General features: G+C 45.4%; 3 protein-coding genes across 10 annotated transcripts in view; 2 read left to right on the plus strand and 1 right to left on the minus strand.

Moving 5' to 3' along the window:
- DENND1A (DENN domain containing 1A) overlaps nucleotides 1–12392 on the plus strand; it is a 461262-nt gene extending 448870 nt beyond the window's left edge. For 3 of the 5 annotated variants that reach the window (XM_070430714.1, XM_070430712.1, XM_070430713.1), the window contains 3 exons: nucleotides 6122–6250; nucleotides 8888–9143; nucleotides 10120–12392. In XM_070430714.1, the coding sequence (XP_070286815.1) occupies nucleotides 6122–6250; nucleotides 8888–9143; nucleotides 10120–11298 (1564 nt within the window). In that variant the 3' untranslated portion in view covers nucleotides 11299–12392. The remainder of the gene's footprint in view (nucleotides 1–6121; nucleotides 6251–8887; nucleotides 9144–10119) is intronic. The other 2 variants (XM_070430715.1, XM_070430716.1) reach the window with 1 other exon arrangement.
- CRB2 (crumbs cell polarity complex component 2) lies at nucleotides 12056–36564 on the minus strand. The gene is made up of 13 exons (XM_070430725.1): nucleotides 36452–36564; nucleotides 28594–28914; nucleotides 25824–26019; nucleotides 25568–25707; nucleotides 24889–25074; nucleotides 24594–24707; nucleotides 21044–21922; nucleotides 20446–20954; nucleotides 19787–19952; nucleotides 18170–18956; nucleotides 17255–17371; nucleotides 16592–16709; nucleotides 12056–14873 (listed from the first exon to the last, which is right to left on the minus strand). Exons 1-13 carry the CDS (start codon nucleotides 36546–36548, stop codon nucleotides 14649–14651), a joined length of 3855 nt encoding a protein of 1284 aa, XP_070286826.1. The 5' UTR covers nucleotides 36549–36564; the 3' UTR covers nucleotides 12056–14648.
- Nucleotides 36565–107879: 71315 nt separating this feature from the next.
- On the plus strand, nucleotides 107880–240806 carry STRBP (spermatid perinuclear RNA binding protein). Of its 4 annotated transcripts, none has more exons than XM_070430722.1 (18): nucleotides 107880–107967; nucleotides 177113–177278; nucleotides 182252–182472; nucleotides 188389–188554; nucleotides 192611–192755; nucleotides 200184–200275; nucleotides 200782–200877; nucleotides 201992–202103; nucleotides 202746–202843; nucleotides 203071–203182; nucleotides 212302–212394; nucleotides 213078–213277; nucleotides 220815–220973; nucleotides 225212–225346; nucleotides 225540–225680; nucleotides 228746–228869; nucleotides 233845–233889; nucleotides 236462–237082. In XM_070430722.1, the coding sequence occupies exons 2-18, from the start codon at nucleotides 177276–177278 to the stop codon at nucleotides 236536–236538; spliced, it is 2019 nt and encodes a 672-aa protein (XP_070286823.1). In that variant the 5' UTR covers nucleotides 107880–107967; nucleotides 177113–177275; the 3' UTR covers nucleotides 236539–237082. The 4 variants fall into 4 exon arrangements, with proteins under 4 accessions (XP_070286823.1, XP_070286824.1, XP_070286825.1 ...); XM_070430723.1 differs by lacking the exons at nucleotides 107880–107967; nucleotides 236462–237082 and adding exons at nucleotides 108548–108672; nucleotides 239766–240806; XM_070430724.1 differs by lacking the exons at nucleotides 107880–107967; nucleotides 236462–237082 and adding exons at nucleotides 108548–108672; nucleotides 238900–239744.
- The last annotated feature ends 2987 nt before the right edge of the window (nucleotides 240807–243793 follow it).

The following is a 243793-nucleotide window of genomic DNA, read 5'->3' on the forward strand; positions in this document are numbered from 1 at the left end:
AAGCCAGACGTGGAACCTGAGCCCAGACTGGAAAAGCACGGAAGCGCACCAGCCCAGGGAACACAGGCCACTGGGAGGCAAGGACCTTTCCCAGGAGCTGTCCCCATCGGGGGAGTCAGTTCCAGCTGAAAACCAGGCCGTCAGGTGCCCCAGGAAAAGTGCTTCATCCTCAGGACACTATTGATTGTAGGCACCTCTGAAAGGCTGTGGCCCAGGAAGGGCTTCTCGGGGCATCTGGGGCATGGGTATGGACATGGGAGATTGACACTAGTGATTTTTGTTAAAAGAAGGTAGGAAGGAAGGAACATACAGGTTGATAAATAATTAAGTGGATGAATGAACGAAGGTTGGAAAGGCTAAAGGGCACAGCCAACCCAAGAGAGAGATCAAGGCCCAGCCAGGAGGCTTCCCTGCTGCCTGCCCAACCCTCACATCACCCCTAGCTTCCCACATGGCCTGCACCACCTGCTCCCTGCCAACCCCGCCCCAAACCTGCTCTCTGTGCCCACTCTTCCACAGGAACTCCTCTAGGCCATCTGCAGCCTCTGCCATGCTCCCGATTAGAAGCCCAGCCCCCATGTCACCTCCCAAGTGAGCCAGGGACACCCCAACCACTGCCCTCTGGCAGAGCAGGTCCCCATGGGGTGGGAAGGACCCAGTCTCACACTTAGACCAGCCCTCCTGACAGGAAGACACCCTCTCATTGGTGACTCTACAGCAGTTGGTCTCACATTATTGTTTTAAGTAGATATTTACAAATGAGTGTAAAGGTCCTGCGTCCAGCACATCTGTCTCCAGTTTCTCCTCCTGAGCACTGCCCTCGCCCTCACCCTGGGTCACATGAGGAATAGCTCCAGTGCAGTTCCCAGCTTCCTCCCGGGGTCCTGCACCGACCACGCTTCCCCCCAGGGACCCCTCTGGCTGGCTTCAGAGCCCTTGTCCGTCCTGTTAGCCTGTGTGCATGCTACGGTGTGGTCTGGAGCGTTGGCCCCGGGTCCTGGTGGTGGCGGGAAGGCACGGCAGGGTCCTCTCTTGCGTCTGATGTGCTGTGACAGGCCAGTGGGGGCAGTAACCTTACCTAGGAAGGTCTTTGAAGGCAGGGACCACCCTGTCCGTCCTGGCACACCTGGACAAGAATCTGTGTGGTGGCAGGTGAATGTGGCAGGTGGGTAGTAATCGAATGTTCACTAGGCACCAGGTGATAGGCAAAGACCTTTGCAAACATTTCATCCAGCTTTACGTAAAGACCACCAGGAGGGCTGTAGGCATCCCATTTTACAGATTGAGGCTCAGAGAATCCAATGACTTTCCCCGAGGTCTGGCTGGGGCATGGGGGTGTGGAAGGCTGGCTGGACAGACTGGGATCCACTGGCCTCGTCCTGGGGCCTGTCCCTGCTCATCAGCCGCACCAGAGCCACGTGATCAGGGACACCAGCGGCCATGACACCTACGAAGTAGGGATCCTTTGTGCTGGAGTGAAATGATCCTTGAAGAAATGATCACCCGCTCCCTTCACTACCTCCGGAGACCAAGTCCTCGCTGATTTTTTCCCTTCTTTATCTCAAGTACATTTAAATGTCAATTAAATTTGAAATATCTACATTTGTCAGCATTTCATTTTGGGCCAGCGTGACGTGCTGCTGATTTGTCCACGCGATGTGACACATGAAAAAAACTCTCGAGATGCAGATCTTCCTCATTAAAAAATAAGCCCGTGCGATCCCGGCGCAGCAGAGAGCCACGGAGCACGTCCCCGCTTCCTGACGCCGTGTCTCTGACATGGTATTTAAAAAGGAACAGCCGCACCTGTCACCACTGTCACATGCGCGCGCCAACCGGCGACACGTTAAACCAAACATTAGAAAGGGTTCGGGAAGTCATCTGCATGGGAGTCTGTGCCGAGACGGGGTAGGCAGAGGCGGGAGCAGCGTGGGGATGATGGGGTCTGGACAGTGATGGACAGCAGGCCTTTCTTTCCCGCCAAGACTCCGGCAGCCCTCGCTGGGTAGCCAGGCTCGCCATGACCTGCCTTCTCGCAGACAGCAATTTGTGTATAATAAAATCCAGGCAAGTGGTGGGTGGCAGACTGCAGGGTAGTAGCTGAATTGGGTTAATGAGGGAAGAGGTACACTTTTTTTTTCCCATATTCTGCCTTAAGCTAATAAAAAATTTAAACCTGGACATTTTCGACGGTTCATCCTTTATCTCTGACAAATATCTGACTGTATGTTTCATGGAAGAACATGAGCAGCTGAATTTAAATAGGTTTATTTTGAAATCTCACCTTTTATTGAAAGCGGAAGGGGAAACACCCTGCGCCTTATTTCATTGTTTCAGATCCACGAGAGGAAAGAGGCAGGATGGCAGAGTGGTTCAGAGCCAGGGAAATGCAGAGTCCCGGGCCCGCCTTCAGCTGCTGTGTGACCTTGGGCAGGCGGCTCCCTCTCTCTGAGCCTTGGCTTCTTTATCTGCAAGATGAGGGCGCGATAGGAGTTCATGAGCAGCTTCGGCAGCGCTTCGCTCGACGCCGTAAGCACTGCTGGTGTCCTCATCGTCCGCCCTGCGCCCTGCGCCCTGCGCCCTGCGCCTGGACCTGGAAAGCTCTGCTGGGACCAGACCACATGTCGAATTCTCATCTGAGAGCTCAGCAGTGATCAGGAGACACAGGGCCTCTTGTCGCAGCCATTGCCCAGCCAGCCTGGATGGCAGGAGAGCCGCTGGAGCGTGAGCTGGACATCGGGGCTCCCTCTCCCCCACACCCCAGCCCCGCTCCTGGACACGCCAGTGTGGGCAGGCACGGGATTTTATCGGCGACCGATGAAGCCAAGGGCCCTTTGCTCTCACACGATTCCCAGCACTCCTGGCAGGTTTAGTGGCGTTTGGTTCGTGTGCCAAGCTGTGGCCTCTGCTTTCTTGTCACTGCCGGGGAGGGGCGTGCGTGGATGGCTGTTGGGACGGCATTCAAGGTGGATTTGAGGGCCTCCCAGGAGCCTCGAGGTGCATCCCCTCCTACACCTACTGCCAGCCCGGCTGACAGAAAGGCGAGGGGCTGGGCTGTAATCCCTGCTCGTCACTTCCTGGCTGGGTTACTTGGCCACATCCCTCTCCTTTGCCAGTGACTCCAGTGCTCAGCTAGCACTGGGCCTGCTCACAACCGGCACCCAGGAAGGGCCTCTGGGTTGGGCACATGGTTGGACAGATGGATAGATGGACTATGACAGTCTCCCTCTCTGTAAAGTCAGTATATGGAGACCTTCCTGCTTGGTGTTGCGGGGGGTAGAAATGGCCTCTGTAAGCCCCTGGCACTGTGCCTACGTGTGGATATTATGTGAAACATTTTTCTGAGACTCCCACCTGCCCCACACCCCAAATGTGGTCCCAATCTATGGGTATCAGTGTCTCAGAGGATGGATGGGATGCTCAGAGCGGGGACCCTTTTATTCTGCAGCCACAGGCTGGTGAAAGGGACCGTGCTGTGTTGGGGCTCCAGGAAAATGAGTGAAACGGGGGGCACCTTGTCTCCCTTGCACACTGGCTTCCATTCATTCCGTCGTCAACTCTGATGGTGCTCATGCTGTGCCCCAGGTGGGGATAGAGAATGAGCCAGGCCCTGCCCTTGAGCCAGAAATAGAATTGCAAGAGGTTCAATGGTCTCCATGAAGCAGAGACACACGCAGCCTGCGGAGAAGCTGACCGTCGAGGGAGAAGACCGCAGCGGGAGCTCCAGGAGGGCTGAGCGTGCCATTGGGCTGTCTTCAGGAGCAGGCCGCGCCCAGCAGACCAGGCAGGTGGCGTAGGGGAGGGCAGGAGGCCGCACAGGTGGGCAGGGCCAGCTCCGTGTCTGCCCTGCGGGGAGCTCACCTTGGCACTGCCACTCTGCAGCCCTCACCCCGCCCATCTATACGTCATCCACAAAGGCCTGAACGCGTTATTCTCAATGCTTTACTCAGTGGGTTTACTCACCATCCAACTCATCGCCAAGAAATTGCGGTTCAGAGCAGCAGATTCACAGGCGTTAAGCAGGCGAGTGACAAGGCCGGGTTTGTGACTCAGAACAGGATTCCGGTGGCTGTGGAGAGTGGCCCTTCTCCGAGCCTTGTTGTATGTCCCGGAGGACATGGAGGAACAGCAGCCTCGTCCTGCAGTGAAACCTGCCTGCCCGCCTGAGCCAAAGCTCTCCCGTCCAGGAAGGGCCAAGGTGTGTCCCTACCCCTTGGAGGCAACCTGGGGAGGAGCCGAGAGGGGTGCTGTGGCTCACCCCCTCCCAGTGTGCACCCCGGCAAGTGGCTTCCCCTCTCTGCGCCTCGACCCGCACTTCAGTTGGAGGGACCGCTCTGCCTGGCTGACTTCCAGGGAGGAGCAGAGGACGCGGGGGCCAGGTGGGGCAGCTGGGGCCAGCTCCCTGCTCCTTCTGAAAGAACAGCGTGTTCCAGGTAACAGCTGGCTGGCAGACCATAGCTGAGAAGGCCGCAATCCACTCTCACAGCTGCTGCCCCGCACTCACCTTCCAGTGAGGTTCCCATGCACTTTTCTTAGACGTCATGTTCTCCTGAAATAAAACCTGAACGGAATTGCATCACATAAAGCAAAGAAAGGAGACTGCTGTGGTTGGGGTTGGGGGAGAGGAGATAGCCCCCCTCAGGCACCCCAGTTCCCACCCTCTCCCCAAACTTCACCATTGCCCCTAGGGATCCTCCGCATGTGCCCAGCCTGCTGTACAGGACAGGGACATGGACCACCCGCTCCCAGCCGGGTGCCCAAGCATCGGCTGCAGGGCTGGATTCTAACCGAGGTCTGACCGGTCCAGCTGGCCTCTCTCTAAGCAAGGCTCTCGTAGGCCCTGGCCCATGTGTAACTCACAGGAGCCGGCGTGGAGTTTCTCTGGGCTGTGTGTGTGTGTGTTGATAGAGGCAGAGCTCACAGGTGGTGACAAGAGAGATGTATTTTTTATAACAATGAATATTTAATTTACACATCACAGATGACAAAGATTCTCTGAAGAGCCATCTGAGGGAGATGCGGGAGCGGCTGCTCACCCAAAAGGGCACTCGAGCCCTCTTCCATGTGGCTCACTGCCTGCCTCGACTTTGTTTTCCTGATTATTGAAATAGATATGCATGTTGTAGAAAACTTAGATGACACAGAAAAATAAAAAGACTGCTCCAGTCGCTAGTGTAGACGTTCAGACACACCTTTCCAGCCTTTTTTCTGTGCATTTCCCATCGGCAGACAAGGGAGAGTGCAATATAATTGCCATTCTGCATTCTGGTTTTTAGGTTTTCCTTTATAAACATTACTAGTGACCTGGTGCATGGATTCGTGCACATTGAAAGGAAATTAAGTGGAAGGTGGCCGGTGGGGCGGGACGGGCCAGACACACCCTGGAGCCAACCTCCGGTGGTCCCTCCCCGGCCGGTGCACCTGGGGCAGTGTCTGCAGACTGAGCGGAGTCCCTCCAGCAGGTGGGGTCCCTTGGCCTGGCCTGTGGGGATGGGGCCGAAACTGGCAGTCTGACATCCCCCAAGGGGTCCCGGAGTTCGAGAGGGCACTCTGCAAAGTTGCTGTCACTCCGTAGCTCCTGCGTTGAGCGTCTGGCCCCTGGTGGTCAGTGCATGTCATAGCTACCGGCCGGTTGGCCAGTTGCTTAGGCTTTTATATATATAGTTACTGGAAGGTTAACATTCAGCCAACAGGGCCATCATTCACTTCACCAGCTTCCTGTTGCTGTAAGTCTAGGTTGTTTCATGTTTTAATATCACAAACGTGGCAGTGATGGGCACTGTGGGCAATCTTGGCCATGTTTAGGGTTATCTAGATGGCAGTGGGATTGTCAGGTCAGGGGTGACTGGATCGTGTGTTTAAGGCTCTTGACACGTGTGGCAAACCCACAATTTCTTTTCTGTTTGGGACCAGCTCCCTTGCCTCGGGGGCCCGCCTGCTCCCGTGCCACCAGCTTCACTGGCCCGTGGGGGCTGCTGATTGGGTCACATGGTGGAACTTACTGAGCTCCAGGAAGCCTCCACCCAAGTCTGCAGCGGAGGCCAGGCCAGGCCCGCCCCACCCCGTGGAGTCCTGGGGGTGCCTCCTAACTGTTCTCTTCTCTTGTCTTCCTCTGTCCCAGCCTGGTAAAGCCCTTGCAACACTATGCGGTCTTCCTGTCCGAGGACTCCTCTGACGATGAAAGCCAGCGGGAAGAGGGCCCGAGCCCTGGCTTCACCGAGAGCTTTTTCTTCTCCACTCCCTTTGAATGGTCTCTCCTTCCTTCTTTCCTTTCCCTGAGCTGGGCTGGGTGGCTCCCAGGGCCCTGGGGGTGGGGGTGGCCAGGACTGCTTGCCCTTGTGTGGGGAGGGTGTCTAGAGCTGCTGCCTTCGGTGCCCCAGTGCCAACCTGCAGGGTGGATGCTACCTCTGGGTGTTCATTGTGCCAGCCCCACAGGGCGTGAAGCCAACGAGGTGACAAGAGGGATGGGGTGTGAGGCAGTAGCATGGGTCCCCACTTCTTATACAGGGAAATGTGCTTGATTGTAAATGGAATGAATTGGTTGCCACAGTTAGCCCTGTGGTGATGCTCAAGGCCTCATCTCAGCACATCTTGGAAAGCCATAGAGATGGAGGGTCAAGTTTAAAACAAGAAAAATTTATGGAATGTGTGTATTAATGCTGGCATATCCAGACATTTTACTGATCCGTCTAACTTTAAAGTAATTTTATCATTGTTAGGTATAGCCTAAGCCTCATGCTGATTCCAGCTATCACCCAAAATTAAGCTTTTCTAGGCCCCTTCTTTGCCAGTTCTTGCCCCTCTGCCCACAAGTTTTCCAGAGCTGGGATTGAGCAATGGGATAGCATTTGTCAGTGTTTGTTAACAAGTTGTGGTGTTTTTAATGGGACCCTTTAAGGGAAGGAACTTGCCCTTTGCTGAAACGCAGTGGGCCTGCATAACCCCAGGGAGTGAATAGTTACAGTGTTTACAGAAATGGGGATTCTTCCCCCGTCTCCCTGCTCCGGTGACTCCCCCTGAACATAGGTGACAACCCATGGCTCCGCTCCTGCCCTGTGCCCCACCCCGGGGGAGGGAGGGAGGGTTCTGGCCTTTTCTGACCAGCTCACCGGAGACCACGGGCAGGCCGATCCCCTCCCTTGTCCTCACTTAGAAAGGGGTGGCCTACGCCAGTCTTGCCCAAGCTTCACCGGCCACCTTTCCATACGGTGTATCTTTTTCCTTAAAAAATTTTTGTTTAACTTTTAAAAATTGCCTTGTCCTAAGCAATAATATCTCTCATACCATAGGCTTAATGTATCAGCTGTTATTTCTACTACTAATTAAGAGCCATTGGAATAAGAAATGTTCACCCAGGTGCCACCTTAAAACCACCACCTTGCAGGTAAAGGCACTCTAGGTGACACCCAAGCGGAGCCCAGCAGGCTCGTGTTCTCTTTAAACCAGTTGGTGCCTTCAGTATTTATTTATTTATTTACTTATTTATTTAGGTGCCTTACATATTTAAATAATGGCTGTGCTCATTCCTTTAGCCAAGACCTATGAAAATATAGGCTTTTGTGCGTGTTTACAAAAGAACTGGGCCATCTTAAAACAAAATGGGTTCTTTTACATTAATACTATTTCCTTAAGTGTATGGAGCACACTGACTTTTCTCTGTCTCCTTCTTTGTGTTCAAACTTGGTTAAAGGGGCTTTAATTCCTTGTGCAGGTGGCTTAGTCATTAAGCGAGGGACTTTCAAATTCTCTCCTACTTGGCTTTCATTTTCACCTCTTACAAAGTGCTGTGTGACATGGGATAAGTTACTTAGCCTCTCTGAGCTTCAGCCTCCTCATCTATGAGATAGGGGTTTGAATCTACTTCCTGGGCTGCTTGTGTTGTTTCAGGAAGATGGTACAGGTTCCTGGAGCCCTTGCCAAGAGTCCAGGCTATACTGAGCCCCCTCCTCCCACTGTCCCCTGCTGGTTCCTGCAAGTGAGCCGTTGTCACCACCAGGTGGCCACCTTCCCCCACGTCACTGGAATCATGGGCGGTTTCTGGCTGAGCCAGAGGCCCCAGCCTTCCCCAGCCTTATTGTTAGAGGAAGACACTGCTCTGGCCCAGGCTCCGCTAGAGGTCAGGGTTTATCCAGCACCATCTCCACGTGCGCAGAGGTGCCCTGGGGTCAGGCTTGTGAGAAAGGAACCCTTTTCACTGAGCAGGGGTCCAGCTGCAAGGTTTTGGTGCATGAACGTACATGATGCTGCTAGCCTCTGCATGCCCACTGTGCACCAGGCACCGCTCACCTAATGCCCACCACTGCCTGCAAGGGAGGTGCACTGTGGAATGGGGAAGCCATTGAGGCTCAGAGAGGTTAAGTGACTTGCCCAAGGCCCCACAGCAAGAGATGGCACTGTCCGAGCTGGAACCAAGGTCAGCACAAGATTCCCCCTGAGGATCATGGGGTGTGCTGGGCAGCTGCCCTGGGGAGTTTCCCCGACTCAGTTCCCAAAAGCTGTTCCCAAGACCTGCCTGCCAAAGCTTAGGCCTGCGTCTGCCTGCCTGCTCCCTTTCCAGTCGTGCCCTGTTCCTTAGGCCTTGTCTGAATGGCTTGTGAGTCCACCAGCCATTTATCTGATGGTTTGGGAGAAACTAGGTGAGGCCCCCAGTGCCAGTTAGAGCCAAAGTGCTTTGCCCACGGTCCCACAGTGACCAGCAGAACTCAGATTTAGTCCCAGGTCTATCGGAGGCCACTGCCCAGACTGCTGCACTCAGGACCTCAGGACACTCCTGTGCCCAAGGCTCCTGAGTGGGATCCTCAAGACCTGGAAGTTCTTGGAGGTGGGGACTGCTTGCTCCTCCCAGAGGCTCTGGGTGGGAGAATCCAGCCTGCTCTGCTCTTCCCAGGCCACAGCCATATCGGACACTCAAGGAGTCGGACAGTGCAGAAGGCGAGGCAGAGAGCCCAGAGCAGCGAGCGAGGGAACTCATGGGCCCCGCCCCAGCTCCACCGGACCGGGCGGCCAGCGTCGACCTCCTGGAAGACATCTTCAGCAGCCTGGACATGGAGGTGCCACTGCAGCCCCTGGGCCAGGCCAAGAGCTTGGAGGACCTTCGAACTCCCAAAGACCTGAGGGAACAGTCGGGGACCTTTGACTATCAGGTACGGTGGGGGCGGGAGCGGGGGCGGGGGGGGGCCTGCTGGGACTGGAGCTTTCACACCTGCCGCAGGTCCCCCACGTGTCAGAGGGAGAAACTTTTCCAAGGCCCTCGGCCAATGCTCAGGGTCAGTCTCACTGCAAACCCTGCCAGGAGGGCCAGCGGCCACCGCCCCTCAGTGATCATTGGGGAAGATGCTAAGCCTGATGGAAGTCGGCCCCGCTGCCATCTGTGCACCAGAGAGAGGTGGCCGGTGCCCCAGGCTGCTCTCCCCAGCACCCCACCAGGGAAGGCTCCGGAGAGACTGGATCAGAACTTCTGGGTCCTGGATTATTTGTGTGCAACCACTGGTCTTCCACTGTGACCTGCACCCTGTCACATCCCCCCTCCGTGCCTGTTTCTTCCCTGGCCCCTGGGGACTGCTGACTGGGTCACAGGGTGGTACTCACTGAGCTCCTGTATCCATGACTCACATGCGGCCCTCAGGCCAAGAGAAGGGAGGTGAGGCCAGGCCGTGGAGCCCGGGAGTGGTTGAGTGGGGCCTTGAGCCCAGTCCTATCCCCCCAGCCAGTGTGCCCTCGCCCAGGCCCTAACCCTCACTCGCCCTCCTGGCTCACAGGTGACTGAAAGTGCCCACACACTTTGAAAAGTAAAAAGGGCCCGACCAGGTGATGGTCAGTGAATGGAGTCATTTTTCTCAAAACTACTTGGCAACCCCGGCATAAAGGGACAAGGGGACCCTTCGCGCTGTGCAGAGCCTCTGGGCTTGGAGTCCAGCCTGCCCGGGGCTCTCTGCTGGTGACGGGGGGGGGGGGGGGGGGGGGGGGGGAGAGGGGGGGGGGGCTGAGCCCCCAGCTGCTCTGAGTCCCAGGCAGCTAATCCCAGCCCCTGCCCAGCACACAGGAGGGGTGAGTGGTGGGGTGCTGCCTTCCCGTCTGTCCCGTCAGCCTGTGGTCACTGCCTCCCCTTCCCTCCGACAGAGGCTGGACCTGGGCAGGAGTGACCGGAGCCTCGGGATGCCACTGGCCTTGAGGCTCGCTCACCCGTACAACAAGCTCTGGAGCCTGGGCCAGGACGACATGGCCATCTGCAGCAAGCCCCAGGCCCCCTCTCCCGAGAAGCCCTCAGCCCTGCTCGGGAACGCCCCAGCCCTGCTTCACAGACCCCAGAACCGGGACAGCATCCTGGACCTCGGCGACAAGGAGGCGGCACCCGCCCCTACTCCGGGCAGTATCACCATTCCCCGGCCCCAGGGCAGGAAGACCCCGGAGCTGGGCATCATGCCCCCGCCTCCCACTGCCCGCCCAGCCAAGCTCCCTGCTGCCGGTGCTGCCCTCGGTGACTTCTCCTCAGAGTGGCTGCAGGCCGAGAAGGACAGGCGCACAGCCCCGCTCCCCAGTGCTGTCCCCCAAGGCCCCACCAAACCGCTCCAGCCGCTCAGCCTGGCCCCAGGGTCTGCGGCCACTGGCAGTGATGCCCTGCTGGCCCTCCTGGACCCCCTCAGCACATCCTGGTCGGACAGTACCCTTCCACCAGGCCCCACAGCCCCAAATGTAGCTACCCCATTCACCCCCCAGTTCAGCTTCCCCCCCGCGGGGACCCCCACCGCATTTCCACAACCATCGCTCAACCCGTTTGTCCAATCTGTGCCAGCGGCACTGCCCGCCATGTCCCTGGTCTCCACACCGGCCAGGCCTTTCGGGGCCCCTCCTGCTTCCCTGGGGCCAGCTTTTGCCCCCAGCCTCCTACTGTCCAGCTCTGGCTTCTGCCCCCCACATAGATCTCAGCCCAACCTGTCTGCCCTCTCTATGCCCAATCTCTTTGGCCAGATGCCCATGGGTGCCCACACCAGCCCCTTACAACCACTGGGCCCCCCAACAGTTGCCCCTTCAAGGATCCGAACGTTGCCCTTGGTCCGTTCAAGTGCCAGGGCTGCTGAGGCCAAGCAGGGGCTGGCCCTTAGGTCTGGAGACCCCCCACTCATTCCTCCAAGACCCGCCCAGGGCCTGGAGCCAGCACTGCAGCCCTCTGCTACTCAAGAGACCAGAGACCCCTTTGAGGATTTGCTGTGGAAAACCAAGCAAGACGTGAGCCCAGCCCCGGCCCCAACCCCAGGCTCGGTGGAACAGCTTAGGAAGCAGTGGGAGACCTTCGAGTGAGCCACGCACCGAGGCTGGGCGGCTGAGCCCAGCAGGGCTGTCGCCAACCCAGCTCCCAGGCCAGAGGCCCTGCTTTTCCTGCCGCTCTGTTCTGCCCAGGCTCTGCTGGTGAGGAGGGATGGGACCCTCTCTGCCTCCCCGCCTCCCCTCCACATGCCCATCTCTGAGGTCTGGCCTTTGGAGAAAGGCACCAGTTCTGGCCCACCTGCCACCACCTCTCCCCAGCACCCCTGTTGGGTTTTGCACTAAAAAGGTCAGCTGGGCCAGTGATTGCCCCAGGCCAGTCCTACCCACCTTCCCTCTGGAAACCTCCAGGCCTCTCCTCCCGAGCCCTGTTCGGTCCTGCCTGGCCGGCCCTGGACACCCCACCACCACAGGCGCAGGTGTCAGTGTACCTGCAGCCTGAGTGTGTCTGCACGAGACACACGGTTTGGAGTTTGAAGTAGGAGCGACTGGCGGGGCATTTCCAACCCTCTAGCAATACACACACTGGTCCATTGTGAGTCTTCACCCCAAACTTCAGCTGTTTCTGGCTTGGGTGAGAGTTGGGGGGTGAGGGATCCTTGAGATCCGTAGTGATAGCCAACCCCTGCCCCAGCCAGCCCTGTGTGGGCTGGCAACTCTGATTGGTAGACGGAAAAATAGCGACAGGTTAATCTGACTGCATCTGAAGCTGGAGTCGGGCCATTGCCAGCGCTCTCCCTTGATCCTTGTGGGTTCCCCTGGTCTTGTGTTTCTAATGGGGCTCAGCCTCTTGTCTTGGAGGCTGTTGGGGCAGAACTGAGCAGCAGGCACTGTTCCAGCTGGAAGGCCAAGCTTGACCCAGGAGTCCAACTGCCCAGGGTCAGGAAGGAGCAGGCCCTGCGCCCTCCTCCAGGCCCGGGGGAGAGGACTAGCAGCCTGGAGGGAGGGCTGGAGCACCCGCCTGCCCCCTCGCAATCTCGCCAGCAAAGAAATTCCTGAGGCCAATGTCACCAAAGCTAAATTGAAATGTTTTGTTGTTGTTTCTCTTTCTTTTCCTTTTTACTTTATTGATTTAATGAATCTTGAAATTGACTAGTTTCAATAAACCAAGTTGAAATGTGACCCAAACATTTAAGAAAACAACCATCTGAGACATGCAGGAAATTGTGAGCATTTTGACCTGATTTCTCATTTCCTATTTGTGTTGGCCAGACCGTCTCAGAGGTATCTGATGGGGCAAGGAGGTCTCTGGAGGCCCCCAGAACTCCAGGGAGCCTTGTTGGTGACTGAGGGCTGGGAGGCCACCCCTGGGTGGGTGAGGCCTGCCCTGAGGTTCGCTCTGATGAGGGGTGTGAAGAGCTGCTGGTCCCGCACACGGCTCCTTCTGGAGTCAGCCATGGCCCCTCAGGCAAGTCGTCTCTGAATCTCCCAGCTGCTTGGGAGACGGGTGGGAAAGGTGTGTCAGGTGGGGCTGCGGGTACCGCCAGGACACTCGGGTGTTTCTGTAGATTCCAGTTCTGAACCCCGTTGGGGACAGGGCAGCCCACCTGGTGGGCGAATGAGTCAAGCCGTACTGGTGGCCCCAGGAGCGGACCCACCCCGTGATCTCTGGCTGCGCTGGGGCTGGTGACTGCTCCTTGTTCCCGTGAGCAAACCAAAGGAGGAAGTTCGTGTGAGCGTTCAAGAAAAGCTCCTTGGGGAGAAGGCTGGTACCCCGTGTCCTTGAGGAAGGGAGGGAGGGAGTCCTCGGCCATCTTCAGGACCCCTCCTGTGGCGGCGGTGGTCACCACGGCAGCCCTGGCCCACTCCCAAGCTTGTTCTCATTCGGGCCTCTGAGGCCTCTCCCCTCCCAAGCAGGGCATCGGGTGTGCTGGTCCCAGGCCTGCTGGGTCCCGGAGTAGGGCTGCGGGTCACCTGTGCAGAGGGTGCCCAGGAAGGAACACGTTCAGGGGATATCTGGAGGTCGCCCCCACAGATCTCACTAGCGAGGGAACCTTGGCACCTGCAGCTCTGCCGGTGTTGGAAAGGGAGATGCACTGAGTGGGCGAGAAGCACACCCTAATATCTGTCCCCTCCCCCGCCCCAGGCTGCCTGGAGAATGACGGTGCCTTAGGAGCAAAAGGAAACCATGGAGCTCCCCCCAAAAAAGAGTGGCCCAGATTTTATATGTTGGGGTTCCACGTAAAATATCTTAGGAACAAAGGTTGGCCAAATCCTAACCACAGCAGTGCTGTGGCTCAGTGGTTGGTACCAGAAGTGGCCTTGGCACACTGGCACAGGAGGCACTGGCCTGGCACACAGGCAGGACGAAAGGGCTGTGAAGCCCTGCGGAGGCCAGGCACTCAGGCAGGTAGGTATCCCCCGGGAATCAGAGACCCCAGTGTGAGGGCACCACCGAGAAGAGGGGAAGCAACGTTCCTGCATGTGTGACTGCAAGACCAGCCAACACAGGCGGTGCCAGCACACCCAAGGGCCTCCCTCGAGTCCTCCCCTGGGTCCTCCCAGAAGCCTTTAGCGATTGGGCTGCAGGTGAAGGAGTGGTCCCCTGCCTGGGAGGGGGCGGGGCTGCTCTCCCCTCTCCAGGTGACAGGCCCTGAGGAGGCTGCCTGGCCCAGACACCAGCAGCATCCCCGCCTCCGAGCCTCCTCTGCCCTGGCTGTGGTCTGTTCCTGCAGACAGGTCCTGAAGCAGCATTTGTTCAGGGAGCCAGGAGCACCTGGCCGCTGGCTGTGGCCTCCCTGATTCCCCAGCTGCCTCCAGAGGAGGGAGACTGGGACTGGGGCCTTGGTCCTTGGGCAAGCCCTGGCCTGGCCTCCACGAGAGTGTGCGGCCTTGGCTTGCCCCTGCCCGAGCGGTGAAGGTCCAACCGCCCAGCCGTCCCCTCGTGGGATGGCCTGCACCCACTACAGTCACCTGCACACACAGCAAAGGCGTGGACACGCCCACGAGCCCAGTCCAGCACACACACCCATATCTGTAGATCAACAGTCCCCAGGTACACACCCATACCGTGTGTGCACGTGCGCGCGCGCACACACACACACACACACACACACACTCCTGAACACACCCTGTGCATCACATGTGCCCTGCCTGCACAGCTGCACATCTGCTGAGGCAAGGCCTGGTGGGTCCGAGGGATTCGTCCAGCCTTGCCAGGCCCTCTCTGCTGCCCTGAGTGCCCCCCTTTTCCTCAGTCCACGGTGGGACAGAGGCAGGGGGTGCCAGCAGAGGGGATACTTCCCAGCAGGTATGCTGGGCCCTACACCAGCTCCCAAGGCCTGGAAGGGGCAGCCACGTCCCAAAGGCCTCCTGGAAGCAGCCTCCTAGGGTATCCAGGTGGAAATTGTCCGTGGCCTCGTAGGTGCTGGTGCTGGCAGCCAGGCCTAGATGAGTCTCTCCTCGGGCGGCACCTTGAGGACACTGTCCATCTCCAGCCGGGCCCCGGCCACCTCCTGCTGGCTCGGGCTGTAGGTGCCCTCTGACTGGCGGCGCTTTCTGGCTGCCAGGATCCCTGAGAGGAGGCCCAAGAGGAGGAGGAGGAGGCAGGCGCAGGCTGCAGGCACTGCCACCTCCAGCAGCGGGAATGGCAGTGGCAGCGGCAGATCCTTCTGCAAGAGATACGACAAGGAGGCCTCAGGTAAGGGAGGCGGGGAGGAGAGAGCAAAGGGGGCACAGGACTTGCTCAGAGGAAATGAGAGCTATCAGGGAGATAGTGGGAGACCTGGCCCTGGGGGTACACAAGCAGGTGCCAGGGAGCCACCATCAGAGCGACTGCCAGGAGATTCCTATATGACAAAGGGGTGACTGCCAGGAGATTCCTACATGACAAAGGGGTTCTGGCTGGAAGGAGAGAAGACGTTTATTGACCACCCAGTCCGAGCTCAGCACAGTGCATGGACTTCACGGAAACCTCACACCACGTGGTGAGGCAGCAGGGAGAGCACTCCTCACTCCAGGAGCTCAGAGTCTGGTTTATCTGTTCCCTGGTGTTTCCCAAAAAGCTGGGAGCAGGGCCTGCATGGTAGGCCCTCGGTGGGTAGTAGGTGAGGAAACAGGCTTTGCCCAGACTCCCCAGACGCGTGACTACTTGGTGGCAAGCTAGGACTGGCACTTCTCCCTCTGCCCCCAACACCGCGCTGCCATCCTTCAGCTTCAAATCCCGGTCAAGGCCCTTCTGTCACTGGCCAGCGTGGGCCTCAGTGCCCAGCCCTGCCATGTGGCTCCTCCTCCCGACAATAAACCCATTCAAGCTGCGGCGATGGGGACTGGCTCCCTCCCCATCCTGAAGGGTGGCCTGGTGTTTGACAGTGACCATGGAGACCAGGCTTAACCCCAAAGCGGGAGAATCTTAGGCAACAGCGGGAGAGGCTGACTGGCTGATGGCGAGCGCAGAATCCAGCAGGGCCTGCTCCCCCTCCAGGCTTTGGGGGGCCCTCCTCTCCATCTCCCCAGTCTCCCAGGGTTTCCCCATCAAAGAGTCTGCAAGGCTGGAATTCTGAAGTCCCGGAATCACAGAAACCCAGGATTCCAGAGCCACAGGTCTCCCTCTCAGGCCCCGGTGACCTGGGTCCCAAGCCCAGCACACAGCCCTGGAGAAGGGTCCAAGGCTGCAGATAAAAGGGGGCCCTCACCAGCCGCCACCAGGCACTTCTGGGGGAGTTGTAAAGCCATTATCTCCCGGGGCTCTGGGAAGGTGGGTGGGGGAGCCAGAGGCTGTAAAGTTCCACTTGAAAGGAAACAGTCCCCAGAAGCAGAGGGAATTTGCAGGTTTATGACCCAGGCTGCCAGAAGCCTGCGGAGATCAAGGCTCCTGCCCACCTCCCCTGCAGCCAGCACCCACTGTGGGTTCATGCCTGCAGGGCCAGCTCCCACCAGAGGGAGGTTCAAGCTCAAGCTGCCATGGGCCCCTCCGCAGCTGAGCGTCCTGGGGTCAGGGGCCAAGCTCACTCTGGCTCAGACCTGGGCTCCTCAAATCTTCCTACTCTAGAAGCCCCCGGAGATTACAGCCTCCGTGTTCGCCAACTTGAATCCCTGAATTCCAAGATCCTGTGGGTCCTGAATCCTGCCCCAAATCGGGCTTGATGGAGCCCAACTATTCCACTGCCAGGCCCCAGGGGATGGAGGGGATCTCCGGGCTCTCCCTGGAGTGAAAATGCCTCCTGGGTGGGGTTCAGGAAAGGGACCTGGGTCTCCCCTGCTGCTGTCCATCCCACGACAGGGTTGGTCCAGGAGCAGCCCCAGTTGCAGCACCCCGTCCCTACCCCCCCGGCCCCCCACAACATCATCTAATAAAGTCCAAAACCCCACACCCTCTGGCACAACTCACCACCACTTCACAGAACTGGCCCGAGAACCTTGCACTGCAGACACATTCGTACGCCCCAGCAGCCACCCGGCAGGTGCCCCCATTCAGGCAGGGGTTGGCTTCACAGGAGAGCTGACACCTGGGAGGCCGAGAAGAGAGTAGGGGAGGAACCTGCTTCCTCCCTGCTGCCTCTTGTTCCCCCAGCTGCCACCTTTAGCTCCTCAAACCCCCTTCCCAGGCACCGAAGCTCATCCATTCACTGTCCCTGCTTGGCTGGGCCCCGCCCAGTGCTGAGGCTGCACGTGATCTCCGTCACTGCCCGCCACCTCTGCCCCTGCATTCATGACTGAGAAGGGCTCACTCCACCAGAAGCACAGGAGAGCCTGTGCAAAGGCCCGGGGATGCTGACTCCGGCTGCAGCGGGCCCAGAACCTGCACCTTCACAGCCTCCCCAGGCCGTCCTGGTGCAGGTGGCCTGTGCAAGGGCCTCCAAGAAACACCACCAGGCCACCCCTTCCCTGCAGGGGTCTGCAGAGCAGAGGGTGGAAGCCCCAGAAAGTGACCGAGGAGGGCTGTCAGGCATGTGATGACAGTGAGGACTCAGACGGTGAGTACCCCAGTCTACCCACCCTGCCCAGCTCTCCACACTCACCGGCTGCTCTCCAGGCCCCGCCCCAAACCCACCTCTGGCCAGCAAAGCCCTCCTGGCAGCTGCAGTTGGCACCCTGAGGCCCACCCTCACACGGGCTGCCGTCGAGGCAGGTGACATTCAGGCGGCACCCCTCTGGCAGGACCAGCGACCTGGGGAGAAACAGGCTGGACTGGGGGCAGGATGCCTGGGGCTTGCCCACCCTCAGCCCCTCGAGCACAGGCCAGCAGAGCCCCTGTGTTGGCATCTGTGGGACTCAGGGCCGCCTCCTATAGTCCCTAGTATCAGTCAGGCACGTGGTGTCTGCGGTGGCCACAGGGCTGTCCAGCCCCACCCGACCCAGGCCGGGGATCTTCCCAGGGTCCAGGCCTCTGAGAAGCTGACAAAGTGAAAGGACTCTGCTCAGAACAAAGGTGCATTCCTTAGCACAACGCGGGTCTGACATTCCTGGGGGGAGGGGACGGACCCAGGAGGTAAGGCCTCCAACAGACACCCCTCCATAACCTTGGCTCCAAAGGACTGGGGCATGGAGCCAAGGATGAATAGGGGCCCACCTCACCCGGCCTCCCTCGCAGGGGACTAATGCGGTGACCATCAGGGGTGGGTGGTGGGCTTTCGGGGAAGCTCCGTCAAGGGTTTCTTCCCAGACCAGCTCTGGGTTCCCCACCCTTCACCCCCAGACAGAGCGCCGTTTATCTGAAATTCACATGTATCGGGGTGTGCTCTACCTGGCAAGTCTAGGGGACTGTGGTTCCCATTCACAACGAGGGCAGGAGGCTCAGAGAGGGGAGGGGGCCGGCCCACAGACCCAGCGCATCCGCAGCCCGGCCCTCGGCCTCCCTCGGACGGCCTCACCCACCATCCCGGGGTCCTGCCCTACAGCCCCGGGTCCTTCCCGCCTCCGCCCGCCTCTCCCGCCCGCGCGCGCGCACACCCGCCGGGTCACCAACCTGCAGCGCGGGCCCGCGAAGCCCTCCGGGCAGCGGCACAGGAATCCGCCGTCGGGGCGCGCGTGGCAGCGGCCGCGGAGGCAGGGCGCCGAGCGACACGGGTCGGCGCGATCCTCGCAGCGCCGGCCCTCCCAGCCGGGGCCGCAGACGCAGGCGAAGGCGTCGAAGAGGTCGCGGCAGGCGCCGCCGTGCAGGCAGGGCGAGGGCGCGCACACCGGCCCGCCGCGGCAGCCGAGGCGCGGGGCCGGCGCTCCGGGCCAGGCCGCGAAGTGCTCGCGGGGCGCGGGGGCAACGCCTGGCCGCGGGCGCGCCAGGGGCAGCGGGAGGCCGCCGAGCGCCACGCGGCCCAGGCAGCCGGTGAAGTTCTCGGCCAGCAGGACGCGCGCCGCGCCCGGGCCGCGCAGGAAAGCCAGGTCGCCGGCCAGGCCGCGCAGCGCCAGCGGCGTCGCCGCGCCATCCAGCCACAGCAGCCAGCGCGACGCCGCGGCCGCGGGGCGCTCCATGGCCAGGCGCACGCGGTGCCAGGCGCCGTTGGCCACGCGCGGCCCGGGCGCGGGCAGCACGGCGCCCGGCAGACCGCGGCCGCTGCGCACACCCGCCGCCAGCGAGCCGTTGTGGACGGCCAGCCAGACGGCGGCCAGGGTGCCCGCGGCGGCGCGCAGCAGCCCCGCCTCCGAGTCGCGTGTGCGGAAAGCGAGCGAGATGCCACTGAGCTCGTGTCCCGACGAGGCGTTGTGTCCGCTGAATGGGACGGGAGGGCCTTCGAGGAACGTGGCTTCCGCCACACCTGCGGAGAGCGGGAGCGTGGGTGAGGGCCTCCGGGCACCCACCCGCCCACCCCAACCCCTACACACAGGGGATCCCATCTGCCGCCTCCACTCCCACCCATTGAGTGTGGGTGGAGGATGGGGAGAGGCAACACACAGCCACCTACCATCTAACCCCAGAATCTGCGGCCCCACCTGCACTTGCACCCCCTCCCAATCCCCTTCCTCCAGACTGCGCCCACCCTACCCTCCAGGAAGCAGACCAGGCAACAATAACCCCTCCAAAAATCTGCCGCCCCTTCCTCTCCCCTTTCCCTCCTCCTGAAGTTGCCTGGTCTCATCACCAAGGCCTACTCTCCTCTGCAGGAAGTCCTCTTTTTTCATGCAGATTTTTAAAATGTCGATCATGCATTTTAATGAAATGCAGTCAGCTTTTAAAAATGCTAATCATGTCTTCCTCCAACTTAAAACCCTCCCGTGGCACCCCACTGCCCTTGGGAAGAAGTCCTGAGCTGCCTGGCCCAACTTTCAAGGCCCCTGGCAACGTAGCCATCCCATACCTGTACTTGTGTCAAATTGCTCTTCTAACCCTCAGGGCCTTTGCACATGTTCTTTCCCCTCCCTGATATGCCCTTCCCTACGCCATGTCAGAGTTTTATCTGACCTTGAAAATCTAGCGAATGCTCTCTCCCTTCTAGAAAGCTTGTCCTGCTGGATGCAGTGGCCCAACTACACGGGGCTGGAACTGTTGGCATCCTGGTCTATTGTGAGCCCTGAGGTTAAGGGTGGGGTCTAACCCAGCCTGAGTGTCCAGCACCCAGCATGGGGGATGCCCAGGGCACACACTCACAGACAAAGCCATCAGGGACCTCCTCACAGGTGGCAGGCGGGAGGCAGGGCTGGCCAGGACACCACAGCTGCTGGGCACACGTGGGCCCTGTGAAGTTGGCAGGGCAGGTGCAGTGGAAGTCATTCCAGGTGACCAGGCAAGTCCCACCATTGAGACAGGGGCTGGGCTGCAGGAGAATCGGGACAGGGATTGGCTCAGGCCTGCAGTAGCATAACCGTCCCTGCACTGGTTCTTAACTGAGCACCTACTACAGACGCATTACCTCCTCAAACAAATGGAGTGGAAGTCACTATCTCCACTTTACAGATGAGGAAACTGAGGCTCAGAGCGGCGAAGCCATTTGCCTGAGTCACCCAGCCAGTGAGTAGAGGAGCCAGAGTTCACACCCAGGCTCTTCCGATTCCAGGGCTGGTCTTTGTTCATGAGCCACGTGGGTCCCTGTGTCCCCACACAGTTCCTGCACAGAGGCTGAGAGAGCCCTAGCCTGGGTCAGGGTGTCGGTCTCAGAAAAGGACCAGAGGGCCAGAGCAGCTGGGCCCTTCGCTGCCCCTCTCTAACCGTGGCACCTTGGGCAGAGTGCCTTCCTCACCGGGAGGAAGACGTGCTGACCCAGAGGTGCAGGGCGGAAGAGGGCCCCACTCCTTTGCCAGAGCACTCACCCTGCACAGGTCCTCAGAGACGCAGCCCGCGGTGAGGTTCCAGGCCTGCCTGCTGCCCAGCTCGCGGGGCTGGCTTGCGTTCCCCAGCGGCAGCGGAAAGAAGGGGAGGTGGAGGCCATTGAGTCGCAGGTCCTGGAGGCAGCCTCGGAAGGGCCCACCCCAAGGCTGGGCGTCCGCAGGGAGGCGTCTCCCACCCACATGCACCTGCAGCCCCGAGCCCTGCAGCTGCTCAGACCCGAAGCTGAGTGTCACCAGGCGGCGGAGCCCATCGTCCCAGGGTCCAGGCAGCACCAGAGCAGGACCACCCCGCCCCTCGGCCCGGATCTGGCCCTCGCTCAGGAACACCGTCAGGACAGCTGCCGAGTCGTCGGCAAGTTGGAGCAGCAGGCCAGCAGGTTCCCGAGTGCGGAGGAGGAAGGACACCGTGAGGTTGGGGCCTGGCAGCCGAGGGACCAGGAAGGATGCAGAACTCAGGGCGCCCCCCAAGCCAAATGTGGCTGCAGGAACCTCTGCAGGGAGGAGAGGGGGCCAGGCATGAGGCGTGTGGGCTGGGGAAGGCACGGCCTCTGCCCTGGGGCCCACCTGGCTCACTCCTCACCATCAGCACATGTGGGTCCACTGTAGGGCCGGGGGCAGTCGCAATGGAAGTGAGTCCACAGGTCCACGCAGGCCCCTCCGTGGGCACAGGACAGAGGCTGACACTGCTCGTGGTGCTTGCAGCCTAGGAGGACGTGCTCCCCAAGATCTTCAGGCAGCAGGAGGTGCCCATCCACATGGACGTCCTGGAGGCAGCCTGCAAAGTCTGCACCACCCAGCTGGACAGAGCGGAACCCGGCAGGCGGCGTGGCCGGGGAGGCCGTAGGAGCCTGGGGCACAGAGCTGGAGGCCACGCAGAGCTGGGCAGGGCAGCCTTCATGCCAGAGCCGCAGCTCCAGGACCTCGAGGTGGAGTGTCACCTCCACTCGGTGCCAGTGGCCGTCATTTAGGGCCAGGTCTGGCAGCCTCAGGACTAGAACGGGACTGCCGTGGCTCCAGAGAGTAGCCTGAAGTGTGGCTGCCGCCAGTGCCAACTCCAGCTCCAAGCTGTCCTGGCTATCAGTGCGAGTGGCCAGGGCACCAGCAGGTAGGGTGGTGCGAAACCTCAGTGCCAGACCCAGGGGCCCACCGGCTGGTACTGATGCCCGCACAGGGTTCCCAGCCACCATGGAGAAGGTGGTATTCTGGCCACAAGCAGGTCCGTGGGTACCAGGTGGGCAGCGGCAGACATAACTGTGGACTCCAGACTCAAAGGTAGGGATGCAGGTCGCAGCCAGTGGGCAAGTGTGGCCCTGGCAGCCAGTGAGCTGCACAGAACAGTCCTGCCCACCCCAGTCCTCCGGGCACCGGCAGGTGTAACCTGCCGTGATGTCATCACAGGTCCCCCCGTGGAGGCAAGGCTCCGACAGGCATTCGTCCACTTCCTCCTGACACATCAGGCCTTCGGGAGAGACCAGGCCAAGGCTCAGCACCCAAGGCCAGAACCACAGTCTGGACCCAGAGCTTCCCAGCTTCCTGGGACCGGGACCTCAGTACCTATCAACCAAACCGATTCCCAATTTCCAAAGGGTTTTCCGTGGCCCCCTGAGGTTCCCGGAGGCTAGAACCCGGGATACCCCTTTCTCTCCACACCCTGCAGATTCAATCCCCTAAATACTCTCCAAGCTTCCACCCACCTCTCCTGCCTCGCCTGCCTGACTGCAGAACCCCTCTGCCAGCCATCTCCACAAGCAGCCAGAGATCTGGTTCTAAAGATCACCCGCCAGTTCCTCTGCTGCCGAAGGTCCAATCACTTACCCTGGCACTCAAGGTTCCTCTGGGGCTGGGCACGACCGGGCACTCAAGTCTCAACCCTGCTCCCCACACACCTTGAACCGCCTGTTCCTCCGAGCTTTTCCTGCGAAGTCCTGCCTCTGGGGCTTTGCTCACACTGTTCCCTCTGCTTAGAATGCCTCATCCTCCCTTACCCTGCCTTTCAAACTCCTATTCGTTCTACAAAGCCCAAATTCAAAGGGCCAGTCCCCTCGGTGGCTCTCTCTGACTCCCAACCCCAAGCTAGTGTGTCACTCCCAACTCCCTGTCCACATCCAGGCACAGCGACCCAGAACTCTGTATTGAAAGTATCTGTCTGGGCAGCTGAGGTCTCCTCCAGGGGCTTGAGTATAGCATTGGCACCCAGCAAAGGGCCTCGCACAGCTTTTGTGGACAGAGTGATAAAAGGGAGGAGCAGGTAGAGGTGGGCATGCATCTGTGGCACTCCCGGTAGCCCCCAGGCTCTAACCTCCCAAGGGGCCCATACAAGCTGTGAAGGGACCACTTCACCCTCCTTCCCAGAGCTCCCATGCCAAGTGCTCTGGCCGTAGCTTAGGTCAAGAGGCCACAGCCCAACCCCAGTTCAGCCCGAGACTCCACAAAACCACCAAGGCTAGCCCTGCTCCAATATCCCAGCTGGAGGGACATAGGCCCAAAGAAGCCACCAGGCTTTGAATCCTGGCCCGGTCAGCACACAAGCAGCACAGTCTCCTTCTGAGGACAGCTAGCTCCCCCTCCCCTGCCCAGAGCCACCCTTCTCCATACCTGCCAGGAGCCACAGGCCCCCCAGGAAGGTCCACAGGGCCCGCAGCCCCATCGCATTTCCCCGGATGTGTGAGAGTGCTGGGCGGCCGCCGAGGCTGGGGAGCAGTGCTCCCGGCCTGGTCTGGCTGCCTCCTTCAGACCCGGCTCAGGAATGCCAGGCACTGGCCTCCCCCACGCCAGCATGAACCAAAGGGAGGGTGGGGGTGGACGGTGGCAAGGAGCCCAGCCCCACAGCCGGGACTCCCCCTCCTGGTCTCTGTCCTTAGAGATCTGACCTCGCCGTCACCCATCAGCTGAGCTCAGCTGCTGCTGACGCTGGGGAACCTGAGGGGGTGACACTCCCTCTCTGAAGGCTCCAAGGCCTCCTCCAGAAGGTGGGGACTTAAACCCCCACTTCATGGGGCGGTGGTCCGGGGTAACAAATACACAGAGAATGCTCTTCAAAGGCAGGGCATGCTTGGTGGACCCACTGTGTGCCAGCACCCAGGAGGCAGGACTCGGGGACTGCGGCCCACAGGGCGGGGCGCCCAGGGGAGGTGGCCACCCAAGGGTGGAGCCACTGAGCCCCAGGGTCTTTGAGTGGATGAAGGGTAGAGGCGACGGTGTGATCACCACCTCCTTCCCCTGGGCGGGGGAGCCTGTGTCGAGGAGCCCTGCCAGGGAGAGGAGGCAGCGAGCCGAGCAGGAATGTGGGCCGTGTGGGGGGAGTGCCACAGGCATGCCAGAGGGGCAGGGACACGCGGTGAGTGAGGCGTTCTTGGGTTCACCGGTGTCCGTGTGGGAGGGTGTCTGTGTGTCTGTGCATCGGCTGCACCAAGGCAGGAAGAGGCTGCTACACCCCCAACTCCTGCCCCACCAGCCCCAGCTCCCCCAAGGTCAAGCTCATCCTTCTCCAGACACTGGCTCCAGCTCCCCATAACCACCACCCCCCCTTCTCCCTTCCCTGTCCTGGCCCAAGGGCCTCTGTCCTTCCTGCAGGCCCCTCGGCCTCTGCCCAGCCCTCTGATGTCAGGTGCCTGGGGTTCTCTGCCCATCACCCACACACTCTCCCCGACAACCTCGGCCACTCGTGGCCCCGGCTGTCAGGGTGACACTTCTGACCCTCAGTCTCTGACTCCAGCCCAGGCCACAGCCCTGGGCCCCAGATCCCTGTCCAACAGCCCCCACCCAGGCTCCTCCCGGGGGTGCCCCTCCGACAGACTCAGTGTGGACAAAGCTGCACTCACTGTCCTCCACCCAATGTCACATGTAGCCGCATCCCTGACACCTTCCACTCGCACCTGGATAACCCTCAGGACCTGCAGGTGTCCTCCTAGATGTTTCTCAACCTGTTTATTCCCTGCATTCCCACCTCCAAAGCCCAGGTCCCAGCTCAGCCCCAACTGGAATGACACCTGGGCCACTATACCCACCTCCTCTCTAATTCCCTCTCCCCATCAACCCAGCCTCCACCCATCAGCCAGAGGAGCCTTCCCACCCCAGACCCACCAGCTCTGACCTTGCCCTGCCCCGGTGCCCACCCCACCCCCAAGCACCTGTGTAGCCACTTGGACAGTGACACCGAAAGCCGTTGGGCAGGTCTTGGCAGCTGCCTCCACCGAGGCATGGCCCGGAGGCACACTCGTCCACGTCCACGCTGCAGTCGTCCCCTGCAAGAGGCCCAGCCGTGTTCCCACCTGTGCCCTCAGAGCCAGTCTGGACCTGGAAGGGCCCATGTTATAGCTAGAGAGACTGAGGCCCAAAGAGAGGCGCGTGAACCCACCCCCCATCCCTCCGGGTGCATCTGAACACCGGCGGACCTTCCGCCCTGGAAAGGGGTAGGGAGCTCACCCTTAAAGCCTGGAGGGCAGCGGCACAGGAAGCCAGCAGCATGGCGGAAGCTGAAGGCGCCGGGGAAGGCGGCCTGGGCGCCCCCGTAGAGGGCCGGGTCTGAGCGCTGCAAGCATTGGCCCCCGTGCTGGCAGGGGCCTGCCGCACACTCGTCCTCGTCCACCTCACACAGCTCGCCGCTGTAGCCTGGGGACACACACACGTGGACATCAGGTCACAGGGAGTCCTCCGGCTGCAGCACCCTCCCCGCTCAGACGCCAGCCCAGCCCAGGGTCAGGTTAGGGTAACGGCTCAGAATATGGTCAGGCATGTTCTGAGAGTGACACATCAAAGGGGGTAGGAACGACTCTGGCAGCCTCCGTCAGCTCAGCAGCATCTTCCTGGCATTACCATGAGAAGTGAGCACCTTGCACGTGCCAGGCCGTGGGCCGAGGCCTCCTAGTCATTACACCTTTACTCTCCTTGGAACTACCCTGGGAGCAGGTGCGATGATTGGCCCCATTTCGCAGATCAGAAGCCTGAGGCTTGGAGAAGTTGCAATCACGTGCGCGCGCACAGCGAGGGCCACTGAGGGCGCGTGCGCACCGGTGCACGATTTCTCCGCCCCAGGCCGCGCTCCGCCCGCCAGCCTACGCATGCGCACCGCCCCCTCTCCCCCACCCCCCAACCCCACACGCACCTGGCCAGCAGAGGCAGCGGAAGCTCCCGAGGCCCTCGAGGCAGGTGGCGTTGTGCGCGCAGGGCGCCGACGCGCACTCCAGCACCTCCTGCTCGCAGCGCGCGCCCTCGTAGCCCGTGTCCCCGCAGTCGCACCGGAACCTGCAGCAGAGCGAGCGCGCACTCGGCTGCAGCCCCACCGCTTCCCCCGCGTCCCTCCCCCCGGCCCAACCCAACGCGCGGCCTTCCCGCCTTCGTCCACCCGGCCGCCCACTCACCCGTTGACCAGGTCGTGGCACACGCCCCCGTGCGCGCACGGCTGGCTCTGGCACTCGTCCAGGTCCAGCTGGCAGCTGGCGCCCCCGTAGCCCGGCGCGCACACGCAGCGGTAGGAGCCCACGCCGTCCAGGCACGAGCCCCCGTGCAGGCAGGGCGCCGAGGCGCACTGGTCCACCTCCACCTCGCAGTTCACGCCTGGACGGGCCGAGACACGGACAGAGGCAGGTCACCGAGAGGGAGGGCGACAGAGGCTCCTCAAACAGTTCCAGTTACAAGGAGCGGAAGGTGAGGGTCCACGCAGAGGAGTTTCTCACGCCCGCGGTGGTAACAGGATAGAAACAAGACCGACATCCCTGCTCCCTTGGGCTCACGAGCATCTAGCCGGGAGATGGGTGTTAAGTCAGTGTTAACTACGGGAGGACTGGTTTTTCATGTTGATAAACTCAACAATGAGAAAGTCCTGGATTCTGGGAAAGCAAGAGCCAGGATCTTGGCCTGGGGGATTGGGAGTCAGGGAAGGCTTCTTGGAAGAAGGGCCTCCTGGAGGACCAGGTGGCTTCATAGACTAGGATGGGGGGCTGTTGGGTTCCAGAGAGACTGTTAGTCAACACCTGCTTGCGGCCGGGCATGATGCCCTATGGCCACGCAGAAGGTAGGGAGCCTGGGGAGAGCGGAGGAGGTGAGGCAGGGGTACAGGGAGGCCGGGCCTTGGGGCCAGGTGACACAATCTGGGCTTACCCTAAACTTGTAAGCAGCTGAGTTACCTGCTCCTATCTGCGTTTTAAAAGGCTCACCTGCCGGCTTGGCAAAGCGTAAGGATGGACCCCAGAGAGGAACTTGCCCCGGCGGGAGATGCTGAGTAGGGTAAGCACCTCCTTCTGGTCTCCCCTGCATTGTCTTGCTTTTAAAACTGAAAGTCCAAGTCCTGGGAACCCCCTCAGCCCTGGACAACACCCAGAAGACTGGGAGGCCCTTGGGGGAGGAGGCTGTGGAGGTGCAGGGCGGTGGGGAATCCCAGTGTGGAGATGGACTGCTACGTTTGTCATTGCACACTCCAGTGGCCCTACCCCTGCCCCCCACCTGGGATGGGTCCTGGGAAATGATTGGTCATGGGGGCCTGGGGGCCCAGGCGGCTCCTGCAGGAACCTTACCCCCTTCCTGGCTCAGCGAGCACAAAACACAGCCCCTCCTCCCTGTGCTCCCGCATGCCTGCCTCCCTGGCCCCGCTCCCACCCTCTGTGCCAGGCAGAGCTAGGCCCAGGCCTGGAATCCCAGCCTCCCCCGCCTGGCTGGGAACGGAAGGAGGAGCAGAGAAATGAGTCACACAGACACTGCACTGGCTCACGTCTCACCCAGAAAGCATTCCCCAGAGCGTGTGCGCACCACACATCCGGGCGCGCACGCACCTGCTGGCACGCACACACACAACATTTTAGCACAAAGGCATTCAGGGAGCCTGGACACCCGACAATACCGAGAGACACACATGACCTCACACACATACCCAGGCACCGAGGCGCTCAAAGGCTGAGAAAGACACACGGAACCCGCTTCCAGAGTCCATGTTCCTCTGCGTGCCAAGACCTACCTCTTCTCTCTAAGCACCCTCCCCTGGAACCCAGCCCCCCCCAGTCTGGCCCATTGCTCTGAGGTGACCTCAAACTGCCCTCTGCCCTCAGAGAGAGTTGTCTGAATCCAGTGTCTATACTGCAGGCTCCCAGCTGCCCTGGACCTGACCTCTCCCCAGCTGTGTCCTCCTCCCCGGCCTCTAGGCACTCACTCCGTTGCTCTTGCTCGGAGCAGGAATGGGACTGGGACGGGGCTAGCATTTCCTCAGTGCCAGCACTTGGAAATGCATCGTCCACTTCCCACGAGACCGCAGAGGCCCCTGGGATTAGTCCCACCGTCCAGTTTGAACAAGACCACCATGTCTCTCTGCTGGAGGTTGGGGGGCTACCCAGGGAAGGGGGTCTACATTACGACCTGAACCATACCAGGGGTGTTCATACTCTAGAACAGCGGTTCCCAACCTGTGGGTCGCGACCCCTTGGGGGTCGAATGACCCTTTCACAGGGGTCGCCTAAGACCATCAGAAAACACATATATAATTACATATTGTTTTTGTGGTTAATCCCTATGCTTTAATTATGTTCAATTTGTAACAATGAAAATACATCCTGCATATCAGATATTTACATTACGATTCATAACAGTAGCAAAATTACAGTTATGAAGTAGCAACGAAAATAATTTTATGGTTGGGGGTCACCACAACATGAGGAACTGTATTAAAGGGTCACGGCATTAGGAAGGTTGAGAACCACTGCTCTAGAATCATCTGATGAGCGACAGGAAGTCTACACCACAGCCGGACACAGGTCTGGAGTGAGTAGATGTGAGAAATACTAGGTGTGTACTCACTAAGGCCAGCCCAGGCAGATCTGCACTCCAGTCCCACCAGAGATGCCCGAGGGTGTCTCCACACCTAGCACGCGTCGGAACTCTGGAAGGGACTGAGGGAGCGTGTGTGCAGTGCCTTTTCTGTGCCAGGCACCGTACCAGTGCTTACACATCCACGCTCACCCAGAGCTGCCAGGGCAGCCCCAGAAGCGTGGAGACCTAGAGTGGCTGTCCCTGAGAGCTGCCAGGATGCCTGGAAAGGAGGTGGGGGTGTCTCTACTAAAGTCAAAGCCGAATTGCTGACTTCACACTCTGAGCCAATGGGATGGACATTACAGGGCCTCCTCCGGGCACAGCCGGCGCCATTACCTGCATAGTCAAGGGGGCAGTGGCACTCGTATCGATCGGCCAGGTTGCGGCAGGTGGCCCCGTGGTGGCAGGGCCGGGAGGCACACTCATCGATGTCCAACTCACAGCGGGGGCCCTGGAACCCGGGCACACAGTAACAGCGGAAGTCGTTAGGACCTGGACCCTGGGGCACACACAGGGCGCCGTGGTAGCAGGGCTGGGTGGCACAGCCCTGGGGCTCGGTGGGCCCGCAAGTGTAGCCGCTCTCCGTAGCCTGGCACTGGGTCCCTGGAGAGCATGGGTCTGAGGCACAGGCACTCCGAGCCTCTGAAGGCTCTGTTCCTGTAGAGAGAGGAGACAGGGTGGGCAGGGGCTACCGGGCACTCCCTTCCCCACACTCGCCCTGGTCCCTGGAGACAGAAGACCGCAGGGTCTGTCCACACTCGGTAGGGTGGAGAAGGGGCCAGTGGCTTGTAGAGAAGGGGCCAGTGGCTTGGAGAAGGGGCCAGTGGCTCTACAAGCCAGGTCCCAACAGGCTGCACACAGCCACATCGGGACTGGGAGTAGTTCAGGAGCCTCCATGGCAGAAAATGGGACCTGAGACGCTACTCCACTCAGGATTCTCGAGCAGGCAGCCATCCCAGGAGCTTGCTCTCCATCCCCTCGCATCCCTGCAGCGCCCCTTTGAGGCAGGCTCTGTTGTGCCCATTTCACCAGAGCAGATTGAGGCTCAAGAGAAAGTGAGGACTTGCCAGAGGCCATCGCACAGCAAGTTAGTGCTGGGACAGCTTTCCAGGCCTTCCCGCCGGGGTCAGCCCCACTGGGGTGGGGGTCTCCTGTCCATGGCCCATTCACTCCCAGAGGGCCCAGGTCAGGGCTCTCCCCACTGCCCCCTCCGCCACTCCTGCTGGGGGTCTGGTAACTCCATCCCTGCGTGAAATTGAGTGAAATCGAAGATGGAGGACTTCAAAGGCCCTTCTTTCCCCCCCTCCCCCTCTTCCCAGCCCACCCCACTGCTCTGGGAACTTCTCACAGGATCCCTGGCCCTCACTGTACCCCCATCAGCAAATGCTTGAGCAGCAGCCTGGCTAAGGTCACAGGGTCCAGGGCAGGTATTGAGACCTGCTAACTGGACCCCTGGCTCTGGCCGCTGTGCTGCCTGCACTGAGCTCCCTGTTAGAGGATCACCTACTGATCCGGAAGCCAAGCCAGGTAGAGAGCCAGCCTCCCTCCCTCCCTCCCTGTCAGCCTGTCAGCCTGTCAGTATAATTCTGGAGTAAGAACAGTAAGAACTCGGACCTTAGAGTAAAACAGCCTGGGTTAGATCCCAGCGCAATTACTAGCTCTGGGACGGTGGGCAAGTTCCTCCTAGGGAGCTGCATCTCCCAGTCCGAAAGGGGGTGCTGATAGTCTGTGCCTCAGAGGGTGTGATAGGATCAGAGCCTCGGGGACTGCAGCCAATCCCACTTGTAGGAACTCGGTAAGTGATGGGGGAGGGGGAGTCGCCCATAAGGAGGCACCCCCCTCCCCACCTGGGGTTCTGAGAGGAGCCCCTTCCCTGGCCAAGTTGTCATCCAGACACTAACCAGGCCCTGCGCCTCCCCTCCCCCACCCGGGTGAAGACCCCCAGATAAGGCTCCGCAGCCTCTCAGGCGTCATGCACATTCCACAAGGCAAGGCTGTCCACGGGTCGACCCCCACCCTTCCCAGCCAGGGCCAAGCAGGATGGGGGACAGGGAGACGGGAATACTGACCAATAAATAGACGCAGGGAGAGGATCCCGCTGCCACCCCCACTCGGAGCACCCAGAGTGCCTGGTACAGCTCAACATGGGCTCACTCACTCCCAGCCCCAAATTGGGAGTCCCACCAGGGCCAGGCTAGTGGCAGAGGGGCAGAGGGTCTCAAATGCTGTCAGACCAGATGACTTTCTAGGGCCATGGGGTCCACAGACCCCCTCTGCCCACTGTTCCTCTCCCCAGCTCAGGGCATCCATCCCCACCCCCCTCTCCTGGTTGCAGGGGTGAGGGCAGGGGGTATTTGGGCCTCTCTCGGGAGCTTACAGGCAGCCCATCTTTTTCCCATTCCGAGTGGCTGTGGCTGATCCCTTTAGGAGCCAGTCCCCAGGGCTAGATGCTCTGATGGGGGCGGGAAGGTGATCTGAAGGGGGTGGGAGTGAGTTCAGCTCCCTCATGGAAGGAACAGGGTTGGCATCAGATGGACCCTGCTTGGATCAGGGTGCTGACAGGGCCCACCTCATAGGGTGTTGTAAGGAGCCACCGCGGTGACATGGGTGAAGCCCTGGCGCCCAGTGGCCCCTCAGTGAGGGCTCCGGCCATTATGATCAGGGTCCCTTAACCCAGGCTCGCTCAGGTGGGGGAGCGCAGCAATCAGAGGGCCCAGCTGAAGGGCTCTGGCTGCTGGGCCTGTGCTATTTCATTCCAGCAAGATGCCACCCTCCTTCCGTGTGGCCCCGGGGGTCCCACCCCAACCTGGAGCTGTACCCTTTCAGAGCAGAGGGGAACAGGCCGGGCATGCAGCGCCTGGGGGAGCGGGAAGGTGGGAGCAGGTGGGCTGTGGCCCTGGAGGGAGCTGACTGTCCCGGGAGGCGTGCAATAGCGCCACTAGCCTGCCCACCAGGGCAGCCGTATCTCGTGTGTAATCTCAGTGAATCTGCGTGTCTACCGAGGAGTTGGGTAGTGCTATTGCTTCTGTTCCACGGTGGAGGAAAGAGGCTCAGAGATGAGGCCCAGTCCCGCAGCCCAGGAGGGGCTGGAATGCAAGCCCAGCTCTCCCTGCTGCGGAGCCTCCACTGGTTCCAGAGCCCCGCCCCCGCCGCCGGTGTGAGGATTCCCATTCCTGGGCCCCGCTCCGACCTAGAGATTCGAACCCCTGGGCCCCGGGCCCCAGAATCTGCATTGCAGCTGCTCCCAGGGCGTCCCTTGTGCAGTGGGCTTGGGAACTGCTGACCTCGGTTCTGTCTCCCAGGAGCCAGCCCTGGAGGCCAGGCCCGCCCAGGGCGGAGGGGAGGAGGGGTAAGGACCGAGGGCAGAGGAGGGGCCGTCCCAGGGGCCCGGCAGGAGGGGCGGGGCCTGTTGCCAGGGTAACGAGGGGCCTGTGCTTATCTTTACAAATCCCTGCTGACCTCTAAGGCCGCCTGGGACGACCTGCAGGGGCCGGATTAACTGACATTGCCCCTCCCCTCGGACCGGCTGCCCAGCCCTGGGAAGGCCCAGAAGGGAAATTTCTCCGCGGACAGGGCGGGATTACAGTAACAGCAGCCATTTACTGAGTGTGTACTATGTGCTCTGGCCCGTGCTCCACATCTCGCATCTATGACCACGTTATTATAGTGCTGTAAGCTCCAGCGGTTCTCAACCTGTGGGTCGCGACCCCTTTGGCTGTCGAACGACCCTTTCACAGGGGTCGCCTAAGACCATCCTGCATATCAGATATTTACATTGCGATTCATCACAGTAGCAACATTACAGTTATGAAGTAGCAACGAAAATAATTTTATGGCTGGGTCACAACATGAGGAACTGTATTTAAAGGGCCAGAAGGTTGAGAACCACTGGGCATGGGTGCTGTTGAGAAAACTGTTTTTTCTGACTCAGAGGTTGTAAACTTGCCCAGGACCATCCCTCAAAAAACTGAGAACAGATGTCTCAGACACGGGGGAGGCCCACATCTGCCGGGCACGCGAAATTCCCCTGGGCAGACTCTGCATTGCCACCCGGTGCTGCCATCGCAGTGCATTCCAGCTGCGTCTCCTGGACACTGGACGGGGTCTCTATGCACAAGCGTAAGAATGGAGGTTCGGCCCCCGCCAGGGGCTCAGGTGGTTGGAGCACCCTCCAGTACACAAAAAGGTTATGGGTTCAATAGCCAGTCATTTCAGGGGAGGGGGTCAACCTGTTGAAGTTTCACATCACTGTTTCTCTTTCCCTTCCTCTCTCCATAAAAATCAATAAAAACATATCCTCGGGGAAGGATTTAAAAAAAGAAAAAAGAATGGAGGTTCCAGGATGTGCCTGGGAGAGCGGGCAGTCCTGGGTGTCTGTCCAGAACCTGGCCGTTAGCAGGCCTCCTGGGCTCCGGCCTCCCTCAGTGCTTACTGACTCCTGCTCGCCGGGCACTTCTCACAGGCCTGGTGGAAACTGCCAGCCACAATGAGAACTGTTTCTGGGGCATGGATTTTGGGAAGCGTCTTGTCTGGACAAAGGGAGAGACTATCCTTAAGAAGCGACCCAATGACTTTAGGTGTTGGGCACACGATGCAATATACAGATGAAGTATCATAGACTTGCACACTTGACATGTATGTAAACTTATTAACTAGTCGGTTGGTTGGAGCATCCTCCCACACACTGAAAGGCCGAGGGTTGGATCCCCCGTCAGGGCACACACCCAGGTTGGATCCCCCGTCAGGGTATGTATGGGAGGCAAGCAATAGACGTGTCTCTCTCCCTCTCCCTTCCCATCTCTAAAATCAATAAAAACATACCCTTGGGTGAGGATTAAAAAAATAATAAGTAGATTTCATCTGAAAGTCAAAAGGAAAAACATTTTAAAAAGAAGCGACCCAGGATCTCATAGGTGCAGAGCTCCTGGCAGAAGGGCCCTGTTCATCTCACATCAGTGGCCCCACGGCTGGGACCCAGTAACAAAGCTGGAATCCCTGAGGTTAAAAGGCATAATTCTGGTAACAGTAACCACAACAATAACTAGGGGATTCTCGTCCTCTCCCCCATTCCTGGCACTGGCACATCCCGGAGTTTCCAAACCGTGGTCTCAGAGTACTAGGCATCCAACATGCTCATGCCTGCAGTGCCCCCACCCCCAGCTTTCAGGGATCCCCAGGGAGGCGCTCCCCGTAGGGAGGGTCCCACGGAGCAGGAGGGGCTCCGGCCTGCCGCCCTCCAGGCCACATGTAATTATTTCACCTTTAACTACAGTGGCTTCTGGTTCTGTCTAAAGTTTCTGAAACTGGGGATCCCATGCTGCACCTCAGCTGAAGAACCAGGGTATTTTCTCACCAGGTCTCACGCTGGCCTTGGAGTTAGCCTAGGAGAGGTGACTATATCGGCTGGTGCCATAGTTCACTGTGACATCCTGACCCTGCCACCCACTGGCTCTGTGACTCTGGGCAAGTTACTGACCCTCTCTGGGCCTCATTTCCTCCTTGGCAAACTGAGGGTCTCATAGGGCTGTGGTGAGAATGAAACTGATCACGTTGGTCCGGTAGCATAGCACCGACCACATAGTGGCTGATACTGATTGTTTATTCATTCGCCTACATCCGTGGTCGGCAAACTGCAGCTCGAGAGCCACATGTGGCTCTTTGGCCCCGTGAGTGTGGCTCTTCCTAAGCCTTAGGAGTGCCCTAATTAAGTTAATAACAATGTACCTACCTATATAGTTTAAGTTTAAAAAATGGCTCTCAAAAGAAATTTCAATCATTGTACTGTTGATATTTGGCTCTGTTGACTAATGAGTTTGCCGACCACTGGCCTACATATCTTTACTCGAGGCAAACACTGACCATCCAGCAAACCTTGGCCCTGGGTCACCTATGAGCAGCTCTTCCCTCCCTGCCTCTGTTCTGCAGGCCCCCATCAGCTCTGGTTGGAGGAGGGGCCAGACTTGGGGACTGGAGGGCTGCCCCTTTGTCAGCCAGGCTCCCTGGGTGTTCTGGGGGCAGGAGGGATGTGAGAGCCCAGCGTGCCCATTGTCCTCCAAGATGCCTGGTCCTCTCCTAGCAACCGGCAGAGCCTTTGAGGCAGCGTGGGCTCAGGAGAGGGGCCAGGCGCGGGCCTGGCAGGGTGGGCAGCAGAGCCAGGGGCCCAGGGCCTACAGAACCCCCATGCCCTCTGGGATGGAAATGGCTTTTCAGGTGATACAGTCCCCGGGCCCTCAACGCCTGGCAGTCAGGCCTGGAGAACTGGCACCCAAAATGCTCATGCCTGCAGTGCCCCCACCCCAGCTTTCAGGGATCCCCAGGGAGGGGGCTTCCCGTGCAGAAATCACAGGGGAAAGGCTGCCCTTGGAGACCCCAGCGGGTGAGTGTGCAGGGGTGTCTGTGAGTCCATTTGCTTTTGCAGCACCATTCACTCTGTGTTCACTCCGCCTCGAGGTTCACATGAATGTGTATCTGAGTGCGAATGCACGCATGTCAGCACACTCGTGTTGGTGGGTGCAGGCACATGTAGGTGTGTGTGTGTGAGTGTGTGTCCTGTGGGTCGACATGTGTGGACACCTGTTCATGAGGTGGTGTGTGCCCTCGTGCATGCCACACCCACGTGCAGGGGTGTGTGTGCATTTGTGTGTATGTATGCACAGGTGTGATTTGTGTGTACACGTGTGTGTGCACAGGTGTGCATGCACGTGTGTGTGCGTGCACGTGTGTGTGTGTGTGCGCGTACACTGTAGGACAAGGGACAGTCACCAGATCCGCAGACCAGGATTTCTTGTCTCGGTGCAGAGAGCAGGCCCCAGTGCCTCTCATGAGCCCAGACATGCCTGGGGGGCCCAGCTCATAAGCCCTTATCCCTCCCTGAGACTCACTTTCCTGCACTGCAGTGGGGTCCTCATGCCCCCCCAGGGCCGAAGGCTTTGTGAGCCGGGCCCATGAGAGGCTGGAGGAAGTGACCTAGAGCAGTGGTCGGCAAACTTATTAGTAACAGAGACAAATATCAACAGTACAACGATTGAAATTTCTTTTGAGAGCCAAATATTTTAAACTTAAACTATATAGGTAGGTACATTGTTATTAACTTAATTAGGGTACTCATAAGGCTTAGGAAGAGCCACACTCACGGGGCCAAAGAGCCGCATGTGGCTCTCGAGCCGCAGTTTGCCGACCACGGGCCTAGGGGGACCTGACCCCACACCCTGGGAGTCTGAGGAGGTAGGGGCTCCTCAGCCACCGTGGAGCCCAGGCCACTGCCTGCTTGGTTCCCTCCACCAGCAGGGTGGAGGGGGAACCTAGTAGCCATAGTGACCAAGACAAAGCGTCCCCCGACCCCCCAGGAAGAACTCCAGGCCCGCGCACACGTGAATCTACTTGGACAAAAGCAGAAACGGCTTGGCGAGTGGGGTTCGGCTTCGGGAAGCCCTTTCAGCTCCGTCTGGGAATGCCTGGGCAGGGGCAGCCGTGGGCACCGTGTTCCCAAGGACCCAGGGACCCAGTGCACCTGCGTCCCCCCAGTGCAGGCGGGGTGAAAGCACAAATGGGGGAAGTCGGCAGAGACCAGGCTCCCCTGGTCCCCTTCCCCTTCTCCAACCCAATCCACTAGTCTGGGTCTGCTGCCCCCCCCGGCCCCCAAGACACAGTTCAACCCCCTAGACCACGCACCCCACAACGCGCACTAGGACAGCCCACCACACTGAGAAGGCCTCAGACACAACCCAGGCTCCCCCAGCACAGTTCATCCTCCCTCACAACTTTAACACCCCCCCACCTGCACCCCACAACCCAGCACAGGCCTCACAACCCAGCACTCCCACCCCAACACCCCTCCTAAGACACACAGCCCACCCCATTACCCAGATCACAGCTGGCCCACAAAGCCCCCAACACACAGCAGCCCCAAGTCCCAGGACACATTTGCCTCTACACAAGTTCCAGTGGCCCACAGCAACACACTCCTCCGCACGCCACAACTCAGGCCTACACCCCACAGCATTGCACTCCTGTGCACCCCAAAACTCAGGCCTGCACCCCACAGCATTGCACTCCTCCGCACGCCACAACTCAGGCCTACACCCCAGCCCCAGAGTTGGGCTGGCACCCGCAGGGACAGCCCCAGGGCCTGGGGTGTCTGCTTTGGGACACACAGCCTGCTCAGGTCCCCCCCAAGGCTTGTGCCCCAACTCACCGGCCAGGAGGGCAAGGGCAGGGGCCCAGAGCAGCATCAGCAGCAAGAAAGGGGCCGGGAGCCTGGGGTCCCAGGTCCGTGGCCTGGCCAGCGCCATGGCAGCACGCTCTGTCCGCAGCTATGGGAACCGGCGGCCTGGCTGGCTCGTACCCCCCTCTCCCTCCAACCAGCACTAATGCTGTGGACAGAGGCCCGGCCCTCCCTGCCTCCCTCCCTCTCCCGCCTCCTCCCCCAACCCAGGCCCTCCCAGGCGGCTCCTCCTCGAGGAGGATTCTGGAGGAGGGGTCTGACCCACCCAGTCTCCCCAGGGCCCAGGGCTCCAGGCAGGAGTCAGGGGCCCCTGTGGGTCCGATCTCACCTCACTGCCCAGCACCCTCCCCCTCCTGACCCCCCACCCCTGTCTCCTCCCACCTCTCAGGCTGTGCTGCCTCTGCCTCCTCAGAGAAATTTCTGTTCTGTGGGGGAGGGCGAGTCCTCAGGTATCCCACCCAGCGGACCACCCCCAGCGCCTCAGCCTGGGCCCCCTCCCCAGCCATCTTCCAACCCCAGCTCCTCCCACTCAGCTCCCACCTGAGCAAGGGACCCCACCCTGCTGCCGGACGCCCCTCTCCCTCCCCACAGGTTCTGGCAACAGTTCCTTCTCAGTGTCTCTTGGTCCCACTCCTGCCACACATAGCCCCTCTCACCATGGCCCTCAGGAAAAGGCCCCTGACTCCCTCCACTCCCCCGACCCCTCACCACCAGCCATTTCTCCCCTTTGGCCTCGATCTTCTCTATTTGCCGCTCCAGACCCCTCACCATAACCCAAGGCCGCCCCTTCTACTGAGCGGCAGCACTCACTAAGCAAGCTTTCCTCTCCCCTGTGGGAAGTCCTCCTGCTTGTCTAACCTCGCAGTCTCCTGCTGCACTCGATGTTTGCTCGCTCCGGGCTGCATAGGGCAATGTTGCTGGGTGGAGAGGAGGGGTTCTTCAGGGGACCTGGACCCAGGAAGCCAGGTCGTCTCAAAGGCGCTGCAACATAAAACACCCCCGTTGTCCCACTGCCCTCAGCTCCGGTGGAGGGAGAACCCCCTCCTGAACCAAGCCACTGTCCCCTGCCAATGCATCCCCATTTGGCCAGGTTCAGTGACCACAGACTCAGGCCACCCAGGTCCGGTGCTGTTCTCTGCCACGTGTCCCTGACACCTGGGGGTTACAGTGGTTAGTCAGACGCGACCAGCGACTGAGGTTCCTCTCGGGCTGCTCTAGGGGGGTGGGCAATGGCCCATGGACGTCCAGGGCAGGGAGCAGTGGGAATCACACAGGGCAGGGCGTGGGAAGTGGGGGCCACACTGGTCCTCCTACCCAGCCAAGTGCTCGGAGAGGGAACCAAAGGCCTGGGTTTGTCCACCTCCCTGCCCCATCTCCAGCCCTGAGTCTTGCTCCCCCTGGGGTGGGGGTTCCGCCTTGGGTTCTGGACTCTTCTCCTAAAGCACCTTTAACTTGCTGCCTCTCGGGTACACCAAGAGCGTCTCACTCCCCTCTGCGGAAGCCCCTCCTCACCCTGTAGGAAAAGCACAGGCCTCTGAGACAGATCCAGGTTTGAGCCCCGTTCCACCACCGATTGTGGAGTGGCCTCAGCCAGGACGTCCCTCCCTGGGCCTCAGTTTTCCCATCTGTAAAATGGGAGTGGTAGCAGTTCCCATCATGGAAGGCTTCACAATAGTCCTTATCAGTGCGTTTGTTTTCTGCAGGTTCAGTTATCTGGGGTCAGAAACATTAAATGGAAAATTGAAGAAATAAAGAATTTATAAGTTTTAAGTCGCATGCTGTTCCGAGTACCTCACCTCATCTCATCAATTAGGCATCACATCATCTCACATCATCACAGGAAGAAGGGTGAGTACAGAACAGTAAGATATTTTGAGAGACACCACACTCACATAACTTTTATTACAGTACTGGAGGCCCGATGCAGGGGATTTGCGCACTGGTGGGGGCATGGCCTGCAGGGACTGGCCTGCTGTGGGAGCGCTGCTCATGCTGGTCAGCCTACGGCACTCCCACTGTGGGAGCACACTGACCACCAAGGGGCAACTCCTGCGTTGGGCATCTGCCCCCTGGTGGTCAGTGCGTGTCATAGCGACTGGTCAACTGGTTGTTCCGCCGTTTGTCACTGGGCTTTTATTATATAGGATATTCTAATTGTTCTGTGTTATTAGTAGTTATTGTTGTTAATCTCTTATGGTGCCTAATTTAAAAATTAGACATTATCATAGGTATGACTGTATAGGAAAAAACATTAGGGTTGGGTACCATCTGCGGTTTCAGGCATCCGTGGGGGTCTAGGACATATCCCCTGGGGGTCAGGGGGGCTGCTGCAGTGATCTGAAGTGGCAATGCAAGTTCTCTTTATTCTGCTTTTCAGAGGTTCCCAAGAGATCCAAGCAGTCCCGGGGAGCGGGGGGCCAGGAGGGCAGGAGTCTCTGGATATGCAGACAAACACTAGAGTTTTTATAGCGCCAGGTCCAGCCCATCCAAGCCTCACCCCTCAGCCACTGTCCTGTAGCTGCCGTGCGCCACCTTGTGGCAAACGTGGGACCACCTTCAACCCTAACTTAATTGGGTCTCTCAGAGGCTTCCCCACCCCCTCCAGGTTTCTCTTCCCTAGCTTTCCTCCGGCTTTCCTCATACTTTCCTGAGGGTTCCTTGCTCTCTTTCTTCCCACAGTGTTGGGGGATTTCAGGATCTGCTCCCAGTCCCCTGCCTTTCTCACACGTCCCTCCTTGGGTAAGCACATCCACACCCAGGCTCTCTCATGAGCTCTGCACCAGTGATTCTTAACCCTGTTCCAATTCCCTCTTGGCAACAAATGTCTTGTATCATGCTTTGTTACCCAGAAACGAAATGACGTACATATGCAGATAATTCCCAAAAGAAATCTATCCTAATGCTCTAACTAAAATATCAGAGTAAGTCATTATAGGCTACTGGTAAAATGTACAAATTCTGGCTTCTGTACTTCCCTGCTGTGTGATCTTGGGTAAGTCACTTAACCTCTCTGTGCCTTAGTTAGCTTCCTAGTTAAAAAGGGATTTTTTTTCTATGCAGCACATTATTGCATAGAGTTGTTATGAGGATTAAATGAGTAATTTTTCATGAAGCATTTAGAACAGTGACTGGCACATGTTAAGAGCCAAGTGAGTTTTGGTTAAACTAACAACAAAAGTAATTTAAGATGATATGTACGTATTTCAAGTAAATATTTTTACTGCATTAGAAGACAATAAAATAACAAGAGGCTTGCGCCTACCCATAAAAGCCCCCCTGGATGCGACAGCCGCAATGCAGACTGATAAAGAGAATGTCAAGTTGGCAACTCAACCACCACAAGTAGCGTTGACGTTAAGTACATAACTTTTCGGTGAGTAAGCTTCTGAACAAGAGAAAGGGCAATCGCCCTCCAATTTACAGGGAAGTTATATTTCAGCGTACATTAAAATTCAGAACATTCATGCAAAAATGGGCTCAGCTCAGACACTTACAAACAGGTCTTTTTTCCTGTCCACGCCTTCAGGGACTGTCCTGCCATCGTAGGCTGTCCAGCATCCTGGGCCCCACCCACTAAACGCCAGCGGAGCCCCCTCCACCCAGTCATCATGAAAACCGAAAGCACCCCCAATGCCCAAAACAGTGCCCAGGAGGCCCCTGGGTTCCACACCCACTGCCAGAGGGACTTTTCCAAATCCCAGATTGTGTCTCCAGCTGTTCTCTCCTAGTTACTGTCAGGAAAGTCCAAATTCCTGAGCCCGGTGCCCAAAGTCCTCATAAGTGAGCCCCCTGCTCCCTCCCCCCGGAGCAAATCTACACCGTCACCCCACCCACTCCCCTGCCCCCTGCACACTCAGACAGGGCACATAGCAGGTGACGAATTAATACACACGAGGGCCCTTCAGCCCTGGCCGTGGGGATCGCACATCTGGTGGAAAGGACTTTTCTGGGAGGTGCTTCCTCAGAACCTGCTGGGGGTCCCAAGGTCAGAGAGCTCAGCTGCCAGACAGCAGTTTCCCACAGGAGGTAGGGCCTTGGGGTGTGAATAGGAGTTTTCCAGGGAGACAGAGGCAGAAGGCAATCTGGCTGCAGACCCAGCGTGGGCCAGGGTCAGGTGAGAGCGAGGGTATGCGCCTCCACCACTGCAGGCAGGTGAGTACTAGCTGAGGGCGGGATGTGGAGGGGCTGTGATCAGAGGTGAGGCCGGTGCGTCAGCAGGGGACAGCTTGTGTAGAGTTTGTAAGGTGTCCAGGAGCCTGGGCTTTGTCCTGGGGGCACTGGGAGCCGTGGGAGGGATTAAAGGGGGTGACACAGTCAGGTTGCATGTGGCAGAGTTCCCTCTGGGAGGAGTGTGGCAGGTTCACGGCATGAGGGCAGGGATGGAAGGATGCCAGGGAACGGTCACAGGACTGAATTAGGGCAGAGGAGGGTGAAGAGCAGGGAATTTGTGGGGCAGAAACAGCAGAACTTGGTGTCTGCTGATGAGAATGGAAACAGGTGCTGGACAAACCCAGTCTTCTGCAGCATCATGGACAGGCTGCAGGCCTCTCTGGAGACACTAGAGGGAGCTCCAGGATAGGTTAGGCTCCCCTCTCCCACCTGCTGCCAGTCCCCACCCGTTCCTGGAGGGTGGTGGGACCCGCCCTGTGGCTCTGACGTAGGCTCTGGGTTTCTGCCAGGGCCCTGACCAAATCCAGTGGTTCACAGTCTCGGGTCACCTCACCCTCCAGCCGCTGGGTTTGTGGGACGAGGGGAGGGGGGCATTTCTTGAGCTGGGAGTAGATGGGGCAGAAGTTGGGTGTTGCAGGCAAGAAGTACTAACCTGCATCACCCTGCTCTGTGCCCCCTACCCCCTTGGGAAGAAGGGGAGCAACCCACCCAGGGTCACACCACTGTCAGCGGCCACACCCATCCCAGCCAGAAGCGCTGCCCCCGTGAGGGACAGAAATGGACCAGAGCTCCCCAAGTTAGAGTGGCCCGCAGACAGACTAGGTGAGTGCAGGCAACCTCTCCAGCTCCACCACCCTTCCCACAAAAACTTGAGGGGGAGCTGCCCATGAGCCGCCTCACCCAAGGGGGAGGCAGCGTTCCACACAGAGGGGCTCCCACAGGCCTGCAGGCAGGTTCGGGAGAGCGGCTGAGTGCAGGGAGCAGGGCTGGCCGGGCGGCTGGGAGGTGGTGCCAGATGCCACCAGCCGCGGAGGGAGCCTTGGCAGGCCTCCTGCAGGCAAGGCCCGCAGAGCTTGGCATTTGTGAAGGAACCCCGGCTGCACCGAGGAAGGTGGAGGGATCACAGTTTTTGGAAAGGACTGGCCTCTCGACTTGAGTCTAAATGGCACAGTCCTTTAAATTTTTAAACAAAAAATGAATAACGAAGGCAGACACCGAACAGGAAATCCATTTCCTTTTAAATCTGGCAGAAAGAGCAAATCCAAGCCCAAAATAATGCCGGCCGGATTTTAATAACCTGTAACAAAACAGGCCCACAAAGCCATCAGCGCTCACTTCAGGCTGCCTCTGCAGTTGAGCCAAGACTGGCATCCAGGGCCCATGTGAACAACAGTCATTATTGCCACCTGGGGAAACCGAGGCTGAGCTAGGAGCGGACTAACCCAGGGTCGTGGCAAAGGGGGAACGGAACAGGCTCCTGACTCCCAAGCGTGGGCATTCTGCACTCATGGCACAACAAACACACACCCCACACATCATATGCTCTACACACAATACACACATACCACATATACACACTACACACCACACATCATATGCTCTACACGCAATACACACATACCACATACACACACCACACAGTACATGCCACAACACACATACATATATGCGCACCACACGCTACACATACCATATATTCTACACACCATACACACATACCACATACACTACACACCACAGTACATATTACAGCACACATACATATATGCCCAACACACAACACACACCCCACACATCATATACTCTACCACATACCACATACACACACTACACACCACACAGGAAATGCTTTCCAAACTCAGGTACACAAATACCTGTATACACACAAGATTCCACAGACGCACAGATCAGCCAACATACACATACATGTGCCTGGATAGAAGTATGCAGGCAGCCACACAATGCCTGCCCCCCAGAGCACCTAACACTTACACAAACATATTCATAGGCACAGGGACTCACACACACACAAATGCGATTGCTCCAAATCTCAATACTCATATCCAGACACACACACATGCAAATTTCTACAGATATGTGCAAGTTTCAAAAATTCCCCTCGATATACATCTACAACACAGCACTCACCCACCTACGGACACAGACACGTGCAGCACACCTCACAGCCCTGTGAGGCCCACACGCCTGGGAATCTGCGCCAGGCAAGGTGCTGCCTCCTTTGGGGCACGGAGGGCACCTTGCCCATCCTATCGGAGGGCCAGGGTTGATTCCTAGCAAGTGCCCATGCAGCTCAGAGGGGCCAGTGGCTCAGCCCCCACACTCTCCTCGCCCCAATAGGAGTGTGAGTGGGTGTGTTCCAGTGTGAGTCTTAAGCGGGGGCAGGCAGGGGCGATGTAAAGATGGAGCGAGACAGTCCATCTACTGTATGGGTGTAGGGTCCTTCCTCCCTTCCTTCCCTCCTTCCCTCCTTCTCTTCTTTACCTTTCTTCCTCAGATATTTAATAAGGACCTTTTGTGAATCAGGTAAAACAAAGACATAGCCTCTGCCCCTAGGAGCACAGCCTGGGGTGAGCAGGCACACCAGAGCTGAGCGGCTACGTGACACACTGTGACATGGCTGTGGGACACTGAGCATTGCACGCCGGTCTCTGAACCTCGCTTTCCTCATCTAAGAAAGAGGGACCATATCTCCTTGACGACCTGTTGTATTTGTTTTTAGAACCAAATCCAATAGTAGGTAGAAGGTGAAAGGGAAAGTCTTAGTAAAATAAGAATCAGGTGTTTGTTTACTAGGCACCCGCTGTGCGCTAGATCCATGAGATGGGAATGTGGATAAGCACACAGGCCCTGGGCTCAGAGAGGCCTGGCTGGATTCAAATCCCTGCTTTGCCAGGACTAGCTGTGTGAGCTTGAGCAGGTTACTTAACCTCTCTGAGCTTCTACTTTCTCATCTGTAATGTAGGTGTAATACCCTCCCAACATGAGTGCTGTGGGGTAATGTTAAAGTGCTTAGAGCAAGACCTGCCACAAAGCAGAAGCTCAATTAAGTCAGTTCCTAGTATTATTTATAAGCTTTCATTTATTCATTCAACTAACCCTTCCTGAGCACCTGCTCTGAGCCAGACATGATTCTAAGCACACTCCAAATTCCGAGTCATTTAATCCTTCTAGCAACTCTGTGTATTATTATCCCTGTTTTCCAACCAAGGAAACGGAGGCATAGAGATGTTCTGTCACTTCAGGGTCTCGAAGCTGGTCAGAGGCAGAGCTGGAATTGAAACCAGGTCTGTGGGCCTCCCTTAATCCAATTACAAGACATGCACTTCCCGCTTATGGCTCAGAGTCCTCCTCCTCTCTCCCCAGCAGCAGTCCTGTTAAATAAATTAGCCAGTAACGGTTTCTAATTCCCAGACTTGGTTGCAAATAAATTATTCACGTTGTAAGGCCTGCAAACCGCCGGCTGGGCCTCATTACCCAAGAAGAGTCACCCGCCCACAAGATGCCACACCCTCCCCTGAGCATAGGTCCTGGTGGCTCGCCAGGGCCAGGCAGAGCTGGCAGACGCTGGAGCCCTGCTGCAGGAGCCGAGAGAGGGGCTTTCCTCCTCCCATTCCCAGCCTTCCCTTTCTAATCAGCTCACAGCCCAGCCTGGTGTTGTCAAGGGAACATAAGCTCTGGACTCAGCCAGTCCTGGGTCCCAGTCCTGGCTCTGCCCTGAACAGCTGTGTGAGCTCAGGCAGGTGGTCTGCCCTCTCTGAGCCTCGGGGGGAGGCTGACTGTCTGGCCCATACAGTGGGCTCAGGGCCCCGCTTTGTACTTCCTGTCCTCCCTCCATTTGTGGGATGAGGCTTCTGCTGCCCAGCCAGGCCCTGTGCTGGAAGCTAGGGACAAAGATCCTGTCCTGTGGGGACTTGCAGTCTCCGTGGCTCATCTACTCCCAATATCCGGCTGAGACCTGGTCCAGGCCAGAGCCCTGCGGCTGGTTGTAGGATACGGAGTGCTCCAGAGCCCCTCCTTGGGCCAGCTACCCAGCCCAGTTGCTGGCAGCATGGACCGCTGCGAGCTCCCTGGGTTGTGTGTCTGCCAGGGGCAGCTAGTGGCCAGTGCCTGACTGATTTAGAGCTACAAAGGCCCCGCTCCCTTCCCGCCACTGGGACACTCTGAAGGGCCAACACAGCTCCAGGCATCCCTGCAGGGAACTCTGCTGCAAGCTCATTGCAGGTCAGCTTATGCCTCTGCCCAGTCCTGGCTTCCTGCTTCCTTGCAAGTGTCCCTTCCCAGGGCACCCCCAGGAAACCTGTATGCAATCCTCCAGCTCAGCATCCTCCTTCCAGGAACCCAGTCAAAGGTACTTGTCACAGACAGAGCCCCGTCTCAGCACTAAATGAGACCCCATCCAAGTCGCCAATTCTCCATACTGCTGACAGGTTGAGCCCTGATCCTAGACTGATCCCCAATCTTGGTTCCATACTAATCCCCAATCCTGGCCCCAGACTGAGCCCCGATTCTGGTCCCAGACTGAGCCCAGGCATCCATGGAAAGCAGAGGACCACCTAAGACAGAATTGAGGGGTAATCCATGGGAGGAAGGACGGGATTGAAGTCTGGCTTAGACTGAGAACAGGGCTGGAGTAAACCTCGATGAGGCGGACAGACTGACAACCCCGTCAGGCGGGAAGTCAGTCCCAGAATCTCACGTCACAGAGAGGCCTGAGTGAAAAACAATGGAATAGGTTCTTCTTTGTGGAAGAACCAAATCTGAACCAAGGAAGAGAAGAATAATCGTAGTCGCCGCCATTTCTCAAGCAGGCGTGTGTCCCGGGCCCCAGGCCATGGGATCTACTTCATGGCCCTGCTGCCTCCTCAGAACATCCTCACGGGGTCCTATTCTCGCCCATTTTATAGATGAGGACTGCGAGGCTCGAGGGGTAAAATGACTTGCCTCATGCCCCAGTCATGGCAGAACCAGCATTCACACCCAGGACCCTTCTGTGGGATCCATGCAGAGGCTGGTCTCCCAAAGTCCCGATGGGGCTTCCATGGGTCACCTCCGCTAGCCGTCCCTGAGCCTGTCCAGGGCAGCAGGGGAGCCATGAAAAGTGGTGGGCGGTCCATGAGTTTGTGTAGCTGGGACCCAGCCCAATCTCCAGGTTCCTCTCAGGGCCCTCAGTTCATAGTATCTGATTCCCACGGCCTTCTCCGCGAGGAGGCACCGCTAGTATAGGCACAGCACCAATAAGGCAACTGAGGCCCAGAGCGGGAACACCGTTAGCTCAAGCTTGCCGAGCTGGGACCCACCCCGAGAATTCCTGACACTTCGTCTCCCATCCTCTGTTCATAGGCAGTGGTGGCAAAAGTAGGTTTATAGGTGTGAGTACTCAAAACAGATTTTATTCTTGTACTGTTATTTCTTAACTAGAGGCCCGGTGCACAAAATTTGTGCACTGGGGGGGGGGGGGTGTCCCTCAGGCCAGCCTGCACCCTTTCCAATCTGGGATCGCTCAGGGGATCGGGCCTAAACCGGCAGTTGGACATCCCCCTCACAATCTGGGACTGCTGGCTCCCGACCCCTCGTCTGCCTGCCTGCCTGATTGCCCCTAACCACTTCTGCTTGCCAGCCTGATCACCCCCTAACCACTCCCCTGCCAGCCTGATCGACGCCTAACTGCTCCCCTGCCGGCCCCATCGCCCCCAACTGCCCTATCCTGCAGGCCTGGTCCCCCCCAACTGCCCTCCCCTGCTGGCCTGATTGCCCACAACTGCCCTCCCCTGCCGGCCATCTTGTGGCTGTGGGTGCTGCCATCTTTGAGTGCGGGGCAGTCAATGAAAATATTCCCTCCTTATTGGCTGTGGGTGCCGCCATCTCTACGATGATGTGAGGGTCAATTAGCATATTCCATCTTTATTAGATAGGATTATTGTACTATTTGTATGTGTCCCCCCAAAATTCATATGTTGAAATCTAACCCTGAATGGGAGGCTATTTGGAGGCGGGGCCTTTGAGAGGTGACTTGGTCATGAGTGGCGCCCTCCTGAATGGAAGTAGTGCCCTTATGCACAGGCCCCAGAGAGCTCCCTGGCCCTTCTGCCCTGTGAGGTTATGGCAAAAAGACGGCTGTCTGTGAGCCAGGATGCAGACACCAGGTCTGCCAGCACCTTGGCCTTGACTTTCCCAGCCTCCAGAACTGTGAGAGATCCATTTCTGTTGTTCATACACCACCCAGGCGATGACATTTTATTATGGCAGCCCAAGCAGACTAAGTAGCCACTTTGCCCAACTGCTTCTTACTTCATTCTTCCTTCCCTCCACCCATCCATCCATTCACAGCTGTGCAATGCGCATCCTCCATTACCACGTCCGGGCTGAGTGCTGGAGCCGGGTGGACAGAGCCTCCCCTTGTGGCATGCACAGGCTGGTAGAGGAGCCACATATTAAACAAGCACACCCACAAAACCCGAATGCATTGCCGCTGTGCTGAGTGCTGGGAAGCAGCAGCCCAGGAAGCTGTGAGTGGGTGGTAACAAGGATGGTCTCTCTTGGGAGTGTTCTCTGGGCCCCAGGGAGCTGGTGGGCAGAAAACCTGCTGAGCTGGCCCCATGGGCTTGACCTCAGGGGACAGAAGCTGTGAGAAAAGTGGGAACGGTGCCCCAGCTGAGCCAGTTGGCTGGTGAGACTGCAGGCAGCCTACCGGCCCCTCCAGCAATGGAGTCCTGGGGACGTGGCCGCAGCAGGGAGCCAGTCAGGAGGTGAGTGGGGGTCTTTTGAAAATCTGAGCCCAGCTTCGCTTTGTGAGCCATCCAGCTGGGCACCAAAGCCTCTGAGAACTAGCAGGGCTCCAGGAGGAGGGAGCAGCATGAGCGCACGTGTGGAGGTGGGAGCAGCAGGCAGGCCCAGGAAGGTGGAGCACGCGGAGGAGAGGAAGGAGAAACTGGGTCCTGGCCCTTGGGAACTGCATAGCCCCCGGGGGGGCTCGCCTCCCACCAGGAACAGTCATGACTGCCCTCGTTGGAAGCTGTGTCCCTGTCGAGGGTCATGCGCGATCTCATTTCAGCCTCACTGGACCAGTAAGGTGTTTACTGCTAGACGTGAGGTTGTTACAGACAGAAAAACCAAAGTCAGGAGGTGAAATCTGTCGCAGAGAGCACAGACTTAGCAAGTCAAGGATCAGGATGCAATCCCAGCCGTGTTCTTAGCACTGCCCTGTTGTGCCCAGGAAACAATGGGAGGAAATCTGGACCCATGGCGGGCATGGCCCATGCTGGCTCCGCCTGTGGTCTTGTGTCTTCCTCTAAACTGAGGGTTTGTTCATCTCTGTCGCCGTGGCATGGCATCAGGCACGGAATCGGTGCTTAGAAACTATCGTGAATAAATAGTCATCCTAAGAGCAGACGCTCCCAGTGTTCACCGAGAACCACATCCCCCCACCCCAGTAACAGGGTAGGTACTGTTATTACCCCCATTTCACAGGTGGGGAGACTGACACACGGCTAGTAAGTGGTGAAACCGTGATTCACCAGACAGCAGGTAAATAACGAGATCAATGAGCTATTTGATGAGTGTGAGTAATGATGAATGGATGAATGGGAGGAAGGATGAGTAAATAAGCGAGGTATTGAAGAAGGGACAGGGGAGCAACGATAGGTGTTATCTTGGGGGAGTGAGAAAGTGGAGGCCCTTATCACACGATTCCACCCCCAGCTCCCAGGAACAGCTCCTTTTCTCTCCTCTCGGGGAGTCTTGAATTCTTTGCCAGGCCGTTGCTTAGCAACAGTGCCCTCACCCCCAGCCCCGCCCCACTTCAGTCCACTAGAGCTGGGGTGTGCAGCCAGCCCTGGCCATGGTAGTCAGGGAATGGGGAACCCTGGGCTCTCGGGTCTCGGGGGGAAGGTCAGGGTCAGAGAGATGGGCCTGGGTGGGCTCCAAATGAGACCCATGGGGAAGGGTTGTTTGGACCAACCATTGATTCTGAAGATACCACCCGCAGGGAAGTGGGGAGCTCACAACGGCCATCGCAGTGACCACGGGGCCTTGAGTCCTTAGTCCTGGGTTGGACGAGGTCTTGGATGAGTCCGCTCCCTCATCTGTAGCATGGGACATGGTGTCCCCCCCAAAGGGGAAAGTTTGATGGTAGAGTGGGACCACAGGAGGGCTCTGTACTGGGAGGGTGAGGGCTATTTTTATAAGCAAGGAGTGTGTGATCTGTCTCTAGACTAGAGGAAGAATATCAGGGCAAAGAACTCTCACAGTCACCTCCAAAGAGAGGTTGGGATGCATGAGGCCGGAGGGCTCCCTGGCGAGGAGGCCCTGAAGGACTTCTCTAAGTGGAGATGGGGGAGAGGAGAAGTCCTGGTAGAGGGAACAGGCTGTGCAAAGGCCTGGCGGCGCGAGACTGGAGCCCATTCAATATAGCTACTGTTTATTCACGGTCAGGCGTGTTTACATTCAGTCCGCACGGCAGCTCAGCAAGGTTGCACGGAGGGATCCCATTCCACAGGATAGGAAACGTTGCCTCAAGGTCAAGGGACTTGTTATGTGAGCGTGGCGCCGCTGGTGAGTGGCAGAGCTAGGTCGGGCTCACTTTGCTCAGATGGGCAGAGCAAAGAGAGCAAGTGGCACAAAATACTGCAGCGGAGGGTGTCGGGCCCTCCTGCCACGGGGAAGGAGTCTGGACTTTGTGCAGAGGGCAATGGGGAGCCATTGATGGTTCTGAACTGGGAGAGAAGTGACTCAGGCTGGGCCCTCAGGTCCCCTCGGTGCTGTCCTAGGCCATCTGTCTCCACCTCCTACACCTGCCACCCTCTGCATCCACCCACCCCCGCCACTTCTCAACCACACCGAGAAACCATGTGTGACAGAAGAGAATGTAAAAATATATATGTAACCGAAACAACGGCGGGCTGACAGAACGCGGCTATAAATAATCTGACGGGTGTGGAGTCGTTCCTCCAATCCTGCTTCCTGATCCTGCTGCCTGAGCAGCGGGGGGGGGGGGGGGGGGGGGTGCTGCCAGGCGGGGTGGGCATTCCGAAGGGAAAGGGGGAGGGGAAGGGGGAGGGGACACCATTTGTGAACCTCCTTTGTGCCAACCACTTTACAAGCGGTATGTTCTGAGTCCCCACAAAAACCTTCTCAGATAATCACTACTGTTATCCCCGATTTCTTGCAGTAGGTAAGAAAGCTAAAGCACAGAGAGGTAGATTACCTAGCTAGAATCACACAGCAAGGAGGCAGTGGAGCTGGGATTCCAGCAATCCCTGCCATGCACCTACTTTCCAGAGAAAAGAGCCGATGTCAGGCTCTGCCGCCCTCAGTCCTTGTCCAGGATCAGGAAGGGCTCAGGCTCCCAGGCACTCGCCTGCTCACATGTCTTCCATAGCTCCCCAGTGCCCTCCAGATAGAGACCAAACTCAGCGAGGCCTTCAAGACCCTGTGACCAGGCCTCTGTCCATCACTGCCCCACCTCGGATCTCTGAGCCACAGCCATGCCATGTGGACCTTCTGTCAGGACCTCTTCAGGGCTGAGTGCTCTCAGCCTCTGCAGCTACGGTTCCCCTTGCCAGATAGGCTGTTCCCCTCTAGTTCGATCTGCCTACAGTGGGGCCTCAAGTCTACCTCCCTGACCTCCTCCACCGTCAGTTCTGCCTGTGCGTTCCCTGTGGGCCCCGATGCTCAGCTTAATCACGTGGGTCGTGATGGGTGGTGGGTGTGGCTGGTGAGGACGGAACCAGGCATGGTGGCAGAAGGCGTGGCCACAGAGGGGGTGCCCCCGAGTGCATGGCTGCTCAGGAGGGCTAGTGAGGGGGAAGGCGCTTGTCGTGTACATGCTCCTCTCTGGAGGTCGTGGCGTGAAATGGGACTGGGAGTGGAGCTGGCCTCAGGGCTCTGCGGGGAGAAGGAAAGAAAAAGAAGGAGGAAGAAAGGCGAAAGTGACTCCTGGGGGCCCGCAAGGGGGACTGGGTAGTGGGTGAGAAGAACCAGAAATAAGTTGGCCCCATGTCTTGGACCCTCATCATGTCCTGGGTCAGCATTCGGCAAGTGCTCTGAGCCTGTTTGCACATCTGGCCCGTGTGAGGCACAAACTCAGGCTGCTGTTGGGGTTATTTGTTCATTTTCAGACTCATACAGCCCAGTGCCGCCCAACAGGTGTTATAGGAGCCACTTATGTAATTATAAATTTTAATTTTCTAGTAGCCACTTCTTTTTTTTTTTAATGTATTTTTATTGAGTTCAGAGAGGAAGGGAGAGGGGGAGAGAGATAGAAGCATCAATGATGAGAGAGAATCATTGATTGGCTGCCTTCTGCATGCCCCCCACTGGGGGTTGAGCCCGCAACCTGGGCATGTGCCCTGGACTGGAATCAAACCCAGGACCCTCCAGTCCACAGGCCGATGCTCTTTTCTCTGAGCCAAACCAGCCAGGGCTAGCCACTTCTTTTTAAAAAAAGCAGCTGAAGTTAATTTTAATGTTTTATTTAACTCAATATACTTCAAATATTATTTCTACGTGTAATCAAGATAAAAACTTCTGAGATCTTTTAAATCTTTTTTTTTCACACTAAGTGTTCAAATCCAGAGTGTTTTTTACGCTTACACCTCAGTTTGGACTAGCACATTTCAGGTGCTCAGCAGCCACGTGTAGTTACTGTACTGGACATCACAGTGCTGGACTTTAAACTTGATGAGAGTGGGGACCATGACTGTTCCCACCATTGTTATCTCCAGGGCATGGCACGTAATGGGTAGTCAGGAAATGTTTGTTGAATGACTGACGGACCGACTGGCGGAATGGATGAATGAATGAACAAATGGGCTGAGGCCTTGTTAGATCAAAAGCCAGATTCCCATCATAGGCCATGGGAACAGCCTAGAAAGAAATTCTAGTCCCACCTCTATGTCCAGTTCTCTGCGTGATCATAAGTGAGTCCTGCATCTCCCTGGACCTCAGTTTCCCCATCTGTACAATGGGTTGGGGGTTGGCCTGTGTGGTTTTTTCCTGGGCTCTCGCTAGAGTTTCTCAGGAGCAGCCCAGCCTCCTCTCTGCGGCTGCCTTCCCTAAGTTCCCTCCTCCTGTGTGTGACAGGAGGTGTCAGGAGAGGCCTCGAGTGGCCTTCTGTACAGAGCAGAACCAGGCCCCAGAAAGGGAAACTGAGGCAGGGCTCCTGCCACACAATGGCCTTGGTATGGGGAGCAAAGCCAAGGTGGGTGCTTGGGCCTGGCCCTCCCCCAGGGCGGGGCTTCTCCCTCTGATTCTACAGAGAAGGAAAGAGAGGCCGAGAGAGGTGCCAGGACCAGTCCCAGGTCACAGAGAAGGTAAGGCAGAGCTGGGCCTCTGTTTTCCTCATCTGAAAATGGGCACAAAAGCTGCCTTCATTTTATCGAACATCAATGCCTCAAGTCCCGGCTCCGCTACTTCACAGCCCTTGATTTGGGGCAAGATGTTTTACCTGGCTGTGCTCGATGTCCTTACTTGTCAGTGGGGAGGATAATAATACTAACCTCATAGAGCCGTTGCGCCCATGAAACGTGTGAACGTTCGTGAAGCGTCCCTAAGTGTGCCGGGGGGTGCTCTGAGTGTCACACAAGTGATAGGTGCTGTTATCAGCCTTCACCGTGAAGCTGCTCTGCAGTTCAAATCAGGCAAGGGATGTGACCGGCGTTTGCAAACTGTGAAGTCCTCTCTGGAGAGGCAAGCAATTTTTTTGGCTGCAAAGGACGTTCCAAACTGTAAAACGCGTAATGACTTGCAGAGCATTTTGTAAACGTTGCCGCATTAAGGAGGCTTTTGTAGATTAGCTTTTTTATAATCCGGAGAGCACTTCAGCATCACAAATCACTTTGGAGACCGTTGAGCTCTCTGTGAGGGCTTTCTAGGCTGTCGAGTGCCGTGCAAGTCTGAGGCAAGTGGGCCTTTCAGAGACGTGGGCAAGAAGCAGGGTGGGAGTGGGCAGAGGAAGAAACTAGAACCCGAGGCTTGAACTGCAGCCCGTTTCCCCTCTGTGCTCATCGCTTGCCCGTGTGGAGAAATTCCAGCGTATCTTCGGATTCCTGAAACCAGGGAGGCCTGGCTGCATTGCTGACTCAGCCTGTCGGGAGGCGTTAAGCAGGAATTGGCCCATCTTCCTTGCATTCATGCCTTGTCTTTTTCCTACCGCAAAGGCAATGAACCTGACACCATTTAAAGATTTCCCTGTGGGTGGCCTCTGGAGCTGGGGAGGTGGTGAGCACCTGGGCTGTCGGATGACCTTGCTCTGTTGCCCACTTGGACCTGGTCTGGAGACCCAGCCCTGAGTGCCTGCTGCCCCCTGTTGACAGAGTAATGGGGGTTCAAGGGCTGAGGGCAGGGGAGGCCACTGCCTCCTAACAGCTGTGGGGGTAGCGCAGAGGCCCCAGGCCCGGGAGTTCCTGGGTTCCGATCCCAGCTCTGCTACTTTCTCATCTATGACCTTGGGCAGGTTCCCTTCCTGCTCTGAGCCCATAAACCAGTGGTTCTCAACCTTCGTAATGCCGCGACCCTTTAATACAGTTCCTCATGTTGTGGTGACCCCCAACCATAAAATTATTTTCGTTGCTACTTCATCACTGTAATTTTGCTGCTTTTATGAATCGTCATGTAAATATCTGATATGCAGGATGTATTTTCATTGTTACAAATTGAACATAATTAAAGCATAGTGATTAATCACAAAAACAATATGTAATCATATATGTGTTTTCCGATGGTCTTAGGCGACCCCTGTGAATGGGTCGTTCGACCCCCAAAGGGGTCTCGACCCACAGGTTGAGAACCGCTGCCATAAACCCTCAGCCACAACAGGGACGGATAATGCTCGTTTGTGTGTATGCCATTGGGTGGCCTGCTGTGCATGCAGATTCTGTCCCATCTCCCATCCACAGGCCTGCCGGCCTTCAAATACGGGAGAAGTAGAAGGTGAGGCCATGTGCGTGCGTGTGTGGGGTAGGGTTAGGAGCATGGGATTTCAAATGACAAAGACCTGCATCCAAATCCCGGCTCCGTGGCATACAGCTGTGTGTCTTTAGGCAAGTCACGTCACCTCTCTGAGCCTCCATTTCCTTTGCTATCAAATGAGCATAATAGTTGCTACCTCATGAAAAGTTGGTGAGGATTCGAATAATGTGTGTGGCATGCATGGCACACAGGCACTGCTCCACCAATGGGAGCTGGCATCCCTCCCTCGGCAAACTATTTCGGGAGCCCATTGCACTCGGCCATGCCATGCACTTGTCCGTCATTTGCAATGGCTTGATAAAAAGCCTGCTTTCCATGTAACCCAGATGGCAGCTGGGGCCCTGGATGCTTTGGATCCGGCCAGAGCCCTCCATCCCTGGAGCGGGGGCAAGTAGACCTCTTTTTCAGAGCCCCCCTCCTTCTCGTCCCTGAGAAGCAGTTAAGGGCTGAGCTTTGGAGGCAGACAGACTTGCTTTAGCTGGTTCTCTGGGGCAAGTCACTCAACCTCTCTCTGAGGCTCAGTTTCCACATCTGTGGATAGAGAACCAGTGGTGTGTACATCTCATCACAACTCTGTGTTCAGTGACATCAAGTTGGTAGCTGGAAATGGGCTGTTGTGGAGTATTTACACCAAGGAAATTGGCAAATCAGGACTCTCCCGGCCCGCCCCAAGGCCCTGTAAAAGTCAGTTTACCAGCACTCTACTGTGACTCAGAAAACGATACCTTTCACCATGATTGTTGGGAGATTCAGAGAGCCATTGCCTGTTGAGCACTTAGCACAGCACCTGGGACTTAGCACAGCACCTGGGCACTAATGCACACTAGTTAAACACTCAACATTTATAAGCCATCACTTTGTCTCTGGCCTGGTATAAGATGGTCACACATCTGTCATCTCAGGTAGCTTTAACAACGGCAGGAAATGTCTAGAGGAGGAAATTCAGGCTTCAAATGCAATTAAAAATTTCAGGCCTACTGTGTGCAAAGTTTATTCTTATATATCCATCTCATTTCAGCCTCACCTCTCCCTTTTTCTCATTGCAGATAAGGAATCAAAGGCCCGGAATGGGCAAGTGACCCACCCAAGGTCACACCTTGAGCCCAAGGTCAGCTTGAGCCCAAGGCCTTGGTTTTGGTCTTGACCCAGCATGTGGCAGGCTGCATGTCCCCTGAGCTCCTGCCCCACTTCATCCAGCTGCATTTCCTTCTAGATGAGGGCAAGCTCTGCTGATTTGATCTCTCTGGCCCTTTCTAGCTCTGACATCCTCAGTATTTAAATCAGCACATGAATATTTTACAAGCATCCCGGGCGAAAATAACCCCCTGCCTGGTTATGTCAGGCTGCGGCCCCAGTCGCCAGGCCCAGGCGCTTCTGCTATTTGCGAGACATGCAATTCTGTGAGGCCTCCCAGCAGCAGCAGCCAAGGAATCGATAGCCTTTAAATAAGTAATTAGAGGAGCCGAAGACGTCGGCACAGCCAGGAGTGAGCAGGGGAATAGAAACTCATTCCCTCCCTGTGAAGGGCCCGGTTCTGTTTCTTGGTCAAGAAATGTGACAGGGCCTGGGCAGGTGAGAGACGGGGGAAGCGCAGGGAAGAACAGGATGAAACCAACAACCGTTGGTATTTATGGAGCACTTCCTATGTGTCCAGCGTTGTCTTATCATTGCCATACCCAATGTCCTCCTACGGACAGAGGCTCAGAGAGGGAAGTCAGTGGCCCAGGGCCACACAGCTAGGGAGTAGCAGAGTGGCAGGCCTTTGCGACTTCAGAGCAGGGTTCCTCACCCTTGGTGCTGTTGACATTTGGGGCTGGGTCATTTTTCTTGGGGTGGGGACGAAGGGGGCTGTCTTGTGCATTGTAGGATGTTTAGCAGCCCTGGTTTCTACCCGCTAGATGTGAGTAGCATGTGCTCTGCACTTGTGACAATCAAAAATGTCTTCAGACATTGCCCTCTTGGAGGGGGGTGGGGGGTGTGTCACCCCCAATGGAGAGCTACTGCTCTAGTCTTTCCTCTGTTTCTGGTGGCGTTGGGGTTAAGGATCAAAATCTTTCTCCCAACCTAGAGAGGCAGCTGTGGAGCTGAGGATGGCTAGGCGAGGACACTGGCTGTGTGACCTTGGGCAAGTTCTCAACCTCTCTGTGTCTCAGTTTCCTAGTTGTAAAATACCACCCCCAACAAGAGGTTATCGTGAGGTTTAAATGAGTTAGTGCCTGGTGCATTAGTGTGACCTATTGTCACATTCTGCAGGCCTGAGGGACATTGGTACGGCTCTCCCCATAAGAAAGGAAAGGAGGACAGCAGACCCTTGCAGAAGCCCGGGAAGAAATCACCTCCAACTTCTGCTGTCTCCCTTCCGGCTGCACCCCCCCCTCCCACCAGCCCTGGAGGAGTTAGAGAGAACCTGCAACAAGGGTGGCCATTTAGTCCCACAGGATCGCCAGGCACTGGGAGCAAACGCAGCCGCTTCCACTCCCTGCAGTGCTGTCGGCGCTTGGACAGGAAGGTGGAGGCACTGCACACTGGCTTGCAGAAGCATCCGATAGCATGCAATTCCTTTTATTATCCAGGAAGCTATAAAAATACATATAAACAAACATATTTTTACCACTGGAGTTGTTCATCACATTTTATTGGTCTGTAGCCTGTGTTTTTGTTATACTGATGTCTGTTAGGAACAAAGTTCCGGGATGTTGTCCTCATTTGGGTGCTGGGAAGAAAAAGGCATTCCAGGTCTGTACTTACGGAGCAGCCCGCAGTGCAGGAGGGTGTGTGCATGCGTGTGCGTGTGTGTGTGTGTGTGTGCGTGTGTGTGTGCGCGTGTGTGTGTGCACGCGTGTGTGTTAAATTCCTCCCTTCCCCCAGAAGGAGGGTCCCTTGAAGTGCCTGGTACAGCCTTGTCATATAGTTGAGGAATCAGAGGCCCAGGACTGCATGGTGCTTTGTCCAGGATCACAGAGCAACGTGGTTCAGCAGCCGTGCTCTGAGTGTATTAGTCAACTCCAGCTGCTGTAATAGCAAGGCCGCCAGTCTCAGCGGCACAACTGAGTTGTCTTTCGTGCTCAGAGGGCAGGTGTTCCTGACTGGTGGATGTGCCTTCCACGTGGTGATTCAGGGACCCAGGCTCCCTCCTTCTTGTGACTACACCCTCCGTTAGGGCCTCATAATCACCTGCTTTTCAACTGGATGGGGGAAGAATTCAGAGGATTGCAGGGTTTTATATGGGTTTTTATGGAGGTTTTCTTAGGTCAGGCCTGGAAGTGGCCCATGTCACTACTATCCACATTCCATCAGCCCAAGCCGCATTCTATACCCAGCTGCAAGAGGGGTTGGGACGAGTGGCCTGGCTGCGTGCCCAGGAGGAAGAGAGTCAGGTCGGTGAGTAGCTGGCCAGTCTGGGTGCCTGGCCCTGGGCTGGAAGCTGCAGGCCGGAGGTGACTGAGCCAGAACCTGCCCTCGCCAAGTTCAGTCTAGTGGGGGCGGGGGTTGGGGGTCGGGGGAGAGAAGCAGCAGACGCAGTTAGTGAATGTCCCGGGCTTGAGGTACAGAATAAGGACTCGTCTTTTTGATCTGCTCTCCCATTGGTCAGGGGAAGTCTGTTGACTTCTCTGTAGAGAGAACCTACCCGGTGACGAGTCCGAGACTCCTGGGGTCCCTGCTAACTCAGTCCAAAAGGTGTCAGCAGCCCTTGCTTCTGAAGGGTTGCAGAGAAGAAACTGGAAGGCCTGGCTCATTTCCTGAAAGACCCTCTTCTCTGCGTCAGGCCCAGTAGCATTTCCTTTTTGGGGGGAGTCTCTCTCCCAGGGGTTCCATGTCACATCGCACACCACAGGCCTCGCCCTCAACAGAGCAGCACCGGAGAGGTGACCTAGCTGCTCAGTTCGCTCGCACGCTCACACCCCTCAGAACTGGCCACAGCAGAGTCTGACGCTTTGGTTAACCAGTAACTATATGGGGATCCCAAGACGGTGAGAGGACTCGGACCTCCTGCCACAGAAGCTGTCTGGGGCCGAAACTCTGCACCCCCAGCAGCTAGCATATGGGCACGTGGCCTGAAGTGTGGCACAGGGTCAGCCAGACCTTTAAAGCCACTGCACCAGATTGGCATCTAGCGATGGGTGACACACCAGCCGCATGGCCCGAGGTACCAGCAGGGGCCGCTGTGACCAGCTGGCAGGTGGCAGCCTCCAACCTGGCACCTTGGCCAGGCCTGAACTCTCCGGGCGCCCTTCCTGTCAAGCCTGTTTCTCCAGTTCCCCTGTCAATTGTATGCGTCACCTGATACTTTTCCAAACAGCTTCTTTAGGTTATCAGTCCCTCTGCCCCCAGGGCAGCCAAGCACCCTGCCTGCTAGAGCCCCGGCCTGCGGCACCGGCCCACTCCCTCGAGGATCTGCTTTGCTGCCAGCATCACCCAGACCCCAGGCAGCTCTACCAACCTCCACCCTCGAGGGGAAGGCCAGGCTTCCCCTCTCGGCCCTCCCGGAGACTGCTCAGCAAATCTCAGTGAACCTGTTTGTCACACTCCTTCCATATTAAGAGTCCGTGACATGGGACACGGGCCCTTTGCCTTATGAGGCCTCACTGGTTTGAGGACCAGTCCATCTTCCCCACACCGTTTGGAAACAGATCCTTACTTTTTCTCGGGACCAGCTTTTCTCCATTCTCTACAGAGGCGGGTGGTCCCAGCAAGAGTTGTCACCTGGTCATATGACCTCACTCTTCAGCTTCAGCTATTGGTTAAGGAGGAGTGGGCTCCTGACCCAAGCCAGGCCCACCAGATCCTTCTCTGCAGTTGTTTCTTTCAAGCTGGAACTGGGGTGGGGGTGAGGGGAGAGAACAGTTATACTGTCCCTGGTGGGGACTCATATTTTCCACACAGTACGGGAAGCCAATTTGAATTGGAGAGGGAAGCTAAAGAGAGATGGAGACAGTGAGAGAGAGGAGAAGAGAGGAAGAGAGAAAAGGCAAGGAGGGGAGGGGAGGGAAGTAGAGGGGAGGGGAGGGAAGTAGAGGGGAGGGGAGGGGAGGGGAGGGGAGGGGAGGGGAGGGGAGGGGAGGGGAGGGAGCTAGCTGTAGTCTAGCCCAAGGTCCAGCTGAGACCCTGTCCCTGGCAATTTGGTTATTCATTGCCCCCTTGCGTTCTCCTTTTTGCCTCAACTAGTTGCAAATGAGTTTGCCACCTGTCTGTCTTGTTCCCACTGAATTCAAGGGGCTGCACAGAACCTGCTACATAGTAGGTATGCAGTCAACACCTGTGAGTGGGTGAATGCAAGAATGAAAGAATGGATGAACACATGCAAAAAAAGAAAGAGAGATGCTGAAACCGGTTTGGCTCAGTGGATAGAGCGTCGGCTTGTGGACTGAAAGGTCCCAGGTTCGATTCCGGTCAAGGGCATGTACCTGGGTTGCAGGCACAATCCCCAGTAGGAGATGTGCAGGAGGCAGCTGATTGATGTTTCTCTCATCAATGTTTCTAACTCTCTCTTTTTTTTTTTTTAATATATTTTATTGATTTTTTACAGAGAGGAAGGGAGAGGGATAGAGAGTTAGAAACATCGATGAGAGAGAAACATCGATCAGCTGCCTCCTGCACCTCTCCCACTGGGGATGTGCCCACAACCCAGGTACATGCCCTTGACCGGAATCGAACCTGGGACCCTTGAGTCCGCAGGCCGACGCTCTATCCACTGAGCCAAACCGGTTTCGGCTGTTTCTACTCTCTATCTCTCTCCCTTCCTCTCTGTAAAAAATCAATAAAATATATTTTAAAAAAAAAGAAAGAGAGAGAGGTGACCTCTGTGTGGGGAGGTCAGGAACTGGCTGGGGTGGGAGGTGATACTCAGAGTGGGACTGAAGGGTGAGTGGGAGTTTTCTGGGTGACAGTCACGGGGGAAGAGGCTAAGATGACAGCAGGGCCTAGGTTTAAAAAGGCTTCACTACCAGACTAAGAATTAGGACTTGTACGTGGGCTGGACTAGGCCTAACTCCTCGAGTTCTGTCCAGGGCGCCCTTCCTGTAAGTGAACGTGGGAGTGCTCTTCAGCTCCCCTGCCTCTAGAGGCCTTGCTAATAGGACAGTCATGTTCTCTTCACCCCACCAAGGACTCTCCTAAAGCTGACCTCACGGGGTCCCTGAGAAGCCCCTGTGGCCAGGCCAGCAGACACCCTTTTCAGCCCTAATCCTCCCTGCCTCTGGGTAGCTGCCCACATTCCGACCTTGGCTCACACTGTTCCTCCCCGGTAGCCCCCGCTGTTGCTCTCGTGGTCTCTTCCTGGGCCCGTAGCCATTTCTTCCAGGTCGGTGGCCTCCCAGCGCCTGTGCTGGGCCCTCCCCTTGCTCTACACTCACCTGGAGCGTCATCCACGCCTCCGGCTTCAGGGCCCACTTAGAGAGGGGACTCCCAGATTGCCACCTCCCATCAGCTCCAGCCCCAATTATCCAGGGCCAGGTCCTTCACCCCCAGGCTGCACCACGGCCCCTCAGACTCAAACACATCCCAGATCGGGCCATCACCCCCCTCCGCCCACTGCTCGTCTCCGCTCCGATTCACACAGCACCTTTCCCTTCCACCGGCCTGCGAGGAGCAGATTGCTAGCCCCAGGGAGGAGAGAAGAAACAGGCTGGGAGACGGGCAGGCCTGGGCCCAGAGCGGGGTCTGCCGGACTCAGGTGCACTGCCCGAGTAGGACGAAGGATGGGGCAGCGTTTGCCACCTCTGACCCCCAGGCCTCCTGGGGCCGGGGCAGTAAATGTTGTTGACCAGATCGATTCCCACCACGCTTGGAAGTCAGCGGTCAGCTGCTGACCACACTGTCAATTATTCAGGCTCCCTGGGATTCCGCCGGGAGCGACCGTTTAACTAAAACATGGCTCTGTTGTCCTCACACCCCCAACTTGCCCTCTGAGGCCTGGGCAGGAGGGCCAGCCAGCCCAGGGCACCTCCCCGGCAGCCGGGCACACACCTGCCCCCGCCTCTCACTCCCACTCCCCGGCCCCTACACTGGCCAGGACTTGCCAGCCTCCTCATCCTCACATCTCTTGGAGGGATTCCTGGGCCGAGGGGGCTGAGGATGAGGGCAGAACTGGGATCAGCAGCCGGTTGGTTACCTGAGGCACGGTTCCGTCCCGTTGCCTGGGGTGCAGACTTTTCTTATAACCAGAGACAGACGCCCTGGGAGGCCGGCAGCCAGCAGTCCCAGTAGGAGAAATAACGAACATTTTAAGGGTGCTTTAAAATCTGCAGAACTCTCAAGACATCGGTCATTGTGTGGCCTCAAGTCTCTCTTTTTAGAACCAGGTGCTCCTTAAATAAAAGTGCCTTCGTTCATGGCCGTGTATTGAGCAGACCGGGCTCCTGGCTCGGTGGTGCAGGGTGAGGCTAGAATATCACTCCAGCCCTGCCCTCAAACAGGAGGGCGGCTGGGCTGTCTCCATGTTACAGACCAGGAGAGGCCGTACAGGTGAGGCACAGACAGGTGGGTAAATGTGCCTGAGGCCACAGCCTGTCGAAAGGATGGAGCCGGAATCAGTCCCAGCGCCTGAGTTCCGGCCCCTGCTCTCAGCCCCTCTGATCAAAGTCACGTGAGGGGGTTTGGTCAAGGTTAGGAGATGATCACATAATCAGTGGTTCTCAACCTTCTGGCCCTTTAATACAGTTCCTCATGTTGTGACCCAACCATAAAATTATTTTCGTTGCTACTTCATCACTGTCATGTTGCTCCTGTTATGAATCGTAATGTAAATATCTGATATGCAGGATGGTCTCAGGCGACCCCTGTGAAAGGGTCGTTCGACCGCCAAAGGGGCCGCGACCCACAGGTTGAGAACCGCTGAATAAGTTATGGCCTGATGACAGAGCCGTGGAGGAGAGATGAGGGTGAGTATAACAGGAAGAATTCATCAATCCAGGTGTCGGGGAGGGGTGACGACTTTCTAGAAGTCCTTCTGGAAGAGGGGTTCCAGAGGGAGGGGTCCAGGGAAGGAGGAACAGTCCCAGCAGGAGCAGGAAACACAGCCCACCTGGTTCCAGCCCCCTGGCCGGGACCCCCACTGGGCCTGCACCGAGGGGAGCAGGCGGCACCTCAGCTCCACCACTCCCAGCCCCAGCTGTGCCCACTTCCTCTTTGTCTGTGGGCTGTCTTTTTAGATCTCTTACTTTCCCACGACGAGTGTGAGCTAGCATGATAGGCCTTCCTCGGTCCGTTCTTATCACCCACTGTAGTGTTTCTCTCCCAGCGCCTCCCCTCCCGGACCTGCCTGAAGCTGATTGGAAGCCCGGCTTTCCCGCACTCAAATGCCAGTCGACACCGCCTCTCACCTCTCACCCTTGTGTCTGCCTTCTCTCTCTCTTCCCACCAGTTCAGTTCCACTCCAGTCCGGGATCCCTCTCTGTGCCAGACACTGGGCTGGGTGCTGGCAAGACAGACCTAAAAGTGACACAAGCACCTTTAGTGTCTTCTGTGCTAGAGTCAGGGTGAGTGTGTTTGATGCATCGTGCAAACTGGGGCGCGAGTAAAAGTGAAAGGGGTGCTATTAATAATCATGCTGAGACCACAGGGTAAACCAGGCACGCTCAGGTGCAAGGTCACCCTGTTAAACAGAAGGATGGGGGAGTGGGAGACTTGACTAATGGAGGGAGTCCTGGCTGGGTGAGGGTGTGGGCAAGGACATGCGTGGCAAGCCTGGGGGTGAGTGGCGAGTTTATGGTGGCAATAACTGGGTGGACCACAGGTGGCAAGAGGTGGACAGTTTGGTACAACTAGAACAGGGTGGCAGAAACCTTGTGGCAGAACCCCTGGGCCCATGGCAGGCATTACTAATTGATCACCGCACTCTCCTCCCACTGACTCACCCTCACAGCCCTCAACACAGTGTCTGGGGGTGGGGTTGGCGGGGGGCCAGAAATTGAGTCTCTGGTTAGTGTGTGTGTGTGTGTGTGTGTGTGTGTGTGGTGGGGGTCCACTTACTACCATCAGGCTTTGAGCTCAGTCCACCAGAGCTGTGACTCACAAAAGGGGAACCACAGCTTGGCCAGGTGTCAGAGAGAGACAGCTGTTTCCCTCTTTCTCCTACCCGATCCCCAGCCCTAGGAGTGAACCCAGAGAAGGGGTGAAGGGGTGTGTGTGTGACAGAACATCCTGCCCTCCCCTGCACCGCCCCCACAACCCTCACACTTCAAGCCCCTGTGGAGGAAGAAGAAAGGTTAAAGTCACATCTGAGCCTAGAATTTTAAAACGATCAGATCTCAACCAGATGAGGCTGCTTTGTAACCAGCGATGTCTGAGTGGAGGAACGGGACGGTGCTGTCAATGGTGCATGAGTCCCAACCGGTGCAGGGTCTGAGTTGGCAGCTGTCATTAGGAAAATAAAACTGTACCATCATTGCAATCCAACGAGCCGAAGCCCTTAATAAGTTTGCAAAGAGAGCGCTGAAAGGGAGAAGGGATGGAACTGGAGGGGAAAGATGGTTAGACATTAGGGTGGACCGAGGCTGTGTCGAGTGTATTAGGCAGAGTAACCCAGAAAGGTCCATACCTGTCTCTCCACTCACCCCTCCCTACAAGGTCTGGGGGCCCCCCATCTACGAAACGGGGTCTTTGTGTTGTTGATTGGGCTTCTGCCCCCAACCCAGTGCTGAGGCCCACGGAGGCCTCTCCCTCCAAGGCCAAACCCTAATCTCAGGATCCCGTCATCTCAAGTGGGCAAATGGGACAGGCCTGAAGCAGCAAGGTCACGCAAATGACCTTCCGGAGGGCAAGGAATCAGCAGAAGCAAGTGTCTGGCTCTCGCTCAACCCACCACCTCTGCTGCCTGGGTGAGAAGGTAGCAGAGAGCACAGATCCTGTGGAAAAGAAGGAGAGAGCATCCACGTGAGACATGGAGGGGTGGCACGTGTGGGATCAATTCTTCCTGGTGCCCACCCACTGGTAGACATGGCTCCGGCAGGGACCTGACCCCGAGGCCTAGGCCTCACCTCGTGGGGAGTCAGGAAAGGAGACCCCGTGCCTCGGGCTGCGGTGGGGGCTCTGAATTTGAGGGGTCTGTGGCACTCAGGGGTGATGGAGGGGAGGGCAGGATCTTCCAGGAGATGGGAATCTGGGAGGCATCAGGGTAGAGACGCTGCAGGCCTTGGAGTGAAGCAGAGAGGCAAGGAGGGCAGCGAGGACAGGGAGCCCGCATTTCAGAGCGGGAGGATAAGCTGCAGGAAATCGCCTAAGAGCCCTGCAGCCGCCAGATCCTGCCGTCCTCTGGGCTGACAAGATGCATCTCTCAGCTGCTCTGGGAAACCTAATGGCCCCGAGTTGAGTCGGCCCAGGTGGGCAGCGGGACAAGTTTACCTCCCTGCTTCCTGCTTCCTGCTTCTCCCTCCTCCGGCTTTGGCTGCTGCTCCCAGGCAGCTCCCCCAAGCCAGCGCCGCCCTCCCACTCCAGGCCAGCGTTCCAGACTCCTCATCCGAGTTTACCAGCCTGGTCTCATTCCCTCTCCCGAGTCCCCGGCCAAGTTCTGCCTGGCTCTCTGCCCCTCTTCTTTCCTTATAGCCGAGCCAGTTGAGGCCCATTTGCAGATGTAGCCACAGGCCAGGCCCTGGGACCCTCCCCACCTAAGGCAGCAAAGCCAGCCCATTACACCTTAGAAGTTCATCTGTGTCTGTCCTCGCGCCCAGTTCTGACAAGAGGGTTTTATGCTCTGGGTCAGAGACTGAGACCCAAACGTTCCAAGCCTCTACCCCGTCTCTTTCTCATGTATGTCATCAGCCCAGCACATGCCAGACATGAAACGGAGTCTTGATCTTTAAACCCAGCCCAAGGTGGGAGACCTGGGGATGCAAGGGAGCTGATATTCTCAGGGTTTAGGGCCTCTCGTAGCCTCGGTTTGCCATCTGTATGTAACCCATTTGTCATCTGGGGCCTCCTGTCCCTTATGAGTCCAAAAATGCCAGTTCAACTCCATGTTCCACATCCTGTGGAAATGCTCCGCTATCCCCAATACTTGGGAGAGTTCTGGAACGGTTTGCATTTTCACACTCCCGTCTGCATCAGAGCTACGGCTTCTGCTAAATTCGTTTAGCATCTGGATTGGGCGGCTGACCCAAGCCTGCTGCTGTGGTTTTACACAGCTCTGGCTGAGACTCGGAAGGCAGCCGGCTCCTTCTGCTCTTTCCACCGGAATCCACTGCGGAAGGTATTTGTGTATAAGGCAAGTGGAGGGAGATTTAGGGAAGTCAGAGTGAGGGTTTCCAGTGCTACAATTCAACCAGCTTCAAACAGACATTGGACAGTCCTGCTCTTAAAAGCTCTTTGGGCCCTGGCTGGGTAGCTCAGTTGGTGAGAGCAAGGTTGTGGGTTCGATCTCCAGCCAAGGCACTTACAAGATTCAACCAATGAATGCATAAATAGGTGGAACAACAAATAGATGTTTCTCTCTCTCTCTCTCTCTCTCTCTCTCTCTCTCAAATCAGTTAAAAAACAAGCAAACAGACCTTCGGTCCATCCATCCCTGGGAAGTTTTCATGAGCCCTTTTATCTTACACAGTTCCCCAGTCTCATCCTTGCTCTTTTCTTCATTTTCCTTTTTCATTTCTCTTTCTTGAGAGACAAAATAGTGCAGTAGTTAAATGTAAGAGTTCTGCTCCCCGATGGCCTGGCTCTGTGAGCCTGGCTCTTCATCATAAACCCTGTGTGACCTTAGGAGAGTTACCTAACCTCTCTGAACCTCGATTTCATCTGTAAATGAGGATAATAACAACTGAATAGGATTGGTTGTGAGGATTTCATAACGCAAGTCCATGGGGAGCACTTAGCAGAGTGTTAGTAATGTTAGCTACTATCTCATCATCTACCCTCCAAATTCTTCCTACTCTCCGAGGCAGAAGAATCCAAGCTTCTCAGGCCCTATCCCCAGTCCTGCCCATCTTCGCATATTCAACCCCAGGAAGGACTCAGGCTCAGAAAGGAGGTTCTTTGAACAGGACCAGCCCTCCTTGAAGGCTCTGTTAGAGGTTGTGAATGTGCTTCATTACTTGTGAGCGGGCCTAATGGTGACCCCACATCAGTAGATACTAAACAAATGTTAGGCACGTCTTTCCTCTCTCTCTCCACCTCCCACCCCGTCCCCATTCAGCTGAAAGTCAGCATCAGTGCCCAGCGGCCACAGATCCTGGGCCTAAGGCTAATCGGTTTCCAACTTGACTGAACTACTGGGGAGGAGGTGCTGGTTATCTTTCAGGGGTTTCCATACATCGTAGAGTTGCTGGGGGCCGTCTTTTCTACCTCATGAGAAATCTACCTAAGAATGAATCCAACACAAAGAAAAGGACAGCTTCTTGGTGATGGCATTTGAGCTCCTGAATCCCACCGTACCTGAATTTGTCCCCTCAGTTTTCCAATTACATGAGTCCAGAAATTCTTCTTTTCTTGCTTAAGCTAATTTGATCTGAGCTTCTGTCTTGTAAAACGGAATGCATTTTACCTAATCGAGAATCTCAGCTAAAAATAGAGCATATTATAAAACAAGGGGGAATGTCATGGAATCCACAGCCAGAAGTATAACCAGGAAGCACAGGAATGTACAGGCTGCCGCTGAGGCCACATAATCTCCCACTTCTGCTTATTCTGTGCATCTCTCCTTCTTTCATATCCCTCTGCAGACCAGTGTTTCTGCTGACTCATTGGCTCATCTAGAAAAGATCCCAGGGAGGGGGGGATTTGGGGGACTGGAAAAAAGGTGAAGGGATCGAGAAGTACAGATTGGTAGTTACAAAATAGTCATGGAGATGTAAAGTACAGCACAGGGAATATAGTCAATAATATTGTAATAACTATGTATGGTGCCAGTTGGGCACTGGAAATATCAGGGGGAACACTTTGTAAAGTGTATGATTGCCTAACCACTATTCAGTACACCTGAAACTAATACAAAATAATATTGGCCGTAAACTGTAATTGAAAAAAAAAAAGTGTTGTTTTTTTTAAAAAAAAAAAAAAAAAAAAGGTCCCAGAGCTGATTATCATTGGTCCAGATTGGGTCATGTGACCACCCTGAACCATTCGTTGTGATTGGCCAAACAATGGGCCATTACTTCTGGATCTGAGGATTGGGCTCAGGCCCACCTAAATCAAATAGACTAAGAAAGGGTGAAGGCTGGTTTACAAAAGCAAGAAAATGCAAACAAAAAAACAGAGTGCTGTTTTCCAGGTATGGTGGGATTCAGGACCTTGTCTCAGAGGAGCAGCTCTAATGGAAACTTCCACCTGTGACAACAGCTTCTGGAGAGCGGGGTTCGCTTGGGTTTTCTCTAATCGTTTTTGTAATCATACCACGTGCCGGAAGGGAGCTGGTTCTGACTCTGGCCCCAGCTGAGGCCCTCCCATGGCATCGTTTGAGTTATAAGTGCCCCGTTATTGTGGAATCATTATGGGGAGCTGGGGGAGTTCCAAGGAGAGAAGCCAGGGAGTAAGGACGGATCATGGAAGAAGTGGCCTCCAGGGATGGGCAGTGAGGACTTCTCAGGGCTATCATCAAGAAGACAAGTAGTTACAAGTGTTAGCGAGGATGTGGAGAACTTGGAGCCCTCTCTCGTGCCTGCTGGGGGGGCGGGGGATATAAACTGGTGCAAACTGCTTTGGCAACAGCCTGGCAGGTGTTCACAAACTTGAACATAGAGGCACCACGGGCAGCTCGGACATGTGGTGGGTTTGGTTCCAGACCACTGCCATGAAGCCACATGTGATCTTTTTGCTGGTGGAGGGCCTTGCTTTTGCTTTAGAGCTACTTCCATGGGGAACTCGGAGCGTTCCACAGAGCTGAGGAACCAGCTCCCTCTTATTTTTATCTCTGCCCGCATGTATGAAGTGCATGATGTATGACCCAGCAATTCCACTCCGAGCTATATACTCAAGAGAAAGGAAAATGGATGTCCACACAAAAACTCGTAAACGAATCTTCATAGCAGCGTTATTCATAGTTGCCAAAAAATAGAAACGACCCAAATGCCCACCTGCCGAATGGATAGGTAAAATGTGGTGTCTAGCCATGCAAATGGAGCACTACTCCACCATGAAAGGGAATAAAGTATTGCTGCCACATAGATGGACTTTGAAAATCCTCTTACGTGGAGGAAGCCAGTCACAAAAGACCATCTATTGCATGATTCCATTTCTATGAAATGTAGGCAAAGCTACAGATACAGGGGGCAGATGAGCGGTTGCCCACAGCTGGGGAGGAGGGGTAAGGGAGTGATGCTAATGAGGGAGGTGGCGGGGGGGGGGGGGGGGGGAAGGATGCTGAAAATTAATTGTAGTGATGTTTCCATCACTGTGAATACACCAGAAACAACAACAACATTGAGCTGTACACCTTACATGGGTGAGTGGTATGGTATGTGAATTGTATCTCATTAAACTTATTACCAAACAGCAAAGAGAATAGACCAGGAGGTAGGAGATGAGGGGCCTAAGCTGCCTGTCAGCCTGGGAGCTCGGGGCCAACTGTCTGATGAGCTGGCCCCTCCCAACCTTCATCCCTTGGATTTCAAAACAAGTGGAGGGAATCGTGGGGATAAAGGAAAAGGAGGAGAGAGGAGAGGCTATTTCCCGGGCCCTGAGGTGGACGGGAAGCTGCATGAGGAAGCAGAGCGTCAAGGTGACTGGAAGCCAGCCTGGGGCACTGGCTCAAGTGCTGGTGCAGCGCTGTGGCGTGGGCCCGTTTCCTGGGTGTGAAGGACGGGTGGCCAGCACCCTGGGTGGTGTCTGCTTGGCCCTTGGTGACCCCTCCAGCCTTACCCACTCCCTGTCTACAGAGGAGGCTCCTGGCAGCCATGTGTGTACCCTGTGGCCCTTGGTTACGGCTGACTGTCCCAGTATGGACCTCGGACCCGAGCTGAATCAGTCTTGGTTCTTTCTCTGGAATTTGGATCTTGACTGAGGAAGAGGACCTCTCTTCAAAGGGCTGGAATCTGTGGGCTCGGGGGCTGTGGACAGCCACACTCCCCTCCCCACACCTCCCTGCGGGCAGAGATAAAAATAAGAGGAAGCCGGTTCCTCAGCCCCGTGGAGTGCTCCGAGTTCCCGTGGCAGTAGCTCTCAAGTAGCTCTTTAGGGACGCTTTGGGAGCCTAGAGGAGATCTGTGAGCCAGTGGGGGGAGCCCCGAGGGACCAGAGCAGGTATGGAGGCTTCTAGATGAAGAGCACTAAAGGGAAGAAGCAGAGGGAGGCTGGGTGTCCCAGCACCTCCCCCGGAGATGGTTGGGAATCAAAGACCATGGCTGCCGGGAGCCTCTCCCCTTGGCCAAAAAGTCCTAGGGAGCAAAACTTCCACAAATAGCGACGTAATGGCCTTGTTAATCTTATCAATAATTAATATTTTGTGCCAGCACAACCCATTATACTTTTCAAAGCATATCCACCTCCACAATCTCACTTGATTTGCTCCATCCCCATCTATAGTGGAGAAAGGTATTCTGCTCTGAGAACTGCCATGCCCACAGCCCCTTCTAGAATAAAGCTAGATGAGCCACCCCTTGCATACTGAGTTAAGGTGTGCACCTGACACAAAGGTAGACACCCCGCAGGTGGGCCGGTGGCCTCGGAGGCCGCACAGCAGGACACGAGTATCCAGGCCAGCGCGGGTACCAGTGACTGAGCCAACCCAGCCTCTTCCTGGGGTCGGAGAGTGAGCCGCCCGAGAGCCAGCGCTCTGATTCTGCAAGGGCAGAAGCCAGGAGACACAGAGAGAAGGCGGTAAGCAGAAGCCAAGAATAAATAAGAAGTGGCCTCGGCATCCCGGAGGTGGGATGAAGGTAGGAGAGAGACTTTGGTTGGCAGGGAAGGAGCAGGATGGTCGAGATGGAGGAGCTGGTGGAGGGGCCTTAGAACAGAGAACAGCTTTGGCAGGTGGCACCCCACAGCCTGGACACTGGACCAGCACTGGACCCTGAAGGGTGTTCCTTGCCCTGAACACCATTCCTGTCTCCCCAGAACGTGGCTTGGATACCTGTCTTCCTTATCGTCACAGGGATCCTCATAGGAACCCTCAACAGGAACCACCTGAATTTACTCCATGAATGCAGCCACCCAACCCCATCTAGGCATTACCTCATATTATTGTGCCTCGCCGTATGGCACTTCACAGATGTTAGATTTTTTACAAATTGAAGGCAAGACCTTCCTCTACCAGCACAAAGATTATGAGTCAGTTTATTGCGTTACTTGCTTTATTGCAGGAGTGGGGAACTGAACCCTTGGTGTTTCTCAGGTGTGCCTGTAACCCCCGGACCTGGCAGGTAGAGATGCTTCCTGGCTAATGTCAGCACATCTCAGCAGAGTCCTTCCTCTTGTCTGCCCTCGAACCCTCTCTTCCCCAGAGGGGTCCCTGCTGGGGGCTGACTACATCCCTGACAGTCAGGATGTCATCTGCCTTCAGCCTGGACAGTTGAGGGATATGTCCCAAGAGCGGTGACCACATTAGTAGATGACCAAGTTAAGTCAATGATGAGGGAATTCTGTCTTCCTCCTTCTCTCCCATTTTCCCTCCCTCCCACCTGTTCTTCCTTCTTCTCTCCCTCCCTTTCTTATGTTTTCTCGAGCAAACCTGACTCTCAGGCACATCCCTTGCTGACTCAAGCATCCAGCAGAGTCTGACTGGTGTCTCTGTCCCAATTCACAATTCAGCCTGATTGGCTCAGTTTGGATCAGTAACCACCTCTCGTCCAATCCCCTCTGGCCAAGGGAACAGTGTTGTGTAGTGTTCAGGGGGTGCTTCAGCTTCTCAGAGGAAAGGGGAACACGATTTAGACGAACCCCGAAAGTGCAGGCACTAAACAGAGAGGAAGAAAATCAGGGCAGGAGTTACTTTTTTAATTGATACATGTTACTGCTCTAGAAACAGTGCATATATTTTCTTATTTAGTTCCATCCTCGCAGCTCTGTGAGAGAAGCGCTAATAACCTCACTTGGTAAATGAGGGAAATTAGACTCGGGAAGTTAAGGCACTTGCCCAGGATATTGGGTCTGGTAAGGGGTGCAGCTGGATGCAAACCCAGGGCCATCTCACCCCAGGAATGTTACGCTCTTTCCTCTACTAAACGGCCTGTGTGACCTTGAAATGTGTCACTGCCCTGGCTTTGCTAAAGTCTCAAGAGACTCCACCAATGCGGCCTCGTTGAAAGGTTTTTGAAACCGGCTCGTTCACATTCATCAACATATAATGAAGAAGCGGAGTCCAGGGAGGGTGAGTGACGAGCCCACAGTCATTCAGGAGACCTGGATGCCTGTCCCTTTTGTGCCTTTGAATCCCTGAGTTGCAGGCTGGAGCTTTCCCCTGAATAGCATGCTGCCTTGTGGGCACCCAGAGAGCCTATTCCATGGTTTCTTCTTCTTTTTTTAAATGGATTTGAGAGAGAGACTTTGAGCAAGAGAAGGACATACCCAGTTTGTGGGAAATGGATTGGGGAGAGGCAGAAGGAGAACCAGAGAGATGAATTAGGAGGCTGGAGCCATCGCCTGGACGCCGGGTGAGTGAGGTAGCTTACACTCCATTAGGGGAGATGGGCAATGTAGCGAGGTTCTCCGGAAAACAGAACCAATAAGATAGATCTATATTTATATCTGGAAATTTATTATAAGGAACTGGCAATTACGATTTTGGAGGCAAAGAAGTTCCAAGGTCTGCATTTGGCAAGCTGGGGCCCAGGAAAGTCAGCGATATAGTTCTTGTCTGAGGTCAAGGGCCTGAGAGCCAGGAAAGCCTGTGGTATAAATTCCAGTCCCAGGGCAGGATGAAAACACTGTCCCAGCTCTACAGTCAGGAAGGCCAAGTTCCTTCTTCCTTAGGCTTTTTGTTCTACTCATCTCTTAAATTGATGGAATGAGGCCCGCCCTTATGAGGGAGAGCAATCTGCTGCACTCATTCTATCGATTCAAATGTTAATCTCATCCAAAACACCATCACAGACACACCCAGAATGTGTGACCAAACATCTGGGTACCCTAAAGCCTACTCGTCAAGTGGACACATAAAATCAGTCACCACAGTATAAGCAAGTCAACATCACACTTATGCCCTGGCCAGTGTGGCTCAGTTGGTTGGGTGTTGTCTCATGAACCAAAAGGTTGCAGGTTCGATTCCTGGTCAGGGCACATGCCCAGGTTGCAGCCTCGATCCCCAATGGGAGGTATGCAGGAGGCAGCTGATCCATGTTTCACTCTCACATCAATGTTTCTCTCTCTCTCTCCCTATCCCTTCCTCTCTAAAAACATCAAAACAAAACGAGAAAAACAACAACACATTTATATATTCAGGGAGCAATAAGAAAGTAAGAAAAAATGTGGCAGGGTGAGGGACTGGAGAACAGTGGGGACAGAACAGTAGGCTCAGCGAATGTCTGAAATAAATATTTGTTAAATGAATGGCCGAGTCTCACATTTCTATAAAAATGCTACTTTTCCCTTTATGTCCCAGATTACTTTGCCTCATGTTAGGTGTTAACTGTAGTGAGTGCTATTGTTGCCAGGAACTAAGGTAAAATACATATGTGTGTGTAAGAATGAGCTGCTTGAAAGATACTGTGTTCGCACATCCTTCAGGAATGTCACATTTGATACGGCCACTGGACACGCTCGACTTCTTCTTTATTTATGATTTCTGGCGCTTTTCCCTTTCAGGCGGCTCAGAATAGCTTCTGATCCTGCTCACTCACAGAAACAGTGAAATCAAATCTTCCTGCACTGGCCCCAGCCATCAGCAGCTTTGCTTATGCAAGCTGTCCCGCCCCCGTGAGTACCAGGATGGTTAGAGCAGAGCCCTAGACAGGTTTCAGTTGTGGCTCCCGCCACATAAACATCCCCGACTTGCGCACTATGATTCTGGTAAAGTGCATTCGTTTCCAGAAATCTCGTCGCAATCAATAAAAGTTGTGCGCACACGACCGAAGGCTGAGTTTCAGCCATTTGCTCTCCACTCACCTCTTGATACCCCTTTAAATGTTTTCGGTCCGTCCCTCGGTAATATTCAAATCAATGTTCTGACTTATTTATTCTTTGGAAGTCTGATTTATCTCCTTCGGCATCATGCCCCTTCTGCTTGATTGCTCTTACTGAACTTCTGCACTCTGAGCAAAGCAGTGGGCTCAGAGAAGTACTTACTGTGCGTGCGTGTGTGTGTGTGTGTGTGTGTGTGTGTGTGTGTGTGAATTGCCATGAGTGTGTGTAGCCCAATAGAGTTGAAAAACCTCTGAATTTGAAAGCAAACAGATCTAGTTAGTGGGACAGCTCTTTTTCATTCAAATGACCCTGTAGGCTTTAGTTTCCATACCTGTAAGAGAAATATAGGTATATACCCAAGAGCAATGAAAACCATGTCCACAGAAAAGCTCGTACATGAATGTTCATAGCAGCATTTTTCATAATAGCAGATGAAACCCATATGTCCATCAACCGATGAATGCATCATTGAACTGTGGCCTCTCCATACAAGAGAATATTATTTGGTCATAAAGAGGAGTGACGTTCTGATTCATGCTACAGCGTGGATGAACCTGGAAAACATGATGCTAAGTGAAGGGCCCTGTGTATTAGTTTGCTAGCGCTGCCATAGCAAACTGGGTGACTTACGGAACAGAAATGTATTGTCTCCCAGATTCTGGAGGCTAGACGTCCAGGGTCAAGGTGTCAGCAATGCCACTTCCTCCGGAGGCTGTGACAGAGAACGTGCCTGGCTTCTGGGGGTTGGCTGGCAGGCTTTGGGGTTCCTTGGCTTGTAGAAGCACCGCCGCAATCTCAGCTTTCATCTTCCTATGGCTTCTCCCCGTGTCCAAATTTCCTCTTTGTATAAAGGACGCCCGCATACTGGGTTCACGCTGCCTACAATTACGTCATCTTAAGTAATTACATCTGCAGTGACTTTTTCCGAATCAGATCACGTTCGGAGGTACTAGGGGTCAGGACTTCAACATATAAATTTTGAGGGGACACAGATGAACCCATTACCACATGTTATATGATTCCATTTATATGCAATGTCTAAAATAGGTAAATCCATAGAGACAGAAAGTAGATTAGTGGTTGCCAGGGGCTGGGGGAGGAAGGAATATGGAACGACTGCTAATGGGTACAGGGTTTATTTTTGAAAATGTTCTGAAACCAGATAGTGGTGATGGTTGCACGGCTCTGTGAATATACTAACAACCAGTGAATTGTACACTTTAAATGGGTAAACTGTATGAGTGATACCTTTTAAAAGGCTATTTTTTAAAAAAGTGTAATACTGACCACTCTTCTGCCATGTCAGGGTTGTGCAGATCATGTGATATAATGGAAGCGAGTGTGTTTGGAAACCTCCGTGAAAACAAAACACAATTGTAGCCCTTGGTCTTTAATTTTTAAATTTCTTTGGTAATCATGTGCGTTCCGTGCTAACTACACGATGAATTCCCTTTTAATTCCAAACCTTCCTGCTGCAATAAGGAGAATTCGAGTTCTCCTTAAACGCCAACTTAAACAGCCACTGCAAGCTCACTCTCATATTTCTTAGAAAAACATCTTCCCCAAACCTGCCCTGTGAATCCCACAAAACGTTCATCCTTTCTGAACGGATGTCTCTCTTAGCATTGAATTGATCACAGTGCAGTCTCTGGAAGGCCCCCCCAAGCATTCACATTGTAAGAAATGAGAAGGTTTTTTTTCCTACATCTGTGCTTTCGCCCTTGTTGGATCACAGCTAATTCTTTCCCCAGAGGCCAAATAAAATTTCATGAAACAGCCAGGATTTCAGTGGCTAACAAAATCATCTCTCGTCCTCTGAGATGCCTCCCTGCATCTCTGCCCATCCCTACCCCCCAGGCTGCACAGAGCCTCTGAATCCCTTGAGCACCATCCTTAGGGACCGCTCTGCTTGTGGCCAGTCCATTCAGCTGCCTCTGGCCACGGGAGCACTGGGCAGCCTCCTCATCACTCATGACCTTGGCTGGGTGCCTCGTGCCTCCTGTAGGGTGAACTGAGTTTCAGGTCTCTCTGGCCGCCTGTCTCTGTGGTGTGAGGGACCTCTGGGTATGAACTGCACATAGATCAGTAGATTATAAATGAACAGCGCCTTTGCTGAATCCAACTTGGCAATCCCTCCAGTGCCCGCTTCTATCTACCTGCCTGAATTTCTGCTTTGGGGCCCCATCAAACTGCCTCCCCATCCCTCACTCTCTGGTTGCTTGCTGCGTGTCTTTGGCTGAGTTGCTGAACCTCTCTGGGCCTCAGTTTCTTCAACTTGAAAGGGGATAATGCCTGTGTTCTCCTAAGGCTGTGATGAGGATGGAATGTGATTTCCTGGTACATACTGAGAGCCTGACTTAAGGCCGGCTCTGTCTCCCCTCCTCCCCCTCTAGCCCAGGGAGGTCTGACCATCTTACCTGGGCTGAGAACTGAGAGACGGTGGAAAGACCACTGCTTTCTGGATCAGTCACACCAGCTGAGGCCCCGGCTCTGGTTGTGACCTTGGGCAGACTCATACCTTCCCATGTCGCCGGGGATGGGGCAGAGTGAGGAGCACATGGGTTCATGGCTCAGACACAGCTTAGAAGCCTGCACGGGGCTGTGTGGCTGGGAGAGTCTGTTATCTTGACTGCCCTCCCGGTCAGCATGTGACCTGACACCCCTCACACCGGGCCCAGGCTGCTCCCCACAGGACCCCACACTTGGCTTCTGTGAAACTCACTGACCCATGGCCAGCTTTTCCTTGGCGCCGGCAGCTTCGAGGGGCCCCGGGCCAGCTGACGGTCTCCCCTTCTCGCCTTGCTCGTGGAGGGTGTGGTGCTCCTGAGGGACCCAGGAGGGTGCTCTCAATCATTCCTCACTCAGCCGCTTAGAGCTGTGGGCTTTGGGCAGGTTCCTCAAGTGCCCTGTGCTGGGACGCCTCCTCCGTGAGTTGGCCATGATGGCCGCACCTCCTCGTAAGCGGCTGTGTAGGCGAAATAAGTCATCAGGCGTAAAGAATTTAGATCAGAGTCTGGCACATAGTAAGCACTCAATAAATATTTGATGTGATTGTTGCTTATACATTCCATCATTCACTCCGCGGACACCTTCTCCCTGCTGGGTGCTAGGGACTCAGATGAACCAGATGGTGACCCACCTCATGGAGCTCCCAGGCCAGAGGGGCAGGCAGACAAGACCACAGACCATGACTACACACGGTGAAAGCAGGGCCGGTGCTGCGGGAATAACTGCTCAAAGTGATGAGAGGGCGGGGGCCAGGGGGAGAGAGGCACTGACTCCTCTGGGGTGGGTCAGGGGAGGCCTGGCAGAGAGAGATCCTTTGGTTGGGTCATGAAGGGGGTGTAGGAGGTCACCTGCTGGTGGAGAAGAGGCTGGGAGAGGGCAGTCAGGGATGGGAACAGCACAAGCAAAGGCACAGAGGCTGGGAGAGTGGGGCCCACATTTGGAGATAAGAATGTTAAGCTTGCCCTGGCCCAGTAGCTCAGTTGGTTAGAGCATCGCCCCAATACACCAAGGTTGTGGGTTTAATCCCCAGTCAGGGCACATACAAGAATCAACCAATGAATGCACAAATAAGTGGAACAGTAAGTTGATGTTTCTCCTTCTCTCTCTCTCCCTTGTTCTCTCTCTAAAATAATTTTTTAAAAATTTTTTTAAAGAATGACAAGCTAAGCAGCCTCTATCGCTGCCCCACCCTATTCCCTCCCACTCACTGGGAACCTGTCCTTCGGGTCCTGCCACAAGCAGCTGTACTGAAGGCTCCTATCAGCCCGACTGGGAGCCCACCACAGGTGCCCCAGGAACTGCCCTCAGCCAAGACCAATGGGAGTGGCAGGTAAATGCCCCAGTGGCCTTGCCCCTCGAGGTGGGACAACTCTAAGTGGGATTTCATGCCATTTCCCGGAATCCCAGCGGGATGGAGCCCCAGGTGCTTGATATGGTACCTGCTCCTGAAAGCACCCTATGCTGGGGCCCATCTCCCAAATGTGCCATTTGGACCCCAGTGCTTTCTCAGAGTCTGCTTCCTGGGGAAGCCAGCCTATGGCATCAAGCTGACCAGACAGGTTAATTATCCGGAATCCTCTGTTGCCCACCATTCTGGTCACTTGATACGTTCTTCTGGCCTCTACTGAGTGCTTGGTCCACGCCAGCACTGGGCTAGACACAGAGGGAGCGTCAAAGAGAGAAAATAATCCCTCAAAGAACTAGTTGAGGAGGCGGGACATATCTGTGAAAAGAGAAAATACAAAAACCAGGAAGGCAGAGTTCATTTAGGGATGAAGAGAAGTTTGGTGCCTTAGCTCCCAGGGAGGTACCAGAGAGAAAGAGAGAGAGAGAGAGAGAGAGAGAGAGAGAGAGAGAAATGAAGGTAGAAATGACACGAAGGGCTGGGGCTGGTGTATGGACACAGAAGCCTGGAATGCCTCCTCTAGATGGTTCTCCAACTGTAGAGAGCCATGGAAGGATTGTGAGCAGTGGAGGGCAGGCCATCTCTGTGTTAGAAAGATCCCTTGGGCTCAAATGCAGGATGACAGGGGAAGGGAGGGCGAGGCTGGAGACAGGGAGGCCAGGAGGAGGCTGTTGAGTAGTCCCGGGCTTCTGCCTCCAGCTCAGTCCTGTCTCAGCCCGCTGGGCTCCTCCCCCAAACCGGGGCGGGCCATCTTTTCATAAAAAGCTCAGAAAGTTTCCTGCCTTCCCACCCTTCCTTTCAGATCTGTTTCCTGCTGGGCCTCCAAACCTTTTCCTCCTACCTCCCCCCCTCCCCCCCATCTCTGACTTCAGAATGTCTGCTCTGGTTCCCACCATCTCCCACCCTTTCTCTCCTGCAGTGAGTGGGGGATACTCAGCAAAATCGCTCCTTCCTGCAAACCGCCCAGACGCATCGGGCAGCGATTGTCTTCTCTCTGCTTTAAGTAAGCGGAATTGGAGCAACCTTGGCCTTGGGAGACAGACTGTGTCTTCTAACGACTTTCCTTCAAAACCACAAATGCATTTTGTCTCGATTTGAGGTGGTTCTTGCCTCTCTATTCAGCAACCTCAGGGGGTGTGAAGCGGCATCTGGCAGCCCTGCCATTTCACAGCGGATGCTGCACTTTTGTGAAAAGTCGATTTCTCTGCAAACCAGCCGAGAGGGCACGGAGAGCACAATTCTCTGTCCACTCAGTGCATGTGTCTGAGCCAGGCCTGGGGCTGGCAGTCAGTGGGTAAGACATCTGGAGCCCAAGGCCCATGGCCTTCGTGGGGGAGATGGACAGTGAGACGGGTCCCATGGAAAGGTTGTGCAAAATACCGAGGGGTCTCCGAGGAGGCGAGTGCAAGTTATCAAACCTCCCTGTGCCTCAGTTTCCTCATTTATGAAATAGGGACAGGGAGAGTTCTTTCTCTTTGGGTTGTGGTGAGGATTGAATAAGGGAATGTGCAGGAAGAGCTTAACACAGAGCTCAGAGGAAGGAGGACCAAGTGAATGCTAGCTTGCTCTCTGTTGTTTTTTAAATTCTCATGCCATGAAATGCTCCTGTTTAAAGTGTACAGTTCGGTGTTTGTTTCTTTTAAATATATTTTTATTGATTTCAGAGAGGAAGGGAGAGGGAGGGAGAGATAGAAAAATCAATGACAAGAGAGAATCATTGATTGGCTGCCTCCTGCACGCCCCGTACTGGAGATTGAGCCCACAACCCGAGCATGTGCCCTTGACGGAATTGAACCTGGGACCCTTTGGTCCACAGGTTGACGCTCTATACACTGAGCCAAACCGGTTCGGCAACCCTGCACCCTTTAGCAATCATTCTCCCAACTGCCCCTGCCCCAGGCCACCACTAAGCTACTTTGCAGTCCATATAAATGGGATCAGACATATATGTGGCCTTTTATGCTGGCTTATTTCACGTAGCATGTTTCCAAGGTTCGTCCATGTGGTGGCATGTAAACAGTGCTTGATTCTTTTTATGGCTGAATGGTCCTGTGCCACTGCGAGGATGGTTTGTTGATCTGTTCACCAGCTGATGGACGTTTGTCTCTTCCCACTTTGGGGCCATGGTGAGTAATGCTGCTGTGAACATCTGTGGGCGTGTTCTTGTGTGGGCATCTGTTTGCATTTCTCTTGGGCAGATACCTAGGAGTGCAATCTCTGGGTCGTATGGTAACTCTATGTGTAACTGTTCGAGGAACCACCAGACTGGTTTCCAGAGCGGCTGCACCAGCTAGTCCGTCTAGTTCTCAGAGCACTTTCCCACACGCCACCACTGCACAGCCCCAAGGGGAGCCATTACAGCCCTGGGAGGGGAAGCGGTGTGCCCAAAGGCCCAGGGAAAGGTAACGGCAGAGCCAGCGCTAGAGCCAGGAACATTGGGGCCCAGATTCAACCTGTCACCTCCGGCACCCAGGACCAACCGCCTAGGTTTCTCATGCCCCCAGCTGATGGCAAGTGGTATGAGGCGTTGCCCCTGTTCTTGGCGGCTCACTGTCCAGCAGGTGAACAGTGGCCGTCCTAGCTTATCCAAGCCCCTTAGACACCAGAAGGTCTGAGACCCCCACCTCCACCCCCCTCAATAGACATAGCCTCGCCTAGTTCCCGAGGCCAGGGCAAGGGGAGCCTCGGCAGGCAGGATCCGGGAGTGGCTGTCCTGTACCACATAGTAGGTGTGTTTGTGGGGTGGAAGGGAGCCCTAGAAAGCTTCCCTACCCAGCTTTTCCTTCTCCTGCCAGGACTGGAGCCCAGCTCGGGATCGCTGCCTTCCTGGTGGGGGCCCGGGCCCATTCCACACCCACACCAGACTCTCCCCTTTTGCGACCTTCTTACTCATCCAGTGCCCCACCCAGACAGGCCCCTGCCCATGTCTGAGCTCCCAGGCTCGTCTGATGCTCCGCTCAGAATGACCTTGAACCATGACATCCTTGCTGAAACTCAGTTTTCTCATCTCTCACACCTATCCCATGGGGTGGCTGTGGGAGCAACATCCGGCACCTGTTGAGGGGACCAAGTTGGTACTCAAAGGTTGGTCTGAGAGGAGGCACCACCTCTTCTTTACTCGCTCTGTGACCTTGGGCAGCTCACCTTACCTCTCTGAGCCTCTTTCATACTTTGGAGAATGGAGTTGCATGTAAAGAGTTGAATAAGGACTCGGTAAAGAACAGCTATGGTCATTATTATGCAAATTAAGGAGATTGGCACGTAAGCCCCTAGCAGAGGCCTAGGACATAATAGATGTTTGCAAAATGAGACCTATGGTTGTTATCATCGCTTGACTTTGTGCAGGTGATTGTGAAGGAAGGTGGCCTTGCTTATTACCCCGACATTGGTGCAAACGGGGTGAACGCCAAAGCACCGGCAGACCAGTGGGCAGAGCCAGGTGAGCCCACAGGTACTGGGAGCCTTGGGACAGAGCCCAGGGATTAGTGAGCCAAGCATGAAGGACAGCCTGAGGCCAGCTGAGTGGGCGAGCCTCCTGGGAGAGCCAGAGGCAGGGGCTGTGGAGGCTGCTGGGCTCTCAGGCAATCAAGTACCTGCTATGTAAGTAGCCAGATCTGTTTAAAGGATCAGGGACCGAGCTGCCCCACTGGAGATGTCTTATGCTTCCTGGGCTGGTGAGCCACCTCCCAGCATGCTTTGGCAGCATCACATGGCACTTGTGTCCCATGCAAGTGGGAGAGAAAGCTGAGTGTGATGAGCTACAGAGCCCAGAGGCCAGCAGAGATCATGGCAGGCTCCCTGGAGGAGCTGGCCTTGCAGAATGGGAAGGGTTTTCAGAGAGTAGAGAGGGCAGAGACCAGGGAGGGAAGAAGGCTCAAAGGCAGAAGCACAAAAGTTGCTTCAAGGGTAAGAGCAAGTTGCTGAATCCCCTTTAAAAATGTACCCCAGTTTTGTGATACACTTTCATTGTAAGACATTTAGCAAGGGGGGATTGTGAAAATACAATTAGGGAAGGGAGGCAATGAAAAAAACCTTCAGTAGCCTCACTCCCCAGAGGAATTAGCACTAACATTTTGGTGTGTGTTCTTCCACCTTCTTTCTATGCATATATATTACCTATATTCTTTTCCCCTTTCTTTCATAACAGCAAAAATGAACTCCTATCACACATGCTGTTCGTGACCTACTTTTAAACATGCATCATGAACTGTGTTCCCTGTCGTTAAATATTCGACTTCACCACTATTTAATGCCTTCCGAGTATTCTCTCATATGAACGGAACATAATTTATTTAAGTAATTTTCTATTCTTGGGTATTTAAGTGGCTTCCAATCTTTCAGTATCATAAGCATCTTCTAAATGAACATCTTTGAGGCTGCAGCTCTGTGCACGTCCTTAATTATGTCCTTGGGATACATTTCTAGGAAAGAAATAGCTCGGATAAAGGGATGCAGATTTTAAAGAATTTTCATACGTGTTGTCTAATGGCTCCCCCGGAGCCTGGCGCCGATTTCCCCTCCCTGCTCCAGAGCAGAGGGTGCTCATTGTCTGTGTTGCCACTAACACTGGGTGTGGATTTTTTTTTTCTTTGTCAGTTTGATAAATTCAAGACCAGAATGCGTGAATCCAGGTTTTCTGAGGTGTAAACTGGAGGAGGTGTGTCAGGGGTTAGTTGTGGCATCAAAACGCGTAGTGGGTCTGATGTGCTTAGAAAGAAAACACAATGTACGTTGTTAGTGACTGTCCCAACTCGATTATCCCTGGAATGAGGAAGCCCCGGAGTCAAGGTTGAAAAGGTCATTGGAAGGCAGCTCTGTGAAGGGCTTTTATCTTCCCTTTAACTGCCAATTAGTCTACCATTTGCTTGTAAAAATGGAAACAACCCACATCTTTGATGGTCGAAAGTGAAAGTACTGCTTCCCCTTCCTCGCGATCCTCTCCCCAGAGGGTAGGTGTGTGTCTTGCAAGATGTTTTCTCCTACGTTTACGAACTCTGTGTGTGTGTGTGTGTGTGTGTGTGTCTGTGTGTGTACATCCATCCATGTATATAATTCATTGTTGTCTTGCAAAATGCAGTCCTACACAGGATTTCACTGTCATCTCATAGCATTCAGATCCACCTTATTCTTGGTAACATCTGCTTGGGTTTAATGTGCTTGTTCTTCCCCTCACCCACTTGAGCTGGTATTTCTATAGTTGGCGTTCCTCACAGCGGGATTCGAGGTCAAAGGGGTTAGACGTTGTCACACTGTCAAATTGCTCGCCAAAGAGGTTGTACTAATTAATCCATTCTCCCCCCATCACTACAGGAGTGTGTGGAGGACTGGGAATGCCGGGCTCGGGGGAACCCGGGCAGCCCTTCGTAGCCTGGGCTGGGTCAGAACCGGCACCTGTCTCCCTTACCTGTTAACGCTGAGCATTCCGAAACCAGCCTGGAGCGAAGCCGGAGTCTGTCCCCAGCCCGGCTTCTTGCTGTCCTCTGCTGTGAAGCAAACCACAGAGGAATCTTTTTCTTGTTAATTAACTGGGGTTTTATTAAACACCTTAGCAGCTAGCCAACTGCTCTGACCCAGCTGTTCCTGGGAGACGTGTGGAGGAGAAGTTTTGTGTTTTAACCGGTATGTCTTCGACGACAGCTTTCGTGTCAGGGTGTGCGCTCTGAGTCAGATATTCTGTTATCCGAGTTTCACGCTTCTCCAACAACAAACGTGTGTGAAGCCCTGGCTCTCTGTCAGGCAAGGTGTGGGCCCTGGGGAGGGGGTGTGAGCACCAGTTCCAACCACCAGGAACACAGGGTAGTGGAGGAGCTGGGAACTGATGCAAAGAGTGATGGGGTGTGAACATGGTGTTCCAGGGGTGCCAGCATGGGACCAGAGCGCTCTCGTTCTCTCTCTCTCTCTCTCTCTCTCTCTCTCTCTCTCTCTCTGGGGAATCCGGAGAGTGGACAATGAGCGGGGCCTCAAAGGCTCAGGAGGGGAACAGTGTGGGTAAAGGCCCTACATTTGACTGGGAAACAGCACGTAGGAGTCTGGTGTTCATTAGTGTGGGATTTATGAGAGCCAAAAATTGGAAGGACCGAAATGTCTAAATTAGGACAATTATTAAGTAAATTATGGTATAACTACATTTTGCATATATTAAAATCGTGTTTTTAAAACAATATATACCTAATAGCATAGGAACTTTACTATTCTGTAATACATTTAAAAGCAGTATATGACGCTAAATGGAGCATAATTCTATTTTGTTTTTCTAACTGCGTGATAAGTCTCTAATCCTCTCTATCTGGGAAAAACCCCCACAGTATTGTTAACTGTGGGTATCTAACTAAATTTTATTTTCTTCTTTACATTGATTATTTTCTCAAGTTTCTGTAATGAGGATGTAGCATGTTCATAATTAGAAAAAGGAAATCCATGGAAGTAGAAATGACACGAATACCTAATAAACATGAAAAATGCTCAACCTTGCTGATGATTAAAAATGCAAATTAAAGCAGCCTTGTGATACTATGCTTTAGCCGACCAACTTCAGAAGGAAACCCCGCCAGTGCTCAGCAAACCGGCTATGATTGGCCACAGTGCGGCAAGAGGAACACTGGTATACTTCACATCTGAGTACAGTTACTTCCGCTACGGTGTGGGGGGCTCAAAAAATACTTTCCCTCCTCCCTTCTAAGTTTTCCTAGCTGGGCTGATCATCCAATTCACAGAGACAGATTAACGGGTAAAAATCAAATTTTAATGCATGCGCAAGGGAATTCACATACGCAAAAAAAAAAAAAAAAAAAAAAAAAAAAAAAAAATCCCAGAGACACTGAGGCAAAATTGGGTGTATATGTTATTTTGGACAAAAAGAAAAGGGAAGAATGAGCTATCAGATGTCAAAAGTGAGAATGAGCAGTTTACAGGTAATTGAGGAAGAGCCCACCCTACATGGCAGGCAGTTTCTTGCTTGGGTAGGACACAGAGGGTGATCCAGCCACCAGGCCCTGCCTGGAGCCTCCCGTCCCCCCACAAGACTGAGCTGGAATTAGGCGGAGAGGAATCTACTAAGATTTCCTTCCTGGAGCAGCCATCAGAATGTCTTAGGCAGGAAAGGAGGAGGGGAAAGGTTCTTTCTGAGCCTTTTGTTTCTTCATAACCGGCTTAAAATAAATATCCCAAAAGGCAGCTGCAGGGTTTTGGTCCCTTTCTATTCTCTGCAATGAGGATGTAATGTTTTAATAATTAGAAAAAGCAATGAAATTATTTTTTACGTTAAAATAAAAGGAAAGCCATGCAAGTGGAACTGATACAAATGACTAATAAATGTAGTTACTAAACTAGTTACTAAAAATGCAAATTGAAGCAGTATTGTCATACTGTGTTTTAACTGAGCAAGTTTAGAAGAAAAACCTGCTAGTACACAACATCTATTGGCGACAGTGTGGTTAAGAGAAACACTTGTATACTGCAGATTTGAGTCTAATTCAGTTCAGCCTTTCTGAAGAACAGTTTGGCAATATATATATCAAAGTCCTTAAAATGTGTAATTTCTCAGTAACGTTAATTTTTAAAGATGTGTAATTGGATTCCTTGAGTACATTAAGGAAGTAATTAAGGGATTGTGTATAGATGGATAAGCAAGAAAGCCTATCACAGGACTTTTTAAAATGCAGTGAAGTCCTGGCCAGTGTGGCTCAGTTGGTTGAGCATCATCCCATGCACTGAAAGGTCACCAGTTCGATTCCCAGTCAGACCACATGGCCAGGTTGCGGGTTCGATCCCCAGTTGCTGTGTGTATGGGAGGAAACCTATCAATGTTTCTCTCTCACATCCATGTTTCTCTCTCTCCCTCTCCCTTCCCTTCCTCTCTCTTTAAAAAAAAAAGAAATCAATAAAAACATTAAAAAAGTGAGCCATTAAAAAATATATAGTAGTAAAGAGTTGTTCAAATTAATGTTATAGAAGTATATTTATGAACGTGGAAACATATATAATATATTGTTAAACTTTAAAATATGGTGTAATCCCTTTAAAATGTAATAATTAGGTATAGAAAGGATCTGGAAAAATATACACATATTAAACAAAAATTTTTAACTTCCATGGCTTGAAAGTTTTTTTTAAAAGAAAGGGTTTATTCCCCTAGCTGGTTTAGTTCAGTGGATAGAGCGTTGGCCTGCAGACGGAAGGGCCCCAGGTTCGATTCCAGTCAAGGACCCATGCCTCCGTGGCAGGCTCGATCCCCAACCCTGGTTGGGGCGCGTGTGGGAGGCAACCAATGGTTGTGTCTCTCTCACATCAATGTTCCTCTCTCTCTGTCTCCCCCCTTTCCCTCGACTCTCTCTAAAAATCAGTGGGAAATATCCTCAGGTGAGGATTAACAAAAAAGCAAGAAAGAAGAGAAAGGAGAGAAAGGAGAGAGAGAGAGAGAGGGAGATCATTAGGCAAAAAAATAAAAATAAAATTACTGGTCTTGGGCCTTGGAGTCGAAACCACCAGCAGCATGGCCAGGTAGGGAAGAAGCATGTCCCCGGTCCTGGAGGTTTGCAAGCCTTTTCACACCGCAGGAGAAGAGCAAAGCCGCGCTGAGAAGGTGGGAGAAGGTGGAGCGGGGCTAGTTCTGGGCCAGTGCAGAGTCCAGGGAAGAAGTGTCCCCCTGGGGATTAGCTGTGGACCGCGGATTGGAAAGTTCACGTGTAAATAAGAAGCGAAGGCTCCCGGGGTTCCGTGCGCCTGGCTAGTCTCTCTTGTGGATAATGTCAGAAATAGCCACCTGGGAATGAATCCTAAATCCCAGCACACGTACCGGAACGTGAGCGGGTTCTCTCCTCTGGCCGCTGTCATTTCAGTTTAGAGCATCTCAGAATTCTTTCCGTGTCACACCTAAATGCTAAGATGGTCATATCTGAGTAGGTGGGATCATTGCTATTTTTAAATATGTTTTTATTGATTTTAGAGAGAGGGGACGGGAGAGGGAGAGAGAAACATCGATGTGAGAGAGAAACATCTATCAGTTGCTGCTGGGGTCCAACCCCAGTAGGTCCAGGGGTCCCCAAAGGTGTGGACGGAGTCGGTGAAGAAGGAATGACACGGAGGCAGCGTTCAGTTGATCAGCAGCCTAGCCAGGTTCTCTAGCCAGGATCTCCAGCCAAGTTCTGGTCAGGATCTCCAACCAAGTTCTGGTGCCATGTTCTCTCGCTAGGTTCTCCAGCCAGGTTCTCCAGGTTCTCCAGCCAGGTTCGGTCGCCAGGTTCTATCCAGGTTCTTTTGCCATGTTCTGTCTAGGTTCTCCAGCAAAGTTCTGTAGCCAGGTTCTGTCCAGGATCTTTTGCCATGTTCTCCTGCTAGGTTCTGTCTCTAGGTTCTGTTTCTAGGTTCTGTCTAGGATCTCCAGCCAAGTCCTCTCTAGGTTCTGTCTCTCCAAGTTCTGTGTCCAGGTTCTGTCTCTGTTGTCTTGTTACATCTGTATTTATACCAGTTGATTTTAATCCTGTCAGTTTCTATTCCAAAGGTTAGGGTGTTTCTTATCTTCATTCCAGGGAGTAAAGATTATGTAGCTTAAGCATGATTGTTTGTAATTAAAGTGATTAACTACCCGCCTGGCACTTAGTTAAGGAGTTTTATCCCCTCCCTAACTTCAGGGGAAAATCCCTACCTGGGAAAACCACCTTTCTCGGAGAGGTGACCTTGGTTAAAACACATAGCGCCAAGAAGGTGAGCAAACATATTAAGAACAGTATGCCATATATGCCAGGTCCCTTGAAACAGCAAGGATGGACCGGCTCCCGGCAAGTTGCCTCCCGAACCCACCACCTCGGTATGTGCCGACTGGGAATGGAATCCTGGACATTTCGGTGTACTGAACACAGCTCTAGCCAGCTGAGCCACATGGGCCAGGGCAATGGTTGCAATGTTTAAAATAATTTTGAAAGCAATTTTTAAAATCTTTATAAATTTTAAAATGCAGATTAAGAAGTTTAAAACCCAGCAGTTACCTGGCTGGCTGCGCGCAGAGCTGAGTGAATGCTCCGTGAGTTCTGCGGGGCTCGCCTCTAGAAATGGGCTGCAGCAGCCTCCCTGCACGTGTGACAGCCGTGCTCTCTTGGTCCAAGGAGAACATGCTTCCATCTGACCAGTGGCAGGCAGGGTAGGGCAGCTGGGAGAGGCCTAGACCACGGAGGCCTCTCCCTTGGAATTGTTTTTATTTATTTTTTGTTACCTCCCCCCAACCCCCAACCAGGCACTCCAGCAATTCAAAGGTTCTTGCAGTTTCTCAGCTGAAACTTACTTTTTCTTTCCAGAGACTCTTCCTCCCCCATCACCTGGCAACTTCTGCTTCATGTTTCATCTTTATTTATTTATTTTTTTTAATTAAATCTTTATTGTTCAGATTATTACATTTGTTCCTCTTTTTTCCCCCCATAACTCCCCTCCTTCCAGCTCCCACCCCACCCTCCACCCTCACTCCCCACCCACTGTGTTCATCCATAGGTGCATGATTTTTGTCCAGTCACTTCCCGCATCTCCCACACCCCTTTTCCCCCCAAGAATAGTCAGTCTATTCCCTTTCTATGTCCCTGATTCTATTATAATCACCAGTTCATTCTGTACATCAGGTTATTTATTCACTTGATTCTTAGATTCATTTGTTGATAGATGCATGTTTGTTGTTCATAATTTGTATCTTTACCTTTTTCTTCTTCTTCCTCTTCTTAAAGGATACCTTTCAGCATTTCATATAATACTGGTTTGGCGGTGATGAACTCCTTTAGCTTTTCCTTATCTGTGAAGCTCTTTATCTGACCTTCAATTCTGAATGATAGCTTTGCTGGATAAAGTAATCTTGGTTGTAGGTTCTTGGTATTCAGCACTTTGAATATTTCTTGCCATTCCCTTCTGGCCTGCAAAGTTTCTGTTGAGAAATCAGCTGACAGTCGTATGGGTATTCCCTTGTAGGTAATTGAGCCTCTTTCTCTTGCTGCTTTTAAGATTTTCTCTTTGTCTTTTGCTCTTGGCATTTTAATGATGATGTGTCTTGGTGTGGTCCTCTTTGGATTCCTTTTGTTTGGGGTTCTCTGCGCTTCTTGGACCTGTAAGTCCATTTCTTTCTCCAGATGGGGGAAGTTTTCTGCCATTATTTCTTGAAATAGGTTTTCAATATCTTGCTGTCTCTCATCTTCTGGCACTCCAATAATTCTGATATTAGACCGCTTAAAGCTGTCCCAGAGGCTCCTTACACTATCTTCACACTTTCGAATTCTTTTTTCATTTTGCTTTTCCAATTGGGTGTTTTTTGTCGAATCTTTGGTTTGATTATTGTGCTCCTCTGGTCTGCTATTGGGTATAATATTCTTTATTTCAGTCCGTGTATGCTTACTTTCTAATTTCTTTATCGTAGCATCGAGGGTCTCATTAGTTTTCGTGAGGTTCTGCACAAATTTATGGCAAGCCCTCAAAATTGCGATTCTTAGCTCCATATCCTCCATTTCTGTCATGTTTTTTTGTCTCCGCATCTTTTATGCTTTCTTGGTGCACCCCCTTGTGGTCTCTGTGCGCAGTCTTGTTCTAGCCAAGCCTTAATTGTTGTAGTTAACACTAGAGGGGTTTGACCACCAGGCCGACTGGCTATAGGAATCAGCTGTATGGAAAACGTCTGCCTTCTGGGGAGGCGCTAATCCAGCCTTTGCCTGAGGCGATCGGCAAATGGCTGTGCACAGGGTTTGGGCGGGGCGGGATCAACTGGGCGGGCGGAGGGAGCAGTTATGGCCACGCTCAGTCCCGTTCCCAGAGGCTCTGCTTCTCAGAACCCCGGCAGCCGCTGCAAACTTCGGAGAGAAAGCTGCCCTCAGGTTCCAACTGATGCCGGATAATCCCGCTTCTCCCGTTTGAGTCTGGGTCCCTAGAGACTCGCCCGGATCTGGAGCCCAGAGTCTGAGACTCACTCCCGACAGAAAACGACAACCGCGCCCTCAGCCACCAGCCCGCTTTGCGCGCGCACCTCGGTACCTTTGTATTTTCCACACTGCGCCGCCTCTGAGCCTCGATTTGCTGTTCTCTTTCCTTCTAGTTGTAGAGTCTCTCTTCAGCCAGCCTTCCTGTGGTTCTGGGTGATGTCCGTTCAGTCTTTTAGTTGTATTTTTGAAATGGTTGTTTGCGGCAGCGGTCTCCAGTGTTTACCTACGCCGCCATCTTGGTCTCTCATGTTTCATCTTTAAAAGTCACTTTCACCCTAGCTCACCAGGTTGGGCTCAGTGGATAGAGAGTGGGCCTGTGGACTGAAGGTCCCATGTTTGATTCTGGTCAGGGCACATGTCCGGGTTGCAGGCTCGATCCCCAGTAGGGGGCGTGCAGGATGCGGCGGATCGATGATTCTCTCTCACCATTGGTATTTCTATCTCTCTCTTCCTCTCTGAAATCAATAAAAATATATTTTTAAAAAGTCACTTCCTACTTTTAGATATGATGAGGGGAGAGAAACGAGAGAGAGAGAGAGAGAGAGAGACAGAGACAGAGACACATGAATTTGTTCCACTTACTTAGGCATTCATTGGTTGATTCTTGTATGCGCTTTGACTGGAGATTGAACCCACAACTTGACGTATCAGGATGATGCTCTAACCAACTGAGCTCCCTGGCCACAGCATGCTTATTATCTTGATTGTGGTGGTGGTTTATGGGTGTAATATACATTTAAAATGTACCAACCGGCACACTTTCAATATATGCACAGTTTAGCACTTATTAATTATACGTCAACAAAGCTATATAAAAAGAGAGATCACCTCCCCAGTGACACAGGTCTTGAACTCACCCTGTCCCCACCACCAACCCCCAAATCGTATTAGCTTTCTCTGATGTGTACCACGAGTAAAGGATCCACGTCCTGCCTGGTGCTGAATGAATGGGTGTGGAGGGCCGGGGAGGTCCCGCCATGGACAGAGGGCGGTGGAGCAGCAGAGACTCCAGGATTGAGGAGCAGACAGGCCCCTAGGGAATCTGGGGGTGGCGCTGGAACAATCCAGAAAGCTACTTGGAAGTTGGAGGTCAAGCCAGAATCCGGGTGTCCCATCACTGGGAGGGGACTGGCATTGTTTCCGTTTTCCCAGCCTGAAAATTGAGAGTAATAATATTCATAGCTATTGCATTATTGTTGAGGATTATTTTTGCTGAGAGTTAAATGAGTTCATCCATGGACAGGGTTTAGAGCCGTACCTGACCTGTTGGAGGTGCCACACGGTTACAGTGAGCCTATTTGATTGTGAATAGCCCTGGTGACCAATAAATCTGGGAGCCCCTGGTACAGACCTTTGGTTCATCTAGATTCAGGTTGGTGGTGTGTGGTTTCAGGGGTGGTCTCTTCTTCCTCAGAGACCCAGCGTACCCCCCACCCCCTTTCACCCAGCTGCTGGACAACCCCCATCCTTTCAACCTTCCCTGTAGGGCTTGGCACCCCTGCTGGCTTCTCTACGTTATTTTGCAAAGCTGTCTTCCTAAAGCCTCCGCTCTAACGACAGGGAGGCGCATATGCTGCAGCTTATGCTTCTATTTCGAGTTGGGGATTTGAAGAGAGAGTGTGCGCACACGTGGATAAGCATCTGCGTGCAGGCCTGTGTGGGTTTGTGGTTGTGAACCTGCGTGCACCTGGTTGACCGCATGGGCTTGCATGAACCTGCATGGTTGTGCATTAGCACATGTTCAAGGGCACGTGAGCTTCTGAATGACTGCCTGAGCACCTAGATGAGTCTGCGTTTTGAATATATACACACACGTCCTTGCGAGCATACACACATGTCCATGACCGTGTGTGTGTGTGTGTGTGTGTGTGTGATGTGGTAGGGTTTATTTCACATGCATCTAGGTTTGCGTGTGTGTTTGCACACGGTGCTTTTGTGTATCTGTGTGCATATGGTGTGAGTTTCCCTCTCCTCGCACCCCAGGAGGCACCCAGGCAAGTGCAAACTACAAGGAACAAAGGAATAATCTGCATAGTTTAGTCTTTGATCTCTGCCACCCAGGATTCATCCCTTGCTCTCACTCCAGCTGCCAAACTGTCTCTCCAGCCCTGTGGACTTCATCTTTGAGCTTTGTCTTCCAGAAACCTCGGCCTCTCCTTGCCCCCAAGAGGGGAACCGGGTGGAGAAGGGTAAGGAGCCTTTACTGAGCACCTGTGGGCACCTGAAATAGATGCTTCACATACATTCTCAGGTCTTAGCAATCCCTAAACAATTGTTCCCACTTGGTGGTTGAGGAAGCCGGGGGTCAGGGGAATTAAGCCATTTGTCTAAGGAGGTGGAGCTAGAATTCGAATTCAGGACTGCAACCAGGTTGTCTTCCTAGAGCATACCTAGCTGCCAGGTACTGAAGAGTGGAAGCTACAGCCAGGGCTCCAGGGGAGGTGTCCTGGGAGACACAGACAGGCTGATGTCAGGGACAGGGGTACGAGCAGGGAATTAGTAAATCCTCAAAGGACAGCCCTTACTCAGTTTCTATAAGGAGGCAAGATGGAGTAACCCCAGGTGTCAGAGTGGTCCATGGATCAAGTGGGGGGACCAAGGCATGGACCAATAACACAAACAGCAAAGATGAAATACAAAGCATCTTTGCCCCCCCCCCCCCCTATCGTAGGACGTAGTTTGCAGATTCCTTCCCCGGTTGGGGGGAGTATGGGAGGCAACCAATCGATGTTTCTCTCTCTCTCTTTCTGTCTGTCTCAAATCAATAAAAACATACCTTGGGGTGAGGATTTAAATAAATTTCTCTGTGTTCTTATCTGTTAAGTGTGTGTGGAAGATGGGTTTCAGAGGATTTTCACAAGCTCTTGTTAAAACTAGCATTTGTTCGCCCTGGCTGGGTATTCAGTTGGTTAGAGTGTCATCCCAATACGCCAAGGTTGTGGGTTTGATCCCCAGTCAGGGCACATACAAGAATCAACCAATGAATGCATAAATAAGTAGGGCAACAAATTAATGTTTCTCTCTCTCTCTCTTAAATCAATTTTTAAAAATTCCACACACATTTATGATTTTTAAAAAACACACTAGCATTTGCTCTCTTCCTGTGCTAACTCATGCAACCTCACAGTCGTTCTGTAAGATGGTTACTGTTACTGGCCCCATTTTGCAAGTGAGGTCACTGAGGCTCAGAGAGGTTACCTTTCTTGCCCAAGAGGCAGAGCAGAATACAAACCCAGAGGGTGTCTGACTCCCAACCCCTGCCAGGATTCCCTGTTTTAAAGTCTAAAACCAAGAGTTGATAAAATACCAAGACATACCACGTGTAGACACTCAACACAAGGTAGCAAATGATGATGATGATGTGACAATGACAGTGACCACAACGATGACAAAAATGTGTTTTGCTGAGCGTTGACGAGGCATTAAATTCCTCAAGAGTCAAAATTTCTGGAAAATGCCACAGTGTTAGTGATTGTTTTTAGAACAGAGGTTGCTTGCCTCCTTTTTTTAGCCAGACCAGACCCCAAACGCTCTTTTTAGCTGTGTGGCTCTGAGCAACCTACCTTCTCTGGGCATCATTTCCTTAGCTCTAATGTAAGGATAATAATAGTCTACTCAGTTCCTCAAAAGGTTAAGTAGAGAGTTACCATATGACCCAGTAGCTCCAGTCCTAGGTGTTTATTCAAGAGGAATGAAAACAGATGTCCACACAAAAACTTGTACGTAACTGTGCATAGCAGCGTTACTCGTAAGAGCTGAACCGTGGGGACAGCCCAGATCCCAGTCGTGATTCCATTTCCAGAAGAGGCAAATCTACAGGCAAATGCCACTCCAGAATAGGATTTTCTGACTGAAAATCCACAGTCAGAAAATAGGTATGTGGTTGCCAGAGGAAAGCATGAAGAATGATTGAGTGGGTATGGGATTTGGCGGGGGGGGGGGGGGGGTGGGGGGGGGTGTTGATAAAAATATTCTGGTGGTGATAGTGGTGATGGGTACACAAATGTGTGAATCTACTAAAAACCACCGAATCATACAATTTAAAAGAAGGAATTTCATAACATGAGAATTATATCGTATTAAAAACAGCTTGATCTCATAGGGTTGCTGTGAAGTTTTAGTGAAATAATTTATGTAAATCCCCTAGCGCAGAGCTGGCATTGCAGTAAGCAGTCATTAAATGCTAAACAATCTAAGTGAAGGCTAGCACTATTACTGTTGTCATCATGACTATACTAGCTGGTGATTTTAGTTCCCAGAGTTTCGGACTCCTGACCTGTAAGCAGGATAGTGATACTTTAATTAGTTAGGTTTTCTTAGTCGCAGGCAACAGGTACCAGTGATTCACGAGTAAAAAGGGATTTATTAGAAGGCTGCAGCATAGATGCCTGATTTGGAATAAAGGACATAGAACCAGGCTCAGAAAGTAAAGGTCTAAACAGTTGTTTCCTTGGCTTGTTCATCTGCTAGCTAGGGAAGGGAGCGAGTGTAGCAGGGCCTACTTGATAGGATTGTTGTGAGGGTTAAATGAATGCCTTGCACTCTGAATTCTCAATAAATATTGTTATTATTATTACTAGAGGCCCGGTGCACTGGTGGGGGGTGTGGCCTGCAGGGATCAGCCTGCTGTGTGAGCGCCACTCATCCCAGTCAGCTGAGCAGTGCTCCCACTGTGGGAGCGCACTGACCACCAGGGGGCAGCTCCTGTGTGGAGCATCTGCCCCCTGGTGGTCAGTGCATGTCATAGCGACTGGTCAACCAGTTGTCTGGTCATTCCGCCATTCGGTCACTGGGCTTTTATTATGTAGGATTATTATTGACAGAGCCTTGACTCTGGGATGATTCAGCTCAGCCCACTTTTTCTGACTGAGCCTGGCTCTGTTCAAGGTTTCGATCCATAGAGAGTGTGAGGGGCCCAGCTAGGGTCACTCACTACTCCTTGGCCAGGGGAGGGTGGGGCATCTTGACTGACAGCCTCATTAAGAGTTCAAACTAGGGAGGGGAGGTGATACCCAAAAGAGAACCCAGAAGAAAGAAGAGGGGTCATCACAACAAAACCAACCCATGCCCCCTGCAAATACCCTCATACAGACTGTTGGGAGGATCAGAGATAATATGCGTGATGTGCCTGGCACAGAGTGGGCCCTTAATTAATGGGAACTTTTTAGCTGATGACTGTTCTCTACTTGGGGCTCTGAATTTTTCATTGCAATGTAGGTTTGGGATGGATTGTGAAAGGCCTTGAATGCCATGTTAAGGCATCTGCACTTTATTCTGAGAAATAGCAGGGAGGACCCTCCCCTGAAAGCCCCATGGCATGCTCAGAGCCCCTGTAGGCTGGAGTCACATTCCCTCAGCCTCCCAGCTGTGTGACCATGGGCAACTGACTTAAATCTCCAGCCCCCAGCTTCCCTGTGCATAAAACCTGGTCACATTAAAAACATATATTTCGGCTGAACCGGTTTGGCTCAGTGGATAGAGCGTCGACCTGCAGACTGAAAGGTTCCAGGTTCGATTCCGGTCAAGGGCATGTACCTTGGTTGCGGGCGCATCCCCACTGGGGGGCATGCAGGAGGCAGCTGATCGATGTTTCTCTCTGATCGATGTTTCTAGCTCTCTATCCCTCTCCCTTCCTCTCTGTGAAAAATCAATAAAATATATTTTTTAAAAAAACGGACATATATTTCGTATTGATTTTTAGAGAAAGAGAGAGGAAGGGACAGAGAGATCTGCTGCCTCCTGCACATCCTCCACCAGGGATCGAGCCCCAAACCCAGGCACGTGCCCAGAATAGGAATCGAACTAAACCAGTAACCCAGCCAGCTGAGCCACACCAGCCAGGGCAAACCTGGTCACATTTTGAGTTGGTGGGTTTAAATGAGATAGTTTTTGCAATGTACTTAGAACAGTGTCTGGACAAGGTAAATGCTCGATAAATCACAGTAGTTATTATACATAAAATAAAATTAAAAGAACTCTGCCTCACCAGATCGATGGAAGAATCAATCGGGATCAAAGAGGTGATGGCAGTTTGCACTTGACAGTACTGTGTCCCGGGAAGATGTTTCCTTGATTGTAATCACCACTGGCAATAAGAGACACCTTAATCTAACGACTATCTTTTCGTGAAGCAAAGTAACATCAAATGTACACACTTAATAATAACATGGAACCTGATTTCAGAAACATTTAAATATGAGAAGGGGGTGTCTTCGAATGGGGGAAATGAAGTATTGATAATTTAATGTTTCAAATAATTAAAGAATGTTCTCATAGAGTCTATTACCAGTTTCCCAAAACTTGGAACACGATATTGCTTACTTAATGTTAAAAGAGCACTGGGCATAATTTAATCTTTCCTTGCAGCTTTTGAATTTCCTTGAAGGCAAGATCAGCAATTTTGAAATACACTTTTAGGTCCTCTGGCTCAGTGGTTCTCAATCCTGCCTACACATTAGCATGCCCCCCTGAGAGCTTTTTGAAAGTACGGTTGCCTGGGTCCCATTTCAGACCAATTAACTCTGAGTCTCAGAGGGGAGGAGCCTGAGCGCTGGAAATTTTCAAAGCTTCCCAAGTAATTCTGACGCTCAGAGTCCGAGAACTGCTCCTGCTAGCAGGGGCCTAGCCCACAGAGGGTGCCATCTGCATTTGGAGAGGAGGTTGAAGAGGACTGCGGAGGCTGGGACACGGAGGGCTGAGTACACCACCACATAGAAGCTCACTGTTACCTTCTAAAATGGGAGCTACTAAAGACGTTTAACAAAATCGTTAATCCAGTGTGAGTTCAAGTGGGAAGGACGACTCTGGCGACCTGTGGAGCAGAACTGGAGCTGATGAGACTGGAGGAAGAGAACCTCGAGTGGAAGTCCCCGCAGCCACCCAGACTGCATCAGTCATCTGTTGCTGGGTAACAAAGCAGCCCCCAAATCTAGTGGCTTAAAGCAGTGACTTATTGTTTATCCTGATTCTGTGGATTGGCTGGCAGTTCTGCTGCAGGTCTTGCCTGTGCCCCTTCATGCAGCTGCATTCAATTGGAGGGACGGCTGGGGGCTGGGCCGGCTGTAATAACTGACCTCTCTCTCTCCGTGTGGCCTCTCATCCTTGGTTTCTTCTAAGCATTAGAAGAGTTCTTCTCAGCAAAAGAGGGGAGGTAGAAATGGCAAGGTCTTTTAAGGCCTAGTCTTGGAAATCATATGATGTTACTTCTGCCGTCTTTCATTGGCCAAAGCGATTCACGAGACCAGCACATTTTCAAGAGGTCGGGAAATAGGAGACATGACAAAGTCACATTTCAAAGGAGTGTGCATTTGATAGGGGACATTTGTGGCCATATTTTGCCACACAGATGAACGGTACTGCAGCCTGGCCTAAGGCAGGAGCAGTAGACAGAAGTGAATTCATTCATTTAGTTAGTGAGGTAGTCTTTTATTCAATAATTTACTGAACACCTCCTGGCTACCTGGCACTTTTCTAGACATTGGGGATAAAGCTGTAACTGACAATGGCAGAGTAGTACTGCTCTTGTGGAGTTTAGCAGGGGTGGGCAAACTTTTTGACTCGAGGGCCACAATGGGTTTTTAAACTGGACGGGAGGGCCGGAACAAAAGCATGGATGGAGTGTTTGTGTGAACTAATATAAATTCAAAGTAAACATCATTATATAAAAGGGTATGGTCTTTTTTTTTTTTTTTTAGTTTTATTCATTTCAAACGGGCCACCGGCCCGCGGGCAGTAGTTTGCCTACGGCTGGTCTAGGGGGTAGGGAGACATACAATAGAAAGCAAACTACTGTAGCAAGAAACATAAAGTGGGATAAGGGATTAGAGAGGGTTATTTTAGGCCTTTTGGAGTAAGGAAAATCTGAGCGGAAACCTGAATGAAGTGAACCATCCAGATGTTTGGAGGTTGCAGAACATCAAGTGCAAAGGCCCTGAGGCAGGAGCATGCTTCACATTTGAAAAATAACAGGAAGTCCAACCTGGCCGGCGTGGCTCAGTGGTTGAGCATCGACCTATGAACCAAGAGGTCACAGTTTGATTCCCAGTCAGGGCACCTTCCTGGGTTGTTGGCTTGATCCCCAGTGTGGGGAGTGCAGGAGGCAGCCAATCAATGATTCTCTCTCATCATTGATGTTTCTGTCTCTCTCTCTCCTTCTCCCTTCCTCTCTGCAATCAATTAAAAAATATATATTTTTAAAAAAAGTTTTAAAAAAAGAGGAAGGTCATTGCTTAGACAATATTTGTAGTGGGAAAAGTGGTGAATAAATGTCAGAATCTAGGTATATTTTTTTGTTTTTTAAAGAGTTTTTTTTGTTGTTTTTTTAACATATTTTTTTAATTGATTTCAGAGAGGAAGGGAGAGGGAGAGAGAGATAGAAACACCAATGATGAGTGAGAATTATTGATCGGTTGCCCCACGCTGGGGATCGAGCCCGCAACCCAGGCATGAGCCCTTGACCGGAATCGAACCTGGAACCCTTCAGTTCACAGGCCGACGCTCTATCCACTGAGCCAAACCGGCTAAGGCATGAATCTAAGTATATTTTGAAGGCAGAGCCAGTAGATTTTAATAAAATATGGGAGGAGAAATAAAGAAGTCCGAAGCTTTTGTCTTGAGTAATTGGGTGAATTGTGGTGCTTAGTTTACTGAGATATGGGGGGCCCTGAGGAAGGCATAGATGAATTGAGGGAATCCCAAGTTTGGTTTTGGATAGGTTATGTTCAGGATGCCTTTTTGACTTCCAAGTGAGGATGGCTGTAGGCCATTGAGTCTGGAATCCAGGTTGTGGTTGCAGATAGAAATCTCGGTGTTATCAAGGGCTACATCAAAGCTTGAGCCCGGGATGGGTCACTCAGGGAGTGAGTTTGACAGGAATTCTGAAGACAGCCCTGGGGCACTGCAACCTGTAGGGGTAGGTTGGGAGGGAAGATGCAGCCACGGAGACAGATAAGGAGTGCGCTGTCAGGTGGGAGCATGAGGAGGACTGTGGGCTCCTGGAAGCCCAGGGAGAAAGTGTTTCCAGAAGAGTGGGATCGGTGTAGAACGCTGCTGAGCCGTCAGGTAAACTGAGGCAGAGAAAGAACTAATCATTTGGATTTAGCAACATAGAAGTCACTGGTGACCTTAAGATTAAATGGAGCAGAGGGGAGTGGCTTGAGGAGAGAATAGGATAATTGTAGAGAAATGAGGCTGTGTATGTGTGTGGGGGGGGATGTGCACGCGCAAGTACTTAGTTGAGAAAAACTGGAGAATATTTGTATGTTAGTGGAAATAATTTGCTAGAAAAGTAAAATGATCACTGGTGCAGGAGAAAGGGGGACAATTGCAGGAACAAAGGGCATGTGATCTGGTGAGCACGTGGAGCAGGTGGCCTAGGTAGCAGCAGGGACAGTGCTTCCATTGTATCCAGCGGGGAGCAGAGCATATGGGCTCAGACGCAGGTAGATCGCAAGATTTGGCATTCGGAGAGTGTGGAGAGAGTCAGGAGGCATTCGGAAAGTAGAACGAGGAATGAAAGGCTTTAAAGCATCTCCCAGGGAGACCATCTCTTATCTGCACCCTTGCCCGACACCCCGTCTGTGCGGGGCCGGGCCTGGTGCCAGGCCAGGGGCTCACCGATGACTCACCCGGTGTTCCTGCTGAGGAGAGAAGTTCAGTCTCAGAAGGGACACAGACCTGTAAACTGACAGCTTCAGTGCACTGTGCTAATAATAAAGACGTGTACACAGTGTTTTGAGAACAAAGGGCGTGAGTAACTCTGCCTGCAGGGGTCAGAGAAGGCTTCTGGGAGGTGAAATTCAAATTAGGCTTCAAGGAGGAGTGAACTTTATCAGGCAGCCTGGGGGAGGAAGGTCATTCAAGGTGGGAAGAATGGCATGTGAAAGCCACAGAGGTGAAAACCATCCTTTTACTGCTTTTCTAGCTGTTCCACCTGTCTCTCCCCCCCCCCTCCCCCCCCGCTCCCCCACCCCTCCACTCGCAAGCTGCCGCCTCTCAGGCTTTCTCAGTTCAAGAGGAAATTTTTCTTTTTGGAAAGTTTAATAAACTTCCGTTCAGCCTGTACCGAGTCATGACAAAGGTGTGTTTCACACTTAAACGTCTCAGATGTTATTTTTTGCACTTGAAGAACAAGCTATTTTTAAAGAAATCCAAACTCACTGGGACTCAGCAAGGACAGTTTCTGTGACCCGTTTTCAAGAAGTGAGCTTTGGAAAGGAACACAGTGACCAGCGGTGGCAGAATCAGAGGGCCTGGCAATTCTTTCTTCTAAATGTTTCAGTGAGCCAGTGAGTAGTGTCACCTTTCTAAGCTGCGCGTTTTATCTTGGCTGTCTGGTCTTCTGGAAAACTCGCAGGGAGCATGCAACAATTACCCAATGACAGAATGAGGGGAGATGAGGCCACCGCTCTCTCAGAGGCAGACCGAGATAGTGGTAGAAAGGATGGAGGGAAGGAATGGATTCGAGAGGGGTTTAAATGGTGCAGTGCCCTGGCCAGTGTGGCTCAATGTTTGAGGGTTGACCTGTGAACCAGGAGGTCACAGTTTGATTCGTCAGGGCACATGCCTGGGCTATAGGTTCGATCCCCAGTAGGGGGCATGTGGGGGGCAGCCGATCCATGATTCTCTCTCATCATTGATGTTTCTATCTCTTTCTCTCTCCATCTCCCTTCCTCTCTGAAATCAATAAAAATAGATATTTTTAAAAATGGTGCAATGAACAAGGGACTGGTTTTTGTTTGTTTGTTTGTTTGTTTTACCCATGCTTCAGAAGTGTCATTGTGCCCATCTATGTAGCTTGCCTCCTCCCTGTATGGGCCACCAGTTCCTTCCATCCCTGAACACACTTAGCTTTCCTCTATAGAGTCTGTACCTCCGTCCCCTTGAACCTGGTCTGGTTTGTGACTACTTGGACCAATTGAACACAGGGTAAGTGACTATGGGCCAGTCCTAGGACTAGTCCTTACGACTCTTTTTTTTTTTTTTTAAGTTTTTATTGATTTTTGAGAGAGAGGAAGGGAGGGGGCAGAGAAAAACATCGATGTGATAGAGTAACATCAATTGGTTGCCTCCTGTATACCCCCCACTGGGATTGAGCCCACAACCCGGGCATGTGCCCCAACTTAAAAATTGAACCCAAGGCCCTTTGGTGCATGGGACAGCACTCCACCAACTGAGCTACACCAGCCAGGGTCACTTTTAATCTATATCGGTCCCTTCTCCCTTAATCCCACTTTTCTTTTTCATGGTTTTTACTTATTGAGGTAACTGGATCAGTTGTCCATAGAAGAGTCCACATTCTGAATTCGGCTGATGGCTTCCTCATGGTGTCATTTACTTATATATACACCTCTAGCCCCTGCATTTACTGTCGGTGCTAAGTTTTATTGAAGGCCTTCATTCAGGTTAACCCTTTTTGGCCAGAGTAGAGGTGCCGTGTACTTGAGAGGCACAGAGCCTGTGTTCCTCTCACTTTTAGTGAAGCTCACATTTATCAGAGGGTTTAGGTGGTGACACCCTAATTTCTTCATTGAAAAATTTCCCATCAATCCTTCATTCAAAGGTTTTACCGTGTATTATGCCCGTTGCCTAAATCAGGTATATTATTAGGGTTTGCAAAATGGGGTTGGCGTATTCCTTCTGACTTATTAGGTAAAATTCTGCTGAGTAAAAGAACTATCTCTTAACCTCTAGGACTAGGTGGTTCCCCTGAAATATAGTCCATAATGGAAGGCAGAAAAAAAGACTTAATTCTTTTTCTTTTTTTTTTTTTTTAAAGAAACCCTCCAGTTTTTATGAAATTTCCAGGAGAGAATTGAATAGCAATGTTGATAGTTCCAACTCAGATTTAAAATTGTAAGTTTTTTTACTTAACTTTTTTGATTATACTTGTAACTCTTTTGTCTTGAAAATCTGGGGTCCTAATACCATTGATGTAATTACTACAACGTCTTATCCCATGACAGACATTTTCAAATAGCAATACTATAATTATTACCATTACCAACAGCAAGACTGTTGAGAGAAGTTTAAGATTTCTTTGTGTCCTCCCCTGCCCCTTTATTTTTAGAATATATCTCATGGAAGATGTGTGGTCAAAAGTATTTTGTTTTAAGGGGTCAGTTGAATTCATTCACTTTTTTCTGTATGGTTGTGTTGTCAACTTCATATAAAGTTATGTTCATGTTTGTGCTTATTTTTCATTTTAGGGATTTTTAAAAGTATATTTTATTGACTTCAGAGAGGAATGGAGAGGGAGGGAGAGAAAGAGAGAGAGGGAAGAGAGAGAAAGACAGACAGAGAGAGAGAGAGGAGAAAGAGAGAAACATTAATGATGAGAGAGAATCATTGATCGGCTGCCTCCTGCACACCCCCCACTGGGGATTGAGCCTGCAACCAGGGCATGTGCCCTGACCGGGTATTGAACCCTGATCTCCTGGTTCATAGGTCAGCTCTCAACCACAAAGCCACGCTGGCTGGGTGGGATTATTTTCAAATGTATATGATTTAAATATTTTCATGAATCACTTAGGATATGTCAGAGTCCCAGCTAGATAACCAGGCTCATTCAGAGAAGCTGCACCTCCACTCCTTTCCCTCCACTCTGTTCTCTTTCTTCCCCATAGAAACCAGTTTAAAGCTTGGGTTCTCAACCCCAGCACTATTGGCATTTTGGGCCAGATTATCCTTTGTTATGGGGGGGCCGGGGGATGGCTCCTGTGTATTGTAGGGTGTTTAGCAGCATCCTTGGTCCTTATCCACTAGATGCCAGTTGCAGCTAAAAGTGTCTCCAGACATTGCTAAATGTCCTGGGAGGGGGTTTGGGGGGCAAAAGTGCCCCTAGCTCTGAATTACTGTTTTAAGAGCAACGATTTCTTAATGGCTTGAAATTTTGATTTCCGGTCTAAGATATCTGCATTTAAGGTTAAACCTGTCACTTTAGGCAATTACTCTGCACCAAAGCAAGAACTAAAATATGGGCATCAGGTTTCATTTACAAGATGGCTGTCCCAGTGATCCAGAATATGCTATTATTATTATTATTTGTAGATTGTAACTGAAACCGACACACTTTTTAAAAAAATATTTTTTTATTGATTCCAGAGAGGAAGGGAGAGGGAGAGATAGAAATATCAATGAGAATCATTGTTGGCTGCCTCCTGCATGCCCCCTATTGGGGATCGAACCCACAACCCGGACATGTGCCCTTGACTGGAATCAAACCCTGGACCCTTCAATCTAAAGGCTGACGCTCTGTCCACTGAGCCAAACCAGCTAGGGCCCAACCCACACTTAAAAACTTCTCTTAGAACACAGGGACCCTGAAAATATGTCCACCCAGAGCCCCGGACACCTCGGCACTCGCCCTGGCTTGCAGAATGGCAGGGCCCGGTGGTTTCGCAGAGCCTCCCTGCTGTCTGGAAGCTTTCTTATGCTAAGGCTCTAGAAGCTGGCATTTCAGACTGGGGTGGACAGCACAGTGATTGAGAGCACCGGGCTGAATCCCCGGTCTCCAGCTTCTCAGCTCTATGATGTAGTGCACGTTACTCACCTTCCCGGAGCCTTCATCTCCTCGACTATAAATTAAGATGAACGTTGTATTTACTTCACGGGAGTGTTTCAAGGATTAAAGAAATAATGCATGTCAAGTGCATAATATACAGTGTGGCATACAATAGGTGCTTAGTAAATGTTGGCGAGGCAGTGGTGCCAGGAGACACTCAGAGCGTCCGGGATGCAGGAGGAGCTGCGCCCTAGAGTGTGAATGCGCTACTTAAAGAGTTAGAAAATTGAGCTTTACCTTTCTCTTCTAAAGGGAAGTCATTGAAAACATTATGTTCCCGTTAAAACAAACATGGGAATAAGTGGTGAAATTTGTGTGGCTTTTTAAAAAAATATATTTTATTGATTTTTTACAGAGAGGAAGGGAGAGGGATAGAGAGTTAGAAACATCGATGAGAGAGAAATATCCATCAGCTGCCTCCTGCACAGATGTGCCCGCAACCAAGGTACATGCCCTTGACTGGAATCAAACCCGGGACCCTTGAGTCCGCAGGCCGACACTCTATCCACTGAGCCAAACCGGTCAGGGCTTGTGTGGCTTTTAAAGATAAAATGTGAGACTTCAAAGAAATGTGATGCTGGAGGCGGAAGGGTCTGGGCCTTGGCCTCATCCCCAGAACTCCAGGGAGAGTCTGTGTCCTCCGATGGGGAGAACTTCGGTGGACAGTTTCAGCAGCAGCTCTGGGCTATTTTGCATCGTGGACTGGTAGAAATTAAATATTACATATTATGTCACAGAAATTAGATAGTAGAAGAAATTCTGTAGAAAGTGGGGAATTCCTGATCAGGAATCCCTGTGCTGCTTGTCCAGTCCTCTCCTTCCAAATTGCTCTGGGTTTGTTACCCAGGGAAGAGGAACGGGAGAGCCTTCTGGGTATTCATTCAGTGCACATTCATGAAATGACTGCTAGATGCCTGGCACCATTCCAAGGGATACGAAGAAAGCAAATCAAACACACCTTCTGCCTAATATCAGTGGCTACCATGGCCTCAGTAAGGGAACTGAACTGGGAAGGCTTGGGGTTTAGAGCAGTGGTTCTCAACCTGTGGGTCGCCACCCCTGTGGCGGTCGAACGACCCTTTCACAGGGGTCGCCTAAGACCATCCTGCATATCAGATATTTACATTATGATTCATAACAGTAGCAACATGACAGTTATGAAGTAGCAACGAAAATAATTTTATGGTTGGGTCACAACATGAGGAACTGTATTTAAAGGGCCAGAAGGTTGAGAACCACTGGTTTAGAGGAAAGACCTGCAGTTCATGGACAGTTAGGTAGCATGGGAAATAGCCAAATAGAGATGCTGAGTGGGCTGTTGAGTGAGCGTTCTAGAGCATAGTTCTCACTTGGGGCTTTTAGACAGTCGTGGTGGAGTTTGGGTGGGCCTCATGACACTTATGGGGGGGGGGAGCCAGGTGCCCTGCAATGCATGGACACTATTGCACAACTTTTGAATGTCACACTGAACATTTATGTAGGTGAAAGTCCTATATACAATTATATGCGCCTAACAGCTAAGTTCATTTTTCATATAAAGACAAAGTATATCCTGGCATGGTTTTAATATTCTAGGGAAGCAAATACTATGCAAAGTGAGTGGAGATGATACCTCGTTGTGTTCAGACTCTACTAAGTGTTGTTCACCATGTCAGAAAGTCACATCAGCATCAGCGACCCCATTATGGTATTTGAGTCTCCAATCGGCATCTATAGCTGTTTACGTTGGGTCAGTGCTTCTCCAACTGTAAGGTAATCATGATTACCTGGATAGCATCCTTCTTTCCCTCCCTCCCTCCCTTCGTTTTTTCCTAGAAAATGGAAGAGACTGTCTGGGTAATATTGGAAAGAACCCAGCGGGGAAGGAGAGGCTGACGGTAGCAGCAGCAGCGAGGGGCAAGTTAAGGAGTGAAGTTCCTCAGAGGGGAGGAAAAGCCAGCACCCGGACACAGTAAAAGGCCCTGGTCTTTGTTGAGAGGAGCTGGTTTTGGTAAAAGGAGATAAGGGAGAGAGAATGGCCGGGGATGCAGGCAGATTTAACGTGATGGCAGGAAGCTGAGGGATGTCACATCCCCTGTGTCCCATCCCTCACCCACAGCAGGACTAGCCACCGCTCTGTCTTCAGCTTCTTTCCATAGAGCTGGCCTGTGGTTGGTGGAAGGGTGGGGAAATGAAAAACAGGGGGGCCATATTGAATTCTCTACGTCCCGGGGCAAGTGTGTTGGAAAATAATATACAAGTAAATTATCATTACTGCTACCACTAATTGTTAGGATTGTTCTTCTAGGGCAGCTTGATCAATAGGACTTCTTGCAATGATGGTAATGTTTTATATCAGCGCCATGCAATGTGGTAGCCATGGAGCACTTAAGACATGCCTAATGTAACTGAGGAACTGCATTTTGAATTTTAAATTTTATGTAATTTTAATTAATTTAAATTTAAATAGGATCTTGCAACTCTACGATACAATGGACACTAGCCACAGGTGTTTTCTGCCTGGGCCTCAGTGTCCTCTATTTCCTTCTCTGTGGTGGTGGTGGTGGGGGGGGCGGGGGGGGGGCGGGGCGGGGATGGAGGAGTCAAATGAGCTAAGGTGTGAAGGCACCTGGAGCTGTGAAAGGCTGCACTCCGCTCATGCAGGGGAGCTAACCCACCTCCCATTACAAGGCGCCTTTCGTGAGAATGGCTCAGCCCTGAGCCAAGGATATGCTCCCCAAATGCCTCTTCAGACCCCTGCCTTTCCTCCCCTGTTGGCTGCTCCCTTCTCTGTAGGCTATTCAAGGTTATTTGGTTAACGTGCATCTCTCCCACTGGCCCCCAGCCCCAGGAGGGCAGGGCTGTATAGCTGTTTGCTTGCTTTTGCATCCCTAGGGAATCGTACATAGCAGGCTCTCACTAAATATTGGTGCAGTGAATGGATGAAACAGGAAGTACTGGTGTTTGAATTTAGGTGTGATTTCAAAGCTCACTGAGCTCTAGAATTTTACAACATCTATTACCTTCCCCTGTTTATAAGGGTGGAAATACTGGAAAAAAACCCAAATATTTAACATAGGGAGTTGGCTTAATTAAATGATTCTTAAGATACAACACTATACAAAAGAATATTCAGCGACATAAAAGAGGTGTATTTACTTTATATTGTTAATTGAAAAAATAAAAACTGAAGGGGTTACTATAATCTCACTTTGTACGAGTTATGTATTGATATGCATGGGAGAAGATTGGAACAATAGACACAAATATTAACAGTGATTGCTATTGCTGGTTGGGAGTAGGAGGTGGTACGTTTATTCTTTTTTTCTAAAACATATTTGATCTTTTTAGGAAATGTACTTAACACATTGCAGGCAGATCAAGAGCATTCTCGTGTTTTCATATTACACAGTGTTTTACACAAATGTTAAAGGCACGCCTTAAAATTAAATACCCATTGCATTTTGAAGTTATTTACTACATGTTCTTACAAGCTAATATCTTTTTAAAGTATGATACTTTGTAAAACATTTTTTGTACTCGTTCAATAGAAACTTATCTGGCCACTTGGTAAAGCTAGCAATAAAACTACTGGTGCGCAATGTGTTAATATATCCAGAAAAAGCAAAAATAGAGAGTAGATTAGTGGTTGCCTATGGCTGGGGGTGGGAATAGGGATTAATAGTAAATAGGTGTGAGGGATTTTATGGGGAATCTGTAAAAGTTCTAAAACTGATTTATATTGATGTTGCTTCACTCGGCAAAGTTACTAAAAGTCCTTGACTTGTACACTTGAAAAGTGTGAATTTAATTTTATTATATATATATATAATAAATATATATATATATATATAAATAAATATATATATAAATAAATATATATATATATAAAATATATATATATAAATTTTAAAATTTATTACATATGTGTGTTTTTTGTTGTTGTTGTTAATCCTCACCTTAGGATATTTTTTCCATTAATTTTTAGAGAGGGTGGAAAGAAGGGTGAGAGACAGAGAGAGAAACATCGATATGAGAGACGCATTGATTGGTTGCCTCCCACATAAGCACCAACCAGGGCCGGGGATTGAGCCTGCACCTGAGGTACGTGCCCTTGACCAGAATCGAACCTGTGACCCTTCAGTCCCTGGGCTGATGCTCTAACCACTGAGAAAAACTGTCTAGGGCTATATGTATTCTTTACAAAATTAAAACAATGCAGTGTTTAAAGGCGCCCATCCCACACCCAATTCCACTTTCTAGGCATAATAGTAATAATTGGTGTTTACTCTTTTCTGACTGTTTTCTATGCAGAATCCAAGTATTACATTATAGCTATGTAATTTTCTGCAACTTTTCTTCTTTCTCTGGACATACATTGTAGGACATGAAAAACTTAACAGTAGTTGCCGTGGGAGGTGGGATTAGGGGTAGAGGGAGTTGAGTGGGGGGCAGGAAGGGAGAGGCACACTTGAAATTCAAATTTTCTTTACTTTTGTATTATTTACATGTTTTTTTGTCAGGAATGTTAGAGTTATAAACTCAATAAAGATATTGGAATAAGAGATACTACTGAGTGCTTAATGCTGTGCAGCGCTCCTGTTTAAAAAATGTTTGTAATTTACCAAGTGCCAGGCACTGGTACTGAGTGTTTGAGATACATTGTTTCATTGAATCTTTGAAACAACTCTATGAGGTACTCAGTGTTATAGTCTCATTTGATAGATGAGTAAACTAAGACCTAGACTGATTTTCCAAGGTTCCACAGGTAGTGTGCAGTGACCTTTATGCCGTGGCATCTAGATCTTCTCCCTCTAGCAAATTCATGTTCTTCCTGTAAAGCCCAGCTTTAATGGTCTCATCTCATGTGCACGTGTGGTCCTGCCTAACCCACTCAAGTAGGGATGACCCTGTCCTCAAGGGGCTTACAGTTCAGAGAGGAGACAGACAGCTAAACAGTGACAATGCAGTGCCATAGAACACGTGGTTTAGCAGGCCATGTGCAAAGCAGAGAGGTTTAGACAGTGTGTCTGAAGCAGCCACGCAGCTCCTGAGAGAGTATGTTCTGAGTTGACTGATTGGGGAGGACTAAGGAAAGGTGTGGGTGGTTGGAGATGAGGAGGGGGTGTAGAAAGGGATTTGCAGCTCAGCACCTGGCTCAGGAGGCTCAGAGGCTCAGAAGTGTTACAAACCTGGGCATCTCCAGCAAGGACCGTTCTGAAGTGCAGTGTGGCTGCAGGGTCAAGTTGGCCTGAAGGAGGGGTGCAGGGAAAGGCTTGCACCTTGAAACTTAACACCAGATCACCAAAGCTTTTTAAGTTGTTAGAATGTTTACACTTTATCCGGTGAATGAAGCCGAGCTGTTAAAATGTTTGTGTCTGGTGTATTAGAAAGATGGGAAAAGACTCGGAGGGGACTCTTGTTGGAGATCCCTCCTGGACCCCAGCCCTCCCAACCCTCCGTGATCAGGTCGTTCTGCCCCAGTCTGGGAACTCCTTCAGGGCAAGGACTTGTCTCTTCTGCCTGTGCATCCTAGAACCCAGCACAGCACCTGGCATACAGCAGGTACACTCAGTAATGGCCACGCTGGCAGAATATTCTGCTGGATGCCAAGAAGATGCTGACTCTCTGAAATAAAACGCAGATCTTCATATCTTCCCCAGAACCGCCTGGGTAGTGTTCAGCCAAAGTCTGACCCAACTATAAAGAGGTCAGAGAGGCCCTGGACCCAAAATCAATCCAGAGGGGTCCATTCTGGTAGGAGAAGGCGAGGTGGTTACTGACGAAGCTGTAAAAACTTCTGTTCAGTGCCTACTATGTGCTAGGAGAATTCACACCTATTGCCTTTCCCCATCTCTCCAACAGCTCTTAAACCGGAATCATTGTCCCAGCTTCTCCGACCAAGATATTGAGGATCAGAGTGGTTCTGTAATTGGTCAAGGTCACACAGCTGGTAAGTGTAGGCGTGCGGAGACTGGGATCTCTTCTCCCCCTGGGGCGGCACTGCACGCGGCAACTACTCTGTTTGCGTAGCGGCTGGGGTTGGGGGGAGGGGGCACCCCGTTCTGGGACGTGGGGATTTGGAGGCCGGTTCATCGCGGCGGCCCAGAGCCGCTCCCAGATTCGGAAGATACGAAGTTTCCGTGCATCTCGCTGGCTTCCTTGCGCAGCGGGTCCCCGCTCCGCAGCAGTTACGCCGCTAGCGCAGCAGGGCTCAGGTGCTGCAGCGGGCGGGGGCCGGGCGCCGGGAGGAAGGCGGGGACGCAGTTTACGTAAGCGTCCGCTCACAGGTGCAGGCGGCCGCCACCCGCGTGTGCTCCCTGCGCGTCCCCAGGTGCGCAGTTGGCGCAGGCGGCGGGCGCTGGCCGGCGCTCTCAGGTGCGGCAGGGTGCGCGTGGAGGGGGCGCGCGGCGTGCAGGGGGCGGGCTTTCCGTTCCCCAGCAGCCGCGGGGCCCGCCCCCCGGCCCGGCCAATGGGCGCGCTCGGCGGCGTCACGTGCTTGCCGCCGCTGCCGCCGGAGCGGAGACCAGAGCCGTGAGCGCCACCAGGGCAGCAGCCGCCGCCGCTGGGCTGAGAAGCCGGAGACGCGGGCTGACGAGGTGGCGGCGGCGGCGGAGCGGGAGCGGGGACCGGGCTCGGGCCGAGCGCGGCGGCGCGGGTAGGCTGCGGCGGCGGGGCAGGCGCCTGCGCGGCGGGCCGTCCCGGGCGGGCGGGCGGGCGGCGGTTAAGGCGGCGGTTAAGGCGGTTGGCGGAGCCGGCCGGGCCCCGCATTGTTTGTTGTGCGTCCTTAGCAGCGGCGGCGGCGGCCGGGGCGGAGAGCCCTGCCGGCCCCCGCGGCTCCGGCATTGTGGCCGCCGCCGCCGCTGCAGTGCCCGGCCGCTCGGCAAGGGCAGCGGGCAGCCCTCCTCCCTGGTGGGGACGGGCGCCGGCCCCCAGCGAGGGGAGGGCGTGGACCGCGGGGGACCGGCGCCGGGGGGTCTGGGTAAGACCGAGGGCGAGGGGCGAGGGGCAGGTGTTGGAGGGCGTTGGGGACAGGAGCCGGGTGGGGGGGGGAGGCCGCGGGGGGTGCGGGCTGGTGTGGGGGCGCATGTAGGTGGAGGGTGCCGGCCCTACGGAGGGAGAGGGCCTTCGGGCAGGTTCGGGCAGCCGCGGGGCCGGGGCGAGTGCGGGAGGGATGGGGGACAGAGGCGGGTGGGGGCAGTCTAGGGGTGCGGGAGAGTGAGGGGAGCCCCGAGGGGGCAGGGGCGAGGTGGTGGGAGCGGAGGAGACGGGGATCCCCGGGAGGATGGGAGCAGCGCCGGCTGGGCTGCGGGTGAGGGGCGGGGGCAGATCTAGAGACGACCCCCGGGCGGAGGTGGGAGAAACGGGGAGGGAGTGTGCCGGGGCGAGTGGGAAAGGGGGGGGGGGGGTCAGGTCTCTCCGCGACGAGGAGGGAGATGGAGGGCGTTGGGCAGGAGGTGTGCGAGGTAGGCCAGAGGCCTCCGGAGACCTGGGAGGGGTGAGGGCAGGGTCTGGCCACGAGGGGTGAAGCCGAGACCCGGGGGGGGGGGAAGCTGCGAGGGGACCAGGCAGGCATCCACCTGGCGGCGGTGCTCAGGGGAGGCGAGTAGAGGGCGGAGGAGGAAGGGGAGGGGAGCGGGGCCGGAGTTTGAGGAGTTTGGGGGAGAGGTGGGGACAGTGGAGTCGGGGGTGGGGGTGGGGGAGAGGAGATGTCTGGGCAGGAGGTGAGCAGGGCATTTCGGGGTGGCAGGAGAAGATGCACGAAGGGGCTGGAGCAGAAGAGGGAACCTTGGAGTTGGGGGCGTTGGAGGGGACAGGTGGAGTGGAGTGTGTGATGGAGGGCCCAGGTGCCGGGTGAAGGAGGAGTTCTTGGAGTGGCAGGTGAGCCATGGGGGCCGATGGAAGGAAAGGACGGGTGGAGGGAAGTTGGGGAGAAAGAAGGAGAGGGTGCTGGTGTGCATGTGAAGGGACATCAGCAGAGGGAGGCAGTAGGGGACGGGTTGGAAGGGAAGGCACACGGGACTGGAGAACAACATCGGGAGGGAGGAAGCAAGGGTTTGGGGTGCTAGATTTTTTTTTTGGTAGGGAAAAGCGGGTAGGCAGGGAACAGAGGGCAGGAAGGGGGGGGAGACAGGATATTTTGGGGGATGGGATGCAGAAGAATGCATAGTACCTATACCAGGGTAATGGGGTAAGTGCAAGGGAGGGATGTGTGTGGGTCCACCTGCAGCTAGAAAGGGATAGGATGTCTATTGGATCGGGGCGGTGGTGGGAACCAGGTGTAGGGCAGGAAATGGCTGTGCAGGTGGAGAGAGTTAGGAAAACAGGTTGCTTAGAAGAGTATGGAAAGAGCAGGGTGCTGAGGTGTTAGAGAGATTGGAAAACTCTGAGTCATGAGATTAAAGGGGCCAAAATGTTTAGGTCACTGGAAGTATAAGGAAGGGCAGAGTGCAGAAGTTGGGACAAAATCTAAAGGGAGGGGATTCCAGATTTAGAGAAACTGGAGAGTGTATGTGTGGATCACGGAATGATGTTAATGGAATATAGAGTATAGTAAGTTCTGTTCCATATCTGAAAGTTCATGATTCTAGGGTCAGGGAGATGGTGAAGCCTGGTTTTAGTCCCAGAACCCGTGAATGGGGGATGGATAAGGGAGGGCTAAGTACACATTCCTAAGTTTGCAGGTGTGTAGTGGGGTATCCCAGCACATTGGCCTGATGAGTGGGCAGATAGAGTCATGAAGAATATGCCAAGAGGCATACAGGGTCATGAAGAATACACCCAGAGTGAATAGAAATAGGATTGCAGCAGGTGCAGGGCAGATGTCTTTGTGAAGATACTGTAAGAGCAAGGCCCCGCCTTAGTAACATTCAAGGGCTGTGTATTAGAGGGAGGAAGGGATACCTTGGTGCAGTGTCTCAGTTACCCTGGTGCTTTGTGGGTAATGGGGCAGTTTTCAGACATTGAATGATGTAATATCTGAGTCCCATACTAGAGGCAGACAGAGGCAGTAAATACATCTAGCACCCAGAAGTGGCTGGAACGGAGTTCTGACTCTTTAACTCTCTTTTGGGGTATAAACACCTGATCGTGGGATGTCAGCCTTTTCTCCTAAATAGTTCAAGTAAAATTTAGTTGGAGGCTTTTGGATTTAGGGGTATTTTTATCTGAATCGGGGAGAGTAGTATTAGTTTTATTGAAAAAAGACTTCTGGCGTTGTGTGGACATAGGGATATCAGCTTGCCAAATACATAGGATATAACCTTTAGGGTTTTGGGCACAGACATTTCAGTGTAGGTCTCATTCCGTGTTCTGTGGCTTGTGTTAGATTCTTTGAGACTTGGAAGGATTAAGGAAACTGCTTGAGACTGCCTCAGTATGCAGGATTTTCTAGAACTTTAGAAAATGATTTCCCCTTTGACAGTTGAACAATTAGTTTGTCAGATTTGCAAAAAAAAAATTATTTCATCATGTTGCAGAAATAACTTCAATTATCACTTTGTGGGCTTCAAATAGTGTGCTATGTGGTACCTAGTATGATTTCAAATAAAAGGTCCACTTTGGTACATTGGGAAGCTTTCTGGGTTGATTAATTTTCTTCTTTTGTCAATTTAGGAAGTATCTTAACGCAGTCATTTATAAGTAAGTTCAAATAATAAGTTCAAGTGTAAGTGGGAATCTTGCCTAAACATAATGAGGGCTGAGCAGAACACCACATTTTAAGTAATCTGAATCTGTAAGCATAAATAAAAAATAAACTGGAACCTAATCATTTTTGAAACCCAAATTTGAAGTGTATTATGAAGGCAGCAAAATAATGCTCTGAAGGCATTGCTATAAGATTTTATTTTTGGAGGGAAAGGCGTTTAGAGTATAATATGCCTTCCATTGAAACTCTTAATATTTTGATATATGTAAAGAATATAATTATAAGGAGCATCTCTGGTCTGACCCCTTTCACTCCCTGGAAGAGAATTTGAGCAGTAGGATAGAAGATGAATAGAGTGACCTTTGAAAAATATTTCCAATATGGCTATTGTTTCCTTTTGTATTTTTAAGTCCATTGTGGTAGTTCATTTTAATGATTTGAGGCAAGCAGTACTGTCTTCCTCAGAATACTTACTTCTGCCATAGTGTCCTGATCATATATATTGTTCTGTGAAGTCCTATGGTTTGGGATAGTTTGTAGGCACTTTAAAATATTATGCTAAGTTTATGAACCAAGGAAGGAAGTTTATTTAGACTTTGTAGGCTAAATAATTGGGTCTGGTTTTACTTTCAGTGGTGCTTGCTGGACAAGATACTTAATCCCTTTGTGCTTGTTTCTCCTCCAGAAACCTGACTCTTTATCTACCTCCCATGAGAACTGAGATGGTTTATATAAAACAAGTTTAAGTCTTTCAGGAAGATTAGAACTATGTAAAAATGGAGAATAGATGTTATTTCTGTAGTCCCCTTTTTTTCTTTTAGCCTGGTCAAATAATAATTAGTACTTAAGATTTTGGCATTAAATGGGTTAATTTGTAGTGAGAAACTTGGATAGAGATGAAACTTCTGTGACTATCAAGAGATGTCTGTGAATTGAAGTTTGTTCATTCTTAGCTCTACTGTCTACTTACCTTTCCTGGCTCATTTCTGCAGTCTAGTGCTGGTGTCTGTTTGAATAATTAAGTAAAACAGAAGCTTGTGAAAGACATGTGTTGTAGCTATAGCCCCCAAATTTTTCTAAGCCTGAATTTCCAGAGACAGAGTACTTCTATCACTTGTGAATGCAATTCGTAAATCAGGGATCATAAACATAATACATTTTTCTATGTATTTTGCAGAAAATTGAGTAATGCTGAGTAACTTGAGCAGAAAAATAGAGCTATCCCTTCTAGTGGCATTAAACCTCCTTTTTCAGATTTATTGAATAATCTTTCCTTTTTAAAGTTTTAGTTGTTAAGTAATAACCCATCCATTTGAGATTTCCAAGCCCATTGATTGACAAGGGGATTTATTTTTAAATGTGTTTGGTTTATTTGTTGTAAAGAGCCTCCAGATGCTGGTCATGATAGATATTGCAAAAATGTAAATAGTAAGTTGCTTTATTAGACATTAATTTGCTTGATCTTGGTAATACTCAGCCCTGATAGTACTCTTTCTCTGCTAGCTGATCTAACCATTACCCACCTTACTGCTCTTCTGTTTTTTCATTCAGTTTATTGAAAAATTGGGTTGTTTTAAAAATTTGTTTAGCTGTAGAAAAACTTTCTGACAGGTAATTATGAGAGGCTTCATAATCCAGTCTAATTTTAGAAAACTTTATTGAGATGTAAGTTAAATTTATCTGTCAATCAAAACAGAAAGGAATAAAGTAATGAGACCAAATTAATGGTGATAAACATATTTAAATGTTTGAGCCAGAAAGCTCTGCAAATCTTTAACTTTTAGGTCTTGTGTTGAATAGTGAGGTCACCAGATGACCTGATTTGTCACTTTCATGCCTAATTTGAGTTATTTCTTATCTTGAGGGTCAAGTGTGTTATTTTTGAGAAATATGGTATGTATCATACAAAAGGCATTACATATATGTCTTGCTGATGAATGTAGCAGTCCTGAATTTTAGTTATTTCATACTCAAATTCTCTTAACTTCTGACATAACTAACACTATGTAGAACATCTGCTTTCTTTAGTTAACTTTAGCACAATTTGAAAGGGTACAGTTGATTATATCAATAATAAAATCACAGCCTTGCATTTTGTGACTTCATGGTTCATTTCCATTTGGAAAATGAGAGTTCTGCAGCAGGTTGTGTGATAAATTCTGCAGCGTTTCTGGGTCATGGATAAGATGTCGTTTCTTACTGCACCTGCAGAATTTCTTGTTCTTTGCAGTTTTCCAGGTGCCAGGGCTTTTCACAATATCCTATTGAGCAGATCAACATTTTGTTTATGAATTGAATTTAACCATATTAATCCTATTGATGTAAACAAGTAGTTTTTAAAAGTATGCTTTTAAACATATTTTGCCAGTCTAATTCAGCAAACATGCATTGACTCTAGGCCCAAAGGTGTGTTTTTTTGCCAGACCTGAGATTTCTTAGTAGGGCTCAAAAGTATTTTTTTGAGTAAAGAATAGGTCATTCTGTAGATAGATTGGCCCTTAATGTGGAAATGCATCTATAACTTTGGTTACCTATATGCAGTCAGCGCAAATGAAAATCAGTACATTTTAAGACTGTAAGTAACCTGATAAAGGAGTGGTTTGTTTTTTAAAATTTATTCTTACTATGTTTCTAATACCTAATAAATCTGAAACTCCTCAAACATTCCATCTAGTCATAGGCTTTTGTACAGCTTAGGCAACCTGCATTTTAACCTAATGAAGTATTGGATACTGGGTAGCTCTTAACTTAGGTGACTTTGTACAACTCAGTTTTAGTTAGAAAATCTGGCGACCTCAGAGGGGAAAGGTGTTGACACTGTAGGTTGTTGCAGCTGGAGAGAATAAACATCTAGAGCCCGTAGTATGCATATTTTTAGTTGTTTTTGAAGTAAGCTGTAAATAAGCCTTGAATGTCAAGGTTAGCATGGAAGAACAGACTTCAAACATTAGTGGTGAGGCTTTAAAAAAAATGGTATCGCCCTAGCTGGTTTGGCTCAGTGGATGGAGTATTGGCCCTCGGACTGAAGGGTCCTGGGTTCGATTCCAGTCAAGGGCATGTACCTTGGTTGCAGGAGGCAACCAATCGATGTGCCTTTCTTACATCGATGTTTCTCTCTGTCTCTCCCTCTCTAAAAATCAATGGAAAAATATCCTCGGGTGAGGATTAACCAAAAAAATAAAAATGGTATCTTAGGTAAGGAAGAGCCCTAACTGGTTTGGCTCAGTGGATAGAGCGTCGGCCTGTGGACTGAGGGGTCGCAGATTCGATTCCGGTCAAGGGCATGCACCTTGGTTGTAGGCACATCCCCAGTAGGGGGTGTGCAGGATGGAGCTGATCGATGTTTCTCTCTCATCGATGTTTCTAACTCTCTATCCCTCTCCCTTCCTCTCTGTAAAAAATCAATAAAATATATTTTTTTAAAAAATGGTATCTTGCCGTGACCGGTTTGGCTCAGTGGATAGAGCGTCGGCCTGCGGACTGAGGGGTCCCGGGTTCGATTCCGGTCAGGGGCATGTGCCTTGGTTGCGGGCACGTCCCCGGTGGGGGGTGTGCGCGGGGGGCGGCTGGTTGATGTTTCTCTCTCATTGATGTTTCTGACTCTCTCTATCCCTCTCCCTTCCTCTCTGTAAAAAATCAATAAAATATATTAAAAAAAAAAAAATGGTATCTTAGCCCTGGCCGGGTAGCTCAGCTGGTTGGAGCATCGTCTGGATGCACCACTATTGCAGGTTCAATCTCCTGTTAGGGCACATAGAAGAACCAACCAGTGAATGCATAAATAAGTACAATAAATCAATGTGGTTTTTTTTCTTCCTCTCTCTCCTGACTTCTCTCTAAAATCAGCCAATCAATAAAAATTTAAAAGATATGGTATCTTAAAGATAAGTATTGACTATGATGCTTTCTGGTACACCAGCTCTGTGGTAAATGTGGAACTATATAAAATTGGCTTTTGAAATTGGTCACTATTGTTTAGTAAAAGTGTCCTTTATTTCTAGAGCTCAGGGTTCACATACCTGGACTTTGGTCACTATGATAGCTGTGTAATATAGGTGAATAACAGAGTATTTACATTTGGAGAAATGGAGGCACAAAGAGTTTACTCTAGAGGTAGGTAGGCTTTCAGAACACCCTTTCAGAGGTTGTATAGGATGTTCCTGTTAGTCCTCCAATTTGGCAAGGAAGGTTGATGTCTGGGCAAATTTGAAACCTGTCTCTTTTAGTCAAGCCCTTGAGTACAATAAGGAGAGATTGACTGAAATAAAGCTTGTCCTATCCTAGGGCTATGAATTAGCAAAAAAATCTAAGGAAAGAGTCTCCTTATAGGTATGCCCAGAGATGACCCTGTGTACAACCTTGATCTTGTATGGGGTAGTAGAAGAGTGTTTTGATACTAGGAGACTTGGCTTGGAGGTCCAGTCCTGCTATTTATTAGTTGTAGATCTCTCTCCTTATGTGTAAAATTGGAATAAAATCCCTAATTAACAGAGTTACAGTGAGGATTAAAGAAGATAAAAAAATTGTAAGCTATGAAGCATATAACATTTTTTTTTTGAAAGGAGGGTTGAGCAGAAATTAAGGAAGTAATTTGACTTGTAAGCAGCTGGGTTTTTCTTTTTTACCATGGCATTTTCAAATGTATTTAAAAGAGAAATATAGTACAGTGAACTTCCACATACCCATCATCTAGCTGCAACACTTACCAGCATTTTGCTGCTCTTTCTCACACTTTTTGTTGCTTTTGCTAGAGTATTTGCAGTAAATCTTGGACATCATATACTTTCATCCATAAATACTTCAACCTTAAAAAATAACCACAAAACTATTTTAACCCCCCTAAATGAACAATTTCTTATCTAATCCTCAGAAGGAGCTGTGTTTGAAACAGCTCTACCACTCACCAGCTTTGTGTGGTAATCAAATTACTAGCTCTCTTGGAGCTTCTGGTTCCTTATCTGTAACATAAAGATAATAAATACCTCTTGAAGTTATTTTGAGCGTAATGAAATAACATAAAATGCCTAAGATGAAGATTCTCAGTAAATTCTATTGCATGCAAATTAGAATTAGGGGTTGCCATCCTATGTTCTTTAGTATCACAAAGAGTAATAGTACTCTGGAATTATTGCCCATTAACCTAGTGAAATTATTCTTCATTGGGCTATTTGATTCTTTGAAATTCTGTAACAGTTAAAATCCTATCCATTCTCCCCCTCTCTCCTGCAACATCATTATTCTCATGTCTACCTGCTCACTTCAGTCAGCATACATCTCTTTTTAAAAATATGTATATTTTTATTGGTTTTCAGAGAGAAGAAGGTACGTAGAAGGAGAGAGTGAACTTTTTTGTGTGTTTTTTAAAAGTCCGAATCTTTTTTTTAAATATATTTTATTGATTTCTTACAGAGAGGAAGGGAGAGAGAGAGAGAGTCAGAAACATCGATGAGAGAGAAACATCAATCAGTTGCCTCCTGCACACCCCCTACTGGGGATGTGCCCGCAACCAAGGTACATGCCTTTGACTGGAATTGAACCTGGGACTATCCACTGAGCCAAACCAGTCAGGGCGAGAGTGAACGTTTGATGTGAGAGCAAAACATCAATCTGTTGCCTCCTGCATGCCCCTCTCCAGGGATTGAGTCCGCAACCTGAGTATGTGCTCTGACTGGAATTGAACCAGCACCCTTTTGGTGCACGAGATGATGTTCAACTAATTGAGCCACACCGGCCAGGGCTACATCTTTTTTTTTTTTTTTTTTTTTTACTCTTGACCACACTGTGTCTTCCAACTACAACCCAATTTTTCAACTTCTTAAAAAAGTTGTTTCTAGCCGTAACCGGTTCGGCTCAGTGGATAGACCGTCGGCCTTCGGACTGAAAGGTCCCAGGTTCGATTCCTGTCAAGGGCATGTACCTTGGTTGCGGGCACATCCCCAGTAGGGGGTGTGCAGGAGGCAGCTGATCAGTGTTTCTCTCTCATCGATGTTTCTAGCTCTCTATCTCTCTCCCTTCCTCTCTGTAAAAAATCAATAAAAGATATTTAAAAAAAAAAGTTGTTTCTATTCATCTACAGTTCTGTTCTTTTCTGAACCTACTCTGATGAGACTTTAAACCCTATCACTTTACTGAGACTGCTCTTGTCAAAACCACAAAGATTAATAATTCTTACTTGACCTGTTAACAGCATTTATTGCAGTGGATGCCCCCTTCCTTGAAATACTTTCTACTCTGGTTTCTAGACACCACACTCTGCTGTTTTTCCTCCTACTTTCTTAGCTTCTCAGTCTCCTTTGTTGGTTCTTCCTCATTATTCCTGTTTCGTAATACTGGACCGTCCCATTCTGCTTTTCATTCTCATTCCCTTGGTGATTCCATCTAATTTCATAGCTTTCAATACCATATATTTGATGATGACTCCCAAATTTTTATCTCTGAAATTCCAGGTTTGTGTATCCCACTGCCTACTTTGACGCTTCAGATTATGTATTTTATTGGCCTCTCAAACTGAACTTCTCCCAGAACAAACTCCTGATCTTTACCCTGCCCCATCTTCTCTCTGCCCCTCTTGCAGTCTTCCATATCTTAATAAACTGCATCTTCCTTCATCTTTGCAGTTGCTCCTCCAAAAGTTCGAATCATCCTTGACTCTCTTACACACACGACATCTGGTCAGAGATGTCAGGAAACCTTGCCAGTTTTATCTTCAAAATATATCCAGACTCTGACCACTTTTCATCACCTTTACAGTTTTAAGTCACTGTCAGCTCTTGTGAATTACTATTGCAGTAGCCTTTTTTTGCTCTTGCCCCTTTATAGTCTGTTCTCAATACTGTAGCAGGAATTACCCTTTAAAAACGGTAAGTTGGATTTTGTCTCGTAGTCAGAACTCTCTGGTGATACCTTATCTTGCTTAGAGTAAAAGGCCAAGTCCTGCCAAAGCCTTTATGTGCTTGGATCCCTTCTTTTTTCCTCTCTGACCTGATTTCTTCTTTTTGTTTACTCTGTTCTGGCCACAATGGCCTTCTTGCTGTTTCTTTAACATGTCAGGCATATTCCTGTCTCAGGTCTTTTGCATTTGTGGTTTGCCCTGCCTAAGGATCCTGTTTCTCAGATCTATGTGGCACCATCTTTTTCAGATCTTTGCACATATCTTCCCTTTCCAGTGAGGCCTTCCCTTACCACCCTATTAAAATGGTAGCTCCTCGGTTGCTGACTTAGGCTCCCGTTCTATCCTCTTTTTCTCCATACCACTTAAACCATCTATATACTGTATATCTATATATATAAAAGCCCAAGCGACCATTTGACGGGTAGCTATGACATGCACTGGCCACCAAGGGGCAGACACTCAACGCACAGGTATGGAAACTTGGAACAGACTGATGAATCTCAGAGAGAAGGCGGGGGAGGGCGGGAAGAGATTAACCAAAGATCTTATATGCATACTAGAGGCCAGGTGCACAGATTTGTGCACCGGTGGGGTCCCTTGGCCTGGCCTGAGGGGATCGAGCTGAAACTGGCAGTCCAACATCCCCTGAGGGGTCCTGGATTGTGAGAGGGCCAGGCTGAGGGACCCCACCGGTGCACAAATCTGTGCACCAGGCCTCTAGTTTAGCTTATAATATATTTTGCTATTTAATGCTGTTTTTGCCTTTTTCACTTTCACTAGGGTATAAGCTCCATTAAGGAAAGGATTAATGATGGCTTTGTAATTCTGTAGATCCTAGGCACCTAGAATAGTGCCTGGCACTAAGTATTTGTTGAATAAATTGTTCTTTCATTAGTTGTAGTCTCTTACTTTGTAAAGAACCCTTTAGCTAGGGTTTTGCTAGGGAATACTATGTACCTTGAAGTCTATGATAATATTTATTCCTGTTATTCTTCTTCATGAATATCCTTAAGATCTTGTTAATTTTTCATCATGATTTTGAGTCCTTATTTACTATGCATAATCTGTGTTGCATTGAGGGATACAGATAAAATATACATAGACCCTCATCTTTAAGAGCTTTCAGTCTGTCAGGGGAGGTGTATATATGAATGATAAAATGGTCCAGGCAGGAAAATATTTCCAGCTAAGGAGACTAAAGAAGAAACTTTAAAGAGGATGTAGTTCGTGATATCTGTGCTGAGCCAGGGAGAACAAGTAGGATTAGATGATGAGAAAATGGGGAAGGGAATTGCATTAGCAAGTAAGAATGCTCAAGACTGCTTTTTTAAAAAACATTTTTTAAATTTTTATTTTTTGTTAATTTTCACCCAAGGATATTTTTCCATAGATTTTTAGCGAGAATGGAACGGAAAGGGAGATATATATATAGAGAAACATTGATTGGTGCCCCGCATGCACCCCAAACAGGGCCTGGGATTGAGCCTGCAACTGAGGCATGTGCCCTTGACTAGTATCGAACCCAGGACCCTTCAGTCCACAGGCCAACGCTCTATCCACTGAGCCAAACTGGTTAGGGCTCAAGATTGCTTTGGGAAGAACAAGTGGTTCACTTAAAGGTAAGGAATATGAAAGGGCTTGGTAGAGTGTAAGATGCTGTTGGCAAGGAATGTTGGAACTACTGACAGAGGCTTTGAATGAGGAAATCAGACTTTGGTCTGTCAACAGTGAGGCTTCAGTGAAAGGTTTTTGGGCAAGAGTGGAAGGTCCTGGCTGGGTTGCTCAGTTGGTTGAAGTGTGGTCCTGTACACCAAAAGATTGCGGGTTTAATTCCTGGTTAGGGCACATGCCTAGATTGCGGGTGCGATCTCCAGTTGGGGTGCATACAGGAAGCAACTTACCAATGTTCATTCTCTCTCTCCCTCTCCCTCTCCCACTCCCTCTCTCCCACTCTCCTCTTCCCCCCTCTACCCCTTCCTTTTTCTTAAAAAATAATCTATAAAAATATAACCCCAGGTAAAGATTAAAAATGAAAGCCCGAGTGGAGGGGCATTATTAGGGCTGTCTTTATGAATTTGACAACTTTATGTGAAAAGAGAGGCTGAAATGAATACCATGATTAAGATGCTATTGAATAGTTTGAGAAAAAAGTGATAAAGGTAGTTGGAAATGGGTATAAAAAGGATGCTAATGAAACTTGGTAACATGTGAGGGCTGGGCAACAAATCTACAAGCTTTCAAGCCTAGTCAAGTCACCTAGGGAACCCAAGAGAAGTGGCATTGGGAGGCAAGTTTAGTTTTGAGTTTGCAAGTGTGGTGGTGACATCCAGGTGATGATTGTCCTGATAAAAAGAAAATCAGGAATCTTTTTAGAAAGGTTGTTCACCTGTGGCTTTATGCCTTCATTTTGATACAACTAACTGCCAGAAAGAGAGGGGAGACTTAATTGCTGAATCTATTACTGAGGTCTGAATCTTTCTAGACAGTTGATTTGGGAAACTTCTGCTAAGGCATCCAAACTTTTTTGATTTGTTAATTGGCCCTACTTGTTTCACTAAGTTTGTTACATAAGTTGCTCTAGGTTGTAAAGCAGCTCGATACAACTGAAATGTTATCCTTTGAGCTTTCCATTGGCTATGGATATCTTAAGCAGTGTCTGTCTAGTATTCCTTTGAAACCAACAGATGAGAGTTCCCATCTAGTCACCTTGATCACTGTTGAGATCACTTTAATCATGCTATACACCTCTTTCTCCCCTTAGGATTTAGGGGCATGTTGGAGGAAGACAAACCTTCTATCCCTAATTAATGGTAGTTAAGGTGTTTGTTGCTAAAACATTTCTTTAACAACCTGCACTTAACAAAATGCCAGAAGATACCAGAAGATTTAGCTGTATTCCAGACAAATTCAAGAACAGATTAAGGTTTGTTTAGATTTATATCCTTTTTAGAGCCTTGTAGCAGGAGAAGTTTTTAACTTGAAGATTACTTAAAAGACAAAATAATTATTTGCAAAATAATGTTGATTAATGTATACAATTTTTATTATAGGCTATTCTATAATGCATATTTATTTTATACTTAATGCATTTTTAATAGTTGAATAAAAAGACATTGAGTTTATTAGTTAAAAACTTACAGTTTCCTTGGCTCATAATGTTGGTGAATAATTTTGGCTCTGACATTATAGGGTCTGTTTTTGTTTTCCAGTAAATAGGAGTTAGTAGAAAGAAGCCAATTATCCTGAAAAGAGAAAATTTTCCAGTTTAAGATAACTTATATTTTCAGCTCACTGGAGGTGTGGTGGCTTTTAGTGTGTTAAATTTAGCATATATTGTAGTTAATTTTTTAAAAAAATCTATGCAATTTTATTTCTACATAAATTGGTTTGCCAAGGATATAAAGTATAACATCTTAAACTTGTGGTGAGACTCTTTTAGCCCTGCTTTGGTCTTTGACAGATGTAGAATTTATGATATACTAGTATCCAAAGCAGTTAAGAGATTTGCCCCAAATCACATACCTAACTGGTTGCAGAGTTGGGACGAGGAATGGATTTCTTGACCTCCGCGTTTGGGCTTCTTCCACCATGTCAGGCTCCTTTTTTAGAAGTGTGGACCAGAAAACCTTGAATGCACTTAGTTTAACTGGTCACATTGCTGGCACTTAATGATGTTTAGTAGGAACAATTAGGGTATTTTTCCCTTGTTCTTCTGTAAAATACACTTTTTTTTTAGATTAACCATTTTAAACTGAACAATTTAGGGGCATTTTTGATGCAATCACAATACTGACCAACCATGACCCTACCTATTTCCAAAACATTACCTTCACTCCAAAATAAAGCCCCTGGCCCATTAAGCAATTCGGAAAGTTATTAAGCAATTAAAATAAAAATCTTTACTCTGACAAGGTCAACAATAGCAGTTTGTATTATAGGTCACCCCTAGTGCTTTGCCACCTACCTCCGATTTGCCAATGAGAAATAGAATCCTCTTTATTATTTAGTAGTAGGTATATTACCTTATAAACAATGGCAACATTACAAAAGAAAGTGTCAGGCACATAATGATTAACAGAACTAATAACAGATTTGCATTATGCAAATTATCTCTAATCTTCACACTAGCTTTTCTGAATGGTTGCTATAGATCAGGTAAGAAAACTAAGGCTTGTTCAGTAAGTCCAGAATCACTTATCTGGTAAATTGTGCACCTGGGGTTTGAATCCATGTCTGTTTGATTTCAGAAGTTGGGTGTTCTATTTGCTAAATCTGAGGACTTTAGCCTAGCAGTGGTTTTCAACCTTCCTAATGCCGCGACCCTTTAATACAGTTCTTCATGTTGTGGTGACCCCCAACCATAAAATTATTTTTGTTGCTACTTTGTAACTGTAATTTTGCTACTGTTATGAATAGTAATGTAAATACCTGATATGCAGGATATATTTTCATTGTTTGCGACCCACAGGTTGAGAACCGCTGGATAAGGGACGGGGAGTTGAGTTTGCTGGTTCTTGTAGTAACTGCAGTAGTAGCCACTCTCTCCTGACCAGTTATGATCTGTATTCCATAGGGGAAAAGAAAAATAGGAAAACCCTTGGAACCTTTGGAACTCTCTAATGGACATAATTACAAACAAAGAAGAAACTGCAATGTAGCTTCTGAGATTTGTTCTTAAAAATTCTCTATATTTCCTTTCCATTTATTTTTAGTGAATTATTTCATTTTATTTTTTAAATACGTTTTTGTTGATTTCATAGAGGAAGGGAGAGGGAGAGATAGAAACATCAACGATGAAAAAGAATCATTGATCGGCTGCCTCCGCACTGGGAATCGAGCCTGCAATCCAGGCATCTGCCCTTGACCAGAATTGAACTCGGGACCCTTCAGTCTGCAGGCCAATGCTCTATCCACTGAGCCAAACCAGCTAGTACTCATTTGATTTTAAAATCATACATTGATTTGCTTGAGTAGTTAATGACTAGTCTTAACATTACTGGAACTTGGTTGAATTCTCATTTTGAGATACTTTAAAAAAGTGGTGGTTCACTTCCAATGAAAAATAACTCAAATTGTGCTGTTTTGAAGAATTTTTGTAATTACACTTGCCCCTATTAAAAACAAAACTAATTTTAGCTTTTTTAAAGTTTGAAAGAACTTTTATTAGGCCAGTTTTCAGTTATTTATTTGAAAGTAGCTAGAAGTTACCCTCCTAAACCCGTCATTTTTTCCCCTGTGCTTTGGATGACACCACTTTCTCCTCTGAGTAATAGGAACTAGAGTAATTTGCTTCAATATGCTGGGCTTGGAATGAAAAGATGATACCAAGGAAAAGACAGCTTCTTGGCTACTTTGGACAGAAGAGATCTTACCAGGTTTTTTTTTTTTTTTTTTTTTTTTTTTTTTTTTTTTAATTTTTTTTTAAATTAAATCTTTATTGTTCAGATTATTACATTTGTTCCTCTTTTTTCCCCCCATAACTCCCCTCCTTCCAGCTCCCACCCCACCCTCCACCCTCACTCCCCACCCACTGTGTTCATCCATAGGTGCATGATTTTTGTCCAGTCACTTCCCGCATCTCCCACACCCCTTTTTCCCCCAAGAATAGTCAGTCTATTCCCTTTCTATGTCCCTGATTCTATTATAATCACCAGTTCATTCTGTACATCAGGTTATTTATTCACTTGATTCTTAGATTCATTTGTTGATAGATGCATGTTTGTTGTTCATAATTTGTATCTTTACCTTTTTCTTCTTCTTCCTCTTCTTAAAGGATACCTTTCAGCATTTCATATAATACTGGTTTGGCGGTGATGAACTCCTTTAGTTTTTCCTTATCTGTGAAGCTCTTTATCTGACCTTCAATTCTGAATGATAGCTTTGCTGGATAAAGTAATCTTGGTTGTAGGTTCTTGGTATTCAGCACTTTGAATATTTCTTGCCATTCCCTTCTGGCCTGCAAAGTTTCTGTTGAGAAATCAGCTGACAGTCGTATGGGTATTCCCTTGTAGGTAATTGAGCCTGTTTCTCTTGCTGCTTTTAAGATTTTCTCTTTGTCTTTTGCTCTTGGCATTTTAATGATGATGTGTCTTGGTGTGGTCCTCTTTGGATTCCTTTTGTTTGGGGTTCTCTGCGCTTCTTGGACCTGTAAGTCCATTTCTTTCACCAGGTGGGGGAAGTTTTCTGCCATTATTTCTTGAAATAGGTTTTCAATATCTTGCTGTCTCTCATCTTCTGGCACTCCAATGACTCTGATATTAGACCGCTTAAAGCTGTCCCAGAGGCTCCTTACACTATCTTCACACTTTCGGATTCTTTTTTCATTTTGCTTTTCCAATTGGGTGTTTTTTGTCGAATCTTTGGTTTGATTATTGTACTCCTCTGGTCTGCTATTGGGTATAATATTCTTTATTTCAGTCCGTGTATGCTTACTTTCTAATTTCTTTATCGTAGCATCGAGGGTCTCATTAGTTTTCGTGAGGCTCTGCACAAATTTATGGCAAGCCCTCAAAATTGCGATTCTTAGCTCCATATCCTCCATTTCTGTCATGTTTCTTTGTCTCCGCATCTTTTATGCTTTCTTGGTGCACCCCCTTGTGGTCTCTGTGCGCAGTCTTGTTCTAGCCAAGCCTTAATTGTTGTAGTTAACACTAGAGGGGTTTGACCACCAGGCCGGCTGGCTGTGGAAATCAGCTGTGTGGAAAACGTCTGCCTTCTGGGGAGGTGCTAATCCAGCCTTTGCCTGAGGCGATCGGCAAATGGCTGTGCGCAGGTTTTGGGCGGGGCGGGCTCAACAGGGCGGGCGGAGGGAGCAGTTATGGCCACGCTCAGTCCCGTTCCCAGAGGCTCTGCTTCTCAGAACCCCGGCAGCCGCTGCAAACCTCGGAGAGAAAGCTGCCCTCAGGTCCCAACTGATGCCGGATAATCCCGCTTCTCCCGTTTGAGTCTGGGTCCCTAGAGACTCGCCCGGATCTGGAGCCCAGAGTCTGAGACTCACTCCCGGCAGAAAACGACAACCGCGCCCTCAGCCACCAGCCCGCTTTCGCGCGCACCTCGGTACCTTTGTATTTTCCACACTGCGCCGCCTCTGAGCCTCGATTTGCTGTTCTCTTTCCTTCTAGTTGTAGAGTCTCTCTTCAGCCAGCCTTCCTGTGGTTCTGGGTGATGTCCGTTCAGTCTTTTAGTTGTATTTTTGAAATGGTTGTTTGCGGCAGCGGTCTCCGGTGTTTACCTACGCCGCCATCTTGGTCTCTCTCCGATCTTACCAGGTTTTATGAGCATAATGAGACTATAAGCTGTAGCAATAGCAGCCATCTCATATGTTCTGAGTTTAAGTGTATTGATAGTTATCCAAAGAAATAATAGATTTTTCATAGTGACCTTGTGGCTTTTGCTGGTATCTAAACAGTAGGTACTTCCATAAGTAGATTTCAAGCTTTTAAAAATGCCCTTGTAACTTGGCTCAAATGTTAACACGTTATTTTTCTGTTTTGACCTAGGGATGAGGTTTCATTCTCTAGAACCAGCAGAAATGTGTCATGAAGAGTACAGGCTTTGGTGTTGGTCAGATTTGTTTCAAATCCTTTCTCTGCCACTTACTAGCTGTAATACCTTCTTTCACCTTTTAACATGAATATAATACCTCACAACTCTGCAGAGTAGGATTAGAGGGTGATGTCTTTAAAGGGCTCAGCACTGTGTCTGGCACATACTAACTTGTGTTAAAATTGTAACTGTTGTAGGAAGAAGTCTAAATTTTGGTAGCCTAGACAAATACCAACTTAATGCAAATACAATAAAACCTCATTTAATAATGAATACTGTTCTGCAATCAATGCATTTTTTCTTGGAAGTGTGTGTGTGCAGGCGCGCGCGTGTGTGCACTGAAGTGCCATGTATCAGTTTTCATGATTTTCTGCAGCTTGTCCTCCTTTTCTCAGAAATGCTTGGCAGATATCTCCATTGATTGTTGTATAATTTACCTCAAAGAATAGATGGTGCTTCCTATACAAGCTAATGAGGAGGCATTTGTTGCCCATAGCAGTCCTTCAGCTAGGTCTTTCTGTGTTGCATGCTAATAGATTCTTACCACCTTCAGAGATGTCTGCTTGCTGAATGCCCAAGCTTATGTCAAAGAAGAAAGCTCTGGTTGCCTGGGATTAAGGAAGTACACAGTGCCTGCTTATTTTTATAGTATACTTTATGATGATTATTGATTTTAAAGCATGAAAAGCTGTAGTCTGTTAATTTTACTCCTTACTTCCCAATTACTTGTATCTCCTCAATTGTTCTGTTCAGAAAAGTGTACAAAAGATTAGGTAGGGTTGAGGTTATGATGAATCATAATCCAAGAATATCAGCTATGGATGGGACTCTTTGTAGATCAGCTACACTGATCCTCTTACCTTGTAGATGAGAAAACTGGCTGGTAGAAGTTGTGACTAGCTCAAGGACACAGAATAAGTGACGGGTCTGATTTCCAGTCCAGAATTGTGAAGGTAACCTGGTGGAGTGGAGAAAACACTGGACTTTGGAGTCATATGGTCCTGGTTTTGATTTCTGATTCGACCATTTATTAACTGTATGATCTTTAGCAAGTACATCTGAGTCTCTTTCTTGCTGTTATACTTTGTTTGCAGGGTTGTGAGGATTATGAGATGTAGGAAAGCACAATGCCTGATATATGCTGTGGGCTCAGTAAGTGCTGCCTGTTGTATTGTGCTGTTTTTCTTGATTACTTACAACAGGTCATATGGCTGATTATTCTTTATGAAATGAGAATCAATGAGAATGTTGATATTTTTGCCAAATCCTTCCACTGAAAATCTAAGTAGTTGTTTATTAGAGGAGGACTGCTTACTGCAAAATGAGTGCAAAATATTCACCAAGAGCTTAGTGAATACTGCTCCAAGTTGTACAGTGTTGACATGGTTCTTTCCTGGGAAATTTCTGTATTCCTCAAGTGAAATGGACCTAGCATATGGAACACCAAAATCAACCTTTATTTTATTAGACCAGCAGTTCTCAAACTTTTAAACTCAGGACTTCTTCACACTCTTAAAAATTATTGAGGACCCCAAAGATCTCTTATTTATGTGAGTTATATCTGTTGATATTTATATTAGAAATTATACCTGATAAAATTTTATATATTACTATTTAAAATAACTATTGTATATTAACACAGATTGTATACATAAATATATATTTTAAGATTTTAGGTTTTTAAATTTTTGTTTCAAATTATAAAAGTAATATCTGTAAGTTAAAATAATAGAACCAAAGTAAAAAATGAAATTATTTCATTTTTTTCATATATGCACATCGGTCCCTGCAGTCAAGAATTAGCATGTATTCTTCAAGAACTATTTTTATGTAATTAAAATATTCTCTTCCTCTCTTCTTCCCTCCCTCCCTTATTACAAATGTTGTTTGGTGGCTTTTAAAAAATTGTATATATTTAAGGTGTACAGCATGATGTTTTGATATACATATACCTAGTGAAATGATTACTACAGCTGAGCTTTAAACATATCCATCTGTCATATAATACCTTTTTGTGTGTGTGGCAAGAGCACATGAAATCTACTCTCTTAGCAAATTTCTAGTATCCAGTACAGTATTATTAATCATCATGCTTTACAATAGATCTCTAGACATATTCATCCTACATAACTACAACTTTGTATCCTTTGACCAACATCTATCCATTTCCCTCTCTTTCCCCAAATGATTTCTTTTAAATGAAAAATAGGTATTTTTCAAAACAAAAAAAATTTAGAAGAGTGAGCATTGCTTTACATTTTTGCAAATCTCAATGTGTAACAATAAAAGATAGCTGGGTTTCTGATAGCTACCTGTACATCTGTTGTATGTTCTGGTTGAAGTGTATTATAAAGAAAATTTGGCTTCATACAGATTTGAAGTTGGAAATGTGGAGGAGTATTTTAATAGCTTTTTCATATAATTGGATATTTTCTTTTGATACTATACCAAAACTTGAAAAATGTTAGTTTCTTAATGGAATCTGAAAACAGATTAGTAAACTATTTTATTCTGTCCCATAAAAATCCATTTGGTCTGTTATATTTTGAATGGATCTTTTATCATGAATAACATCATGCTTTGGACACTTGGAAAATACCGGTTTACTGAATTATATTGAGCTTCCAAATATGACACATTTCATTACATAATACTACACACATTATGTAGTCTCTGGAAAACTACACTCACGAGAAAATGAGAATTAGAAGGCATATAATGTTTTAGTTCTGCAAAAAGACTTCCAGGAGTCCAGAGAACTGTAGACTTGGACAAATGGGTAAATTACAGGTAGTGACCAGGTTTGCAAACTGTATAATCTGGAAATTATTTAATGGCATGGAAATTATTTAATGTACAAGGCCTAAGTCTTAGGAACTATTTTATTCCTTGAATAAGGAGTGGCCTAATTTTGAAAAGCAGTGAATTGGTCATTGAATATCTGAGTGCTTTTTATATATGAGACATTGTATTAAGATGCTACTAAAGATATGCATTATGGAAAAAAAGATTCTCTTTAGTGTTTTGTAGACTGGCTGTAGAAGCAAAACATAATTTTTGTTTGTTTTTGTTTTTAATCCTCACCTGAGGATATTTTTCCATTGATTTTTAGAGAGAGGGAAAGACAGAGAGAAATATTGATGTGAGAGAAATACATTGATTAGTTGCCTTCTGCACGCGCCCCACCAGGGCCCAGGCTGGGGAGGAGCCTGCAACTGAGGTCTATGCCCTTGACTGGAATCAACCCGGAACCCTTTGATCTGCAAGCCAACACTCTATCCACTGAGCCAAATCGGTTAGGGCTAAAACATAATTTTGTGAAAAGATAACTAATGCGGTGTTCTCTGTAACAAATGTGACATACAATGCTGGGTAGAATAGTTTTAAATAGGTGAAATGAGAAAAGTGAGCCCTTAAATGGTTAGTTACTCAAACTACTTAGTAGCTAAGAAGTTGTAGCTGGGATTTGAACCCTGGTCTGTCTTCAGAGTGTCTTTACCTTTTCATTTGGGCCATAAGTTAAAGGAAATCTTTTTTTGATTGTAGTGAGGATCTTGCAATTTTTCAGATAGCCTATTGTGTTTGTGTTGGAGGGGAATTGGGTGGTAGTTATTCTTCCCTTTTAAATGTATTTATTGGTATTTGGATTCTAAAGCTTATTTTTTTTATTGTTATTAAGGCATTTAATCTACTTAATGCCTTTATGAAATTATGGTGAAATAGTAATGAATAAAAAATTTCCAGATCTTTTTTTCCAAGTTGAGGTTTTACTATATTGGTGAGGAACAGTTTGTGGGCTCTTACAGCTTGTTTTAGGTCAAGAATTGACTTACCTTTACTGACTAATACATTGTTCTTTGATTGAATAATATGGTTATAGTTTTTTGAAAGAGTATAGTGGCTTGCAAAGCTTGTTTAAGGGAAAAAATTCATTTGTACTGGCAGTCAGCCAATATTTTATAAGCTACAATTTTCTTTTGAATAGCTGGTGGTTTGTAGCACATAATTTGTGGTTCTTCTGAACTTGTAAAGAGATTACACATATTTAAAAATGGCCTTATCACTTTAATGTTTTAAGCAATATACAACTGTCAAATTCTGTTATGTTATAGTGTTCTTGTGTTTTTTTAACTTAATTTTCCTGGGCTGAGACTCTATTTTAAATTAATATTTTGTACAGTGTGATTGCCCCACTCCTCCCCCAAACTCAAAATAAACCTAAAACCAAAAACTATTTTGGTAAGTAATATAACAGGCACAGCTAAAGGCAAAGGAAATGTGAATCTCACTACGTCAGTCAGTCTGCCAAATCCTTGCAGTATCCATGCTATTCCATTCCTTAACCACTGCTGCCCAGATATGTTGAATTATGTGGTATGTGGGTTTGTTTGGGTGTGTTTAGTGTTCCCGCATGACATTTAGTTTTAAATCAGTTTCTTCTGATGCTGCCACTGTGGCTTTTTTTACATGTAGGTGGAAAAGAGCACTTCATTTGATATGCTTCATGTTCTATATACCTTGTTCCTCATGGTTTGTATGTAGGTAGTTAAATTGTCCTGAGATTATTTAAATTTCTTCCTTTTGATTTTAGGTTCAATCTTAAATTGACTATGGTAATCTTTTTGCTTGAAAGATTTTGGAAAGCCAGATTAATAGTTCCATTTTTGTATTTATAGAAGTTTCATAGATAAAAATGAACATAGCATTCAACTTCAATAACAGTCCATCTGTATAATTTTGTCACTTCAAGAATGTTACAGCCCTAGCCTGTTTGGCTCAGTGGATAGAGCCTGTGGACTAAAGCGTCCCTGGTTCAATTCTGGTCAAGGGCGCATGCCTGGGTTGCTGGCTCGATCCCCAGTGGGGGGCGTGCAAGAGGCAGCCAATCAATGAATCTCTCTCATCATTGATGTTTTTATCTCTCTCTCCCTCTCCCGTCCTCTCTGAAATCAATGAAAATATATTAAAAAAAAAAAAAAGAATGTGACACAAATGGAATCATACAGTATGGAAACTTTTAAGATTGGCTTTTTTCACTTAGCTTAATTCCATTGAAATCTAAGTTGTTGCATATGTCAATACTTTGTTGTTTTTTATAGCTGAGTAGTATTCCATGTCAGGCAGGTCTGTCACTGTTTCTTTAGTCATCACCTGTTGAAGGAAATTTGGATTGTTTCCAGTTTTTTAGCTATTAGCAATAAAGCTGATGTAAACATTCATATATATAGGCTTTTGTGTGGTCATAAATTTTCATTTTTCTGGGATTAATGCCCAAGAGGGCAACTGCTGGGTTGTATGGTAAATGCATTTTTAGTTTTGTAAGACATTACTGTACTTTTTCAGAGAGGCTGTAGCATTTTACATTCACACTAGCAATGTATGAGTGGTTCAGTTTTTCCACATCTTCACCAGCATTTGATTTTGTTACTGTTTTTTGTTTTTATTTTTTAATATATTTTTTGTTGATTTCAGAGAGGAAAGGGAAAGGGAGAGATGAATAGAAACATCATTGATGAGAGAGAATCATTGGTCAGCTGCCTGCTGCACATGCCCTATTGGGGATCAAGCTTTTAAGCCTGCAATCTGGGCATGTACCCTGACCGGAAATTAAACCCTGACTTCCTAGTACATAGGTCTATGCTCAACCACTTAACCATACCAGTCAGGCTTTTTTTTTTGTAAACAGAAGTATTTATTTCCTTTTTTTTATACCAGTGTATTTTTAATAATTATATATATTTATTGTTGACAGTATTATAGATGTCTCCCATTCCCCCCTACCCCTTTTACACCACTCTGTCCAGCCCCTACTCACCTCCCCACCCAGGACTTCACCACACTATTGTCTGTGTCCATGGGCTATGCATATCCTGTATAATAAAAGCCTAATATGATAAGTGTCCAGTCATCCGGTCGTCCGTTCAAACAAAGCAAATATGCTAATGATATGCTAAGGCCACTCAACTGCTCACTATGACTTGCACTGATCACCAGGGGGCAGATAGTTGACTGGTCGACCAGTCACTATGATGTGCACTGACCACCAGTGGGTAGACGCTCTGACTAGTAGGTTAGCTGGGGTCCAGCCGATTGGGACTGAGTGAGAGGCTGGACAGGCCCTGAAGCCCTTCTGTGGTCCCTCCCTGGCTGGCCAACCTCCTGCGTACCTCCCTGGCCCCGATCGTGCACCGGTGGGGTCCCTCAGCCTGGCCTGCTCCCTCTCACAATCCGGGACCCCTTGGGGGATGTTGGAGAGCTGGTTTTGGCCCAATCCCGCAGACCAGGCCAAGGGGCCCCACTGGTGCACGAATTCATGCACCGAGCTTCTGGTATGTATATAAATTCTTTGGTGTATCTCTTTGTCCCCTTCCCCCCACATTGAGGTATGTCAGTCTGTTCCATGCCTCCATGCTTCAGGTCTTATTTTGTTGGTCAATTCATTTTGTTCATTAGAGTCCCCAAATAAGTGAGATCATGTGATATTTGTCTTTCTCAGATTGGCTTATTTCCCTTATGTGTCATGTCTTAAGAACTCTTGACTTACTTATGTGTCCTAAAGATTTTCTCCTGTTATTTTTTCCCTAAAAGTTTTTATAGTTTTACATTTAAGTCTGTGATCCCCTTTGAATAGTTTTTTATATAAAGTATGTATTTTAGATTAAAGTTTTTTTCTTCTTTTTGGGCCTGTGGATGTTCAGTTCCTCCAACATCGTTTGCTGATAAGGCTATCCTTCCTCCATTGAATTGCTTTTGCACCTTTGTCAAAACTCAATTGGGCATGTTTGTGTGGATCTATTTCTGGATTCTCTATTCTGTTCCATTGATCTATGTGTCTATTCTGCCAGTACCACACAATCTGATTACTGAATCTACATAAGAAATCTTTAAATTGGGTGGAATGATTCCTCCTTTTTCTTCTCTTTTCAAAATTGTGTTAGCAATTCTAGGTCTTGATAGGAATTTCATTAAATTGATAGACCAATCTGGGGAGGATTGACAACTTTATTATGGTGCATCTCTACCATTGGATTTAATAGAGAGAAGTTGTTTTGTAGAGACAGTAGTCAAAGTACATAAATTAGATAGAGATATTTGTTAATAACTAGCAAAATGTCAACTTTAACCCCTCCCCCCTTTTTGGTGCTAAAAACCACCATTAATAGAGCAATGGAAATGGAAGCAATTGTTTATTTATTCATAAAATAGAGGCCTGGTGAACGAAATTCATGCAGGGTAGTGTCCCTAGGCCTGGCCTTCCTGCCTCCCCACCTCCTCTTTCCCTCGCTCCCTTAGCGCCCCTCTGCAGCTGCTGGTTGCCTGCCATGTTCCGCGCTGCCCCCTGGTGGTCAGCGCACACCATAGCAAGCAATCGAACTCCTGTTCTCCTGGTTGAACTCCCAAACACAATTTGCATATTATCCTTTTTTATACATAGATATATTCACTTAATATTCTATGAGTGTCTGTTGTGGGCCAGTCACTTATTTAGTCACTGGAATACATTGGTAAATAAGACAGGCAATATCCCTACTATCATTGACTTTATCTTTCTGTGGGGAAAAGATAAATAATCAAATATATCATTTGGGTTTGCAGAAAATTAAAGTAGGTGGGTATTAAAATACGAGAGTGATAGCCTGGCTGGTGTGGCTTAGTTGGTTGAGTGTCATCCCTTGCATGGGTTAGATTCCCAGTCAGGGCACATGCCCAAGTTTTGGGCTCAATCCCTGGTGGGGGTCTATGTGGGAGGCAAACAATCAGTGTCTGTCTGTCTCTCTCTCTCAAAATTACTAAAGACATACTTTTTAAAAAAGATGCCTTTATTTTAAAAGATAGGAGAGTGATGGAGTGGCTACTTGATTGAGATCTCATTTGTGGTTAGATATGAATGTTACGGAAGAGTCAGCCTTAGGAAGAAAAGGGATAAGACTTTTTCAGTCAGAGTGAGTCCAGTGGTACAGTGCAAGGACACAATGGGCATGTGGTAGGAAGGGAAAGGAATATCCAGTGATTGGAGTGTAATGGGAGAGGGGGAGAGGGCAGGATGAGATAGAGATAGAGACAGAGATAGATAGTAACAGAGGAGTTCAGTGAGTACTCAGAGGTCAGGTCAGCTGGGACTTCTTAAGCCAGGGTGAGGAGTATGATTTTTATGCTGAGGGTGATGAGAAGACATCAGAAGATTTTGAATAGGGGAGTAAAAAGGTTTGATGTTTTAAATGATGACTCAGTTGTTGTATGGAGAAAGGATTGTATGTATGGGCCAGAATAACAGCAGGAATATGAATTAGGCTGTTTCAGTTCAGGTAAAAGATGATGCTAGGAAAGGATTCAGGATATATTTTAGAGGTAGAATTAATTAGGATATGTTGACAGGGCTGACTTGTTTGCTTTTAGAGCTTGGATGGATGGTTATTGGTGTTTAGTGAGATGGGTAAGAGTTGGGAGAGGAGTAGGTTTAGAGGAAAATAATTCATAGTTCTGCTTTCATAATTTATTTTCATTGATAGCAGACATTAATTGGATAGACAAATCTAGAGCGTAGGTAGAGAACCAGATTGTAGGTATAGTATGGTGATCTGTCTATAGACATTTAGAGTCATGAAACTGGGATAGGCCATTTAGAAGAAAGTGTGATGAAAAGCAAGGGGGCCTAGGATGGAGCCTTGGACCACTGGAGCTTTATAAGGTCTGGAAGAAGTGGAGGCAGAGCCAGCAAAGACTAAGGTTTAGCCATTGGTGCCTGTCTCTTTTTAGTTTGCACCCTTGAATTCATTAAGTTGAAAATATTAAAGAAAATACACTACCCTAAGGTTTTGTTTGGTGTGGTGAATAAATAATAGAATTTTTATATGCCTAACAGTGTAATCCTATATAATAAAAGGGTAATATGCAAATTGACCCTAATAGCAGAATGACTGGTCACTATGACACACACTGACCACCAGGAGGCAGATGCTCAATGCAGGAGCTGCCCCCTGGTGGTCAGTGCACTCCCACAGGGGGAGCTCTGCTCAGCCTCAAGCCAGGCTGCCGGCACAGCAGTGATGGCGGGATCTTCTCCTGCCTCCTCAGTAGCACTAAGGATGTCCAACTGCAGCTTAGGCCTGCTCCCCGCTGGCAAGTGGACATCCCCCAAGGGCTGCCGGGCTGCCAGAGGGATGTCTGACTGCCAGCTTAGGCCTGATACCTCGGGGAGCGGGCCTAAGCCAGCAGGTGGACATCCCCTGAGGGGTCCCAGACTATGAGAGGGCACAGACCGGGCTGAGGGGACTCCCTCCTGAGTGCACAAATTTTTGTGCACCAGGCCTCTAGTGGTTTTAATAAGAAAAGTCATTATACAGTCAAACTTCAGTTCTCACATGTCTCCCATCTTGAACAATTCGGTTCTTGACCCCACAACACTTTCATGCTATTACCTGTAATTGTGCTGTGAATATTTTCGTGCTTTTTTGCTTTTGTTGCTGCTTATTATTAAGTAACCATCGGTCCTAAGAAGGTTAGAGATAGCAGCAAAGTGAAAAGGAAAGTTGTGAGAATAACGATATATTGCATATAAGAAAGGTTAAAATGGAATCATTTGAGGGTCTGGAATGGATTACGGAATCCAACTTACATTATTTTAATGGGAAAAATGATTATATTTTCAAACAAATTGCTTTGAATGAATTAAGTTCGAGAAACTGAGGTTCCACTACATTTAAAGCAATTGAGTAACTACTCTGGGTCTAGCATAATGCTAAAATTAGGGAAGACAACAAAAGAAATGTAAAAAAAAATAGACCTTTCATTGAACTTTGCTACAAAGCAAAGTAAAAAATAATAATAAACTGTAAGCTATGGCAGTTGGAGAGGATTTATTGGAGGAGTTGGCACTTGAAGAATATGTAGGACTTAAGTAGGCAGAGAAGAGCAAGTCAAGGTAATAGAATAAGGTATGGTGGAAAGAAAATCAGCTTTTCAGTTAGAAGAGCTGATTTGAATGTGGACTTTCACTTAATAGCCTTGTGACATCACAGGGCTGCTGTGAAGATGAAAATTGTATTCATTGCTTCATCTCTAGTGGTAATGTACTAGTTCTCGTGTTGGGTGGCTGGTTCACAGATACTCATTTTTTAAACTTCATAATTCTTATCAATAGTGCCTAGCTAACTGTGAGGCATTCAGTAAATTATAGGTGGTGATTACTATTACTTTGCTCCAGCTGTAAGAATAACATAGCAAAAGGAGATGACAATGCCTGCCCTGCAGGAATTTTGCTTTCAGTGATTAGTCCTACTATGAATATGAATGCAAAGCAGCCTGTGCCCTAGTATCTGAATTTGTAGTACAGTTACAAATAAAGAGGTTGGGGAAGGCATCTTTGTTGGGCCTCATTGTGGCAATGAAACAAATGTGCCCTAGGAAAAAGAGTAAGATTTGCAGGGAGGGCAGGCTAGGCATTCCATACTGAGAGAACTTTTATTTCATTTTTTTGACTTGTTTTATTTTATTTTACGTATTGTTTATTTTAGGGGTAGCAAAGCATAAATGTTACTGCCACTGCTGAGGAAATCATTAGTAACACTTAAAGATTCTCATTCTGAAACTTTTATAATGTTATAGTTGAATTTACCTTTTTCCCTGTACAGTTTATTTAAATTATGCCTGCTCTCTAGATGGCATTATAGTGTAGAATTTATTTTTGGAGTGTATTTTTTAAAAAATATGCAATTGCTTTTATGATATACATAGGTTTAATGTCTGTTATGGGTTTTCTCTTTTATGTATACAAATAATAAAGCTCTCTCTATTTTATGTTGAAGATTTATTGTTAGAAAGGTAGGGCAGTTTTCTGAAATGTCCTTGGTTAGTCTCCCTTCACATGTTTAGATTATTTGGATCTCAACTGTTTATAATTCATGTGCATATGTGGGATGCTAGGATGACTTTTTGTTTTGGAAAACAGAGCCATCAGAATTTCTGTACAGCCTGTGCTGAAATAGGGTTGTCTTAATACAATGCACTCTTCTCTCTTGGTCACTGTCATGGTTTGTAAATAGCTAGATCCTAGGTCATACTGCTTTTTTGCAGCTGTCTTCCTTGGTTACTGGAAGTTAGATGCTTTTCATTTTTTTTTAAGTGAATCTGGTTTAATTGCATATCTACTAGAATACGTTGCATCACAAGCTAGGTGGTTCAAAGCATTGCAGTAGCCTTCCTTATTGATACATGATCAGCTCAGTGGAATTGTGTAGTATTATGATGAATTTTATAATTTTAATAGTAAAAGTTAACATTTACTTTAGTGCTTTTGTGCCATGCACTCTGCTAAGCAGGTTTAAACATGGAATTTTTCCATTTAAATGTTTAACAACTAGTTCAGGTGAGTACTGCTTTTATTTCCACTTTACATGTTAGACGGAGGTTGATTTCCTATCCCAAGGTTACACACTTAGAAAGTGGTGGAGCAGGGATTTGAACCTAAGCAGTCTGAATTTAGGGCCTATTCTCTTATCCACTGTACTTTACAGTCTTCTCAGATAATGTCTTTTTGGGAAACTGTCATATTAGGAATTTTATTTTATCTTTTATGTGCTACCTTGTGTGAGGCTTTGGAAGCTATTAAGTTCCTGTTAGGGATTTTATAGTTACACTAATCATCTCGTGTGAGGGGTTGGCCACTGTATTAGTTAAGGAACCCTAGCTGTTGAATACATTGGCTAAAACCCCAAAATACAGTGCATAATAGTATAGAGCAGGTATCCATATCAGTATGTGGCTCACTTTTTTACAGGCATTTAGTGACCTTAGGCCCTTGCTGATACTAGGAGGTAAGGTGTATTTTGAGTATTTCATCCTTGTTGAAATGTTCTTCATGAAGTGCATTTTTAGCAGTAGAATTTGGGGTAAATCTAATTTAGGATTGGAAGTTGTAGACTGTGGCAGAATGTTAAGTATTTATACAGATGGATTACTAATCAGAAAGTTAAGGTGGAGACTTCTACACATTCCTATTTTAATATAACAAAAGCAGCAAGCTCATTCTGGTTGACTTTTTTTTTTTCTTTCTTGAAATCCTATCTTGTTGGGCACTCTATTCCTAAATTATTTCAGAAGAGGTGACTTTAGTACAGTTGAATTTTAATAGATAGAAGTAGCATGGTTTAAATTTATTTTCCATGTAGCAAACTAGCCTTCCAACATTCCTTACAGCATTAGTTTTGCCATGAAGGGGACACAAAGAAATACCATTCTGTTTGCATTTGGTTGATGACCTATATATAGCTTTCTGGGATAACAGTGTATTTCCCTGAAGTTGTACCTTAAATGATCCAGTCTTTTCATAGATTTTTCGTTTTATGACAAGATATCAATAGAAATACAGTGGCTGTACCATAAACTCACTAAAGCCTAATTGAGGTCTTTATAAAACACAGACTAGCATTCCTTGAATGCTTTTGTAAGAATAAATATAGTTACATATCTCCTGTTATCCATTACTTTAACATACGCACTTTAACAGACTAAAAAAGTAGACTGAATTTTTAAAGAAAGGTTTATTCTCTAACTTCTGCAGCTTTGTTATTCACTTTTTTGGAAGAGTACTTGTAAAATTTTGGCCTCTACCACAGGCAAGAAATGCAGGCAAGTGTCCTGCTAAAATTCTGTTTGCACCTCTTTATTTGCCTAAAACAATGGGACAGCACTTTCAGCCCATCTTACTGAAGTTTAGTTACAGTGAATTATGACATTTGAACCCTGGTCATAGTGTTATTTTTGTATTCACTTGTATTTTATACCTGAATGCCTAGAACCAAAAACATTAAACCAGTTGGACAAATACAAAATATGTAAGCTAAGATGAGGCACTTCATGTCATATTTCTGTAAAATAAAAACAACAGCAACCACACAACAAAAATTACCAACTCCGGAGGGGGATCTAAGACTATTAAAGGAGGATGGAAAGAGCACTGGGCACTTTCAGTCATGAGTCCAGGGTTTAGTCTGAGCTTTGCTAATAGTTGTTTGGTGACCTTGGGCAAAATACTTCAGCTATTTGAATCTTGGTTTCCTCTTTTGAGAAATAAGGAGCTTGTAGTCTTTTTGACCAGTTTTAGCTGTCTGTGATTCTTTATCTTCTAACTAGAGGCCCAGTGCACAAAATTCGTGCACAGGGGTGTGTGTCCCTCAGTCCAGCCTGCACCCTCTCCAATCTGGGACCCCTTGGGGGATGTCTGACTGCCGGTTTAGGCCCGATCCCGCAGTCGGATAACCCTCTCATAATCCGGGACTGCTGGCTCCTAACCACTCGCCTGCCTGCCTGATTGCCCCTAACCGCTCTGCCTGCCAGCCTAATAGCCCCCTAACTGCTCCCCTGCTGGCCTGATTGACACCTAACTGCTCCTGTGCCAGCCCGATCGCCCCCAACTGCCTTCCCCTGCAGGGCTGAGGGGACTGGGGGACTCCGGCTGGATGAGGCGGGACTGAGGCTGGATGAGGCTGGATGCTGTGGGGACTGGGTGAGGCGGGGCTGAGGGGACTGGAGGACTGAGGCTGGATGAGGCGGGGCTGAGGCAACTCGGGTACTCCAGCTGGATGAGGTGGGGCTGAGGGAACTGGGGTACTCCAGCTGGATGAGGTGGGGCTGAGGGAACTGGGGGACTCCTTCTTGATGAGGTGGGGCTGAGGGGACTGGGGGACTCCAGTTAGATGAGGTGGGGCCGAGGAGACTGGGCCCTGCCATCTTGTGGCTGTGGGTGCCGCCATCTTGTGAGGGGGTGATTTAGACAATTAGCATATTCCCTCTTTATTGGCTGTGAGCATCGCTATCTTGTTGAGGGCATGATGGTCAATTAGGATATTCCCTCTTTATTAGATAGGATTCTTATTCTCCTGATGTTTTTTTCTGACTTGTCAAGAGAAGGTTAACTATATATCTGCTAGCTCTTTTTCTTTTGTCTTGATGAATGGTCTTGATAATAGAAAACACAATTTGAATTATTCTAACTAAACTAGTTTTAAAGGAGGCATGAAATTGGAAGTATTTGGTTTTACATTTTAATTGTACCTCATTGCTGTCACTATGAAACAAGTTTGTGAACTGGGAAGACAGACAAAACACATTGAAAACTTAATCAGTGAAAGGAAATCACCCAGGTACCTATCTATCTTTTAAAGTTTTTTGAATTTCCATTTTAATGCAGAGGGCAATATCAGTTAATGAATATATTGCATATGGACTTTTTTTCATATAAGTCAGTGCAATTGTTGTTATATTCTTCTCTAAGCATCTTAACGCAAAGAAGTTTAATTGTACCATGAACAGATATATTCTACAAGTAGTTCACCCTAAACAATTAACATTTTCTTTTGCTTTATCACATATCTGTCCATCTATTTATCCCACTGTCCATCTATAAATTCATATTATTTTTTACGTATTTCAGAATAAGTTGCAGACATCTTTACACTTTGCTCCTAAGCAGTTCGACATACAAACTATTAGCTGGAGTTTAATACTTGTTTATACTTTTTAGAAGTGTGGCATGGATGACAGTCATTAATTGAGCACTTGACATTTTCTAGGGTCTGTGCTAATCTGGCAGATAGATGAAAGACACAGCTTTTGCCTTCATGATGCTAAGGCAAAGTAGACACATGTGTAAGAAAGTAAATTCAGTATTGTACCAGTACTTGGATCTTTTAGTTGCAAATAATAGAAACCAGCAGTATCTAAAGATACATGTCTTGCTTTCAGAACTCAAGGACAGAAATTCAGAGGGGCTTTAGGAAGGACTGGAACCAAAACCTGGAAGGCCCACAGGACTGTCTCCTCTTCTCTCTTTCACTCTGCCCATCTGTTCATTCTTTTCTCTGAAGATCTGCTTTCTCCTCTCTTTAGTACATATGGTAGAATATGCATCTCCTCTCTCCCAGCCTTGCTTTTAGTCTCAGCCACACAGACTCTAATTTTCTAATTTTGGTTCCAAATTCCTGGAAGGTAGAATCTGATTGGCCCAGCCCTGGTCCAGCTATGCTTGAGGGCAGTCTTTCAAAGTACATATTGCCTGTTGGAAACCTATTTTTGTGGATGCAGCAAAGTAGGGAGGATAGAATAGATAGTTCCCAGAGCAAATATGGGACTATTGTGAGTTTGACATTGAAAAATGTTTCTAGCTATAAGTGTGTGCTAAATAAGTCTATAGAGAAGAATAGGAGTATCAGAGAAGGGGAATGAATCACTATTTAGGGGTGAAGTGGGGGTTAGACACAGCTTCCTGGAGAAAGTAATGGCTGAGTTGGGTTTTGAGAGAGAAATTCAACTATAGCAGTAGTAAGGAAGGATATGCTTTACAGAAGAGCAGCAGTGAAAAGATAGGAAATAGCATAATGTTTTTAGGTAATGATAAGCACATTAGTACATTTGTAGTATAACTTTTGTAGTGGGGGCAGGTTTGTTAGAGGGGAGGGGAGGAGAAAGAGAGAGAGACACACAGAGAGAGAAAGAAAGAAAGGTATGGGAAGCCAGGAAGAGTAGGTGACAGTCAGATTTGTTTCCTTAAGAAATCATTTCATTGGGTGGACTGGAGGCACTTACATCCTACTGAGAATATGGAGTAAGAAAATGGCAGCAAAACAGAAGAGGGAAGATATTTAGGCAGTAAAATACTTAGTACTTGGATTTATTGGATGTAGAGGGAGAAGGTGAAACCCTGATCATCTGACCTGGGTGACTAGGTGAATAAGAGTACCAGCCAAGATAAGAAATATAGGAGACTGAGTTGCTGTTCGTAGTATATTTCTTGACCTGGCTGTTAACTATAATTATAAGGGCACTTTTTTATAGGAATATTCAATTGTGCTTATATGTTTTATGCATTTTTCTATATGTAAGTTATATTTCACAGTCTAAAATGTAAAAAAACAAAAAACAGGAGAAAATATGTTTGGGAAATAGATGCTGACTTTAGAATTGGACTTTTGCATGAGGGGTGTCCATGCAACGCCCCCAGATGGAGGTGTGTAGACAGCAGTTAGATACGAAATCGGAAGTACAGGAGAGACATATGGATGCCAATACAGAGGAAGGGATTAGATTAGGTCAGTAGTTGTCAAGCATGGCTGTATATTAGAATCTTGGAGAGTTTCAAAAAGTACTGATAACCTAGATTCCATCCCAGACCAATTACATTGGTTTCTGGGGGTGCTTAGACATAGCACCTAGCTTGAAAAGGTCCTTGTGGTTCTTAATTTAATGCCCAGTGATGTAATTCCTGTGTTATAGGAAGATCACTTGTTACCTACATTCAATAACTGAGAACTCAATTTAGAACTCAATATAGGTTTATCTTATTTTTACATAATTCTTATTTATTTATTTATATATTTTTAAAAATATATTTTATTGATTTTTTACAGAGAGGAAGGGAGAGGGATAGAGAGTTAGAAACATCGATGAGAGAGAAATATTGATCAGCTGCCTCCTGCACACCCCCTACTGGGGATGTGCCTGCAACCAAGGTACATGCCCTTGCCGTAATCGAACCCGGGACCCGTCAGTCCACAGGCCGACGCTCTATCTACTGAGCCAAACTGGTCAGGGCTTACATAATTCTTATGCCTTGTGCTTTTCTCCCAGTAATACCTAAAAGTTTAAAAAGTATGCTTTTTTTTTTTTTTTTTCATGAGTGCAGTGCACACATTTCAAATTTTATTGCATTTTCCTCGACCATTGGTTGAGTCCTGCTGGGCTGTGTCCAAGGCTCTGGATAGCAGGACGTGGAAGGTGATGCTATGCAGTAACCCATTCCCGCGGAGGGGCTGCCCAAGGGAACCCACTACGATAACCTAGTTGCAGTGGTTGGGAAAACCCATCGAGGACTGAACCCCGTCCTCGGTGGCAGTCAGGCCTTTCAGCCCTGTCTCCACACCGCCTCCTGGATGCTTCCCACAAACAGGGAAAAGTATGCTTTTTGTTAAAATAATGATGTACATTTGTTCTTGAAGAAAACTGTGTAGAAGATGTAAACAGTTTGTTAAAACAGTTTTAAAACAGAAGCTTTCCTTTGATGAAATGGCTATGTCTCCTCTAATTCCAATTACTAATAGGGTATAGTCTGCATCCAAACAGAAAATTGTCTCATCAGCTGCAGTGTCTTTGAATAGTAAATATGAAGGACAGTGGTTGGTAAATTAATTGTGTGTGTTATAGTCTGAAAGGCAGACAGCTGTAAATGGTGAGAAATTGTGTCTGATGTATGTGATAGGGAAAGGACAATTGCTCACTTGTCTGTGTTTTCATTCCCTCACTGAATGGCTTTATAATTGACTAGAGGCCCGGTGCACAAAAATTTGTGCACTCGGGGGTGGGGGGTCCCTCAGCCCAGCCTGTGCCCTCTTGCAGTCTGGGACCCCTCGGGGGATGACCACCTGCTGGCTTAGGCCTGCTGCCCGGGGGATTGGGCCTTAGATGGCAATCAGACATCCCTCTGGCAGCCCAGCAGCCCTCGGGGGATGTCAACTTGCCAGCGGGGAGCAGGCCTAAGCTGCAGTCGGACATCCTTAGCGCTGCTGAGGAGGCAGGAGAGGCTCCCACCACCAAGGCTGTACTGGCAGCCATCAGCTTGGCTTGTGGCTGAGCAGAGCTCCCCCATGTGGGAGCGCACTGACCACCAGAGGGCAGCTCCTGCATTGAGCGTCTGCCCCCTGGTGGTCAGTGTGTGTCATAGTGACCAGTCATTCCCAGTCTTTCTGCCTTTAGGGTCAGTTTGCATATTACCCTTTTACTATATAGGATAGAGGCCTGGTGCACGGGTAGGGGCCGGCTGGTTTGCCCTGAAGGGTGTCCCGGATTAGGGTGGGGTCCCGCTGGGGTGCCTGGCCAGCCTGGGTGAGGGGCTGATGGCTGTGTGCAGCTGGTCACACCCCCTTCAGGGTGGGGGTCCCCACTGGGGTGCCTGGCCAGTCTGGGTGAGGGGCTGAGGGCCGTTTTCAGGCTGGCCAGTGACTGAAGCTCCCAGCCTCTCCTTTTTTTTCTTTTTTTTTTATTCTGAGATTTATTTACCTTCTTTAATTGAAACATTGTTGCCGTCACTGGCGCTCCCAGCTCTGAGGCCACGGCCGGCTGAAAGCAGGTATCTGGGGTTTGTTTAGCTTCTATAATTGAAACATTGTTGCTTTAGGGCTCAGAGCAGAAGCCATGGCAGGCGGGGAACCTTGGCTTCCTCCATCACTGGAGCACGCCAGCCTCATGTTTGCTTCAGCTGTGTGGCTGCTGGCCACCATCTTTGTTGGCAGTTAATTTGCATATCGCCCTAATTAGCCAATGGGAAGCGTATCGGAGGTATGGTTAATTACCCTTTTTGTCTCTTATTAGATAGGATTAGAGCCCTGTATCTATCAATAAGTATTTATTAGCACCTGGAATATGCCCAGGAGTATATTAGGAAGTTTATGTAAGTTGCTAAATAAATAGGTAAAGTAAATAGATAAAAATGCATGGGACTTGCCAGTATTTTATTTGGGGAGGGCATATAAATGATGCTGAATGCAAAATTATTTGATAATTAGAATAATCCATTTGTTGTTCAGAAACTAGAAAGATTTCTTGAGCTTGAGCATTTAGGGATGACTTACACATAGATGATTCTCCTAACACACTGTCCTCTGGTTATTTGAACTCTCCTCCAATGATCTTCTTTTCCATGGACCTCAGTCAGACCATGGACCTCTCAGACCCATTGATCTTACCACTTTTTCATTGTCTTTTATCTTGATGTTTTTACTGCCTTTCTCACCTTGTTTAAATTCCTAGTCAGTCAGTCATACAAACGCCTCTGCATATACTCTCAACTCCCATGCCCTTCTTTATCATATTCACTTGGCAAAACTTAAAACCCTGGTTAAATCTGATTATCCTACTCTGTACTTGTACACGAGTATCTGAACATAGCTGAAAAATACGTGCATGGGCACCTGTGTTAACTGATCTTACCTTTAAATTCATGACCTTGAACCTCAAGTAGGTCCTTAATGCTGCCAGGAAGGCAGAGTACCTAGTCCAGTGGTCGGCAAACCGCAGCTCGCGAGCCACATGCGGCTCTTTGGCCCCTTGGGTGTGGCTCTTCCACAAAATACCATGTGCAGGCGTGCACATACAGTGCGATTGAAACTTAGAGGCCCATGTGCAGAAGTCGGTTTTCGGCCTGGGTGAATCTATTTTGAAGAAGTGGCGTTAGAAGAAGTGGGGGGTGTCAGTCGGTTGGGCGACAGGAGACACGACGCATTTGCTATTTCAAAACAACACTTTTAAATACGAGGGAAGTTTTTCACAACAGGTTTCAGGAATTCAGAAACAGCAAAGCGACGTTAGCCTTTGTTAAAAAACCTCTCAATGCTACTGTAAGAATTAAATTTTTCTCCCTTTAATATTGACATTGGCAACTTTGAAATGCAACTGCTGGATTTAAAAAACAACTGTGGAGCTCGAAATTTGAACGTCTTTGTGCTGATGTAGAAATATTGGAATAAGAAACCAAGATGGCGGCATAGGTAAACACCGGAAATTGCTGCCTTGCACATCCACTTCAAAAATACAACTAAAAGACAAAACGGACATCATCTGGAACCACAGGAAGGCTGGCTAAGTGGAAATTCTATAACTAGAAGGAAAGAGAAAAGCACACTGAGACTCAGAGGAGGTGCGGAAGTAAAGTGCAGAGGTACGAAGGCGCACGAGGAAAGGGCTGGCAACTGAGAACACGGTTGTCTTTTTCAATCGGGAGGGAGTCTCAAGCTCCCAACTGCTCTGAACTCCACTTCCGGGCGAGTCTCTGGGGACCCAGACTCATACGAGAAGAAACTGGACTGTCTGGCATTGGGCGGAACTCCTGGGCAGCTTTCTCTCAGAGGTGCTTGCAGCGATTACCGCGGGACACTGAGACCCGGGACCTCTTAGGGCAGGGCTGAGGATCAGCCATAGCTGTTTGCTCCGCCCTGTTGATTCCCTGAGACCCTGCCCCACCCAAGCTGTGCGCAGAGGCTTTTGCATATGAATGGCCTGGCCCTTTGCAATCTAAAATTCCCTAACAAACTGCAGCTGGGTCAGAGAGACCCAGAACATCCAAAAGAAGGCCCCAGGCCCCACAGCAGCTTGCATTGCTTCACAGCTGGGCCTCATGTGGGCACCTCCAAACCCCAAACAAGGAAGAGGAATCTGCAGATCTCTTTGTAGCTCCTGCTGGGTAGCCTCAGGCAGAGGCTAAATTAGCACCTCCTTAGAGATCCAAGTGCCAGTGTACCCAGTGGTCAGAGTGGGACCATCCAGATTACAACTCCTCAGATCCATAAGGGAACAACGAATACACATCTATCAACAAGTGAATCTAAAAATCAAGTGAATAAATAATCTGATGAACAGAATAAACTGGTGAATATAATAGAATCAGGGGCATAGAAAGGGAGTGGACTAACAATTCAAAGGGGTGTGGAGGGTGCGGGAAGAGACTGGACAAAAATCATACACCTATGGATGAGGACAGTGTGGGGGTTAAGGGCAAAGGTGGGGTGGGAACTGGGTGGAGGGGAGCTATGGGGGGGGAAGAGGAACAACTGTAATAATCTGAACAATAAAGATTTAATTTAAAAAAAAAGAAATATTGGAGAAAAACAAATGTGAACTTAGTTCACAGCACAAGTGGTCTGCTTTGAAAGACCTGGAGAAGGAAGATATGTTGATTTTTAACACCTGGAATAGTATTCCTGACTCTCATAATCATCTGAAATAACTAGCGTTTGCTGTTCTTTCCTTATTCGGGTCTACATAGTTATTCGAACAATCATTTTCAAGCATGAACCCTATCAAGAGTAAATTGAGAATTCGTCTTATTGATGAGAACCTGGAATCGTGCCTAAAATTAAAAACAACAACATACAAACCTGACTTACTCAAACGTTCCAAGGAGATGCAAGGCCATTGTTCACATTAATGTTTGTCAGTCATTGTCATGATTTAATTTTATGGATATTCTAAGGTAAATTGTAAGGAATTTAATTTTATCAATAAGTATGATATCAAGTTTTATTCAACGTACCTATAGTTTAAGACTTAAAACTTTAAGTAAAGTTTATTAAGTTAATTTTAGGGAACGTTGTGAAAGAAGATGTAGTGTCAAGGATTGAGAAAGGTATATTGAGATGGTTTGGACACATAGAGACGATGAACGAAAGGAGATAGATGGAACAAGTATACAAGACGAGTGTGGATGGGAGAGTTGGAAGGGGTTGACCTCAGCGAACGTACCTCAGTCAGACTGAGGATGTTTTTAGCAAAGGCCAGCTTAGGAGTACCCTAATTAAGTTAATAACAATGTACCTACCTATATAGTGTAAGTTTAAAAATTTTGGCTCTCAAAAGAAATTTCAGTTGTTGTACTGTTGATATTTGGCTCTGTTGACTAATGAGTTTGCCGACGACTGACCTAGTCCATTCATTCTATGTCACTTTCCTAGACAGCTCTTTTATACCACTCCCGTTTTCTTTAAACCCATAACACAATTTCTCCCATTCAACTGGTGACCTTATTTCCTACTTCATTAAGAAAACTGAAGTACTCTGTGTTCATGCATTCTGTCCTTATGTAATTATAGTTGTACTAGAGGCCTGGTGCACGGAATTTGTGAAGGGGGGGCAGTGTCCTTCAGCCTGGCCTGCGCCCTCAGGGGCTGTCCAACTGCTGGTTTAGGCTGATCTCTGCACAGTCCAGGACACTGCATGCACCAGTGACCATGCTTTTCATACAAGTGAAAGGCATCTTGCTGTTGTATGGGCAGCTACGTTTTTTTTTGCCCTGATTATAAAAAGCAGTACATAACATGATCCTTTTGAGGCAGTAGTACTATTTCCCCCATCTTATGGGTGGAAAAACTGAAGCAGAGAGAAGTTAAGTAATTGGCTTTGTCACACAATTATAAGTGTCAGGATTAAGGCTGACCACAAAATGTGCAACCCAGAGTCCATGCATGTCATCGCTGCATCATCCTGTTTTTTCAGTGTTAGAGTAGCCTTACCAGGTTTTAATTTTTAAAAAATATATATTTTATTGATTTTTTACAGAGAGGAAGGGAGAGGGATAGAGAGTTAGAAACATCGATGAGAGAGAAACATCGCTCAGCTGCCTCCTGCACACTCTCCACCGGGGTTGTGTCCGCAACCAAGGTACATGCCCTTGACCGGAATCGAACCCTTGAGTCTGCAGGCCGACACTGTATCCACTGAGCCAAACTGGCTAGGGTGGGGTTTTAATTTTTAAATCTAAGAGACTGTACCCAATATATAGGGTAGGGTCTGTAGGCCTGGCTGGTGATCAGGGCCAATCTGTGGGGCAACTAGCAGGCAGGGCGTTCGGGGGGGCCCCCACTGGCACCTGCCTTGGCTGGCGGCCTGGCGCTGCCCACTCGCCGGCTTTGCCCCCTGGCCCCGCCCCTCGCCGCCACCACTGGTCGCCTTCCTTTTGGGGGGCAGACCCACAACGCGGGAGCCACCCCCAATTGGGGGCAGCTCCTGCATTGAGCGTCCGCCACCTGGTGGTCAGTCGTTCTGCCATTCGGTCTATTTGCATATTAGGGTTTTATTATATAGGATTATCTATATGTCTATCAAAGACAAGTCTTTCACTTTTATATTAGATACCATCCCCTTTCAACTACTCAAGGATATTGCTCCAAGAAACCCCCATTCTAATTTTTATGCATCCCAATTTTTTCTCTTGGATCATTCAACAGCATATAAATGTTTTATTTTTCCCACCTTAAAGATACTTTCTCTGGACTCCACTTTCACTGCCAGTCACTGTTCCATTTATTTGCCGTTCCTTGTAGCAAAACTTCGAGAAATAATTGTCTCTATTCAATGGTTCCTAATTTCTTTCCTCCTGTTCTCTCTTCTATTATTTTTTATTAAGATACTAGAAGCCCAGTGCACGAATTCGTGCACCAGTGGGGTCCCTCAGCCTGGCCTGTGAGATCGGGCCAAAACTGGCTCTCTGACATCCCCGGAGTGGTCCCGGATTGCGAGAGGGCACAGGGCAGGCTGAGGGACCCCACCGATGCATGATCGGGGCTGGGGAGGGACATGAAAGGTTGGCCAGCCGGGGAGAGACCGTAGGAGGGCTCCAGGGCATGTCCAGTCCGTCTCGCTCAGTCCCGATCAGCCGGACCCCAGCAGCAAGCTAACATACTGGTGGGAGCATCTGCCCCCTGGTAGTCAGTGCATGTCAGCAACTGGTTGACCAGTTGACTGTCTGCCCGCTGGTGGTCAGTGCCTGTCATAGCAAGCAGTTGAGCAGCCTTAGCATATCATTAGCATATTATGCTTTGATTAGTTGAATGAACGACTGGGCAATTAGCATATTTAGGCTTTTATTATATAGGAAGGATAATTCACCTACCATAAAATTCACCATTTTAAGTATACAATTCAGTTTTTAGTATATTTACAAAGTTGTGCATCCATCACCACTATCTAGATCCAGCACTTTTTCATCATAAGAAATCCCATACCCCTTAGCAATCGCTTATTGTTCTTTTCGTTCCCCCAGTTCTAGTAACCACTAATTCTGTTTTCTGTGTCTATGGATCTATCTATTCTGGACACTTCATATAAATGGAGTTATATGATGTGTGACCATTTGTCTGGCTTATTTTACTTAGTAAAATGTTTTCAAGGTCCATCCATGTTGTAGCATGTATCAGAATATCGTTCCTTTTTATGGCTGGACACGTAGGACAGTTTGTCCATCAGTTGATGGACATTTGGGTTGTTTCCTCTTGTTGTCTATTATGAAATATGCTGCTCTGAACATTCATATTTTTTTTATGTGTGAATGTGTGTTTTCAATTCTCTTGGATACATAACTTGGAGTAGAATTTCTTGGTCCTGTGGTAACCTTGTGTTTAACATTTTGAGGAACTATCAATCTCTTTTCCAAAATGACAGCATTTTACATTCCCAACAGCAAGGTAAAAAGCACTGGGTTACAGGAAGATCACTTATTACCTATATTTTGTGACTGAGACGTGGTGTTGTGCAAAGAGGATTTTGTAATTGTCTTAGAACTTGATATAAGTTTATCTTTTTTTGGGAGGGGGGCATAATTCTTATGCCTTGTGCTCTTCTCCATTAATACCTGAAATTTAAACAAAAGTATGTTTTTTAAAATAATGATGTACATGTGTTCTTGAAGAAAAATATGTGGAAGATACAAACTGTTTTAGTTAAAACAATTTTTAAAAAAATATATATTGATTTTTTACAGAGAGGAAGGGAGAGGGATAGAGAGTTAGAAACATCGATGAGAGAGAAACATCGATCAGCTGCCTCCTGCACCTCTCCCACTGGGGATGTGCCCGCAGCCAAGGTACATGCCCTTGACCGGAATCAAACCTAGGACCCTTCAGTTCGCAGCTCTATCCACTGAGCCAAACCAGTTAGGGCAGTTAAAACAATTTTAAAACAGAAGCTTTCCTTTGATGAAATGGCCATGTCTCCTCTAATTCCAGTTACTAATGGTGAATAGTAATTATGAAGATTCTCACTGGAAACACAGGGAGGCCCGGGAGGCCCGGGAGGCCCGGGAGGCCCAGGAGACCTAGGACTTTACCCAGCTCAACTCCTATTTCTTTCCTCTATAAAGATTCTCTGCCATATTTTCTTCCTCCAACCTATTCTCCCTACTATTTTTAAAAACTTATCTCTTTATTGTACTGTCACTTGATCATTTTACTTTCTCCACCAAGAAGATGACATCACAGAAATACAAATTTTGGAACTAGACAGACCTGCTTTCAAAAAGTTATTGCTTCCTACCTTGAAAGGATGTGACATTGTGCTGAGGGTATTTTTTATGAATCATTTTTTCCCTTAGTAACTTTGGAATTTATACACTCTTTTTCAGTTCTTTGGTAATATTCTGAAAAAATTCAATCATACACCTTTGACTTATTAGAGTCTATTATTAATTGATACCATTATCATTTATCCTGACAATATATGCTTCTTAGAACACTTCCTTTATCCTAATCTCAATTTATATGCTATTATAGTTTTGTACTTTATCTCTTTAAACCCCATAAGTCAATATGTTATTTTATATAATGTTATAACTGTTAATATTCGTTTGGGTTTACCTATATATTTATCACTTTCTTTGTTGTTTTCCTATCTGTATATCTCTGATCTTTTATCTGCAATAATTTTCTTCCTGATTGAAGAAGAGCCTTTAGAATTTGTTTTAGTACAAGTCTAAATTTAATTTAAAATAATCTTTAGAATTTCTTTTTAAAAAATTTATTGTTGAAAGTATTAACAGATGTCCCCTTTTTTTCCTTTGATCAACCTCCACCTTGTACTCTCCTCAGGCCTTCACCACACTATTGCCTGTGTCCATGGGTTATGCATATATGCATATACATTATTTGGCTAATATCTACCCCCATCCCCACCTTCCCTCTGAGATTTGTCAGTCTACCCCATGCTTCTAGAATTTCTTTTAGTACAGTTTTCCAGTGGCAAACTCAGATTTTGTTTTTTTGAAAGTGCCTTTATTGGCATTCATTCCTGAAGGATATAGTCCCTGTGTTTAGAGTTCTGAACTGGCACTTATTTTCTTTAAGGTCATTGAATATACCATTCCTCTGTTTTTTAGCTTCCATAAATATTGAGAACCCTCAGTTTGTCTCTCTTTTTGAAGGTAGTCTTTTTTTTCTCTCATTCAAATTTTAGAACAACCCAGTGAGATACAGGTTTTATTTTATTTTTTAATATAGATGAGAATAGAAACTCAGGACAACTTACCAAACATCCAGCAAATGGTAGGTTAAAATTTTGGGTTGTTGGACAACATTGCCTGTACTTTGTTGAAACACTTTGCCTCACTGCCTCTCACTAAATAAAAGTTCACATTCATCTGTTCAACATTACTTAACAAGACCTGTAACATGTATAATACTGTGCATATGGACTGAGGTGGATACCAGATTTTGAGACATAATTCTGACCTTCAATTTATAGTTTGGAGGAAAGCATGTAAAAACATTCAAATTGCAGTATAAGGCAGTATATGATTAATAGCTAAAATGGCAATAGCTTGCAGTAATTACTGAAAGTTTATGCAAAGATAATTTCACAATTGGCTGTAAGTGTCAAGAGAATGTCCTGTTAAGGAGGTGGAACTTTAAACCCCGGGCAGAATTTGTTGAGGGTGGAGATTGTAGAGGTTGTTTTAGGCAGGGGTAAGTCACATGAAAAATGGCATGGGAGGGCTGAATGACAGATGGCAGCAAGGTTGATTTAACTCAAACTGAAGTTCATAAATATGTTGGAGATCAGATTGTATGTGAATAATGCTGCTATGAACATAGGGGTGCATATTTTCTTTTTGATTGGTATTTCAGGTTTCTTAGGATATATTCCTAGAAGTGGGGTCACTTGGGTCAAATGGCAGTTCCATGTTTAATTTTTTGAGAAAACTCCACACTGTTTCCATAGTGGTTGTGGGGAAGGAGTAGGAGTTGGGAGGGAGGAAAGAGTTAATTGGGGGGCCAGGGGGGCATTTGTAATACTTTGAACAATAAAGATAAATTGGGAGGGAGGAAAGAGTTAATTGGGGGGGCTAGGGGGGCATCTGTAATACTTTCAACAATAAAGATAAATTAAAACACTCATACAAAAGATTGTATGTGAGGTGGTGCCTCAATATATTTTAGGCCTAAGGGAGTCCTTGAAGATTTGTTTGGGGTGGGGTGATGCAAGGAAAGTGGAAAGTATTACTTAGAGCAGCAGTCGCCAACTGGTGGTCTGTGGACCACTGGTGGTCCCTGAGGTCTGAAAGGTTGGTGCCACTGACTTAGCCCTCCCAAATGCTCCCACTGCACTAGTTTTACCTTATATTTTACCACTTACCAGTTTGAAACCACATGTTTTTTGAAGGCAGATATTGTTCGTTAATCTCTGCTATATCCCTAGTATATAGGCTCTCTGACATCCCCCAAGGGATCCCGGAGTGCGAGAGGGCACTCTGCAAAGTTGCTGTCATACAGAGTGTGGAACGCAAATGCAAGTGTGCAGTAAACCAGATTCGGGGCCTACCGTGCTGCAGCAATGACATAACCCATGGCCGAAGGTGGAATCGCACGGCCCCACGAGGAATCGGGCTCCCTTCTCTCTGGTTTCGGGGTGCATCACCCGAGAACTTCTGCTGCCAAGTCACTGCAGCTTGGCAGCTCCTGCGTTGAGCATCTGCCCCCGTGGACAGTGTGCATCATAGGGACCGGTCAGATGGTAGGAGGGACACTTAGCATATTAACCTTTTATGTATATACAAGAGGCCCAGTGCATGAAAATTCATGCACACAGGGGGTCCCTCAGCATGCCTGCTGCCCCCCCCCACCCCTCCCCCCCCACCGCCTGGGCTGAGGGGACTGGGAGCTGCCATCTTGTGAGGGTGTGATGGTCAATTAGCATATTACCTCTTTATTATATAGGACTAGAGGCCCAGTGCACGAAATTCATGCATGGGAGTGGGGGGAGTCCCTCAGCTCAGCCTGCACCCTCTCCAATCCGGGACCACTGGCGCCTAACCACTCACCTGCCTGTAGCCTGATCCTCCTAACTGCTCTCCCCTGCCAGCCTTATCATCCTAACTGCTCTCCCCTGCCAGCCTGATCGCCCCTACCTGCCTCTTCCTCGGACCCACCACCGTGGCTTTTGTCTGGAAGGTCGTCCAGAAGATGTCCGGTCTATTAGCATATTACACTTTTATTAGTATAGATAGATACTATTTGTAATCTACTCTTCAGTTAATTCATTTTATCAATAAAAATAATAGTGAAGAAAACATTCTGTGTTAAAAATCTGCAGTCAGAAACGAGAGAAGGAAGTTTGTTAAATCTGTGATGAAATGGTGTATCATAGAAGGAAGCTGTATTGATGTCATAGGAAAGGTATAGGAATTGTGCTGGTTGCTGAATTTAGAAACATTATCTCTGGGCTGTTTAATTTAGTCTCTTCAGGAAATTGTGTATAACCAGAGGATGCTCAATTAAGCTTCCACCATAGGTATAAACAATAAAAAACTGCCTTCTCTGTTAAAATTTTATTCCAAGGGAAAGTGTATGAAGTCATTGAAGCATCAGGACTGACAGGTTAGAAATTCATTTAAGTGAAGTCTCATTAATCTTTAAGAAGCTGAAAAGCACACGTGTCAGGGAAGCAGTGTGGATTTGCAATATTAAAATGCCAGTGTCTTCAAATATTGTCATAAAGGTGAATGGAAAATAATTTAAGAATGGACACCACATCTATTTCTTTTAAAGTTAAAATAGCATTAAATCAGATACCATAGTGCAGGGGTGGGGAACCCTTTTTCTGCCAAGGGCCATTTGGATATTTATAACATCATTCGAGGGCCATACAAAATTATCTATTTGGTCAAACATTTAATTAACTCACTTTAATGCCTTGGCAGGGCCTGACTAAATGATTTCTCAGGCCTTATATGGCTCTTAGGCTGGATTTTCCCAACCTCTGCCTTAGTGACAATAATTTAATAAGTTGCTAATTGTAATTTAAGTGAGGTTTAACGTTATCTAGTGGCTTTATTAAAAGGCATGTAGATAATGCATCAGTTGGAATGATCTCACTAGCGAAATTGCCTTTCAGTGTGCATGTATATGTAGAGGCACTAAACACATGGTGCTGTCTTTTGGGTTGTATTTCAAATAGTCTGTGGTCTAATTACTAATGATTTGAACTATTTTGTTTTAATTGGCAACTTTTTCTTAAAGAGAATTCCTGTAAATACTGTCACATTTTTCCTATTTTCCATATTCTTTGTATTTCTTATAAATTGGCAAGGGAATAACTTTGCATATGGTCTGTTATTTTTGGAATACAAGGCCTTTTCACTTTCTTTTTTTCTGGTCTGCTTTCCTAACCTTTATCCTGTTAACAGATGGTCATTTTATCTTACTCCATCATTTTGAATAATTGTTTTTGAAAAAAACAATTTCTAACAGTGGCTTTAATTTTGTCATAAAGATGAATGGAAAATAATTTAGGAATTATTTCTAACTCTTTTTAATTGACAACTTTGATTCTTGAAGCTCCTTTTATTTTTTTAAGTTGTTGTGTCTGTATATAATACTAAATGGAAAACAACCTTACATTTTAAATTATTTTTTTAAAAAAAAATATATTTTATTGATATTTTACAGAGCGGAAGGGAGAGGGATAGAGAGTTAGGAACATTGATGAGAGAGAAACATCGATCAGCTGCCTCCTGCACACCTCCCACTGGGGATGTGCCCGCAACCAAGGCACATGCCCTTGACCGGAATCGAACCTGGGACCCTTAAGTCCACAGGCTGACACTCTATCCACTGAGCCAAACCGGTTTGGCCATTTTAAATTATTGAATGATCATGTCTTCCTGACCCCTTAACTCAACTTTTAGTTGATTGACACCGCCTCATCAAGCCCATAAGGCAGGTATCTTGTACTTGAAGGCTCTTTAGTGTAGTGATCCACAGGTTTTAGCACCTAGCAGACTAAGGTTCAAATTATAGATTTGCTTTCGTGATGCCTTTGTACAAGTTACTTAATTATCTGATCTCAGTTTTTTAACCTTAAAATGGAGAATGATTATATGCTATTTACTTTGTAGGGCTGATGTAAATACTAAATTAGAGGATTAAAGTATCTGATACACATCTGTGGAGCATGGGTGATCAAAAGTGGGGGGCTTAACTACAAAGGTGATCATTTTACAAGATTGGTCATGTAATTGTGTGTGATATGGCAGCAGTGTTTGCTGTTTTTATGGGCAGTTTCCTTAAGTGATTTATCTGGGAGTAAAGTACCCTTAGAATGAATCATGACAGCATCTCAGTTGAAATGTATTCTCATGAGCTTGAGTTTGCTTTTCAGTAACCAAAGGGTGCATAGTAGTTGTGGTCATAGTACCTGTTTGCCTATAGTGCCTGGTAGAGAGATCTATGGCAAAACTATTACAAGTCTGGCTGTGCTATAGCTGTGGAGAATGATGAGGAGATGCTTATATGTCCCACCAGCAGTAGCAACACAGGGTCCTAATTGGGCCATCCAGTCATTTATTCATTTGACCAATATTTGAGTGCTTACTATCCAGACATTGTGCTATATACTAGGGATATAGCAGAGATTAACGAACAATATCTGCCTTCGAAAAACGTGGTTTCAAACTGGTAAGTGGTAAAATATAAGGTAAAACTAGTGCAGTGGGAGCATTTGGGAGGGCTAATTTAGTTTAAGCTGGGCAAAGGGTTATGAAGTGTAGAGGTAGCGAGGCACTAAGTTGAGTGCATGGTCAGGGTAGAGTAAGAAGTTAAGGAGGGTATTTTTCAAAATTTCATTTCCAGGGGTAAGCATTTTGTTTCTGAGAATAGAGGATCCTAAGTAAGCAGGTTTGAGTTTGATCTCCAGCAAAAAGTAGGAAATCAGCTTTCAGAAATTCTTTCTTTCTCACAGTTTTGGAAATGGGGAGTAGTCCTAACATTGTGTCCTGGAAAGATAAAAATCTGGAATCTCACTTGGAAGCTGTGAGGGCATTCTCTCCCAGTTTTAGAATATTATCAACAATGTATTGATTGATGTTTTATAATTTTATTGCGATAAATATTTGTTAACTGAGTAACAGATGAGATTGGCATGGTTCTGGTCACTACCTGACCTCCAATGTTAAGAATTAACATGTGAGAGGCCAAATGATTGGGCAAGCTATGTAGATAATACTAAGAACATTGGGCTTGGAATCAGGTGGCTAGTTTAGTAATATAGGTTATTAAACATAAACATGAATTCATATCTTGACTTTGTCACTTACCCTATGGTTTGGGCAAATAACTTAATGTCTAAGTATTTTAAATAAATTCTCATGTAGTTTCAGAACAAATCTTATTGAAGTAGATGGTTCCTCAGGGATGAGGAACCAGACTCAGATATGTTATAAGCTTTCTCTTGTTTACATGCATATGTGTATGTGTGTACGTATGTCAAGGTTCATAATGTTTATAGATTTTATTTATTCATTCATAATATATAAGATAGGTAGGTAGTATCTGAGAGGAAGCGAAATGGTGCTTTGAAGGGAGAGTTAGTTTCACACTTGAGTTGGGATGAAGGAGGGCTTCCTGAGAGGTATTGAGATGGGTGGACTTTTTTGGCAGATGATTTATAGCAGTCAAGAGCTCTGGCTCTGTAGACAGGCAGTCTGATTTGGATCCTGGCTTTGCCCACTGACTAGCTGCTTGATCTTAGATATATTACTTCACTTCTCTACATTATTGTTTCCTCTGTAAACTTAATATACTTGTTTCTCCTACAGAAGATTTTTGAGGATTAAGTGAAGTAATGCAGGATACAATAAGCACCTGCTATTATTACTGTGGCATCATCATTATTATTGATAGGTATTGGTGGAGAGGCCTTTTCAGGCAGAGAGAATTCAGTTTGTTCTCTTGTCCTATTTTGTAAACTGTCACATTTTTATAAGTGAACCTAGTGGTTGTATTTTTCCATTTATGAATCACACTCTGAATAATTGAGATTTAGACAGGATTCTTCTTGAATTGCAGAATTTGTTGCAGGCTGAAAAAACACCAGTCACAAGCTCCTGGTATTGTATTGCTGTCCCTTGAGTTCAGGACTCACTATCATTGGTTAAAGGTTGGAAGGGTAATCTCTCCCCTGTTTATGTAACAGTGTACTTTTCAGAATACTTCATGACTGTTAGTTGATCCTCACAGTAGCCTTGTGAAGCACATAGCGTGAGAGACTTTTTTTTTTTCAGGAAGCAGAATCCACAGGGCCAGGGAAAAGGCCTTTATGGCTGTTAGTGGCCAGTCCAATATAATTATAGCACTGGTCTCCTGACTTCTATTTTTTTCATTAGTTTTCTGTGAATAGAAGTTTGTCAGCAGACCTGAGTTTGCATTTAATTGCTACCGTTTACTAGTTGTATGATCTTGTAAGAGTTGCTTAATTTGAGTATTTTTTTTTTTTTTCATCTGAGACTGAACCACACAGGATCGTCTGTGATGCTGAATTTACGTCACTTTGTATAATACAGGGATGTGTGTATTAGGACACAGGCTTATTCACTAATTGGTATCTTACCTGCGTTATTGATAATGCAGGTAGGAAATATTTCTATTTCATATTGCCTTAATGTTCTTATCCTGCTTATTTGAAGGTAATATTCTGTATAGTAATGTGAGGGCTCTTTCTTGGGAAAACTTAGGAGATCTGGGAGTGTTTGAAAGGCAAATAACACTTAACAAAAAAAATTAATCCATTTTCACAGTATTATTGTGTTACTTGGTCTTTCCCTTTGTTTCTTCTCTCTCCTTTTTTGGGGGGAGTGGTTGGAAGGGGTTTTTATTACCCACATGGTTGAATAGTTTAAAGCTTTCCAGCTAATAAATACATAATTTTTGAAGTTTGAAGTTTGTTTCCCAATGGAAATTCAGACAAGGGACCTTTTTTACATATGAAGAGCATTCTGAGTGTTTATTAGTTATTTATACTTTACTGTTTTCCTCATGAAACTGTCAGAGGTAGGTGAATATATAGTTTTATAAATACCATATTAATTGGAAATTATAAAATGCAGAAATTGTATAGCTTTATCATATCTTTATGGATTCTTAGGAAGTATATCTTTTAATTTTACCAAAAAGATATTTTGTATATAATCATTTGGGACTTAGTATTTTTACTTAACATTGTATTGCTAAGATTTATCCAGGTTGTTGCGTATCATTGGACTTCCTTCACTTTGCTGATTAATAATCTGTTACATTAATGTGCCATAGTTTATTCACCCATTCTCCTGAGAAAGGGCATCTTGCATATTTTCCAGGTTTTGCTATTGTGAACATTTGCTATGAACATTCTAATTATGCATATCTTGTATATGTGAATGTTTCTCTTCATGTACATGTAAGAGTAAAATCCCTGGGTAATAGAGTATGGGATTATTCACGTTGTAGAAATTATGTCTGACTTTTTTCCTACCTTTAGTGTTCAAAAGGCTCCATAACTTTCCAACACTTGGTATTATCAGACTTTAAATTGTTTCATCTTGAATAGATATAGAATGGTATTTCATTTTTTATTGTATTTCTCTGATCATTTTTGATAATGTTTCTTTACTTTTTAAAAATAAATCTTCACCTGAGGATATGTTTTTCATTGATTTTAGAGAGAGAGAAAGGGAAAGGGAGAGGGAGAGAGGAGGAGAAAGAGGGAGAGGGAGGCCAAAATGTTGAGGGGGAGGAACTGAGGTAGGGGGAAAGGAAGAAGGGGAGAGAGAGAGAGAGAGAGAGAGAGAGAGAGAGAGAGAGAGAGAGAGAGAGAAAACATACTTCAGTGTGAGAGAGAAACAGCTACAGTTGCCTCCAGCATGTGGTAGTTGCCTCCCATATGCGCCCTGACCCGGAATCGAACCTGCAACTGTTCGGTGTACCAGACAACACTCCAACTACTGAGCAACAACACTGGCCAGGGCTCTTCGCATTTTTATTTGGTCTTTTTTTTTGCTCCCTGTGAAATGCTTGTTCATGTGTTTGTTTTTCTTCTCCTGGATTGTTTGCCTTTTTCTTTTGGATTTTAAGTCATCCTTAAATATTTTTTATACTTTTGTTAGATGTATGGATTCCAAAACTTTTTAAAAAAATATTTTAATATTTTTATTGATTTCAGAGAGCAAGGAAGAGGGAGAGAGAGAGAGATAGAAAGTTCCATGATGAGAGAGAATCATGGATTGGCTGCCTCCTGCAAGTTCCCCACTGGGGATTGAGCCCACAACCTGGGCATGTGCCCTTGACTGGAATCGAACCTGGGACCTTTCAGTTCGCAGGCTGACGTTCTATCCACTGAGCCAAACCGGTCAGGGCTCCAAAACTTTTTTTAGTTTATAACTTGTTTTTGTTTTTTTTTTCTTTTTTAACTTTTTTAGGGTGTTTTTTTGAAGACTGAAAGTTTTTTTATTTTGATATACTCAAATATATTTCATCTTATAATCAACACTTGTGTCGTTAAGGAATCATTTGCCTCTCTATTTCTCATTTTATATGCCAATATCTGTTAACATTACAGCTGACATTTATTTAAAAGCCTGAGATTGCAGTGGTAGGACAACACAGAAGGAAGAAGATAGTTTAAGAAAATGAAAGCAGAGGTGAGAAGTATGTTAGAATATACCAATGTATATAACTACTCATTACCCATCAAATCCCAGTAGAAAATAAGCCTTTGTTAAAAGCTGGGTTCATATGCTTTAAACTCAGGTAGCTGAGGTAGGATTCACTGGTTTACCAGCATGATTTTTCCCTAAACTCTCATCAGCCTATGTTGAATGATTTACCCTTTCTCTGGATTTTATATTTAAATTTTTTATATAATGACTATTGGTAAGAAAATGATCATGACCTTTGTGATGCACTGAGATATTTTTAAAGGATGTTATATTAATGCTATTTATATTAGAAATTTTCCTATTCTTGAACTTTAAAATAGTTGGAATAAAGCCATATATGTGAGCTTAACCTAAAGAAATTTGTATGGCCCTAGCTGGTTTGGTTCAATGGATAGAGTGTTGGCCTGCAGACTGAAGGGTCCCAGGTTCCATTCCGGCCAAGGGCACATGCCTGGGTTGCAGGCTCGATTCCCAGTAGAGGGTGTGCAGGAGGCAGCCCATCAATGATTCTCTCTCATCATTGATGTTTCTCTCTCTTCCTCTCCCTTTCTTTCTAAAATCAATAAAATATATTTTTTTAAAAAGAAATTTGTATGAAAGCATTCTATAATAAAACATTTCCAAAAATTATTTTTCTATACCCTGTTTTGAAATTTCAAAAAAGTACTTCACTTAAATGCTCTTCTGATATTTATTGAGCTTATCGACATTAGTATGACAATTACCCATATCTCCTGTCACTTCTATATATACACTCTGTTCTCTAGCAGATTTGAATTCTGGAATCTTCCTACCCTTCAGAGCGCATGTACTCACACGCACCATGCTCTTTCATAGCCATTCTTTTATATCTTATTTCTGCTGTAGGGAAAGCATATTTGGAGAACTCATGCTTTATCAATAAGGGCATGATTGTTGCCATCACAAAAATAACTTGGATATGTGTAGTGCTTTATCAAGTGTTTTTATATACATTTTCTCAATTTCAGTCTTTACCTGAAAACTGATTTGCAGGGCAGATTATAATCCTACTTTAGGCTGTGCTAATACTGAGGCTTGAAGACCAAAATCGGGGCTTTTCTGGTACATTAAGAAGCTTAGTAAGTATTAGTTGGATGGATGAATGAATGGCTAGTTATTCTCACCATAATGCCCTTTGGGATTACAACATAGCTTCAGATTGAGCTATGGCTCAGAAGAGGTCCTGATATATAGTAGAAACTAGAACATTTATCGACTATGCTTTTGCTGCTGGCTATAAAGGAGCAGCTAATCTGGATTAGTTTTCCTGCCATAGAAGAACTTGATATGAGGCTATTCTTTCAGGCTTTGGGGAAGCAAGATACTTCTGATCTTGAAATTCATGAAATGATCCCCATGATTGTCCCTGTGTTTTGCCTGAGGACAATTTCCTTATCTGGAATCCATGCAGAGCATGGTGGCCTAATTGTGCTGAGCTCAGAATTTAGGACAGTTAAAATGACTAGAATCTTCTGGGCAGGACAATGGAGAAGAGGAAGTTGTGTAGGAAGGGTTTCCCAGTGTTTGTGTGTGTGTGTGGGTCCCTTGTGAATTTGTGGCAGAGGGTTGGGCTGTCAATAAATGAGAAAGACTAAGGTTTACCATAGTGGCTGCCCCAGGGTTGGGTATGAGCAGAGATACTAGAGTTTGTACAGTTTGGGGTTATTAAAGTTCTGGTCCAGTCAGAATTGAGAGACCCCTGACATGTGAGTGAAACACCAGAAAGACCTTGAGGTAAAGCAGGGATTGGCAAACTTTGTCTTTAAAGTTTTATTGAAAACATCCACGCCCATTCATTTGCATATTGTCTGGCTGCTTTCACCCTACAATGGCTAAGTTCAGTAGTTGCCATAGAGACTTAGGGCCTGTAAGCCTACTATATTGACTATTTGGCCCTTTAAGAAAAATTTTTGTGACTTCTGCCCTAGAGTAAAGCCTATTCTAGACCTTCCTTCCAATCACAAAGCTTATAATGAAATCTTGACAAAATCTGCAGGGGAGATAATTTGGAAATTGAGTTTTGCCAGATTAGAGATTTGTGAAATAAATCTGTGATAGATCTCCCCTAACATAAGTACTACTTGAGTTTTTCCTTAAAATTAGAATGTTTCTGGGCAGTATTACCTCCTACAGCGCTTTGGGGCCTTCATAACATTGACAGTGATCTTAGCCTGCAGGCTAACACTTTGAACGTCTTAGGTTATAACTCCTGGTTAATTCTATGTAAGGATAAGTCTCATTCCACTTGAAACAGAAAAAAAACTTACAATCTTCTTTGATGAGGGAACTTTCTTGTATCTTCTATCCAATATCAATATTTATTATGCATTGAAAAATATCCTAATCCCTGAAGGTTAAGACCAGAGCTAAAGTATATTGCTTAAGAGGCCAAGATTCCATTTGTTTCTGTTTTACACACGTGGATTTAATTATTAACATACTTTGAAATATAAATTGTTTTGGGCATATAGACAAAATAGGATATATTAAATAACTGTGTACTCACCACACACATTTTTCACATGCTATCATTTTGCCAAATTTGCTTTAGATTTTTTTCTACGAAATTGTAGTTCAAATATGTACCTGTATGTATTCTTTCCTGATCCTGAAGTTTTTGTTTGTCACTACCTTGAGTATTTTTTATGCTGAAAAGTGTTTATATCCATAAATTTTATGTAGTATTATTTTGTGCATTGTTAAGCTTATATAAATGGCACCACTCTACATATTATTCTGCAACTAGCTTTTCCTTCCTTTTTTTTTTTTTTAATACATTTTTATTGATTTTAGAGAGGAAAGGGAGAGGGAGAAATAGAAACATCAGTGATGAAAGTGAATCATTGATCGGCTGCCTCCTGCACACCCCCTACTGGGGATTGAGATTGCAACCCAGTCATGTGTCCTTGACCAGAACTGAACCCGGGACCCTTCAGTCTGCAGGCTGAAGCTCTGTTCACTGAGCCAAACCTGCTAGGGCTGCAACTAGCTTTTTCATTCAAAATTGTTTTGAGTTTAGACATGATGAAATATATCACTGTAGTTCATTAACTGCACAATTTATGTCTCCTCTTGTTGATGGACATTTAGGCTTACAGTGTTTTGTTAATGAACAATGCTTCAGTGAACATTGGTAACATTGGTGTTTATGTGTTGGGAATTTCTCTAGACCAGGGTTGGGAACTTCTTTTTCTGACAGTGGCCATTTGGATATTTATAGCATCATTCGAGGGCCATCCAAAATTATCAGCTTGCAAATTAGCTTGCTATATTTGGTCAAACATTTAATTAACTCACCCTTAATGCCTTGGCAGGGCAAGACCAAATGGTTTCGTGGTCCTTATATGGCCCACAGGCTGAACGTTCCCCCACCCCTGCTCTAGACAGTATAACCAAAAAGAGTATTGTTGCTTGTAGGATATCCACATCTTTGACTATTAGTTATTACTAAATTGTTCCCCAAGAAGCTTTTATCCTTTTATAATTGCCCCTGTTTTGGTTTTGTGCAGTTACATATGAATTCTCTGAAGGAGAATGTGCCCAAAGAAAATATGACATGAAAATCTCATTTTACTGTAGATGAATTGGAAGTTGTGTGGTTAGATTCTTGGTAAATTTTTTCTTGTTTCAAACCTTCTTAGGATATGTTCAAATATATAAGGAGAGTGAACTGTGAAGCATCAATTTTCAGTAATGATCAACATACGTTCAGAGTAATTTCACTCTCCCTCTTATCCTTAACTAGATTATTTTATTTGTTTTCTTTTTTTAAAATATATTTTATTGATTTTTTACAGAGAGGAAGGGAGAGAGATAGAGAGTTAGAAACATCGATGAGAGAGAAACATCGATCGGCTGCCTCCTGCACATCTCCTACTGGGGATGTGCCCGCAACCCAGGTACATGCCCTTGACCGGAATCGAACCTGGGACCTTTCAGTCCGCAGGCCGACGCTCTATCCACTGAGCCAAACCGGTTTCGGCTTAACTAGATTATTTTAAAGAAAATCCCAGATTTTGGTGTAATTTCATCTGTAAATAATTCAGCATGTGTCTCTAAAAAATATGAATACCCTCCTCAAAAGCCCAGTATTACCCTTTAGAAACAATTCCATGTTTTCAATATTCAGTGTTCAAATTTTCCCAGTTATCTGGTTTTTAGTTTTATTTATAATATTTAAAATATCATCACATGGTAAAAATAAATACTTTTAAGGAATAAATTTAATATGTCTTATATAAAATGAACCTATGGATTCTGGTTTATCATAGAATCATGTTTAAACAGGCAATACCTAAAAAGTAATCTAGGTATATAGTCTAACCCTTTTATTTTTTTATAAGTGAAGGAATTGAGGCTCAGAAAGGTTGGCACTTGTTCAGAATTGGCCAGCTCAGTCATAGCATAGCTGGAATTAGAATACAGATCTTCTGACCCTAAATCCATTGCTCTTATACTAATTACATTGTATTGTCTATCTCATATTTCTCTTTAAGTCCATTACCTTTATCACTTTTCTAAATCTAGCATTTAAGTGGTTTTTTTTTTCCCAGTGGCTTTTCATAAATATCAGTAGTACTAATCTTGTGATTTACATCAGAGTATATTTTAAAAGGAGTTTGTGAAAGGGTTGAATTATAATATCAACACTTGTGCCAAAGATATTGAGCTGTTCTGAAAAGCTACTTGTCTTTTCTGACCTAGATACATAGTTTCCAACTGTGGCAGAGGATGCCAGAGGGAGGAGAATGAGTGTTGGCAAGAGTCTGGAAATTAAATTATTATTTTACTGAAGAATCTAATGTATTTCTTAGTTTTTAGCACTGTTATATATGAAAAATTTTCATCATAATACTTGAATTTGTGCATTTTATTTGCTCTCAGAAATTATTTTGTCAAGATGAAAACAAAATGACTTCTGTTTATTTCAAAATTGGTGATTTTGAACAGTACTGCTTGTTTATAACTAGATTTTAGGTTCTGAGGTTGTTTTGCAATCTTAAGAGAAATAATCGTGTGAGTCTATCTCCAGATATGGTGTCTTTGCCATTCTTTGTTCTGTAGAGTGGCAACAAAAAGTCTTAAGAATCAGAGACACCACTTGAAGCTTGTTTTACCAAGGTGCTGGTTAAAAACCTCTAGTGCTCAGTGTGCTGCAGTTAGGCACAGGAGGACAGAGAATGCTTGAATACTTAACTGTTTCTTGACACATTACCCCATTTTCCTTTTGATCAGAATTGTCACAAGCTCTGTAAGTTCTAAAGATAGTCTGATGACCTCCATCATAGCCTTTTAATGAAAAGAAAATAAATACTATTGGAGCATGTACAGTTTAGGTGGTATTTCATATCTGATTGTGATTTAAAGGACTCGATCTCAAGTTGAGCTTTTAAATATTACTGTGCAAAATTAATATACATCTGCTCTTTGATTTGCTTGTGGAGATAGTGATTGTAAAATTTGGAGAATGTGAATTGTAAAAGATACTAGAGCTATGCCTAGAACTGCCTGTGTGTGATCATGGACAAATCATTTAACACCTTGTTATATTTGTGCTTTCATATTTTAAAAAGATTATAGAAAATTTATACTACTTATTCTTTTTCACTACTTTGCAGGACTGCTGTAAGCATTGAATGTAATGTTGTAAGAGAAAATCTGTTTAAGTTTCTCCTTTGTGCCAGGTATTTTTCTAGGTGTACAAAGCAAAAAGCAAAGATCTCATATGTTAGATCCTATGGAGAGAAATAGAACAGTGTTAGAGGTGTACAGGAGGCATTGCTATTTATAGGGTGATCAGAGATGGACTCCAGATAAGTGACATTTGAGCAGACACCTGAAGAAGTAAGAGAAGGAGTTACGTGCATATCTGGGGTAAACGAGCAAGTGTAAAGTCTCCAAGATGGGAGTATGAGCGAATTGTTTGAGAAATATCAAGGATACCAGTGTGGGTGGAACACAGTGAGATGCTGAAGAGATTAAGTGTGAGGGCTGAGTCCTGGGGCACTCTAGCATTTATTTAGAGGTCATGGAGATAAGAAAGGAGATTGTAGAATAATTTATGAAGCAGGCACAGTTCTAGTGTACTGCGTGAAAGCCAAGGGAAGTAAAGTGTTCAAATAAGGCGCAGTGGACTGTCACCTATTGCTGAGAAATCAACTAAAATGAGGACTGAGAATTGTTCACAGCAGTAAGCACCATGGAAGTCCTTCAGGACCTTGACAAGAGTTGTTTTAGTGGAGCTTCAGAGTGAGAGGCCAATTGGGATAAATTTAAGAGGGAATGGAAGGAGAGAAAATGGAAAACAAAAGTATAAACCCAAAGAGTTATGTATCTCCTAAAAGGGGCAGATAATCAGGCTGTAAGGAGGCAAGCGATCAAGGAAAGTTATTCAAAGGAGGGAGGAGGTGATTACTGGAGTGATATCCTTGAGTAGTCTTTGAGTTGAGAGATTTGGATTAGATAGGAATTGGGACAACTCATTCATAATAAGCAAGAATTGTAGAAAATATGGGGAAAGATGCAGCGAGGTTGGTGTTTTGATTGAAATAGAAAGCAGATGATGAGTGGAATGTGAGGATATGGGAAGGATGTATAGATCAGTGATGGCGAACCTATGACACACGTGTCAGAGGTGACACGAGAACTCATTTTTTTGGTTGATTTTTCTTTGTTAAATGGCATTTAAATATATAAAATAAATATCAAAATATAAGTCTTTGTTTTACTATGGTTGCAAATATCAAAAAATTTCTGTTTGTGACACGGCACCAGAGTTAAGTTAGGGTTTTTCAAAATGCTGACACGCCGAGCTCAAAAGGTTCGCCATCACTGGTATAGATGTTTGAAGAGACAAGAGAAGATGTGAAATAATCATTAGGAAAGTGGGAAAGTGACTGAAATATTTGCCTTTTTTTCCCATTGGGGCTCCTTGGACATTGCAGGATGTTTAGTATCCTAGGGTACCAAATGCCAGGATTATCTACCATGTGACAATCAGAAAACTCCACCTCACATTTTCAATTACCCAAGGTTGCAGTACCACCACTGTTTGAAAACTGTTAATTAGTGGATGATGAATTTAGGGAAAAGATCAAATAGCATAGTTAAGTGATTTCACCCCCCTCCTGTCCCATTCTATTGTCTAGAGTTACTGGTGTGGGTTGGTTGGGGATTTTTCAGGAGAGGATAACAAAGGGAACTGCTGGTGTGAATGATAAATGGTGAATTGTGTTATTTCAGTTGGATAAGGACAGAATTGAAGGCATGAAAAGGGTGAGGAATTGTGAAAGGTGGTAGGATTAATAGGTTATGGGCCCTGGTGAGGAGTGGGTGTCTAAGGTAGGAAAGAAAATGAGAACATTGGAGGAAAGGACTACAAGAAATGGAAAGGCCAGAATTTTAGAAGGGTCATCTATGTGGTTACTGAAATTACTAAGAATAATGCCAGGACCAGAGGGGAACATGTGTCAGTGAACTAAATAATAAAGTCCTGAAGGAATTAGGGTTTGAGGGATTAATGCAAGATGGGTAAATTAAGTCAAATAAATACTGGGATTTGTGCTTATGGAGGAAAAATCAGATATTCCCTATAAGTCACAGTGATGATGACTGCCATGGAAATATATGGGAAAAGATGGTGGCCTTTCATATGAACCTTCTTAGATTCTGCAGTTTCGCAGTCTCTAAGGAAAGGTAAATCTGGAGTTGAATTTTTATTGAGCTTCTGAGTGTGGGGCATTGTAATAAGAGCTGTGGAGGTAAAGGTAAGTCATTTCATTAAGGAACTTATGATACAAATAACTAAAACAGTAATAGAAATGTCATAAAGGAAATTGAAAAAGTGCTAGATGGTTCAGAAGGAAGAAATTATATTAAGCTCAAGTATTAGGTAATGCTTTCATGGAGGAGTAAATTTGAGATGGATGTTTAATGACTAGATCAATGACAAATCATGGTGGTCCATCTGGTAAGGAAAAGGTTGAACTTAAAGCTTAGCAGTAGCACATTGCAAGGTGTTCCAGGGAAGAGTCATTATTCCCAATTGCAGCTAGAACTACAGTAGTCAGAGAACTGCCAGGGGAAAAATTACATTAGTTTTGTTTATGGGGAATGCCACACTGAATATCTTGAGTGGAATGCCAGTTGCTGAAGTAATGAATAGTCATAGAAGATTTTTACCTGATGTTCTCAAGGTAAAGTTTTCTCCAAAATTGGCCTGAAGTGGGGTTAGACTAGTATAGCAGAGGGTAACATTTTTGTAAATGGTAAAACTACTTTACACAGTAGTATATAAACATCCTTAGTAAAATGAGGACTAAAACTCAGAATTTTCATTCGCATGCTGTATCCCCTTTCTGTTTTTTTGTTTGTTTGTTTGTTTTTTAATTCAAGGAGCTTGCCTCATAAGTTTTCTTCAATTGACTTTCAAAATAGCAGAGTCTTAGTTTTACTCCTAACCTCTCAGGCCACTCTTGTGACAGTGGTTATGTCTGTTCTGGCTTTCCCATTCACTGGTACAACTACTTCCTTGTATCTTAGTTTACATGTTACTTATATGCTGAAAAGTGCCTGATTTATATCCTAATCTAGTTACCTAATTAGATATCTAATAAATATCTCAAATTTAGCATAGTGAAAGTGGAATTCCTGATCTTAGTCCCAAAACCTGCTCTCTTTGCACCTTCCCTAACTTGATTGCTCAGGCTGAAAACCTTGAAGTCACTCCTGATACCTCCAGTTCATTCACACTGCACATCCATTCTGCTAGGATGTCCTGTCATCTTACCTTCAGAATATATAAATAATCTGATCACTAAGCTTTCTAAGTGATCTCTTTCCTTCCACCCTTGTCCTCTCTACTATGTATTTCAACATAGAAATCATAGTGATCTTTTAAAAACATGAGCCAAATATTGTTACTTCTCTGCTTAAAACCCTGTAAAGGGCTCCCCATCTCACACAAAGTAAAAGCCACAGTCTTTAAAGTTAGGAGTTGACAAACTATGACTCATGGACCATATTTGGCCTACTGCCTGTTTTTTGTATGACCTGTAGACTAGTATGTTTTTAAATGATTAAAAAAATAAAAAATTGATATTTTGTGACATGAACATTATATGAAATTGACATTTCATTGCCTATAAATAAAGTTTTATTGGAACATAATCATACTCATTTGTTTATATGTAGTCTATGACTATCTTTGCACTACCTTGGCAGTTGAATAGTAGAGACCTTATGGCTCCAAAGCCTAAAGAAAAAGTTTGCCAACCTCTCTCCTGTATGATCTGGTCCCTCACTACCACCCCTCTGTCCTTGAAGCTCTTCTCTCTCGCACTCATCCTACTCCAGCCCTCCAACCACATTGGCCTCCTTACTGTTTCTCCACCTAACCAGGCACAGTCTTCCTGGCAGGACTGCTCATTCCATAGATATCTGCATGACCAACTTCCTCCCCACATCAAATCTTTGCTCAGGTGTCACCTTTTCAATGAGGACTGACCATCTGTTTAAAATTGCATCCCCCCTCTACAGTACAGAGTGCACTTGCGCTGTCACCTCCTCTCTCTTTTCCAAAGCACTTTATACCTTCTAACATATTATTTAACTTACATATTTTTACATTTATTGGTTTTGGCTGTTTTCCCCTCTCTGAACTTGAACCCACAAGGACAGGATTTTAGTCTCTTATTCACTGATATATCCTAAGTGCCTAGAACAGTGACTGGAATATTATAGGTGCTCAATAAAGACTTACTATGATGCATTTAATTATTGTTTCTTTGACCAAATGAGCGATCTAACCAAGTGAGTAATCTAGCTGGCTGATATACAGCTGTTCTGTTAGGAATTGGGAAGAGTTAGTGTCCCTTTATTTCAGTGAGATGTGTTTTCCTGTTACCACTTTCTTTGATTGGTGACTTGATAACATCTTTTCCATTTTGCTCACTGACAGTAAGTATTTAAAAAGCATTCTGGTTCTACTTAGCCAGTTCGTACAGTGCATTTCATATCAGGATTGCAGCCATTGTTCCTCCCTTGTTTAAGCTGTTAATTGAGAAAAGGACCTTTTGCCCCAAGCCCAGTGTTGCAATGCTGCTGGTGGTGTGGTGAGATTGCACTTGTCCATCACTGTATCTTTTGGGGTAGGGATGAATAGCTGGATTTTTGGCCTGGGCATGTGTAGTGGATAGGTTTTTCAGTTTAGTCTACTCCTGTGCTTTTTTAAATATAGAAAATAAAAGGAAATTTCCAGAGGAAAATAATGAAATTCAATGTTCTTCACATTAGTTTACAACAGAAACTGAATGCCACCATGTAGAGGGGAGTACTGAATTTACATGTAGTATTTGCTCTTCTCTTAGTGTGTCTGAATTGACCCATCTTTGTATCCCATGTACTACCAAGGCATAGTGCTAGATCCAGAATAGGCAATTAATTAGTATCTATATATATAAAAGCCTAAGTGACAACAACTGGTCAACTGGTTGCTATGACGCGCACTGACCACAAGGGGACAGACAGTCAATGCACAGGATTGGGCTCCCACCTGTCTGGATCGGGCCTGTGGGGATCGGGCTCCCTCCTCTCTGGATTGGGCCTGTGGGGATCAGGCCAAAACCAGATATCTGACATCCTCTGAGGGGAACCTGGATTGTGAGAGGGCACATGCCAGAGCTAGGGACCCCACTGGTGCACGAATCCGTACACCGGGCCTCTAGTGTACTTATAAATCTCACATAATTTAAAGTGAGCCTCTTGTCATATCAGTGAGGTGTCTTTTTCTAATTTTATCTTGTTCATCTTTAATATAGTAGAAATGTGATTGTTTTTTCATAATGGAGAAGTAGAGCCTGGATATTTTATTTTTACATAACTTCTTTTGGTGAAGTTGCATATGTTAGTATTAACAAAATGTAAAGTTTTCTATTGTTACTATTTTGAGAGTAAGCAATTTCCTGAATTCTGTACATTACATGGAATCTTTCAAGAAGGTAAATATATTTAAATAATTTCTTGCCTTAATTTAAAATATTTTCTTTTAATTGCATTTCAGAAAAATTACCAAATATTTGACTAAGTTTTATAGTTTGACGGTAGAGAGCATAGTCATTCTTCAGTTTTGAGATTTGCTCCTAGGAAAAGGGTCTAATGTTCATACATACAAAAACCTAGCTTTGCATTCTGGGTAGCCTGACATCTAAAACCTTTCACCTTTTAAGGTAAGTTACAAAAGACATACAACACTAGCAAAAGTGTGATCCATAAAAAAAAAGTTGATAAGTTGGAACTCATTAAAATTTAAAACTTTTGCTCTCTTAAAGATGAGAGACACTGTTAAGAGGATGACAAGACAAGTCAGAGATAGGGAGAAAAATCTTTGCAAAACACGTATCTGATAAAGGACTGGTATCCAAAGTATTCAAAGAATTCTTAAAACTAAACAGCAAGAAAACAGACAACCCAATTAAAATGTGTAGAAGATGTGAACAGATACCTCACCAGAGGAGATATGCAGATGGCAAATAGGCGTATGAAAAGATGCTCCACATTATCTGTCATCAGGGAATTTCAAATTAAAACAACAATGAGATACCGTTACACATCTATTATAATGACTCAAGTCCAAAACTTTGACACCACCATATGCTGTGAGGATGTGGAGCAACAGGAACTCTCATTCATTGCTGGTGGGAATGCAAACTAGCATAGCCATTTTGGATGAAAGACAGTCTGGAAGTTTCTTACAAAGCTAAACATAGTCTTACCATATGATCCCGTGTTCATGCCCAAATGGGTTGAAAACTTATGTCTACACAAAAACCTGCGCACGAATATTAATAGCAGTTTTATTCATAACTGCCAAAACTTGGAAGCAACAAGATGCCCTTCAGTAGATGAATGGATAAACAAACTGTGGTACATCCAGACAATGGACTATTATTCAGTGATTTCAAAAAGTGACTCGGAGGGATCTTAAATGCATATTGCTAAGTGTAAAAAGCCAATCTGAAAAGACTGCATACTTCAGCTATATGATTTTTGGAAGAGAGAGGGTTGAATAGGTGGAGCACAGGATTTTTTAGGGCCACGAAACTGTTCTGTATGATTCAGTAATGGTGGATACATGTCCTTAAGCATTTGTCAAAACTATATAATGTGTAGCACAAAGCATGAACCCCAAGCAAACTATGGATTTTAGTTGATATTGGATTAACATTGGTCCGTTAATTATAAACTAGAGGCCCATTGCACGAAGAGATTTGTGCAATAGGCCTTCCCTTCCCCTGGCTGCCGGTACCGGTTTTCCTCCAGCACCTGGGACCCAGGCCTTCGCTGCTCCAGCCGGAGCCTTCAGTCTTCACTCTGCCGCTTCGTGCCTACGTATGCAAATTAACTGCCATCTTCGTTGGGTTAATTTGCATACTCTCCTGATTGGCTGTTGAGTGTAGTGGAGGGACGGTCAATTTACATGTTTGTCTATTATTAGGTAAGATGGACCACACGAATGCAAGATATTAATAATAGGGAAAGTGTTTGTGTGGTGGAGAGAAGGGGAACATGGGGTTCTCTCTACTTTGCACTCATTTTTTTCTGTAAACCTGTTCTTAAAAAATGTTTATTAAGAAAACAGTACTTGATAAAGAAATCATACACATGTACACACATGCCTATACATATACATTCAACATGCTGTATAAAGTGCTCTTATTTAACAGGTGGAGCACAGCTAATATTTTTCTAAGGTGTTTTTCAGCTGTTTCTGATGTATAAATAAAATACTTTATTTGATATTTGAGGGGTTTTTTCTCCCCTGAAGCCATTTATTGAGTGTACACTATTTGGCAGATACTTTTATGTATTTTTATGACCAATCTCATTTAGTTTGAAGTAGATACCATTCACCTCACTGCACAGGTGAGAAAGCTCTGGCTCAAAGAAGTGGAGTGGCAAAGCTGGTATAGGCATACCTCAGATATTGCAGATTCAATTCCAAACCACTGCAGTAAAGTGAGTGTCACAATAAAGTGAGTTACAATCTTTGTGCTGATGGAGGATCTTACCTTCAGATTTTTAAAATGGCAACATCTGTGAAGAGCAATAAAGCGAAGTACAGTAAAATGAGGTATGCTTGTACTTGAATCTAGGGATGTCTGACTCCAAAGCCTGTGTGTGCTGTGCAGCTATATGGCCTTTGTAATTACATAGCAATATTTTTTGAAATAGCTAACATTTATCCTCTAACAAGTGTGAGTGTCTTTAGAGCCAAATTATTATTGAAAGGGATTGTCTAGGTTTGAATCTTGGCTCTACTGTATACTTTTGCTTTGTGATTTTAATTAGGTTATATGACCTCTTTATGCTGTAGTTTCCTTGATGTATTAGAGACAGTTGTTGAGATTGTTGTAAGGATTAAATGAGATAATACATGAAAAGCTCTTAGAACAGTGCCTGATACAGAATATGAGTTCCATAAATGTTAGCTATCAGTAGTGGAATAAATAGAGGAAATTGAGACCCAAGTAAATTAAGTGATTTCCTGAGTCATAATTTTCCAAGGTCACAAGAGCTATTAAATAGCAAAGTTTAGTTTTTTTATTTGAAGGTGATAATTTTATCCATTTTAAAAAAGAGAAACTCTTTACTGGGGTGGTGGGGGCCTGCCCTCGGGGATGGGATCGGCGGGAAAAGGAGACATGTAATACTTTAAACAATAAAAAAAAAAAGAGAGAAACTCTTTAAAAATGTGTTGCAGTTTCTTCCCATCTGCTTACAGTCTACCCCTACCGTATATAATTTAACTTTTTTTTCTCAGATTGATACAGTAGGAAAAAAGCATTGGGCTTTATTTAGGTGCTGGACCAGGCTTTATTCCTGATTAGTTGTGTGACCTTAATGTCTCTGATTGTAGTTCATTTGTAAACTGAGGGCAGGTGGAATTGGGCCAGATGATTTCCTAGTTCTTTTTACAGCACCAACAAAATATGATTCTGAGATACACTGCTTTTATCATGAATTCCTGCACTATGCTATATAACACCCTGAGGTTCCCAGAACTTCTTGATGCATGTGTAGGGTGGTTCATCTCTGTGCTAAATGACTGAGGAGTGCCGTACTTTTATATTGGCCATCCACAACCTATCTCAGCGTTTTCTTAGCATTCTTCCTGCTTTTTCTACTGTCAGTCTACTTTCTTGATATGGTTGATTGATTTATTGCCTTTACCTTTTTACAGAGTAGAGCTTGTGTGGACTTTGTTTTCAGTTCTCAATTGAGCACATAGCATTCTTTTTTGGCTGCTGGATTCACAGCTAAGTATTGAGTCCTCTAGCATGGAGTAGGGTTGGGAATAGGAAATGCCAAAGACTCTAAATTGTGTAGTACGATCTTTCTGCAGAAGTTATGATTTTAGTGACAAAAGAATCTTTGAGATGTCTTATCATGGGATCAAGTCTTATCATGGGATCAAGTTTTAGTTTCTTTGTTGTATAAAAGGACCCTGTGAATTGCAGCATGTGCATGTTCCTGCTGTACCTTAAAGTGATATGTATACATAATCAAAGTAAGTTTCATTTGTTAGTTCACTTACATAACCTTTTTGTTTTAGTCAAGCCTCACTAGCTTATTTCTGGTGGGTTTTGTAAACCAGAGTCAGGGAAGTTGATTACAGGATATGAATAGTTTTGCACGTAGGTCACAGCTGAGTATCATCTATAATAATAAAAGCATAATATGCTAATTAGACCGACGTCCTTCTGGACAACTTTCCAGATGAAGCCGGGACTGCGAGGGAAGCCCAGGTCCTGGGTTCCAGAGGGAAGCAGGTGCCGGCAGCTGAGGGAAGGAAGGCCTACTCTTGCACAGATTTTTGTGCATTGGGCCTCTAGTTTGATTATAATCATGGGTCTTTTTTTTTTTTCATTTGTATTTGGGAGAGTTAGATGTCAAACGTGTAACTTTCCTGGTCCGTCCAAATTAAAAAAGGGTATTTTTCTGTAAGGGAGTAATTGGTGGACTATATTAGGAAACTTACAAAAAGAAGAATAAGGGGGGTTCTTTATTTAAAAGAAATTAAAAGATATTGAAATAAAGTCAAAGCTATTTCTTTGTGAGTTTATGTATTATGTGGTATGTAAGTTACTCCTGATATCTACATAGTTAAAGCATGTGTTCTATTCTGATAGTCACTCTCTAGCTTTTTGTGTGTTTTTTTAAGTATCTGGCTTATAATATATAAGCATTTCATCAGTGCTCAGAAGAGTTAATTTTTACACTGTGTGGAATAAAATCTCCTAAAGGTGAAACAAAGGGATGATGAGGCCTCTGGGCAGAAATATACAGTGGGATCCTGGCTAGATTCATCCATGGGTAATGAAGACAGGATTTAGCAGATATTCAGGAGTCTCATATATCAGTGCATAATAGGGTGAGGGGGAAGTAGAATTTCTCAGGAGTACAGAGCCAAAAAAAAAAATTCCAAATTTTTGGCCTAAACATGATTAAAGGAAAAACATTGTGCCAACATATGCTGCCTATCTCATCCTCCTATATAATAAAGAGATAATATGCAAATCGACCATCATACCCTCACAAGATGGCTGCCTATGACCAGGCCAATAGGGGGGTTAGTGAGGGACGACCAAATGACTGAACAAGCAGACTATGTGGGGTGCCCAGGCCGGCGGGTGGGGGCTGGGGGGGGGGGGCGTGAGGAGCAACCAGGTCAGTGGGGGGGGGGGGGTGCAGTTGGGGGCAACCAGGCTGGCAGGGGAGGCAGTGAGGGGCGACCAGGCCGGCGAGGGGGGGGGGGCAGTTGGGGGTGACCAGGCTGGCCGGGGGGTCAGTTAGGGGCGACCAGGCAGGCAGGCAGGTGAGCAATTTGGAGCCAGCATTCCAGGATTGTGAGAGGGATGTCCGACTGCCAGTTTAGGCCCAATCCCGGCAGTTGGGCATCCCCCTAGGGGTTCCGGATTGGAGAGGGTGCAGGCTCGGCTGAGGGGACCCCCCAAACACACACACACCAGGGGCCTCTAGTGGTTCTATCAAATTGAAAAGGCTCATGGTTACAATTGGTGGTGGTATATTTTCAGGTGTCTTATCTACTTTTTGGATAGGTCTGATTAATGCCAGTGTCCAATAGAAAAATCTCAAGGTTAATTGCAACATTGTTGCCAACAATAGTACTCATTACTTATTTTAGGTGGTGGTACTATGTTTGTTAATATCTTTATCTCATTGAGAGCAAATCAGCTAGCTGCCAGCCACATTGTGACTACCAGGAAGGGGTTGCTTTTCTGGCCATATCACTTAGACCAGTGGTCGGCAAACTGCGGCTCTCGAGCCACATGCGGCTCTTTGGCCCCTTGAGTGTGGCTCTTCCACAAAATACCACGTGCAGGTGTGCACGTACAGTGCGATTAAAACTTCGTGGCCCATGTACAGAAGTCGGTATTTTGTGGAAGAGTCACACTCAAGGAGCCAAAGAGCCGCATGTGGCTCACGAGCCGCAGTTTGCCAACCACTGACTTAGATTCACTTTTTCATGGGCCCAGGCCTTCAAAGCCTGTTTTAGCTTTTTGTTTGAAATGAGGTAGTTGCTGTTGTAAAGATTGTTCCTTTTGGTCAATAACATGCTTATAGGCTCCACACTTAGATATGAAACTGATAGTAAATAAGCGTTTTTGAGAAGTTGGTTTTATTTTCTCTTGCAGGTGTAATTCAGAGAGCAGTCTTCAAACCTTTGCCGTATTGACTCTGAGTTGTCAGGGGACTCAGGCTTATGAGGAGGTACTGTCACATAAAACAGTGTCTGGTGAAGACAACAAGAAAGAGGGGAAAGGATCGGAAAAAGAAGCTAAAACACTGTAGGAAACCATGGTAGGTTATTATTTATGTCTCTTAAGTTACAAAAGATGCCAATAGTTTAAAATTGCAAGTGTTAACAGGAGGGTAAGTGAAAAACAATGGTGTTAATTTTTGGCTCTAGTGCATCAGATAAAGAAGGCACTCTACCATTTAGGCAAAGAAATGAGTTCAGATTTATTATGAGCCCTTTAAACCACAAGATGGAGCCCCATGAGCCTGCAGACCATAAATTATTAAGTACAAAGGAGGGAATGTTCATAAATAATATTTTCTAATAAAACTGGCATCAGCAAATATACCAATGGCTGATGTGACCTTGAACTTGAAGTTGTGTAATTTTCTTTGAATTCAGTTGTTTTACCCCATGGAAATAAAAAAAAAAATTTGTGTATAAAATGTGTATTTAACTTGAAAAGCCACCTTTTCCCACATGCTTTTAAAATGTTAAGGTCAAGTGTTAACTGTATTGGGGACACTGAACTGAATATCAAGGAAATCTTGTTTTCTGTGGAAAGTTCATTCTTTTGAATTTGAGATGTTAGATGAGGTCATAACCTCTGGTGCCTAGTTTTTTAATTGGCAAAATGTGTTGGATTATTTCTGCCTAGTATTTTGTTTCAGGAGAATGTGTGAATTTTTTCCCTTTAGTATATAACTGAAAAAAGGTTTAAAAAAGATAAGTGGGGAAAAAACACCAAAATATTAATCATCAGTATGTTTGAAATACATTGTTTAGTAAATCTGATAGTGTTTCTTTAAGTGTTGTTTGATTTTTTAAAAAGTTGTAGGAATTATAACTTAGTTGAATTGCTCTTTAGAGAAGAAATTCTAATATTTTAGTTCTGGATGGTGGGGAATATGTTGATTTGGGATTTTCTCTGTCCTGAGTTTTATGGTGATATGTAAAAAATGACACTGACTTGTGTTTCCTCCCATGTGAATTATTCAACACTTCAGCTCATTTATCTATTATGGTCTTGATATTCTTACAGTTTAAAGAAATGCTTTATATATATATTACTAGAGTCCTGGTGCACAAAATTTGTGTACGGGGGTGGGGTTCCCCTCAACCCAGCCTGCACCCTCTCCAATCTGGCATCCCTCTCACAATCCTGGACCACTGGCTCCTAACTGCTTACCTGCCTGCCTGCCTGATTGCCCCTAACTGTCGTCCCCCCCCTCCCCCCCCCTCCGCCAGCCTCATCACTTCTAACCATCAGTGCCTGACAGCCTGATTGCCCCTCACTGTCCCTCCTGCTTGGCCTGGTCACCCTTAAATGCCCCCCTGCCAACCTGATCACCCCTAACTGCCTCTGCCTGCCAGCCTGATCTCCCCCAACTGCCGCCCCCCCCCCCCCCCCCCCCAGCCTGGTTGCCCCCAACTGTCTCCCCTGCCAGCCTGGTCGCCCCACACAGCCTGCTGCTTGGTTGTTTGGTTGTCCCTCACTAACCCCCTGCCAGCCTGGTCGCCCCACGCAGCCTGTTCGCCTGTTCGGTTGTCCGTTTGATTGCGATAGTTGCTTAGGCTTTTATATAGATAGATTGGTCCTAGTTTATGAAAATTTCTTTTCTAGTTTATTTTAAATTTAGCTTTGATTTTCTGGTGTAGAAATTTGTGTTTTTATGTAATTTAATTGGTTGGTAGGTCGTTTTCAATTTCTTCTCTTGTTATATCTCAGATTTTAATGAGAACTTTCTATTTCTGCATAGTTCTTTCAATTTAATTTTTTAATACTTTAAAAATCTATTGGAGTTTATTTGGATAAATAAGATCACCCTCCAATATTTTTTTTTGTCATATTGTTGAACTCTTTCTTTCACCATTGTTTTATGATGTTTGCCCTATTACGTCCTGTTGGCTCTTGGACTTAACATGGGCAGTCTGTGTTATTTTTGAGAGAGACACCAAGGGCTTGTATTACATAGCAATCTAATTCTACTATGGTGAGGCCAGTGTGTAGGACTGAGAAATCTAAGTAATTTAGTAAATCATCATAAAACTAAATGATGGAGAAAATCCAAAGTTGGTGTTTTTTTTTTTCCTATCATCCAGAACAAAAATATATTTTTTTAAAAATTCTTTATTAGTTAAGGTATTACAAATGTGTCCTGATCCCCCCCATTAACCCCTCCCCACCACCACCACCACCACCACCACCACCACCACCACCACCACCACCACCACTCATGTTCTCATCCCCATGTTGTCCATGTCCATTAGTTTGGCTTATATGCATGCATACAAGTGCTTTGGTTGATCTCTTCCCCTTACCCCCTCCCTCCCCTACTTTCCCTCTGGGGAGTGATAGTCTGATCGCTGTTTCTCTATCTTTGGATCTGTCCCTGTTTATCAGTCTATATTGTTCTCTATAATCCACAAATGAGTGAGATCATGTGGTATTTATCTTTCTCTGACTGGCTTATTTCACTTAGCATAATGCTCTCCAGTTCCATCCCTGCTGTTGCAAAAGGCAAGAATTCCTTCTTTTTTACCGCGGGGTAGTATTCCATTGTGTAGATGTGCCACAGTTTTCTAATCCACTCATCTGCTGATGGGCACTTAGGCTGTTTCCAAATCTTAGCTATGGTGAATTGTGCTGCTATGAACATAGGGGTGCATATATCCTTTCTGATTGGTGTTTCTGGTTTCTTGGGATATATTCCTAGAAGTGGGATCACTGGGTCAAATGGGAGTTCCATTTTTAGTTTTTTGAGGAAACTCCATACCGTTCTCCACAGTGGCTGCACCAGTCTGCATTCCCACCAGCAGTGTGCGAGTGTTCCTTTTTCTCCACATCCTCTCCAACACTTGTTGTTTGTTGATTTGTTGATGATAGCCATTCTGACAGGTGTGAGATGATAACGCATTGTCGTTTTGATTTGCATCTCTCGTATCATTAGTGACTTTGAGCATGTTTTCATATGTCTTTCGGCCTTCTGTATGTCCTCTTTCGAAGTGTCTATCTAGGTCCCTTGCCCATTTTTTGATTGGATTGTTTATCTTCCTATTGTTAAGTTTCATGAGATCCCTGTAAATGTTGGAGATTAAACCCTTATCAGTGATATCATTGGCAAATATGTTCTCCCATGCAGTGGGTCTTCTTGTTGTTTTGTTGATGGTTTCCTTTGCTGTGCAAAAGCTTTTTATTTTGATGTAGTCCCATTTGTTTATTTTCTCTTTAGTTTCCATTGCCCTAGGAGCATTATCAGAGAAGAAATTCCTTCGGCATATGTTTGCGATTTCACTGCCTGTGGATTCCTCTAGTATTTTTATGGTTTTAGAACAAAAATATTTTAATAGGATTTCTTCTCTAAAGAGCAACTCAACTAAATTATAATCCCTAGAACAACCTAGCATTTTCTAATTCGTTATATGGCTCTTTTGGGATATATGAGTAAATCTCATGAAGTGATTAAAAAGTTTGTGGCAAAAGAAACTCTAGTTGGAGACTGGTTGTGGACTTTGAGTAAGAAAGACATCTAGATAAGATTTTTTTATCTAGAACAAAGAAAGCTTCTGTGATTGCTTTTAGTCCTTTTTAAATTTGATAGCAGGGTTTCAAAGGATTACTGACTTTTTTAGTTATAGTTGCTGCATTTTATAGGAAATAATTATACTGTAGTATTTTAATAGATTAATTTGTTCAAATTAATAGATTTTTAAAATATTGATATAAAAACAAAGCAAAGAACACTGACAAAATTGTGAATCTTTTATTTTGAGGCAAAGACTTTAAAGCAAATATTTGCCACCTACTAGTGCATAATTTTGTGTAAGTAAAGACACTGTAGCCATCCTTAAAAAAAAAAAAAAAAAAAGAATACTTTTGGCTTTATGAAAACTCAGCAAGTTATCCTGGTTCATTTTGCTTTGCATTGGTACAAGTGTCTTCATGGTATTTGTAAATTTGGAAATATTCAAGGTTTTTGATATGTGACTTATGAGTGTGAAGGATCTACTCTATTATATTCTCATGAAATTCATCCTATTTCTAGGCTTTAATCAGTATCACTGATTTCTGGACCAGTCATTTTAATTATTGCTTTTTAAGTTTTTGATATTTTGTTTTAGCACAATGGCACCACCCATCTATTTTTGTAGAATATTTCTTACTTTCATTGATTTTTCTTTTTCCCTCCTCAAAAGAGCTATAAAATTATGTTCAGTATTAATACACTATCCTTAGGGTATTTTGATTGAGAATGTAATACATATGTAAATTAGTTTGGGAAGTTGATTTCTTTAGCAATATAAGGTGGGGCAAAAGTAGGTTTACAACTGTTCATATGGAAAATAATACAATAATTAATAAATAACAATTCAAGAATAATTTCTGTTTCATGTACTGACAATTGTAAACCTACTTTGCCCCACCCTGTATGTATTTTTCTTGTTCTGGAATTTGGAATGTCCCCTGCCACTCTTTTTTAAGAATTAAAGCCTTGCACCAATGTTTTAAATGACAAACAGTAAATAGTATTCTAGTGTGTCTATAGTTCATACATAATGGTGTATTTTGTATTATTACTGTATTATAAAATCTCAGTTTTTCAAGGTGCAGAAATCTCCAGCAGTTTGGAAAGGAGAGACTGGGTATCATGAGTCATCATCATGCATTTCCTGCATTTTCAGATACTCTCTTGAAGCTAGGAAGTGTCTGTTTTTAGCAGATAATGTGTGATATGGGTGACTTTTTCTGAAGTGGTATTCAAAACACAGATTCAGCTAAAAGGTAGCATATACATCTTACCAAGTGTGACCTGGGTGAACTGTACCAAACACGAATGAAAGATCTCTAATTTTTTGGTGTGTTCAGTAGAATGGGTTTTCCTTCTTATTCCTGAGCAATTTTTTACTTTCTCAGATTAACTATTTCACAATGGTTTGATAAGTAATGCTATGACTTGACTTAAATATATTTGTCTTCTTTTTCAGGTAACATTTTTTTAAATTGAGGTAATTGTTTTCTTTCTCCTTCTGACAGAGATCTATTAGATCTTTTGCCAATGATGATCGCCATGTTATGGTGAAACATTCAACAATCTATCCATCTCCAGAGGAACTTGAAGCTGTTCAGAATATGGTGTCTACTGTTGAATGTGCTCTTAAACATGTCTCAGATTGGCTGGATGAAACAAACAAAGGCACAAAAACAGAGGGGGAGACAGAAGTGAAGAAGGATGAAGCCACAGACACCTATTCCAAGTGAGTGTGGCCTAACCTTTGCGGCACTTTGCTGTAGTGCCCAGAAAAGCCCAGGGTCCGATTCCACTGGGTTACGTTTGGCATATGGTGTCCTTTGTGTTTTCTTATTTATATGATTGTAAATAAGGAAGTAAGTATTTGTGGAATTTTTCTGAGTTAAATTTGAAAGGAAAGCAAGAAAGGAGGAGTGATTAGACCAGAAAAAGAGGGACCTGTGCAGGATGCCTTTTGAGAGTGCACCAAGCCCTTTAAAATCTCTTTTTGGAGGTTATGATATGTCATCTTTTTCATGTTTTGATTCAGCCTCCTAAATTCAGACATAAATTGTAGTGTTTTTTGTTTCTGGGGAAATCATAAAATGTGATATTTGTCAGATATTTTAAAATCCTGGTAGAGAAGAAAGATGCAGGAAAATGTATTTAAAGGTATTTTTAACTGTATCTACCATGTTGATTCCCAGTGTTTTCCATATAGTAAATGCTCACTGGATATTTGTAAAATGCAAGACCTACCAGGACCCAGACCCTTCAACAATTATAGCAGAGTGCTGTAATTGTTGAAGTGCTGTAAATATAGTAAGAGATTAGTGAGATGAAGCTGATAACTGGAGTCAGATCATGGCATTTTTATGCCATATAAAAGCTTAGAGTTATTGTTTGGAGCATTATTATGACTGAAATAAGTGTATGATTGACTTTGAAAGATGAAGCTAATTTAACTACTGTATTAACTGGGATTAAGACATTACTTTGGCTAAAACTTGTAAATTGAGCATAGAGGTTATAGAATTTTTTTCCAGCTTTAATTCTGAATCAATGTGATAAGTAGATAACAGTGGGAAAGTATTGATAAATTGAAAGATAGTGTAACCTTTTCATTTTCAGATCAAAGATAATTAGTATCATTTTTCAGTTGAACATAATTCCTTGACTTTGTTAACGGTTTACAGGTAATATGTACATCGTATCTAGTTGTAATCTTGGCAGCAATTCAGTTTTTCTCACATATGATGGCTTTAAAAAAGTCACTCTAATTTGGGGTTCATGTTAACCTACAATAATGAAAGTATAATATGCTAATTAGACCAGACGTCCTTCCGGATGTCCTACCGTCCTTCCAGATGAAGTCGGGGCTGCGAGGGAAGCCTGGGTCCCAGGTGCCTGCTGGTGGCTGTAGGGAAGCCCAGGTCCCAGGTGCCAGAGGGAAGCTGGTGCCTGCAGCCGGGGGAAGGAAGACCTACTCTTGCACAAATTTTGTGCATCGGGCCTCTAGTCAGTAATATTATCTAACAATCTAGTTCTGTATATCCCAGTCCCTGTTCAAGTTAAATTCTCATGCACTTCATATTTGCATTGTACTTTGGAATGTGTTATGCCCTTTTAAACTTTTTTAAAATTGCAAAATATATAAGATAAAACTCACCATATTTACCACTTTTAAGTGGTTTCCTTTTTTAGTGGAGTTCATGCCTTCTTAATACATCTTCAGTTTGTTCTCATGGCTGGGTAGACTTTTGGAAAGTGTTCTAGTAAACTTTTGCTTACCTGGATTAGGTCACTGTGTTTTAAAGGGATGTGTTTAATGTTTTTTTTTTTTTTTTTTTTTTTTTTTTTTTTAAAATATATTTTATTGATTTTTTACAGAGAGGAAGAGAGAGAGATAGAGAGTTAGAAACATCGATGAGAGAGAAACATCGATCAGCTGCCTCCTGCACATCTCCTACTGGGGATGTGCCCGCAACCCAGGTACATGCCCTTGACCGGAATCGAACCTGGGACCTTTCAGTCCGCAGGCTGACGCTCTATCCACTGAGCCAAACCGGTTTCGGCTGTTTAATGTTTTTATTGATTTTAGAGAAGAAGGGAGAGGGATAGAGAGATAGAAACATAGATGAGAGACATTGATCAGCTGTCTACAGGGGATCAAGCCCACACCCGGCCATATGCCCTAACCAGGACTCGAACAAGGGACCTCTTGGCTCATGGGTAGATGCTCAACCACTGAGCCACACCAGCTGGACTGTTTTAAAGGTTTTTAAAAGATATGTGCTCCACATGTGCTTCATTTGGATTTTTAAATATAGCTCCCTATGTTGATGCTCTAGATTATAAATTCTTTCCATTTTGTGGACTAGTCACAGGTTGAGCATTTGTCTGGGGTTCTTCCCACATGGTAGAACCCCAGTTGTGCAGAATGATTGTGTCCTTATTTTGTATCAATCAGAGGCAGACACGTCTCCCAAGAGCAAAGGTGTGTTTGATAATAGATGTGTATTGTGCTCCTGTTATATGTTAGGTATCACTACACAGGGCACAAGATGGGTGAGGGCTAGCTGATGGTTATTAAGAGCCTTCTCTTGTCTGGCAGTTTTTATTTTACCTTTTTACAAACTGACTCAAAGTCAAATTGCACAAGATCCCACTATTTGTATTATTAGGAATATTAGGATTCTGTTCTTCAGCAATTCCCTGCATTTGGGTTGCTTGCTTTACAATACCTCCTATATTCAAGTTCATTATTAACTTCAGGACTGAATTAGGACTTAGTTTTTCTGCTCAGTCATGCTGTCTTCTACGTGAGAAGACCAAATATATCATAATTATGATATAGCATTTAATAAGTGAACTAATGATGGGTAGTTAACAATAGCTACCATTGTATTGCATGCCAGTTACTGTACCAGATTATTTTCCACATTGTCGTAAACCTGCTAGTCTCTGTTATTATTATACTCCTCTGCCACCATTTCATTAATGATATTTTCACTGTTTCAGATTTGCTTACTAAAAACAAGTGACTCGGTATTGTTATCAAACTTTAACTTGCTTAACGTCACTGAATGAGTGTGTGTGGTGCTGCCAGGATTCGTACTTAAGTCTGTTGGACTCCAGATCCAGTCTTCTTAGCATCTTTGCTTCCATTTCCTGTGACTAAATGTGAAAGTACAGAGCAGGGAGAGATTATGTGCTGGTTCTGGGGATCAGAAAAAAACTTTGTGAAGGAAGTAGCATGCAGTAGGTTTAGAAGATGGGTGGGGATTTGGCACAGGTAGTGAAAGTGGAAGAAAAAATAAATCTCAGCAAAGATGTAGGTATGAGCACCCAGCTGGTGTGGCTTAGTAGTTGAGCATTGACCTATGAACCAAGAGGTCACGGTTCAAATCCTGGTCAGGACACATACCCGGGTTGCAGGCTCAATCCCTAGTAGGGTGTGTGCAGGAAGTGGTCCATCAGTGATTCTCTCGCATAATTGCTGTTTTTATCTCTCTCCATCTTCCTCTCTGAAATCAATAAAAATATATTTTAAAATAAAGATCTAGGTATGAGAAAGTGTAGGGACTGTTGAAGGATTAATAGTTATTATTTATTGAGCTATTAATATATTCCAGGCTCATTAATTACATTAAATTAAATATTTTCAGTACTGGTCTGAGAGGAAGGTATTATTTCCTTTTTACAAATGAGAAAGTAAGCTCAAAAAGTCAAGTAACTTGTAATTTGTCCAGTGTTACAAAGTAAGTAGCAGAGCCAGGATTCGAACCAGGTATTTATATGGTTTTTTAAATTGCCTCTCAATATGCTGTCAGAGTGTTCAGTGGGACACCAGGAAAGTAACAGGGAGAGTGCCATCATCCGTGCAGTGCTTTTGGAAATTTATTCTGGTTGCAGGATACAGTGTAGATTGGAGATGGCAGAGGTTAATCAATCAGGGTAATGAAAGGTTATTGAGATAGTATAGGGGAAAGATAGTAAGAGCCTGAAAAGAAACTAGTTTGAAGGCAATGGTTTGAGAGAGAATTTACAAACTATTATTAGATTTGGGAGAATGAATATGAGAGGACAGGGAGACAAAAAAAAAATCAAAGATGACTGATTATTCTTTTTTTTCTTTTCTTTAAATCCTTACCCAAGGATATGTTTTTTAAATTAATTTAGATGAAGGGGAGGGGAGGGGAAGGGCAGGGGGGAGGGGGGAAGGAGAGAAGGAGAGAGGGAGAGAGGGAGGGAAGGAAACACCAGTGTGAAAGAGAAACATCTGTTAGTTGCTTCTTGTACTTACTCCGACCAGGTCTAGAACCTGCAACCTAGGAATGTGCCTGAACAGCTATCAAACCTACAACCTTTGGACAACACTCCAACCAACTGAGCCGCCTGGCCAGGGCCTGACCTTTTTTTGTTGTCATTAATCCTCCCTCAAGGATATTTTTTCCATTGATTTTTCAGAGAGAGTGGAAGGAAGCATGGGTGGTGGTGGCGGGGGCGGGGGGGGGCGGGGTGTGGAGAAAAAAATCAATGTATGGATTTGAGAGTCTCATTGATTGTTGCCTCCCATATGAGTCCCGACTGATCAGGGCCAGGGATTGAACCTGCAACCCAGGTACGTACCCTTGACTGGAATCAAACCTGTGACCATTCAGTACATAGGCTGACACTCTAACCACTGACCTACACCGTTCAGGGCCTGACTGTTACTAATATTAAGTAATTCCCTACACTTGGGTCACTTGCTTTAAAATGCTTTTTATTTTATTTTTTTCTATACTTGCCACCCTTAAAGTTTCTTTGTGGGTTTTTTTATTGATTTACTATTTATGAATTTCTGAGGTGTGCCAGGCACTGAACCAGTGACTGGATTATTTATAATTTACTGTCTTGTTTCAATGATCACAATGTGTTTCCTTTCTCCTTTTCCCAGTTCATTCTGTACTCTGCTGACTTTTGCCCAACTCTGCTGATTCTTTGCCTCTAGCTAGAATGACTTTTTAACCAAATCAAGACTGGGCTGAAGTCAGACTTTCAGGTTGCTTTGCTTAACCTTTTAAATTTTGACCTCTCCTTTTTCTGTACTTGGGATGCAACTATAATAATGTAAAAAACCCTGAGTGTTGTGATAAACCAACTTGAGTTTGAATCCAGGCTTTGCCATTTTACTCTCACTGTGAACCTGAACAATTAATCAGCTTGTCTGAGATTCACAATTTTTTGTTTTTCAAATGCAGGCTTGTTTGAGGTATAAAGGAGAATTGTGACATGCAGTTTGTTCTCAGTTGTTACTTTCTCTTCCCCCTTTTAAGCAGGTTACTGCTTTGTACTTACACAGTGTGAGCCTCAGGAGCAGGAGTGATTGGATCTCCTTTTAGTATGTTTTCCACACTCAAACGTGTGCTTACTTGTTGAATGACTGGCTCAGCTTAGTTATAGTTTCACGTGTGATTAAGGAAAATGAACCCATAAAAAACTTAAAATCAAGGATAGTTGCTAACATTATTCTTTGCACCACTCACAACTTGATGTTCTTTGAGTATTTGTTCTTTTATTTACTACTGGATTCAAAATGCATATCCTGGTAAATTATCTTTGGTCTGTTTTTTCCTCAGCTCTTTGCTTTTATCACATTAAACTGCTTTCTCCATAAACTTGTGGATTCCTAGAATGATACAACTTGAAGGGATGAGCTAAGACTCATCTAGCCGATAGCCATTTGACACTTGTGGATACTGAACCAGCAGGCATCACTAGGAGTAGAGCTCTGGACTTTTAGATTTCCAGCCTGATGCTTTCTCAGTATACCATGGTGCTCATGTTCTCACAAATTCTTTAATTACCAATAAAAAGATAATAAGAATTTTTTAATTTGAAAAAGTGTTTAAGATCGAGATGCAGTATTTTGTATTTTCCTGAGCAATATAGATGTGATGAAAAATTTTTAAATCTTTTGTCTGAAATATGCTCCCTAATGATTTCTTGGGGAAGGTTGATACTATATGAGCCTTAAATTGCAGACTTAATTTTATGGAATTTTGGATATCTGGATTTATATACTCCCTTTCACATGGATAGCCAGAAAACCAAGTAATGATTAAGTTTTAGTCAGGAAATAGGTTGTAAAAATAATCATTCAGACTTTTATTTTTAGGGATCAAGGTGGTCGGACATTGTGTGGTGTCATGAGAATTGGCCTGGTTGCAAAAGGCTTGCTGATTAAAGATGATATGGACTTGGAGCTGGTTTTAATGTGCAAAGACAAACCCACAGAGACCCTGTTAAATACAGTCAAAGATAATCTTCCTATTCAGATTCAGGTGAGTACAGTTTAATTGCACCTCTAGGATAATTTGTAAAAAGGTGAAAATAGGTAGTGACCTTGAATTCAATAACAAGAAATCGGTAATAGTAAAGGGTACAAACAAAAGGAATGTTGCTTCTCTGGATCAATGACTCATCCATCACATATAAAGCAAATTTCTGGTGATGAGTACTCTGGATATATTTATCAAGTTAAGATGGCTGTTAAGGTACAGTCTTAAAATTTTCAGGTGTGTCTTGTTGAGAGCCTTCCTGTTGTACAGACCAGGTCTCTCAGCATTGTGAAACTCTTGGAAGGGTTAGTATATTGCAGAAAAGAATTGAAAGATAAAAAAGAGCTGAGGCAACTGGAGACTTGCATAGATGGTAATATTTAATATCGAAGACTCATTTAATTTAACAGTCACCCACTCATTCTTTTAATGCAAAGTCACTGTTAATTTCTTGTTTCCAAACCTTTTTTACCTGGTGATGCATTCAGAAAATTTTAATGTAGCATACTTCCTGGAGGATGCTGCTGAAGGCTGAAAGCTCCCCAGGGCTGAAGGCAACCCTAGGACCACGCTGCTACCTACTCTGAGGACCAGTGCATCACTAATTGGGAAGCCATGATCACTTTTCAGTTTCAGATATGTTATTGTGGTATTATTAGATTGTGGCTTTTTGATGATTTCATATCAGTTAGTCCTTATATCCATGTCAAATAAATATATACCAGTCTACAAGGTACAAACTTTGAATTGTTGAATGTTCTCTTCGTTGGTTTTTACTAGTAATTTGTATTTCTTCTAAAGAGCTCCCCCCCCCTTTAAGTAATAGGAATTTTAAGCTTGCTTTTTAATTCGCTTTGTTAGTAGATCACTTTCTTTCATTTTCACCAACTAGTTGTCAAAACCATCTTTCTGGTTTTTAAATCTAGCATTCTTAACAGTCAAATTGTATTACTTGTTGACATATTCCCCTATATTAATTTTTGGAGCATCTGCTTTATCATTCTTTCTTAGATCTTAACATAATTTTTTAAGTGACTGTATAAACATTTGGCTTTTCCATTTTTGATTCTGATGAAATGTTTCTGGTCTTTTTAGGGTTAAATTTATTTCTTTAAAAAATTTTTTTAAAGCCCTTTGTGATCATTTGGAGAGGGAAAGTGGCAAGCAACAGGAAATACATAAAGTTTTAAGAAACAGAAAGCTCAATAACGGGTTTCTGGCTAACTATACTTTTTGTCATTAGAATGTTAATAAAATTCCTCTTGTTTCCGTTATTTTTTATATTGCTTTAAAATTTAATCTATATTTCTGCTTTTAGTATAGTGAATATTGTACACTTAAATCTATAATGAAGTAATAATAAAATGGGTGGTTATATTAAAGTCTTTTTCAACCATTTCATCCCCCTTTCCGTTTCCTTTAGTGAGTCCTGTTATGAGAGTGGTCATATTCCTCATGTGTTAGGGTGGAAAAAGATTTGAGAAACCAGTGCTGTAATGAATCAGAGTTCTTAACTCTGAAAGTCTATCACATTTTTCTGGTATTGAAGATACAGGAGATTGGGCCAAGCTTCAGTTTGCATTAATAGAGCTTTCTCTGTGCAGACCACAACTGTGTGAACAGCATTTTTTCCCTTTCCTGAGGAGGGTGTGTGTGTGTCTTTATTTCTGGGCACCACAGTTTTAAAATGCTCTTCTTGAGCAAGCAAGTGTTCAAGGGAGGGAGCAAGAGAGAGGGCAGGCTGTGTAAACCAGTTCAGATTTAAAGTGATTGGGGCTTTTTAGTCAAGAGAAGACTAAACAAGACTCAAATAGCTTTAGGTCTATAAAGGGCTTCTTGGAGAAAGTTAAAAGAGGCCTGAACTGCCCTAACCAGTTTGACTCAGTGGATAGAGCGTCGGCCTGCGGACTGAAGGGTCCCAGGTTCGATTCCGGTCAAGGGCATGTACCTTGGTTGCGGGCACATCCCCAGTAGGAAGTGTGCAGGAGGCAGCTGATCGATGTTTCTCTCTCATCGATGTTTCTAACTCTCTATCCCTCTCCCTTCCTCTCTGTAAAAAATCAATAAAATATATTTTAAAAAAGGAGGCCTGAACTATGAAGACCAATAATGAAAATTATGAGAAACATTTCAATTGAATATAGCCAATGAAGCTATCCAGTGGTGAAACCAGCTGCTTTGTGTGATGGTTAGATCCATTACTATAGGTGCTGGGTAAAGGTACCCACATAAAATGGGGATGTAATTGTACATCCCTCTCATTAGATTGTATACATGTTCACACACATGTGCCCAAATATATACATATAAGTTACACACACATTATTATTACTATTACTAATGTTTCAGAAAATCATTTTAAGGATGATTTCTACTTTTACTCACTGCTTCCCCCTTGTTTTTTTGGTATTTGTGTTGAAAACTAATTTCTTATCATCTTATTTTTTTATGAGTTTAAAAATCTTTTTCTTTTTTTAAGCACTTACCATAGTAAAACTTTCAGTTAGCTAAGTACCTTAATTAATTGAGGTTGTACTGTACCTTTTCTCTCCACATTTTTTTCCTAAGGTGATTTTAGAACTTACATGAGCAAGAAGGGAGGAGAAGAATGACCCAAACCAGAAATCACTTATAATTAGTCTAATGCAAGGGTGGGGAACTTTTTTTTCTGCTAAAGGCCATTTGGATAGTTATAACATCATCCACAGGCCATACATAATTATCAGTTTAAAAATTAGCTGCTATATTTAGTCAAACATTTAATTAACTCACCCTTAATGCCTTGGCAGGGCCGGACCAAATGATTTTTCAGGCCTTACACGGCCCCTCGGGCTGGGCATTCTCCACCCCTGGTCTAGTCCAGAACTTAACACCATATGCTTATTACTTTGGATCTGTCTTATGGTGATCTGCATGAATAATTGAAAAATTTAGTTTGACTCATTCTCTGATGGACATCTTTAATGTTCTTATAGTGGCAAAATGAGTGTGAGCAGTTTTCTGCTTTTTCTTTATATTCTAGTTCTGTTTTTTCCAGTTACTCTGTGGCCTTTCCCTTCCTTGGCTCCCTCTATTCAAAAGTAGATAATGAATTTTCTACTTTCTATCATTTTTTGAAATGTTTAATGGTAAAATGCTATTTTTATGTAAGTGGCTCTGAGTTCTTTTAATGTGCAATGATGAGCAGAAACCCAGTAGTGTTTTCATTTACCTATTTATATCAGATAATAGGTACTAAATTTCGACCTCCAAGAAAGGTCCTGTGTAATAAAATATATATATATATATATATGTGTGTGTGTGTGTGTGTGTGTATTATAATACATTAAATACAACTTATGTGATTCTAATTGGTGATTATTTTGTGGAAGGTTCCTAAATTGCATATAGTTGCATATTGAAAGAAGCAGTATACATTTATTTCCCTGTGGGTGTCCGATAATTTGTCCCATAGTGATGGGCCTCACGGGAATGATCTCTGAGACCTATAGTTAGAGAAGGGAAGTTACTTGTTTATACTATTTTTGTTGTTGTTGCTTAGTGACTGTAGAGATTCTTATTCATTCTTGATTCTCTTTAGAAATCTATATAATCTTATATAAAAGTCTACATAATCTTAAATTTGTAAGTCCCTGGTAAGTAGGAGTTCCTTTTTAGGCTGTCCTATCAAAAAATGTATTGGTTTAGAGAGCATTCCCAGCGATTTATTTTTCTACAGTAGTTCTCTGTAATAATGTAAAAAACCAGTAATTTACTGTTTATAATATAATGATGCTGTTGCTATTTTACATTCAAATATTACAAAGAATGAATTGAAATACTGTGTATAATTGTATAGAGAGTTGACATTGTGGTTGCTTTTTGAGGGATGGAGAAAGGATTTGCTGATAAGTTGGAAGGAGAGAGAAATGTTATCCCTAAAGAACTAGTTAAAGACTTTATTCACTCTCTTGGCACAGTATTACTAGTAGTTAATAACACTTGGAAATTAAGGGACAATCATTCATTTTTTGAAAATTTAATCTAAATTGGATGTTTTGAAATCTTTGTGACTTTCAGAAACTCACAGAAGAGAAATATGAAGTGGAACAATGTGTAGATGAGGCATCTATTATAATTCGGAATACAAAAGAGCCCACACTAACTTTGAAGGTGATACTTACTTCCCCTCTAATTAGGGATGAATTGGAGAAAAAGGATGGAGGTACATACACATATATTTTTATTTTGTTTTGTTCATGAAAGACCTCTTTAGTGCTATGTTAACTATGCTTTATAGATTTATGAAATAACTGTCTTCATTTGTTTATGCCATTCATAGTATTTTAAACAGCTTTGTTTCTACATAAATCACTATTTTGCAAAAATGTATATATTTGAAATATAAAATATGTTGAGAAACTTGTGCTTACCATGTTGGTCATAACTAATTTTATACTCTTTTGGCGTTATGGTATTGCATTGTGATTGCTGTCGTTCAACCTATTTGGTAGAGTTGGCTATTAGGTCTGACTCTAGGATTAAATGTGGACCAAACAATATTTTCATATTTATTCAGTTGTTAAAATTACTCATTTGTACATTGCTCTTGACTTCTATTAACTATATATAACCTTATAAGATTTATGCTTTACCTAATTGCCCATATGTAGATATGTTTTATAATGTAAGATATAAATTGGGGGATTGAATTTTTAAAATTAACCTTTAGTAAGTTTTTTTTCTAGGAGGTTTGTGATCCTGTTAACATTTTGATTATGATGTATGTGGGAATCATGCCTTAAACTAACTTTCTTCTGAAGTTAAAAAAAATTCCTGTATGGCATGTCATCCTTGTAAAAGTAGAGTGAGAAACCTATTCAGTTTTGAGAAGTAATGATGGAGCCGAACTTCTTTTTCTGGTGTTTTTATTCTGTCAAGTTAGCTTGTTTCCGCCTCTCAGTTCTGTCCCCACAAACTTGACCTGTGATATTTCTCCTGTGTCAGACCTTTGACCAACCGCCCTCTCTCTGTCATGACAATTTAGAGGCAGTCCAGCCTGTCTGGGCCAATGGAGACTTTCTATTGCTCCTTTTCATCACTAGACATTTAACAAGTCCCATTGCTTACCCCCCTACCTGAAATGCCAGTGCAGTAAGAAATATTGGTCAGTTTCTTAATTAATTTCACGTTTGACGGTAAAGGTAGACAAAGACATTTACCAGTCATGTTAGAACTTTGAGTTTTGGCAGACATGTGATAGACTCCTTTTAAAAAGTTTTTGGGGTAACAAAAATCAGCTATACCAAACCCAACAATCTAAACTAGATACATTTATGAGTTATAGTTTAAATTAAAAGTGCATCCAATCTATAATTGGGTTTATGCATGTACTGTTTTTTTGCTATATATAGTGTCTCTAACACCTCTGAAGAACCAATCTTAAATGGCTTAATTTCTTTAACAGCTTTTCAGTTCACCATTAACTGTAGAACTATAAAATGATTTCTGAAGTATCAAGATAATTCTGTTAATTCTGGTAAGCTGTGTTCTACTTGACACCCCTAGTGTAAAACTAACCATTTTTAAGTAGAGTTATAATTATAGGTATTTTTAAAAATTATTTGAGTATAGAGAGATGAGAACAAGACTGCAGTTGCCAACAGCGATATTAATTCTATGTTTGCTTGTAGCTGTAGGCGTCCCTTCCATTACCTCTTTGAAAATATTAAGACAACATCAGACTTCTTTTTTCCCATGGTTTTGTGTACTTACATGGGGTTTTGTCATAGTTTTCAGTGATACCCTTAAGCTTAGTCTGTTGCTTTAATTTTTTTAATTTCTGTTTGGGGAAACTGAAAACAGATTCTTGTATTGCATCCTCACCAGAAAACTAGTTATGGGATGGAACTTGTGGTAAAATAGGAGAGTCAGTGTTTGTTCAAGATGTCTGGGTTACTGAAGGATCCCAAGACCTTTTAAGGGCTGACTTCCATTAGTTGGTGTTAACATAGTTGGTGTGGGATCAGGGAAAGTGAAAGAATCAGCTTGGCTCCGATGTTTTATACATGTTACTTCCTCTTCTTTTGAATGGCAGGCAGATTTGCTTTGCTGTTGTCCTCAACCTCCTAGCCCTTTTGACTCACTTGTTATCTCTTCCAGTTTGCTCATTTTGTTTAACCTGGGTTTTGTCAAATACAGTTTTTTTTCCTTATGTGTGCTAGAAGTTTTGTGTATTCCTGGGAAAATTTGAGGATCCGGCATAACTGAGTATTTGAGACCTAGGCTGTAGGTCTTGATTCCTTATACTAGACAGCTCCTCCCTCTGATGCAGGTCTTCCCAGCTGTAGGGGGCGAAAGCACAAGATTATTAAGGTTCCAGGAATTTCTAAGGCTGATAAATTTCCCTTTAAAAATAATCTCCACTTGTTTCCTTTCTCAAAGTTACAAGTACATGGAACATATTTCAAAGAGTATTTTTCTGTAGAATTTCAACTTCTCCCCTTCCCACAAAACAGACTATTTTATATATATATATATTTCACATTTTTCTCTTCCTTGTCTTCACCTGGTACATATTTGGGTAAAATCTAAAAAAGGGGATAAAGTGTAGTTGAGAGCAGAGAGAACTGGGACAGCTGAGGGCATTACACTTGACCTCCTTAGGTCCACTTCTTTACCTATTTCAGGTCACTACTTACATTTCCATATTCTAACCCTTTACCTGAAGGTCCTATAGAATAACCCTTCCCCTTTACTACATGCTTCCTGCTAAAAAGCACAGACCTTGGTGTCTGGCAATCAGTTGTTCGATTCTTAATTCCATTAGTTACTATTTCTGTGTGACCTTGTGGTAGATTTCTTAATTTAAAAATGTGGATAATAAATACTTCAGAAAGTTGTTTGAGGTTAAATGAAAAAGTTTATGTAATGTGACCTATACAATACTCAGCACAAAGTAGTTGCTCAGTAAATAGTGGTAGCTTATGAAAAAGATTCATAACACAAGCTTACCTACTCAAATTGCCTTGAGCTCACAGTGATAATAATGTGTACATAATGGGTCTGAAGAACTGAACCTAAAGCCCCATTGAAGTGCAGCATTGGAATCAGTAATTTGTACTTGCTACAGTGCTAATGGCTTGCGTATTATATAGCTTATGATTTATTGAGGGAAGGTATCTTTTTCTCTACCCCTATCCTGTCCCCCTAGCACCTAGGATGGTACCTAATACATAGTAGGCAATTTAAGAAAATCTGTCCAATGAATTTTTGTAGCCAGCATATTGTTTGATTAAATAGGACTGTCTAGTACAGTGGTTCTCAACCTTCTTGCCCTTTAAATACAGTTCCTCATATTGTGACCCAACCATAAAATTATTTTTGTTGCTACTTCATAACTGTAATGTTGCTACCGTTATGAATCATAATGTAAATATCTGATATGCAGGATGGTCTTAGGTGACCCCTGAAAAGGTCGTTCGACCGCCAAAGGGTTCGCGACCCACAGGTTGAGAACCGCTGGTCTAGTATGTAAGAAGCATTAACATTGGGCAAGTCAGAATTCAAGCTCTGTCAGGGTATAAAATAACTTAACTGTTTTATTAGCAGTTTTTCATATGACTCATTTTAACCCTCAGAACAGCTCTCTTGGGTAGATAATTGCCCTGTTTTATAAATGAGAAAGTATCACAGTGGACCCAGCTCTTATAAGTCCATTGTGCTGTCCATTGCTGTCAAGGATGAGTGTAGGAGCGTCTTAGCTGATTTGGTTATTCTGAGCATCACACAGTCTCAGCTTCTTTTGGTGTTTGTGATTTTAAACAAGCAGTTTGTTTGCTATGAGGGTAATAAATCAACTGTTTATTCCATTTACAATGCAGTTTGAAACCAGGTGGACAGGGAAACGACGGAGTTGTGTGGCTTAGGTTAAGACAACCCCCTGCCCTTGGTATTGGGGAGATTTTTAGGGGCTCACAGAGAGGTTGCCCAAGAGTCCCTTTTCACATATCAGCGCCAGTGTAAACTTCCGGTGCATCTTGACAAACGTTCACTGGCACACGTCCTGCTAGGTGAAGGTACTAGATTCTTACAATCCAGAAATCACACCTGGGATTATAATGATGCTGCAGGCTTTATTTTCCTGCCTTTTCCAGTTGCTAGATCTAAAATCTGGTGCAAACTTTGAGCCGTTACCTTTCCAGTGGCCAACTGTCTACTAAGGCATTGAAAAAAAAAAAGTTCTATCGAGCGACATTTCTACCAGAAATTAGGAAAACAGTCTCTCTGATCTCCCTTAGTGCTGCGTTTACATGTGTACGTTATTGTGGCTTGATGTTTTGCGTGGATAGCGGTTTGAAGCATAATGTCTGCTCTCCACAGAGCCTCAAGGAATTGAGAGAAGGGGCTGCTAGCATATTTTCAGGCTAACCAGAACATTCTATTGGCACGTACTCAGTAGCTCAGCTTCACCCATATTGTCAAGGAGGCCTTCATGACGACCCAGCTCAATTATTTCACCTTTGAAGAGCCCAGGTTCCAGACATATGACTCCTGTTTACAGTCATGTTCTGGCTTTTCTCTATCCAGTGTCCAGGCTAGTGTTTTTGTTAATGGGAAGAGAGTTAGCATGCATGTATGAATTGAGAGAAACTGACCAACATTTCCTGTAGTATAGTGTGTTTCTGGTCACTGATCTAACCTCTAACCAAAATAAAGTTCAGCACAATAGGCTTCTTTTCCAGTGCTTCCATTGTTCAGAATGCTTTGTGTAGCTTCATGCCCTGATGCCAGGTTACTGAGCAATAAATTTTTACAAGCTGTTTGTTTTTTTGTGTGTGTTTTTTTTATGGTTTTGGGGGGCATTTTTGTCACTCCCCATGCCCATTCCCCATACTATTTCTTTTCTTTTCTTTCTTTCTTTTTCTTTTTTTAAATTCCAATTCTATTTCTTAATTAGTTTTACTGTTCAATGTAGGAAAAAATGAAATGTCTCACAGTTCCATTGTTTCTAATTTAAAGACTCCAAGTTGCCTTTTATCAGAAAAGCTTTGCTTCCCCACAAAAATGAAACACTTGTATTGAAGTGTGTTAAAAAATGTTAAACTTGAAGTTCTGCTATTAGAAGTAGTGGTGTTTTTCCAGCAGCAATTCTATGATTGCCACATTAAGTAATTTATTTTTCTCAATGAATGAAAATATATAAAACTATATGTTATTCATATATAAAGGAAATAGGGAAGCAGGGCTTACAGGTACTGGTTACCATATGAATGAATTCACATGGTTTTAAAATAAGAAACTTTGAGGAAGATAACATGAGATGAATTTCCTCTACTGTGTCCCACCTCATGAATATTAAAACATTTTGGATCTTTTGACATTTTGACTATCAGAGCAGGAAGAAACATAGCCATTCTGATGGTGATGTGAATGGGAATCTGGTGCAAGTCTTCTGTTCACTGCCTGCTCCTCCATCTTGTCTTAGTGGAAACTGTTGCCTCCAAATGTTGACTGTCTGTAGCAAGCTGATGCCTCTGTTGTTGTTTTTTTTTAAAGAAGAGTTCGTGGTTGTAATCTGACTTTTGGGATGAAATAATTTATCTTCATATTTTTGCCATTGTCCCCCTTTAAAAATATGTTTTGTAATGAGCATGAGATGTTATTTCCAAGTTCTGACCATTGGACAAAAGTACCAGAAAGTTCAAAGAGAGTTTTGGTTTGCCTTGTATTTTCCTATCCAAACTTCCTCTGCCTCCCTTCTCTCTTGCATTACCCCGTCCCCCTTCCCAACTCCTACTTGGTAAGATGATAAACTAAAACTAAGCTTGCCTCATTCTTAGAGATTGAGATTTTAAAAAATAAGTACAGCCCATACCTTCTTTGGGGATTACATTACTTAGCAGTCAGTCAACCTTTGTCATGTCTAACTTTTAAGAGATTCTAATCATTCATTTATAGTAGTTTGTTTGATCTGGTATATGAGCTTTATGCAGATGCTTGCATTGACCACAGTTAAACATTTTGACATAACATTAAAACGAGTTAGTTGTATGTTTGTGTCATTATAAAGACAAAATTGAGCAAGTCCAGGAATTAGATCACCTATGAAGTGAAAATCCATAGTATATTTGTTTATGGTTATAAATGAATCCACATTTACACTTTTTGAGGCTGCCCAATTTTTGAATAAAAGGGGGTAGTGAAATAAGGCCCTGTGTTGTGAATTTGTTGGCAGAGGTTAATGTGAATCAATGCAAATATCTGGTGTAAAGCTCACCGGGTCAGAAAATAAGTGTGTAGCACTTCAGCCTTTAGAATGTTGCAACCTATAGAATAGCGGTCGCCAACCTTTCAGACCTAATGGACCACCAGTGGTCCTCGGACCACCGATTGGTGACCTCTGCTATAGAAAACCCCAATTTTTCCTCTGAAAGATTTGTTTTCTGGGCATTATGCCTTCAGTTTTAGTTAATGGCAAGATACCAATTAGAATATATGTCATAATGGAATCCTGTAAATGAGGAAACCAAAAATTATCAGTTATCTGCCTCTTATTTAAAAATATTTACATTGTATCAATTAGCCCATACAGCATACTACCAATTCTCATTATTATGATAATGCTAGGAAGAAGTATTGGTGGACTTTCCTACATCTAAAAGTTCTTAAAGGAGAATGGTGAATCTGACTTCATTGGGCTAGACAAAATTTCTCCCCAAAAAACATTTGTAGTTTTTCTTTGCATTTAAATAATGCACCAAGTCTTCAAAAAGTTGAAATCCCACTCAGTAATAGCTTAGAGGGAATATATTTGGCTCTTAAACTTGGATTTAGTATCATGTGACATTTTCTCAAGTGTGGATATTTTTCATTAATCACATGTTTGAATTCTTAATTTTGCTGCTTTGGGCCCTCTAATCCAAATTTAAAATGTTAAGGCAAGTCAAATAGCTGTAATTAGATAGTATTCTTTGCTGCCTTTAAAAAATTTATATAATTTAGAATTGAAATGTATTTCAGTGTTTTTCATTTTTGTAGTTTTGATAATTTTGGCTTAGAAAAGAAATAATGAGGGAACTCCAATGTGACCCTTGAACAGTTTTCATCAATGGGGTAAAGTTTCTGTTAATGGCTATCTTGTTGGATAAGTTCATTTAGTTGTAAAAAAATAAAATTGCTATACGCAATGTATTCGTAGTATATCTCAAATTGATTATATAAAAGAGCCCCAGTTTTCCTTAAGAATTAAGATTCCTTCTATAAAAAATAGTTATAATTACTATTAGTCCCAGATTTGCACTCTTTGCACCCAGCCAAAGGAACAAGTGCTATGTACCTATTTTGTGCCCTTTGATGTTATATGTGCTTAGATCCCAGATTGTATGTAGCAGTGATCATTGATTTGTTTACTGATTGAATGCCTTTGTGCTCCTGTTTACTTGTGCACAGAATGGCTCTGATGACTTTTTACTTAAGTAATCATAGTGCATGTAACTTTAAAAAAACAGCTAAACCAAATCATGAAATCTTCTGGGAGTCTTATTAGTTAACTCAAATGCTGCTCTTTTAAAAAAATTTTATTGTTTGGTAATTTGACAGGAACTCCTTGGTCAAATTGTATGTCTCTCTCTCTATCCCATTTTTCCATTAGAAAAGGTTGCGATGAAAGATCCTCCAGACTTATTGGACAGGCAGAAATGCCTGAATGCCTTGGCGTCTCTTCGACATGCCAAATGGTTTCAGGTTGGCTCTTTGTTTTTATCTTACTGTTGATATAGCCTTGCATAGGTTTCATACTTGCCACTTAGTGATTTCTGTGTAAATTATAACGTGGGGTATTCTACCTTATAGGGTTATAAAAGTAAATGAGTTAATTTAGGTAAAATGCCTAGTATGGCTTCTACTATATAGTTGATGTTTAATTATAATATAATCCTTTTCAGTTTAGCACTCTGAATTTCAATTCATGGCTTATAAAATACAAACATGGGCGAGAAAAGTGAAAACTTAAGATAGTGGCCCAGAATGGTGTGTTGTCATGAGGCTATAAAAGCAATTTTAATAGTATGCTTCCTTTACTTTAAAACCTGCCGTTCTGAATTATAATTTTACTTTATTTTTTAAATTTGTTTGACAACTGATTATGATTGACTAATTAGTATTCACTTTAAAGAGCCTATCCATGATCAGTGTGCTTAAATGAAGAATGGATTTCAACAAGGATATTGGAATCACTTTGTTTGTTTTAGGCAAGGGCAAATGGATTAAAATCGTGTGTCATTGTCCTTCGTATTCTGCGTGATTTGTGCAACAGAGTCCCCACATGGGCACCATTAAAAGGATGGGTAAGTACTTAAATACAGTTAAAAGCAAATTCTGAAGTAAAGTCAGAGAAAATCCTGTAGAAATTACATATTACTCTGAAATAGCTGTATTCTGAGTTAGCTGAAGTATGCATTGCCTATTTTTGTTTTGGAAAAAAATTATGCATCTTTTCATATGAATTTGTTTTTATGTATGTAACATGTCTCTTTTACCTTATCATAATTCATGTTATAGAGCCTGAGATTTTTTCTCTGACAAAAAGCCTCTATATCTTTTAGAAGTGAATGTCTTTCTGCACTTTGCTCTGCACTATTCACTACTGCCCATGAAAGCTCCTTGACTGTCACATTGCTCTTTCAGTGCTGCTTCCATTTTTAAAAAAATAAATATATATATTGATTGATTGATTGATTTCAGAGAGGAAGGGAGAGGGAGAGAGAGAGAGAGAAATGTCAGTGATGAGAGAGAACCATTGATGGGCTGCTTCCTGCACGCTCCCTATTGGGGATCGAGCCCACAAACTAGACATGTGCCCTGACCAGGAATCAAATTGTGACCTCATGGTGCATGGGTCAACACTCAACCACTGAGCAACATTGGCCGGATTAAAGGGTCATTTTAAATTAGTCTAGCAATTATAACTTTCATATAGTATCATCAGTTTTTAATTTATTAAATATAGAGATTTGGTCCTTCATTTATTCTAATTGTAGTACTTGAGGCAGGCTGTCTAAAATGAAGTCTTATTGTGGTTTAAGTGTTTCCTAGGTTATGTGGGAGATAGGGTTGGGTTTGAATATTGATTAGTTATTAGCTATTACTAACTTACATGAAGGCTTGTTATATTTTTATTAAATCAGTTAAGTGACCACAATTTCTTAAGTGATCTTTTCAGGGTAACTCAAGTTTTATAACAGAATGTCTTCTGAATATATTATCTCAAAAATGGTAGATTTAAAAACACTAGCTGGGTTAAAGGTTAATAAACAAAGGGGAAAAGTTAATTGAGTCCTAAATCATAAATGGACTTTCATGGTTTTGGCCTTCATTGTAGATAGAAATGTCAGCTCACATTTAACTGGAATCCTTTTAACACTTGATGCATGTACTAATTTGTAATTTAATATCTTCTAGCCACTAGAGCTTATATGTGAAAAGTCTATAGGTACTTGTAATAGACCTTTGGGCGCTGGGGAGGCCTTGAGACGAGTAATGGAGTGTTTGGCATCTGGAATACTACTTCCTGGTAAGGGTTTCAAACTCTGGAGGCAGAAGAATCAGAAAAATCACATTTTGATTTATTTTTCTAAATCCTTATTAAATTTATCCTCTGCACCAGAAAGTGATATATAGGAGTTGTTTTACTTGGAATTTTAGCAAATAGGAAAATAGGATATCTGTATGTTGAAATATAAAACTGTTTCAATAAATGTAATTTATGTTTTATATATACTAACATAAATGGTACTAATAAGATATTGTGTCTGCTATGAATTTGCTTTACCTTGGGCTCTGAATTTGAAAATGCAGATGTTTGGTTAAAATGTATTAAGTTCACTCTGTTTGCACTCTGGTGTTTAATTTGGAAACATTAAATTTGGTTTTATTTTCTATATGTAATCCCTTTAAAGATTTGGGATGATTTATCATGCTGTGTCTAAATTCTCAGAGTAAGACCAAATGTTGACCTTAGATATATGTGACTTCCAGTAAAATGAGGACATTTAGGTGCTAACATATATAAAATGAGAGTGTCCTTTGTAATCCATTTGATTAAGCAGATGTAGTTTCTCAGTTTTTTTCCCCCTCTATTCCCTTTTTCTCTGTTTATTGAATTCTAAACTCAGTTCTAAGTGGTACTTGTGTCTTTCTTTTGCCTTTGCCAAAGGGGGTCCTGGTCTTCATGATCCTTGTGAGCGAGACCCAACAGATGCTCTGAGCTATATGACCATCCAGCAAAAAGAAGATATTACCCATAGTGCCCAGGTAGAAGATGGAGCACATCACTATGATCTATTAGAGGGATATTATCACTTTAGTTTCTGAGTTTTTCTATTTAAACACTATTTTCTTGCCTATTGTTAAGGGGACTTTTCCATCATAACTTTAGCGTTAAATGAATAGTCTTTTTAGCTAGATGTTCTAAGGGCTTTATAAAAGGGCTTTATAAATGGCTGTTGAAATGTGAATAACTATAATCTTTTGTTCTTCAGCATGCACTGAGACTGTCAGCCTTTGGCCAGATTTATAAAGTGCTGGAGATGGACCCCCTTCCGTCTAGTAAGCCTTTTCAAAAATACTCCTGGTCAGTTACTGATAAAGAAGGTGAGTGTAAAAGTGTTTTTATTGATGTTGGGCATGGGCAGTGGTAGAGATGATTATGGGGTGCATCTCTTATTAGAGGTGAGGGAATTTAATAATTGTTGATGTTAACTAGACTTATTGTGGGATCATTTCACAGTATAGACAAATGTGGAATCATTGTATTGTACACCTGAACCTAATATAATGTCTCAATTATACCCTAATTTAAACAAATTGTTAATCCAAGTCATGCATAAGGATTTTTATTGCTTTTGCCCCCTGACTTTCTGCTTTTCTGTCCCATCAATGACATCAGCTTGCTGTTATTTACTCTTATTAGTGATGAACTCAGTTGACTATGTTGGCCAGATTCCCTTACTGCATAGATGTAGGGACCATACTTTGAGAATCTCTGGTCTAAGAGAAGAGGTAAGCCATAAACTAGGAGATGATGTTATCACTGTACTTGGAACTGTTACTTAACCAAGAAAGAGAAAACAAATATAAAGGAAAAGTATATTGAAAATTCCAGGAGTATCTTCCATTTGTACTAGTCTGTTTGAGTTTCAGCAGAAAGGGCATAGATTTTGGGGTCAGTATTGCCTGGGTTCTAGTCATAGCCCCACTCTTAACTAGCTTTAGGTCTTGAGCAATGAGTTTGCTTTTGTCCTAGGGATGATACCCCGCTTTATTGGCTATGGACAGATTAAGATGCCTGACTCAGTTCCTCGAATACAGCAGACTCAAATATGAATCCACTTACGCTCCTCGTTATGCCTCAAAAAATATCCCCTCCCCCCCTTATCTCCTGTTATATTAGAAGGTAGGATGTTTGACACCAGTTATTCCTCACCAGACTACCAGCCCTTGACCTCAGACCCAGTTTCCTCAGTTTTCCACCCAGATGTCTAACAGCCATCTCAAACTTAAGATGTCTAAAATCCAAAAATCTGTCCTTATGCTACCTTTGATCTGCTCTTTCCAGCCACTGGAAACTCTATCCTTCTATGTGCTCAGGCAAAAACCTTTATCCTTGAATCCTCTCTTTCTTTCCTTCATATCCAAATCATCAACAAATCCTGTCTGTTTTATGTTCAAAGTATCTCCAGCATTCAGCTATTTCTTTAACTTCTTCACTATTGCCATCCTGGCCTAAGCTGCCATCATCTCTCAACTGGGATGTAACTTCTCTATCTTGGTCTTTCTGCTTCTGACCTTGCCCCATTTGTCTGTTCTCAACAAGCAATAATTCTTTTTCCCCTTAATTTTTCATCTTAAAATCAGACTCAAAGGAAGTTGCCTATTTAGCACGGAGAGTTCCCATGTACCCTTTAGTCAATTTCTCCTACTAGTTACATCTTATATTCTAGTACTGTACAACACGCATGTCAAACTCGACATAAGTGGGCTGCATGCCTCGCCAGCCGCGAGTTTGACATGCTTGCTGTACAATATCAAAAGCAAGAACTTGACATTGATACCATGTGTATGTATATGTTTTATGCCATTTTATTACATGTGTAGATTTGTGAAACCACCTTCACAATCAAGATACAGAACTATTCCGTCTTCCACATACTGCCCCTTTATAGTCACACCCGCTTCTTTCTTCTTAATCATCCCTAAACCCTGGAAACCACTGACTTTCCTTTATACTTTTGTCACTTCAAGGAGTTATACAGTATGTGATCTTTTGAGATCTCCCCTTTTTTGTTTACTTATTCTTCTAATTACTGAAGAGTATGTCAGTTTCCCTCTGTTGTGGATTGTCTAGTCCCCTCCCATCCCCCAGTGTAATGTCCTTATGGCCTGTCCAAGTTGTTGCACGTGTCATTAGATTTATTGCTGAGTAGTATTCTGTGGCATTGGATGAGCCAGACTTTGTTTAACTGTGCATCTGTTGTAGGGAATTTGTTTGTTTCCAGTTTGGGTTATCACAAATAAAGTTGGTATGAGCAATCTTGCATAGGTTTTGTAAGCAAATCCTGTTTGTGTGTTAGATTGGCCAGCAGTTTTCCTTTGTTATAATGTTTTGCCTCTAAGATTATGTTGGTCTCATAAACTGAGTTGGAGATTGTCCCTTCCTTTTTTGTTCCTTGTAGGAGTTTGCATAAGATTGATGTTATTTTTTCCTTAAATGCTTGCAAGAATTTATTATTGAAGCCATTTGAGCACTTGGTTTTCTTTGTGGGAGGGTTTTAAATTATGGATCAAATTTACTAAGTAGGTATGAGAGTTTTGGTAAATTTTTTTTTTCTACGAATTTATCCATTTCATCTAAATTTTAAAATAGTTTTATAAATTTACCTTCTTTGGGTGTCATTTGCTATTTTTCCTTTAAGCCCAGATTTATGTGTATAGTACACGCTTTTTTGGGGGCGGGGGGAGGGATGGTATAGCCAAGGTGGAAATTTATTAAAGAACAAGTACAGACTCCCACATGGGGAGGGGGAAAGAGTCCCTAGTACACGCTTTTGACATTAGTATCTTTATTATCACTAGGTTAAAACTATCTTTTATTTTCCCTTATTATCAGTTCTTTGACACATGAGCTATTTAATACACACACACACATATACATATAAATTTATTTATTTTTTTTGGTTACTCTTCACCTGAGGATATTTTTTCTGTTGATTTTTAGACAGAGTAGAAGGGAGGGGAAGAGACAGAGAGAGAAACATTGATGTGAGAGAGACACATCAATGGTTGCCTCCCACACACCCACCTGGAATCGAACCCGGGACTCTTCAGTCCACAGGCTGATGCTCTATACACTGAGCAAAACCACCTAGGCTATTTAATACATTTTTATTGATTTCAGAGAGGAAGGGAGAGGGAGAGAGAGATAAAAACATCAATGATGAGAGAGAATCATTGATAGACGGTCTTCCCTGCATGCCCCCCTACTGGGGATCGAGGCCGCAACGCAGGCATGTGCTCTGAACGGGAATCGAACCATGACCTCCTGGTTACTGAGTCTACACTCAAAAAACTTAACGTCGGAAACCAGGATGGCAGCATAGGTAAACACCGGAGTTTGCTGCCTCGAACAACCACTTCAAAAATACAACTAAAAGACAGAACGGACATCACCCAGAGCCACAGGAAGGCTGGCTGAGGAGAGATTCTTCAACTAGAAGGAAAGAGAACAGCATACCAAGACTCAGAGGAGGCGCAGTGTGGAAAATACAAAGCGGTTGCTGGGGTTCTGAGAAGCAGAGCCTCTGGGAACGGGACTGAGAGCAGCCATAACTGCTCCCTCCGCCCTCCCTGTTGATCCCGTGCGACCCGCCCCGCCCAAGCCCTGCGCAGAGCCATTTGCCGGATAGCCTCAGGCAAAGGCTAGATTAGCACCTCTCCAGAGGACAGAAGTTTTCCCACTGCAGACACAGCTGATTCTCACAGCCAGTTGGCCTGGAGGTCAAATCCCTCTAGTATTAACTACAACAATCAAGGCTTAACTACAACAAGACTGTGCACAAAGACCACTAGGGGGTGCACCAAGAAAGCGTAAAAAATGCTGAGACAAAGAAACAGGACAAAACTATCAAGGGAGGATATTGAGTTCAGAACCACACTTTTAAGGTCTCTCAAGAACTGTCTAGAAGCTGCCGATAAACTTATTGAGATCTACAAGAAATCTAATGAGACCCTCGATGCTGTGATAAAGAACCAACTAGAAATTCAGCATACATGGACTGAAATAAAGAATATTATACAGACTCCCAACAGCAGACCAGAGGAGCGTAAGAATCAAGTCAAAGATTTGAAATGCGAAGAAGCAAAAAACACCCAACCAGAAAAGCAAAATGAAAAAAGAACCCGAAAATACGAAGATAGTGTAAGGAGCCTCTGGGACAGCTTCAAACGTACCAACATCAGAATTATAGGGGTACCAGAAGATGAGAGAGAGCAAGATATTGAAAACCTATTTGAAGAAATAATGACAGAAAACTTCCCCTATCTGGTGAAAGAAATAGACTTACAGGTCCAGGAAGCGCAGAGAACCCCAAACAAAAGGAATCCAAAGAGGACCACACCAAGACACATCATAATTAAAATGCCAAGAGCAAAAGACAAAGAGAGAATCTTAAAAGCAGCAAGAGAAAGAAACTCAGTTACCTATAAGGGAGTACCCATACGACTGTCAGCTGATTTCTCAACAGAAACTTTGCAGGCCAGAAGGGAGTGGCAAGAAATATTCAAAGTGATGAATGCCAAGAACCTACAACCAAGATTACTTTATCCAGCAAAGCTATCATTCAGAATTGAAGGTCAGATAAAGAGCTTCACAGATAAGGAAAAGCTAAAGGAGTTCATCACCTCCAAACAGTATTATATGAAATGCTGAAAGGTATCCTTTAAGAAGAGGAAGAAGGAAGAAAAAGGTAAAGATACAAATTATGAACAACAAATATGCATCTATCAACAAATGAATCTAAGAATCAAGTGAATAAATAATCTGAGGAACAGAATGAACTGTTGATTATAATAGAATCAGGGACATAGAAAGGGAATGGACTGACTATTCTCGGGGGGGGGGGGGGAAGGGGTGTGGGAGATGCGGGAAGAGACTGGGCAAAAATCGTGCACCTATGGATGAGGACTGGGTGGGGAGTGAGGGCGGAGGGTGGGGTGGGAGCTGGAAGGAGGGGAGTTATGGGGGAGGGGGGGAAGAGGAACAAATGTAATAATCTGAACAATAAAGATTTAATTAAAAAAAAAACTTAACATCTATAAGAATAAAGAATATTCTTTATTCTTTGTTGTCATTGCTTAATTTCCAGACAGGAAAGGATTTTTTAGTTACCACTTTATATTTGAGTTCCCACTTATTCTACTATAATCTGAGAACATGTTTTGTTTGATTTCTATCCTTTGATTTTTTTTTTGAGACTTGTTTTATGTTCCAGTACTTAGTCAGTTTTTGTAAATGATTCTGTCTGAAAAATTATATACGTTTTGCAGTTGTTGGTCCGAATGTTCTTTATGAACATTTTGCAGTACATTTGTTCGTTGTGCTGTTCAGATCTTGTACACCTATTCTATAGTTTTGTTTACTTGTTCTTCTGATTACTGGAAGAGTATGTCAGTTTCCCTCTGTTGTGGATTGTCTAGTTCCACTTGCAGGTCTATTTGTTCTTAATTTATATTATATTTTCCATTTTTATAATTTTGGATCTTTTATAGTTTCAGATTTTCTTCCAGAAATTCTTCTAGTTTTTATTTTTTACTTTTAAATTTCTTTAGCATACTGATTATTCTTTTTAATAAAGTTTGTTTTTGAAAGCTCCATCATCTGGGTCTCTTTTGGTTCTGTTTCTGTTGTCTGCTCCTTCCTTGATTTTTGATCATAATATCTTGTCTTCTTATGTGCCTGGTTATTGTAAATGCTGGAGACTTAAAATGAAAAAATTGTGGAGAATTTAAAGGCTAGAGTAATACTATCTTTCCCCAGGGCAGATTTATACCTGTTTCTGGGAGATGGTTAGTGACTTTGGCAATCCTGGGTCATTTTAATGTAATCAGGGAAGAAGGTAATTTGAAGTTAGGCTTCAGTCCTCATGAGAGCCACAGTGGGGGGAGATTCAACAGGCCTTCCCTTGGCAGTCCTCACACTTCAGTTTTTACCCCCACAATCCTTACTGGCTGTTTCTGGACTTGGAAGATGCCCCTACAGCAGTGGTCGGCAAACTGCGGCTCGTGAGCCACATGTGGCTCTTTGGCCCCTTGAGTGTGGCTCTTCCACAAAATACCACGTACGTGCGCGATTGAAACTTCGTGGCCCATGCACAGAAGTCGGTTTTCGGCCTGGGCGAGTCTATTTTGAAGAAGTAGCGTTAGAAGAAGTGGGGGGTGTCGGGTCCATCAGGCGATGGGAGACGTGGCACAGGCACAGGCGGGCCGCAGGATACGGATACGCAGCGCGAGGGAGGCTCGCGATTCATGCAGGAGTTGAGTGAGCCAGTCGGTCAGCAGTCTCAGTGCAGTGGTTAGTGCTAGTCGCGTCCGCAAATTGCGCGCGGGTGACAAAAGTACCTACTCGAAGCATAAATTTACCTGTATTTTTCCAACCAGCTGCAAATCCTACAGGTATTTTTGTCATCAATTTAAGAATAGACGAAACAAGTATACAAGACGAGAGTGGATGGGAGATTTGGAAGGAGTTGACCTCAGTGAATGTACCTCAGTCAGATTGAGGACGTTTTTAGCAAAGGCCAGCTTAGGAGTACCCTAATTAAGTGAATAACAATGTACCTACCTATATAGTTTAAGTTTAAAATATTTGGCTCTCAAAAGAAATTTCAGTCGTTGTACTGTTGATATTCGGCTCTGTTGACTAATGAGTTTGCCGACCACTGCCCTGGAAGAAATGTGGCCCTAATGCAGGGCTTCCTTCATCTCCCAGATCTAACTAACTCCATAGTCTTTACTGTCTGGGAACATATTTTATTCTACATTTTGTCCAGTTTTTCTAATTACTCACATCAGGAAGGCTTTTTAAATTTACTTTCTTATACTGGAAGTGGAACTTCGATATTTTGTAGAAGTTCCTCTGATGAATTAGTGGCAGCTTGGGTTCAGAACTACTGCCTCTCCTCATCTTCTGCTGTCCTCTCCTCCTGGGTCAGGTGACTCCAACCACTCAGGCCTTTATGCTGTTTCCTAGCATGTTCCTGCCCTTTGTACTTGGCTGTTTTCCTTGCTTGGGGCTCATTCCCTAATAGTGAATAGCTCATTCTTATTTTCCTTAAGTCTTCATCAAAAGGTCACACCTATCAGCAATACCTTTTTGATCTTTCTGATGAGCACTAAAAACAAAACAGCAACACCTCCTCCCCTTTAAGCCTCTTATTTTTTTTTCATTGTGTTCAAAACTATAGGACATGCTGTAATTCCTTTCCACCACCTTGCATAAACTTTTTATTTTTTGCATAAATTCTTTGAGACATTGTTTTGTTCTCTTGTCCGGCATCTAAAATTATCCTGCACATAGAAAATTCTCAGTTAATATTTGTTACTGAATGAATACATACATGAAATTATAATGAGGATGATAGAAGTACATGCTTTAAGGGTGATGATTAAATAAGTTAATACATGTAAGATATTAAAAACAGTGCCAGGCATATAGTAAGCGCACTCATATTATTTTTAAAAATTATTGCCTCTCAAATGATCACTTCTCATTTCTAGATATTATATAGATTGAAAATGACATGCGTTTTATAAAACAAGCCCATTTCTACCCCCTCCCCCACCCCTATTACTATTATGGTTAGCCCCAGATTTACAGCTGTTCTACAAGGGCTGGGACGGGAGAAGGAAGCTTAATCCATGGAACTTCGTAGCCGGAGGATTTAGAGATGAGATCTAGGCTTTTCAGCATTTGTGATTTCTGCACAATCAGCAGCTTTTAATGTAACTTAGTGAACAGTTGAGTGATTGAGTAGACTGTGTTCCCTTTGAACTTTTCTCTCTTAAAGAGGGGACATTCCGGGAGACTGGCACATAGGGGTTTTTTTGTGGTTTTTCTTTTAATATATCTTATTGATTTTTTTTACAGAGAGGAAGGGAGAGGGATAGAGAGTTAGAATCATCGATGAGAGAGAAACATCGATCAGCTGCCTCCTGCACACCCCCCACTGGGGATGTGCCCACAACCAAGGTACATGCCCTTGACCAGAATCGAACCCGGGACCCTTGAGTCCGCAGTGGCACATAGGGTTTTATATTATGCAGATGAAATACAATACTAAGCAGATAAGCAGATAGTGCCTTCTGTAGAAGAGAACATCGAGATTTATAGACCTGAGCAGTAAGCATTGACTCAAGCAAGTGTGAAGTCAGTGTTTGCCCCAAGAGACAACAAATCTTGATGATTAAAGAATATGTAGTTAATGTTAGTATACTTACAAGGTCTCATTAGAAGTATCTGGAAATCCTGTGGCATGAATCTCTTGAGTATAACTTCCCTTTAGGAAAAACCCATAACCAGTTTTTTGTTTTTTTTTGTTTTTTTTTTTAAATATATTTTATTGATTTTTTACAGAGAGGAAGGGAGAGAGATAGAGAGTTAGAAACATCGATGAGAGAGAAACATCGATCAGCTGCCTCCTGCACACCTCCTACTGGGGATGTGCCCGCAACCAAGGTACATGCCCTTGACCGGAATCGAACCTGGGACCTTTCAGTCCGCAGGCCGATGCTCTATCCACTGAGCCAAACCGGTTTTGGCACATAACCAGTTTTTAAGTTGAAGAGACAGAGTTCTTTAAAATACTTGGAGAGGTTGATGAGCTTTTCTCTGATTGGTTTTAACCTGGACAGCAAAGCCTTTGCCTGACAGCGTTACAAACTAGCTGCTTTACCCAAGAAATTGCATATCATTTAGTTTTGGTTCATACCCATTATGATGTTTCTAAGTCTTGTGATAGTTTTAAAGATACAAGACAAGGGCAAAATATCTTTGACCTTCATTAGAGCACTAAGAAAACATGTGAAATAGCCAATGACACACTACCACATGGGACGCTTTATATTTCTGATACCATAGAAACTCTTAGAAAGTTGAGATGAGAAAAAAGCTGAAGAAAACTTCATGGAAAAGATGAACTGTAAATAAAATCTTAAGTAGGGTTTGACTCGACAGGCCGAAGAATATTTTGTAATGTGAGAAACAATCAGATTTCCAAAAGCCTAAGATTTAACATGTGAGCTTTAAAAATTTATACAAAGTAATAAATGTTAAGTTATAGAAATACTTGAGAAGACATAAGTAAAAATAAATCCTAATACCAGAGAACACTACCTTTAACATTTTGATATATATCTTCCCAGACCTATTTCTGTCCATGCATAAACAGATGTGAATATATACATAGGTGTTTGTATTTGTATATATGAATGAATGGGAAAATAAATATTTATAAAAAGGGATAAATTGTTTCATAAAGATTTACTTTAAAAGTTTTTGCTATTACAAAATGATAAATACAGTAATTTAATTGTTCAATGAAAGAGTACTATGGTCTTTGTGATTCCTAAGGTTTCCCTTTCTGAACATAGTATATACATTTGGTAGAGGAAATAGAATCATTGTTTTGACTGATAATGAATCTCTTGTAATTGTTTAGGTGCTGGATCTTCAGCTTTGAAAAGGCCATTTGAAGATGGATTAGGAGATGATAAAGATCCCAATAAGAAGATGAAACGGAACTTAAGGAAAAGTATGTAAAATCTTTATTCTTATAGATGTTAACTAGAAAAGACTCATAGTCTCAGGAAATGAAAATTTTCATAGTGAAGAATTTGATTGATTTGAATTGGGGTTTTTAGAATAGATCTTCACTGAGAGATTGATGATTAAATAACTTCTTTTGTTTCCAAGTTTCATTGCCTTGAACAGCAATTTTCAACCTTTTTCATCTCATGGCACACATAAATAATTATTAAAATTCTGTAGCACACCAAAAGATATATATTTTTCTGATATGACCAAAAAAAGGGATAATTTTGATTCATTCACACCGGACAGCTATTGTGTTGGCTGTCGTTTTTCTATTTGACAATCTAAGGGAAAAACAGGTCAGTGCCCCTGACTAAATAGTTAGGTATTGCATGCTTTAAAAATTCTTGTGGCACACTGGTTGAAAATCACTGGTTTAGGGTATATTAATTTTGCCAAACAAAAATTAATGTATAGCTATAGTAGTGCATATTATTTTTACAGTGATGTTAGCATAATAATTTAAGGAGTAATTTTATAATCATATGAAGTTATTTGTATATTTTTTTTAATTCTTCTTTTAAAAACTGATGAATTTATAGTGATCACTTGGAACCTACAGATGCATAGATTAAAGCAAAATGGTTTAATATCTGATCTCTCTCTCTTTTTTTTTTTTAACAGTTCTGGATAGTAAAGCAATAGATCTTATGAATGCGCTAATGAGGCTAAATCAGATCAGGCCTGGGCTTCAGTATAAGCTCTTATCTCAGTCTGGCCCTGTCCATGCCCCAGTCTTCACAATGTCTGTAGATGTGGATGGTACAACATATGAAGCCTCAGGACCATCCAAGAAAACAGCAAAGCTTCATGTAGCAGTGAAGGTACTGTATGTCTTTTACTTACTAGTGCTTTGCTATTTTATGTTGTAAATAAGGTGTTTATTTTCCTATAGTAAATTAACAGAACTTTTTTTAGATTTTAATAATATAAAGAGTTTTGTGATCTCTGGTCACAAAATTCTTTTTTGGTTGTAAAATATGTTTTGATTATACAAAATTTGGAAAACACAGAAGAAAAAGAAATAAAAATGTTAGTTGCATATTTCTGAGACAGATGATTAATATTTATATGTTTTATTTATCCAATTTTACCCTCTGATTTTCTTCATTTAACATGTCATGAATGTTTTCCCATGTATTAAAAGCTTCATAAATAATATTTAATGGTTGTTTGAGTTAACATGATACGGATGTAATATTATTTGTTTAAACATTTCTTTATCACGGGATATTTGCTATTTGCAGATTTTTTCTGTCATAAATTTGATCATTGTCTTTGTGCCTGGTGCCTTTTCTGTGTTTCAGAGGATTTACATAGGTAATATGGTACAGGATTGAACCAATTAGTCATTCATGTAGGTTTGTAGAAAGTTCCTAAATATTGGAATCCCTCTAAGAGCACATTTGACCTTTTGTAGACATATGTGAAAATGTCAAAGGCTATGTAGACTGAAAAGTTTTTCACTTAAAAGTTCTGTTATGTAACAATCTGGCATAAGATATAAATGGTCTGTTTTCATGATCATTCCATTTTGCAAGAAGTATTAATGTAGATGCAGATATTACCCTAGAACGAAGGATACAGCAGGGAGCAAAGTCTTTATCCTCCTGAAGCTTGCATTCTAGTGTGATACGTTGGGGAGACAGACCACAGATACATAAGTGAGTAAGTTACATGTCAGGTAATAATAAGAACAATGCAGAAAAGTAAGAACTAAGCTTTAATAATATAAAATGATATTAAGTTCTGTCTTATTTATAAAAGGGGTACTTCAGGTGTGATGAAATAGGCAGAAGAAGAAAGCCAAGAATGAGGGAAAAGGTGAAGCCAGGAATAAGGCTAAAAATACAGTTTGATAATTTAGCTATAATGTATGCTGAGAATGAGTCACAAATATAGACCTAGGTTCTCTGGCATCTGACACAAAAGCAGGTGAAATCTTGATCCACTGTCTATGACATAAGAATGACAGTTGATTATGAGAGGCACAGTTGTTCTGGTATAAAAATCAGGTGGGCATTCTCCTTGGGTAGGCCTTTGTAAGAAGGAATAGCATGATATCTTTTAAAAGATGCCTATGGTGCAGAGATACAGTTTGTGGTTGTTTTGTAGTAACCTTTAATACTGTATAAACTAGAGGCTTCATAGCAAATTGCAATTCAGTAAAATTTGGGCGAGTTAGTAGAGTGGTAAATTTTGCAATATGACAAGATTTAGATGCTATGTGTTCTCATAATAACCATTAACATTTTGGTATGTATTTTTCCAAATCCCCCCCAACTTACAATTTCAAAATCCAAAAAGCACTAAAAATGAAAAATACTTTTCTAAGTTTGATGCAAACTCACTTGATGGGAAAACTTGACTAGAATTGATGTGTGGCTATTTTTAGTCTTTATGATTCCATTTAATGTGAATATTTTATCTATTTCTTTGCCCAAACATGGGGTAGCACCTGAAATACCACTGGAGATTTAGAAAATATATGGTAAATATATTGTAGTCGCTTTCTAAACTCTGAAAAGTTATACATTCTCAAAACAATCTGGCCCCAAGGGTTTTAGGTAAAGAATGATGGGAACGCCCTAACCGGTTTGGCTCGGTGGGTAGAGCATTGGCCTGTGGACTGAAAGTTCCCAGGTTCAATTCCGGCCAAGGACGTGTACCTTGGTTGTGGGCACATCCCCAGTAGGAGGTGTGCAGGAGGCAGCTGATTGATGTTCCTCTCTCATTGATGTTTCTAACTCTCTATCCCTCTCCCTTCTGCTCTGTGAAAACTCAATAAAATATATTAAAAAAAAAAAAAAGAATGATGGGAACTACAAAATATATACTTAAAATAGGATCATGTTTTCTTTGTTCATCTAAAAATATATTGAGGTTTTTTAATAGTTATCACAAAGATTGTTCTCATTTTTACTGAAAACCTAATATTTCATTACCACTATTCTACTGCAGTGTCACTAATCCTTTTTTAAACTTATATGCTTTCTGTTGATTACATCTTTTTGAACTAGTATGATTCTCCCTTAAGATGTATTCTACAGGTAGAATTACCAGGTCAAGAAGAAAGCCCATTTGAATGATCTGTTAATTCATTAAATATGTATTGAGATTTCTATTAATGTCAGGCATATATTTCCAAATTGTCATCCATAAGGTTATACCACGTTACAAGTTCTGTATTAGAGAGTTTTATATCCAGCATGTGTTTGTGAAAGTAGGTTCCACTTGATAAAATTCCTTGCATTTCTTACTCACTAAGTTTGGTGTAGGTTTCTGTACCTGTTAAGACAAATCACACCATAGAATCAAAACAAGAAGAAACCAATTTTTGCCACAAGAGCCTGGCTGCTCAGCAACAGGAAGCCTACAGTGGCCAATCTTCCCTTTCCTCCTCCAGTTATTTCTCCTTGGAGCCCCTCACAAATAACACCTGTAGGGACAAAAGCAGCCATATTTCATGGAAAGAATCTTATTCATTATGGAAAAAAGATCAGTTAGAAGGGGACACGAAGTGAAGGCTCTTTGGAGAGGTTCTGGGAGCTATCAGCTCTCTATGAGACAGAAGGCATGAATGGGACTTTGTTTTGAGTAGAGAGCTGTGGGGTAGAATGTGTTTTTATGTGTTTTTACTCTTGGCCTCTAGTCTTTTAGGGTGTCATCTTTCTCAGTCTCAACCCCCTATCATGAGAAAAAAAAGGCATGATTACACTGGACTTCCCAGTTACCTTATTTCCAGGACTCATCTTGTGAATTTCAGCTTATTTGATGTGTTTATTAGGTTGGATTTGTTAGCTAGACATTTGAAATCCACCTTTCTTTGGTATAGCAAATTTTTGGCCTTAATTTTCATTTCAAACAAACTTTCATTCCAGAAGTCTGAGGACTCTTCACTGTTTTATTTTTATAGCATATACCAGTTAATCTTTTTTTTTAAATTTTATTTTATTGTTTAAAGTATTACAAATAGTAGTACATATGTCTCCTTTTTTTCCCCATTGACCTTCCCCGGGCCTCCCCTACCCCCCCGGCACATGCCCTCACCCCAGTTAATAATCTTTGAATGATGTAAAATTACTTAACTTGAAATTTTTTGTCAGTTGAGCTGCATTGCAAGTATTCTGTATCCTTTGATATTATTTGTCAGTTATATAAACAATTTATGAATGTATTGAAATAAGTTACTATAATAACAGGTAAATAAACGACTTTGACATCTGAGAAAAGGGCAGAGAAATTGTGCTAAGTAATGTACATGAGGCTATTTTAACTGTCTGTTTTAAATGGGGGGAAACTGCATGTCTCTATCTAGTTTTTATTGGAATAAACCAAATTTACTTGTGACTCTGGCTTTTGACTTGCAGCTTGTTAGCTAGTGTTAATTCCAGGCTAGTAACTGTTCTCTCAGGGATGTGATTTCTCGGGAAGAACATATTCATTCTCAGGACTCAATGGAGCATGCATTTTCCTCAGAAAGCATTGATGAGGTTGTAACCAAATGATATGAGTGTGTGCTCAGTGTCAAGAACTACCTGACTACTTTTAGAACTCAAGATGTTAAAAAAAGGGGTTCTTGGCTTTATTCCCAGTTAATACAAGGAATTTATTTGTGATTTCAAGTGTTCAACAGAATGCCAGATTTTCCATATGAATTGGGTGAATTGATTTCAAGTTCTCTTGTACAGAGTTCTTAGGCCCTTTTTTGTTTAGTGATACTACCTTATCTATATGGCTAGTCCGTCATATCAGATGGCATTGTTTATAAAGGCTGGGCTGCCAGGCTGCTCATTTGTGTGATTATCTGAATAGTATATTTTTATTTATGGTCTTTTTAAAGCCAACTTTATTGAGATATAATTTATATGCAGGAAAGCTAATTATTTACTGAGATTATGGTTTTTGGCAAATGTTTATAAGCGTGTAACTACCACCTCCGTCAAGATATAAAATATTTTGTCTCACCCAGAAAGTCCTCTCATGTCTCATAGTAGTGAGTCTCCCTCGCCACATCGCTAGCCCCTGGCATCCTCTAATCAGTGTTCAGAATAGTTGTTTTGAGAGACACCTGTTAGGTATAGCTGGGATTGTAAAGAAATACAATGTGCTTTTACGTTCCAGCAACTTAAAACATTAGTCGAAAGCTAAAGCAAATACAGGGATCTTTAGGAACCGCTCTCTTTATTTTCTGATATAAACCTTTAAATTAGTAACTGACAGTGCCATATCAACCTGTTTAAAAGAGGCTTATACAAGTGCTGGTGAACATACTTCTCTCGTAAACTGAAAAGCAGTGTCATCTGGAAGGAGGTTTTAAAAGGCACGCCTGTGTGTGTGTGTGTGTGTGTGTGTGTGTGTGTGTGTGTGTGTGTACTCACATACAGAGCTCTGAAAACCTTATTTTATAAAAGATAAGAAATGCCGGGCATTGACTGGAACTTTAGAAGAATGAACATTGGAGGAAGCCAAGCCATAACCAGTTCTTGTGAGGAAGGGGTGGAAATACAAACCTGAAATTGTTCCTGGTTCACTTCTTATAGAGACTAAACCTAAAGACTGAATGCTTCCTTTCAGGGCTCACTTATGGTTTTAGTTAAAAGCAAAGAGGCCAATAGGAGAAAGGTTCAGATGTTATTTTGTAATTGACTGGAAAATTGGTTTCAAGGTAAAGAAAGCTTCTTGATGGCCTTTTTGTGCTAATTTCTCCTAATGGGTTGAAGCATAGAATTTAGAGGTCAACTAATCAGTCTTCCAGTCTTACAAATTGGAAAATTGAGGACCAGAGGAGAAATTCAGGACTAGACACTCCTGTCTTTTCTTTTCTAGTCCAATGTACGGTTTTACGTTTCCCCTCACCTCATTGGTTGAACTTGGCTATTTTCTCTATCTCTTACCTCCAAATTAAATGAACCAGGAGCAACCTCAGGTTTTCATTTCCATCATCCTTTATTTAAACCTAATTACTCTGTGGAGGCTTTTCCCATTTTTTTTTTTTTATTTTTTATTTTTTATTTATTTTTTATTTTTCGCTTAAAGTATTACAAAGGGTATTACATAAGTGTCCTTTTTCCCCCCCGCCCTTGACAAACCCCTACCCTCCCTTACCCCCCAGTGTCTTATGTCCATTAGTTATGCTTATATGCATGCATACAAGTCCTTCGGTTGATCTCTTACTCCCCTCCCTCCTGCCCCCCAACTCTCTCTGGCCTTCCCACTGCAGTTTGACAATCAGTTTGAGGCAGCTCTGCCTCTGTATCTATTATTGTTCAAAAGTTTGTAATGGTCTTTAATATCCATGAATGAGTGAGATCATGTGGTATTTTTGCTTCATTGACTGGCTTGTTTCACTTAGCATAATGCTCTCCAGTTCCATCCATGATGTTGCAAATGGTAGGAGTTCCTTCTTTTTAACAGCAGCATAGTATTCCATCGTGTAGATGTACCACAGTTTTCTAATCCATTCATCTACTGATGGGCACTTAGGCTGTTTCCAGATCTTAGCTATGGTGAATTGTGCTGCTATGAACATCTGGGTGCATATATCCTTTCTGATTGGTGTTTCTGGTTTCTTGGGATATATTCCTAGAAGTGGGATCACAGGGTCAAATGGGAGTTCCATTTCCAATTTTTTGAGGAACCTCCATACTGCCTTCCATAGTGGCTGCACCAGTCTGCATTCCCACCAGCAGTGCACAAGTGTTCCTTTTTCTCCACATCCTCTCCAGCACTTGTCGTTTGTTGATTTGTTGATGATGGCCATTCTGACAGGTGTGAGATGGTACCTCATTGTTGTTTTGATTTGCATCTCTCGGATGATTAGTGACTTTGAGCATGTTTTCATATGTCTCTTGGCTTTCTGAATGTCCTCTTTTGAAAGGTGTCTATTTAGATCCTTTGCCCATTTTTTGATTGGATTGTTTATCTTCTTTTTGTTAAGTTGTATGAGTTCCCTATAAATTTTGGAGATTAAGCCCTTATCAGATATGACGTTGGCAAATATGTTTTCCCACGAGGTGGGTTTTCTTGTTGTTTTGTTGATGGTTTCTTTTGCTGTGCAGAAGCTTTTTATTTTGATGTAGTCCCATTTGTTCATTTTCTCTTTAGTTTCAACTGCCCTAGGAGCTGTATCAGTGAAGAAATTGTTTTGGCATATGTCTGAGATTTTGTTGCCTTTGTATTCCTCTAGAATTTTTATGGTTTCCTGTCGTACATTTAAGTCCTTTATCCATTTTGAGTTTATTCTTGTGTATGGTGTAAGTTGGTGGTCTAGTTTCATTTTCTTGCATATGTCTGTCCCATTTTCCCAACACCATTTATTGAAGAGACTATCTTGGCTCCATTGTATGTTCATGCCTCCTTTGTCAAAAATTAATTGAGCATATTGGTTCGGGCTAATTTCTGGACTCTCTATTCTATTCCACTGATCTATATGTCTGTTCTTGTGCCAGTACCAGGCAGTTTTGAGAACAGTGGCTTTGTAATACAGCTTGATATCTGGCATTGAGATCCCACCTACTTTGTTCTTTCTCAGGATCGTTGCAGCTATTCGGGGTCTTTTTTTATTCCAGATGAATTTTTGGAGAGTTCGTTCTAGATCTTTGAAGAAGGCCATTGGTATTTTAATGGGAAGTGCGTTGAATGTATAGATTGCTTTGGGTAGTATGGACATTTTAATGATGTTGATTCTACCAATCCAAGAACATGGTATGTTCTTCCATCTGTTTATGTCTTCCTCTATCTCTTTTTTCAACGTCCTGTAGTTTTCTGAGTAGAGGTCTTTAACCTCTTTAGTTAAGTTTATTCCTAGGTATCTTAATTTTTTTGGTGCGATGGTAAATGGGATTGTTTTTCTGATCTCCCTTTCTGAAAGTTCACTATTGGTGTATAGAAATGCCTCAGATTTCTTGGGGTTAATTTTGTATCCTGCTACATTGCCAAATTCATGTATTAAGTCTAGTAGCTTTTTGATGGAGTCTCTAGGGTTTTGTATGTATAATATCATGTCATCTGCAAATAAGGACAGTTTTACTTCCTCTTTTCCAATTTGGATGCCTTTTATTTCTTCTTCTTGCCTAATTGCAATGGCTAATACTTCCAGTACTATGTTGAACAGGAGTGGTGAGAGTGGGCATCTCTGTCTTGTTCCTGTTCTTAGGGGGGCTTTTCCCATTTTTATGGTGATACCCTGGTAGGTAAAACCAAGGATCTGTATATGTATTTAGTACCATCTTGCTTTTCCTACAAGGTATTTAATAGATTCAAATGTTATGGATTTGAAATTCTTGTCTTTAATATTTCATCTATTCTCTGTGGTTTCTGTTGTTTGAATAACACTGAATCTTAATGTAATTTGTACAGGTATTGCAGGCAATGGGATACCCAACAGGCTTTGATGCAGATATTGAATGTATGAGTTCCGATGAAAAATCAGATAATGAAAGCAAAAATGAAACAGTGTCTTCAAACTCAAGCAATAATACTGGAAATTCTACAACTGAAACCTCCAGTACCTTAGAGGTATATTTATACATTATTTTCCTTAGGAAAAAAAAATTCATTATAGAAAACTTGAGAACTATGGAAAAATATAAATAAAAATCAAAAGTATATAGCCCTAACTGGTTTGGCTAAGCGGATAGAGCGTTGGCCTGCAGACTCAAGGGTCCCAGGTTCGATTCTGGTCAAGGGCATGTACCTTGGTTGCAGGCACATCCCCAGTGGGGAGTGTGCAGGAGGCAGCTGATCGATGTTTCTCTCTCATCGATGTTTCTAACTCTCTATCCCTCTCCCTTCCTCTCTGTAAAAATCAATAAAATATATATATATAAAAAAATCAAATCAAATCAAATCAAAAGTATATATAAATGGATATATTCCAAAGGCAGGTATTATTAATATTTTGGTTTATTTTCATCCAGCCTTTTTAAATAACATTTTAATTTTTTTTAAATTCTCACTTGATACTTTTCCCTTTTTTTTTTTTTTTTTTTAAGAGAGAGTGGAAGGGAGGGAGGGGGAGAGAGACAGAAAGAAACATCAATGTGAGAGAGAAATATCAATGTGAGACAGACACATGAATTGGTTGCCTACCGCACACATCCCAACTGAGGAAGGCATTTAACCTGTCACCCAGGTACGTGCCCTTGCCCGGGAATTGTACCCTCAACCCTTTGGTGTGCAGGCTGACACTAATTATTGAGCAACACTGGCCAGGGCTCTATAAGTATTTTTATGAGGACATTTTTATGCAGTTTTACATCTTGTTTTTTCCCCCACTTAATTCTAAAAATATCTGTAAAAAGCCCTGGCTGGTTTGGCTCAGCTGGTTTTAGCATTGTCCTGTGTACCAAAAACTTAGTGGTTGGATCCTGGTCAGGCATAGCCTGAGTTGCAGGTTCCATCCCCGATGGGGCACGTACAGGAAACAACCGATTGATGTTTCTCTCATACATCCATGTTTCTCTCTTTCCTTTCCCCTCTCTCTCTAAAAAAAAAAATCAGTAAAAACATATCCTCAGATGAGGATTGAAATTTTTTAAAAAATCTGTGAATATACTGTGTACTGCACAACGTGTTTAGCAGTCCCCTTTTGCTGCATTTCCCAAGTATATTAACTATAACTGTAGAGCAGAGAAACAGAAGATCTAGTGGAAGAAATATAGGATTACTTGAACTTGTGCTAAGCTGAAGCAGTGGGTCATCATTGAGTTGGAACAGCTCTGAGAAAGGCATATAGCTTGACCTATTATGTTCCTTAGACTCTAGGAAATCCTGGACTGTGAGCTTATTACAACAGAATGGGGCAGAATCCAAGCAATATATTCACAGCATATTTGGGAATTCATGGAGCCCTTGTTTATTGCATTCTACTTAAGGAAAATTGGCTTTCAAGTAACAGCAGTAGCTTACATTAGCATTTAAAAATTGTCATTTCTAAGAATGCGTATTTATTAAGGACTAAACTCTTCTTAGTACCTGCTTACTACCAGTTGCTGAAGACATGTGTCCAGAGCCTCAAGATGCCCTCAGGCTAGAAGGGCAAAAGACATGTTTATAACTAATTATACTGTAATGTGATAAAGCTCTGTGATTGCAAAATGAATATAATGATGTAAAATCTCCAAGTAGGAAATGATTGAAACTTATACACATGTGAAATCAAAGGAAGTAAAATGTGAGCTAGGTTTTAGATGATGTGTAGGATTTTTTAGAGAAGAGATAGAAAGAAGGCGTTCTAGGTCAGAGGACTAGTAGGTATAGAGGAGTTGTGAAAGGAAATGTTTAGAAGTACCAGGTGGGTCAGTAAGGAGGGCCTGATAGGGACTGAAGCCTGTAAAAACCATGTTGAGGATAGTAGACATGGTACCTGGCTTCTGAGAAGACTAGTCAGTCATTCACAAGTGGTAGTCATAGGCAGAGCAAGATGTTTTGCTGGCAGCTTTTGAAATTCTAAGAAGAGAAAGAGCTCATTAATTATGAGGCTCAGACCTTTAAGTTGGGAGGCAATTAGGAAGGAAGAGTGCAGTGCGGCTGCACTAATAGCAGTCACGAGTATATGGAGCTTTTGGTAGTGAATACATCACTGCTTTGTTTCTGTGTGATGTAATAAGGGGGGGGGGGCGACACAAAGCCCTATTCTTCATTGAAGTAGGAGTAACTGATTAGAATGCAAATATTTTTATATCTTGACTTATTTTTATAAAAGTGATTTCAGATTTGGGAAGCAGAATGAGATTACCATAGACTAGTTTTTTAAAAAATTATTACCTTTTAAAGCTGGACACTGGAAATGTAGATTATAAAAGCTCTTCAAAAAGCATATTTATTACAAAAGACTCAGAAATATTTATTTTAACTTGTCTTTAAAAAGAGTTCAATGTTTCACTTCTACAGCATCAACCACTTACCAAATCAGCAAGAATCTTGCTGTCCATTAGGTTTATATGCATAATAATTATTTTGGGCATTCATTTCTTTTTCAGCATTTTTTTTTTAAATTGATTTCAGAGAGGAGGGAGAGGGGGAGAGAGAGAGAGAAACATCAATGATGAGAGAGAATCATTGATTGGTTGCCTCCTGCATGCCCCCTACTAGGGATCTAGCCCACAACCTAGGCATGTGCCCTTGACTGGAATCGAACTCGGGACCCTTCAGTCCGCAGGCTGACACTCTATTCATTGAGCCAAACCAGATAGGTCTTTTTCAGCATTTCTTGAGCAGTTTCTGTGGTGGAATTAAAGACATGATCTCTAACCTCAAAAAGTCCTCAATCTTTGGGTCTTCCTCAAAATCATAGTTGTAGAATTTTGCGGTTTGTTTTACTTTTGGTGCTAACTTCACAATTTGAGCCTTCACACTCTTACGAGAATTACTTTTCTTCCCTTGACTCTTACCTTTTTTAAATTTAGTTCTTTCTACCATTCCTAGAGTAATTTTTTACAACGCAAATCTAATTATGAACTTGCCCAGATGAAAGTCTTTTAGTCTTTCCACTGTCCATGATACAGGCAAAGCCTGTGTGCCTGATACACAGTGATTATGATCTGGCTCCAATAGGGGTGTTTGCAGTGTGAGGTTCTGCCTTATTCTTCTCACCCCTTCATTCAGCCAACTGAACCTCCTGCTGTTACTTCTGTCCAGAATGCCTTTCTCCTTTGTTTCCTCCTCAGGATGGTCTGGCACTTAGCTCCCTTTTATGAGTAGGTTCACATGGTCACTTCCAGGGAAGTTATCCTGATGGCCCTAGAAAGTGATTCTTTCTATTGGGTTTCCATAACTTACATCTCTTCTGTAATATACATTGTTTTACAGTGATTATATCTGTCCCTCCCACTGCACTATAGCTCCTTGCGGACAGGGAATGACAACCTTTATTGTTATTTTAAAATTTCAGAATCCATAGTTTATAGCCCATTGTTTTATTTTGTTTTTACTTTAGGTACCCTTAAATCTCTCTAGAGATTCTGAAAGGTGTGAATGGGCATTTTCTTCCAATCTCCTAAACTGAGTTATTTTTTCCTAATCCTAACGATGAAAAAACAGTGAACACTCATTTGAATCTCAACAGTTCTATCCACTTTGTTAGTAATTTAGATTATTATTCTTGGACCATGAACACCACAGATCAGACTCAAGAGTGCCATGTACAGTAGGTCCTCGAGTTACGTCGGGGATCCGTTCCCACGGCGCGACGTAAGGCGATTTTCACCATAAGTTGGAACCCACCTGCATAAACACCTACGTCACTCACATGGAGCACATACACAGCAGTAATTAAGTGAAACAGTAAAAAAAAAAAAAAAATTTAAAGAAAGATAACAATTCCTGACCTTTACTTGTGGTAAATAAATAATAAAAAACATAAAGCACATATGTACATAAGTCAAAATGACGGAATTTTTTTTTTTTAATAAATGGGAGATGGTGACGTAACCACGAAACGACGTATGTCGAGTCTGACGTAACCTGAGGACTGCCTGTAATGGCAAGATTACATTACTCTTGAATACTCTTCTATTGGGACAGCCCTGCTTCAAAATCAGGGTGTGCAGATGACTGCCTGACTGGGATGTTCACTGCTTGTAGGGTTTTCACACCTTTATAGATACTTTGTCATTTGTATATGGAGGTTCTCATGCACTAGCTCCTGAATGCTTTAAAATACAATTTTGAGCCTCTGTTTCAACAGAGACAGTATAATTGTATAATAAGAAATTTAATACTTTGAAATCTTGCTTGCTTGAACCTCCTTCTAGGTAAGAACTCAGGGCCCTATTCTCACAGCAAGTGGCAAAAATCCTGTAATGGAGCTCAATGAAAAAAGAAGAGGTCTGAAGTATGAACTCATCTCGGAGACTGGTGGAAGCCATGACAAGCGCTTTGTGATGGAGGTGTGTATCTAGATACAAGCCAACCTGTTTTGCCCTCAGACACGTAGGACATCCTGAGCTTATACATAAATAGACTGAGTCTATTCTTGTGGCACTATTTGACTTCTGGTGTTTTCTGTGTTATGATCCATTTAAATTAAACTACATAGAGGAATTGCATGGGCTAACTTCAGAGTGTCATTCTTGATTTTAGGTAGAAGTAGACGGACAGAAATTCAGAGGTGCAGGTCCAAATAAGAAAGTGGCAAAGGCGAGTGCAGCATTAGCTGCTCTGGAGAAGCTGTTTTCTGGACCCAATGCAGCAAATAATAAGAAAAAGAAGATTATCCCTCAGGTATGAGTTGAGCATTAATAACTTTGAAAAATATTTCCAGAATTAAGTTTCCTTTTCTGCTTTTGTGCCCTGTTAGCTTTTTAAAAAAGTATTTGTTTTTCTTGGATTTAGCAATCTTTTCTTTGGGTTAGGTTATTAATAATATAAATGTGTCAGTAGGTCCCTGTTCCGTTTTCTTTGGGTTAGGTTATTAATAATATAAATGTGTCAGTAGGTCCCTGTAATGGCAAGATTACATTACTCTTGAATACTCTTCTATTGGGACAGCCCTGCTTCAAATTATATATTGAAAAGAGAATGTTAGCATTATTTGGGGGCTTCAGGTCTCTCTTGATGAGGTGGAGTGTTAAGGGATTTGGACTTGAATGAGATGTTAGCATTTGTCTGGTTTAGGGAAGCTGCCAAGAGGACTTGGGCTTACTTTCATCAGTCTGCAGATGCTTTTCCATTTCCTTTTCAGTTTTGAATTTTTGCAGCATTTATTTTGGGTTTTCTGTTGGAGATGACACAGTAGAACTTGACCCTGTGTTGCTGCTTCTGTTGATTGGGAATGTCAGTGCTGCAAAGGTCTGGAATTAACAAGATATTTGGAAAAGATGGCGTCCTAATTCCATGCTTTTGGATAACAGATTCTTCTAACCATTTTCTTTTTAATGCATTCAAAAATATTTTCTAGACATATACCATGTGGATGGTTGTGAGGGAAAAAGATACAGAAATAAATATAAGACACATTCCTTCGTGGAGAGTACTTGTGTAATAATATCTGAATATATTAGGTGATAGGAAAAAGCAATTAAAATAATTAGATTAATAGAAGGAAGCTTGGGTTATTTAAGATTGTGTGTTAAACAGTTTCTTTTACATATGCTAAGTCTATTATAGGACGGTAGAATTGATCTCATTTTATCGATGAGGAAACAGGCCACTAAGAAATTAAGATACTTTGTGTAGCAACATAGCTGATTGATGGTAGAAGTTCCTTTTAAAACCAGGGTCTTCTCCTTCCAAAGACATGGGCATTCTACTGTTGCATATAACATCTTAAAAACTTGTTTTGTGTTAAACTTATTTTATTTACTATAATAAATTGCTTAAATTTTAGTATTTAAAATATAAACAAGTAAGACTAACTTTTACTGAGATTAAATTAAAAAATAAAGTTTAAATTGCAGAGGAAGAAGTGTAGAGAGAATAAGTGGATTTTCTTTTCCTAAATCTTATAGAATATGTTCTAAATTAGGAGAAAGATAATTGTTACCTTGTTTATTTTGGTGTCTTTTTCCTATGAATTGCATCTTGTAATTGGCCAGTTCATTTTTGTGCTTAAAAGCCTACTTGCAGAGACTTTTTAAGTAAGTTTAGTTTTAGTAGGAATGAGCTTAATTTGTGTGAGGTCACTCTGTTATTGCCAGATTGTTGCTTCCTGACTACTTTTGAATAAGCTGTGTTAAAAAAAAAAAAAAAAAAGTCTGCTTGAAGTTCACTCATTTTTAGAAATTTTCCATACTAGAAGCTATAAACCTCCTGTGTTCAGTGTGCTTGACAGCCAAGAAGCAGTCTGTTTTGGATGTGTGGGGTGATTTTTTTTTTTTCAGCCAAAAAAAAATGGCAGTTCTCTGTGTATGATATATTCAACCTTGAAACTGCCTCTTTCCAGTTATACTAGCAGAGAGGCTGACCTAAGAGGAGCAGAGGATGATGGTATTTCCTTGTGAGATAAATGTGTGTGTGCTCTGAGATACTGTTGGCTTTATCATACAGTGAGCTTTGAGGCTCTGTCCCCTTCCCCCTGCCTTATTTGTAGTAGGGAATATTAGTAGTTTCTAGCTTGAGTTTTTGTTGCATTATTTCACTACAAAATAAGTATAATATTTAATTTAAAACTAGATATCCTTTGATTGTTTTAAAAATTTTAGTTTTGGAAAGGGATGTTTTAGCGACCCATGTTTGCTGTTACTCCTTGATTTAGTCAACTTTTCAGAGTCTTATATCTATATTCGATACTGCTCTTTGTACTCTGAAGTAAGGAGAGCAAAAAGAGTATTATTTTACAATTACTAGGACAACTCTCCTAGAGAGAGATTATGGGACTTTATCAGACTCCATGGCATTTTAGAGCAAGAAAAGACTTTAGAGTTGGTATGTATATATGTATGTACTTATTTATTTAACTAGAGGCCCGGTGCACAAAATTCGTGCACTCGTGGGGAGGGGTTCCCCCCTCAGCCCAGCCTGTGCCCTCTCGCAGTCCGGAACCCCTTGGGGGATGTCTGATTACCACGGAGGTGGGAGAGGCTCCCGCCATCGCCTCTGCGCTCACCAGCCATGAGCCCAGCTTCTGGCTGAGCAGCGCTCCCCCTGTGGGAGCGCACTGACCACCAGGAGCCAGCTCCTGTGTTGAGCATCTGCCCCCTGGTGGTCAGTGCGTGTCATAGCAACTGGTTGTTCTGCCGTTGGCCGATTTGCATATTAGCCCTTTATTATATAGGAGGATGATTGGCGCACGCACCCCCCTCCCCCACACACACACACACACACACACACACTCCCGCAACAGAAGAGACAGGCTCAAGGAAATCACATGACCTTCCTGAGGTCTTAGTAACTTAGAGCAGAAACTGGATCCACATCTTTTGTCTTCTGTCTTAGTCCTTTTGTACAAAAACTCCATTCTGGTTTGCAGCTTGTTCTGGGTGGTTTGTTGTTGCAGTATTTTTTATCTGTGGCCGGAGAAGTCAATGGATTTCGATCAAGTGTCTATAATTACTCTAATCTGGCCTCAGTTGAGTTTGGATGTAATTTGATACTGAAATTTGTATGTAGGAAATGAACTCTTTGGGTAACCCTCAAGTGAAAAGAAGTGATTTGCATATTCTTATGTACTTAGCATATTATCTAGAACAACTCTGTAAGGCAGGTGTCATTTTCATTCTATAGATGATAAAGTGAAGGCTTAAGATCATAGACAACACACTGTCTCATCTACAGGCTCAAGTTTCTCAGAGATAATAGGATAATAGTTCTTATTTCTCTCAGTAATAAAAATGTGTTATTTTTAACAGGCAAAGGGTATTGTGAATACAGCTGTGTCTGCAGCAGTCCAGGCTGTTCGGGGCAGAGGAAGAGGAACTCTAACAAGGGGAGCTTTTGTTGGGGCTGCAGCTGCTCCTGGCTACATAGCTCCAGGTACAGTACAACCTGTAGGAGATCTGCCTCCTTTTTTGGAGGAATGGCGTCTCCTTTATTTTCTAGGATTATACGTGGTCTCTGGAAACATGACACGGGTATAGGATGGGTATGCACAGAAATTGAAAGGAGAATCTACAGAATGTCATGGGTTTTCTCACGTTATCTGCCGAGTGGCTAGAGGCTTCCTGGAGGGAGTGACAGATGAGCAGTGTTGCACATAGATGAAGGGATGTTTTCTGACAATGAGGAAGCTAAAAGATGTAGCACAGATTGAGGAGCAGAGTGTATTCAGTGGGATACCGAAGACAGAAAAATAGCTGCTAAGAGGTTATTTAATTGGGGTGAAGCCTGGTCATTATTAGCGTTTCCTTAACTCAGTGTTTGGGAACCATCACAGACTAAAGAAACAAAAAAAGAGAAAAAGGGGAACTTACTTACACCATGCTATATAGTCTTGCTTAGAGCTTACTATACACCAGATACTTTAAAAAAAAATTATTGATTGATTTTAGAGACAGAAAGGAAGGGGGATGGAGAGAAATATTAATTTGTTGTTCTACTTATTTATGCATTCATTGGTTGATTCTTGTATGTGCCCTGAATGGGGATCGAACCCACAACCTTGGTTTACACTCTAATCAACTAAGCTACCCAGCCAGGGCACCAGATACTTTCATATAAGTGATTTCACTTAATTGTTTCTAATCTTCACGTGTTTCCTCACATGGAAGTTATTTCCATTTTCCAGATGAGGAAACTAGGTTTAGGGAGATAAGGTGAAACAAAGAGTTGAATATAGAAGTTTGTAGTTCCAAAGTTTCTCTTTCCCATTTTACCACATGCCTTGAGATAGATGGATATGGTGCCATCTCCTTGCCTTCTGTTCTAATCCATATGTCATTTTAGTGGTAGATACACATGTCCCATTAAAATCAAGTTCTCTGCAATATTGAAAGTATGGAACTTTTAACTTGACAAGTAAACTGCTAGTAATTGTTGCTCAGGATGACTACAGATTGGGTTTTATGCAGTCATTTTTCAATCTAACACTCCTAAGTTTACATAGATGGTGGGTTTTTTCCAAAGAATTAGAATAGACTATTTGGGAAGTTGTATGGATGATGGGATTTGGTAATTCTACCTTCTGGAGGTTGATCCCAGTAGGGGCTGGAGACACCCCCATTGTTTCTTGCCTGGGCTACTAGTTTATAAAAACCTTAACTTGCCTTGGTCATATTTGTCATATACATAATAGTTCAGTTGCTCTAAAGATGAGACATAACTAATAAAATAATCACTGTTATAGACAGAGATGATTTGATGACGGAGAAGGACATGATGCTACAAGAAGATGTGGTAGAAAACTGCTCTCGTCTGTTGGGTCCCTGAAGAAATAACACCTGAACTGAGCTTTGAAGCATGAGTAGGAGTCAACTTTGGGGAGAGTGAGGGGTGTAAGTTTTACACAGAAGAGAGCATGTGCAGAGACCTTGTGGTCCTGGTGGTAGGGAACTTGGCTCAGTTGAAGGTTTGGAAGGTCAGGATGTAATGTGGAGATCCTTGGGGTGGGGTGGGAGTGAGTTGAGCTAAAGCTGGATGCTCAGGCCCAGTCCTGGAGGCAATGGTTTAGAATTTGTTCTTAGAATCATAAGTGCAGTGGTATGTCGTGAAGGATTCTAAGGAGTGAAATGACAAGATCAGATTTTATTTTTCAAGTTCACTCTATAGTGTGAAGAATAGATTGTAGGAACAGAAGTGGGCATGACAAGGCAAGTTAAGGTTTTTATAAACTAGTAGCCCAGGCAAGAAACAATAGGGGTGTTTCCAGTGGGTGTAAGGAAGTAAATGGGTGGCAGGAAGTGAACAGATTGAAGGATTCCTCAGAAGCAAAATTTATGGATTTAATATGGAGAATGAAAAAGAGTGAAGTTTCCAGGATATCTCCTAGGATTTTAAGCTGAAGGAATTAGACTGGATGACTGTGCCATTCAAGAAAACAGAGAACACTGAAAGATGCATGTTAGGGACATGGGAGAAAGGATAGTCATAGTTTGGTACATTCTGTGTACAAAATTAAGACATTCTTCTGTGCATCTCACTATTTCAACTGAAATTTAATTTTTTTTGGCCTGATTCAATGCATTGTTTAAAGGAAGCAACTTTCACTTAACAATAGGCAAGTTACTGAGATTAGCTTTCTTGCCTTTGATTACATGTTCCATTGGGACTTTATCCATTTGTGTCTGTGGTTGCTTAGTCTTGAACATTTACCTCCTGCTTGAGTGGTAAGCAGCCATCGTCTGTCTAGTGCAGGGGTCCTCAAACTACGGCCCGCGGGCCACATGCAAATACAAATATTGTATTTGTTCCCGTTTTGTTTTTTTACTTCAAATAAGATGTGCAGTGTGCATAGGAATTTGTTCATAGTTTTTTTTTAAACTATAGTCCAGCCCTCCAATGGTCTGAGGGACAGTGAACTGGCCCCCTGTTTAAAAAGTTTGAGGACCCCTGGTCTAGTGGCAGTAATTGTGAAGGGAAGCATTTAGGTCTGCTGTTAACCAGGCGTGTCTGCTCTGTAGCAACTTCTCTCTTATGTCGTCACATTGACCTCTCTGAAAGGCCTGTCTCCTGAAGTTGTTAAAAACGAAGTTCTCTTATAGCCTAGAGAAGATTCACATGAGGTTGGTTTAGAGCAGCCGTGGGCAAACTACGGCCCGCGGGCCGGATCCGGCCCGTTTGAAATGAATAAAACTAAAAAAAAAAAAAGACCGTACCCTTTTATGTAATGATGTTTACTTTGAATTTATATTAGTTCACACAAACACTCCATCCATGCTTTTGTTCCGGCCCTTCGGTCCAGTTTAAGAACCCATTGTGGCCCTCGAGTCAAAAAGTTTGCCCGCCCCTGGTTTAGAGTATGAATAGGTTATATGCCATTTGTGGAGAACATGCTGTGCAGCAGGGACTGTAGGTTAGTATTTTTACATATGTTATTTAATTACATTTCACTGCCAACTCAATTACTACAGTAGACTATGAGGTGCAGAGATGTTAAATAACAGGTACGGTTCAAAGTCACCTTGCTAGTGAGAGGTGAAGTCAGGATTAGAGCCCCAATGGTTTGTTCAGTGGCCAGCTAAGCAATCTAACCTCATTTCTCTCTAAGGAGGTTTTGGTAAAACCCTTGAAACTGTAGTCTTAGCCAAACAGCCGCCTTTTCCTGGATTTGATGCACAACTCACTTTTTTAAGCATTAATTTCTCTTTTGGCCTCTGATACTGTTCCTGCTGCTTATTTCAGCTGCATTGTGTCCTCTTAAAATAACGACTGAGCATCAAAGATTAAGAATAAGATTGAGACTAAGTTGTACTATCCCTAGTTTTATATGACTGAAGTGAAAAAAAATTTACCTTTCAGGAAATGTTTCAATTGGTCCCTAAAAGCAGTTTACTTGTTCAATGTACATTTGGGTGTTTTGTCTCAAACAGGAGATTTGGAACTGGTCATTCAAAGATGACCAAGACCTAGCGTCTGCCCTAGTGAATGCTTGGGGTCAGGTGGGAGTAGGAACAGACATTGAGTAAACACCATGCAATGTGATGCAAGCTGTAACATGAGTGGGCAAAGAAGTGGGAGACTTCACAGAGGAGGTGATATTTGGTCCTGATCTAAATGATGAGTTGCAGCTGGTCATTAGAGCAGTAGACAAAGGGGTTGTAATGTGAAAGTGCTTGCTTTGTTGTGGGTACAGTGTGAAGGGCCCATGCACCTTCCATGCCCTTGTCCTATTTTAGAAACCAATTTTTCCTAGAAACTTACCCAAGTGATTTAGTATTTATATTTTTTAAAGTTGTTTTACTGAAAGATTAAAGATAGGAGCTTCTATTAATATAATATTTCTAATCCCTACAACACTATAAAGTAGCTTGGAAGGTTTTCCATTTTAAAGATGAGAAAACGGCAACTCAGAATTATATGTCTAAGGACATGTAAGAAACTTGTGCCAGAACTAATTGGTTCAAAATCTTCTGTATTCTTTGTATTTGTTTTTATTGACAATATGAGCCTTTTTTCTTTTTTTAAATTTTCAACCTGAGGAAAGCACAGGTGAGAATAGCTTTTTTAAAAAATATATATTTTATTGATTTTTTTACAGAGAGGAAGGGAGAGGGATAGAGAGTTAGAAACATCGATGAGAGAGAAACATCGATCAGCTGCTTCCTGCACACTCCCTACCGGGGATGTGCCCGCAACCAAAGTACATACATACCCTTGACCGGAATCGAACCTGGGACCCTTCAGTCTGCAGGCTGATGCTCTATCCACTGAGCCATACTGGTTGGGGCTGAGCCTTTTTTCATAGGTACCAGATGCTAATGTCAATTGCACCACTATTTACTGAGAGATCCTTTACTGGGGCCAGGAATTCAGGCAGCAACAAGACATGGACCTTGCCGTCAAGCCCACAGCCTGACCTGTGTGCCCTCGTTAATGGCCGTTGAGGCTCCAGCCTGCTCTGTCACTGCTTTCTGGAAAGAGACTTGAACAGGTCTGTTCTCTAGCTCTGAGAATTGGTCATTTGAGTAGTTCTGAGTGTTCCTTTGTTCAACATATTATATTTAGCCAGTGGTTACTACATTCTGCTAGATCCAGGTGATGCAGAGTGTCTCTGCCTCCCCAGAGGGGAACAGAGAGAGCAAGTGGCTAATTATAATAGTGTGGTAAGCATAGTGAGGCAGAGACAGGCTGTTCTGTGGGTCAGGGGAGCCTGTGGACCATGCAGAAAGTTTTCACTCTCAGCAGGCCTGAAGGGATGGGTAGACTAGAGCCAGTCTGGGAATGGTTCTCATCCATCCAGCATCTGGACAAAGTCCTCAGAGCCCACAGTGCCGGGCCCAGTGGTACTTGTGAATTGGACCAATGCCAGCTGCCCTTTGTCCTGGACTGATCTGCTCTCTCTTCTTTGCACTAGGCTATGGAACACCATATGGTTACAGCACAGCTGCCCCTGCCTATGGTATGTACACCGTCTTACTGGTTTCTCCTATTAGCGACTCTGTCACAGCAATCCCAAGTACAGTTTGTATCTAGGGTTTCTTTCAATGAATTGGAGGATCTCAGACCTATTCATTCTAGTGACCCAACTTAAATTCCCTTTGAAAATGCCACAACCTTGTGGTTCTGGGTTTGGTTGGAGTTGCTCTTCTCTCGCTTTGCCTGATTGGAGGACTGCTTGTTTCTAATTGCCTGTTTCTGACCATACTGAAATTAAATATTTTAAGTAGTTCTTACAGCCAACTTATACTCCATTCAAAGGCTACTGAAGGGCCATACGCAGTTTCTAGCTTGGTTGCCTGCCAGTTATGTAGCTATACTTAAGCTTCTGGTTGGAAACTGAACTATGGGTGATTGAAGTTAGGGATAGGAAATGCTCACTTCAAATTTGTAGCCATCATCCCTTTCCAGAAATCTGCTTTAGAAGTGGAGTAAACAGGTTCTAGAGAGGTGATGGGCATCACCAGCAGTGTTCCCTAAGTGTTTGCTGCAGAATGTCTGTAGTACATGTCAGAAAATCACAGGAGTGTCCCCTCTCCCTCCAAAAATAAAAAGTAAAAGCAAATGCAGAAGTGAACCTCAGTGGCCCTTTGGATAACTTTTGAATGAGGTTTATGTGGCAATGGAGGCAATAGGTTTGGAGTCAGTGATATGCTCTTAGACATTTTTGCTAACTCAGGTGCTACATGTTCTAGAATCAACCATCTTCAGGGTGTTTGTCATTGAGAGAAGAAGGGAGCAAGTGTGTATGCTTGTGTGTGAGAGAGAGAGAGAGAGAGAGAGAGAGAGAGAGAGAGAGAGTGTGTGTGTGTGTGTGTGTGTGTGTGCGCGCGTGCGCACGCGTGTGCAGCCCCTGCTGGGCACGCACGTTCACAAATGGGGAAGACCCTGAGTGTAATGGCGGCTTGGGCTTTTGTTCTCTACGTGAGCCCCGAGGCCTTTCATTATACTTTTTCTCTTCATGCATCAGCTTTTCCATTTTTGTTTGGATGAAAATTATGGGTCCTTAAGACTGCTAAATTGAAGCTTCATCTGGTTTCATAACTGTAGAAATAAGTAGAAAGTGAACAGTTTGACCTCTTTCCCATTAAGGTAGACAATTATATCCTGGAAGATGTGGAGAAGCTGCAAGGGTCAAATGTGTGGGGTGAGTTTCTCCAAGGCAAAGTGCAGAGGCTGGAGTTACTTCCCTTACCCGAGTGTCCCCTCTGGCACACTCTGGTTAGGTCAAGGCTCCCCAGATTCCCTTGTTCTCAGATTTGGGTGAGTAGGAAGTGGAGATTAATTCAAGAGTGTGCTTTCACCCAGAATTGCCTCTGAAGTCAAACTGTCCAGCTTCTGGATATCCTGACTACTGCCCCCTTCCTGTGAGTCAGGTCTGCTCAGTGTATCGGACACATCTGACTCACTAGCCTCACTGCAAGGTGTCTGAGCGACAGAGCATCTGCCTCCTAGGGCAGGTCTCCTTCTGTGTCTTTCTTTTGGTCTCAGTCAGTCTCACATTCTTTGTAAGGTTTGCTAGAGCTCTGTTTTTCCCTTTAAAGTAGTTTTATATCTAGGCTCTAAGCTGCATTCACATTTTTCCTCAGTATTTTTAATTTTTCTTTCTCGTTCCTCCCTTTTCTCTAACATTGTACTTTCACCCTGTGGCATCTGAGCCCCACAGCAGAAGGCTCTTCTCCTCCATGTGCCATATAACTGACTTCCAAAGCTGGTGAAATTTGATGCCCCCATTTTTCACATAAAAGATTTGTTTTTAAATGTTACTGTGATGCCAACCTACTAAAATGATGCTTTATTTTGGCTGTAAGGTAAATATGTCTTTTGGCCTTTGTAAAGCTGTTGCATGTGGGGTAATTTCCCTCTGATCATCTGGTGCTCTCGAATACCTGCTGTTGCTGCTTTGTGATTTCTCCATAGGTTAAAGATTAGAATAGAAATAGGAGCAGATTTCAAATCATGCTTGAGTATGCAGAAGTTTGTGAGGCCACAAGAACTCATTAATTACAAAATTAAGAAAACAATTATTAATCTTTCCAGATTTGCCATGCCAATATTGGCACTAGCCATGAACAAGATAAGCCCCTGGTCCCGACTCCACTTGGAGCTGTCTTTCTGGGGGAGCTCAGGCCTGCAGAGAACGATGTGCTTTGGATGTTGACGATCTGTGTTTCTCCTGTAAAACATGATTTGCCAAATGGAGAACCAATATGGATTTCTAGAATCACTTTAGAATATTAATCAATGGCATTGCCTTTGATCTTTAGCATTCATGACAGCTCATTCATATGAAATTGCTTTCTGAATATCATTCTTCCTGTGATTTAGCCATCTTAATTTAAAGTGGAGAATATTATCAAAGTATTAAGAGCAATTTCAAAATTGAGAGATTTGTGGGCCTCTTCCAAAATGGTGATGTTGACTGACTAATCTGGAAAAGGTTAATGATAATAATTGTAAGATTTTTTTTAACCTGGAACTTTTATTGGATTATCAAACTTATTTGGAGTCCTTTCCGTTTCTTTTCTCTGTAGGTTTACCCAAGAGAATGGTTCTGTTACCCGTTATGAAATTCCCAACATATCCTGTTCCCCACTACTCATTCTTTTAGCAAATGACAGAAGCTAATTCCTATTGAACAACAATACAGTACGATACAGAATGTTAGAAACAAAGCCTTTTTATCCTGCTTTCTTCGAACACATACTTGATCAAAATTATTTGTAAAGAACATCTTTCCTACTTTTTGATTTTAACAAATGCAAATTTAGTTCTCTAAAACTTGAAAACAAACAAAAAAAAAGAAACTAGTTCTGTGAAACGGTACCTCATTTCTGGAAAATAACTTATACCAGCCCTTCTGTTGTAGGGAAATAAGTCTAGCCGTTCAAAGTTTAAGAGGAGTATCAGATTATGTAAAATTAAATTTGTGAAGGATGTATAGTCTCAAACACTGATCACAAATAAACTGCTTTGTTGTACCCCAGAGTACTGCCTGGTTCCTGACATAGCCACTGATTCTAGCTGATGGACATGTATCTGCCCCAGGGCACTTTAAGTTGGGCTGTAGTAATTTTTTTTAATACAATAGACTTTTCATTTTACTTTGTAAATATTGAAGTGTGTAATTAAAGCCAATAAAATATGGGTTTGAATATTGTTTTAGCTTATTATTTTTGATATGTTTTGGTATAAAATTATAAGGAATTGAAAACTAATAACTTATCCCTAGAAACCCATCCATTTGTAAGCAAACTGCTAAAGTAAAACCAAGGCGGTTGTGAGTCCCAGCCAGTCTCCTGACTTTGTGAGCCCTTCGTGCCCTGCTGTACAGGGGCTTCCCCACGATCCGGGGTGCTCTGTTCCCCGAGCATTGCTTATCAAAATGATGGCACCACCCAGAGATGGGAAAGGAGGAATAGGATCATTTTAGTTTCAGAATTCCCTAGTTTTAAAAAATAATAAATTAATTGATCAGTCACCCTCTCTTGTTCTTGTGGCCTTCTTCACTCTGTAAGATACTGTGTTCACTCCCTGACTTTTTTCATGCAGATAGAAGATCAGCAATTTTTCTGGGATTCATTGAAGGGTCTTCTTTTCCTCTTCAATTACATCAGAATCTAAAGCAGCAACAGGGTCCCCATAAAAACTCGCTCTTCGATTGTCCCAGTTCTTGTTGAGTGCTGCTGTGAAAAGTGACAGGTTTCAGCCATGGGTCAGCATTTATTTTTAAGACACCTGGTTAAGCTGGTGACAGATGATGACTGGGTATCATTGTGCTGTTCTGTAAAGGGTGCAGACCTAAGTCTTCCACTTGCATTCTCACCTTGTTTGGAAAGCCTATGATGTTACTAGAAGGTAATGGTTTCATTAAGGTACTCACCCCCATGGAGACAACAATGTGGTCCCATGTTGGTATTTACAAGTTGCTGCGTCTTAAAAATGTCCGTTTTTAGTATGAAATAGCTTTCTTCTTCCCTCTCAAATTCTGTTTTTCAGAGTGGAACACTGCCCATCAGTGAGAATGGGCTTCACAAAATATGGCCAATTGATTGCCAGATTCTTTGGGACCACTACATGAGAATGAAACGGGCAGTTTAAAACAAATGTTCATGTCACTTCTCAGACATCTATTTATTACAGTGGTTTGTTTGTTACTTCTGCTCTTTGACCTTTTGTCTTATTAGTGGTGGGTGATTCTTTAATAAAACCTCATCACTTGCTAGAAATAGCTGTGAACTTATCATTCTCATCTATGCATTAGTGGCTAGACGTAAACAGGAGGCCCATTTCGGCTGGGAGTTTTCATTTTTCATTGATTCGTTTTGCTGACCTATGGATGAAACAGAGCCATCACTGAGAAGAAAAAGCATGGCTGATAGTGTCCAATTTTTATTAAATATTTACAATAGTCCTCTTGGTTTTTGGAATACTATTAATTGGCAGCTGCAGCTGTATTGTCATTTGAAATTGATCGTCAAATTTGCATTCCAAGTTGGAATCTCTCTGGAGATTTCTCTTTAGAAAATTCTTTAGAAGTAGCTGACTCAGCTTCATAGCTCGATCCCTGTATGATGGTGAAAAGGGAGCTGTGCTGTTTTCCAACATGATGGCAGTCATTTCAAATGGTTTCTACCAAGTCCTTTTTTTTTTGTTTGTTTGTTTGTTGGAAGTTACTAACCATGTTGTAAACCTGCCCCGTTGCTGCCAACTTTTACATTTCTCTGCTTTACCTAAAATAACAGAGCTGTCAGTCCTTTGTTAGAAGTGGTAACCATTGCAAGTTCAACTGTTTAAATTTTGTAATGAATTAAGTGTCCCCCCTTCTTTTGCCCTTCCCACCCTTCCATTTTGTAATGAAAATTCCACTTACAGCTGAAAGAGCAGAGAAATATAAATGAAGCTCTTGGCTTCACCAAATTCTGTGAAATTAACATAAAGTTTTGCTTCTCTGCTCTTTTCTCCACTGTAGGTGGTTTTTTCATTGAAAGCCCCTATTGCCAGCCTCTGAGCGTCGCACCATTTATTATTCACTTGGGCCCTCAAGATTTCTTCTCTGACTTCTAGAACCATCAGGTTGTCTGGCTTGAAATGGCAATTTCTATGTCTTGGTCTTAAGAGCAATGTGACCCCTGAGGCTTTCCAGCTCTCAGACACACCACTCTGGTACCTTCTTCTGGAAAGCAATGACTGAACATTTTAAAGATGAGCAATACTTTACTCAAAGCCACGGTGTCTGTTCTAAAACTTTTCTTTGGAAACCTAGCAATATCTGTACTTGACTCCTCCTAGTGTAGTCTCTTGTCAGGGAGTTTACAGACCAATGTAGAACTTAGAATTAGTGTGTGAGCTGTGCTTTATCTTCGAACCATTTTTAAACTTTTTTAGCATATAAATTGGGTAGTTGCATTCCTGACTGCGTCAGTTAGTGCTATTATAATTTCTCAGAGATAGGGGTTCTTGAAGCCATATTCTTTGCATGGAGGCTGGTGCCCAGCTGTGGATGTGGCCTGTAGCCTGTGCTCCTTCAGGCTCAGGAACACCCCATCTCCTGTGCAAGGAAATGGTCCAGTGGTTTCCCACATACCTCATGCAGACTTGCTGCCGTGCCCGGTGCAGGGCCGTGCGGAGTCCTGAGGTCGTCTGTAGTCCTCTCAATCTGTTAACCCAGGGGACACACCTGACACATTGTCCTGGTATTAACCTTTTCTTCTTTTTAAAAATGTGGGTGAATGTTTGAAAATCATGAATCAGTCAGTCACCATTATTAATTGAAGAGCTGGGAATACCTCGTTAATGTATTTTTAAAACTGGTGTTGGACCCTCTGTGTATTTCAGGTTAATACTTTTAAGCAGTTTTCAGCACGTTTATCTCACTTTATTCTCGTTCTCCTCGGACCTTCGTAGCCATATCACTTATATAAAATAGGCTGAGATATAGTGACTGTAAGCTGTGCTCTCAGTATACAAAGGTAAGCTCTTTTACTTTCTGATTAAAGAGAAAAGTAATTAAAAATGGATGAACACAACATGCATGCATATATTACAATCATATATGATGTATTTGATCTCTTAGGTCTTATGGCATCACATTTCCTTTAAAAAATTTTGTATGATCTAAATGTAAAATAATTATTTTCGGCGTTTCTTTTAATACCCTTGTTTTACTTTCTATTCAAGAGACATTTCACTTTTGCTGAGTTAAGTGTGTGTATGAGTGTAGAAACTTAAAATATAACATATGTGAATTACACACACACACCTGTTTAAAGAAAAGAATTCAGTGGTAGAAAGAGTTCACCTAAGAAGATTTTAACATCAGGGCACTCTTGGCCAAAGTGCTGGGATTTCATAAGCAGCAAGGTTGGTGACAGTGCTGGTAGGATGCATTTATATGTAGTTGTTACACAAGCTGAGGATTGAAGTGCCAATTTCTCAAGGAGAAAAACTTCTCTGAGAAATGAAAATCTCTGATCTATGTTGTATGCCCTAATGCAACAGCAGCAAGAAGCCATAAAAAAAAAGCAATAGAAAATGAAAAAAACCAAAATATTAAGGTAACTATGGGAAAATATGTAATTGACTGAGTTAAGCTAACTATTTGCAGAACCAAATTTGGCAAGACTCAGAATGGTAAATACCCAGGGACCAAATAGATGTAAGGCAACTCACCTGTCTTTCTAGGTTTGGTAGCTAGATGATTTATTTCCCACCTCATTCAGCCATCAAGGAGTTTATTTAAAATATGTCAGGGTTAGGCCAAATATTTTAATGAGGATTTGCTTTGTTTAGTGTGTCCCATATATGCATTTCACATGTGTCAGATGTTCTGTGCTAAGGCTATGTTTTTATATATAGATTAAAATGAATTTTATGTTTTATATTTGTCTCTAAGTAGCAATTTTCTTTTTATTACTAACTTGAAGGTTGCTAGAACAACTTTCTTTTCCATACAGAACCTGCATGTATGTTGAATGTGGCTTTCACATCTATAAAAGGTTGTATGAGGTCTAGCTGACTAGTAGCAAGTACATTCCAGTCCTGCTCAAACAGCCAGGTGCCCATTATGTGCCAGGTTCTTCTCTGGGTATCAGCAAACAGAGCCCTGCCCAGTGGAAGCACTTTAAGTCTGAGTCTCCTTGTTGATGGAATTGGACCTACTATAAATATCCTAGCTTGGGAGGCAAATCATGCGCTAGAAATGTCAAAAGATTAACTTATTTAATAGTTTATTTATAAACTAGAGGCCTGGTGCACGAATTCATGCAACAGTAGGGTCCCTCGGCATGGCCTGCGGGATCAGGCCAAAACCGGCTCTCCGACAGTCCCCTGAGGGGTCCTGGGTTGTGAGAGGGCGCAGGTCAGGCTGAGGGACACCACCAGTGCAGGATCGGGGCCAGGGAGGGACGATCAGAGCTGGGGACGGACATGGGAAGTTGGCCAGCTGGGGAGGGACCTCGGGAGGGCTCCAGGCCATGTCCGGCCCATCTTGCTCAGACCCCAGCAGCAAGCTAAACTACCGGTCGGAGGTCTGCCCCTTGGTCAATGCACGTCATAGCCACTGATCGACTGTCTGCCCCCCTGGTGGTCAGTGCACATCATAGCAAGCAGTTGAGCGGCCTGAGCATTTCATTAGCATATTACGCTTTGATTGGTTGAACGGACAACCGGATGACCAGACACTTAGCATATTAGGCTTTTATTATATAGGATTAATAACATGGGCCCTCTGACATCACAAAAATGAGCATCCAATGGCAATTCACTCATTTTAAATATTTCCCTGCCAGTTTTGACAGCTCAAAACCAACTCTAGTTTATGTTCATGGACCGCTATCCAAGTAAGTGAACTGAATGAAATTAATAACAAATACCCCAGTCCTTTTATAGCAATTTTTATAATAGCAAATAAACTGGCTAATTTAAATACTGACCACATATTTTTTTTATGACAAATGAGGGGAATTTTACCCTTCTAACTATTTACTATTACTCCCGTTTCTTGGATCTTATTAATAACTGCAGTGGATGTAAATTTTCAGTAGTGAGTTAGGGGAATGAACTGAGATTCCCTGCACCCCATTCCTAGCAGTTAGAATTCTAGCAATCTAGAGCCTACAAACCAGGGCTATTAAGAACAGTTATAGCTAAAAACAGCCTGCTCTCTGAATGGTCATCCTGTAACTGCCATTTAGCTCAACCCTGTACCTCCTCGCTGTGGTGGGGGGTGGGGCTCTCTGTGGTCATCAGAACAAGAAAGGTTCTGTTTTATTCAGACTGTACTGAGGCCATGCTACCCAGTGACCATGGATTTCTCAGTGTTACCAGGAGGCCTGGAAGGGAGATGGGTGGTAAATGAATAAGAACCCCGGAGCCAAGAAAGTATCCCCCGTGGAGGTGAGTTTCTGTGCTGATGTGTCTCTCTCTAGTGCTTATGAACAGAGCATAGAACTAGTACTTCTTATATAAGAATGAGTTCCTTCCTTTCCAATAGCATCTTCCAGAAAGGCAGTGTTAAGTCAAGAATTTGAGTTGAGTTAGTTTTAAGAATAGATATTTTTTCTCACATTATCATTTTAGGTGGGAGCTAACAGCTTCCATTGATGCTTGAAGCAGTCATCTTTGGAGATTTTTAAAATAGCATCATAATGCAAATTAGGTTATGTAAGCTTTACAGCACAGCTAGAAATAGGGAATAGAAACCTTGTGGGAATCTGGACCAAAGAATTTCTCTCCCTCCAGCAAATTGCTATGGGGCTTGAGAATTAGTTAATAACACTGAAGTGCTTTGAGTAGTACCTGGCACATAGTTAGTACTCAGGAACTGTTGACTGTCCTTCCCATGGTTGGCTGAGGTGACAAAATATGTGAGGGAGGCAATGCTGTGCTGGCAGGTAGCTGAGAAGCAGGTGTGTGGCCTGCTCAAGGGGGAGCTGTGTTGGTTCCTTAGTGCTGACAGGGTTGGGGTGCACCCGGGCTTTGGGAGAGGCCTGTCCTAGCATCTGGGGGTTAGACAGGAAACACAAAGCACACACTTAGTGAGAGCTAGTGTGTGGGGGGTCACTGCAGATCTGTGCTGAATGAAAAGGCTCACTTCTCTGCTGTGCTGGTGAAATCACTGGCCAGTCTGCTGCCGGGGTTCATGACTACTTGCTGTGGGATTAAGTGTGCTTACAGAGGCTGAGCTTAGAATACTACCAGTGATCAGTAAGAAAAAAGAGTGTGTTTGATTACCGCCAGTCCCTGAATCCAATGTTCAGTCACCAGTGCCTGGCAGGTAGAAAGCAAAATAAAAACCACAGAAAAGAAAGGAGTCTGGGTGGCATGCTTAGGCTGTTGACTCAGATGCTTCTCTGAATAGCATTCCTGCAGCTTCTCTATTCCAGTTTGTTTCAATACTTTGGAGGGAAAAAAAAATCTGTAATCATCACTACATCAGGCCTTCCTTCTGTCTGTCAATTTTAGAAACAAACCTGTCCATCCATCCATCCATCTGTCGATTTGTCTGTCCAGGCACAGTTGGTAAGTTGCATTTCAGCAAAAGGAAAAATGGGTAGGTGATAACTGTTGGATTGAGTAAAGGATATGTGTCTTTCTGTCCATTTCTGGCCAGCATGTGTCTGTGGATGCCAGAGTCTTTGAGGAAAGGAGAGCAGATGTGTCCCTGTTTGCTGGCAGATGAGTTAAGTGGAGATTAAGTTCTGGGATGCTCTAAAGTTACAAAAACTGTGTAGACAGGACTGGACTGGGTGTTACCTTACCTTTAAAGGCAAATAAGATAGATTTGCATTCTGTTGAAGAGGATTTTTTTAAACCCGAGATATTTGTGTAGCTAATGACCTGGTAGAAGTTACTCCTTTCCTCAG

Source organism: Myotis yumanensis, unplaced genomic scaffold (assembly GCF_028538775.1).
Source record: "Myotis yumanensis isolate MYYU_CA2020_CCGP unplaced genomic scaffold, mMyoYum1.0.hap1 SCAF_12, whole genome shotgun sequence".
In the NCBI taxonomy this organism is placed as follows: domain Eukaryota; kingdom Metazoa; phylum Chordata; class Mammalia; order Chiroptera; family Vespertilionidae; genus Myotis; species Myotis yumanensis.

Coding starts and splice junctions, on each gene's coding strand:
- CRB2 (XM_070430725.1), bottom strand. CDS start 36,548: ATGGCGCTGGCCAGGCCACGGACCTGGGACCCCAGGCTCCCGGCCCCT. Junction 25,708..25,823: donor TGCCACGACCTGGTCAACGG/GTGAGTGGGCGG, acceptor GCTCTGCTGCAG/GTTCCGGTGCGACTGCGGGG. Junction 24,708..24,888: donor CTGCCCTCCAGGCTTTAAGG/GTGAGCTCCCTA, acceptor GGCCTCTTGCAG/GGGACGACTGCAGCGTGGAC.
- STRBP (XM_070430724.1), top strand. Junction 220,974..225,211: donor AAACCTCCAGTACCTTAGAG/GTATATTTATAC, acceptor ACCTCCTTCTAG/GTAAGAACTCAGGGCCCTAT. Junction 225,347..225,539: donor ACAAGCGCTTTGTGATGGAG/GTGTGTATCTAG, acceptor TCTTGATTTTAG/GTAGAAGTAGACGGACAGAA.